At 55.4% G+C, this 233064-nt stretch overlaps 10 protein-coding genes and 1 non-coding gene across 20 annotated transcripts; 3 read left to right on the top strand and 8 right to left on the bottom strand.

Annotated features, from left to right (window-relative positions):
• The first annotated feature begins 2712 nt into the window (after window positions 1–2712).
• On the top strand, window positions 2713–20607 carry MPND (MPN domain containing). Its single transcript, XM_064382150.1, has 15 exons — window positions 2713–2741; window positions 2871–3058; window positions 3155–3289; window positions 3381–3667; window positions 5635–5871; window positions 12179–12311; window positions 14676–14760; window positions 14950–15046; window positions 15585–15657; window positions 15735–15811; window positions 17852–18020; window positions 18119–18189; window positions 18688–18777; window positions 19714–19806; window positions 20462–20607. The coding sequence occupies exons 1-15, from the start codon at window positions 2713–2715 to the stop codon at window positions 20546–20548; spliced, it is 1851 nt and encodes a 616-aa protein (XP_064238220.1). The 3' UTR covers window positions 20549–20607.
• Window positions 12198–61460, bottom strand: SH3GL1 (SH3 domain containing GRB2 like 1, endophilin A2). The gene is made up of 10 exons (XM_064382066.1): window positions 61378–61460; window positions 27297–27365; window positions 26898–26970; window positions 25911–26051; window positions 24797–24930; window positions 24423–24581; window positions 24109–24212; window positions 23382–23506; window positions 23099–23155; window positions 12198–22606 (listed from the first exon to the last, which is right to left on the bottom strand). The coding sequence occupies exons 1-10, from the start codon at window positions 61420–61422 to the stop codon at window positions 22410–22412; spliced, it is 1104 nt and encodes a 367-aa protein (XP_064238136.1). The 5' UTR covers window positions 61423–61460; the 3' UTR covers window positions 12198–22409.
• Window positions 61461–66365: 4905 nt separating this feature from the next.
• On the top strand, window positions 66366–107154 carry CHAF1A (chromatin assembly factor 1 subunit A). 3 transcript variants are annotated; one of them, XM_064382064.1, is made up of 15 exons: window positions 66366–66540; window positions 69431–69481; window positions 72182–73044; window positions 80812–80868; window positions 85220–85449; window positions 85983–86043; window positions 86452–86520; window positions 90958–91184; window positions 91696–91864; window positions 91966–92046; window positions 93365–93457; window positions 94436–94691; window positions 95880–96349; window positions 106052–106148; window positions 106683–107154. In XM_064382064.1, the coding sequence occupies exons 1-15, from the start codon at window positions 66489–66491 to the stop codon at window positions 106781–106783; spliced, it is 2877 nt and encodes a 958-aa protein (XP_064238134.1). In that variant the 5' UTR covers window positions 66366–66488; the 3' UTR covers window positions 106784–107154. The 3 variants fall into 3 exon arrangements, with proteins under 3 accessions (XP_064238134.1, XP_064238133.1, XP_064238135.1); XM_064382063.1 differs by having other exon boundaries at window positions 66483–66540; window positions 106052–106180; XM_064382065.1 differs by lacking the exon at window positions 80812–80868 and having other exon boundaries at window positions 66483–66540; window positions 106052–106180.
• LOC135276918 (U6 spliceosomal RNA) lies at window positions 88199–88305 on the bottom strand. The gene has a single exon (XR_010344467.1). It is a non-coding gene; the product is annotated as a U6 spliceosomal RNA (small nuclear RNA).
• A 1914-nt stretch (window positions 107155–109068) lies between the features above and the next one.
• Window positions 109069–118180, bottom strand: UBXN6 (UBX domain protein 6). 3 transcript variants are annotated; one of them, XM_064382062.1, is made up of 11 exons: window positions 118079–118180; window positions 114355–114518; window positions 113935–113999; window positions 112834–112962; window positions 112290–112387; window positions 111542–111617; window positions 110845–110929; window positions 110509–110728; window positions 110297–110427; window positions 110063–110211; window positions 109069–109629 (listed from the first exon to the last, which is right to left on the bottom strand). In XM_064382062.1, exons 1-11 carry the CDS (start codon window positions 118159–118161, stop codon window positions 109504–109506), a joined length of 1326 nt encoding a protein of 441 aa, XP_064238132.1. In that variant the 5' UTR covers window positions 118162–118180; the 3' UTR covers window positions 109069–109503. The 3 variants fall into 3 exon arrangements, with proteins under 3 accessions (XP_064238132.1, XP_012291833.2, XP_012291834.2); XM_012436410.3 differs by lacking the exon at window positions 118079–118180 and adding an exon at window positions 117348–117657; XM_012436411.3 differs by lacking the exon at window positions 118079–118180 and adding an exon at window positions 115374–116660.
• Window positions 118181–124904: 6724 nt separating this feature from the next.
• HDGFL2 (HDGF like 2) lies at window positions 124905–153940 on the top strand. 3 transcript variants are annotated; one of them, XM_064382061.1, is made up of 16 exons: window positions 124905–125030; window positions 128009–128085; window positions 128179–128317; window positions 136147–136347; window positions 141407–141523; window positions 141604–141675; window positions 144082–144241; window positions 144381–144456; window positions 144560–144872; window positions 148540–148643; window positions 149529–149602; window positions 149842–149912; window positions 150385–150486; window positions 151034–151247; window positions 152420–152546; window positions 153069–153938. In XM_064382061.1, the coding sequence occupies exons 1-16, from the start codon at window positions 124959–124961 to the stop codon at window positions 153163–153165; spliced, it is 2016 nt and encodes a 671-aa protein (XP_064238131.1). In that variant the 5' UTR covers window positions 124905–124958; the 3' UTR covers window positions 153166–153938. The 3 variants fall into 3 exon arrangements, with proteins under 3 accessions (XP_064238131.1, XP_064238130.1, XP_021532351.1); XM_064382060.1 differs by having other exon boundaries at window positions 153066–153937; XM_021676676.2 differs by lacking the exon at window positions 124905–125030 and adding an exon at window positions 127100–127243 and having other exon boundaries at window positions 153066–153940.
• On the bottom strand, window positions 153305–170751 carry PLIN4 (perilipin 4). Of its 4 annotated transcripts, none has more exons than XM_064382059.1 (8): window positions 170653–170751; window positions 170489–170556; window positions 169821–169965; window positions 168792–168850; window positions 162216–165924; window positions 160771–160958; window positions 155853–155939; window positions 153305–155777 (listed from the first exon to the last, which is right to left on the bottom strand). In XM_064382059.1, exons 2-8 carry the CDS (start codon window positions 170537–170539, stop codon window positions 155445–155447), a joined length of 4572 nt encoding a protein of 1523 aa, XP_064238129.1. In that variant the 5' UTR covers window positions 170540–170556; window positions 170653–170751; the 3' UTR covers window positions 153305–155444. The 4 variants fall into 4 exon arrangements, with proteins under 4 accessions (XP_064238129.1, XP_064238127.1, XP_064238126.1 ...); XM_064382056.1 differs by having other exon boundaries at window positions 153309–155777; window positions 161691–165924; XM_064382058.1 differs by having other exon boundaries at window positions 153309–155777; window positions 161691–165921.
• Window positions 170752–174923: 4172 nt separating this feature from the next.
• Window positions 174924–187239, bottom strand: PLIN5 (perilipin 5). The gene is made up of 8 exons (XM_021676678.2): window positions 187192–187239; window positions 185775–185855; window positions 183428–183623; window positions 181330–181412; window positions 180827–181007; window positions 178438–178637; window positions 177457–177570; window positions 174924–176484 (listed from the first exon to the last, which is right to left on the bottom strand). Exons 2-8 carry the CDS (start codon window positions 185832–185834, stop codon window positions 175939–175941), a joined length of 1380 nt encoding a protein of 459 aa, XP_021532353.2. The 5' UTR covers window positions 185835–185855; window positions 187192–187239; the 3' UTR covers window positions 174924–175938.
• A 2021-nt stretch (window positions 187240–189260) lies between these two features.
• On the bottom strand, window positions 189261–192246 carry LRG1 (leucine rich alpha-2-glycoprotein 1). The gene is made up of 2 exons (XM_012436438.2): window positions 192133–192246; window positions 189261–190691 (listed from the first exon to the last, which is right to left on the bottom strand). Exons 1-2 carry the CDS (start codon window positions 192177–192179, stop codon window positions 189677–189679), a joined length of 1062 nt encoding a protein of 353 aa, XP_012291861.2. The 5' UTR covers window positions 192180–192246; the 3' UTR covers window positions 189261–189676.
• Window positions 192247–196411: 4165 nt separating this feature from the next.
• SEMA6B (semaphorin 6B) lies at window positions 196412–215742 on the bottom strand. Its single transcript, XM_064382054.1, has 17 exons — window positions 215223–215742; window positions 214051–214200; window positions 213744–213867; window positions 212870–212930; window positions 212668–212730; window positions 211760–211861; window positions 211248–211338; window positions 210811–210930; window positions 210225–210313; window positions 206272–206489; window positions 204352–204483; window positions 203372–203521; window positions 202050–202232; window positions 201816–201962; window positions 200220–200297; window positions 200044–200102; window positions 196412–198354 (listed from the first exon to the last, which is right to left on the bottom strand). The coding sequence occupies exons 2-17, from the start codon at window positions 214169–214171 to the stop codon at window positions 197426–197428; spliced, it is 2667 nt and encodes an 888-aa protein (XP_064238124.1). The 5' UTR covers window positions 214172–214200; window positions 215223–215742; the 3' UTR covers window positions 196412–197425.
• LOC135276806 (uncharacterized) lies at window positions 207697–210217 on the bottom strand. Its single transcript, XM_064382055.1, has 2 exons — window positions 208331–210217; window positions 207697–208290 (listed from the first exon to the last, which is right to left on the bottom strand). The coding sequence occupies exons 1-2, from the start codon at window positions 209911–209913 to the stop codon at window positions 207897–207899; spliced, it is 1977 nt and encodes a 658-aa protein (XP_064238125.1). The 5' UTR covers window positions 209914–210217; the 3' UTR covers window positions 207697–207896.
• Window positions 215743–233064: the final 17322 nt, after the last annotated feature.

Raw genomic sequence — 233064 nt, 5'->3', positions numbered from 1 at the left:
GCTGTATTGCTGAGTTGTATTTTCTAATATTTTGTTAAGGATTTTTGCATGTATTCATGAGGGATGTGGGTGGAGCCTGCTTGCTTTCTACCGTTTTTATCTGGTTTTGGGTATCAGGGTCATAGTTCCATATAATGAACTGGGAAGTGACCTCTTCCATTTTCTGGAAGAGATTTTGTGAAATTGGTGTTAATTCTTCTTTGAACCTTTGGCAGAATTCCTTAGTGAAACCATCTGGGCTTGGAGATTGCATTTTTGGGAGTTTTAATATTACAAGGTCAATTTCCTTAATTTACCAGGGCTGGACTGCCTGGGTTTTGTACACACAGCAGAACAGGTGTTTTAGAAACCACAGAAGGGCCGTGGGACTCTGGACGACGTGTTCGTCCACGGAGCTGCCCGATGAAGCTGAGAGTATCAGCCGTACTAAGCAAGGTCAGAGCAGTTAGCTTTTGTTTTCAGGCAGGGTTTCGCTCCTTTTTAGCTGGGATTACAGGTGCCCGGCATCACTCCCAGCTAATTTTCGTGTTTTTTAGTAGAAATGGAGTTTCAGCTGGGCGCGGTGGCTCACGCCTATAATCCCAACACTTTGGGAGGCCAAGGTGGGCGGATCACGAGGTCAGGAGATTGAGACCATCATTGCCAACATAGTGAAATCCCGTCTCTACTAAAAAATACAAAAAAAAAAAAAAAAAAAAAAAAAAAATTAGCTGGGCATAGGGGCACACGCCTGTAGTCCCAGCTGCTAGGGAGGCTAAGGCAGGGGAATAGCCTGAACCTAGGAGGTGGAGGTTGCAGTGAGCCGAGATCCTCACCACTGCACTCCAGCCCGGCAACAGAGGGAGACTCCATCTCAAAAAAAAAAACAAAAAAACCAAAGTTTCACTGTGTTGGCCAGGCTGGTCTCAAACTCCTGACCTCAAGTAATCCACCCGCCTTGGCCTCCCAAAGTGCTGAGATTACAGGTGTGAGCCACCATGCCCAGCCAGGGTGGTCAGTTTTCATTTTATTTGTCAAAGGCAATGTGGAGCCACAGAAGGATTTAGAGCATGGGAGGAGGGCAGGTGCAGTGGCTAATGCCTTTAATCCAAACCCTTTGGGAGCCCAAATGGGAAGACTGCTTAAGGCCAGGACTTGGAGACCAGCCTGGGCCACATAGCGAGAGCCTATTGTCTTACAAAAACATTAAAAATGAGCTAGGCATGGTGGTGCATGCCTGTTGTCTCAGCTACTCTGGAGGCTGAGGCAAGAGAATCATTTGAGTCCTAGAGGCCAAGGCTGCAGTGAGCCATGTTTGCACCAATGCACTCCAGCCTGGGAGACAGAGCGAGGCCCTGTCTCGAAAATAAAAGAAAATAGGCCGGGCGCGGTGGCTCACGCCTGTAATCCCAGCACTTTGGGAGGCCAAGGCTGGTGGGTCACCTGACGTCGGGAGTTTGAGACCAGCCTGCTCTACACTGTGAAACCCCATCTCTATTAAAAATACAAAAATTGCTCAGGCCTATAATCCTAGCACTTTGGGAGGACGAGGCAGGCGGATCACGAGGTCAGGAGATCGAGACCATCCTAGCCAACATGGTGAAATCCCGACTCTACTAAAAATACAAAAAAATTAGCTGGGCGTGGTGGCGTGCGCCTCTAGTCCCAGCTACTCGGGAGGCTGAGGCAGAATTGCTTGAACCCCGGAGGTGGAGGATGCAGTGAGCCGAGGTCGTGCCACTGCACTCCAGCCTGGTGACAGAGAGAGACCCTAGTCCCTCCCGCAAAAAAAGAGAAATAATAATAATATGGGAGGGAGGTGGTAATAGGTGCATATTAGAAAGAGCCCTCTGGGGTAACGGTGTAAGATAAACAGGATGGGGCATCAGTTTCGAGGCCTGAGACCCATTGGGATGGCCAGGATTCAGCTGCAAGAGGCTGGAGGTGTGGCTCAGGGTTTTGGAAGGCAGGGAACAGAAAACAGCCAAGGAGGAAGCGTGTAAGGACTTGGGGAAATAAACCGAGGCCGGTTTGGGCTATGCGAGTTGGGAGCCTTGGGGATGCCCGTGCTGGACAGTCAGGTGGGGCCCTTACAGGGTGCCTGGACTGCACAATAATAATAATAACAATAGGTCACATGTACCCAGCCTTTGCTCTCTGTCAAGTCTTCTTCTTGAGGACATTCCCTAGAGCCCTGGAGAGCCTCCCCCGCATCCCTACTGCCCTGTCCCCACTTCCCGACTGGGGGTCTGGGCAAAACCACCCCCATTTGAACCCATCCCACGGTGCCCCGTAGCTTTAGGAAGTCCCCATCCCGGACTTTCAGCCGTGCCAGGGTGGGGGGGATATCCCAGCGCCCGGGCTCGGGGACGAAGGTCCCGGTACAGGGTCCGGGACAAAGGCCGGGACTGCACTGATGGGGCGCGCAACCTGCCCGGCCCTGACACCTGCTCCGCCCAAGATTATGGAAGGCCGGACTCGGCTGGCCTTATACCCGGAGCTGATTGGCCGGTTGAGTCCAGTCCCTGCCTCTGATTGTTTGAGCTCAGAACTAAAGCTTTCGTCTGATTGGTCTGTGTGGACGTCTGTCCATTGGTCAAATCCCCGTTGGTGTAATCAGATAGTTAATACGGATTGGCTGGCGCGGGAAATCCAGCAGCTTGCTACCGATTGGTTGAGGGTGAAATAAATGGGCTCTTATCATTGGCTGGCGGTCTCCGCTACGGTCCAATCATGGAATCAGTCGAGGGCCGCACGGGAGGGTGAGAGTTAATCCTTTAGAGACTGACGCCGGCTTGGGCGCTTTGGCTTCACCTGTGTCTGCGCGAGGCTGTTCCCTATTGGAGTCTGCATTGTCCGCCCTGACCACAGTTTCTCTCCTGATCCCAAAGGCCGAGGCCTGAGGTCCTTAACCGCGGTGGGCGCAAGCCTCAGCTTCTCCTCTCCCTGCAGCAGGCTGAGCCATTCGCGCACCCGCCCCAGGCTTCCACCTTGCAACCGCTATCCCTGGACAGCGAGGCCTGTTTCCCCACTGGCACCAATGAGCTCCCGGTCACCACCTCATCCCATGGAGCGGAGCGTCAGGCCTCAGTTTCCCGAATGTTCCGGGAAGGCTGAGTTCCCAGTCTCTCCCGCGTGGGCAGCCCCGAGGCCTCAGTTTCCCCGCCCACCCCAGCGCACCGAGCCACTCCCCCGACCCCGGCGGCGGCCAATGGCTGGGGCGCCTCCTCCCTCCCCGGGGCGGGGCCGCGTCACGTGCCGGGAAGCCGCAGGCGGCGGCTCCGGGCGCGGGGAGGCGCGGCCATGGCAGGTACGGCGGGCCCTGCGGGGCGGAGGCGCGGGGCGTTCGGCTTCCGCGGCGGGGGACGCGCGGCCTCTCTGCAGCTTCTCGTTGCCCGCAGCTCCGGAGCAGCTGTCCCCGGCGGGCGGCGCGGGCGAGGAGGCGCCGCAGGAGGACGAGGACGAGGCGGAGGCCGAGGACCCCGAGCAGCCGAATGCGGGAGCGGGCGGCGGCCGCAGTGGCGGTGGCGGCAGCAGCGGCAGCGGAGGAGGCGGCGGCGGTGGGGCCGGGGCGGGGGGCTGCGGCGGGCCGGGGGGCGCGCTCACCAGGCGCGCGGTCACGCTGCGGGTGCTCCTCAAAGACGCGCTGCTGGAGCCTGGCGCCGGGGTGCTGTCCATCTACTATCTGGTGAGCACCCCGCTTCCCTCGTCCCGTCGCGGCTCGGGCAGGAAGGGAAAACTGAGGCCCGGTGCTCCCTTGCTGCAGGATAAACCCCAGTGTGGGGAGGGGAAACTGAGGCTTGGAGCTCCCTTGCTGAGGGACGAGTCCCGGTGTGGGAAGGGGAAACTGAGGCCCAGAGCTCCCTTGCTGCAGGACAAGCCCATGTGGGGAGGGGAGACTGAGGCCCAGAGCTCCCTTGCTGAGGAACGACTCAGGTGTGGGGAGGAGAATCTGAGGCCTGGAGCTCCCTCGCTGAGGGAGGAACTAGGTGTGGGGAGAGTAAACTGAGGCTCGAAGGTCCCTTGATGGGGAAGCCAGGTGTAGGGAGGGGAAACTGAGGCTTGAAGCTCTTGTTGCTGGACAAGCCCCGTGTGGACAGAGAAATCTGAGGCACAGATGGGTCCTACTGATGGGGAGGACATAGGTCACCAAGCACTCCATCCTGCAAAGGAGAAACTGAGGCTCAGAGGAGCCGCCACCCACGCAGGGTCAGATGGGCAACACCGCGGCCTTCCTATAGTTTCGCCACTGGAAAATGGAATATTTCCCCTCCATGAGAAGATTAGGGGAGGGTTAAATGAATGAAGCCCTCACCAGGTGCCTGCCACATGGTAAGAACTCTATCTGTGGTTGGTATTACTTTTTTTTTTTTTTTGAGATGGAGGCTAGCTCTGCCGCCCAGGCTGGAGTGTAGTGGTGCGATCTCGGCTCAATGCAGTCTCTGCCTCCCAGGTTCAAGTGATTCTTCTGCCTCAGCCTCCCAAGTAGCTGGGACGACTACAGGTGTGCGCCACCATGCCCAGCTAATTTGTTTTCGTATTTTTAGTAGAGACGGCATTTCACCGTATTGGCCAGGCTGGTCTTGAATTCCTGACGTCGTTGTCCACCTGCCTGGGCCTCCCAAACTGCTGGGATTGCAGGCGTAGGCCACTGCACCTGGCCTTTTTTTTTTTTTTTTTTTTTTGAGAGACAGTCTTGCTCTTTTGCGCAGGCTGGAGTGCAATGGGGCAATCTCAGCTCATTGCAACCTCCACCTCCCAGGTTCAACAGATTCCCCTGCCTCAGCCTCCTGAGTACCTGGGATTACAGGCACCTGCCACCAAGTCCAGCTAATTTTTTTTTTTTTTTTGAGACGGAGTTTCGCTCTTGTTACCCAGGCTGGAGTGCAATGGCGCGATCTCGGCTCACCGCAACCTCCGCCTCCTGGGTTCAGGCAATTCTCCTGCCTCAGCCTCCTGAGTAGCTGTGATTACAGGCACGCGCCACCATGCCCAGCTAATTTTTTGTATTAGTAGAGACGGGGTTTCACAATGTTGACCAGGATGGTCTCGATCTCTTGACCTCGGGATCCACCCGCCTCGGCCTCCCAAAGTGCTGGGATTACAGGCTTGAGCCACCGCGCCCGGCCTAATTTTTTTATTCTTAGTAGAGATGGCGTTTCACCATGTTGGCCAGTCTCGAACTCCTTAGGTCAGGTCATCCACCCACCTCGGCCTCCCAAAGTTCTGGGATTACAGGCGTGAGCTACCACGCCTGGCCCTGTATTATTACTATTACTGTTGTCTTTATTGTCAGTTTGTGAATAGGAACACATTGTTCACGTTGTGAATGGGAGTTTCTGAATTGAGCAACTGCTGAGTGTCATGTCCCAGAGACACAGCAGTGATCAGAACTGCCAGACCCTGTCCCTGATCTTAGGGGGTTCTTGGTAATGGCGGCCGGGGTGCAGATTTCTACGGGGCAGCTTCGTGCAGGCTGATGAGGTGTGTAGGATGGACTCCCAGGCGCTGAGGGGACCCTGAAGCCAGCCTGGGAGGTGTTTCTGGAAGCCCTGCAAGTGGATGCCCCAGGGAGCGTGGGACTGGGGAGGACGCCCGGGAGAGAGGGCGTGCTGGGTGCTGGTCCCGGCCCCAGCCAGCCGACTGTGGCTGCAGGGGAAGAAGTTCCTGGGGGACCTGCAGCCAGACGGAAGGATCATGTGGCAGGAGACGGGGCAGGTCTTCAACTCACCCAGCGCCTGGGCAACCCACTGCAAGAAGCTGGTGAACCCTGCCAAGAAGTCGGGCTGCGGCTGGGCCTCTGTCAAGTACAAAGGCCAGAAACTGGACAAGTACAAAGCCACCTGGCTCCGGCTGCACCAGCTGCACACGCCTGCCGCTGCTGCTGATGAGGTACGTACGGCAGCCTCCTCCAGGAAGCCGCCCAGGTCACTGGAATGAGGGGTGCCCAGCCCGACACGGCTCTCCCGGGAGGAGGTATTATAGTAATACATACAAACACGGATGAGGCGCTTACTGTGTGACGCGCTGCCTCCATCCCTCCAGGGCTGGGGTGGAGAGAGGGGACATGGGAGCTAGGGCTTTGACAGATGAGTAGCAGTTTGTCAGAGCAAGCTGAAGGGAAGAGCTTTTTAGTAGGATGGAATGGCATGTGCAAAGTCACGTAGGCATGAAGAAAGGCATGCTGGGGTTGTGGGTGGCTGAGGGGACTGGAGATGTAGGCAGGGACTGGAGGGGCCGGGTGAACTTGGCCAAGGACCTTTTGTGTGCCTTAGTTTTTTTTTTCTTTCTTTCTTTCTTTCTTTTTTTTTTTTTTTGACACAGGGTCTCTCTCTGTGGCCCAGGCTGGAGTGCAGTGCCAACCTCTTGGCACATTGCAACCTTCACCTCCTGGGCTCAAGCAGTTCTCCCACCTCAGCCTCCCTATAGCTGGACTACAGACACAAGCCACCACACCTGGCTAACTTGTGGATTTTTAGTAGAGATGGGTTTCACCATCTTGCCTAGGCTGGTCTTGAACTCCCGGCCTCCAGCCATCCTCCCGCCTGGGCTTCCCAAAGTGTTGGGATTGCAGGTGTGAGCTACTGCACCGGCCAGTTTTTTTCCTTATGTAAAATGGAGCTGGTAACAGTGACTGTGTCTGAAGTCTGTAGGGCAGGCAGGAAACAGGAGCAGATGCTGTAGTTGTGAGGCAGAATCCTGTTTTTTTTTTTTTTCTTCTGTTTTTGCTTTTATGGCCTTCAACTGACTGGATGAAGCCCACCCATGTATCAAGAGTAATGTCAAGGCCGGGCTTGGTGGCTCATGCCTGCAATCCCAGCACTTTGGGAGGCCGAAGTGGGCGGATTACTTGAGGTCAGGAGTTCGAGACCAGCGTGGCCAACATGGTAGAACCCCGTCTCTACTAAAAATACAAAAATCAGCTGGGTGTGGTGGCAGGCACCTGTAATCCCAGCTACTCGGGAGGCTGAGGCAGAATTGCTTGAACCCAGGAGGCAGAGGTTGCAGTGAGCCAAGACTATGCTATTGTACTGCATCCAGGGCGACGGAGCAAGACTCTGTTTTTTTTTAAAAAAAAAAAAAAAGGCCGGGTGTGGTGGCTCACGCCTGTAATCGAAGCACTTTGGAGGCCAAGGTGGGCGGATCACCTGAGGTTGGGAGTTCAAGACCAGCCTGACCAACATGGTAAAACCCCGTCTTAAAAAAAAAAAGAAAGTAATGTTCTTTCTGTTTGTAGATATGTTTTTATAAACTTTTTTTTTTTTAGACAGTTTTGCTTTCATTGCCCAGGCTAGAATACAATGGTGTGATCTCAGCTCACTGCAATCTCCGCCTCCTGGGTTCAAGTAATTCTCCTATGTTCAAGCAGCCCTGCCTCAGCCTCCCGAGTAGCTGGGATTACAGGTGCCCGCCACCACTCCTGGCTAATTTTTTATATTTTTAGTAGATATAGGGTTTCACTATGTTGATCAGGCTGGTCTCAAACTCCTGACCTTGTGATCCACCTGCCTTGGCCTCCCAAAGTGCTGGGATTGCAGGCATGAGCCACTACGCTGGCCTATAAACTTTTTTTTTTAATGTATGAGGTTTATTACACAGAGTTAACACTAGTCCAAGTTACGTTATACAAGCTGTGAGGTTTTGAAACTTGTGACAAGGGACAGAAAGGAAATTCTGCTCATTGCAAGGAAATCCTCACTTAAGCTTCAGTAAGCCACAAGCACTTAAAACCCATGAACCTGCCTGGCATGGTGGCTGACGCCTTTAATCCCGGCACTTTGGGAGGCCGAGGCAGGCAGATCACGAGTTCAGGAGTTCAAGACCAGCCTGGCCAACATAGTGAAACCCCGTCTCTACTAAAAGTACAAAAAACCCCCAAAAACCTGGGCGTGGTGGTGGCCACCTGTAGTCCCAGCTTCTCAAGAGGCTGAGGTGGGAGAATCTCTTGAAACCAGGAGGCAGAGGTTTCAGTGACAAGATGGCGCCACTGCACTCAGCCTGGGTGACAGAAGTGAGATTCAATCTCAAAAAAAAACCCATAAATCTTAACCTGATCGTCCTTAGCCAGTCCAATCTCTATGAGGAACTGGCAAATATTCTTGCACTGGTTATCCTGTAGCTGAATTACTTTCCTATATTCTGGGATTTTTTTTTTTTTTTTGGCAATGGAGTCTCGCTGTGTCACCCAGGCTTGAATGCAGTGGCACAATCTCAGCTCACAGCAACCTCTGACTGCTGGGTTCAAATGATTCTCCTGCCTCAGTCTCCCGAGTATCTGGGATTACAGGCACCCGCCACCACACCTGGCTAATTTTTAAGTTTTTAGTAGAGATCGGGTTTCACCACGTTGGCTAGGATGGTCTCGATCTCTTGACCTTGTGATCCGCCCGAAATCCCAGCTTCCCAAAGTGCTGGGATTACAGGTGTGAGGCACTGTGCCCGACCTCTGTTGAATTCTTATGTGGATACAATCCTCAGTGCCAGCAGGAAGCAAGTTATCACTGATATGCATTAGCAAAGGGGTTGAAAGAGTGGTGATTCTGGATAGCGGCCATAGATACAATTCTTTTTTTTTTTTTTAGATGGAGTCTCGCTCTGTTGTCCAGGCTGGAGTGCAGTGGCACAGTCTTGGCTCACTGCAACATCCCGCTTCTGGGTTCAAGCGATTCTTGTGTGTCAGCTTCCCAAGTAGCTGGGACTACAGGCATGCACCATCAGTTTGGCTAATTTTGGTATTTTAATTTATTTTAATTTTATTTTAAACCCCAATAGGGTTTCACCATATTGACAAGGCTGGCCTTCAACTCCTGACCTCAGGTGATCCAGCCGCTTCGGTTTCAACAGAGTGCTGGGATTACAGGCAGGAGTCACTGCACCCGGCCAGGATTCCTTTTCCTTGGTGGAAATGGCCTGTGGAAGGCAGTGTTGGCGGAGAAGGCTGGTGGGAGGGAGGGAGCATTGGGAAATGAGAGTGCTTAATGGGGAGGCTGCTGAGTCCTTGGTGGCTCAGTGACTGGGTCTGTTTTTATAATTTTTTTTTTTTTTTTTTTTTTTTTTTTTTGAGATAGTCTCACTCTGTCGCCCAGGCTGGAGCCCAGTGGTGTGATCTCTGCTCACTGCAACCTCTGCCTCCTGGGTTCAAGTGATTCTCCTGCCTCAGCCTCCCTAGTAGCTGGGATTACAGGCACCTGCCACTAGACCCGGCTAATTTTTTTGTATTGTCAGTAGAGACGGGGTTTTGCCACGTTGTCCAGGCTGGTCTTGAACTCCTGGCCTCAAGTGATCCGCCCACTTCGGCCTCCCAGAGTGCTGGGATTACAAACCTGAGCCACTGTGCTCAGCCAATTTTTGTATTTTTAGTAGAGACAGGGTTTCACCATGTTGTCCAGGCTGATCTCGAACTTCTGATCTGCCTGCCTCTGCCTCCCAGAGTGCTGGGATTGCAGGTGTGAGCCGTGGAGTCTGGCCAAGAATAATGTCCTTTCTAAGAGTCACCTTACTGTAGATGTGAATCACATCTAAGAAATGCCGTTGCAGTAATGCCAAGATCAGTGTTTGATTAAATTACTGGGTGCTCTGGCCTCGCTAAGCTGACACATGAAATATTCTTTCTGCAGGTATTCAGTAATTGCCAACTGTATGCAAGCCCTGTCTTAGGCACTATATATAAAGCAAAGGGCTAAAAAGTCAAAAATCCCTGCCTTTGGGTGGGAGTTGTGGGGGAAGAAGGTAGTCAGGGGAGGCTTGACGAGGTGACATTTGAACAGAGAACTGAAGATGGGGCGGGACAGAGGGAGCTATGAGGATTTCTGGGAAACTGCCCCTGCCGAGGCCCTGGGGCAGGACTTTGCTTGGTGTGTTGCAGGAACAAAAGGAGGCCTGTGTGGCTGGAGCTGAGTGAGTGAGGTGGGGGAGAGGGAGGTGGGGAGGATGGGAAGGGGACAGGGGAGGTCATGCAGGATCCTGTGGGACTTGGACCTGGAGGAAGGTGAGAGCCATGGAGGATTATGGGCAGAGGAAGGACAGCACTTGACTCAGGTGCTTACAGGCGTTCTCTGGTGGCTGCTGCAGGGAGGACAGACTATCGGGGGTGAGGATGGGATCCAGGGACCAGGGTAGAGGTGACTGAGCTGGTCTAGGTAAGGGATGATGGGGTGGACCAGGCCAGCCATGGAGGTGGGAAGAGGTGGGCAGGTTCCAGGTATTTTTGGAAGTGGATCTGCCAGGATTTGCTGATAGATCAGATGTGGGGTCTTGAGCAAGTGGGTGGATGGAGCTGCCAAAATGGGGGTTTGTGGGAAGGGCAGATTTGGGGGTCCAGCGGACCCAGCATGGCCACGTTGAGTGTGACCCTGTGAGCCCCCACATGGAGACGTGGAGGGGCAGCTGGGCCCTGAGTCTGGAGCTGGGCAAGGCCTAGGCTGGAGACAGGACCTCTGGCAATGTCCGGTGTAGGCGGGATTTGGTGCCCTGAGAGGGAGGTGAGGCCGCCTGGGAGGGGTGTGGAGGGAGGAGGCCTGAAAACCCAGCCTGGGGCCAGCAACAGAGAGACGGGGAGCTGAGAGGGAGCTGGGCAAGCACGGGGCCCCTGGGGTCACATGAGGACCATGTTCCCAGTAGGTGGGAGGATGGGCTGGATCGGATGCTGCCCAGAAGGTGACGAGGACAGATGTGACCCAGAGAGGTCATCTCCGCAAGGGCGGTTTAGGATAGAACTGGAGGAGAGTTATTTTTCACTTTTATTTTTTATTTTTATTTATTTATTTTTTTGAGACAGTCTTGCTCTTTTGCCAGGTTGGAGTGCAGTGGCGTGATCTCGGCTCACTGCAACCTCTGCCTCCCGGGTTCAAGCGATTCTCCTGCTTCAGCCTCCCAAGTAGCTGGGACTACAGGCATGCACCACCATGCCCAGCTAATTTTTGTGTGTGTGTGTGTGTGTGTGTGTGTGTGTATATGTGTGTATATATATGTGTATATATATGTGTGTACATGTGTGTGTACATGTGTGTGTACATGTGTGTGTATATATATATATTTCACTAGAGACGGAGTTTCACCATGTTGGCCAGGATGGTCTCAATATCGTGACCTCGTGATCCACCCACCTTGGCCTCCCAAAGTGCTGGGATTACAAGCGTGAGCCACTGTGCCCGGCCTTTATTTATTTATTTTTTTGAGACACAGTCTCGCTCTGTTGTCCAGGCTGGAGTGCAATGGTACGACTCAGGTCACTGCAACCTTCACCTCTTGGGTTCAAGTGATTCTCCTACCTCAGCCTCCTGAGTAGCTGGGATTACCTGGCTAATTTTTGTATTTTTAGTAGAGAGAGGGTTTTACCATGTTGGCCAGGTTGGTCTCGAACTCCTGACCTCAAGTGATCCACCCGCCTCAGCCTCCCACAGTGGTGGGATTAAAGACGTGAACCACCGCTCCTGGCTGAGGGGAAAGGTTACTGAAAGGTTACCATACATTATCAATGTATGGTGCTAGCTCACTTGTAGGTCTGGGTGTATGAACGGAGCATCTGGGTATATGGTAAATGCTTTGCATACGTGGTTTCATTTCACCCTGATGCCACCCCATGGGGCTAGGGATCATTGTGCCCTTTTACAGATAAGAATATGGTGGCTCATTCCTGTAATTCCAGCACTTTGGGAGGCCGAGGCCGGCAGATCACTTGAGGTCAGGAGTTGGAGACCAGCCTGGCCAACGTGGCAAAACCTCATTTCTACTCAAAAGACAAAAATTAGCCAGGGGTGGTGGCAGGCACCTGTAGTCCCAGCTGCCTAGGAGGCTGAGACAGGAGAATGGCTTGCGACCGGGAGGCAGATGTTGCAGAGAGCCAAGATTGCGACACTGCACTCCAGCCTGGGGAACAAAGAGCGAAACTCAGTCTCAAAAAAAAAAAAAGGAGAATCACTTTAGCCTGAGAGGTGGAGGTTGCAGTGAGCCGAGGTTGCGCCACTGCACTCCAGCCTGGGCGACAGAGTGAGACCCTATCACCAAAAAAAAAAAAAAAAAAAATCGAGGTCTTAACCAAAGACCTCCTTTGTTACCTCCCGCCCTCTAGTGGTCACGTGGGGCAATGGCACCTGTGGCTTAGGCCAAAGGGCTGGGGTGGGATTTAGTAGGGAGAGTGGGGGGCACCCAGCTGAGGGTCCCACTGCTGTTCCCAACCCCTAACCCCCAACCCCTCCAGAGTCCGGCCAGTGAAGGGGAGGAGGAGGAGTTGCTGATGGAGGAAGAGGAGGAGGAGGTTCTGGCAGGGGTCTCAGCAGAGGACAAGAGTCGGAGAGCACCTGGGAAGAGCCCCTCAGAGCCTGCCCACCCGGGTGAGAGGTGTGGGGAGGGGAGGCAGGACAGAACGCGTGTACAGCTTGGGTCTGGGAGGAGGCTGGGGAGAGGTTGGGCCTTGAAATTCCTCTAGGTCCCCCAAGATGCCTAACTGACTTCCTAGTCCCACTGCCCAATTTCACTCTCTCTCTGACTTTTCAAGCTCAAATGCTGGATTTTATTTCGTTTTATTTTATGTATTTTTTTATTTTTTATTTTTTTCTGAGACGGAGTATCACTCTTGTTACCCAGGCTGGAGTGCAATGGCGCGATCTTGGCTCACCGCAACCTCCGCCTCCCGGGTTCAAGCAATTCTGCCTCAGCCTCCCGAGTAGCTGGGACTACAGGCACGCGCCACCATGCCCAGCTAATTTTTGTATTTTTAGTAGAGACGGGGTTTCACCATGTTGACCAGGATGGTCTCAATCTCCTGACCTCATGATCCACCCGCCTCGGCCTCCCAAAGTGCTGGGATTACAGACGTGAGCCACCCTGCCCAGCCTATGTATTTATTTTTTTTAGATTTATTTTTTCGCTCTGTCGCCAGGCTGGAGTGCAGTGGCGCGATCTCGGCTGACCACAACCTCCGTCTCCCAGGTTCTAACGATTCTCCTGCCTCAGCCTCCTGAGTAGCTGGCATGTATCACCATGCCTGGCTAACTTTTGTATTTTTAGGAGAGACAGGGTTTCATTGTTTTGTCCAAGCTGGTCTCGATCTCCTGACGTCAGGTGGATCCACCTCCCTTGGCCTCCCAAAGTACTGGGATTACACGAGTAAGCCACTCAGCCTGGTTTTGAGTGTTTTTTTTTTTTTTTTTTTTTTTTTGAGACAGAGTCTTATTCTGTCACCAGGCACCAGGCTGGAGTGCAGTGATGCGACCACGGCTCACTACAACCTCCGCCTCTCGGGTTCAAGCAGTTCTCCTGCCTCAGCCTCCCGAGTAGCTGGGACTGCAGGCGAGTGCCACCATGCCCAGCTAACTTTTGTATTTTTAGTAGAGACGGGGTTTCACCATGTTGACCAGGACGGTCTCGATCTCTTGACCTCGTGATCCACCTGCCTCAGCCTCCCAAAGTGCTGGGATTACAGGCGCGAGCCACCACACCCGGCCGTTTTTTTTTTTTTTAGACACAGTCTCATTCTGTCTCCCAGGCTTGGGTACAGTGGCCTAATCTCGGCTCACTGCGACCTCTGCCTCCCCCGCTGCTGTATTTCTTTATGCACTGCCTGATTTCTGCGCTCTCTGCCTGACTTCTTGCTTGCCTATGGGATTCCTTTGTCTCATTGCCTGATTTCACCTGGTTTCCTGAGCTCTCCGTTTTTTTTTTTTTTTTTTTTTTTTGAGATGGAGTCTCACTCTGTTGTACAGGCTAGAATGAATGCAGTGGTGAGATCTTGGCTCACTGCAGCCTCTGGCTCCCGAGGTCAGGTGATTCTCATGCCTCAGCCTCCCAAGTAGCTGGGATTACAGGCATGAGCCAACACGCCTGGCGCTATCTGATTTTTAACATCTCCTCTGTTTGACTTGTCCCCTGATTTTTTTTTCTTTTCCTATCTTGTATGTGAGTTTTTATTGTTGTTTTTGAGAAACAGTTTTGTTTTGTTCCCCAGGCAGAGTATCGTGGTGCAATCACGGCTCACTGCATTCTCGGCTTCCCAGGTTGAAGTGATCCTCCTGCCCCAGCCTCCTGAGTAACTGGGACCACAGGTGTGTGCCACTACGCCTGGCTAATTTTTGTATTTTTTGTACAGATGTGATCTCACCATCTTGCCCAAGCTGGTCTTGAACTCCTGGACTTGAGCAAGGCTCCCACCTCAGCTTCTCAGTGTAAAAAAAAAAAAAAATTTTTTTTTTTTTTTGAGATGGAGTCTCACTGTGTTGCCCAGACTGGAGCGCAGTGGCATGATTTTGGCTCACTGCAGCCTCTGCCTCCTGGGTTCGAAGAATCCTTTTGCCTCAGCCACCTAAGGAGCTGGGACTACAGGCCAATTACAGGTGTGTACTGCCATGCCTGACTAAGTTTTTTTTGTAGTTTTAGTAGAGATGGAGTTTCACCATGTTGGCCAGGATGGTCTTAATCTCTTGACCTTGTGATCCTCCCGCCTCGGCCTCCCAGAGTGCTGGGATTATAGGCGTGAGCCACTGCACCTGACCAATTTTTTTTTGTAGACAGTCTCACTCTTGAACCCAGGTGGTGTGATGACAGCTCATTGCAGCCTCAACCTCCTGGGCTCAATCGATCCTCCCACCTCAGCACCCCAGAGCACTGGGATTATAGGCATGCACCACCACGCCCAGTGGCCCCCTAGCTTTTTCTGCCTTGGGCTGGGGAGAGACTGATCCTGTCTTTTTCTCTCTCAGAGGCCACAACCCTGGGCAAGCGGGTGGACAGCAAGATCCGGGTCCCGGTCCGCTACTGCATGCTGGGCAGCCGCGACTCTGCCAGGTCAGACTCACCCTAATCCCTGCCCCTGCCCCTTCCCCAGCTCCCCTGGATCTCTTGCTGGTCTGGGGGTAGCAAGGGCAGGGGTGGGAGGTGGGACAGAGCTTCAGATCCTCAGAGCTGTGGGGTGGGGGCGAGGGAAGAGCCTGGGGGGTGGTTCCTGAGGCTGTGCAATCCTCCTGGCCCCTGCAGGAACCCCCATACCCTGGTGGAAGTCACATCCTTTGCAGCCATCAACAAGTTCCAGCCGTTCAACGTGGCTGTTTCCAGCAACGTGCTGTTCCTGCTGGTGTGTGGCCAACCTTGTCCAGGGCAGGGGGCTCCAGGGCCAGGGGAGTCCAGTCAGGGGGCAGCGGGAGGGGCTCCCCAGTGTGTCAGTTCCATGAGAGCTGGGACTTTGGCTGCTTTGTTTGCTACTGGTACACTGTGGGTGCTCAATGAATGTACGAAGGAGGGTGCATGGCTAGGCGTGGGGGCTCACAGCTGTAATCCCTGCACTGTTAGAGGCCGAGGCAGCGGGTCACCTGAACTCAGGAATTCAAGAGCAGCCTGGGCAACATGGTGAAACCCCTCCTCTACTGAAAATACAAAAGTTAGCCGGGTGTGGTGGTACACACCTGTAATTCCAGCTACTTGAGAGGCTGAGGCAGGAGAATCACTTGAATCTGGGAGGGAGGTTGCCGTGAGCCGCGATGGTGCCACTGCACTCCAGCCTGGGCGACAGAGCAAGATTCGGTTTGGAATAAAGAGAATGAGGGCACAGGCTGGCTCCAGTGTTGGGGCAGGGCCACTGCCTGATCCGTCTTCTGCTGTCTTTGCCTTCCCAGGACTTCCACAGCCACCTGACTCGAAGTGAAGTTGTGGGTTACCTGGGAGGCCGCTGGGACATCAACAGCCAGAGTGGGTATCCAGGGCTGAGTCGGAGGAGGGCGTTGAGGGACCAAGGACCACGAGGTAACAGCCACCCCTCCCCACAGTGCTGACGGTGCTCAGAGCCTTCCCCTGTAGGAGCCGGCTCGGGGACGCAGAGACTGCAGCTGCCATTGAAGAGGAGGTGAGGGGCTGCCTGGGAGGTGGCATTTTAGGAAGGGTTGGGGAGGGACATAGCTGTCCTGGTGACTGGCCAGTGGCTGGCAGTGTCACCATCTCTGTGCCTGAAGCCCCACAGTAAAGGGTTAAGAGCACTGCTTGCTTTGTTTTTTGCTTGAGACAGAGTCTTGTTCTGTATCCCAGGATGGAGTGCAGTGGTGTGATCTTGGCTCACTGCAACCTCCAACTTTCTGGATTGAAGCAATTCTCCTCCTTCAGCTTCCTGACTACCTGGGATGACAGGCGTGTGCCTCCATGCCTTGCTAATTTTTGTGTTTTTAGTAGCGAAGGGGTTTCACCACGTTGGCCAGGCTGGTTTTGAACTCTTGACCTCAGGTAATCCGTCCACTTTGGCCTCCCACAGTGCTAGGATTACAGGTGTGAGCCACCACGCCCGGCCTAAGAGCACTGCCTTTGGCTCACCTGACCCTGCCGTGGAAACCCCGCCAGTCCCCTCCCCTCTCACAGCCTGGGTTTCCTCATCTGTGAAACAAGCGGCTTAAATGAAAGGTGATCAGATCCAGGCATGGGGGCTCACACCAGGAATCTCAGCACTCAGGGAGGTCCGAGGCAGGAGGATTGCTGGAGCCAACGAGTTCCACACCAGCTTGGGGCCACAGCAATACCTCGTCTCTAATAAAAAAAATAAGCCAGGCATGGTGGCACACACCTGTAGTCCCATCTTCTTGAGAGGCTGACGCAGGAGGATGGATTGAGTCCACGATGTTAAGGTTTCATGAGGCTGTGATGGCGCCACTGCACCTCAGCCTGGGTGACAGAGCAAGATCCTATATCTAAAACAATAAAAAATGAACGGCTGCCAATAATGAATGCTTTTCTCCAGGCCTCATCTAGTAAAGGCTCAGGAAGTGCCAGCTGCCCTTTTTTTTTCTCTCTCTCTCTTTGAGACACAATCTTGCTGTGTTGCCCAGGCTGGAGTACAGTGGCATAATCAGGGCTCACTGCAGCATCAACTGCCTGGGTTCAAGAGATCCTCCTGCCTCAGCCTCCAGAGTAGCTGGGAGTACAGACAAATGCCACCACACTTGGCTTTTTTTTTTTTTGAGATGGAGTTTTACTTTGTCACCCAGGCTGGAGTGCAAGAGTGTGGTATTCACTCATTGCAACCTCTGCCTCCCGGGTTCAAGCGATCCTCCTGCCTCAGCCTCCAGAGTAGCTGGGACTACAGGCACTCACCACCACACCTGGCTAATTTTTGCATTTTTACTAGAAGCAGGGTTTCACTGTGTTGGCCAGGCTGGTCTCGAACTCCTTACCTCGTGATCCACCCGCCTCAGCCTCCCAAAGTGCTGGGATTACAGGCATAAGCCACCGTGCCTGGTGTAATTTTTGTATTTTTTGTAGAGACAATGTCTTGCTGTGTTACTCAGAATGGTCTCAAATTCCTGGGCTCAAGCAGTTCTCTAGCCTCAGCCTCCCAAAGTGCAGGGATTACCGGTGTGAGCCACCACGCCTAGCCAGTATCTTTAACTATTTCAGAGGCTTACTCTGTCACCCAGGCTGGAGTGCAGTGGCACAATCTCAGCCTGCTTCTGCCTCTGCCTCCCGGGTTCAAGCGATCCTCCTGCCTCAGCCTCCAGAGTAGCTGGGACTACAGTCGCCCACCACCACACCCAGCTAAAGTTTATATTTTTAGTAGCGAAGGGGTTTCTCCACGTTGGCCAGGCTGGTCTGGAACTCCTGGCCTCCCACAGTGGGGGAATTATGGGCGTGAACCACTGTGCCCGGCCTGTCTTTATTGAGTGCCCACTGTGTGGCGGCCATTATTCCTTAAGCTGGGGTGCAGTGGTGAACAGAACAACTTTCAGGTACTCGCTCTGTGGCCGGGTGTGTCCTACATTTATAGATATACTTGTGGGCTGTCTCTCTAGCTGCGACTGGACTCAGGATACACAGCAGGGGCTCATTCAGGGCTGGGCGGCTGCATGAGTTCACTGGAGCCATTCAGACCCCTGCGTCCCCTGAGCTGTGCCTCCGTCCCCAGATCTACCAGAGCCTATTCCTGCGGGGCCTGTCCCTGGTGGGCTGGTACCACAGCCACCCGCACAGCCCGGCGCTGCCGTCCCTGCAGGACATCGACGCACAGATGGACTACCAGCTGCGGCTTCAGGGCTCCAGCAACGGCTTCCAGCCCTGTCTCGCCCTGCTCTGCTGTATGCTACTGGCTGGGGCTGTGGGGGGTGCAAGAAGGGGGGTTGCTGGGCCACCCGAGCCCCCCAGGCCCAGCCCCTCTCTTCCTCTCCTCCGCCAGCTCCTTACTACTCTGGCAACCCAGGCCCCGAATCCAAGATCTCACCTTTCTGGGTGATGCCTCCTCCCGAGGTAGGTGGGGCTGCCCTGGGGGCCTGGGGTGCCCGGGGGGGGAGTACCTGGGCATTTGGGTCTCGACTAGGCCGGGGACCCTGATTCCAGGCTCCACTGGAGCATTGGGGCCCTGATTTCTCCATCTGTGAAATGGGGACGTGACTGCTGCCGGGCTGATGCTTTGGTGAGCCTGGGCATGGAGCCTCCGTGTGTAGTTCGCTGCTGAGTACCAAGAGGGCTCCCATCCTGAACCCTGCCTGGCTTCATTCCCTAAGCCCGCCCTGAAGTCAGAGGTCAGCCCTGGAAAGTAATTTCAGGGCCCTGGCTCTCTTCTGGGCCTCTCTCAGAGGGAGGATACTACCCTGCCTCCCTGGTCCCACTGCCAGGTGCCAATCCCAGTGCAGAGCTGGGCTGGGGTATGCACTCCCATTCCCAGCCCGGGCACTGCCCATTGTCCTCAGCTGCCATGGGCTGGGGACTGGAGAGGCTTCTCTGACCGACCTGCGTTCCTACCAGCAAAGGCCGAGTGACTACGGCATCCCCATGGATGTGGAGATGGCCTACGTCCAGGACAGCTTCCTAACCAATGACATCCTTCACGAGATGGTGAGCTCGCTACAGGCAGGGGCTGGCAGTGCACAGCAGGGTGCATAAGATGTGTTGGTCTGCTCCCCATTGGTGGGCTCAGGAAGCTATGGCTGGTGGCGCGTTGGGGGCCTGGGTCAGGGCTTTTTCCATCCCTCTCAGGACAGAGTCCCAGGTTCTTGCCAGGGCCCCTCCCTCATCCACTGCCTGCTATTCTCCCAAGGGGCTGGCCTCTTCTGCCAGGCTCTCCAATGGAGCAACCCCAGTGACTTTGGTGGTACCCGGATGAACACTTAACAGTTGTACGTTCAATATTCATAAACTAGGCTTGACACAGTGGCTCCTGCCTGTAATCCCAGCACTTTGGGATGCTGAGGCAGGTGGATCACCTGAGGTCAGGAGTTGGAGACTAGGCTGGCCAACATGGCGAAACCCGATCTCTACCAAAATGCAAAAACTAGCCAGGCATGGTGGTGGACTCCTATAGTCCCAGCTACTAAGGTGGCTGAGGCAGGAGAATCGGTTGAATCTGGGAGGTGGAGGTTGCAGTGAGTCGAGATTGTGCCACTGCACTCCAGCCTCAGCGACAGAGTGAGACCCCATCTCAAGAAAAAAAACAAAACCCAAACTAGTTCATCAAACCTGCGACTTCACAGGTGTCACTGCTGGGATGAGGCAGACCAGGGGCCATGTCAGGCCGGCGTGGTTCTGGAGAACTGGGCTCCGTGAGTGCAGGTCCACGTGGACCTGTCGTGGCAGCCACTTGGGTAGCGCGGCTGCCTCCCCCTCCAGAGAGCACTCCTGGCCTTAAGCTGGGTGAGCCTCCAACTAAGGTCGCTCCTGATCTCTGTGGTTATGTTAGTGTCTCGGGCCTGCCCAAGACTGGATCCCAGGAGAGGGGCCAGTGCACCTTGGGCAGGGAGGGAGCCTGGGAGTGCATGCTGCCCTGTCCTGCAGATGCTGCTGGTGGAGTTCTACAAGGGTGCCCCTGACCTCGTGAGGCTCCAGGAACCCTGGAGCCAGGAGCAAACCTACCTCGACAAGCTAAAGGTGAGCCCCACATCCCCCGAAGACCTCCTAATGCGGCCCCAGGAGAGGCCCCCGGGGCAGCCTAAAAGGTGGCAGTAATGAACTCCGTGGGCCCAGCTGGCGGAGTGCACCTGACCCTGGTCACCCCAAGGCCACCCCAGCAGGGTGCAAGCCAGGTTTTATTAGAATGTGGAACTTTAAGCCCTGGCAGCACTGGACGAGGTCCCAGCAGCGGGTTTTGGGAGTGGCTCCCTGCAGAGGGCCCAGGATCTTGGGATGTTTGCCTAAGGGCCTGGCATCCCTGAGTGTCTTAGGGTAGTTCCTGCTGTCACCCTACCCTGCAGAGAAAGGGGCTTGTTCTGCTTAGCTCTCGGCTGGCTCTCAAGGCTGATGTTGCCATGGGTGTCTGGGACCCAGGCAGGGTGGGGCCGAGTTGAGGGCAGGATTGGGAACCTGCATGTAAGCCCCACCCCTCCACGCAGCACCACTCACCCCAGGAGCCAGGTCCTCCTCTTACATATCAACCCTCTGGCTCTAGCAGCAGGCTGTGTTGTGGGACCCTAGCCCTGGGCCTTGGTCTCCGGGGACTCAGCCAGGCTGCTGGAATTGGGACGGTGAGGCGCAGGGCTGGCCAGGACCCCCGGGCACAGCCTGAGGCCCAGTCCTCTCGTTTCAGATCTCTTTGGCCAGCAGGACGCCTAAGGACCAGAGCCTGTGCCACGTGCTGGAGCAGGTGTGCAGTGTCCTCAAGCAGGGGAGCTGAGCCTCCCAGGGCAGGGTGGGCTCCAGATGGGCTCAGGTAATAAAGAAATGGAAGCAGCAGCCAGCCGCGCTGGTCTCCCCAAGGCTAGAGTGAGGGTGGTTGGGTGCCCAGGCTGACATCACCCCTGCTTCCAGGGCACCAGGGCTTCCTCAGCCCCTGCACCCGCGAACTGGTGCAGGAGCTTCCAGGCCAGTCCCACCCGACTCAGGCTCTGCAGCACGTGTGGGGCACAGGGGACCTGCTGGGGTGTGGGTGGCAGGACTGCCTCTGCACCAAGACGAGGCAAGGGGCTGTAGAAAGAGATATTTAATATTTCTGTTTACAAAATTCAGGTGTACATTTCAGTTTGCCGTGGACCATGCCCAAGGCTGTGTACTCATTTGTGCTGGGGTGTCTGCCCCTCATGTACTGCTGACAAAGGGGGTGCAGAGCAGAGCCTGGGGTCCAGAGGCTTCGCCGGGCCATGGAAGAAGGGGAATGTGAATGTGGCCTGGCCCAGAGGACCCCCCATTTTATCTATTTTTGGATTGGGCAACAGAGGAAGCAGATGGGGCTGTGGCCCTGCTGGTCTGGGCAGGGGTCTCAGGGACTCTGGAGCTGCCTGCCTTGGTCTAGAGGAAAGGGCTGGGCTACTTTCCACAGGGTGGGGTGGGGTGGGGTGGGGTGGGGTGGCAGTGGCTCGGCAAGGGGAGGCCTGGCCACCAGGGACTGGAAGATTTTGCTCACTGGAGCCTTTGTGTTTGGCCCTCAGCAGTGTGGCTGGGGCCGTGGTCCCGTGTAAGTATAAGGTGTGCTAGGGGGTCTGTCGGTGGCAGCTTGTGCCTGAGTGACACAGGCCTCTGTGGGCCTGGCTGGGGGCAGTTAAAAAGCTGAAAAGGTACTTGAGCGCAGGGCCTGGGAGCTTGGGGCCCTGCAGGAGGCCATTTTCTCTGTCCTCAGGTAGAGCTACCCAAAGGATCGCAGGTGGCCTCTGTCCCCAGGCTGAAAGCTGACATCAGGCCCAGGAAGTGATGAGGGCCTCTGCCCTGGCCTTGTGCTTGACCCTCATGACGAGGAGTGTGTGTGTGAGGCGGGGGTGCAGTGGCCCAGGAGTGGGACCAGGGCCCATTGCCAGCACCAGGCTGGGAGGGGATTTAAAACCAGGATTTAGGCCAGGCGCAGTGGCTCACTTCGGGAGGCCGAGGCAAGCAGATCATGAGGTCAGAAGTTCGAGACCAGCCTAACATAAAGAAACCCCGTCTCTACTAAAAATACAAAATTAGCTGGGCATGGTGGTGCATGCCTGTAATCCCAGCTACTGGGGAGACTGAGGCAGGAGAACCGCTTGAACCCGGGAGGTGGAAGGTGCAGTGAGCTGAAATCACACCACTGCACTCCAGCCAGGGCAACAAGAGCGAAACTCTGTCTCAAAAACCAGGGTCCTGTCTGAGCCACCCCACAGGGACACTCAATCCCATCCCGTTAAGGCCGCAGGACTCGAGGGCAGGCAGTGGGCCGGGCCCCCGTGGGATCAGGACGGAGGTGGGGGCCGCCCAGAGGAACTTTAGTGTTTCTGAGAGCACCGTAGTGTTGCCCCGCCTTGGCCAGCTGGGCGAGGAGTTGGGGAGTGGGGAGGAGGCTGGTGCCATGTAGTTGGGAAGGGAGCCATCACCATTGGGGGTCAGCACTAGTGTAAACAGGCGTCCCCACCCACCCAGATAAGCCCCCCCAACCCAAGTGTGGGGCCCTGCTCAGGGAGTACCTCAAGGGCGCCAGCAGGCTGGGACACCGCCCTGGCAGCAGGAGCCCCGTAGAATGCACGAGACCCGGCAGGGGATGGCGGCCAGTGTGGACGGAGGAGCAGGGTGTGGTCACCAGCCAGTCACTGTGGCAGAGGCACGAGCACCTCCACGTAGCTGAGCGGGAAGAAGCCCGACTGGCCGTCCAGCATGCCCTCGTACCAGTTCTCATCGATCTGGTTGGTCAGCGTGATGACGTCGCCCTCACGGAAGCCCAGCTCCCCGTCGTTCTCAGGCTCGAAGTCATACAGCGCCTTGCAGCTTGGCTGGTCCAGGGGTGCTGGGGGCGCGAGCGGGCTGTGGGTCTAGCGCCTAGGCTGGGGCTCCTAAAACCCACCCCAACCAGCCTAGGGTCTCAACTCAGACCTGCTATGGCCTGGAGGCTGTGGGTGGGTGGAGGCCACCCGCTGCCACTTCTGAGGTCCAGCCTCTACTCCGCCCACGAGGGAGGACGGGAGAGTCTTGGTAAGTGGTCACCACAGCTGCTCCTGGGAGGTACTAGGGACACCCAGTGCTGCTGGGGTGACAATGACCAGATACCCTCAGCCCTTGCAGCCACCACACAGCCTAGAGCTGGGCTGATGCCTTTGGCAGTCATAGCAGCGGGGACATGGCAGTCCCTCATTCACACAGTGAGGCTGAGACCCAGAGGGATAGCGTCTTGCAAGGTATGGGCCTGTGCCCGTGCCTGGCTCCTTGCTTGGGTTGGGCAGAGGACCAGGGTGGAAGGTAGAAGGCAGCACTGAGGCTGTGGCGGGCCTGGGACACTCACGCATGCTCCTGCTAGGGGTCCGGATGGGCTTGTCGGAAGATCGGAAAGACGACGAAGCTAAACGCAAGCAAAACGTAGGGGCTGTGGGCTCAGTATGGTTGGGCACAGTCTCTTCTGCAACAGGCCGGGGCCAGCCCTTGCCGTCCGCCTTGGTGGTCCAGATGGAGCAGGGCTGAGAGCTGCGCCCAGGGGCCTGGTGCACAGAGACCCGAGACAGGCCTAGCCCTCAGCCACCCCCACCCGCTGGCATCCACCTCCAGAAGATGGCTCCACGCCCCATTACCTGTGATCTTGGGGGCTGAGGCGCAGGGGAAGCCCCCGTTGGACTGCTCAGGCTCTCCGAGGTCAAAGGGCTCCCGCGGCTTGGGCTTATATTCCCGTTTGGGGCGAGAGGAAGCTTCCCGCATCCTGTGAAGGGAGAGGTAGCCCCACCCTTGTGTTTACACTGCTGTCTAATGACCTGGCCCGGGAGAGGGTGGCAGTGGGGTGGTGACACCCAGACTCTGGAACGTGACTCGACTGGGAAGTCTACCCAGAGGGCCTGCAGCCTGGACCCCACCTTGGGGGTGCCTCAGAGGCTGGCGAGCAGCTGCGTTCTGCTATAGCCTCTACCTGCAGTGACCCCAGTCACATCCTTCCTGCCTCCTCCCTATGTTCCCCACCACAGCTGGTGCCTGACACATGCCAAGGCCCTGAAGCAGGTTCGGAGACGGGAGCCTGGGTGTCCCTGAGGCAGCAGAAAGTACAGCCAGGGAGGGGACAGGCATGTGATCAGGAGTCTAAGGGCCTGCGTTGGGGTAGGGCTTGGTGTTTCAGAGTTCTCAGACCCCTGGCTCCTCTGATCTCAAAGCCCTCAGTCCTCTGAAGACCAGCCCCTCCCTGGACTTGATGCTGGCACACAGCGCCCAGGAAGAATCCAGGGCACTGTTCTGCCAGGCACTCACCGGAGCAAGGTGTGCTTCCCACACTCGCCGGCAGAGGGCGCGTGGCAGCACAGGGCCCTGGCTCACCTGCGCTTGAGCTTCTCGGCCAGCTCGTCCAGGATCTGCACGGCCTGCCGGTGGTAGTCCAGCTGCGCGTCCACCAGAGCCGAGAGCTGACTCACCTGCTCGATCTGTGGGGACAGCAGGGTTCAGGGGCTCCTGTCAGCACAACTGTCCTGTGCCCGCCCTGACTCTGAGGTAAAGCAGGGTGCAAGAGGGGCCTGGGGCCTGCACCCTCAATTGCCCCTGCTGCAGCAGCCAGGTTGCTGCCGCCTCCGTCCTTCAACTCCCTTGAGGCCGCCACCCCGGCCTCCCAAGGACATGGCGCCCCAGAAACTCACATCCGTCTCCAGGAGGTTGTGCATGCTGGTTTCTGCCACCTCCTTGGACTCCTCAAACTTCTCAAGTGCCTGGCGCAGCTCCTCATCGGGGATCTTGCCCTGCCGCTTCTTTTTGTAGTCAAAGTCTAGGCGGCGGCCCTCCAGCTTCTTCAGGTGGTGCTGGGGACAGTGGGGGACACAGGTCACACCAGCAGCAGCTGGAGGACTGCCCCATGCATGGCATGACCCGCCGTCCCTGCACCACGGGGACTCGCCTGCCTGAGCGAGACCCAGAGGGCAGTGCTGAAGCTGGAGTGAGGTGAGGGTGGCAGAACGGGGCCTGCCCCATCCAGCAGGGTGAAGGGACAGGCCTGGGGCTGGCACAGGGGCAGCACCTGGATCTCCTTCAGGTCTTTCTCGCACAGGTTCTGGAGGGGGTCGATGAAGTTCTGCTTGACTTCTATGTCCAGGGAGTCCTTCACCTCCGCCAGGCGCTTCATAGACTCGCCAGCGTCCAGCAATGCATCACCTGTGGAGAAGCAGTGGGGGAAGCCACCACAGTGGACCTGGGACTGTTGGACTGAGACTTTCCTTAGCTTTTGTTTTTGAGACAGGGTCTTGCTCAGTTGCCCTGGCTGGAACGCAGTGGTGCAGTACTACCTAACCGCAGCCTCCAACTGGGCTCAAGCCATGCTGGCACCTCAGCCTCCCGAGTAATTGGGACCACGGGTGTGCACCACCACATCCAGATCCTTCCCTACTACTAGTAATTTTTTTCTTCTTTTTTTTGAGACAGAGCTTCGCTCTTGTTGCCCGGGCTGGAGTGCAATGGTGCAATCTCAGCTCACCGCAACTTCCGCCTCCCGAGTTCAAGCGAGTCTCCTGCCTCAGCCTTCCAAGTAGCTGGGATTACAGGCATGTACCGCCACACCCAGCTAATTTTCGTATTTTTAGTAAAGACAGGGAGTCTCCATGTTAGTCAGGCTAGTCTTGGAACTCCCATCCTCAGGTGATCCATCTGCCTCTGCCTACGAAAGTGCTGGGATCACAGGTGTGAGCCACCACACCCAGCCCCATCCCAACTTCTAACGGCCCCCACACTCCAGGAACTCAGAGCAAAACAAAGGATCCTAAAATCTGAATCCACACAGGATGTTAAACCAGCCCCCCTCGTGCTCCTAAAAGGGCCCAGGTTTGCCCTCAACAGGCTGAAGGTGGTGGGAGGACAGACGCTGGGGGATCTAGGCCCTGGGGAATCAACTAGCTTGAGCTGGGAAAGATCTGGAGCCGGAGGAAGGAGCCCCGTTGGCTGCTGGCCAATGGCTGGCCAGTGCTGGATAGCTCTGTCTGTGCAGTCCCCTGCAACTGGAAAGCTGTGGGGGCCACCATGCATCCCCAGGGCTCAGCACAGGCAGGGACTGGGCCATGGATCGGACCTGGACCTGCCCTGCCTCGTGGGGGCGTGGCCTCCGGGGAGGGAGGGCGTGGCTTCCAGAGAGTAGTACTCACCAAAGTTGGACTCGCCAAGCTCCTTCCCATGGCGGATCATGCATTCGCCCAGGAGCCCCTCCGACTGCGGATAGCCGGGGTTCTTCACCTGGCCCCGGATTTTAGACACCGTGTTGAGCATGGTCAGCTTAGCCCGCGAGGCTGGAATAGTACAGCCCGGTGGGAGTGGGCTGTGAGGCCTGCATTCCTCTGCACCAGTGGGCTACAGCCCCCACATCCCCTGCCCCACCCTCAGTTCCTGTGCCTGTGGAGAGTCCAGGCCACACAAAGCACAGGGGAGGGTCCCTTCCCTGCTCCCACCAGCCTCGAAGGAGCTGGCAGCACATGGAGAGGTGACCAAGCTCCTTGGGCCAACACCTCCTCCTCCTAAGAGCTGCTCCTCCCAGAATGTGGCTATGACCAGCAATCCCTCATCTTGGGGGATGCCAGGAAGGAGTACGCACAGCGGTGATGGGTAGTGGGGAGTGGGGAGGCCAAGGCTCCCGGGGTGGGTGAGGAGCTATGTCCTTTACGCTGCCTGCTCAGGTCTGTTCCTGGCAGGGCTTGAGTGGACGGTGCTGGGTGTGGGTCCGCCCCATGTCCACTGCCTCCTATGGAGCCTGCATTTGGGGAAAGGCCTGCCTCACGGCCGGGGAGACCCAGCTCAACGTCCCAAGGGTGGAGCCCAGGCCAGGGCTCTGGGGAGGGGCAGTCAATACAAATAGGTCCCACAAGTGAGCTGGGGGAGAGGCTCCCTGCCGGGACTGCTGGCTGGAAGAGGTTTAAGGCTGGGACAGCCTTGAGGAACCGGCCGGCCTGAGTGAGGCAACAGAGGGGCTGAGCTGCTGGCTGAGGTGGAAAGGCAAGCACGGCCTCTGCACCTCTGGATCCAGCGGTGCCTGAAACCTGACATCCATGAGCCTGGTGGTTGTGTCAGCCCCTACGTTCCCTCTGAGGGCCTGGGCAGGCCCTGGCAGTGGCTGGAGAGGCAGCGGCTAGAGCACCCACCGGGGTTGGGCTGGAGGTACTCGATAGTCCTGGCCAGCACTTCGGTCACCGCCTTGCTGGTGACATCCACCTTCTGTGGAGAGACACGGCATATCAGACTCCACAGCCACTGGAGGCTCAAGGTACACAAGGCCCCTGCTGCCCCACCTCCTTCCCTAACAGCCCACACTAGGATCCCCCAATGCCCCTCCATGTCTTTAGCTCAGCCACGTCCCCACAGCTGCCTGCCCGTCAAGTCCAGCTGACGAGGCCCCCACACCACCCCAGCTCTCCATGCCTGCCGGGCCCCATCACTCCACAGACCCAGGCCCATCAGGGTTGGCCGTCTCCACTATGCCTGGCAGAGGTCAGGCCTGGTGAAGTGCCACCACCACACGGAGAACACGGTTTCTTCCTCACCTTCTCCATCTCTTTGAAGTCATCGTCCAGCTTTGTCCCCTCAGCCCCTCCGACCTTCTCACTGACTAGCTGGAGGACAGAAGAGGGGAAATGCTGTGAGCCCAGGGGAGGAGGAAGAGGACAGGAGGCCCTGGGCCACCTTCCAGTCACATCACATCCACAGGAGGTGGCAGAAAGCCAGGAAAACAGGACACATGCCTTGGGCACTGCCGCAGGCACCCTAGGGCCACTTGCTGACAAAGGGCAGGGTGGGCCTGCAGGGGAGTACAGGAGTAGCCCACCCTCGTCTGTGTCCCGACTGCCACTCACAGTGCTGCTCACACATCCACAGGGACACCACCACAGCAGGCCCCACCTCAGCCATAGTGGAGTCCAGAGCCTCAGCCTGGGAACACATGGCTCAGAAGACACTGCTTCCGAAAGCGCCTACACAAACATCCCCATAGATAGCAATGTGGGGATCTGCCCCCATCCTTGAATATTTTGGGTGTACTTAAAATCCTGGCCAGGTGCAGTGGCTCATGCCTGTAATCCCAGCACTTTGGGAGGTAGAGGTGGGAAGATTACGAGGTCAGGAGATTGAGACCATCCTGGCCAACATGGTGAAACCTCGTCTCTATTAAAAACACAAAAATTAGCTGGGTGTGGTGGCATGCACCTGTAGTCCCAGCTACTCGGGAGGCTGAGGCAGGAGAATCGCTTGAACCCGGGAGGTGGAAGCTGCACTCTAGCAGCCTGGTGACAGAGCGAGCCTCTGTCTCAAATAAGAAAAAATCCTGCCAGCTCAGCTGGGAGAGGCAGCAGGAAGTGACAGTTAAAAGCAGAGGTGCAGGCAGCCGGGCAGGGAAGCCGCCACTCTCCTGCACTCTGGTGCCCGCATCTCTGGGATGAGACAGCCCAGCCCTTGCCACGTGGACACTGAGGCTCACAAGGCAGTCGGCACAGGCCTGGCATGCCTCAGTCCTCATGGCTCTCAGCTACAGTAACAGCGATGACAATGACACGCACGTATGGCATCTCTTTCGTGTGGTGGGAGGCAGAAGCAAGCACTGAATTACCAAACCTCTGACAGCGCCTGGGATGTGAAAAACAGCCCTGAAATATCCCAAGGAACATGGTGGAACCCCTCAACCCCAGCACCACTGTCTGAGCACAGGCACTGCATTCTTCACCCCGGGCATCCTGTGTATGCGTGGAGCCAAGAGATGCCTCGCAGGGAGAGGAGGAACCTTGTGAGGCCCTTCCTAGCACACAGTGCTTCATGAAGAGCCGAGTGGCTGCCAGGCCCTGCCCCAAATGGAGGCTCCCAGAGGGAGGCCACCTGAGGTCACATGCTTGGCCCTGCCCTCTGGAGGCCAAGTGTCACAGGGTGTGCCATCTCTGAAGCCGTCGGCAAATTTAACGTCCCGGGTCTGGTCACTTGTGTGAAGACGCACACGTGGCCTAGGCAGCAGTGTGAGGTGTTGTGCACCGTGGGCTGGTGACTGTTGACATGGGGGCTGTGGGATGTGCCCTGTGCCCCTGGACCAGGCATCCATGGTGTTCCCCAGGTCTAGCTGGTGCTTGCCTGCCAACACTCCCCCATTCTTGTCCTGGTGGTGGCTCCAAGCTGTTGCAAGACGTGGCCAAGGGATGCCACCAGTGTCCCTGTGGTGCCACACTGCATTGGCTGTGTGGGGCTGGGGGGTGTCCAGCAGAGCAGTCAAGAGTTCAGGATGCAGCCCAGGAGGAAGTGACCCAAGAGCAGGAAGTTGCTTGAGCCTGAAGCTCTGCCCACATCAGGCACCTTTTACACCTTCTAGCCCATACCTGGAGGTCATAGCCCAGGGCACCATGAGTGCAACCGCCCCCAACCCCAAGCTTTGCAAACAGCAGCCTGCCCGGAGTACACTGCTGCTCTCATGTCCTGGTATCCTGCCCAGAAACACACCAGCCCCTTTCCCGTAGAATTCCCAGCCCTCCTCCAAGGCTCCGCTCTGGAAGCCCCCATGACACAGGACAGGCCTCACCCATGCATCAAGACCCTTTCTAATCCACCGGCCGGGAGGAAATGTCAGATCCCAGGGGCTTGACAGGGTCCTACCGCCGCCTGCCCTGCCCCATATGCCCTCTCACACTCAAGCTGCGCCCCCAGGCCTCAGCATTTGGTTTTGTAAGATGGAGATGGGGGCAGTGTGCGCTTTGTGGGGCTCTGCCTTCCTGTGCAGGATACACCGGGCATTCAGTGAGCACAGGACCCCACAGCTCTGACCCCTGTCCCTTTCCCGCCTGTGGGTTGGTGGCTCTCAACTCAGCTGCACCTTGGAAGCTTCTTAGAAATGCCCTCACCACAACCACAGCAGGAGGGCTGGGCTCTGGGCCCAGGAGGGGACCCTGGCACAGATGAGAGGCAGGAAGGAAGCAAGAAGTGGCTCTCGTGAGGCAGGAGAGTGGGGCTGCCCTCCATTTCGCTGAAGGCGTTAGGAGGAAGGAGCCTACCTCCCTAGGTGTTTTTGGGGCGTTGCACTCTATTTCTTGGGACAGTTTCAGTTCTTTTGATTGTGGCAAGAAAAGACATGCTCAGAGCCAGTGGCTGCCAGAGAGGGAAATGAGCGGCTGATGCGAGACGACCCTTCTGGGAAGCCAGCAGGAGAACTGAAGCCAGCGGGTCGAGAAACCGCACCTTCCGGGCCGATGCAACTCCGGCCCCAAGACCTGCCCAGGCGGGACCTGGTGTGTGGGCTGGCAGGAGCGGCTCCGTCGCAGCCCTTCCCCAACCCCCCACCTCACATAGGGCAGGAAGATGGGCCCTGCCAACGGGGACCATATCCTGCTTCTGATTCCAGCCCCAGCCCCACCTGCCCGTCTCACCTGGAAATCCAGGACCCTACCTTCCTAAGCCCCAGGAGCATTTCCTGAACCCCCAGAGCCCCCTGCCTCCTTGTACCCCTGACACCCAGGAGGCTGTGCCCCAACTACCCAGGTCTCTCTGCTTGGCTCCAGCCAAGTCCCTCGTGGTGATTGATGGTCTCCCATGGGGCAGGCACTGGGCAAGGGAAATGATCCTTTAAGGTCTCCTCTCTCCAAGGCTCACGAGCTAGAGGCTGGCACAGATGGACACAGGGATGAGAGGCCACGAGGGAAACACGGGAAAAACAAAGCACTGGGCCAGTGCAACGCCAGCCACAGGCACGGAAACCAAGCGTGGGCTCCTGCCCGCTGGGACCCTGCCCACTGCAGCCTCCTCACCAGCACTACCAAGGATGGGGGAACGGAGAGTCTGCAGCAGAGCCGGGCGCCACGGGGGGCTCACCAGAGAGCATCTCCTGGGTCAGGAGCGGGTGTTCCTAACCCTGGTGCCAGGCGAGAGCCACCCACTGTGGGACGGGCAGCCAGCCCCGATGCCTCCGCCTTAGAGACCCTGCCCTTGGGGAGGGAGGACTGAGGCTGTGGTCCCGGCATCCTGCCGAGGGAGACTCTGCAGGCTGATTCTGAGCCCCGACGAGTGCAGTGGACTCAGCAGTGGTAATGACAGCTCCGCACATCAGTCTCCCCATACCCGCAAGGCTTGCCTCGTGTTCCCACCCTGCCTGAGAGGAAACAGAGGAAAATAAGGGGACCACTCCGTAGCCAGGGTCCCAACAGGGCTCAAGTTTGAAACCATCCCCCACTGACCAAGTCTGCTTGGAGGTGGCAGGTGGGGGGGGTGCCCGCTGCCCACTCTCCCGCATGGCCCCACCTGGATGGGGTCAGAGCACCAGCTGCGGACCCCAAGTGACCAACCTCGGGCCCCACAAGGGCTGCCATCCTGAGAGCCAAAACAGCACCTCCTCTCCCCAGTCCTGGGACAAACATAGGCTGAGCCCAAGAGGGAACACTCTCCAAGACTGCCTTTGCCTCAGGTGCCGGCTGGCCTCCCACAGAGGCTGTGACATGTCCCCTCCTGGAGCAAAGGGACACGGGGCTTTGCTAACCCTGCCAGGTAAGGACCAGGGCTGAGAAGTCACTGTGGGAGAGGCGCCGGCTCTGTCAGGCCTGGCAGTGGCCTTGGGAAGGAACACACTGTTGCCTGCCGGACACTTCCCCAGGGTTTGGCAAGACTGGCTCGTGGTCTTTCGGGTTTTTGCCCAGAGGTGCCCAGCGGAGGCCTGCCCACTCCATGCTCACGCACCCTACCCGTACCCACCACGTGCATTTTCTGCCTGGGCCTGACTCCGTCACCTGTGAGCCAGGAACCTACAAAGTGAGCGAGCTGAACACGAAGATGGGGTTCCACCCCAGAGCACAGAACTCCTGTCTCCTGGGGAGAAGGGGGCTATTCCTTTGAAGCCTGGCATTCGTTAGAGTTTAGGCCTTTGGCTCTCTCTAGAGGGGAGCCAGGGATGTGACACACAGAAGAACAGAGAATGCCTGGTGGGAAACTGTGAAGAGCTGTGGACTGAGAGCCAGGGCAGGGCTGGGGCAGGCAGGAGAACCTCAGGTTTTACCCTGAGGGGTGTGGGCGGCTGCCCTGCACCCGGAAGGCACAGCTGTGGCGTCCACTTGGCAGGAGCAGAAGGAAAATTCCAAATCCAGCTGGCTGCTGCCGATGGACAGCCTTAGGATTTAAACATCTCAGCAGGGAAACCTGATCCGTACAGCACGGAACACACACGCCCGCCTCAGGCTCGGTGCCCCAGCAGACAATTTGTTCTGATGAATTAACAGGTTTTTTTTCTTCTTTTAAAGAAGAAAGCCAGTGTGGGGGAGGGCAGGGGAGGGCTGCTGCAGCCCAGCCTGCAGGGATGTACCACATTTGCCCGTGGAGGGGTCAGCCCCGGGGTCCTCAGTTCTCACCACAGTCATGCTGTGGCACTCCAGAACTTCCAGGTTCACAGCAGAGGTCACCTGTCCTCCCTCGGCTGGGGAGTGGATCTCTGGCTGGCATCCACCTGCCTATCGGAGTCGGTGGTGCTGTGGTGCTGCCCACCCTGTGCTACAGAGCCACCTCCTCGTCCCTCCCTGCATCCCTCCTCAGTGACATCTGTGAGAGCACAGACCACAGGGGCCTCCCCCAGTGCCAGGCACAGGGTGGAGAAATGGCAGGTGGGCACAGCTGGTCAACCACAGCAAATACCTGGGACAAGGCCTAGTCTTTTGTGTTTTTGTTTGTAAAGAGACAGGGTCTTAGTATGTTGCCCAGGCTGGTCTCAAACTCCTGGCCTCAAGCAATCCTCCTGCCCCAGCCTCCCGAAGTGCTAGGACTGCAGGTGTGACACAGTGTGCCTGGCCAAGGCCGAATCTTTACAGGACTCGGGGACAACAACCCCAGGACAGAGTATGCATTGGGGAGCTGGAGGCCACAGGAGGGGTCCAGGCCCAGTCACCCTACAGGACCAGGGACGGGGCAGGCAGGACACACGGAACAAGAGCCGCTGTTCACAGTCCCATGTGCCAGCCTTCATGCCAGGCACATGGAGGAGGAAGCTGAGGGGATGTGGAGGAGGCGCATGCTCAGCCCCTCCACAGTGGGCGCAGTTCCAACGCTGCAGCAGCGTTCCAGGTCCGGCTGGCTATGGAACAGGGTGAAGCAGGGTAGAGCTGCAGGAGCAGCACAGTCCTTAGCGGACCTGTGTGCAGAACAGCTGGAGTGTGGGGTCAGGGTGGAGACTCCGGGCAGGTGCACAAGGATCCCTGGGGCATGGGGAAAGCCCTGACACAGGACGAGGGCGGGGGCCAGGGCAAGGGATGTGAGGATATACTGTATCTGTGTCTGAGCCCCTTTCCAAATGCAGCGCCCCTGCCTGCTGGCCCAGCACCTGAGAGCCACTGCCCAAACACAGGGACACCTCCGCAGGGCCATCGCAGCCTCTTTCCCGTGGTCAGAAAGTTCAAGATACACACAGCCTGGAGGCAGCCTGCTGCCTGGCGGCACAGGAAACCACTGGCCTTCGTGGCTCCTTTTCCACCCGTGCTCCCAGTCTCCTGCCTCGGTGACACCTGCAGATGCTAGATGCTTTCTGGAAGGGCAGGGGATGTGCACTTCTGGGAAGGTGGCGTGCAGGTGACCAGTCACCGGGGGCTTCCTGTTCTGTCTGTCCTTGCTGGAAACCTTCAGTGGCCCCAGTGGCATGGGGACTCTCCAGACCTGAGGTCCTCATGCACTGACTATGAAAGCTCACCTAACAGGTTAGCTGGCTGCAGGCAGCTCTGAGCTTTCCCATGAGAGTAAACACCCGACATGGACGGGGTTGTAGTCTGGGGGCTCCAGGTCTGGGATGTGGATGGGGATGTGGCCTGGGGGCTCCAGGTCTGGGGCATGGACGGGGTTGTGGCCTGAAAACTGGGTCTGGGGTGTGGGCGGGTTTGTGGCCTGGGGACTCCGGGTCTGGGACTTGGACTGGGTGGTGGACAGGGGAGAGGGTGGCGCTCCAGGTCTGGGAGTCTGCAGGGCATCCCTAGATGAAAAGCAAGAGCCTTCATTCCTGAACATTCACAGGGAGGAGACCAGGAGGGGGAGGGAGAGGCGCAGTGGGAGGAGGCCACAGGAGCACCACAGGTGCCAGGCGACCCTCACAGCCCGGTGGTGAGGAATCAGATGCCAGAAACCCACTCCCCAACCCAAGGGAAGATGGAAGGAGGCTCTGCCCACCAGGGAGAGACCTCGCCCCCCAGGGTTCTTGTAAAACCTCGGGGCTGACTGGGCCACTGCCCGTTGTGTGTGATGCAGGGAAGGATCCCGACAGCCAGGCTCCCTTCAGTGTCCAAGAGTTCAGAAAGCCCTCATCTGTCACTGTCCTTCGAGCCTCCAACCTCTCAGCAGAGATATCCCCTCCTATCCATCGAGTCTGAATGGTTTTTAAAAAGCAGCCTTTGGGAACGGGGTTGCTGAAAACAATGAATCAGGACAAAGTTTCTGAAGTTGTTTTCCCATGGAAACCCCAAACCAGATGCCACCACCACGGCCAGACTGGGCACCGGGGACAGCCACAGACTCTCTGCGGCAGGCCAGGGGCTCCTTTGGGAACTAAGCTCTGGCAGCAAAAGGACAGTAGCTTTGGAAGCCCCAGGCGTCCTCTCAGCCAGAGGGGCAGTACCTTGGGCCTGGGTTGGCAGCCGAGATAATGGCTCTGGATTGGAACCAGAATGGGCTCTGCCTCAGGCCAGGCCGCAGAGGGCTCCCTGAGAGCCCGGGTTCCCCACAGCCCCAGGCTGTGGCGACAGGCCTGCCACAGACTTTCTGGCCAGAGGTGGGACTGGATGCCATGGTAGGGAAGGAGACCTGGGCCCTGGGGGCTGTGGTCAGGCCCGGCCATCGCAGTTTATAAATCGCCTTGGGGGGCGTTTCTGCCACCTGTGGTGCTGGCCATTCATGCCACCTCTCAGGCTGCCTGCACCCTGCTCTGCCTGGCTCCTGGCTCTCGGAGCTGAAGAAAGGACTCCCAAGTTGGCAGAGGGAGGTAAATGCTTTGCTGTGTGTGCAGCAGCGAGCCTATGCCATTTGAAGTCACAGCCACTGCTCTCCTGCCTGGTACATGACAATGAGGGGAGAAAAAACCTTAGGCAAGAGAAATCCTCCAGAAGTCACCTGGGGCCCCATCCAAGAGTCTGAGGCTGACACGTAGGGAACTGGAAGCAGAGGGAATCGGTCACCAGAAAGAAGTCACCCAGACGGAAGTGCCAATGGCCACGGGAGGGAATCGCTCAGCAGTGGCCACAACAGGGCTGTGGACGGGGTCGAGGACGCACCTCTGTCAGCATCCCCAAGACAGAAAGGGGCCAGCCAGCCCTGGTCTATGATGGTGAAGGCAGCCCCAGGGTCGGACAACCCTCTCCTGTGCTGACAGCGAAGTCACCAGCGAGGATCCAGCCCGCACTGCCGTTCTGATGAGGCCTCCGGCTCTGGCTGCTGACTTTAAACCCCAAGCAACCCTGAGCAGGGCCGAAGTCCCAGAAGGCCTCTACCCGCCTGAACCTGGCCCGTCTGCCCTAGCTGGGGCGATCAGCGTTTCTCCCCAGCCAGCCTCCTCCCTGGCCTCTCGGTCCTCATCTGCATTGAAAGGCCTTCCCGGGAATGCCATGGCCTGGCAGTCCAGCCTCTCCCCTGATCCCTGGGCCTCTCTACTTCTGCATTTCTTGAGGGGCTCTGGAGTGTGGGGGCTCAAGGTCTTTCCCCTCAGTCCAAGTCGCAGGCCAGTCCCTAGAGCATGTGGCCGCCTCTTGCTCTCTGCCATGGGCAGCCCCTGCCCCATACCAAGTTGCCCTCGGGACACCCCCACTGGCCTTCTCATTGCTTCTACACCCGGGCAGTGCCTGGCACTCAGGAGACACTCATGAATGTTACGCTCTTGGTCAGGGCCCCACACCTCAGCCCCTCCCTCGCCTCCCAGACGACAATGTTGAGCTGCGGTTCAGGACTCTGAGTTGAGGGCCGGGGAATCTGAGCACGAGGCTGTGAACGGGGAGTAAGGGGTTGGCGGACTTGGGTGGTCACCCAGGGCCTTTCCCTGCAGATCTAGCCCCGGCTTCGACAAGGCTGGGAAGGCGCCTGAGTCCTGGCTGAGGGAAGGGCCTCCTCCCTGAGATGACTCAGCAGTCCTTGGAAACTCATGCCTCAGATGCACACTGCCTGGCCCAGCTCCACATGGGTGTGGGGGAGGCTGCACTAGGGGGCCATATGGGGCCCAGGCTGGCCAGTGCTGCCCACTGGTGGGGGCTCCCTCACAGCCCATATGGCAGAAGTCACAGTCCACACGCCCTCCCGACACATGGTGGTGGAGCAGTGAGCTGGGTTCGGCCACCCAAGTTCTCCATCCCAGTTCCTCTCAGAGCAGCCCCGTCTCCTGTCTGGTAAAGGCAAGCGCTGGCCTGGGCTCAGCTTGAATGATCAGCAGCCCTAGGGCTGCCATCACCACTGCCAGTCTGCCCAGCACTGAACCCGACCCTCTCCCCTCAGGCACCCACAGGAACCACCTGCCCCTTAATGTGTGGGGGAAGAGGGGTGCCCTCTGCCATGGAAAGCTGACACCTACTGTCTGTGGAGCAAGGCTGACCCTGCAGAGCTCCAGGACAGGACAACCCCGAGAGGAGTGGACAGAGCCAGCAGGGCCCTCCAGCAACCCCCCAGCCCAGCTGCGGCCTCTGGGCAGATGTCTCCACTTGATAAACAGGACAGCTAAGGGCCTATGAGGGATGAGCCTGGACCAAGGCCAGACAGCAGGGGTGCCTACGGAGGTCAAGGGATCCCCACTGCTCAGCCCCACCGACCCTGGCTCTGCCTGGAATGCAGTTAGGGCAGGTGGAAGGGGAGAGGCAGAGCCCCAGGGCTGGGTGAGGAATCTGGGAGCAGGCGGGGTAGGAGCCGCCTTCCCAGGAGCTGGGAGGACAGGCCTGCCGACCAAGGGGCTCAGCCATGTGGGACACACGCTCCCACCCGTACCCTTGCACAGGGTTTCACCCAAGCACAGAAATGCCAGTGAGTGCTCAAGGCTCCTCTCCTAGGGACAAATCACACCCGGAGCTCCAGCCAGAGCGAACGCATCGACATGGAAGTCAGCCCCGCCGTGAGTCATGCATTGTAATTTCTCAGCTTGGGGACCAGGCAGGAGGGCTGTGTGACACACAACTGGTAAAATCAGTTTCCCATGAAAACTTATAAAAGGAAAAAAACCAATCCACAAACAAATGAGGTGATAAATCCCCTGAGGCTCTGCCTGGCAGGAAAACACCCGGCCAGCAGCCCCAAGCGCAGGCTGGTGTTCCTGAGGGGGGCAGCGTGGAGGATCCACGTCCGGCACGGGCACAGGAGCCATAAGGCAGTCTTAAAAATGAATCTTTCATCAACAGCGGGGCTGAGGCAATGCACAACCCTGCAGAAAGAGGCTGGAAACGGGGCCTGGAGAGAGCTACTCAGCCTCCAGGAAGCACGGTGACCACGGTGGGAGGCTGCAGGTGCACAGGTCTCGGTGAGGGGCCGTGAGTCCCCTCCACGCCCTGAAAGCTGAGGCGGCTGGCCCGAAAGCCCAGAGCCCTTCTCCAGGGTCTCTATGACCCTTCCGTTTCTAAAGGACTAATGAGAAGCCTCCTCCCACAGGGAGCCCTCCTAACTGGCCCTCCCTCTATGAGCGGCCTCTTCACCCTCTCCCATCACACCACTGTCGCCTCCTCTCTCAAGCCCCTGCCCCTTCACACAGCATCTTATATCCCCACCTGCCTGGGCCCACCCGCCCCCGCCTCAGAGCCTTTGCTCTCACTGTTCTTTCTCCCTCACTGCACCTCCCTGGTCTTCCCACACTGGGTCTTAGCCACCAGGCCTCTGTCCATCCAAATGTCCCCAGGGCTGCAAGGCCGCCCTGCCCCCACTTCCCTCTTCCTCACAGGGCCCCACATTCCTCCTGCTTGTTTGTGGCCCCCCCTGCTGTCCTGAGCTCAGGACATAGGAAGCACTTGCTGATACTTAGCGCCCTAGAATGAAGGACCCCCGGCAACTTCTTGACGGTCCTCACTACATCCCACCCCTTGATGGCCGCTGAGCTCTGGGGGCAACAACTTCCAGTAGTGACTCGGAAGGTGGCCAGATGACACTCCTCCCACCACCTTCCTTTTTGTGGCTCGTGGGCAGCTCACCTGGGCTGATGCTGATGGAGGAAGCCAGGCCCATTCCCAGCCTGGATCTGGCTCCCTCCCCAGAGAGCTGCAGGGTTGGGAAAACTTGCAAATTATAAAACGTGAGCTAGGCAGGCTGAGCCTGACTTGCATCCTGGGGACCCAGCTCCCACAGTTGGGCAGTTTCTTATCTAGGACGACGCCTGGGGACAGCGGCAGGTCTGAGGTCTGGGTTGACAGGACACAGGAGAGGCAGGCACGGGAGGCTAAACAGAAACCACCTAAATCCCTGCCTGGCTGCTGGCGGGGAGGAGGGCACTAAGGTTCTCTAGGAAGTGCGGCGGGCGGGCAAAGCTGTGAGTGGGCACTGAAGAATGTGCCTTCACCTGTCTCCACTGTCCACCTGGCACACCTGTGCAGGGATACCAGGCTCTGGGTGGCAGGTGATTCATGCTCATGGTGGCCCAGTCACCAAGACTGGTTTTCTGAGGTGTGGCTACCAAAAGCACCCGGGCAGGAAGTAATCCCGGGCGGCATGGGGAGCTGAGGTGGGGCGGTCAGTTCTGCACAGCCAGCCACATCTGTGCACTGGGGTCCTCTGCGAGTGTTAGATGCCAGCATCTGTCACCTAGCAATGGACACTCCTGCCCCAGTGCTGGGTCACATGCACTGGCTCTGGCGCAGGGGTCCCCCGACTGCTCAGAGGCACCACCTACTCCTTACACAGTGACACTGGTGGTGGAAACCCGGAGCTGGGAATCTCATAATTGCTGACCATGGCTTTGGCACAGAAGAAGTGGGCAAATGGCCCGAGTCCCCCTACCATCTTCCCTGCAGCAAGGCGACTGCAGCCTCTTTTCTCTGAAGACTCACATTTGGGTCCCAGGGACAGCGTGCACCTGGGTCCCAGGCCTGGGAGGTTCTGGTGAGTGCAGCCTGCTTCCCAGGGCCCCTTCTGCCCCGCTGTGGTTTATCATCCTTGGAGGAACACCACTTAGGACAGGCTCTCGTCGCAAACCCACCCCAAGTTCCCCATCCTCAAACACCAGCTTCCTGCCAGCATGGCTGGGCACGGGGACAGGGCTGGCAGAGGAAGCATAGGGCCTTGTGCCCAGGCAGCATCAGTCACTGAGTATCTGTTGAAATAATAAATACTAATGGTTGAAATAACAAATAAATAAGAAGCGGCCCTGCCCTCAGGTGTGGCAGTAACACATGAGAGCAAAGGTGCGCCCGAGAGGCCACAAGAAGCAGATGGGCTGACTCGGGGTGAGGGCGCCCGATGGGCGGCACCAGGACTGGATCTGGTTCCAGCTCTGCCGCTCGGGCTCTGACTCTGAGCAGGAACGCAAACCCCTCTGAGCCTTGGTTTCCTCAACTGTAAAGCAGGTGACACCAGGTGACGTACCATGAGCCTCAGGCATAGATGTGCTTTAGAAACCACATGCCACCCCACGATCCTAGGCTACTGTGTGCCAGGCAACTGAGTCCCGAGGAATGACGGGTGTGGGACTGGCCAGGGGTTTCGCCTCAGCCCTGCGACACAGCCTATGTGCCCAGTTTTTCTGGAGTAAGAGGCTTCATGCAGGCCCTTCTTTAAGAAGGAGAAAAGGAACACGCCTTCCCTGAGTCACACCCACCCCCAAGGGAACCTGGTGAGGCACTCACAGGACGGCACACACCAGGAAAAATTGTGTCAACAGCTGGCTGAACGTGCACAAACTTTCATGCTGTGCCCAGAGCGCCTCCACATCAGCTGCAGAGTCAAGTCCTGGTTCCGAAAGGCTCACGGCACTGGATGTACTTGTCGATGGCCATGACACACAATTCGGAGGTTCTACTGGAGGGCAGGGGTGGGAGAAAAGATGCAAAGGACCGCTGGGCTTGGTGGCTCATGCCTATAATCCCAGCACTTTAGGATGCTGAGGCAGGCAAATCACCTGAGATTGGGGGTTCAAGACCAGCCTGCCCAACATGGTGAAACCCCGTCTCTACTAATAAAAAATTGGCCGGGCTTGGTGGGGGGCATCTGTAATCCCAGCTCCTCAGGAGGCTGAGGCAGGAGAATTGCTTGAACCCAGGAAGTGGAGGTTGCAGTGAGCCAAGATCGTACCATTGTACTCCAGCCTGGGCGACAAGAGCAAAAACTCCGTCTCAAAAAAGAAAAAATAAAAAAGGAGAAAAAAAAGAAGCAAAAGGACCAAGAGAGAAGTGACTCGACTTAAGGTTGGTAGAAGATTCCCCATGTCCCTGACTCACAGCTTTTTTTGAGACAGAGTCTCACTCTGCTATGTCACAGCCCAGGCAGCTACCACAGCCTCTGCGCTCCCTCTTCTGTTTCCCGGTCAACCCGCATTCCTGTCTTCCTACCAGCTGGGAGCACGGCCTCGCTGCCCATCCTGACCTCCCACCCATCCTGACCCACCGAGCACCTGACTTCCTGCCTCGCCTGTGGTGAATGCAACTCCTTCCCTGAGGATGTCCTGCCCTCCCTCCACCTCTGCACACCCACGCTCTCCCCTGCCTTTGAGAACGTGCCCCTGTGCATGAGAGAGCCTGTGGCCGTGACTGTGACCCCTCACTGCCAGAATGGCTGCTGCTGTGACATCAACACAAAGCACGCCGCAGCCCTGCCTGTGCTTACTTGTATTTTGTGGGGGAAGCAGCCCTGCCTCCCAGGCCCGTAGCCCTTCTCCCAGGTCTTGCTTCTCTGCTGTCATCGCCCCAGAGGACAAGGGACTGGTGCTGCCACTTCCTGAGCTACAAGCAGTAAGAATATTCAACTCTCTCCCATCCTGCCATCATGGTCTGGTAGCCAGGCTCCTCCCAGCACCCATGGCGGCTTCCACTCCCCTGGAAGGACTGGCCTCATGGATGGTGCCTGGGCTCAGGATGGAGGGGAAGGATAGGGCAGGGCAGACCCACGATGCTGGGGCCCTCCCTCCAACACCCGCCTAGGGGCTGCCCAGGGCAGGGCAGGGCTCTCTCCCTGCACTGGAAATGCTCACTTCTTTCATTGCTTCTTCCTACATCCAAATTCTACCCACCCTTCAAAGCCCTGGTCTGGAGCCATCACTGAGGTCCCAGTCAAGTTCAATGAGTATGTACCTGTGCCAGGTACAGTGGAAAAAGAGAGATGCATAACGCAGGCTCACACACACACAGGAACACAGAGCCCTAAAACAGGAGGCCTGCAGGGAGCGAGCCACGGCAAGCAACAAAGGAGGCGGCCATGGACGGGGGCTTTGAAGGATGGGTGGGATCTGGGCATATGCAGGAGAGATGGGCACGGCATGAGGAAGGGCAGGAAGGGGAGACACAGGGCCTGCAGCAGGGACGCTGGCCTGGAAACAGAAGCCAAGGACAAGGTTCAGAAGTGCCCATTTTGAAGATGTGGGAGGGCGTCATGGGTGGGCATCTGGTGTGGGCTCCAGGCTCCTGGATCAGGAAAAACACGCTGCCAAACTCAGGAGCTGTCAATCGTCTGTAGGACAGTCGGCGGTTTTGGACATGATCTGCACTGGTGTTTCCGGGGTGCATGGCACCCTCAGGCTTAGAAGAGCAATGGTTATGTTCTGTGAAAACCTGAACGAGTGGCCAGTTTTCAAAATCCAAGTTAAATAATGGCAATCAAATTTTCTTTTCTTTTTTTTTTTGAGACGGAGCCTCACTCTGTTGCCAGGCTGGAGTCTAGTGGCACAATCTCAGCTCACTGCAACCTCCACCTCCCAGGTTCAAGCAATTCTCCTGCCTCAGCCTCCCAAGTAGCTGGGACTACAGACGAGCACCACCACGCCTGGTTAATTTTTGTATTTTTAGTAGAGACAGGGTTTCACCACGTTAGCCAGGATGGTCTCTATCTCTTGACTTTGTGATCTGCCCACCTCAGCCTCCCAAAGTGCTGGGATTACAGGCATGAGCTACTGCGCCCGGCCGGGGACCAAATTTTCTGTGAGTCCACTAGCTTTTAAGTCACCAAGGTGGGAATCCAAAAACCAGGGTACAACTTCTGTGGAGTTGAAGATGAGTTATGTGGAGCATCACAACGAAGGTAAGGCTGGATAGAACCCCAGCTCTTAGCAGGGCACCTGAAGCCAACCTGGTAGAGTGAATCGGTCCGATTTTCTTGTTGATTTCAGGGATAAGAGCTAACACAGGACAAAACAACTCTGTCTCCCCCCTGCCTGTCTTCTTCCTGCCCCTCTGTCTCCCCCGGCTCCTCTCTGTCTCCTCCCTGCCTGTCTCCTCCCTGACCCCTGACTCCCCCTGCCTCTCTCTGTCTCCCCCCTGCCTGTCTCCTCCCTGCCCCTGTCTCCTCCCTGCCTGTCTCCCCCACTGCTCCCTGACTCCCCCTGCCTCTCTCTGCCTCCCCTCTGCCTGTCTCCTCCCTGCCCCTCTCTGTCTCCCCCCCGCCTGTCTCCCCCCTGCCCCTGACTCCCCCTGCCCTTCTCTGTCTCCCCCCTGCCCTTCTCTGTCTGCCCCCTGCCCCTCTCTGTCTCCCCCTGCCCCTCTGTCTCCCCCCTGCCCCTGTCTCCCCCCTGCCCTTCTCTGTCTGCCCCCTGCCCCTCTGTCTCCCCCCTGCCCCTGTCTCCCCCCTGCCCTTCTCTGTCTGCCCCCTGCCCCTCTGTCTCCCCCCTGCCCCTGTCTCCCCCTGCCCTTCTCTGTCTGCCCCCTGCCCCTCTCTGTCTCCCCCCTGCCCCTCTCTGTCTCCCCCCTGCCCCTGTCTCCCCCCTGCCCCTCTCTGTCTGCCCCCTGCCCCTCTCTGTCTCCCCCCTGCCCTTCTCTGTCTGCCCCCTGCCCTTCTCTGTCTGCCCCCTGCCCCTCTGTCTCCCCCCTGCCCCTGTCTCCCCCCTGCCCTTCTCTGTCTGCCCCCTGCCCCTCTCTGTCTCCCCCCTGCCCCTCCCTGTCTCCCCCCTGCCCCTCTCTGTCTCCCCCCTGCCCTTCTCTGTCTCCCCCCTGCCCTTCTGTCTCCCCGCTGCCCTTCTCTGTCTGCCCCCTGCCCCTCTCTGTCTCCCCCCGCCCCCTCTGTCTCCCCCCTGCCCCTGTCTCCCCCCTGCCCTTCTCTGTCTCCCCCCTGCCCTTCTCTGTCTGCCCCCTGCCCTTCTCTGTCTGCCCCCTGCCCCTCTCTGTCTCCCCCCTGCCCTTCTGTCTGCCCCCTGCCCCTCTGTCTGCCCCCTGCCCTTCTCTGTCTCCCCCCTGCCCTTCTCTGTCTCCCCCCTGCCCCTCTCTGTCTCCCCCCTGCCCCCTCTGTCTCCCCCCTGCCCTTCTGTCTGCCCCCTGCCCCCTGTCTGCCCCCTGCCCTTCTCTGTCTCCCCCCTGCCCTTCTGTCTCCCCCCTGCCCTTCTCTGTCTCCCCCATGCCCTTCTCTGTCTCCCCCCTGCCCTTGTCTGCCCCCTGCCCCTCCCTGTCTCCCCCCTGCCCTTCTCTGTCTCCCCCCTGCCCTTCTCTGTCTCCCCCCTGCCCTTCTCTGTCTCCCCCCTGCCCCTCTCTGTCTCCCCCCTGCCCGTCTCCCCCTGCCCTTCTCTGTCTGCCCCCACCCCTCTGTCTCCCCCCTGCCCCTGTCTCCCCCTGCCCTTCTCTGTCTCCCCCCTGCCCTTCTCTGTCTGCCCCCTGCCCCTCTCTGTCTCCCCCCTGCCCTTCTGTCTGCCCCCTGCCCCTCTGTCTGCCCCCTGCCCTTCTCTGTCTCCCCCCTGCCCTTCTCTGTTTCCCCCCTGCCCTTCTCTGTCTGCCTCCTGCCCTTCTCTGTCTCCCCTCTGCCCCTCTCTGTCTCCCACCTGCCCCTGTCTCCCCCCTGCCCTTCTCTGTCTCCCCGCTGCCCCTCTCTGTCTCCCGCCTACCCCTCTGTCTCCCCCCTGCCCTTCTCTGTCTCCCCACTGCCCCTCTCTGTCTCCCGCCTGCCTCTGTCTGTCTCCCCGCTGCCTCTCTCTATCTGAAAACCATAATGACGACAAGGCTTTAGACAGTGTGGACCTCTGTGAGTTTCTTGTCGCCACCGTAACAAATTGCCACAAACCTAATGACTTATAGCCACATACCCATCTTCAACGATACATTAAAGCAACACAAAGTCTTCACTAGGTCAGACCCTGACAGAGATCTCAGTGGGCTAAGATCGAGATGCTGCAAGCTGCCCTCTTTTCTGGGGGTTCTAGGGCTTTCCTGCCTTTTCTAGCATCCAGAAGCCACATACATCCACTGGCTCATCCACTGGTCCCCTCCTCCACTGTCAGAGCTAGCAGGCGCCGGCCCCTCAGCAGCTACCTCTGTTCTCTCTTCAGTTGTCTCACCTCCTCTGACCACAGCAGGGGATGGCGCTCTGCCTTCTGATGAGACTGGGCCCTCCAGGATAAGCCAGGACAATCTCCCACCCCCAGGTCCATATCCTTCACTCCATCTGCAAAGTCTCCTTTGCCACGTAAGGGAACAGCCAGCCAGCCTGCCCGTCTTCCTTCCTTCCTTCCTTCCTCCCTTTCTTTCTTTCTTTGCCACGTAAGGGAACAGTCTTTCTTTCTTCTTTCTTTCTCTCTCTCTCTCTTTTCTTTTTTTTTTTTTTTTTGAGACAGTCTTACTCTGTCACCCAGGCTGGAGGACAGTAGAAAGTGGTGCAATCTTGTCTGACTGCAACCTCCGCCTCCCAGGTTCAAGTGATTCTCCAGCCTCAGCCTCCTGCGTAATTGGGATTACAAATGCACATCACCACACCTGGCTAATTTCATATTTTTAGTAGAGACGAGGTTTCACCATGTTGACCAGGATGGTCTTGATCTCTTGACCTCGTGATCCACCCGCCTCGGCCTCCCAAAGTGCTGGGATTACAGGCGTGAGCCACCGCGCCCGGTAGAGATGGGGTTTCACTTTGTTGCCCATGCTGGTCTCAAACTCCCAAGCTCAAGCGATCCTCCTGCCTTGGCCTCTCAAAGTGCAGGGTGACAGGCGTGAGCCGCTGGACCCGGCCTTTGTGCACTTCCTTAGTTCATCTCTGTTGTGATTCACCCACACTGAACTCATGGACACAGCGCGATCGCTCCTGCCTGAGCAAAGCTGCTCTCACACGTGGTTTCTCTGTGAGGCTCATCCCAGCCTCCCAGCACTGAGGAACACGAGACAGTGCTGTTGCATGATGCACGGGCCATTCTCAACAGCGAGATCACCAACAAAATCCACAAAAATGAGAGAAACATGGCGCCAATCAAAAGCCTGTAAATCAATGCCAGTTCGCAGCACAAGAGCCGGGAGAAGGCAGCGTCGCTTTGTTTGACCTCGGCTAGGAACATACGTGCCAGGTGACAAATGTTTTGCTGCTCTGCACTTGTCTGCAAATGACTGCAAAAGGAGTGATTTGGGCCGGGCGTAGTGGCTCATGCCTGTAATCCAAGCACTTTGGAGGCCAAGGCGGGTGGATCACCTGAGGTCAGGAGCTCAAGACCAGCCTGACCAACATGGTGAAACCCCGTCTTTATAAAAAATAAATAAATAAATAAAAGGAATAATTTGGAGCTACAAATAAATGTTAGCAAGTAGGTGCATCTGCACAGGGAGCGCGTGAGGAATGGGGACAGGTCGTGCATGCTGGCCTGAGCTGCCCTCAGCGACTAGGCTGGGTGCTAGGGCGCCTTCTGCCAGCACGGCCTCACTGTGCACAGCAAAACTGAAAACACGGCTCTGGAGGAATCTACAGGCTGGTGGGGAAGCTACGTCTGTGAGGACACCCAGCAGAAGCAAAGTCCTTGGAGCTCAGGGTGCAGGAGGGCCCCGGGTCATCCCGCTACAGACCACACAGAGCTAACCCTGAGCTGGGAGCCTCCTCTCCACCCGCTGGGCTTCCTGGTCGAAGCCCCCAGGCACATACAGCAACGGAGGAGAGCTGAAATAACACACTTTACAAGTACGCAACACGTGATACTGCTAGCCGCAGGTCCAAGACTTTAGGCCATGCAAATTGCACAGGCTGTTTCTTCCAGGCTAGGACCACTGGAAACCTATGTGGCTATTTTTTTTTTTTTTTTTTAAGGCAGGGTCTCACTGTGTTGCCCAGGCTGGAGTGCAGTGGCTATTCACGGGCAAAGTCAACAAGCACTACAGTCAATGGTCATATTAAGCAAAATACCGCACTGGAGAGGCTCTCAGACGCGTGCCACAGGGGATTGCTCACTGTCACGGTCTGCGAAAACACAGAAACTTGGAGACTCTGAATGTCCACGGGCTGGAACACAGATAGCCACGCTGTGGAATAATCATGGGGGAAAGCCACGCAGCTGTGGATGCGAGCAGAGCCTCGTGTCACTGTGAACCGGTACTCACAAGCCAAGCAGTGTTCCGCCTAAAAAGTAGGGTACAAGTGACCAGGCGTGGTGGCTCACGCCTGTAATCTCAGCACTTTGGAAGGCCGAGGCAGGCGGATGACCTGAGGTCAGGAGTTCCAGACCAGCCTGGCCAACATGGTGAAACCGCATCTCTACTAAAAATATGAAAATTAGCCAGGTGTGGTGGCGCACGCCTGTAATCCCAGCTACTCAGGAGGCTGAGACAGGAGAATCGCTTGAACCCAGGAGGCGGAGGCTGCAGTGAGCCGAGATCACACCATTGCAATCTGGCCTAGATGATGAGAAACTCCAATTCAAAAAAAAAAAAAAAAGTTCACATCTGTAATCCCAGCACTTTGCGGGGCTGAGGTAGGCAGATCACAAGGTCAGTAGTTTGAGACCAGCCTGACCAAAACAATGAAACTCCATCTCTACTAAAAATACAAAAATTAGCTGGGCATGATGGCATGTGCCTATAATCCCAGCTACTCGGGAGGCTGAGGCAGAAGAACTGCTTGAACATAGGAGACTTGAACTTGGATAGGAGGCGGAGGTTGCAGTGAGCTGAGATCGTGCCACTGTGACAGAGAGAGACTCCGTCTCAAAAAAAAAAAGTAGAGTACAAGAAACCATGTGATCCTGTTGACAGGAGGTGTAGACAGCGCAACACCGCACACGTCGGTGTGGTGAACCCACACTCAGTAAAGGTGTGTCTGTCCTGCTCTGGTTTCATCTGGGTGGGGTGGTGTGCACCTAGTCATCAGTTGGTCATTCTTAGGTGTCTTTCTGTATCTGAAACCCTTTATGATACGACCTTCCTGAGGTGCCTGAATAAGGGATGTGCCCTGTGCCACACATTGGTGCCATACATTGGTGCCAAACAGTATGTGGCCCGGGGAACATGTTCTGAACCCAGTAAGAGGCAACCCCTCCTGGAAGGAGGCTACTCCCCCCAGCTCCTCCGACAGCCGAGGGGACTCCTGGGCTCCAGAAACGTGACTTTGGCAGGTAGACCGAAGGTCCTTCTCCTGCCCTCCCTCTCAGTAGCACCCCTTCCTTCCAGGCCCCAGAGACCGTCCCTGGCTCTGCAGTTGCCCACTACGGATCCCCAGCCAGTCTAGAGGTGCCACAGGGACCCCACTCAACAGAGGGTCCCGCTGGTGCCTCCTGCTGGCGGGTGCAGGATGCTCTGGGGCTGGCCGGGGAGGCTGCTGTGGGAAGACTGGGCATGGGAGAACACTGGAAACACACGACTCTGCAAGTATAAAATAAAAATATAAAAGCTGGGGGAGCAGAACGACCCATAGCGCAGCATTCCAGGAGCCTCTGAGCCAGCCCCTGCGGTGGGCAGTACATACCTCCCAGACACCCACGCTGCACTCAGCCGGGGGTCTGGGAGCTCAAAGGCTCCTCGTGGGTGGAATGCTGACTTTACAAGAGTAAGCAAGAAGCAAGAGACTCACTCTGCAGTTCTGGGGCTATTCTATTCTTTCTTCCTAAAATAATAGCAATGATTCCCAACCTCAGAGAAAACCGTCAGAGACCTCAGGAGAGGAGATGAAGATGATCCTATGCAGGGTGGGCGAGGGTTAGGAGATGGAAAAATTCCATCCCAGGTCCCTGGGCTGCCCTCTTCTGAGTCACAAAGGCTGGCCTTGAAGGGCCGGGACTGCCCATCCATTTCAAACAATTGAGACTCTGATGAGTGAGGCTGTTAGGCTGATGGATGCCTGCCTGAGTCAGCCGTGGGGCCTCAACCTACGGAGGCGGGTGGCAGGGGATGGTGGCGGGTGGTTGGGGGCAGAAAGTTCCCAGAGCTTCCTTCCGCAGGGGCTTCCTGAGAATAAGAGCCTCTGCTTAGTGCTGAGGCAGAGTCCCGAAATGACAGCAGCAAAATCATCAGTCAGCAGTTCTGCTTCCAGCATGCTGGGCTGGATGGGGTGTGCTGGAGGAAGACATCTGCATTACTACTAAGGTGGTTTGGGAACTCATCCTTTTTTGTTTCTAATTTCTTTTTTTACTCTTTTTTTTTGGAGAACAGGGTCTTACTATACTGCCCAGGCAGGTCTCAAACTCCCAGACTCAAGCTCTCCTCCCACCTCTGCCTCCCTAAGAGCTGGGATTACAGGCGTGAGGCACTGTGCCCAGTGATGTTTGGGGAGTTCAACTCCCTAAGAATGCTGAGTGCAGGGTCTCCAGCCTCCATGCCTGCCCCCGGCAGGCACTCAGGACCTGGCTGTTACCAGCCCATCAGCCCTTGCTCCTGAGCCTGAATCCTAGCATGCAGGGTCCCCCAATCCTACGAGAGAGACGAGGATGCACAGGGCATGGCGGCAGGCCGCAGGGGAAAATACAACGTGCTTTCCATGGGGCCACGTGTCCCACAGAGTGGCAGCTAACACAGGCACAAGGCACACGAATCGTGGTGAGAAACCAACTCTGCTGCAATTCCCCTTCCGTGTTTCTGATTCTGACAAAGAGGAACTTCCAGGTGGGCACCGCTAAAGTATAGACTTTTTTTTTTTTTCTTTTTTAGGCAGGGTCTTGCTTTGTTGCCCAGGCTGAAAGGCAGTGGCATGATCACAGCTCACAGCAGCCTTGAATTCCTGGACTCAAGTGATTCTCCCACCTCAGCCTCCCAAGTAGCTGGGACTATAGATGTGCACCACTATGACTGGCTAATTTCATTTTTTGTACAGACAAGGTATCATGTTGCCCAACTGGGCTTGAACACCTGGGCTAAAGCAATCCTCCTGCCTCAGCCTCCCGAGTGTTGGGATTACAGGTGTGTGAACTACCGCATCCAGCCTCAACAGCTCTTTCATAAGAGCACACACCTCAGGCTCAAGGGTGGGGTAGCCAGGAAGATTTTATTCCTTGTTTTGCTGCTGTTGTATTTGTAATTCCAGTAAATACAGGTTCCTTGGGTTTTTTGTTTGTTTGGGTTTTTTTGTTTGAAACGGAGTGCAGTGGTGCTATGTCGGCTCACTGCAACCTCCGTCTCCTGGGTTCAAGCAATTCTCCTGCCTCAGCCTCCCAAGTAGCTGGGACTACGGATGCGCACACCACACCAGGCTAATTTTTGTATTTTTAGTAGAGATGGGGTTTTACCATGTTGGCCAGGCTGGTCTCAAATTCCTGACCTCGTGATCCACCTGCCTCAGCCTCCCAAAGTGCTGAGACTACAAGCATGAGCCGTCATGTCCGGCCTATTCCAATTACTGCTATTGATAGCAAGGAAAAATACCACAATCCCTTTTAAAATAAATTTTAAAAGTGAGTCAATTTAAGAGGAAAGAGGCCAAATCAGTTAGAGTTCAAGCTGAAGGACAGGCAGCAGGTGATGAACCTGGCTGTTGGTTCAGAGCATCACCGCTGCTGGCTGCGTGCTGTGGTCTGTGAGTCATGGGAGTTTCATGCCTGAATGGGGGGGAAAGGGGACACAGGCTTGGAAGGCAGATACAGAGAGGTGCGGCGGATGCACAGGATACGTCGCAGACTCCAAGACAGAAGGGGCTGTCCACAGGAAGAAGTGGGAGGAGCCGCAGGGCCGAATGTGGACTGTGGCAATCAGAGGGAAGTCACCACAGCACCTGGGCGTGGAGGCCAGAGAGGGAGCCACAGGACAGGTGGCCAGGCCCAGCCACAGCGAAAGCCCTAAGAATGGCCAACAGGGCTGGAGAGCTGGTTTCTGGAGGCCGGGAGTGGTTTCGTTTAGGAACGAATTCAAGCCAAGGAACCACCAACTCTGCGCAGACTGGCCCGGCCAGGCAGCAACAGGTGCATTTGGGCCTGGCCTCGATCAAGGCAGTAAGCAGGGGCCTGGGCTTGGCTTCCTCAGGACACTGCTTGTGTAGGCTCCAGGTCAGAGACCACCTGTGACACGCTGAGGCCCCTCTGACCCGGCCAAGTTCAGGTGACTCTCAGCTGCAGCCCTGGAGCTGGACACTCACCCTAAACCACACGGAACACTCTGAGCTGTTGGCTTTTCAGACCAGTCGGACCTGTTTCCAGCAGAGTTCTCCAAGGCCTTACCTGGTTCCCTGGTGCTGACACGGCCCAGTCAGATGCCTGGCCGGGGGACCAGGGGCTGCTGCTGAGGCACCACCAGGAACAATGCAGGGCCCCTGTAGCGGACAGCACCCCCACTCTGAGAACGAGTCCCCCAACTCAGCCTCTGCCGGGTGCATCTCTGATGACCTTGTCAGCAGGCCAGTGCCCAGCAGGCCATGGCCTGTCACAGATGCCCAAGCACAGCCCGGCCCTCAGGAGCTGCCGTCTGATGGGAGAAGAGTAGCTCACACAAGGAGCGGCGTGTCGGTGGGGGACCACGGGGCCAGATGCTCCAAGGGCTGAGAACTCACTTCCCACATGCGGCCCTGGAAGATGCCACGGATGAGGGGAGATAGAAACAGTGTTATAGCACAAACAAGTGGGGAGAGAATGGAGCGGGGCTGGGAAGTAGGAGAGGCCAGTGACATGGACAGGAGGCAGGAGAGTACAGGGACCCACGCAGGGCAGAGCTGACTGTGAGTCCCCCCCATGCAGGGAAAGAGTAGCATTTAAAGCTGGGACCAAGGCAGGGGCTCCAGAAGCTCCTGAAAGCCTGCTGAGAGCTTGAACTGTATCCCAAGCCAGGTGGGGACCTGCTTCTCCTCTTCCTCTAGGGCGTGCTCACATGGACCCGAAAGGCGGCCATCTGCTGGGGTGGCCGCCCCGGCTCCCTGGGGTAGGCCAGCCACTAAAGCAAACACCGGGGATGCAGCAATGAGCAGAAATGCCTGGCTCTGGCCACAATGGTTAATAATCCAGTAGCAAAGGCAACGAAATAATCAACCCCATCTGCCTGCAACCCTGTGGGAATCTGACCACTCCGACATCAGGGCACAGGAGATGCATGTTCCCGGCCTGCGGAGGGGAGTCAGCCCACTCCCCCCATGCCCTCGATGCCGTCTGGATGCTGAGTATCTACCATGACCACAGACCCCACAGACTGCGTCACATGAGACATGACCCCCCCTCAAAGGGTGCTTTGTCTCTCTGCGCCAGGCGGGAGCCCTATCCCAGGCGGCCAGTGGACCACTGCTGAGTCAGGTCCAGTGGAGGAAACGGTCCATCTATTTTCCTGCTGTGGTGAGGAAGTCTCCCCGTGACTCCACTCTCAGGGCCTGGTCAGCAGGTTTTTCTAGGAGCAGAGAGGAAAAGAAAGATAGGGCCGTCCTCCTGGAGCCTGAGTGCAGGGAGCCCTGGGTACCGTTCAACAGGAAATGAGCAGAAACGCACCCAAGCTGCAGTGCTCAGGAAAAGTGCCTGCCAAATCCATCCCTGCAAAAGATGAGAGAGAGAGAGAGAGAGAGAGAGAGAGAGAGAAAGACAGGCAGGCAGACACACAGGAAGGAGGCGGGGAGAGGAGAGAGAGGAAGAAGAGGGGAAAGGGAAAAAGAAAGGAGAGACAGAGAGAGAGAGAGAGAGGAAGGAGAAGAGGCAGACAGGACAGGGAGAGGGAAGCCCGCTCAGCCCTGGCTGCCACATTCTTCCATCCTGCTTTCCAGAGGCAGTTTTGAAAAAGAACCAGAAGAGACCGCCCCCAGACCCTTCAGCTCACACATTAAAAAGCCATTAGAGCTGGAGAGCTCCAGGCAGGCTGCAAGGCATCTAGGAAGTTGAGCTCCTGACACCCACCCCACCCCACCCGCCAAACAAAAAGGCCAGGCAGCCTGAAATGCTTCCCCATCCAACCCTGCCAGCGCTTAGAGACCTCAGGGGCTTGGAAAGCAGACACAGGGGCCGCTCTGCGTTCCTCTTTCAAGCTCTGTCCGAGGCTGCCTCCCAAATCCTACTGGCAGCACGCTCCAAATTAAACACGACGTTTCCCCAGATCACATCAGTTTCAAAACACTGGGGACAATAGCAGAGGAGAAAAAGGGCTGAGGCAGCCACGAAGGCTTGGCTGAACCCTAGGTGCCTGGATCAAAGTCCACTGGACACAGAGACACCGGCAGCTCTGAGCGGGACAGGCCTCAACCCCCAGGTTTCTCCTCTGAGGAAAAAATACAACAGACACAGGGACCCCTGAGAGGCCCAGCAGCCAGCTCAGGCCTCAGGGAGACTGTGCACTCGACCGCGGCCACCCCTGGGCAGCCAGGGGCAGGGGGAACAGTATCGTGTTCTCAGTGCGCTTGATAGGTCTAGGGTCTCAAAATGTGCCAGCCCCCGATTTCTACAACTGAGCGGGGTAAAGTGAGACACCTCACCTCACAGGCTGTTATTGGGGCACCCAGAATATAATAAAGTACTGCAGGGCTGGGCTGTAACACACACCCAGATAAGCAAGCAGCGCAATCGGCACCCACAGAGCCCCAGCTGGTCTTTGGTGAACATGGGAGGCTGAGTCAGAGTCGAACTTTTGGCCGAACTTTCAGCCCTTGGCTTGATTTCCGGGGCCTAATGTACAGCAGTCGCAGGAGGCAGAAACTGGAGTCTGACGACCCCTTGGGTCCTGGTTTGTTAAGAACGGGAAAACACAGGATGCTGCTTGGTTTCAAAGTGTCCCACAGCCACCAACAGCCAACCCTATGAAGGGGGCCAGGCAAGCCCGGTTTCACAGACAGGCCTGGGGAGCAGCGGGGTGTAAGGAGCCTCCAGCTTCCTTAGGGGAAGGGCAGTCTCTAACTTCTGTGTCTGCACAGCCCAGCCAGCACGCAGCTCAGGCTTCCACGCAGCTGCTAGTTCCTAGTTCCACCCGTCTACAAGCCAGAAACAGAGCAGAGTGGGGAGAGTGAACCCTGCCTTTCCAGGGGTGGCCCAGGGTCCCCAAGCGGCCCGCTCCAATGGCTTACAGTACACACCAGCACATGCCACACGTTACCGGACTTAGTCACCGGGGCTTCCTGAAAGACTGGACTTAACCCCGTTTCCATCATACGTGGACATCACAAAGCAAAGCCTCTTCCTACATCTGCTGCCAGCACTCCCTGAGGGAGAGGAGGCTTCCGGAGGTAAGCCTGCAGCTGCTGGACTCACCGGCCTTGTCCTGGACACAGCCTCTGAATGGCCAACGCTGGCCCTGGCCAGCCCACACAAAAAGGCCTCTGAATCACCTGTCACTCCCAGCACAAGGGTGTATATCTGTGCCAAGGCAAAGGGGTTATGAACCCCGTATTTCTGTATCTTAAGATCATTCCGCATCCATGCCTTAACAGGTCAAGCACTTTGGGTAGGAAAACCAAGAGTAGCCCCACAAAGTGAGGTTTTTATAAAAGAGGTCAGGGCCAGGCGGTGGCTCATACCTGTAATCCCAGCACTTTTGGAGGCTGATGCGGGTGGATCACCTGAGGTCAGGAGTCAAGACCAGCCTGGCCAACATGGCAAAGCTCTGTCTCCACTAAAAATAGCTGGGCATGGTGGCAGGCACCTGTAATCCCAGCTACTCAGGAGGCTGAGACAGGAGAATCACTTGACCTAGGCGGCAGAGGTTGCAGTGAGCCAAGATCACGCCACTGCACTCCAGCCAGGGAGAGGAGACAGAACAAGGTTGCATCTCGAAAACACAAAACCTAAAAAACCACAATGAGCCGGGTGCGGTGGCTCACACCTGTAATCCCAGCCCTTTGAGAGAACGAGGAGAGAGAATCACTTGAGGCCAAGAGTTCAAGACCTGGAATGGTGGGGTTTAAGGAGCCTCCAGCCTAAGCAACATAGTGAGACTCTATCTCCACAAAAAATCAAAAAATAATAAAGATAGGTCAGAACAAGCAGTATCATGGACATTCTGAAACACCAGCCATGTTCCTATACACTGTTTACTCTGACCTACAGCCCCCCAATAGGTGGGGCCCAGGAACCCCTGCAGACGGTCCTCTCCCAAGCCTCCGGCCTCTCCTTTCTCCTAGGCACGAACCCAGGGCCTAAGAAGCACCAGACAGATTTCAACGCCATGGGAGGTGATGCTCAGGAATTTTCCTCCTAGCTCAGTCTGAAGCAATCTTTCCATCCAAATGTTCAAACCTTCTCCCTCTTTCAGGCCAAAAAAAAAAAAGAGGCCAGCATTCCAGTGAGCTGCCAGCTCTATCCCTAGTTACACTCTCAATCTCACACAGCCCAGCCACAAGATTTATCAGGAAGCCAGTTAGCAGCTTAGGCCTGGAAACAACGTCGCTCAAAACCCCTGCACACCAAGGGAACTTCTGAGAGCGGCTCTCACTAGCGGCGTCCTTTCACCCTCCTTACTTCCCCAATTCTAGCTGCGCATGGATGCCAGGAGGCGTTTGAGGGAGTGGGCGTCACACAGGCAGAAAGGAGGGGACCACAGAGATGGGACCAAGACGGATGGCTATTTCTTTTACTGCTTTCTTCCAGATAGATTCAACTTTCCCCAGCTCCGGCTCTCAATCAGTCCATAACAAGAAGTAAAAACTCACAAACTTCCCACTCAAGCCCAAACCAATTTTGAACAAGTTCCCGAAAGGTTCTACCAAGAGATGAACTGGCCTGGGACCTACTGAGGTTGTTATGGTATCAACAATGAGAGATCAGAAACTCTGAACCAACAACACAGCCTCACCTGCTGGAAAGTAAGTTCATCCTTCCCAGCACTCTCTCCCTTATCCTTCTGGCCTCTGTTTCTCCATTTAAAAATGACACTGTGAGAAGGCGTGGAGTCCAGAACCTGGTTTAAAGCAGGGTTTCTTAAGCTCGACTCTACTGACACTAGGGCTGGATAATTCTTTCTCTGAGGCGGGGGGACGCTGCCCTATGCATTGTAGGATGTTTGACAATCATTCCTGGCCCCTAATCCCCTTGGTGCTATGAGCATCCTCTCCCGAAGTTGTGATAGAAACGGTTCTGGGGCTGGGTGTGGTGGCTCATGCCTGTAATCCCAGCACTTTGGGAGGCTGAGGCGGGCGGATCATGAGGTCTGGAAATCGAGATCATCCTGGCTAACATGGTGAAACCCCGTCTCTACCAAAAAATACAAAAAAAATTAGCTGGGAGTGGTGGCGGGAGCCTGTAATCCCCGCTACTCGGAAGGCTGAGGCAGGAGAATCACTTGAACCCAGGAGGCGGAGGTTGAAGTGAGCCGAGATCGTGCCACTGCACTCCAGGCTGGGCAACAGAGCAAGACTCCGTCTCAAAAAAAAAAAACAACTGTCTCTGACATTGCCAAGTGGAGGAGTGAGGAAGAAAGGGTCTGCGCTGCCCCTGGCTGATAGCGCTGATGGGAGCGTGTGCCTCCTTCAGGAGCCCAGATGCCTGTGTCTATCAACTATTAAATCAAGTGCCAGCAAAGAACTGGAAACCTTTAAGCAGTGTATAGAACCATTTTGTGTAGCTATGGAAACTGTTCATTTTCTAAATTACTGTAAATCGTTTTTTTTTTTTTTTTTTTTGAGACAGGGTCTGGCTCTGTCTCCAGGCTAGAGTACAGTGGTGGAATCAAGGCTCCCTATAGACTTAACCTCCCCAGGCTCAAGCGATAAAGATTCTTCATTATAAGCTTGAAGGTATTTTTGTATTAAAAGTTCACACTGGGCACAGCGTGGTGGCTCACACCTGTAATCCCAGCACTTTGGGAGGCCGAAGTGGGTGGATCAAGAGGTCAGGAGTTCAAGACCAGCCTGGCCAACATAGTGAAACCCTGTCTCTAGTTTCTAGTAAAATACAAAAAAAAAAAAAAAAAAAATTAGCCAGGTGTGGTGGTACACAACTGTGGTCCTAGCTACTGAGGAGGCTAAGGCAGAGGAATCACTTGGACCCAGAAGGCAGAGGTTGCAGTGAGCCGAGATTGCACTGCTGCACTCCAGCCTGGTGACAAAACGAGACTCTGTCTCAAAAAAAAAAAAAAGTTCACACTGAGGCACATAAATGGATGGTGGCATTTGGGCAGCAGTGAAGTGTGCTTCCTCTAAAATAGTTCCCTATACCGTGGTATACATGGTTATTTTGAGACTCATATATGTTCTGTGTTTCTCTGTGAACCGTTTTTCAGTCTTTGTTCTTGTCACCATATGTAAAGGAAATTCCAGAGACTGTATCACACAAAACTGACACTGTTAATTACAACATAGGTGCTTACCTTGTGAAGGCTTATTAATACATACGATTGTCACAATACGTATATATGATAAACAGTGCACAAACACACATAAGATGTTTATGGTGGATCTACCTCCCCTCTAAAAAGGAAGCCCAGATACTAAAAGACACTGGAGTTTTTCTAAAGACTTGGGGGAGGGGGTGGGCTAGACCTTGGGGTCTGGATGCCAAGTTGTATGTAAATATCTACCTATGGGGCCCAGTGTGGTGGCTCACACCTATAATCCCAGCACTTTGGGAGGCCGAGGCGGGTGGATCGCCTGAGGTCAGGAGTTCGAGACCAGCCTAGCCAACATGGAGAAAACCCGTCTCTACTAAAAATATAAAAAATTAGCTGGGCTTGGTGGTGGATGCCTGTAATCCCAGCTACTCAGGAGGCTGACACAGGGGAACTGCTTGAACCCGGGAGGCAGAGGTGGCAGTGAGCTGAGACTGCGTTATCACACTGTAGCCTGGGCAACAAGAGAGAAACTGTGTCTCAAAAAATAAATAAATAAATAACCTATGTACACATGTAGTTATCTGTGTTTAGGAAACTAGGAAAATCTTAAGAATGGCCCAGTGGGGTTTTTCTGTTGCTTTGGTTTGCTATAATTATCCTCATTTTTTCCCAAATCTCCAAGCAGGGTTTCTCAAATTTGGCACTATTGACATCTGGGGCATTGGGGAGATGTTGCCCTGGGCACCGAAGTATGCTGAGTGGCATATCTGACCTCTACCTACTAGTAGTCAGCAGCCCCCCACCAAGCTGTGACAACCAAAAATGTCCCAGACATTGTCAATGTCCCCTGGAGGACAAAACTGGCCCTGTTTTATACAAAGAAAAAAATCCCCAAATCCTTCTGTGTAAAAAGGGGAATGTTTTTACCCTCAGGCCAGATAAGCAAGACCAGCTGAGATCTACTGGTGTAAAGCATACTGCCTGTTCACGTGGTGAGAACTCTAATGCTGGTATCACTACATAAGGAGAGGTGCCACTTCTCACTAGATAGCCATCTTCTGAAGCCACAGGAGAGGGTCAAAGACTTGTTACCATACTAACAATGAGAAAAGAAACTCGAATAGTTGGATATGTCCAGATAAACAGCTGAGATGCAGGGGAAATCACAGCAATGATCACAGAAGAGCACAGAATGCAGCCAGGGTGACTCCTAAGAGCACCAAACAACACAGAATTGACCAGGAGGCCAAGATGACAGCCCCGAGGGTGGGCTGTGGCCATCGCGCTTGGGACTAGGCCTCAGAAAGTAGAAACCGGCAATCCTAAGCCCAGCTAACACCGCACTGTGCTTTCCAGTCCTCAAGGTACAATTCACAGATCTGAATGGAGGTCATCCTGCTTCCCTTGAGAGAGACAAAGTCCTGGTGGCTGGCCTGAGAGGCCTGGCTCGTTCCTCCAAAGAGAGTGTCAGCTTAGGACAAAATAGGCACAGGCCCTGATCGCTGGGGGTTGGGATGGTGGCTCCCAGAGACCTGTCTATGTTTATAGCAGGGAACCAAGTGGCCCAGGAATTCCTCCAAGACCTCTGGGGACATCTTTCCTGCTAGGGAGCAGCGCTCTATGGTGCTCAATCAAGCAGGTGAGGGTCTGATGCCTGCTGGGCAAAGTCTAACCCAGGGCCAGGCTAACTGATTTCAACCTGCTGGGGCGAGGGGGTGGGGCTGTTCTCAGTAACAATCCTAAACTTCATTTGGATTACATCTTTCTCCAGGGTTTAACCATCATCTGGGGTCTAGAGATAGACCCTAAGTATCTACACCCCTAGACAACCACTAGGGTTGTTACTTTTTATTATTTTTTGAGACAGGGTCTCACTTTGTTGTCCAGGCTGGAGTGCAGTGGTGAGATTATAATACACCGTAGCCTTGAATTGCTGGGCTCAAGTGGTCCTCCTGCCTCCACCTCCCAAGTAGCTGGGATCATAAGTACACACCACCACATCTGGCTAAGTTTTTGACATTTTGTAGATATGGGATCTCCCTACATCTCCCAGGTAGGTCTTGAACTCCTAAACTCAAGGGATACCTCTGCCTCAGCCTCCAAAGTGCTGGAATTACAGGCGTGAGCCACACGACCTGGCAGGGTCATTACTTTTTCCTTTCCAGGGGCAAAAGGTACCAGCTGGCTGTTACTGGGGACTCATTTCTCTTTGCTCCCACTGGGCCTCTCCAAACTGTGGGCAGAGAGCCCTGTTTGCCAGCTTGGCCCAAGTATTTGCTAAGATCATTGCTCATTCCTCGTGGAGTCCATCCACACAAATTCCACACCACCTCACCCTGCAGTGCACAGATCAATAGAAGTCAACAATCCGAGGCTTCCTGTCTTTTTTTTTTTTTCCCCAAGTTGGAGTCTCCCTCTGTCATCCAGGCTGCAGTGCAGTGGTGCAATCTCGGTTCACTGCAACCTCTGCCTCCTGGGTTCAAGAGATTCTCCTGCCTCAGCCTCCTGAGTAGCTGGGGTTACAGGCAAAATACAAAATTTTTGTATTGTTAATAGAGATAGAGTTTTGCCACGTTGCCCAGGCTGCTCTCAAACTCCTGGCTTCAGGTGATCCTCCCGCCGCAGTCTCTCAAAGTGCTGAGATTACAGGTATGAGCCCCTGCACCCAGCCAAATCTGAGGCTTCTTGGATTCAAAATTGCAAACTGAATCTTATGTGTGCCTAGTTTTCTAGAGTGTGGACCCACACTTTTCACCAGATTCATGAGCAAAGGGTCCTAGACTTTCCAAAAAACCCTTTATGTGTCCATATCAAATGCACTTAGGCTGGGATGCAGCATTCCACTTCTAGTAATTCATCCTGAAAAACTAATATCCCCCTGTGAGCAAAGATATTCACTGGCTATTCAATGTAGTAATGTTGGTAGCAGAAAATTCCGGGAAACAATGGAAATACCTATCAACTGACAACTGGTTAAATAAATTATGGTACACGTCATGGAATGAAATACAATGTACCCATTAAAAAGATCCAAGTAGGCCAGGCACGGTCGCCCACACCTGTAATCCCAGCACCGTGGGAGGCAGAGGCAGGCAGATCACTTCAGGCCAGGAGTTTAAGACCAGCCTGGAGGCCGGGTGCGGTGGCTCACGCCTGTAATCCCAGCACTATGGGAGGCCGAGTCGGGTGGATCACGAGGTCAAGAGATCGAGACCGTCCTGGTCAACAAGGTGAAACCCCGTTTCTACTAAAAATACAAAAATTAGCTGGGCATGGTGGCGCGCACCTGTAGTCCCAGCTACTTGGGAGGCTGAGGCAGGAGAATTGCTTGAACCCAGGAGGCGAAGTTTGCGGTGAGCCGAGATCGCGCCATTGCACTCCAGCCTGGGTAACGAGCAAAACTCCATCTTGGGAAAAAAAAAAAAAAAAAAAAAAAAAGACCAGCCTGGGCCACATGGAAAAACCCCGTTTCTATTAAAATTACAAAAATTAGCCGGCCAGGTAAATGCCTGTAGTCACAGCTACTGGGGAGGCTGAGGCAGGAGAATCTCTTGAACCCAGAAGGCGGAGGTTGCAGTGAGCTGAGATTGCGCCACTGCACTCCAGCCTGGTGACAGAGCAAGACTCCATCTCAAAAAAAAAAAAAAAAAAAAAAAAAACAAATAAACAAATAAAAATCCAAGAAGTATGGAGTATGGTCTAGTGCAGTAGTCCTGGGGGACAGGGAAGGAAAGAAGAGAAGGAAGGGAGAAGGGAGGAGGGAGGAGAGAGGGAGAGAGGGAGAGAGGCAGAGAGGGAGAGAGGCAGAGAGGCAGAGAGGCAGAGAGGCAGGGAGGGAGGGAGGAAGGAAAAAAAAACGGGGAGCGGGCATGCTGCTTCTATTTCTCTGGGGACACAGGGTGACATCTCAAGAAATTTTTGTTTGTCACGACTGGGGGTTTGCTCCTGGCCTGGAGTGGGTGGAAGGAAGAAAGGAAGAAGGAAGGGGGGCTGGGCGCAGTGGCTCACGCCTGGAATCCCAGCACTTTGGGAAGCCGAGGCGGGTGGATCACGAGGTCAAGAGATCGAGACCATCCTGGTCAACATGGTGAAACCCCGTCTCTACTAAAAATACAGAAAATTAGCTGGGCATGGTGGCGCGTGCCTGTAATCCCAGCTACTCAGGAGGCTGAGGCAGGAGAATTGCTTGAATCCAGGAGGCGGAGGTTGCGGTGAGCCTCGATCGTGCCATTACACTCCAGCCCAGGTAACAAGAGCGAAACTCCGTCTCCAAAAAAAAAAGGAAGGAAGGAAGGAAGGAAGGAAGGAAGGAGGGAGGGAGGGTGGGAGGAAAAAAGAAAAGGGAACGGGCGGGCTGATATTATTCCTCTGGGGACACAGGGTGATATCTCAAGAAATTTTTGTTTATCACGACTGGGTGGGTGCTCCTGGCCTGGAGTGGGTGGAGGCCCGGGGCGCTGCTCAGCACCCTGCAGTGCCCAGGATGGCCCCACTAAGGAGAACAATCCAGCCCTAGATGCCAACAGTGCCGACAGCGGGGGAGAAATCCCGCTCCAGTGTGATCTCCAAGACACGTTTAATGAAAAACACCGCACACAGGATTCTGCAGCGTGTGCTACCACAGTGTACGTGTTTTTAAAGGAGAGGCACATACGTATTTCAGGAAAGGGACACACGGAGTCGATGACAGTCCCTGTCTCTAGGGAGAGGGACTGGCGGTCCGAGGGGCAGAGAGGGGAAACTGACTTCTCCCTCCACCTTTTCAAGTCGGTACTTTGCCCATCGAGAGGATTCTGAACAGAACCGCTCTAAGCACAACTTTTCCCTGGCTCTGGGTTATGTGGCAAGAGTCCTGCGTGTACAGCCTCGGGACACCTTTCTTCCCCTTCTCTCCCCGCACCCCGCCTTTACAGGGGAGAGGAGCAGAGAGAGGTCCGCGTCCCTGGGCAGCCCCTGGGTGCCTCTGCCCTCCCCCAGGGGCTCCGTCCCCGCTTCTGCAGCCCGCATGGCGACCAGGGCCTGGGCCGCCTCGTCGTCCCCGTCCGTCCCCCCGCTCTGCCCACCCGGCGGGGTACAGGAGCCAACGTCCACACCTCCGTCCCCCCGGCCCCCTCCCGGGCCAGGTCGGGCCTGACCCCTCGTCCGGACAGCCCAGGGCCCCGCCTGGGCCTGCGCTCACCTGGCTCGCCTTGTAGAACTGCTTCTTCAGCCCCGCCACCGACATGCTGCCGCCCGCCGCCGAGCCAACCGCCCGGACCGCGCCAGCGACAGGCTCCCGGGCGCCGCAGACCCTACGCGCGCCTCAGCGGCCCCAGTCGGCGCCGCCTCTGCCACCAGCTCGCCAGCTCCGCGCCCGCCCAAGCGCCGCCTCAGCCGCTCGCGCGCCCGCGCCCGCGCGGCCAGGATATTACATGGCAACCGCACGCTTCCGGTGCCGGCCACCGCGCGCGCCCCTCCGGGTCCCGACTGCGCACGCGCGCCCCCTGCCGGCCGGAGAGCGAACGCCCACGTTCTTTACCGCCGGAGAGGCCGCCTCTGTCAGTGAGTTGAGCAGGGCGAGCCTAGAGGGGCCGTAGCAGGTGCAGCGCCCCCTGGAGTCCCGGAGGTAACCCTAACATGTTGGGAAAGGCGCTTAGTTTAAACTTGGCCAGGGAGGTTGGGAAGTAGAGTGGGCCCTGCTTACAATTCTCCAGATACCTGTTTGCTCATCTTAGGTAAATCCAATTTCTCTAAGTGTTCAGGCTCCGTCCCCTCTTTCTTTCCTTTTTTTTGAGACGGAGTCCTGCTTTGTCTCCCAGGCTGGAGTGCAGCGGCGTGATCTCGGCTCACTGCAACCTCCGCCTCCCGGGTTCAAGTGATTCTCTTGCCTTAATCTCCCGAGTGGCTGGGGCTACAGGCGTGTGCCACCACGCTTGGCTAATTTTTGCATTTTTAGTAGAGACGGGGTTCCGCCACGTTGGCCAAGTTGGTTTCAGACTCCTGACCTCCACCCTCCTCAGCCTCCCAAAGTGCTGGGATCACTGCAATAAACCACGGTGCCTGGCGACCCCTCCTCCTATCTTTCTGTCGCCTGTTCATCCATTCACTTGCCCATGTGACACATCTAGACATCTAGGTCCCTCTTCATGCCCTAACCATATTTTCTACCAGTTCTCCCCTCCAATTCGTCCCTGACACGGCAGCCAGAAAGATGCTTTTAGAATGCAATTCAGATCACAGCAGTGTCCTGCTTTAATTCCGCCTACCGCCCTTACGATACACTCCCAATTTCCTAACCTGCTCTACAAAGCCTGCGTAATTTGGCCCCATCAACTCTCTCTCTCGCTCGCTCTCTCTCTCTCTCTCTCTTTCTCTGTCTCTCTCTCTGTGTCTCTGTCTCTGTCTCTCTCTGTCTCTATCTCTCTCTCAAGTAGAGACAGGGTCTTGCTATGTTTGCCAAAGCTGGTCTGAAACTCCTGGACTCCAGCGATCCTCCCGTCTTAACCTCTCAAAGTGCTGGGATTACAGGCGTTAGCAGCCATGCCCAGCTCCCATCAACTTTTCTTTTTTCTTTTCTTTTTTTTTTTTCTTTTTGAGACGGAGTTTCCCTCCTGTTACCCAGGCTGGAGTGCAATGGCACGATCGAGGCTCACCGTAACCTCCGCCTCCTGGGTTCAAGCAATTCTCCTGCCTCAGCCTCCCGAGTAGCTGGGACTACAGGCGTGCGCCACCATGCCCAGCTAATTTTTGTATTTTTTAGTAGAGATGGGGTTTCACCTTGTTGACCAGGATGGTCTCGATGTCTTGACCTCGTGATCCACCTGCCTTGGCCTCCCAAAGTGCTGGGATTATAGGCGTGAGCCACCGCGCCCGGCCTAACCCCAGATTTTTACGGAGCTATTAGGGATAGTTTGAACGAGTTTATTGATGTGCTCTGATAAGACCTTGTTGGCCAGGTGCAGCGGCTCTTGCCTGTAATCCTAGCAGTTTGGGAGGTTGCAGCAGGTGAATCACCTGAGCTCAGGAGTCAGAGAACAGCCTGGGCAACGAGGCAAAACCCCGTTTCTACTAAAAATCCAAAAAAAAAAAATATATATATATCTATAGATAGATATCTATAGATAGATATCTATAGATAGATATCTATCTATATATATATATAGATAGCCGGGCATGGTGGCGCGCGCCTGTAATCCCAGCTACTCGGGAGGCTGAGGTAGGAGAATCACTTGAACCCAGGAGGCGGAGGTTGCAGTGACCCGAGATTGCGACATTGGACTCCAGCCTGGGCAATAGAGCAAGACTCTTGTCTCAAAAAAAAAAAAAAAAAAAAAAGGTGGGAGGGGCTTGTTGATGTGCCTTTAACTGTGATCCACCGGCTTAATATCATTGGAAAATGCCAGAATGTCAGAGAAGTGGGGGAAACATCCTCATAGCTCAGACAGGGAAACTGAAACATTCAGGTGTCATCAAGGTGACTTGCTCAAAGTGGTCTCCCCAGATTGTCTATTTCTCCACACTTTTCCCAGCCAACACTACTGGCTTAATTATTCAATCTACTTCAATAGAATTCTAAACTTGGGCTAAATTTCAATCTTCTCTACTCACCTCTGCTTCTGAGTGATTAAATTGGTGCCGAAGAAAACCTGTTTTGGCTGGGCGTGGTAGCTCACACCTGTAATCCCAGCACTTTGGGAGGCCTAGGTGCGCGGATAGCCCGAGGTCAGGAGTTCAAAACGAGCCTGGTCAACATGGTGAAACCCAGTCTCTACCAAAAATACAAAAGTTAGGGGCAGGGCGCGGTGGCTCACGCCTGTAATCCCAGCACTTTGGGAGGCCGAGGCGGGTGGATCACGAGGTCAAGAGATCGAGACCATCCTGGTCAATATGGTGAAACCCCGTCTCTACTAAAAATACAAAAAATTAGCTGGGCATGGTGGCGCGTGCCTGTAATCCCAGCTACTCAGGAGGCTTAGGCAGGAGAATTGCCTGAACCCAGGAGGCAGAGGTTGCGGTGAGCCAAGATCTCGCCATTGCACTCCAGCCTGGGTAACAAGAGTGAAACTCTGTCTCAAAAAAAAAAAAAAATACAAAAGTTAGCTAGGCGTGGTGGCACATGCTTGTAGTCGCAGGTACTCGGAGGCTGAGGCAGGAGAACTGCTTGAACTTGGGAGGCGGAGATTGCAGTGAGCCAAAATTGCACCACCCCACTCCAGCCTGGGCGACACAGCAAGACTCCGTCTCAAGAAAAAAAAAAAAAAAAAAAAATGGCCAGGTGCGGTGGCTCACGCCTGTAAATCTCAACACTTTGCGTGGCTGAGGTGGGTGGATCACGAGGTCAAGAGATTGAGACCATCCTGGCCAACATAGTGAAACCCCGTCTCTACTAAAAATACAAAAATTAGCCGGGTGTGGTGGTGCGTACCTATACTCCCAGCTACTTGGGAGGCTGAGGGGGAAGAATCGCTTGAACCCGGGAGGTGGAGGTTGCAGTGAGCTGGATTGCCCCACTGCGCTCCAGCCTGGCGACAGAGCAAGACTCCGTCTCAAAAAAAAAAAAAAAAAAAAAAAAAAAAAAGAAAAGAAAAAGAAAAAAGAAAAGAAAAGAAAGAAAGGCCGGGCGCAGTGGCTCACGCCTGTAATCCCTGCACTTTGGGAGGCCGAGGCGGGTGGATCACGAGGTCAAGAGATCGAGACCATCCTGTCAACATGGTGAAACCCCGTCTCTACTAAAAATACAAAAAATTAGCTGGGCATGGTGGCACGTGCCTGTAATCCCAGCTACTCAGGAGGCTGAGGCAGGAGAATTGCTTGAACCCAGGAGGCGGAGGTTGCGGTGAGCCGAGATCGCTCCATTGCACTCCAGGCCTGGGTAACAAGAGCGAAACTCCGTCTCAAAAAAAAAAAAAAAAAAAAAAGGAAGGAAGGAAGAAAACCTGTTTCAAGACTCACTGTCTGACCCTGAAGTTCTCTGTTGTGTGTGAAGCTTTTAATCTGCTTGATCTACACAGTTCAATCAAATATTTATACATTCACTCAAATATTTATTGACCTGGTAAATATGATCAGTTACTAACAGGTCCTGGAGTTCCAGTGAGAAACGAGTCCTATCCTCGTGAGAACTAATGACAAAAACAGAAATTAATTCATTAAACAACCAACTAATAAATAGACACAGCTGTAATTGCTTTAAGAAAAAGAGAAGTGTTGCAGGCCCTTGATCTTGCTGGAGTTGGGGAACGGCTTCTTGGGATGCCAATCTAAGATCTGAAAAGTATAAATTAGCCAGGAAAAGAGCTGAGAGATTTAGTTCTAGGCAGAGAAAACAGCATTTGCCAATTCCCTGAGAATCAAACCAGAAACGATCCATTTCGTTCACTCATTCTGTTATTTACTGAATGTCAAATACTTCTCAAGCGCTCCCCAGACTTCGTTTTATTGTTCTTGCAGAAAGCAACTTATGGCTGGGCGCGATGGCTCAAGCCTGTAATCCCAGCACTTTGGGAAGCAGAAGCGGGCGGATCACGAAGATAGGAGTTTGAGACCAGCCTGGCCAACACGGTGAAACCCCGTCTCTACTAAAAATACAAAAATTAGCCGGGAGTGGTGACGGGCGCCTGTAATCCCAGCTACTCGGGAGGCTGAAGCAGGAGGATCGCTTGAACCCGGGAGGCGGAGATTGCAGTGAGCCGAGATCACTGCACTCCAGCCTGTGCGACAGAGCAAGACTCCATCTGGAAAAAAAAAAAAAAGCAATTTATAATTTTAATTTCTGTTGCTATATTTAGCCGATGTCCCATTAGGATAAACTCAAAACTCCAGGTTCCTCACCTAAATCTCACTTTCAGGTTGTCATCTGCGCCCAGCGTAAAACGTCCTCCTGGTGACGTAAGTGCCTGGGCCTCCCTCCTCTTAGGGCTATCCCACGCGATCAGCCAGTCGCAGCGCACAGCAATCAGCTTGACACGTGCTTTCTCCAATCGCAGGGCAACTCCTCCCAGCCAATGACGGCCGTCGAGGGGAAGCCCCGGCCCCCGCGGAAATATCAATGGATGAGCCTTGGGAGGAATGGAAGTCACGGCTCTCGCGAGGATGCCCCGGGCGCTCCTCAATTCCCGAGGCGGGTCGTCACGTGGCCCGGGATCGCCCAATTGGCTCGCGGACTGCAGGGGTCGCCGCGGTTCCCGCCAAATACGAGCGCGGCGGCCGCGGCTGCAGCAGTGGCGCGGGCGGGAGGGCGAGGAGCAGCGGCCGCCTGAGGGGAGCCCGCGCCTCCGCCGCCTGAGAGGAGCTCGAACCGCCGCCGGGGCGATGCTGGAGGAGCCGGAGTGCGGGGCGCCCGGCGCCAGGGGAGCGGTCGCAGGTCAGTTCGGGCCCGCGCTGAGGGAAGGCGGGGCGCGGCGCGCGGCCTGGGCGGGCCGAGGCGGCGATGGGGGGCGGACGGGTCTCTCGACGACCTGCCTGGCCCTGCGGGCCGGGGGCGTTCACTCCCTGGGGCCTTCTCATCCCCAGCGAGGGCCTGGCGTCCCCAAGGGCGCCCTCCTTGACGTTATTGTTGTAGCCGCGACCATATTGTTTCCGGCGCTTTTGCGTCAGTTCGTCCCTCCAGGCTCCTCTGGGGTGATTGGTCGGAGGGGCCGAGAGGGGGAACAGGCCCAGGGAAGCGAGAGGGCCTGCCTGCCTTGCAGGTTACTGGGTTGCGTTTATGTCCCTTGACCATGTTGGACCTTGCGGCAAGCGGGTGGGGAAACTGAGGCCCGAGCTCGCACGGGCTCGAGGACTGGGGCAGATGCCATGGCGGGTCGGGGCAAGCCCGGGAAAGAAGAGGCCCGGATGGTGGAGATGGCCGGGAGGCTGGGACTCCCGAGGTCTTGCTCCTGCCTGATAGGCACCGTGACTTTCTTCTCCCTGTGCCTTGGGAGGGATCTTTGGAGCGCACAACAGGTCTCCCGAAACGGGGGAGGGTGCCCCTCTCCATTGCTGGCTTCTCCATCATAAAACGCTTTGGCAGCACTTGGCACATAGTAGGTGCTCATTAAATAACGTGAACGAATGAAGGGCAAGAATGGACACCATGCGGTTTCTCAGCCTCAGCAGTGTGCATATTTGGGGGCCGTCTGGGCACTACAGGGTGTTGAGCAGCATCCCTGGCCTCCGCTTCTTGCAAGCCAGTAGCAACCCCTCTCCCCAAGTCGTAACAACCAAAAATGCCATTGCCAACGTGTCCCGTAGGCGACAGAGTCCCGATTGCCTGAAGATCATGACTACAGTTCCCTCTAGTCTTTGGGATTTCACAGAGACATAAAATTAATATAAATAGCGTTCGGACTGTCTTGGAGCGGTGATGTTTTATTTGTCAAGATGTTTATTTTTTTCTTTTTGTGATGGAGTCTCGCTCTGTTGCCTGGCTCACTGTAACTTCTGACTCCCTAGTTCAAGCTATTCTCCTGCCTCAGCCTCCCAAGTAGCTGGGATTACAGGCAACTGTACCACCACGCCCAGCTAATTTTCGTGGTTTTTTTTTGTTTGTTTGTTTTTTAAGATGGGGTTTCACCATGATGGCCAGGCTGGTCTTGAACTCCTGACCTCAGGTGATCCACCCACCTCGGCCTCCCAAAGTGCTAGGATTACAGGCGTGAGCCACCACTCCCGGCATTTTCATGTTTTTTAGTAGAGATGGGGTTTCACCATGTTGGCCAGTCTGGTCTCGGACTCCTGACTTCAACTTATCCACCTGCCTTGGTCTTCCAGAAACACCCCACGACTCGCTAGGACCATATTATCATGAAAGGAAAGTATATTTTAGTGCCAAATAAAATTAGAAAGGATGTAATCGCAGAATAAAGAGCAGTTAGTAACTTCATACACACATATGTGTTAATCGTGTGTAATCTTTGGATCCCTGGATTGGGGTATCTCATTTTATATAGAGGTTTTTTTAATGGGGGGGTCCTGTTTTTAATGAGGTGGTTTCTGTTTCACTTGCATCAAATCTAGTGACTCAAGGCCACACAAATGGATCTTTGTGATTGTCTCAAAAATAAAGTTACGTGACTAAAGGTCATATATCCTTTAGTTGAGGGGTGGAGGAGAAATCTATGTCTTCTAGTAACTGAAAACTTGAGAATGATACTGTCTTTATTTTCTTCAAATGGCTAGAAAGGAAACGTGAATTTTCTCAGTACCTTTTCTTATTCACCAGGCTTAGGGTGGTAGGTGGGGGGTAGTTTCATGTATGGATGATGGAGTTTTTTAGGAAGCCCCAGTCTGCTTTTAAAAAACACTCACTTTTATGTAATGCTTACAAAACATACGTAGATTAACCAAAATAACTAAACCAGATTTTTCCAAGCCAGATCTCGTGGTAGGTTTAAGTGTGAGCTTCTGAACTTATTCTAACTACATAAGGTATTTATCCAAAGACTTAATTCTATTTATGGCCACTTCTGCATCTGCTTTGATATTATTGGATGCTTTTCTTTCGATTTTTTTTTTTTTTTTTTTAGAAAAAGTTTCTGTCTTATCTGTCGACAGGACTTGAGCTCCTGCTTGGCAAGCTCAAAGTGCTTTACATTGTGTTACCTTCATGAATTCTCTTTAAAAAGAAAAGGAACCCTTTTCTCATTTTACAGATTTGGTGGTGGTGTAGAGGCTAGGGTTGGGGAAGATGTTTGGGGATCATGTGAATGAAATAGGTAATCCTATGTTTTCTCTCATCCCTGCTTCTAGTCATTCCACTTTCATTTCATGAAACAGTTCCTGTTACTCTCTTAGTTGGCTTTCTGGTTGATCCCAGACCCTAAGCCAGGTACCGTAGGTGGACCGTGAAACAAGTCTTTCTGCTCTCAAAGACTTGGCATTTTGTTTAGGGGGACACATAATAAACAGGAAGGTTTCAGAGTAAATGCCACAACGAAAATAAAACAAGACATGACAGTGTCTAGGGCAGCATTTCTCAACCTATTAGCATTTTGTCCCATATAATTCTCTGTTGTGGTGTGCTGTGCTGTGCATTTCATTGTGGGACATTTAGCAGAATCCCTGGCCTCTACTCACTGGATGTAAGGAGCACCCCTCCCAACCCTCCCCCTATTGTGACAACCAAAAACATCTCTAGACTGTGCCATGTGGGCCCCGAGGTCAGAGGGCTCAGAATTGCCTCCACCTTGTACATAATTGGCTCTACATATGTATTTGCTAACTTGATTATTTGCAACATTTAACAACTTACCCTTTGACACTTTTATTTGCAGCCATGGATTGCAAAGATAGACCAGCTTTTCCAGTTAAGAAGTTAATACAAGGTAATTATCTGGAAATGGGCTAAAGAGCTGTTCCTAGTTGATAGTCTTTATTTTCTCTTATTGGAGACCTCAGTGGGAGCTTGGAGCTAGAAGGTACAGAAACTCCCTCTTCAGACTAGGAAGCTGGAAAATTGTTCTTCACACAGTAATGTGTGGTTGGGTTCCCACAAGTAAATCTGGAGGCCTCCACTTGTGCACAGTTGGCGTTTGGTAACTTGCACCTGGGTGGCTCTCCTATCTATTGCAGGGAGCTTAGCAGCATCCCTGGCCTCTTCCCACTAGATGCCAGGAAGTGCATCCTCCAGGTCAGAACAACGAAAAATATCTCCATACATTGCGGATGTCCCTAGAACTGCCCCAGCAGAGAACCACTGTTGTCCTGAAAGATAAATGTCCCCAAATCCTTCTGTGTAAAAAACAGGGAGTGCATTTACCTGTAGGCCAGGTGAGCGGTGGGATTGTGTGATTTTTGTTGTTCTTTTGTTTTGAGATGGTTTACGGAGGCTCACTCTTTCACCCAGGCTGGAGTGCAGTGGCGTGGTCTCAGCTGACTGCAATCTCTGCCTCGCAGGTTCAAGCATTTTTCTACCTCAGCCTCCCAAGTAGCTGGGATTACAGGCGCCTACCACCACGCTGGCTAATTTTTTTGTGTGTATTTTTAGTAGAGATGGACTTTCACCATCTTGGCCAGGCTGGTCTTGAACTCCTGACCTTGTAATCACCCCCTCTGCCTCCCAAAGTGCTGGGATTACAGGCGTGAGCCACTGTGCCTGGCTCGGGTTGTATTTTTAAAAACTACAGTTTTGGGTTTTTCAAACTTGAGCTGGGTGCAGTGGTACATAACTGTAAAACCAGCTATTTGGGAGGTTGGGTTAGGATTGCTTGAGCCCAGGAGTTCGAGGCTTCAGTGAACTATAATCACAGCACTGCACTCCAGCCTGGGTGATGGAGGAAAACTCTGTCTCATTTAAAAAAAAAAAAAAAAAAAAGTGGCAGGGGGAAGCCAGGCATGGTAGCTCATGCCTGTAATCCTAGCATTTTGGGAGCCTAAGGTGAGCAGATTGTCTGAGCTCAGGAGTTCGACAGCAGCCTGGCTAACATGGTGAAACCTGGTCTCTACTAAAATACAAAATAGCTGGGCGTGTTGGCCACACCTGTAGTCACAGCTACTCTGGAGGCTGAAGCATGAGAATTGCTTGAACCCAGGAGGCAGAGGTTGCATTGAGCCAAGGTTGCGCCATTGCACTACAGCCTGGGCAACAGAGTGAGATGCTGTCTCCAAGAAAACCCAAAACAACAGGTTTTTATTTGGTCGATTACATTATGAAATAGTGAACAGAAAATGCATTGGCATTTAAGTAAGTGAATGTAGGTTCCTTGAGAAGTTCACTCATCTGAATTCCTCATTCCCCAGAGTGTTTCCTCTTCTCTGTCCTAACCAGCCCAAAGTCTGGCAGGCCCTGGGAGAATAGTTGGATTAATGACAAAAGCCTAACAGCCTTGGCTGCTGAGGCCAGAAAAAAAAAAGACAAAACCCTGTCCACAAATGTGTCTGTGTATTTTCTACTTTAGAACCAGATGCAGTTATCATCGAGATTTTCACCCATTATAAATAAATTTGGAATATGAACTGGATCTCAAATCAAAAAATGTCTCTTGAAATTCTGGCAGTGGCTCTGCTAAAAGGCTTGTCAGGATTTTGGTTTTTTAAAATTAGGATGTTGAGGCCGGGCATGGTGGCTCATGCCTGTAATGCCAGCACTTTAGGAGGTGAAGGCAGGTAGATCACCTGAGGTCAGGAGTTCAAGACCAGCCTGGTCAACAGTAGAAACCTCGTTTCTACCAAAAATACAAAAGTTAGTCAGGCATAGTGGTGTGTGCCTGTAATCCCAGCTACTCAGGAGGCTGAGGCCAGGAAAATCACTTGAACCCAGCAGGTGGAGGTTGCAGTGAGCCGAGATCGCACCATTGTACTCTAACCTGGGCGGCAAGAGCAAAACTGTCTCAAAAAAAAAAAATTAAATAAGTAAAATTAGGTTGTTAGAAAAGTATAGAATGAAGACATAGTCCCTCTTACCCTACCTTTTTTTATTCTAGACGGAGTCTCACCCAAGTGTCGCGATATTGGCTCACTGCAACCTCTGCCTCTTGGGTTGGAGCAATTCTCCTGCCTCAGCCCCCCGCGCAGCTGGGGTTACAGGTGTGCAACACCAAACCTGGCAAATTTTTGCATTTTTAGTAGAGGCGGGGTTTCACCATGTTGGCCAGGCTGGTCTTGAACTTCTCAACTGAGATAATCCATCCATCTTGGCCTCCCAGAGTGCTGGGATTACAGGTGTGAGCCACCGTGCCTGGCCTGATTTTTATTTTTACAGCTTATCTCATTCTTTGTTTATCCTGCTTTTTTTTTTTTTTTTTTTTTTGAAACAGTCTCACTCTTTTGCCGAGGCTTCAGTGTGGTTGCACCATCATAGCTCACTGCAACCTCTACTCTACCATACTAGGCTCAAGCAATTCTCCTGACTTAGCCTCCCAAAGTGCTGAGATTATAGGTGTGAGTCACTGTGCCTGGCTCCAGATAGCCCCTTTTCAAACTTTGAAATTATCCCTACCATGTCCCAACAAGTAAATAATTTTGAAGCTCATGAGTGGTTATAACTCTCAACATTCTCTAAAGATGGCTTTCTGTCTTTGTTTCAGCCCGTCTGCCGTTTAAGCCGCTGAATCTTGTCCCAAAGGAGAAAGCCGATGACGTGTCCAACAATCGGGGTGCTTCTGTGCAAAGTAGAAGCCCCGATTTTGAGACCGAGACCTCTCTGGACACCTTGGAAAATGACTGTCATGTGGGTTCTGACATAGACTTGAGACCAAAACTTGTCAACGGGAAGGGTCCATTAGATAACTTTTTAAGAAATAGGATTGAAACTAGTATTGGCCAGAGCACAGTTATCATTGATTTGACAGAGGACTCGAATGAGCTGCCTGACAGTCTTGTGGAGCACAATAAACTAAATTCTGAAGCCTCTCCCTCCAGAGAGGCAGTAAATGGCGACAGAGAAGAAGCTGGGGATCAGCAGGGGTTGCCTAAGGCCATTCAGAATGACAAGTTGGCATTTCCTGGAGAGACCCTTTCAGACATTCCTTGCAAAACAGTGGAGGAGGGTGTTGGCTCTGGAGGCATGGGGAGGAGAGTTGACTCCCAGGAATGTTCGCCACAGAGCTGCCCGGAGCTGATGAGTGGCCCGAGAATGTGCTCCAGAAAGGAGCAGGACGATTGGAATGAAGCTGGGGGCATCCTGTTCAGAGGGAAGGTGCCCATGGTGGTGCTGCAGGACATCTTGGCTGTGAGACCCCCCCAAACTAAGTGTCCTCTGGCAGCACCCCAAGGCAAGAGCATGACCCCTGAGAGCGAGGTGCTGGAATCTTGCCTCGAAGAAGACTCTGTACTCAGCCATTCTTCCCTGAGCTCTCCATCTTCCACCAGCTCGCCCGAGGGGCCGCCTGCTCCCCCAAAGCAGCATAGCAGCACGAGTCCCTTCCCCACCTCCACACCCGTCCACAGAGTGAGTATCTCCCACGGAGTCCCCACACATCAGTGTTCACAGATCTCAGAGCGCTGTCAGTCCCCACTGGATCACCCAGATGGTTTGTGGCAGAGTGAACAGGGCTATGGGCTAGGTCTTGTGACCACTTGACACGAAGTTCTTCCCGGTATCAAAACTCAGAGTGTTCAGTTGTGCGTTCGTAGTGATGCACCTGGGACTTGATTCATCAACAGTACCTGCTGTCTTGTATGGATAACACCCTGCTGTTTAGCCTCCGTTGTTCACACCTAATCGGTGATAGCTTAGCTGTTTCAGGGAATTAGGATCTGAGCCCTCACTTCAGACTCCACGTCCAGCTTCCTCTGTGCCCCTCCTGTCCAAGCACAGAACTGTAGAGACCTCGGGGGTACGGAGGCACTGAGCACTGAAGTAGCAGTGAGATGGCAGGAAACATGACATGGGGACTTCTTTAGGGTCAGCCCCTGTCAGCACAGCCACCCATCTTACAAACAGCCTCACCTGGGGCTGGGCATGGTGGCTCACACCTGTCATCCCAGCACTTCCGGGAGGCTGAGGTGGGAAGATCGCTTGAAGATCACTTCAAAACCAACCTGGTTAACATAGACACTGTCTCTACAAAATAATTTTTATTTTTTTGAGACAGAGTCTCTCACCCAGGCTGGAGTGCAGTGGAGTGATCTCGGCTCACTGCAACCTCCACCTCCCAGGTTCAAGTGATTCTTCTGCCTCAGCCTCCCTAATAACTGGGATTGCAGGTGCATGCCACCATACCTGGCTAATTTTTGTATTGTTAGTAGAGACAGGGTTTCACCATCTTGACCAGGCTGGTCTTGAATTCCTGACCTCAAGTCATTTGCTTGTCTTGGCCTCCCAAAGTGCTGGAATTACAGGCATGAGCCACTGCGCCCAGCCCTGCAAAAACTTTTTTTAAAATTATTTGGGCGTGGTGGCACATGCCTGTAGTCCCAGCTACCTGGGGAAACTGAGGCAGGAGGATCACTTGAGGTCAGGAGTTGGAGGTTACATGAGCTGTGATCATACCACTGCACTCCAGCCTGGGTGACAGAGTGATACCCTGTCTGGAACAATTTTTAAGGAACCCATAAGGGTGACTTTTGCTTGGTCTGTCTCTGTCATTGGTTTTTGATTAGCATGATGGTGTCCTTAGGGTCTTATGGACCAAACTGATAAAATCAGTCATGAGTACCATGGTATGTTTAGCAATGTCTTTTTTTGTTTAAAATTTTTACTTTTTATCTTAAGTATGTAGAACCAGAAGAAACAGTGCTTTTTTGTGTTTTTGGTTTTGTAGCACTTCTGTTTGTTGTGTTGGGTATTTATATGAGAGTAGATCCTGAAATGGATCATTTAATCTCTACCTGTAAGCAGGTATGAGTAGACCACCTGGACCATAAACCACCAACCTAGTTTGCTTTTGGAATTTTGAACTCTAAGGAACCATTTGTCTTTCTTTATTTCTTTTAGATGACGTCTTGTTCTATCTCCCAGGCTGGAGCTGGAGTGCAGTGGAATAGTAATAGCCCACTGCAACCCCCACCTCCCGGGTTCAAGCAATTCTCCTGCCTCAGCCTCCCAAGTAGCTAGGATTAGAGGCGCCTGCTATTATACCCGGCTAATTTTCATATTTTCAGTAAAAATTAGGTTTCCCCATGATGGCCAAGCTGGTCTCAAACTCCTGACCTCAGGTGATCCACCTGCTTCGGCCTCCCAAAGTGCTGGAATTACAGGTATGAGCCACTGTGCTTCGCTGGGACCATTTATTTTTCTGAATGACTCTATTTCTTGTTTTTCACCTGAGAAGAGGCAAAAAAGAAAAAATGGCTCCCACTTTAGGTTCATGAAATGTTGATAAAAATGAAGCAAATCTTTTCTTCTTCTTTTTTTTATTTTTTTTTTTTGAGATGTGGTCTCACTGTTGGTCAGGCTGGAGTGCAGTGGCGTGATCTCGGCTCACTGCAACCTCTACCTCTTGGGCTCAAGCGATTCTCCTGCCTCACCCTCCCGAGTAGTTGGGATTCCAGGCTCCCACCACCACACCCAGCTAATTTTTGTATTTTTTCAGTAGAGATGGGTTTCACCATGTTGGCTAGGCTGGTCTGAAACTTCTAACCTCAAGTGATCTGCTTGCCTTGGCCTCCCAAAATGCTGGGATTACAGGTGTTAGCCACTGCACCTGGGCGTCTACTTTTTTTTTCTTTTTAAGACGGAGTTTCGTTCTTGCTGCCCAGGCTGGAGTGCAATGGCGCTGTCTTGGCTCACCACAACCTCCACCTCCTGGGTTCAAGTGATTCTCCTGTCTCAGTCTCCTGAGTAGCTGGGACTACAGGAATGCACCACCACGCCGGCTAATTTTGTATATTTTACTAGAGACGGGGTTTCTCCATGTTGGTTAGGCTGGTCTTGAACTCCTGACCTCAGGTGATCCGCCCACTTTGGCCTCTCAAAGTGCCGGGATTCCAGGTGTGAGCCACTGCACCCGGCCCCCTACCTTTTTTTATACGTGCAGGTTTGTTATATAGGTAAGCAGATTATTTTATCACTTAGGTGCTAAGCCTAGTACCCTCTTCTAAGTTGCTAAATGTGCCAGACTGGGATTTACACATTTCAACCTCTACCTAAGCCACCACTCAGTCTCCCAAAATCAGTGTTGAAGTATCTCCACTTTGGCCATCCTGTCATGTCCATTCAATCACTTGAATTTCTTCCAGGCTGCTGCCGCTTTGCAGAATGTTGTCCTGTGATGTGTTGGCAGCCATTTAGCAAGAGCAGGATATAAGCACATGTTTCTATTAATTTTGCTCTATCTTCCATAGCTCAGTCTGCAAGGTGGGAAGTCTCCTCGTTGGGCACCGTGGTGAAACAGTCCTGCCCACTTTCTAACACAACTGAGCACATGAACCCAGTGTGCGATATTTAGGAAACCCTGCATTTAGGATGCTAGATCTTGTTCTGAACACAGGCTGGAGGTTTTGGAATGCACTAGAAGGCAGTATTAGCCCAACTTTTCAAATAATTGACAAGTGGTGAAGGCTTTAGGCTGGCCCAGAGCCTATGGCAGAAATCGGCCACAACCATCCCCGGGGGCCTGTCATTCACTGAAGCTATGTGAAGTGAAGGGATGATGAGGAGGCCTCCCCTTGCTCTGCTCTGATGGCAGGGATCCCTGAGATCCCAGCTGGGAGAGGCTCCACCTCCAATCCCTACTTCCTCTCCGTGCCTTTGAGGAGTCCTGCATGTCTGGGTTGGTCTGCTTCCTAGTTGGTGCCTAACTCTTAACACCTTTCCGTGCCATGAGGTCTGCACCCCCTCAGTCCCCCACGCCCACAACCCCTGTTACTCTGGGGAATACGTTGTTTTCACACTTTCCCTCCCCACCAGCCCCTCTTTCCAGATTGCAGGGGGAGCTGGTGGGAAGCTTGCAGATTGTTTCACGTCGCCATGTGATCTGTGTGGTTGTCTCTGGGGTCTGTTCTTCCTTAAGTTGGTGCAGTGAAATCTGCATTGAGAGCTCCCGGGCATTTATTGCCACTGTACTTTGTTACCTGGCTTGCCTTCTATATTTTTTCTTTTTTAAAATAAAAATGGGAGTTTGTTCTGATACAGATCCAGCTGTCCCTTCACAGGGAGCTTCAGAGCAGGTTTTTGTTTGTTTCGGTTTTTGTTGTCATTTTAGTACTGTAGGATCTGGAGAATCTCTCACTTTGGAAAAACAGTGATTTAGAAAGACCTCTCTTTAGATACTACCAGAGTCCTTTGAATAGCTGAAGAGTTCCTTTATAGTATTAGCGTTTTCTACCATGTGGGAAAGAACCTTTTCTGAAGTTTGTTTGCAATCAGACTTGTAATTTAGCCTCTTCTGTTAGTGATGGAGATGATTAGTCTACAAATGATCATGTTGGTGCAGTTGTGTTTGTTACTGGAATCTTTGGCTTGCCTCTGTGCCCAGATTGCTGGAACTTCTTTTCATATACTTGAAATTACATTTGTAATAAATTGTCCATGTTTAAAAGAAATAATGGTCCAGGTGCACTGTCTCATGCCTGTAATCCCAGTGCTTTGGGAAGCCAAGGTGGGAGGATCACTTGAGCCTAGTAGTTGGAGACCAGCCTGACCAACAAGGTGAAACCCCATCTCTATTAAAAGTATAAAAATTAGCTGGGCATGGTGGTGCACACCTGTAGTCTCAGCTCCTCAGGAGGCTGAGGTGGGAGGATCACTTGAGCCAAGGAGGCAGACGTTGCAGTGAGTCATGATTGTACCCCTACACTCCAACCTAGGCAACAACCAGACACTCTGTCTCAAAAAAAAGGAAAGAAAGAATGGAAAGCTTGCAGCCCTTTGTTCTCCCAGGAGGTTGCAATGATCATATCATCATCTTGTATTTTTCTGTGTCCTGCTATCCAGACAGATCCCTAGGAAATACCCAGTATGGTTTTGTTTCTTTCTGTCCGACATACACTGTAAATATCTGGCTTTGTTACTCAGGGTGTCTTCAATGTTTTTTATACTGGGATGGGAAAATCGAGCCCTTTTTAACTGCTCTGTGATATCCCATGGTGTGGGTGTGCTGCAGGGTACAGATCTGTCTTAGTAGATACTCCTGTTTCTATGCTTGGCTTTCACAAAGTGATTGCTGCTTGCAGCTTCCTTCTACAAGTGGCTTTGGGCTGTTAGGAAAATGAGCTTTTGCTAGCTCAAGGCAATGTGTGCGTTCTTATTTTCCCAGCTTGTACTCTCTCATGTGCTTGGGCCAATTGGAGGTTTTATCTTTTACCCCCTGCCTTTGCTCCCCTGCTGTTAGGTTTTAGCCACTTATCTGCTCTGGACTTAGAAATTGGATACCCTTTAGTATAAAATCAGAGTCCATAGGCTCTGAGAGGATTATCGGGGAAAAGGTGTAGGAATTTTCATGCTCATACATTCTGAGCTCTGTCTCAACTCCTTGGGGTCGTCGCTTTCTGTGTTTCAGCTTCCTTCTGGGATCCTGGATCACGTTTTTGGCAATTAAGGGTGCTGTTTGGCTGGGCTCCAGCTGGGTAGAGTATGGTAGCCTTACATAGAATTTTAAGAGTGAGATCTAGAAACACTTGCGTCAAATTTTAAGAAGATAAAGTTCTGTCAGACCTCAAGGTTCATCTGAGGTTTTGGTAAAGCAAAACAGATACCAGTTGTAAATTAAGCAGTGATTTCTCTGTTGTGTTGTTGGGTATTACTGAGCAGCCTCCTGCCAGTCACATCAAGTCTATTATTCCTGGACTCACAGCAGAGGAGGCGGGCATTGTAAGAGGCAGGAGATTCTGCAGCTGAGCTTCAAGTGCGGGCAGGACCACAGAAATGAGTTCCCCACTGCCCCGAGACCACATTCCATATGCAGCCCCATGGAGCTGTGGCGGCTCCCACATTCTGCAGCTAAATCCCTCAGAGTCGGGGTGAGGCACACAGCCTTGGCAGCTAGAGTGAATGCTGGAGAGACACATGCTTTTTCTGCAGCATTTGGTGAGGCTGCCTCTGGCTAGCATTTCTGTTGCCACATTCTCAGTAAAGACTAAGCACCCTGGCCCCATCTCAGTGGTGAAGGAGCTTCCGCCAACACGGGCAGCCTTCTCACAACGGCTCGGCCCTTCCCTAAAGAAAGGTCTAGTCCAGAAAGGACTCAGTGGGACCCCAGTGGAAAGGCTGTCTTTTAGAGTTCACTCATCTAAAGCTTTTATTCTGTGAGAGGTCCTAGTCAGGCGTTCAGCTTTCCCAGATAAAGAAATCACTGTTAAATAATTTTGTTGACCTGTCAGACCATTGCCAGGAAAATGGGCTTTTGGTTTTTCTTTTTTTTTTTTACCCTTTGAGATGGAGTCTTGCTCTTGCTGTGTTGCCCAGGCACCCAGGCTGGAGTGCAGTGGCTCAATCTTGACTCACTGCAACCTCTACCTCCCGGGTTCAAGTGATTCTCCTGCCTCAGCTTCCCGAGCAGCTGGGATTACAGGCACATGCCACCACACCCAGCTAATTTTTTGTATTTTTAGTAAAGACGGGGCTTCACCCTATTAGCAAGGATGGTCTCCATCTCCTGACCTTGTGATCCACCCACCTCTGCCTCCCAAAGTGCTGGGATTACAGGCGTGAGCCACCACACCTGGCTGGGACTTTGCTTTCTCAATTCAACTTCAGCCTCACACTTTAAGTCTGCAGTGAACCCGGAGAACTATTTCTTCCCAGCCTTAAGCCTCTTTTCCATTGTTCTTCACTGTAATAGTTTGGTATTCCCTGCCACGGTGGGAGATGGCTTAGGCCAAAGTCCAGACTCCCTGTTCTTCTTCCGTCCCAGGACCATTTAGGTGGATGGTGAGGCACACCGTGGGTCCTGTTGGTAATTCCTAGTAGCCCAAGCTCAGTGTGAAGATAGATGATAGAGAATATTGTGCCCTAGAATATAGAGGTCCTAGACAACCCCAGCAAGTTTCCCTTTTGTCTTAAGCTTTCACTCCACGTTCTAAAAAGCAGAGTTGGCCGGGCGCGGTGGCTCACGCCTGTAATCCTAGCACTTTGGGAGGCCAAGGCAGGTGGATCACCTGAGGTCAGGAGTTCGAGACCAGCCTGGCCAACATGGCGAAACCCCATCTCTGCTAAAAATACAAAACGTAGCCAGGCATGTGGCTCGTGCCTGTAATCCCAGCTACTCTGGAGGGTGTGGAAGGAGAAGCACTTGAACTCGGGAGGTGGAGGTTGCAGTGAGCCGAGATTGTGCTACTGCACTCCAGCCTGTGCAACGGGAACGAGACTCCATCTCAAAAACAAGAATTAAAAATAAAAAAATATAAAAAGCAGAGTGGGGTTAGACAATGTAAATTAGTGGTTCACAGGAAACCAGCCTGGAGACATGTTTTACTTGATTAATTTAGTATCTATTTATTTATTTATTTTAAGACAGTCTGGCTACGTAGCCCAGGCTGGAGTGCAGTGGCGCCTCTCGGCTCACTGCAGCCTCCTCCTCCATGTTCAGGCAATTCTTCTGCCTCAGCCTCCTGAGTAGCCCGCCACCACGCCCAATTATTTGTATTTTTAGTAGAGACGGGGTTTTGCCATGTTGGCCAGTCTGGTCTCAAACTCCTGACCTCAGGTGATCTGCCTGACTCAGCCTCCTAAAGTGCTAAGATTGCATGCATGAGCCACCGCACCCAGCCTTGTCTGTTGCTTTTATTTCTGAGCTTGCCTTGTTTTTCTTGTGCATGGCCTGCTTCACTCATTTCTTTATCTGCCTCCACAGTCTCCCTCGTTATCTAATCCCAGATACACATGTGTGCACACTCATTGGAGTTTATGACTGTACCATGACATTTTGGTTCTGTTGGTGGAAAAACTGATCACCTGGAAAAGTTTCTCTTTTTTTTTTTTTTTTTTGAGATGGAGTTTCGCTCTTGTTACCCAGGCTGGAGTGCAATGGCGCGATCTCGGCTCACCGCAACCTCCGCCTCCTGGGTTCAGGCAATTCTCCTGCCTCAGCCTTCTGAGTAGCTGGGATTACAGGCACGCGCCACCATGCCCAGCTAATTTTTTTGTATTAGTAGAGACGGGGTTTCACCATGTTGACCAGGATGGTCTCAATCTCTTGACCTCGTGATCCACCCGCCTCGGCCTCCCAAAGTGCTGGGATTACAGGCTTGAGCCACCGTGCCCAGCCAAAAGTTTCTCTTTTTCTTGAAGCGATTGAAATAACTGGTGTTTAAAGATAAATGTCTTTCATTTCAGATAACTAAGAAATTCGTCAAAGGTTCTACAGAGAAGAACAAGCTCAGACTGCAAAGAGTAAGACATTTTCCCTGAAATAGAAAATTAACCTGCTGTGCTTTTTGCGTTAAATAGTAAGCAAAGCCCTTTGCAGTTCCTTTGGTCCCGTTTTTACTTTTCCCCAGCCTTCTCTGATCATCATTTTGATTCTTGCTTCATTTTATTTACCTAGGCTTGATGGTGCATGGATTGTGTCAGTTTTTGCTTTGCTGGGTCCTAAGATTTTGTGTGTGGCCTTTTCTAAGCTTTTATCAGTAGTACTACCACTCTCTTAATGGTTCCTCATCTCACTGTAGCTTAAAATTACCTTCCAGAAACCTCAGTCCCTTTCCCTGCAGTCCCAACTCTTTCATAGGGATTTAAGTTCACTTCTTCCTAAGTGCTGTAACATCTTAATAGCCCCTACACTTGATGGCTGATTATCCTTTAGGAACTCCCTGCTGAGTTTCTTATTCTGTGGGGAGCATCACCAGAGGCCTTTTTACTTACTGCTTAAAGATTAGAGAAGTTGAGCATCATGTTATACCAAAACAAACGAAAACTGCAGGGAAGGCCTCTGGGCATTGCCTATACTGCCAGCTCACAGGAGGGGCTTGGTGACCATCAGCTCTGTGTTCACTGGGCGTTTCTTGAGCTTCCTGACAGCCACACTCTATTTTTGTGGGTCAGATTTGGGGTTGATTTTTATATTATTACTGTTTTTGAGATAGAGTCTCCAGCCTGTTGCCCAGGCTGGAGTACAGTAGCGCAATCTTGGCTTATTGCAGCCTCCACCTCCAGGGTTCATGCAATTTTCCTGCCTTCGCCTCCCAAGTAGCTGGGATTACAGGTGTGCACCACCACACCTGGCTAATTTTTTTTTTTTTTTTTTTTTTTTGTGACAGGGTTTCACCATATTGGCCAGGCTGGTCTTGAACCCTTGACTTCAGGTGGTCCACCCACCTTGGCCTCCCAAAGTGCTGGGATTATAGGCGCGAGCCACCACACCCAGGCTGATTTTTATTTTTACAGTTATTCTCACTCTTTGGAAGGAGAACTCTTTTTTTTTTTTTTTGAACAGAGTTTCACTCTTGTTGCCCAGGCTGCAGTGCAGTGGCGCAATCTTGGCTCACCAGAACCTCCGCCTCCCGGTTTCAAGCAATTCTCCTGCCTCAGCCTCCAGTGTAACTGGGATCACAGGCATGCGCCACCATGCCTGGCTAATTTTATTTTTCAGTAGTGACGGGGTTTCTTCATTTTGGTCAGACTGGTCTTGAACTCCCAACCTGAAGTGATCTGCCCACCTCAGCCTCCCCAAAGTGCTGAGATTACAGGCGTGAGCCACCACCCCCGGCCAGAACGCGAACTCTTTTGAAGCTCATTGGCACCTCCGAGTCCCGCACACGTTGGAGGAGAAAATACCCAAGTGTGGCTGAAGAAATCTGATTGACCTGCAGTTTCTAGAAGCCTTCTATTTCCTGCTTAGGAACAGGGCGGGAGATTCTGCTCCACCCACAGCTATGTTGACAGTGTCCTTGTTCAGTCCAGACAGTCACCTTTGTCATCTGTGTTGTATGTCAGATGCAGTCACACAGGACGCTGGCAAGAAATTAAAATCGACATCTTTCAGACTGTGTCTCCCTGGCTTTTCTTAAGGCTACCAGAGATGTACTGGGACACATTTAGAGCATTTCCTTAGAGACAAAGGCAGATATTTTTAACCCAAACTGAAAGCTGAGCTGTCGGGCTCCAGACGTGGGAAGCCCGTATTGGATGAGAGATGGTCCTCATGCTGTGTTGGGATTGAGCACCTGTGGAGCCGGTCAGGTGATCATTTTGTTTTGTTTTTTTGAGATGGAGTCTTCCCTCCGTTGCCCAGGCTGGAGTGTAGTGGCAAGATCTCGACTCACTGCAACCTCCGCCGCCCAGGTTCAAGCGATTCTTCTGCCTCAGCCTCCCGAGTAGCTGGGATTACAGGCACACGCCACCATTCCTGACTAATTTTTGTATTTTCAGTAGAGACAGGGTTTCACCGTGTTGGCCAAGTTGGTCTCGAACTCCTGACCTCAAGTGATCCGCCTGCCTTGATCTCCCAAAGTGCCAGGATTACAGGCGTGAGCCACCACGCCCAGCTAGGCGTGTTTAACATTACACTTCAGATCACATAATGATTCAGTGTCCCAGGGCACTACCAAGTCTTTGGAATGAGGAACTTAGCAATGAAGTATTACTCCCTTAAAGAATTTGAGGCCAGGTGTGGTGGCTCACGCCTGTAATCCCAGCACTTTGGGAGGCCAAGGCGGGCAGATCAAGAAGAGGTCAGGAGTTCAAGACCAGCCTGACCAGTGTGGGAAAACCCTGTCTCTACTAAAAATACGAAAATTAGCTGGGCGTGCTGGCGTGCACCTGTAGTCTCAGCTACTCAGGAGGCTGAGGCAGGAGAATCACTTGAACTAGGGAGTTCTAGGTTGCAGTGAGCAAGGTGGCGCCATTGCACTCCTGCCAGGTGACAGAGCGAGACTCTGTCTCAAAACAGAAAAGACAGCAAAAAATCTGGGTTGGTTGTGATGGCTCATGCCTATATTCCTAGCACTTTGGGAGGCTGAGGTGGGCAGATTACTTGAGCGCAGGAGTTCAAGATCAGCCTCGGCAACATGGTGAGACTCTGTCTCTTCAAAAATTAGCCAGATGTGGTGATAGGTGCCTGTAGTCCCAGCTACTCAAGCGGCTAAGGCAGGAAGATTGATTTTTTGTTTGTTTGTTTGTTTGTTTGTTTTTTGAGATGGAGTCTTGCTCTGTTTCCCAGTTTGGGGTACGGTGGCACATCTGGGCTTACTGCAACCTCTGCTTCCCGAATTCAAGCAATTCTCCTGCCTCAGCCTCCCGAGCAGCTGAGACTACAGGCGCACAGCACCACGGCCAGCTAATTTTTTTGTATTTTTAGTAGAGATGGGGTTTTACCATATTTGCCAGTTGGTCTTGAGCTCCTGACCTTGTGATTTACCCGCCTCAGCCTCCCAGAGTGCTGGGATTACAGGCGTGAACCACTACACCCAGCCAGAAGATTGCTTTGAGCCCAGGACGGAGGTTTCAGTGAGCCAAGATAGTGCTGCTGCACTCCAGCCTTGGCACTAGAACGAGACCCCATCTCCAAATTAGTAAATGTTTTTGGAGTTTTTTTGTTTGTTTTTAGGCAGAGTCTCGCTCTGTTGCCCAGGCTGGAATGCCATGGCGTGATCTTGAACTGCCTTCCGCGTTCCAGTGATTCTTGTGCCTCAGCCTCCTGAGTAGCTGGAACTATAGGTGTACGTCACCACATCTGGCTAAATTTTTTGTATTTTTAGTAGAGATGGGGTTTTACCTGGTTGTCCAGGCTGTTTTCAAACTCCTGGCCTCAAGCAGTCTGTCTGCCTCAGCCCCCCAAAGTGTTGGGATTATAGGAGTGAGCTCCACTGCGCCGGCCAGATTGTGTTTTAAATGAATCTTACATTGAATTGCCCACAAGTACCGGGACACAGGGCTAATTATTAACATTTTTCTCATGATGGAGGGAAGCATAATGGATGATGAAAATCGCTTCTGTGGCCGGGTGCTATGGCTCATGCCTATAATCCCAACACTTTGGGAGGCTGAGGCAGAGGGATTGTTTGAGGCGAGATGTGCAAGACCAGTCTGAGCAACACAGCAAAACTCCATCTCTAGGAAAAATATAAAAATGCCTGTGTATAGTGGCATGTGCATTATTCCCTGCTACTCAGGAGGCTGAGGCAAGAGGATTGCTTGAGCCTGGGAGGTTGAAGCTGCAGCAAGCTGTGACTGCACCACTGTACTCCAGCCTGGGCAACAGAGTGGACTTCATCTCAAAAAAAATAAAATTACTTCTGTGTAAGGTTGTTGATTGGAGGCTCTTCCTGGAGCTGGTCTCTGAATTATTATTATTTTTTTTTAACTGAGTCTCACTTGGTTGCCCAGGCTGGAGTGCAATGGTGTGATCTCAGCTCACTGCACCCTAGGTCTCCTGGGTTCAAGTGATTCTCCTGCCTCAACCTCCTGAGTAGCTGGGAGTACAGGCACCCTCTACCATGCCTGGCTAATTTTTGTATTTTTAGTAGAGACGGGGTGTCACCATGTTGACCAGGCTGGTCTCGAACTCCTGACCTCGGGTGATCTACCCACCTTGACCTCCCAAAGTGCTGGAATTACAGGCATGTGCCACTGCACCTGGCCTTGGTCCCCAAATTCTGTCCCTCTCATGTAGGCCCAGCTGTCCTCCATGCTCTGATCAGAGCTTCCTCCTGGGAGCTGGAGAGAGGGGCACTTGACACTGTCTTGAGCTCCCTCCTGGGGGCTGGCAAGAAGACCACCTGTCACCTGCCACACTGTCTTTTAGGATCAGGAGCGCCTGGGCAAACAGCTCAAGTTACGTGCAGAAAGAGAAGAAAAGGAGAAGCTGAAAGAGGAGGCCAAGCGGGCCAAGGAAGAGGCCAAGAAGAAGAAGGAGGAAGAGAAGGAGCTGAAGGAAAAGGAGAGGCGGGAGAAACGGGAGAAGGATGAGAAGGAGAAGGCGGAGAAGCAGCGGCTCAAGGAGGAGCGGCGCAAGGAGAGGCAGGAAGCCCTGGAGTGAGTGCCCTCAGCCATGCTGGGCCTACCTCCCTGCTGTTGGATTCCAGTTCTGGCTGCTGTGATAGGCCTTTGGCGTTTCACAGGCAGATTGGGGCTCCCATCAATTCCTTCCTGTTTCTCCTGTGTGAGCTGCACGTGCAGCCCTGACGTGGGAGTGGTGGAAAGCAGCTCCCTGCTCTTTTGTGCTCCCCCATGTCCACTCACCCTGGGCCCCTTGTCTCTGCCTGTGACTGTCTTTCCAGTTCCCAACGAACTGAGGCATTTGCATCGCAGGAATGTGGGTTTTGCTTGTGGTAATTATGCATCGGCTAAGTCTTTTATATATATATATATTCTAGTCACAGGAAGAATTTTATTGTCTATTTTCCATTTTTATTGCGAAGGCCTACGTAATAGTTTTATAGTAACGTGAAAATAACATATCCGTTACTGTAAAATTAAATACTTGCCATATACTAATAGTTGCGTGCTGTGGTCCCTTCCAGAACCATAGCAAAGAGTCGGCTGAAATGTCATTTACTGTCTCACAGGGCTAAACTTGAGGAGAAAAGGAAAAAGGAAGAAGAGAAACGGTTAAGAGAAGAGGAGAAGGTAGCGTGTTTCCTTCAGAACTTCCCCATCCCAGCCCATTGAAGAAGCAGATGCACAAGGTGGAATTCTAGCCACAGCCGTCGCCTAATGTCCTCTTGGTTTGAGGAAACCAAACGGCGCCCACAGGAGGGACGAATCTGTCTAGATGCATCCTTTTGCTTCTTCCCAGTGCTGGCCTGTCGCATGCCTACTGGCCCCATACTCTGGCACTTCCGCAAGGGCAACTCAGACATTTTGAGATTGGCTGGCGTGGTTGTGGGTCCGTGGGTTTTGAGAGCTAAAAAAATCACAGTAGAGCCTTCGAGTTAACATGCTTGAGTATTGGTGCTGGAGGTACATTTGCATGTTTTGAAGCGCGCACCGTCTCTCTTCCTCCCTTCTTTCTGATCGCCTTCTCTTTCATCACAGCGTATTAAAGCGGAGAAAGCCGAAATCACCAGGTTCTTCCAGAAACCAAAGACTCCACAGGCCCCCAAGGTGAGCAGCCAGCTGCCTTTGCTTTCGAGTTTCAGCTCTTTTCCTCTCTGAAAGTGAAAGGGTCTGTCACCAGCCAGCTTCTCTGATTATGAGGCACGGAGCCTCCGGTGAGCCAGGGAAGTTCTGTTTCTGGTAAACTCTTAAGGCTCAATATTTTGTCTTCGCTTTGACCCAAAAAGGTAAAAAGTGGCATGTCTGATTAAAAAGTGCTGTTTTCAGAGGCTGCTTCATGAGTAATTTTGTGTTAGGCGTTAAGAGAAGTTAGCCATGTTTTTACCCTTGGGAAACTTAGGCTTGAGGGGCAAGCTTAGCTGCAAAACAACAGTAGAATTCACAAAGATTTACTTTCCCTGCCTGGTGTTGGTCACCTGACAGCTCAGACCTTCTGAGCCACCATCTGTGTATGGAAACTGCAGCCCTCTTTCCCTTTTACCCAGAGGGAGCCCATCTCCAATGTTAGCGGGCCTTCAGTGCCTTTCCCTGCTCCACTCACTGTCTGTTCATACACATGTATACTTAGCTGTCTTGGGTATGTGTCATGTTGCCATATTTAGATGTATTTCATTCTTTTTAATGTATCTATCTGCCCTTTTATTTATTTATTTATTTTTGAGACTGGGTCACACACTGTCACTTAGGCTGGAGTGCAGTGTCACAGTCACAGCTCACTACAGTCTTGACCTCTCAGGCTCAGGTGATCCTCCCACCTCAGCCTTCCGAGTAGCTGGGACTGCAGGCATATGCCACCACACCTGGCTAATTTTTTTTTTTTTTTTGAGACAGAGTCTCACTCTGTCGCCCAAGCTGGAATGCAGTGGTGCAGTCTTGGCTCCCTGCTACCTCTGTCTCCTGGGTTCAGGTCAATCTCCTGCCTCAGCCTCCTGAGTAGCTGGAATTAGAGGTGCACAGCACCACACCCAGCTAATTTTTGTATTTTTAGAAGGACAGGGTTTTACTATGTTGGCCAGTCTGGTCTCAAACTCCTGACCTCAAGTGATCCACCCACCTCAGCCTCCCAAAGTGCTGGGATTACGGGCGTGAGCCACTGCACCCGGCCTAATTTTTAAAATTTTTTGTACAGACGGGATTTTGCTATGTTGCCCAGACTGGTCTTGACCTTCTGGCCTCAAAAGCTTCTCCTAGCCTTGGCCTCTCAAAGTGCTTGGATTACAGGCGTGAGCCCCTGCTCCTGGCCTCTCCTTTTATTTGTATCTCAAAATATTTCACAACAATTGCATATCACGAAGGTGCACAACATGACATTGTTGTATCTACACATTCCGTAGTGACAAACACAGACCCACGTCATTTCTTTTTTATTTTATTTTATTATATTTTATTTATTTATTTTATTTTTATTTTTATTTTTATTTTTTTGAGACGGAGTTTCGCTCTTGTTACCCAGGCTGGAGTGCAATGGCGCGATCTCAGCTCACTGCAACCTCCGCCTCCTGGGTTCAAGCAATTATCCTGCCTCAGCCTCCCGAGTAGCTGGGACTACAGGCGCATGCCACCATGCCCAGCTAATTTTGTATTTTTTAGTAGATACGGGGTTTTACCTTGTTAACCAGGATGGTCTCAATGTCTTGACCTCGTGATCCACCTGCCTCGGCCTCCCAAAGTGCTGAGATTATAGGTGTGAGCCACCGTGCCCGGCCTTATTTTATTTTATTTTTTTAAAAATATGGACCGCTTCATGAATTTTTGTGTCATCCTTGTGCAGGGGCCATGGTAATCTTCTCTGTATTGTTCCAATTTTAGTATATGTGCTGCTGAAGCGAGCACTGTTTTTTGTTTTTTTGAGACGGAGTTTTGCTCTTACTGCCCAGGCTGGAGTGCAGTGGCATGATCTCAGCTTACCACAACCTCTACCTCCCAGTTTGAAGTGGTTCTCCTGCCTCGGCCTCCCGGGTAGCTGCAATTACAGGCATGTGCCACCACACCCAGCTAATTTTGTCTTTTTAGTAGAGACAGGGTTTCCCCATGTTGATCAGGCTGGTCTCGAACTCCCAACCACAGATGATTTGCCTGCCTCTGCCTCCCAAAGTGTTGGGATTACAGGCGTGAGCCACCGTGCCCGACCATGTCGTTTATTTTCACTGTTGCATAGTACTTAATAATGCAATGGTACCATGGTTTTTCTCTCTCTCTTTTTTTAAAAATTTTATTTATTCATTTGTTTATTTTTATTTTTATTTTTATTTTTTTTTGAGACGGAGTTTTGCTCTTGTTACCCAGGCTGGAGTGCAATGGCACGATCGAGGCTCACTGCAACCTCCGCCTCCTGGGTTCAGGCAATTGTTCTGCCTCAGCCTCCTGAGTAGCTGGGATTACAGGCACGTGCCACCATGCCCAGCTAATTTTTTGTATTTTTAGTAGAGACGGGGTTTCACCATGTTGACCAGGATGGTCTCGATCTCTTGACCTCGTGATCCACCTGCCTCGGCCTCCCAAAGTGCTGGGATTACAGGCGTGAGCCACTGCGCCCAGCCCATTTGTTTACTTTTTTAAGATGGAATCTTGCTCTGTCACCCAGGTTGGAATGCCGTGACTCGATCTTAGCTCACTGCAATCTCCATCTCCTGGGTTTGAGCAATTCTCCTGCCTTGGCCTTCTGAGTAGCTAGGATTACAGGCACCCGCCACCATGTCTCACTAATTTTTTTTATTTTTAGTAGACACAGGGTTTCACCATATTGACCAGGCTGATCTCGAACTCCTGGCGTGAGGTGATGTGCTCACCTCAGCCTCCCAATTTTATTAGTAGTAGAGATGGGGTCTAACTGTGTTGCCAGGGCTGGTCTCAACCTCCTGGCCTCAGCAGTTCTCTCACCTTGGCCACCCACTGTGCTAGGCTTACAGGCGTGAGCCACAGAGCCTGCCGCTATCTCAGCTTCTCTGACCCTCAGTGGCACAGTAGGGGTTCCTGTGTATGCTTCTCTGCACACATACCTTCCTCCGGGACAGCCTACTAAGCATGAGTTCGCCTCTAGGACAGAACAGCACATTGCTGAAACATCATTAGCCATGGCCAGAGTGCCCACCAGACGGGAAAAACTCAGATGTACATTCCTGGCAATGCCTGAAAATGTCTCTTCCTGATTCTGTGATATTAATGGATGGAATGAATTTTAACTTTGCCAGCCTGATGGATTAAAAAAAAACTGATATTCTTGTTTTACTTTCTATTTTTACTTGACTCTTGGTGTAGTTAAGTATTTTTTTGTGTTGGTTTCCCATTTTAGTTCTATGACTTGCCAATTTCTATTTTTTACCTTTTTTTTTTTTTTTTTTACAGAATTGACGTTTTCTTTTGGCATGATCTGTAATAAGAGTTTTTTTTACAGTCTGGTATTTAATCTTCTGATATTTCGTCTCAGTCTACTACCTCTTTGTTTACATAGTCTTTTGTTATACAGAAATTTCTCCTTTTGGCCTTGTGCAGTGGCTCACGACTGCAATCCCAGTACTTGGGGAGGCCAAGGCAAGTGGATCACCTGAAGTCAGGAGTTCAAGACCAGGCTGGCCCACATGGTGAAATCTTGTCTCTAGTAAAAATACAGAAATTAGCTGAGCGTGGTGGTGGGCACCTATAATCCCAGCTACTCATGAGACTGAGGCAGGAGAATCCCTTGAATCCAGGAGGAGCGGGTTGCAGTGAGCCAAGATCGCACCAGTGCACTCTAGGCTGTGTGATAAAGCGAGATTCCATCTCAAAAAAAGAGCAGTTGGAGACCAGCCTGGGTGACACGGTAAGACCCTGTCTCTAAATTATTTTTTTTTCTTTTGAGATGGAGTCTCACTCTGTCGCCCAGGCTGGGTTGCAGTGGCACAATGTCAGCTCAGTGCACCCTCCACCTCCTGGGTTCAAGTGATTCTTCTGCCTCAGCCTCCCTATTAGTGGGACTACAGGTTCCCGCCACCACCCCTTGCTAATTTTTTTATTTTTTGTAGAGACAGGGTTTCACCATGTTGTCCAGGCTGGTCGTGAACTCCTGACCTTAGGTGATCCACTGTCTTTGGCCTCCCAGAGTGCTGGGATTATAGACCTGAGCTACTGTGCTGGCCTTTTTTTTTTTTTTTTTAAGCAAGGTTTGTTGAGATATAATTTACATGCAATAAAACACATCCTTTTCAGGACTTTCATATTGACAAATTACAGGGCCAGCTAACCATAATGAAGATACACACTATTTCCATCACCCAAAACAGCTCCCTTGTAGTCTGTCTCCACATCCCGTCCCTTGAGACTCCCAATCTGACCTCCATCCTGTAGCTCTGGAAACTCGGCTCTGTGGACCTACGTAGCCCCTGGGCTTTTGAGTCTGTGCTTTGCCCTTAGCCTGGGTGAATCCCGCCAGCACCCTGCTGTGTGTGTCCATGGTGCCTCCTTTCTCACATTGCTTGAAGACCCCACTGGGTCTCTTCTTTATTTCAGACCCTTGCTGGCTCCTGTGGAAAGTTTGCCCCCTTTGAAATTAAAGAGCACATGGTCCTGGCCCCTCAGTGTCGAACTGCTTTCGACCCAGACCTCTGCAGTCAGCTCGACCAGCTCCTTCAGCAGCAGAATGGCGAATTATCCTTCTTGAAAGACCTCAAGGGCCGGCAGCCTCTGAGGTCCGGACCCACCCAGGTTTCCACCCAGAATGCAGACATTTTCAACAGGTCAGAGCCCAAGGAGGTTGGCCTTCGCCCACTAGTGATGCTGGAGGGCAGCTGCCCAAACCCCGGGGTCCCCAAGGCAGGAGCTCTGGGGCCTTCTGCTGCTCGCCTTCTGCTGGCTCAGGCGTCTCTCCACCTGGCCTTCCTGTGAGCCCCTGAAGTTTTCCTCTTGCTGTCTCCCCAGCCCCTCCTGGAGGAATCTTATTTCCCTGCTGGGCTCCAGTGAAGGACACCCCCTGCTCTTGCACATTTCCCGGCTCCATTGAACTCCCCTTGCTAAAAATGCTCTGGGGCTGAACCTGGGCAGCCTTCCTCCCTCCTCCTGCAGGCTGCACCCTCCTCCCTCTGTCCCTTGAGTCCACATTCCTGGGCTTTCTCTGGGGACAGGTAGTGCTGGTTTTTACGATCTCCCAACTTTCTAGAATTGTCAGGCCACCTTCACTGGGAGGTCCCTGGGAGGTGTGGGAGTGAATCTAGGGCAGCACGATCCTGAGCCCAGAGTTTTCCTTCTTAGTGATGTTGTGATCGTGGAGCCTGGGAAGGGCGACGGTGTTCCCGAGAGGAAGAAGTTCGGCAGGATGAAGCTCCTGCAGTTCTGCGAGAACCACCGGCCAGCCTACTGGGGGACCTGGAACAAGAAGACAGTGCTCATCCGTGCCCGAGACCCCTGGGCCCAGGACACGGTGAGCAGGCCCGAGCTGGCCTCCGTCCCTGAACCTCCTCTCTGTGCCCCTTCCCTCCAGCCCCTAAGGCAGTCGTGAGTCCCGTGTGTTTCTTTTCTCAGAAGCTCCTTGACTATGAAGTGGACAGCGATGAGGAGTGGGAAGAAGAGGAGCCCGGGGAGTCCCTGTCCCACAGTGAAGGGGTAAGGACACACCCCAGCTGTGTTTACTCACGGACAGCTTTTGTTTGGCCTGCTGTGTGGTCTGAAACCCAAATCTCCCTTAACATCCACACTTCCAGCTTCGCTCGAGAAATCTCACCTGGCGACACTCACCTGCATGGCTGCCCTGGGTAGGATCCCGATCGCATCTGTACCATGGCCCTGCAGCTCCATCTCACCTCCTGCCAGCCTGTTAACTCACCATTTCCACCTGATAGCCCAGCTGCTGTGACTTGGTGGCTTTCTGCTGATTGTTCACAGTGTCTGTCAGAAGGCCATGCCAAACAGATGTTCACAGCTTTACATTTTTTTGTTTAAGACAGAGTCTTGCTATATCACCCAGGCTGGAGTGCAGTGGCGCGATCTTAGTTCACTGCAACCTCTGCCTTCCGGGTTCAAGTGATTCTCCTGCCCCAGCCTCTCTAGGAGCTGGGATTACAGGTTCCCAACTAAAATTTGTATTTTTAGTAGAGATGGAGTTTCACCATGTTGGCGAAGCTGGTGTTGAACCCCTGAGCTCAAGTGATCCACCTACCTTGGCCTCCCAAAGTGCTGAGATTAGAAGCGTGAGCCACCGTGCCTGGCCTATTTTATGGTTTTTATTTTTATTTTTATTTATTTATTTCTTAATTTTTTTTTTAGACGGAGTTTTGCTCTTGTTACCCAGGCTGGAGTGCAATGGCGCGATCTCGGCTCACCGCAACCTCCGCCTCCTGGGTTCAGGCAATTCTCCTGCCTCAGCCTCCTGAGTAGCTGGGATTACAGCCATGTGCCACCATGCCCAGCTATTTTTTTGTATTTTTAGTAGAGACGGGGTTTCACCATGTTGACCAGGATGGTCTCGATCTCTTGACCTCGTGATCCACCCGCCTCTGCCTCCCAAAGTGCTGAGATTACAGGCATGAGCCACCGTGCCTGGCCCTATTTTATGTTTTGTTTTTTTTTTTTTTTGAGACGGAGTTTCGCTCTTGTTACCCAGGCTAGAGTGCAATGGCGCGATCTCGGCTCACCGCAACCTCCGCCTCCTGGGTTCAGGCAATTCTCCTGCCTCAGCCTCCTGAGTAGCTGGGATTACAGGCACACGCCACCATGCCCAGCTAATTTTTTGTATTAGTAGAGACGGGGTTTCACCATGTTGACCAGGATGGTCTCGATCTCTTGACCTCGTGATCCACCTGCCTCGGCCTCCCAAAGTGCTGGGATTACAGGCTTGAGCCACCGCACCCGGCCTATTTTATGTTTTTAATAAGACACACGATCTACTTTTCTATCTGATGAACTCTTCTGTTCTCCTTTTGAGGATGATGATGATGACGTGGGAGAGGATGAAGATGAGGACGATGGTTTCTTTGTGCCCCATGGGTACCTGTCTGAGGATGAAGGTGTGACAGAGGTGAGGGAGTGAAAGGGAGGTCACTGGCTCAGAAAAAGCTCATTCACAGACTGGTGGTCGGTGACGTGACCTGGGAGGGTGACGGGAGTCCCCACCAAGCCATGTGTTCCCGGCATGCAAGCTCACTTGTCGGAATGGCTGGGCCTGAACTTAGCATCACCTGGGAGGGTGGCAGACATAAGAGGAAATTGCAAGTGAGCAGACACTCTGGTGAGGGAGCATGGCCGTGGCATGTGGGTTAGAAGGCTGGAAACCACTCTATCGGACGTACAGTCAGCATGCACCAAGATGTGTGCATAATTAAATGTTGAGTTTGATGACTTACAACAGTCAAGTGATGTGTGTAACCACAGCCCAAAATAAAGCATAGAACTTCCTCATCTCTCCAGAAGGTTCCCCACGTCTCTGTAGGCTAACCTGCCTGCCACGCCTTTCTAGATTCCGTAAGGTTGTAGAACTTTCAAGCAAGTTGTTTTTGGGGCTCTGAAGGCCTGTCGTTTGGGAAGCGGGGATTTGATGTGACTGTCTCAGGGTTGGACTTGAGGAGTCTCCATTCCTTGTGCATATCTGACCACCGAGGCCTGAAATGTCTGTCAGAGAGTGGTCTCAGGCCCTGCGTGTGTCTGCCAGATGCCTGGGCCGTGCTGCAGACACTCAACCCTGTTAAACGGCTTCACGATCACACATTCACCAGAAAATTGAGAGTGGTGTTAAAAGAGGCCTCATGGGTGAGCTCAGAAATATCTGTGACTCTCCCAGAGAAGAACAGGTGTCAATTATTCCATCTAGAATAATTCTCTCTGGAAGAGGGAAAGCCAGCACGTGGTATGCTCTGCCCCGGCCTTGACACTGTGAGAAGCTTTATACTCATGTCCTTTTCTCTTGCTCCCCAGCTGTCTGGGGACTGGAATCTCAAAAGAGTGCCCGGGAATAGTGGAGCGAGAACTCCGAATAAATTTCTGCTTTCTAACCCATTAGGAGTGCGCCGACCCTGAGAACCACAAGGTCCGCCAGAAACTGAAAGCCAAGGAGTGGGATGAGTTTCTGGCCAAGGGGAAGCGGTTCCACGTCCTGCAGCCTGTGAAAATTGGCTGCGTGTGGGTGGCTGATGGGGACTGTGCGGACGAGGACCTGAAGGTGCTGCAGCAGTTTGCATCCTGCTTCCTGGAGACCGTGCCTGCCCAGGAGGAGCAGACACCCAAAGCCTCCAAGCGGGAGAAGAGGGACCAGCAAAGTGAGTGTGGGCGAGTCCTCCCCTCCTCAGGGACATGGTAAGGCCCCCACCTATATTCCTAGGCCCAGCCAATTCCAGGGCTGAGGGCAAGAGTCTTTTTTTTTTTTTTTTTTTAGATGGAGTTTCGCTCTCGTTACCCAGGCTGGAGTGCAATGGTGCGATCTTGGCTCACCCCAGCCTCCGCCTCCTGGGTTCAGGCAATTCTCCTGCCTCAGCCTTCTGAGTAGCTGGGATTACAGGCACACGCCACCATGTCCAGCTAATTTTTTTTTGTATTTTTTTAGTAGAGACAGGGTTTCATCATGTTTACCAGGATGGTCTTGATCTCTTGACCTCGTGATCCACCCGCCTCTGCCTCCCAGAGTGCCGGGATTACAGGCATGAGCCACCGTGCCCGGCCTGGAAGAGTCTTATAGGCTAGTGGGTCCATAATGCAAACATTCTTCCCACAAATAACAGCGGCCAGCCCTCTTCTCGTACACGTTCGTACGTTTGATGATGTCCCCAGTGGCGGGACAAGGCAGGTCCCTTAATTGGCTTGTTTTATCAACCAGGACATAGGTACCCACAGTGCTAGAGTGGGGGTTATGCTTTCTCAAAAGCCAGGGAGGGGCCCGGCACAGTGGGCTCACGCCTGTGATTCCAGCACTTTGGGAGGCCAAAGTGGGAGGATTGGTTGAGCCTTGTGCTTCAACACCAGCCTGGGCAACATGGCAAAACCCCATCTCTGCAGAAAATACAAAATTACCTGGGCTTATCTCACACCTGTGTTCCCAGCTACTCAGGAGGCTGAGGTGGGAGGACTGCTTGAGCCTAGAAGGCTACAGTGAGCCATGATCCTGCCGCTGCTCTCCAGCCTGGGTGACAGAGTGAGACCCTGTCTTAAAAAAAAACTCAAAAAACTGGGGAGGGACCATGGCATACAAGGAGAGCAGTGCAACCATTGGGGTAGGAACAGCAGGCATTCAAAGTCAGCTCTGGCAATGCACGTGCCTGGCTGCGGCTCACTTCTGAGCAGGTGTATGGGTGCTGCCCTTTCTCAAGACCGCCCTCCTGAAGCCTCCTGTCTCCGAAGCTGGCTGTGCCCCAAGCCTCAATGGCAATGAGCTGTGTGTGGTTCCTACCCCTTGGCCTGTGGTGGTGTGTGTCTCCCCAAGCCTCATGCCCGCCCGTGTTTCCTCTTGCCAGTCCTGGCCCAGCTGCTGCCACTGCTGCATGGCAACGTGAACGGGAGCAAGGTGATCATCCGGGAGTTCCAGGAGCACTGCCGCCGGGGACTGCTCAGCAAGCACAACGGCAGCTCCCCGAGCCCCTCCGCCACCTGCTTGCACACACCCGCCCCTGGCGAGGATGTCACCGTCCCCTCCAAGTCCCGGCTCAAGCGGCTCATTTCTGAGAACTCAGTGTACGAGAAGCGGCCTGACTTCAGGATGTGTTGGTACGTGCACCCGCAGGTGCTGCGAAGCTTCCAACAGGAGCACCTGCCCGTGCCTTGCCAGTGGAGCTACGTGACCACGGTGCCCTCAGCCCCTAGAGAGGACAGTGGTGGCATCCCCTCCACGGGGCCCGGCCAGGGTACTCCTGTCTCAGTGAAGAGGAAGTCAGCAGGCAGCATGTGCATCACCCAGTTCATGAAGAAGCGCAGGCACGACGGCCAGGTGAGGTGGGGCGGGGCGGGCAGGCTGGCAGCCCTACAGGGCTTTTGTGTTTGGTGGTTGGTTGTTTTTTTGTTTTTTGTTTTTTGTTTTTTTGTTTGAGACGGAGTCTTGCTCTGTTGCTTAGGCTGGAGTGCAGTGGCGTGATCTAAGCTTACTGCAACCTCTGCCTCCCAAGTTCGAGTCATTTTCTTGCCTCAGCCTCCTGGGTAGCTGGGACTGCAGGCATAGGCCACCACACCTGGCAAATTTTTTTTTTTTTTTTTTTTTTTTGAGACAGAGTTTCGCTCTTGTTACCCAGGCTGGAGTGCAATGGCGCGATCTCGGCTTACCGCAACCTCCGCCTCCTGGGTTCAGGCAATTCTCCTGCCTCAGCCTCCTGAGTAGCTGGGATTACAGGCACGTGCCACCATGCCCAGCTAATTTTTTGTATTTTTAGTAGAAATGGGGTTTCACCACGTTGGTCAGGCTGGTTTTGTACTCCTGACCTCGTGATCCACCTGCCTGGGCCTCCCAAAGTGCTGGGATTACAGGTGTGAGCCACTGTGCCCAGTGTTGTTGTTTGTTTGTTTGTTTGCTTGTTTGTTTGTTTGTTTGTTTGTTTTGGAGACAGAGTCTTGTTCTGTCACCAGGCTGGAGTATAGTGGTGCCATCTCGGCTTGCTGCATACTCTGCCTCTCAGGTTCAAGTGATTCTCCTGCCTCAGCCTCTCGAGTAGCTGGGACTACAGGCATGTGCCACCACGCCCAGCTTATTTTTGTATTTTTAGGTGAGACGAGGTTTCACTATGTTGGCCAGGAAGGTCTCTATCTTGACCTCATGATATTCTGCCTCAGCCTCTCAAAGTGCTGGGATTACAGGCATGAGCCACCGCGCTTGTTGCTTTTGTGTTTTTTAAATAACTTTACTCTTAGAGTAGTTTTCGGGTCACAGCAAAATCGAGTGGAAGGTACAGATAGTTCCCGTACACTTTCTTCGCCAAAGCCAAGCCAAGCCACCCCATTACCAACATCACCTTCTAGAGCAGTGCATTGGTTACAATCAGTGCACCTTAGGCCAGGCACTGTGGCTCATGCCTGTACTCCCAGCACTTTTGGAAGCCGAGGTGGGAGGATCACTTGAGCCCAGGAATTGGATACTAGCCTGGGCAACATGGCAAAACCCCACCTCTACAAAAAATAAAAATTTAAAATTATCCAAGTAGTGGCGTGCAACCATAGGCTCAGCTGCTTGGGAGGCTGAGGCGGGAGGATTGCTGGAGCCTCGGACATTGAGGCTGCAGTAAGCTACGATCATACCACTGGACTGCAGCCTGGGCAAGAGAGCGAGACCCTGTCTCTAAAAATAAATAGACAAAATGCATCTTCTTTAATTTATCACAACCACTCAGAGTCTGCAGTCTCCGTTAGGGTTTGTTCCTGGTGTTGAAGGTTCTGTGATTTGAACGAATGATTATTCTGAACAGAGCGGCCTCTCTGCCCCTGAAAGGCCCCTGTGCTCTACCTATCCAGTCTTCTGGAAATCACCGACCTCTCTGTATCTGTGGTTCGGCCTTTTCAGATTGCCCCGTGGCTGGAATGCCACCTCGTGTGGCTCCTTTCACTTGGCAGTACGTATTGATGGTTCCTCCATGTCTGTTTGTGGCTTGACAGCTTATTTTTTTTTCACACTGCATAATATCCCATGTGGCGGCATTTTTATTTTCATTCATGGGTTCTTTAATTTTGCATTCAATCACAGTTATTAAGGACTTAATGTGCGCCAGGCACTCTGATCAGTTGCACAGACACGGACACGAAGACCACCACCCTATGTGAGGCACAGACAAGAGCATGTAAGGAGAATGAGTGCTCTGTGATTACAGCCTCATGGGTGCCTCAGAGGCACAAGCGCACGGAGCTGTGGGGTGTGTGACGGGGCACTGCCTGGTCTTAGGAATAAACCGTGGTGCTCACAGAGCCAGTGGCCCCTGGCACCCACCCCAGCCATGGATCAGCCTTATTAGCATTCATGCAGACTTTCTGTCCTTACCATACGGTGTACGTAACTGAGTTTCTCTTTTTTTTTTTTTTTTTTTTTTGAGTCTCAGGTGTTACTGTGTTGCCAGGCTGTAGTGCAGTGGCATGATCACCACTCACTGCAGCGGCATGATCACCACTCACTGCAGCCTTGACCACCCCAGGCTCAGGCAGTCCTCCCACCTCAGCCCCCTGAGTAGCTGAGAGAGACTATAGACACATGCACTGCGCCCAGCTAATTTTTTGTAGAGACAGAGTTTCACCATGTTGCCCATGCTGGTCTCCAACTCCTGGCCTTAAGCAATCCCCCTGCCTTGGTTCCCAAAGCACTGGGATTATAGATGTGAGCCCCTGTGCCTGGCCCCCTGGGTTTCATTTCTAATATCTACTCTTAGTGCAAACCTGTTTGTCCTTGTGAACCTTGGGCCTTCCAGGCCACGATCTGATGGAGTTACAGGTTTTCAGAGACTTCGGACAAGGAGCAAGACAGTGGTCAACCCCCGACTCCAACTTGCATCCTCTTCTCTGATGTTAAAGGTGGTTGTTGGCTGGTCACGGCGGCTCACGCCTGTAATCCCAACACTTTGGGAGGCTGAGGAGGGTGGATTAGGGTTACCTGACGTCAGGCATTCAAGACCAGCCTGGCCAACATGGTGAAACCCCATCTCTACTAGAAATACAGGTATTAGCCGGGCATGGTCGCGAGTGCCTGTAATCTCAGCTACTTGGGAGGCTGAGGCAGGAGAATCGCTTGAACCCAGGAGGTGGAGGTTGCAGGGAGCCGAGACCATGCCATTGCACTCTGGCCTGGGCGACAGCACAAGATTCCTTTTCAAAAAAAAAAGTGGTCGTTAAGGTAGTGGCAGGGAGGGAGGTAAGAGAAATGGCTCCTGAGATGATGTCCAGCCATCTCCCTGCTGGCAGCACTCAGGCGTGGACCTTGACACGCTGTGAGACTCCCTTGACTGTCATAGTGGGAGAGGCCTTCAGAACATCCCAGAGGGTCTGGGGCTGTCACTGGAACTGTTGCTGGCACTCCCTAGAGCCTTTGTCCCTGCACAGCATGTTGTGTACACAGCTTTCCTGGCTCTGTGGAGGCGGCTTGGCATTGTGGGGAGCCCAGTGCCTGGGAGCTAGGCCCCAGGCAGCCCCGCACGAAGCTTCACTGGCTGCGTTCCTTGTTGAAGCCGTGTGTGAGCAGCGCCTTTCCCTTGTCACCTGTATAGCCTTAGAGGGAACTGGAGCTCCCCAGTCTGAAAATGTTCGGGGCGGGAAGGTCCCTCTGCCTGTGACACTATGCAAGCAGTGTTCCAGTGCTTTTGCTGATCAGCTCTCCCCTGGGAACCCGTGTCCCTCAGACATTCCTTTGGGTTCTCATCCTCCATGTAGCAGCCCAGGACTTGGACCAGCTCCCTCCTCCACCCTCATCTGCTGGTTTCATGCGGCAGCTGCAGTCTCCCAGCTGGGATGCAGGGCCCTGCCCTGGGTCCTCCCAAGCACTGTTCTTGCTCCCTATCAGCATGTGGAACCCGTGTTTCCCTACTGGGAACACGGGGTCCTGAGCCCCACGTGTCCAGCATCAGGTGTGAGTTTCTGTGCTTTGGGGGTGGCAAGTACCTGGCTATTGTCTCTAACTACCAGGAAAGAGGGGTGCACCCAGTTTAACTAGAGTGGGTCAGAGAGGTTGGGTGGGTCTTGGAGTTAGCAAAATGCGGTATCTCACCTGCAAATGCATGGCAGTGGTGGCCACGTGTGCGATTGGTGGCCTCTGCTGCCATGGCACACATGAGGGCCTCCTGGGGCGGTGGATGCACAAAGTCCACACCTGAAGGAATAGAGACACCACAGGCCTAGCTTGGTGCTTCACCCACATCCCTGAACCTCCTGCAGTTTGGGACATAAACTTCCCTGGGGAGCAGGGCCTGGCACTGTTCAGAGCCTGTGTGGGGAGGGGCTCAGAAAGCACAAGAGCCCAGATGGGACATGTCCCCTGGCATCGTCTGGTTATTTTGAGACAGTCTCACTGTTACCCAGGCTGGAGTTCAGTGGTACAGTCATAGCTCACTGCAGCCTCCACTCCTGGGCTCAAGTGATACTCCCACCTCTGCTTCTTTAGGAGCTGGGAGTATAGGTACGTGCCACCATACCCGGCTAATCTTTAAATATTTTGTAGAGACAGTTTGTTGCCCAGGCTGGTCTCCCGACTCCTGGGCTCAAGTGATCTTCTGTCCAGCCTCCTGGCATTTAATCAAGCTGCTGACTGGTGCTTCTGCACCCATGGGGAGGGGTGGCTATTCATCTGCAAATGGTGTACATCCATGTTTTTTATTGGGTTACATTTTTTTCCCAATTTGAGAGTTTTCATCTTTTTATTTTTTTTCTGAGTCTTACTCTGTCGCCCAGGCTGGAGTACAGTGGTGTGATCTCTTCTCACTGCAACCTCTGCCTCCCAGGTTCAAGCAATTCTCGTGCCTCAGCCTCCTGAGTAGCTGGGATTACAGGCGCCCACCACCACACCTGGCTAATTTTTGAATTTTTACTAGAGGTGACGTTTCATCATGTTGGTCAGGCTGATCTCGAACTCCTGACCTCATGATTCGGCCACCTTGGCCTCCCAAAGTACTGGGATTACAGGCGTGAGCCACCATGCCCACCCCTTGTTTTGTTTTTAAATTAGAAACAGACTTTTGCCCTGTTGCCCAGGCAGGAGTGCCGTGGTGCAATCATAGCTCACTGCAGTCTCAACCTCCTGGCCTTAAGCCATCCTCCCGCCTCAGCCTCCTAAAACTTTGAGATTACAGATTTCTGACACCCAGCCCCGTTCTGAGTTTTTCGTTTTTATTATTTTGGGTTCAGGGGTACATGTGCAGGTTTGCAAACTTATGTTACAGGGGTTGGTATATAAATTATTTACCAGTTATGATGATATTTTTTCTGAGCCTCTCCCTCCACCCTCAAGGAGGCCCTGGTGTCTGTTGTTCCCCTCTTTGTTTCCGTGTGTTCTTATAAGTGAGAACATGTGATACTTGCTTTTCTGTTCTTGCATTAGTTTGCTAAGGATAATGGTTTCCAGCTTCATCCATGTTCATGTGTGGAGAGTTTTTGGTTTTTTATTTTTTGTAGACATTGAGTCCTGCTTTGTTGCCCAGCTGGTCTTTGAACTCACAGGCTCAAGCAATCCACCTACCTTGGGCTCCCAAAGTACTGGGATTACAGACCTGAGCCAGGTGTGAGTAATCTTTTCATTTAGAGCTTAAAGGAGATATTCATAAGGCATTCTGACCTAGTGGGGAAAAGCGCCATTATCTGTGAGGCCCTAGGACACCTCAACTCTTTGGGGCTCAATTTTATTTAAATTTTTTAAAATACAAGGAAGGGTGTGTTTGCCCTTGCCAACAGAACAGATTATGTGATCAGGATAAAACTAAAGTAGCATAGATGGCTAGGTGCCTTCACTCACGCTTCTAATCCCAGCATTTTGGGAGAATGAGGCAGGCTTGAGGCCAGGAGTTCAAGACCAGCCTGGCCTACATGGTGAAACCCCGTCTCTACTAAAAATACAAAAATTAGCTGAGCATTGGTGGTGCACGCCTCTAATCCCAGCTACTTGGGAGGCTGAGGCAGGAGAATCACTTGAACCTGGGAGGTGGAGGTTGCAGTTGAGCCCAGGTCATGCCATTGCACTCCAGCCTGGGCAACAGAGTGAGGCTCTGTCTCAAAAAAAAAAAAAAAAAAAGGAGAGGGGAATAAATGTTAGTGACACCATCTTCATTCCATGTAGCTGCTAAACGTTTTCCCAACTCCCATTTTCCATAGTCCGCACTCCTCCGTTTCTGTGTTTAGCACTTGCATTGCTGCCTGTGAGATGACAGCTGTCCTGTGAAGCAAGCTGCCGGCAGCTCTCAGCACAGTGGGACTTGGTGTCATGTGTTAAAGCCTATCTTGAGCCTGGAGGGTGAGAGTGGTGATTGCGCTGAAAAATTGTGGATCCAAAAAAAGCCTCGTGTGTCAGTGCATCTCCCGTATGGAGGGAGGTCCCAGTGACTTGAGATGGCTCTGAAGAAATTGGCTTGTTCCTTTTGTTTAACACCCCCAGTGTCACTCCTCAGCAGAGTCTACAGGGGACTCTTAGACCCTTCTTTGCTTAACTATTCTTTCAAAAAGGAAGTTGAAAATGGCCCTAGGCTGGGCTGGGGGGCTCATACCTGTAATCCCAGCACTTTGGAAGGCTGAGGCAGGAGGATAACTTGAGGCCAGGAGTTCGAGGCTGCAGTTACCTGTGATCGCACCACTGCACCCCAGCCTAGGTGACAGAGCAAGACCCCGTTTCTTTTATAATATATATATTTTTTCTTTTTTTTTTTGAGATGGAGTTTCGCTCTTGTTACCCAGGCTAGAGTGCATCTTTTATATTTAAAAAAAAAGTTTCTCCTATGTCCTCACAGGATCAGCCCATGCTGCCTGGGGAGCCCCTATATGGGAATGCATGGGGACAATTGGAACCCAGTCAGCGTGGTCAGGCGCTGTGCTCTGACCATTGTGTTACTGTGCAGTCGATTTTCTAGGCGAATGGAGGTTTATGTAGAGGAAGAATTCCCGGAGTTGTCAGGCCTCGCCTCCCTGCTAAAATAAGTGTGGCTCTCCTTCCTGGGATGGGTTTTTGTTCATGCACAGAGAGAGTGAGCACTGACGTGGAGGCTCGTGGTAGAAATCAGACCTCCACTTCATACATTCTGTCTTTCTGTCTCCTTTGGTGAAAGCAAATGCCAACAGCTCAGGAATCTCACTGGGGCCAGGTGCAGTGGCTCACACCTGTAATCCCAGCACTTCAGGAGTCTGAGGCGGGAGGATGGCTTGAGCCCAGGGGATCGGCTTGAGCCCAGGAGGTTGAGAGCAGCCTGGGCAACATAGTGAGATCCCTTGTCTCTACTAAAAATATAAAAAAGTTAGCTGGGCGTGGCAGCGCACACCTGTGGTCCCAGCTACTCCACAGGCTAAGACGTGAGGATTGCTTGAGCCCAGAAGGTCAAGGCTACAGTGAGCTATGACTGCATCTCTGTGCTCCATCCTGGGTAACGGAATAAGACCAGTCTCCAAAAAAAAATATATATATATATATCTAACTGGAAATGCAGACCCACAGTCCAGTCCTTCCCTACCCTACCTGCATCCCTGACTTCTGTTCCCCTTTTCTCAGATGATGGTTTGTATCCTAGCTGGCAGAACTGGTCTGAGTGCAAATCAGATGAAGGGACAGCCCTCTGCCAAGGCAGCAGGCACTGCACTGGGGGAGATGGGCAAACGAGACATTGGCGTGTTGAGTTCTCAGCAAGTTATTTAAAATAGTAAATTGGCTGGGCACAGTGGCTCATGCCTGTAATTCCAGCACTTAAGGAGTCCAAGGCGGGTAGATCACAAGGTCAGGAGTTCGAAACCAGCCTGGCAAATATGGTGAAACCCCATCTACTAAAAATACAAAAAATTAGCCAGGTGTGGTGGCGCGCGCCTGTAGACCCAGCTACTTGGGAGTCTGAGACAGAAGAATAGCTTGAACCCGGGTGGTGGAGGTTGCAGTGAGCCAAGATCACACAACTGCACTCCAGCCTGGGGGACAGAGTGACACTCTATCTCAAAAATAGGTCTGGGCGCAGTGGCTCACGCCTATAATCCCAGCACTTTGGGAGGCTGAGGTGCGCAGATCACCTGAAGTCAGGAGTTTGAGACCAGCTTGACCAACATGGAGAAACCCTGTCTCTACTAAAAATACAAAATTAGCTGTGTGTGGTGGCGCATGCCTGTAATCCCAGCTATTTAGGAGGCTGAGGCAGGAGAATTGCTTGAACCCAGGAGGCAGAAGTGGCGGTAAGCTGAGGTCGTGTCATTGCACTCCAGCATGAGCAACAACAGCAAAACTCCATCTCAAAGAAAAAATAATAATAAATTGGCCAGGCACAGTGGCTCATGCCTGTAATCCCAGCACTTTGGGAAGGTGAAGCAGGAGGATTGCTTGAGGCCAGGAATTGGAGGCCAGCCTAGGAAAAAAATGAGACCCTGTCTCTCCTAAAAATGAAAATATTGCCAGGCACTGTGGCTCACGCCTGTAATCCCAGCTCTTAGGGAGGCAGAGGCGGGAGGATAGCTTGAGCCCAGGAGTTTTTTTTTTTTTTTTTTTTTTTTTTTTTTGAGACGGAGTTTCGCTCTTGATACCCAGGCTGGAGTGCAATGGCGCGATCTCGGCTCACCGCAACCTCCGCCTCCTGGGTTCAGGCAATTCTCCTGCCTCAGCCTCCCGAGTAGCTGGGATTACAGGCACGCGCCACCATGCCCAGCTAATTTTTTTTGTATTAGTAGAGACGGGGTTTCACCATGTTGACCAGGATGGTCTCGATCTCCTGACCTCGTGATCCACCCGCCTCGGCCTCCCAAAGTGCTGGGATTACAGGCTTGAGCCACCGCGCCCGGCCTCGAGCCCAGGAGTTTGAGACCTGCCTGGGCAATATAGCGAGATCCCATTCTTTAAAAAAAAAATTAAAAAGTTTAAAAAAAAAAGAAAATATTAGCTGGGCATGGTGGCTCATGCCTATAGTCCCAGCTACTCAAGAGGCTGAGGTGGGAGGATTGCTTGAGCCTGTGAGGTCCAGGCTGCAGTGAGCCCTGATCATGCTACTACATTCCAGCCTGGGCCACAGAGCAAGACCCTGTCTCTTTAAAAATGGATAAGTTAATTCAGAGGAAAATGTATATACTCTGTCAGTTTTTCAAACTGAGCCAGAAATCCAGAATTCCTTTGTTTTGATTTAGAAATAATTCACAAGTCACAGTCATAGCTTTACATCAGGGATGCATTCTGAGAGAGGTGTCCTCAGGCAGTTTTGTGGTTATGCTGATGCACTGGGTTGTTCTTACACACCCTGCATAGACAGCCTGCTGCACGCCTGGGCCGCATGGTTCAACCCGGTGTTCTTGTGCTGTGAACCTATGCTCAGTCCTGCAGGCACTTGTAACCCATTGGTATTTATCTCTAAACGTAAAAAAGGCACATCACAAATACAGTTGTGGCCAGGTGCGGTGGCTCACGCCTGTAATCCCAGCACTTTGGGAGGGTGAGGCTGACGCATCACCTGAAGTCAGGAGTTCAAGACCAGCCTGGCAACATCATGGAAACACCCCCCCCACACACAGTCTTTACTAAAAATACAAAAATTAGCCAGGTATGTTAGTAGGCTCCTGTAATCCTCACTGCTCAGGGGGCTAACACAGGAGAATCGCTTGAACCTGGGAGGCGGAGGTTGCAGTGAGCCAAGGTAGTACCACTCTACTCCAGCCTGGGTGATAACGGCAAGACTGTGCCTCAAAATATATACATACATATTAAATAAAAATACAGTTGTAATGTGATGGGACCACTGTCAGGTACGTGGCCTGCCACTGACTGGAGACAATTCTGTAGGGGACAGTAATGGCTGTTTTGGCGATCTGAGTCCATTTCATTTGAGGGAAGCCCCAAGGTTATCTGGCTGTGGCCTCTCTGATAAACCTCTCACATTTGGACAATTTGTTACCAAATTGGGTTCAGGATGTTGGGCTGTGTTGGGGGTGGGAAGGAGGGGTCACACTCCCAGACGCCCCCAGGCACCAGTGTGACTGCCGCCTGCAGTGCTGACAGCTACGTGCCCTGCCTGTCCAGGTTGGTGCTGAGGACATGGACGGCTTCCAGGCAGACACGGAGGAGGAGGAAGAGGAGGAGGGCGACTGTATGATTGTGGACGTCCCGGATGCTGCGGGTGAGAAAGGCTCTAGACAGCAGAATGCACTGGTGAGGTGGGCACAGGAGGTGAACATCAACAGGGAGGGGACGGGGCCGCCAGGAGGGCTTGTGGCTGGAAGTGGCTCCTGCTCTGCCGCATCCTCGGATGGGCTGGGACCTGGGTGCTGACCATGCCAGGCACCCTTGTGGCTGCAGAGCCCAGAGGGCCTGTGCTGGGAGTCTCAGGTGGTTGTGATGTTAGATGGGGTCAGAGAAGGCTGCACTGAGGCAGGAGGGAGGGCCAGGTGGATTTCTGGAGTGCTTCCTAAAGAAGTACACAGGCCGTGCGGCAGGCTGAGTGGAAGGAGTGTGCTCAGGTGGCAGGGAACAGGGTCAACCTGAGGGCAGGTGATCACCTCTACAAGGGGGTACAGTGCCGCAGCCTCTGTCCGTGGGTGAAGGGTCCCGCCCCCGGGCTGTCGCAGGCCCCAGGAGGCAGCAGGGTGGGGTCTTCCCCCAGGGAGCCCGGTGGGCATAGCCAACTCAAGACCCTGCCTCTCTCACCCTGCAGAGGTCCAGGCCCCGTGTGGCGCCACTTCTGGAGCTGGGGGTGCTGTGGGGGTGGACGCTGGCAAGGCTGCCCTGCCTTCGAGCCCACTGAGTGCCTCTTGAGAGCTGTGGTGACGTATGTAGAACGCTTAGGGTGTCCTCCCCCCGGAGCAGATACTTGAACCGACTTGATTCCTGTGTAAAGAGCACTTTGTCCTGCTTCACGGACCTTCCCGAGGTGTGCAGAGTTTATATAGGATGCTGGATTAGTTCCTTTGATATTTGTAAAAATTCCCCCAAGAGCTACATATGAATCTGCCCTTTAATAAAGCATTATTGAGATTGCTGGCCTATTGGGGAAGCCTGTGGGCATGGGAACAGGCGTGGAATCCAATGCTTGTAAATGAATTGAAGCGCCAGGATCACCCGCCTGGCCATGTGCACCGGCCCCTGGACCTAACAAGGCAGTGTATAAACTTATTCTCTAGCCCTGAGCCACTCTGTCTTGTCTTTCCTGAGAACATTGTGTTTATCTGAGGGTGCGCCTTGCCCATGGCCCGGCCCCATATGGTGCCTGGTGTCCGGGGGCAGCCTTGTGCCCTGCGACAGCGCTGTCCCATCTGTTTGTTGCTAAGTCCTCGTACAAGGCCGACCTGGTTCAAGGTATGGTTTTCTCCCCACATGATTCTGCCTGGCAGTCCCTCCTGCCCTGGGTTGGGGGGTTAGGAGGGGGTGTTCCTGACCTGCTGGGGTCACCTTTCTCAACCCAGAGCTGCCAGGAGTGGAGTTTGGCTTCTAGTCTGAGGCTTCGTGAGAGCCCATCCCTAGGTCAGGTGCATGTCTTGCGAGTGCTGGAGCTAGGAGGTGACCTACCCGCTCATGGGTGAGTGGGCTTTATCCCCACCATCCCCGAGGGAGGAGAGGTGACAGCTGCTGTGGCGTTGAGCAGCTCAGAGCACACATAGCCACAGGGAGGGTCACCCTTGCCAGCCCTGCTTCTCGCGGCCACACCCTGCCTTAAGTCTAAGCTTCTGTTAAGGGAACCCCGTGTGGGGAAGGTGTTGGCTACCTCCATCCACCTGGTCAGGGATGGCAGGGGGTGCCCAGGCCAAGCCTTCCTCCTAGGAAGCAGGGTTCGGCTGTGCATGAAGCAGAGACTCCCCCAGTGCATACCTTTGACTAGCTTTACAGGTGCTCCTGACAACCTGGAGTTGCATTCTGGGGCCAGCAGGGGACACAGGACTGGAGTGACAGCCTCTGTTCTCAACGAGCCGGGTGCCTATACCAGCTGGGGTGGTGCCGGTTCCTTAGCCAGGGCAACAAATAAGATACCAGATGCCTGCCCAGGCAGGCCACAGGTCGGAGCAACAGGAAAGCATGCAGCTGCTGGTGGCCCAAGTTGTGACAGAAAGGCATGCTGGGGGCTCCCCTCAAGCTCTCTGTGAGAGCAGAATACTGCAGTCACACTGGGGACTTGAGGCTGCATGTCTGTCCATCACTTGGCTGACAGCTGTCCGAGGACCAGAGACCTGAGCCCTGTCAGGGGACCCTCGGGGGGACCCACAGCACTGGGCCAGCTAGGGGTGAGGGAGGGACCAATGCAAAGTCAGGGGCATGAGCAGAGGCCCTGGCCACCTCCCCCTGGTGCAGACCTGCATCAAGTCAGCAGTGGAGCCGGGCACGCATGCCTTCCACACTGCAGGGCAGTCCCTGTGTCCCCTGGGGCTGCTGAACCACAAACCTGGTGACTTAAAGCAACTCACCATCTCACAGCTCTGGGGTCAGAACGCACGCACGCCTTGCCAGGCTAACGTCAAGCTGTGGGCGGGGCCGGGCCCTCCTGGAAGCTTTCCCAGCGCCCAGAAGCACCGCATCCCTCAGCTGGGGGGCCCTTCCTCCACCTTCACAGCCACGGCGCAGCCTCTTTCAAGTCTCTCTCTGACTCACCCTTCCACCACCTCTCGTGAGGACTGTGTGGGGACACTGGGCCCTAGACCACCCAGGACCATCTCCCAGCTCAAGATCATTCATCATACCCGCCAACCCTCTTGCCAGATGAAGTCACACATCTACAGATTCCAGGAATAGGAGATGACTGTCTTCAGGACACTTTGTCCCACTAGCCACAGTGAAGCCAGGCCTATGACAGCACTCACCTCCGAGGCTGGGGGAGGCCCGCAGGGACTGGGCCTTTGTGGGCACAGCACAGCCTCCGCTAACCCACAGAACTTCCTCCCCAGGCAGGGGAGGCTCAGCAGGCACTTGTGGCCAGGCACTGGCCGGAGAGCAGGTGTCTGCCTGGTGCTGCCTTGGGAGGGAGCCACGCCCAGCCCCCATGTGTTGTCCACTCCACAGCAGCTGAACCTGGCCTGTTTCCCATGGTTTGAACAGAGCACCAGGAAACCATATTCAAACATCCTGTTTATTTGGGTTCATAATTTAGTAACTGCAGATCTGTGCTGGAAGGCCAGTGTCCCCTCCTGCTGTTGTCACCCGCATCCACAGACCAGCCCCAGCGTCGGGTGCAGCTGCTGCCACCCACGGCACACGGGAACAGGACCATCTCCAGGGAGAGGCTTGTATGTCTGCCCAGGGGCTTCATGACAGTTACCGCAGCTAGGGAGGGCTTCAATTTGGTGGTGTCCCCAGGCCTCTCCCTTGGGGGCTGGGGACTCTGCCACGGGGCCCAGTTCCATGGCTCCACAGCCGGCCGACACCTTTCCTTTGCCCATGGGGAAGAGCAAGTCTTTCCAGAGGTGGCTTGGAGGCTCTGGGGCGGTAGGGACAGGGACAGGGAGAGCATGAGACAGACCCACAGGGCTGAGGCCAACCCTGCTTTTATTTCACGAGAGCTTCTCGATAGCTGACAGGAGCTCAGGTTTCAGGATGGAGTCCGGCTCGGCCCCGGCGGCCTTGATGTCCTCCAGCACGGCCACGTCCCATGAGAAGGTCAGGAGGGCAGAGGGCACCTGCAGTGGGGGCAGGCCGTCACTGTCTGTGTGGCAGCATGGTGGAAGGACAGAGCCAAGCACAGTCGGCCCTTCCCGCAGCAAGGACCTCAGCAGGCAACCTGGGCTCAGGGACGCCTCAGCCGGTGGGGGCTGTGGCTCGCACCCAGGCTTCCTGCCCTCTCCCTCAGGGGACTCCCAGGACCTAAACCTATTGCACCAGCTAACATGCATCACCGCTCCCATTTTACAGGTGGGAAACTGAGGCATGAAGTAGTTATGGACTTGCTCAAGGCCATGCTGCCAGTAAGTGGGAAAGTGTTCAAACCCAGGGACCTGCCCAGGTCCTCTGCTCTGAGGACAAGGAGCTTCCCTCCTAGGGGGGGTCTGTGCCGGTTCCAGGAGAACCCGCAGAGGCATCGGGTCAGCAGCGCTCCTGCGGGCCGACACTCACCAGCCCGCACTCGTTCAAGGCCGGGTTCTCGTCCTCTAACAGCTTCTGCCCTCCCGAGGCCAGCAGCTCAAAAGGCAGCCAGTCGTGCTGCAGGGCCTCCCGGACGAACCCGTACACTGCCTCCAGCCGCTCCCGGGCGTAGAAGGTCCCTGGGGATCAGGAGAGTGAGAGCGGCTCAGGCCCAGGGACCCCTGCCGACCCGAGCCGCCCTCCCCGGGCATCACCGGTGCCCACCCTGCAGGAGGCAGCCATCGGGGAGGCGCACGCGCAGCAGCGTGTAGGTGTACTTCCGCAGTCCCCGCTGCTCCTCCTTCTCCCGCATGGCCTTGGTCCGCAGCACGCTCAGCCGCTCCACCGCATCAGACCTGCACATACAGGCCAGGTCAGGCTGGCTGGCCCGGGTTCTCCCGCCCCGCCTCACCCCACCTGGCAGACACCAGGCCCACCTGAGCCTCTGCTCCCGCTTGATCTCCTCGGCCGTGAGGTTGAAGAAGTCCCCAGGCAAGTCGAACTGTGAGGCCAGGGGCGAGGGCTGGAAGACCCGGCGCTGCCGGTCCAGCCTGGCACGCACGGGCTCTGCGGCCAGCAGCTGCTCCTTGTGCCTCTCCAGGCTCTGGGGCTGGGCCAGGGTGGCCTCGCTCAGCACATAAAACTCCTCGGGGTCCTCTATGGTGTGGCAGGACACGGGTGTCACTCTGTGCAGCAGGAAGACCCCAAGCCGGGCCCTCCTGCCCCGAAGCCCCTTGCCCTCATTCCCACTCAGCCAGGCCCTGTCCACTTACCCTGATCTGGGATGGGAAGCATCACCTTCTGGAACCCAATGGCCTCAAAAAACTCGTGGGTCCCTTCTAGGCAGTTAATGCGCTCCTGGGGGTGGAGATGGGGGTCACTGGGGTCCCCTTGCTTCCTCCATGGCCCGGCCACTCCCCACCCCATCCAGGGGCCCGGCTCTCGCTATTGGGGGCAGCTGCTGACTCCTGGATGGCTGTTTCAGTGCTGCTGTGAACCTGCTTTTCTAAGGTGGAGGCTGTGGAGTTTCCATCAGCTCCACACAGAGGGAAAGTCACAACCATGCACAAAGAGCGAGGCTGAGGAGCCAGATACTGCGCGGGCCTGACGCGAGGCTAACACAGGCCATGGCTGCCAGACCCTGCCGCTTACCCAGAAGAGCCACACACCTGTGTTTGCGTGAAAAGCCTCCCCAGGGCTGCCATGTTCCCAAACAAGCCCAACTGAAGAAGAGGAAAAAGGACACGGGCGAGCAGAGGCAGAATTTGTTGATTTGGGGTGACTGGTGCTTCAAACCCTTGCTCCCTGCCCTGTCCTGCTACCCTCTACTGGCCAAACCCTTCACTACTGGTGGCTCGACTCTCGCTGGCTCCTCCAGGGAGATGACTGCTCAGTGTGGGCCACCACCGGCTCCTGCAGGCTGGTCCCCCCACCCCCAGCCTGGGCCTGGCGAGCAGGAAGCACACCCACCTGGAACACTTTGTTCTGCAGCTTGATCTTCCGGTACTTCTCCTCCTCGGGGTGCAGGTGGATGTTGTCCAGGTACCTGGGGTAGGTGGAGGGGTTAGCAGGGCACGGCCCAGCCTGCCTGCCAGGCCCCAGGGAACAGCTCAACCACACTCGGCCTCTAGTCAGAGGGAAGAAGTGGCCAAGTGACCCCAGAGAGGGAGGCCATCTCCGGGGTGGGAGGCATACCTTGGACACCCCATGGAGGCCACCCCTAGTGCCAGCAAGAGCCCCAAGGAACCCCTCACTGTCCCACCAACCCAGGAGGACACCAGTTAACCACAGTGGTGGGGGAGCCACAGAGCTGTTGGAGCGGAGAGCCAGAGCTGGGGAACCACAGCGTCAGCAGTGGGGCACCTGTGGGGTGCTCCCTCGGGGCCAGCGGGCAGCATGGATTTGCAGGCCTGACTGGATGCTGAGAGCAGAGTGGGACCCTGCATCCTCTACACACTCCCCATGTGATCCACGGAAGCCAGTGTGGGGAACCCCTGATTCCTTAAACACCTTCATTTTGCACATGGGTAAACTGAGGCCCAAAGACGACCAGCCCTTTCCCTGAAGGCTCTGGGTACAGCTGCCTCACTCTGGGCCTGTGTTCCTTCCCGGCCCACCTCAGCAGGTCACAAGGGGGCCAGAGTGGGTGACAGCCCCAGTGGGAGGGGGACTGTGGCGAGCTGGAGGGCCAGGAAGGGGAAAGGGGCCGTGTGCTCACTTGGCGATGGTGTCCACGCCCAGCTTCACCCGGTCCCGGTCTTTGTTGAACGTGTGGATCTTCATGATGGAGGCGGCCACTGGGTCGGTGGAGAAGCGCTGGGAGGAGGGAAGCAGGGAAAGCAGCTCAGAGAGCCCGGACCACATGGCCCTCGGCTGCCCGGGTGAAGGTATTTAAGGAAGGCAGAGCAGCGGCGTGGAGCAGCCCCAGCTGTGCACTCATCACAGAAAGGAAGAGACCTTTGAAGACCCTGGTCCTGCCCGAACCCTAGGGCAGAGGCGACACTGGCAGGATGGAGTAGAACTCAAGGCTGCCCTTCCGCCTTCTTGAGGCTAGATCCAGGGGACTCAGCAGCCAGTGGGACCTCCCAGAACTGTGCCTCACATTCTGGCTTGCTGTTTTTTTGAGACGGAGTCTCACTGTCACCAGGCTGGAGTGCAGTGACGTGATCTCAGCTCACTGCAACCTCTGCCTCATGGGTTCAAGTGAGTCTCCTGCCTCAGACTCCCGAGTAGCTGGGACTACAGGAGCGCGCACCACTCACTGAGAGAATGGCCTCCTTGATGCAGGCGTCCCGCTGGTCCTTCCTCAGGGTGGCCCCGGTGAGCGGACAGGTGAAGTAGACACCAGGCACGGCCAGGTGGGCAGAGCCTTCCTCTCTGGGCTGAGATACCTGGGGCGGTAAAAGTGTCCGCGTCTGGACTGTGGACAGAGGCCACCCCGACCCCCACAGAGCACCACAGTTCTGAGTGTGGGCCATAGAGCCAGACGTCTCTACTCCCCACGCTGTACCTTCCACTTGGAGGCCATGGGAGACACCCTGGCCAAGTGAGTGAATCCCTGAGTCTGTCCCCTGGTATGTCAAATGTCCCCGTGGGGTCTGTTCAGAACTAAACAAAGGAAGGAACACACAGCACAGAGCAGCTTCTTACATACAGAAGCACTTAACAGATGGCAGCTGGGCTCCTGCTGGTCCTGTCCCCAAGCTGGTGAGGAAGGGGCTCTGTGTGGGAGTCCATGGGCACAGCGCCCTAGACGAGGCCTGGCTTCTGAGCCTCCATTTCTAGGCCATCTTTAAGGTCCTTGCCGGGCTAAAATTCACTGAATCCTTGAAGGTCAAGCTGCTTAGAACTCCTTTCAGCGGAGCTCTCAAGGCCTACCTCCTACAGGCAGGCCTTCCTGATTACACCCATCTCCACACAGCCCCTTGACCTCCAAGGCAGGCAGGAGAGGGCAGCACTAGGGTATGGCCTCTGAAGTCACAGACTGGTTCTGGTCCTGCCTTTGCTGGTTCTGAGGTGTAGGAGAGAGGACAGCTGCTTTCACCTCTCTCAACCCCGTTCTCTTTCTGAAAAGTGGGAACTGTAACTGGATGCACCCTTAAGAGGTTAACGGGAGGGACCGCTGGGCTACTGCACACGAGGTCCACTTCTCCAGGCCTGAGCTGGGAAGCCTTGGAGGCCGGCTGCCAAGCCCTGAAGGTCCCGCACAGCACCGTGTTCCACCACAACCCACCTCCGCCTATGAAGGCGAGGTTTCCCAACTGTCCCAGAGCCCCAAGGGCAGAAGCCACATCTCCCGTGTGACAGAGTCAAGCTGTCCCCACCCCTGGGCATGGGACACTGACACCAGTGGCTGTTCTTACCATGTTGGTCCCTGGGGTCTCAGGACTCCCGCTGACGGTGGCTTCAGCTTGAAGTTCCTTTCTCACTGGAAGGCAAGCCGAGGCGGGAGAGGCAAGAATGGGATGGTGTGCAGGCCTCTCCCCTGGCCCAAGCCCCCTCACTCCTGGGGTGGCCTGTGAGCCAAGCATACCTGTCCCGGGCCCCTGCGGGGCTTGGTCTGCACCCACCCCTCGGCCTGAGCGAGCACCCACTGCCTGGGCAGCCCTTGTTTCTGCTGCAAGTCTCTGGTCCTTGCGCCCCGGAAGCCACCCTTCACCTGCCCTCGGGGGGCCACTCCCAAGGGTGACCCTCACAACCCCACAGTTGCTGATGTGTCTTCTGCACCAGGGCTGGGACCCACAAACAGCGTCCACCTGGGCCTGAGGAGGGCCGCAGCTCACCCTGGTTTCGGATAGTGTCCTGTGACGTGGGGCCTGAGGGCCGGGACTGCTTCTGCTCCAGCCGGGCCAGGGCGGCAGCGGCCGCCATCTGTGCCTCATTGGTGGGTCCCTGGCGGGGCTGCCTGGGGGCTGGCTGGGTGGGTTTCTCTTTGAGGGCCTTTTCCCTAGGGACAGACCAAGGGAGAGTGAGTGTATCCTGGCTAATTTTTCTTCTTTTGGGACGGAGTTTTGGTCTTGTTGCCCAGGCTGGAGTGCAATGGCGCGATCTCAGCTCACTGCAACCTCCGCCTCCCGGGTTCAAGCGATTCTCCTGCCTCAGCTTCCCAAGTAGCCGGGATTACAGGTATGGACCACCATGCCTGGCTAATTTTATATTTATTTTTATTTATTTATTTTTTGAGACACAGTCTCACTCTGTCGCCCAGGCTGGAGTGCAATGCTGTGATCTCGGCTCACTGCAACCTATGCCTCCCAGGTTCAAGCAATTCCCTGCCTCAGCCTCCCAAGTAGCTGGGACTACAGGCACCCGCCACCACACCTGGCTAATTTTTGGATTTCTAGTAAAGATGGGGTTTCACCATATTGGCCAGCCTGGTCTTGAACTCCTGACCTCATGATCCACCACCTCAGCTTCCCAAAGTGCTGAGATTACAGGCGTGAGCCACCATACCCGGCCTAATTTTGTATTTTTAACAGAGATGGAGTTTCTCCATCTTGGTCAGGCTGGTTTCAAACTCCCGACCTCAGGTGATCCACCCACCTCAGCCTTCCAAAGTGCTGGGATTACAGGCATGAGTCTGGCTAATCTATTGAGACTATGTAGCTCAGGCTAGTCTCGAACTGTTGGTCTCAAATGATCCTCCCACTGTGGCCTCCCAAACTGCTGGGATTACAGGCATGAGCCACTGCACGCAGCGCATATCCTCAGGAATTGAGGAGACTCAAGAGCTATCACATCCTCCCTCCCTGCCGTAAGAGTCCCCACCCTCAGTTCACAGCTTTGTTTGCTGAGCACCTACTGTGTGCAGTGCCCCTGCTGTGAGCTGGTCGGATGGGTTGGTTGATTCCTCCTCCTAACAAGCTGTCAGGGAGGCCTCATCATCCCCTGTTCCCAAACCCAAGAGGGTTGAGAAGTCCAGGTGATGTACCCCATGCCACGCCACCCTTGTGGCAAGACCCTGGGGTCAGCTGACAACAGAACCAGGCTCGCCCTGGCCACATGACTCCACGCCAGGCTCAGGGCTGCGCAAGTACAAAGAGCTCAGGTAATCATGGCCCTGCCCTGTGGAGCCCTACGCCAAAGAGGATTCCATAATCCACTTAGCACAGTGACCTGGCAGAGCAGCCCTTTCTCCCAGCCTGCTCAGATGTGTCTGTCTTGCCCTTCTCCTCTCAGGTCCCTCCTGTGAATTCAGGAGCTGTCGCTTTCCATGCTATAGATCTATAAAAACTTCTGGGAGACCAGGCTCTCAGTTCAAGCCCTATACTCCTCTGGCTCTGCTCAGATTCCCGGGAAGCCCTCCCTCCTCATCTGGAGGCTTCTGGAACCTGCTTCGTGCCCACCCCTGCCTATCCAGTCCTCCCACAGCTGAGCATATTGGGTGGAAGAGGAGATGACTCATGAAGACCTGCCCTGGCCCCATCCCATATCTAGGTCTTTCCAACAAAACAGCATTTCCCAGGGTACCTCACCCCAACCAGTTGTGGGCCCTGCTCCCCTGGGCAGTCACAGGGACCCTTCTGGAACCTCATTCAGGGAACGTCAGCGCCACTCCATTGCACTACATCCTCCCACTGCAAAATCCTAAAGCCTCCCTTGGCCCAAAGAGCCCTTCCTGGCCTGGCCCCATCTCCCCTGGGCTCCCTGCCGGTCTTCCCACACCCCAGCTGCTCCCCGTTGTGCGGACCTGCACTGTCTGCACCTCCTGCCCAGAATGTTCTCCTGGGGGGTGGGAGGAGGACAGGGGGTCTGGAAAGGGCTAGGGCTACCGCAGGGAGAGAAGGAGGGGGCTGATTTCCTCATGGCTGAAGTCTCGCTGTCCTGGCAGAGGCCTTCCTGGACCACCTGGCGGTCCCTGCTCACCCTATTTTGAGGCCCCGGGCACTACCTGAGCTCTCATCCCAGGCATGTTGGTTTATTTGTCCATCGGCTCCTACTAGGTGGTGAGCCCTGGGAAAGCAGCGGCCTTGTCCTGTCCGCTACTGCAGCCCAAAACAGGACTTGGTGCCCACCCGCCCCACACACCTTGGATATACAGTATCACTCCAAAAGGGACCTCTGCATGCCTTTCCTTCCCTTCCCTTCCCGCCCCTCCCCTCCAATCTTCCCCACTATGCCTAGGCTCTGGGCCGATCCAGCCATCGCCCCCACACCCTGGATCCTTCCTGTCACGTCCAGTCCCAGTGGCTCCAGTACCCCGTCCACCCACTGTTGGTTGAATCAATGAAGGGCTCCCCGCATTTGCCCACCTCTCTCCCTGACCCCTCTGTCCCTGACCCCTCTCCCTCCTTTGCTTTCCTGCTCAGCCTCTCCCCCAGGAATCCTGACGTCCTCACTATGGCCCTCCCTCCATCACCACCCCACTGCCCGTGATTCCCTGACCCGCACTTCCTGCCACCTCCCTGCATCTCCTCCTACCCCTTCCCAGCCCCCACCTCTTCACAATCCCTTCCATTATTGCTTATAGACCCCTGCCCTGGCAGCCTGGCTGACCTCCTTCCCCTTCACTATCCATCGGTCCCCACCACTCCCTGGCCAGCCAGCTCCCTGCAGCGGCCCCAGCTCTCCAGGTTCCCTATTCTCAACCCAGCAGCCCTCAGCCTCACACCGTCTCCGGCTCCACCTCTTCCCCGACCTTACATGCGCCCTCCCAGCTGGCTTAGCCCTGCCCAGGCCCTTCTCTCCAAGTCTTCCCTAGACAATCCAGAAGTAGGCCTGGCAGCAGCTACCTCCTTTCCCTCCCCTCCCACCACCATGTGTCGGAGTCCCTCACCTTCGCTCTCCCCGCACACCTCCTCAGCCCTGCCCTTCCAATTCGCAGGGACCTCCCAGGTCACTGACGACTCTGCCCACCACCATTTCCCTGGCCTTCCAGACTTCCTAGTCTCTCCTTAACTTCCCACGTGCTCCAGATCCCAAGCCCACATCCCCTCTTCCCATGGATGCCTCAAAATTACTCTCCACCACCCCATCCCACAGTTGTGTGTCCTCCTCCAAGCTCAGCTCCCATCCCTGGTCACCCAGATTCCCCCAAATCATCCGGGCCGCTTCAGAACCAGCCGGGTCCCCAGACCGCTCCCTCACCACCCGCCTCCGGACTCATCATCCCTTTTTCCCCCCAGGGTCGTTACACTGACTCCCAACTTGCTGCAGCCCCGTCGCCCTAGACCCCGCCACAGTCTCCGAGGCCCGGCCACCGAGACCTACCCTCCCGGCCCCTTGCACCGCCCCCTGCGCAAGTTCCCCTCCCCGCGCCTCTCCCGACCCGCCCCCGGGTCCCTCCCACACGCCCTCCTGCCCCGCCCCCAGATCTCTCTCCCCTCCCCCTGACGCCCACCCTAGGCCCCACTTGCCCCGCCCCCGGCACCTCTCCCCTTTCCCTCATTCGCCGCCGCCGCTCCCAGCCCCTCGCCCTCCGATCTCCCGCGCACCTCGAGGCCCCAGACCTTTCGCCCCGGCCGTCCCCGCCCCTCAGGGCCTCAAGCCCCAGCGATCCTCACGCACCCCACGGAGTCTGTGAGCTTCTGACCGGGTCCGGCGCTCTTGAATTTGATGTCGGCCTTGAACTCCTGAAAGAATTTCTTCATGGTGGCGGCTGGCCCGGCGGCGGGGGGCCGCAGGGGCGGGGGGCACGGGGCCCAGTCGGGGAGGGGCCGCCCAGGACAAACCACCGGAAAAAAAATACCGGGCCGCCGGAAGTCCCGCCTTTCCGACATCGGCCACGTGATAATCAGCCCGGAGTGCAGCTCTACCGCTCGGTGCCTCGCGGACCCGGGGCGGCCGTTCTGTACGCTGTAGCCGCGTCTCTGTGGTTCTTCCGGACTCCGTTGCCAGGGCGACGAGCTCGCTTCTAGATTGGCGACAGTGCCTTGCCTGGCGCCTTCCGTGGCACTCCCCAAACGGTGACAAACGTTGATGGGAGAAGGATAGGCCGACTGAACCTCGCAGAGAAAGTACTGGGCCCTGTTCTGTTCGCTGCTCAACCTAAGCTGGGCGTGGTGGCTCACGCCTGCAATCCCAGCACTTTCGGAGAATCAGGTGGGAGGATTGCTCGACTGAAGTTGGAGACAACCCTGGGCAACATAGCAAAACCATGTTTTCTATTTAAAAAAATTTAAGCCGGGCGCGGTGGCTCACGCCTGTAATCCCAGCACTTTGGGAGGCCGAGGCGGGTGGATCACGAGGTCAAGAGATCGAGACCATCCCGGTCAACATTGTGAAACCCCGTCTCTACTAAAAATACAAAAAATTAGCTGGGCATGGTGGCGCGTGCCTGTAATCCCAGCTACTCAGGAGGCTGAGGCAGGAGAATTGCCTGAACCGAGGAGGCGGAGGTTGCGGTGAGCCAAGATCGCGCCATTGCACTCCAGCCTGGGTAACAAGAGCGAAACTCGGTCTCAAAAAAAAAAAAAAAAAAAAAAAAAAATTTAAAATTGTTGCCGGGCGCGATGGCTCACGCCTGTAATTCCAGCATTTTGGGAGGCCGAGGCTGGCGGATCACCTGAGGTCGGGAGCTCCAGACCAGCCAGGCCATCATGGTGAAATCCCGTCTCCAGACCAGCCAGGCCATCATGGTGAAATCTCGTCTCTATGGGCACCAGTAATCCCAGCTGCTCAGGAGGCTGAGGCAGGAGAATCACTTGAACCCGGGAGGTGGAAGTTGTAGTGAGCTGAGATCTCAGCACTGCACTCCAGCCTGGTGACAAAGCAAGACTCCGTCACACACACACATACACACACACACACACACACACACACACACAAATATTTCAGTAAAAGGCAGATGTCATAATGATTTTCTCCTTTAATGTTTCTTCAGAGTCAGCTCTGTACCTGCAATGAGGAAACAGACAAACTTCCTTCACCTCATAGGGCTCATACTCATCAGTGTCTGCGGGGAGGTTGGGTGAAAACGCAATATAATCAATAAAGGAAATCTGTGTTAGGGCAGATGGCATTATAGAAGGAGCAGTTTGCAACACCAAAGGTGTCAGGAACAGTAAGAGGACATTTTTGAGACCACCAGGGAAATGTGAATATGTCTGGGCATTACATGATATAAAGGAGCTATTCTTAATTTTGTTAGTGGTGATAATGGTATGGTAGTTATTTTTTTTTTTTTTTCGAGATAGTGTCTCACTCTGTCAACAAGGCTGGAGCGGGGTGGCACAATCTTGGCTCACTGCAACCTCCGCCTCCCGGGTTCAAGCAAGTCTTCTGCCTCAGGCACCTGAGTAGCTGGGACTACAGGCACCATGCCATGATGCCTGGTTAAATGTTTGTATTTTTAGTAGAGATGGAGTTTCACCGTGTTAGCTAGGATGGTCTCAATCTCCTGACCTCATGATCCTCCTGCCTTGGCCTCTCAAAGTGCTGGGATTACAGATGTGAGCCACCATGCCTGGCAGGTAGTTATATTTAAAAATACACTTTTTGGCCTGGCGTGTTGGCTCACGCCCATAATCCCAGCACTTTGGGAGGCCGAGGTGGGCGGATCACGAGGTCAAGAGATCAAGACCATCCTGCCCAAGATGGTGAAACCCCGTCTCTACTAAAATTACAAAATTAGGCCGGGCACGGTGGCTCACGCCTATAATCCCAGCACTTTGGGAGGCCAAGGCAGGTGGATCACGAGGTCAAGAGATCAAGACCATCCTGCTCAAGATGGTGAAACCCCGTCTCTACTAAATTACAAAATTAGGCCGGGTGCAGTGGCTCACGCCTATAATCCCAGCACTTTGGGAGGCCAAGGCGGGTGGATCACGAGGTCAAGAGATCGAGACCATCCTGGTCAACAAGGTGAAACCCCGTCTATACTAAAAAAATACACAAATTAGCTGGGCATGGTGGCGCGTGCCTGTAGTTCCAGCTACTCGGGAGCTGAGGCAGGAGAATTGCTTGAACCCAGGAGGCGGAGGTTGCGGTGAGCCAGGATCACGCGATTGCACTCCAGCCTGGGTAACAAGAGTGAAACTCTGTCTCAAAAAATAATAATAATAAATAAATAAATAAAATTAGAAAATTAGCTGGGTGTGGTGGCATACATCTGTAATCCCAGCTACTCGGGAGGCTGAGGCAGGAGAATTGCTTGAGCCCAGAAGGCAGAGGTTGCAGTGAGCCGAGATAGAGCCACTGCACTCCAGCCTTGTAACAGAGCAAAATTCTGTCTCGAAAAATAATGATATATATATATTTTTTGGCTGGCTGTGGTGGCTCATGCTCTAATCCCAGCTCTTTGGGAGGCTGATGCAAGGGGATTGAGTCCAGGACTTCAGGACCAGCCCTGACAACATAGTGAGACTGCCATCTCTAAAAAAAAAAGAAAAGAAAAAAGGGCTGGGTGTGGTGGCTCATGCCTGTAATCCCAGCACTTTGGGATGCTAAAGTAGGTGGATCACCTGAGATCAGGAGTTCAAGATCAACTTGGCCAACATGATGAAACCCTGTCTCTATTAAAAATACAAAACTTAGTGGGGTGTGGTGGTGGGTGCCTGTAATCCCAGCTACTCAGAAGGCTGAGTCATGAGAATTGCTTGAAACGGGGAGTAGGTGGTTGCAGTGAGCCAAGATCCTGCTACTGTACTTCAGCCTGGCAGCAGAGCAAGACTCGCCTCAAAAAAAAAAAAACTGTAGTGATGGGGTCTCACTAGGTTGCCCAGGCTGGTATAGATCTCAAGTGATCTTACCACCTCAGCCTCCTAAAGCCAATATGGCGAAACCCAGGATGACAGGTGTAAGCCACCTCGCCCAGCCTTTGAGTGTAAAGGTGTTAGAACTGGATTCTTTTTTTTGATATGGCGTTTTTGCTCCTCTCACCCAGGCTGGAGTGCAATAGTGCTATCTCAGCTCACTGCAACCTCTGCTTCCTGGGTTCAAGCAATTCTGCCTCAGCCTCCTGAATAGCTGGGATCACAGGCCTGCTCCACCGTGCCCGGCTAATTTTTTGTATTTTTAGTAGAGATGGGGTCTCATCATGTTGGACAGGCTAGTCTTGAACTCCTGACCTCAGGTGATTCGCCTCCCTTGGCCTTCTAAAGTGCTGGAATGACAGGCGTGAGCCACTGTGCTCTGGCAAAAAAAAAAAAAATATATATATATATATATATATATATATATATTTTTTTTTTTTTTTTATGGAGTCTTCCTCTGTTGCCCAGGCTGGAGTACGGTGGCATGATCTTGGCTCACTGCAACCTCTGCCTCTTGGGTTCAAGAGATTCTCCTGCCTCAGCGTCCCCAAGTAGCTGGGACTACAGGCACGTGCTACCATGCCCACCTATTTTTTTTTTTTTTTTTGTATTTTTATTAGAGACGAGGTTTCACCATGTTGGCCAGGCTGGTCTCGAACTCTTAACCTCAATAATCTGTCCACCTCAACCTCCCAAAGTGCTGGGATTACAGGCATGAGCCACGGAGCCCGGCCAAAAGAAAATTTGCTTTCTTTTGAGACGGAGTCTCACTCTGTTGCCCAGGCTGCAGTGCATTGGCGTGATCTCAGCTCACTGTAACCTCTGCCTCTCGGGTTCAATAGATTCTCCTACCTCAGCCTCCTGAGTAGCTGTAATTACAGGCACGCACCACCACGCCCAGTGAATTTTTGTATTTTTAGTAAGCATGGGGTTTTGCCATGTTGGTCAGGCTGGTCTCAAACTCCTGACCCCCTGATCTGCCCGCCTCGGTCTCCCAAAGTGCCGGGATTACAGGCGTGAGCAACTGCGCCCAGCCAAAAAATTTTTTATAAAGATGCAGTCTTGGCCGGGCGCGTTGGCTCACACCTATAATCCCAGCACTTTGGGAGGCCGAGGTGGGTGGATCACGAGGTCAAGAGATCGAGACCATCCTGGTCAACATGGTGAAACCCTGTCTCCACTAAAAATACAAAAAATTAGCTGGCCATGGTGGCACACGCCTGTAGTCCCAGCTACTCAGGAAGCTGAGGCGAGAATTGCTTGAACCCGGGAGGCGGAGGTTGCGGTGAGCCTCGATCGTGCCATTGCACTCCAGCCTGGGTAACAAGAGCGAACCTCTGTCTCAAAAAAAAAAAAAAAAAAAAAAAAAAGATGCAGTCTTGGCCAGGCACGGTGGCTCACGCCTGTAATCCTAGCACTTTGGAAGGCCGAGGTGGGTGGATCACCTGAGGTCAAGACTTCAAGACCAGCCTGGCCATCATGGTGAAACCCCATCTTTAAAATAAATAAATAAATAAAAATAAAAATAAAAGATGCAGTCTTCCTATGTTGCCCACAATGGAGCACAACTCCAGTGGCCATTCACAGGCACAATCACGGGTCACTGCAGCCTGGAACTCCCAGGCTCAACTCATCCTCCCGCCTCAGCCTTCCAAGTAGCTGGGACTACAGGCATGAATCACTGCACCTGACTTAACCTTTTTTTTTTTTTTTGAAAGGGAGTCTCACTCTGTCGACGGGTTGGAGTGCAGTGGCATGATCTCGGCTCACTGCAACCTCCACCTCCTGGGTTCAAGTAATTCTCCTGCCTCAGCCTCCGGAGTAGCTGGGATTACAGGCACGAGCCACCACGCCCGGCTAATTTTTTTTTTTTTTGTATTTTTAGTAGAGATGGGGTTTTCCCATATTGGCCAGGCTAGTCTCGAACTTCTGACCTTGTGATCCACCCGCCCCGGCCTCCCAATGTGCTCGGATTACAGGTGTGAGCCACCGTGCCCAGCCACTTAACCATTTTTAAGTGTACAGTTCAGTGACATCAAGTATATTCACATTGTTTTGCCACCATCACAGCAATCATTCGGTTTCATCTTGTGAAACGTAAATTCTGCCTCATTAAGTAACCAACTCCTGGTAACCTCTCCTACTTTCCATGTCTATGAATTTGACCACTCTAGGAACCTCCTATGAGTAGAGTCATAGAAGACAGTATTTATCTTTTAGTGTGTGAGTGATTTGATTGAGGATAACAATATAAGGTTAATCTTCATTGCAGCCTGTGTAACAAATAGCTTTTTTTTTTTTGGAGACGGAGTTTCGCTCTTGTTACCCAGGCTGGAGTGCAATGGCGCGATCTCGGCTCACTGCAACCTCCGCCTCCTGGGTTAAGGCAATTCTCCTGCCTCAGCCTCCTGAGTAGCTGGGATTACAGGCACGCGCCACCATGCCCAGCTAATTTTTTGTATTTTTAGTAGAGACGGGGTTTCGCCGTGTTGACCAAGATGGTCTCGATCTCTTGACCTCGTGATCCACCCGCCTCGGCCTCCCAAAGTGCTGGGATTACAGGCGTGAGCCACCGCGCCTGGCCCGAGTTAGAGCTTCTAACACTTCCGGTATTTCCTATTGCCCGGCTTAGTTTGGTGCAGACTCCTTACAGTCCTATCAGATCTTAAAGGATCAGTACCATTATGAGCCCCATTTTCCAGGTGCAGAGACTGAAATCAGTACCATTATGGGCCCCATTTTCCAGGTGCAGAGACTGAAGCCCAGGGCAATCAAGTAACAAGTAACTTGGTCACACGGTATTCAGTACATTTTTCTTCAATGACTGAATATGTCTGTGAGGTGTTTTGTGGCCCTGGCATATAGTAGGTACTCAGTAAATTTTTACTAAGTGAAGAAGTAACTATTCTGTGCGTTTTGTGGCTGTTTATCCTAAGAGTTCCCCCGGGGCCAGCCCCTTCCTCTAAGCCCCGCCCCCCGAGCTGGCAATGGCCCATCTCTGTTTCATGTTGTATCGCTCCTCTGTCGATAGCCAATGGCCGATGCCCTGCTGAAGTCCCGCCTCTTGTAATGGCCAATGCCTGCTCCCTACCTTGAGGCGCTTCTCTTGTGGTATCCAACGGCTTGCAGATCTCCTTTAAGCCCCTTCTCCTGAGGGAGTTAGGCTGTCAATGACCCGCCCCCTGCGTTGACTCATTGGCCTTCTTTATCTAAGGTATCCAATGTTCCGCCCCACTGATATCCCCTTCTCTTGTGGCAGTTTATGTCCCGCCTCTCTCCCTTAAGCTCCACCCCTTTACTCCTTTAGCGCCCCTGTTTGTCTCCTCCCACATTTTCCCTTTCACCTCCCATAACCTCCCATTAGGTCTCTAGGTTACGCCCCTTGGGTCTGCCCGTTATCCAATCCCGTTAACTATTCTGCTCCAACCCTTGTTCTAATTGGTCGCCGCGCTTCTCTGTCCCCCGCACATGGTCCTGAACGACGGCTTTGTCGGCGCGTGACGGACGGAGGGCTGAACTTCCGGTGGCGCAAAGCCCAATAAGCGCGTGCCGGCCGGCTGCCCAGGCGGCCGCCCCCGCCCCCTCGGCGTCCGGCTCCCGCCCCCGGCTTCGCCTCCCGCTGCCGCCGCCGCCGCCGCCGCAGCCGCTACTGCCGCTGCCGCCGCTTCTCGCGGTCTGGGCCTCCCGCCGTCAGCATGCCACACGCCTTCAAGCCCGGGGACTTGGTGTTCGCTAAGATGAAGGGCTACCCGCACTGGCCAGCCCGGGTGAGGTCGCGCGGGAGATGGGGCCGGTGGGGGGGGTGGGGCAGCGGGGGCCCCGGGCCGGGGGCAGGCGCGCACCGGGGGACGGCGGACGTCTGGCGCCTGAAGGAGTCGTGCGTCGGGGATCTGGGGGGCCTGGGAGTGTCCGGGGCCTGCAGGAACCGCGTCCCAGGGGTGTGGGGGGGGTCCTGGGCCGCAGGGAGCCGGGCCCTGAGAGTCTGAGGGTGTCAGGGGCCTGCAGGAGCCGCGCCCTGGGGGTCTGGGGGTGTCCAGGGCCTGCAGAATCCGCCCTCTGGGGGGCTGGGGGTGTCCGGGGCCTGCCGGAGCCGCACCCCGGGCGTCTGGGGGGTTCAAAGTTGCACGGAACCGCGTCCTTGGGGTCTGCGGGTGTCCGGAGCCTGCAGGAGACCCGCTCTGGGGGTTTGGGGTGCCCGGGGCCTGCAGGAGCCACACCCCGGGGTCTGGGTGTCCTGGACCTCAGAGAGCCGCGTCCTGGGGGTGTCCGAGGCCTGCAAGAGCCGCACCCCGGGGTCTGGGGCCCTTGGGCCTCAGGGGTCCGTGCCTAGGGGTTCTGAGGACGTCTGGGGCCTGAGAGACTCTCGCCCTTGGAGAATGGGAGTTCTGGGACTCAGGGGGCCGCACCCTGGGAGTCTGGGGGTGTCCTAGGCCTGAAGGAACTGCGCTCTGGGGATATGGGGGTTTGGGGGTATCTGGGGCCTGAAGGAACCGTCCACCAAAGGTATTGGGGTCCTGGGCTCAAGGAAGCTGTGCTCTGGTGGTCTGGGAGTGTCTGAGGCCTGAGAAATTCTTTCCCTGGGGGAATGGGGTTCTTGGACCTGAGGGAGGCGTGCCTTGGAATCTGGGGGGTGTCCAGGGCCTGAGGTTGCCATGTCTTGGAGGTTTGGGAGTGTCCGAGGCCTGAAGGAGCTGCACGCCAACGGTCTGGGGATCCTGGGCCAGAAGAAGCTGTGCCCTGGGGATCTAGGGGTGTCTCGGGCTTGAGAAACTTTCCCCCTGGGGGTCCTGGACCTGAGGGAGCTGCCCTCTGGGGGTCTGGGGGTGTCCTGGGCCAGAGGGTGCCATGCCTTGCGTATCTGGGGGTGTCCGGGGTGCCAGGGCCTCAAAGAGTCACGCACAGGGTGTCTGGGAGGGTCTGGGACCTGAGGGACTCTCACCTGAGGGTCTAGGGGTCCTAGGCCTAAGGGCTCAAGGTTCAAGTTTGAGCAGAACGGGGGAACTTGAGAGTTGAGGCCAGGGGTGAAATGTGATGGTGGGGGAGCCCAGGCTGAAGCACTCCCTTGTGGAGAAGCCCAGTTTTGAGAGGCTGGGGGGCTGATGGCCATGCGCTAGGGGTCCAGAGTTGGTGGATGCAGCCATGCGGGAAGGTTAAGGGTCAAGGCCAAGGGAAGCTGGGACCCTTGAGTGAGGGACTGCATGTAGGGGAATGGGGCTGGGGTCTGTTTACAGATTCACTGTGGCTCGGGGAACCGGACCTTAGAATGAAGTTGGCGTTGGGCCTGTTGGGGGACCCTGGGGACTGGCCCCCTGTGGGGAGGAGGATGTAGAAGCTGGTTTTGGGGAGACTTGAGGGTGGGGTGGTCCAACCCCAATGCTTGAAATGGAGACAGGCCTGGGCCCAGGGAGGGGGAGCACATCTGAGGGAAGGGGCTGGCTGAGGGGACCTTGGGTGCCCCTTTAGAGGAAGCTGGGGTCCTGGGGACCTGGATGGTTCCAGGTGACCTGGCCTGAAGGATGTCCCATGCCTGGGAGTCCCAGATATGCGGGTGGGTGAGTTCCAGGCCCTGAGGCAGGGGCAGGGACCCCAGGCTACTGTCATCTCCAGGTCTCAGGGATAAGTCTCCCAGGACTGAGGTTGGTGGAATCTGCCCGGTAGGAGTGAGGAATTTGGCACGGGGTGGAAAGCTGGGGCAGCAGGGAGGAGCGGTGGAGGGGGAGGCCACACGGTGCCCAGGACAAGAACCATCCCAGGTCCGAAGCTGGCACTGCCGCTAGGAGGGGTGGACTGTGGGTGGGTCCTGGGTGAGGCAGGAAAAGCAGCAGCCCTGGGAGGCATGCCGGGCTGGTCCTCCGGCGGACTGAGTTTGGGATGCTTCTGGCGGGAGAGGGATGCTGGGGCTGGCTGCCCATGGCCGAGCCCAGGGGCCAGGGACTCTGAGAAAGTAGCTCAGAGGAGACCTGAGCAAGAAGAAAGCTGGGCGAGTGGGGCAGGGAAGATCAGGGGCCCCCAGAAGCTGGAGACATGGATGGGGAAGGAATGCATTGGGACTGGAGAAGCCCCTCCAGCCTGATGTGCTGGCGCCGACTTTCTTGGGAGAGACCAGAGCAATGCAACTTCACAGGGACTTACTCCCTTTCCCAGCTCTCCTCTTCCCAGACCACTCGCTTTTCTCTCCCGTATCCCCCCTTCTCCAGCCGGCTCTCCAAGCACCTGATTGGAAGTGAAGGGGCTGCTAGCCTCCTGTGGGGAGGTGACTGACAGCTCCCGTAGCCCATGGGCCTGCAGGGAGAGGGTGGGACTTCCTGGATGCTCAGGGCCGGCTCTTGCAGCCCACCCCCCACCCTCTGCATCCTTGGAGCTGCCAGCTGCATCCTCTGGGGGACCGCCCGCAAGCCCCTCTTTGCGGGAGGGGTCCCCAGGAAAGGTCCTGGGAGTCCATAGATGCTGAGCCTGGCCCCTCCCCCTGGTTGCTTCAGAGGGCCGGATCTGACTTTGCTCAGGTGGACCACCTGCCCTGGGGCCAGCTCTCTCCCTGGGGTGGGGGGAGATCTCTCTGGGTAGGGTACAGCTTTGCAGGGAGGGTACACAGTAGAATGCAGCTTCCTATTGGGAAGGGGCTGCTGCTTCCTGTGTTGAAGGCTCCCCTCCTCCCATGTGCTTTGCCCCAAGCCCTGTGGCTTGTTTCTTGGTGATTTCCTGGGTCATTGGGTAAAGCCACCCCCTGACTGGCCTCTCACTGCAGATTGATGACATCGCCGACGGCGCCGTGAAGCCCCCACCCAACAAGTACCCCATCTTTTTCTTTGGCACACACGAAACGTAAGTGTCCCCTGCTGGGGCTTGGTTTTCTCCTCTGGTGCCTCCCGGGGGGACCTCACTCACCTGGGACTGGCCCCTGACTTGCTTTTCCAGAGCCTTCCTGGGACCCAAGGACCTATTCCCCTATGACAAATGTAAAGACAAGTACGGGAAACCCAACAAGAGGAAAGGCTTCAATGAAGGGCTGTGGGAGATCCAGAACAACCCCCATGCCAGCTACAGCGCCCCTCCGGTGAGTACCCAGGGTGGAGCGCCAGCCTGAAGGGGGCTTCTGAGGGAAGAAGAGGCCGCCAGGTCAGGGTCTTTCCTTTGGGCGCTGTGGACATGTGGCGCTTGATCGTTCCCTGTGGTGGGGCGTTCTGGGCCCTGGAGGTGCTGAGCAGTGTCCCCACCCCATTCATGATGACAGGTGTCCCCAGACATTGCCCAATGTCCCCTGGGTGGAGGGGGCGCAGTCAGCCCTGGTGAGAACTCCTGCTCTAGAATCAGCCTAGATTTCTTTTTTTTTTTTTTTTTTTGAGACAGGGTCTCACTGTCACCCAGGCTGGAGTGCAGTGGCGCGATCTCAGCTCACTGCAGCCTCCACCTCCCAGGTCCAAGCGATTCTCCTGCCTCAGCCTCCCGAGTAGCTGGGATTACAGGTGCCTATCACCACACCTGGCTACTTTTTGTATTTTTAGTAGAGACGCGGTTTCACCATGTTGGCCAGGCTGGTCTTGAACTCCTGACCTCAAGTGATCTGCCTGCCTCAGCCTCCCATGGTGTTGGGATTATAGGGATGAGCCACTGCGCCCAGCCAGTCCAAGTTTCTAACAGAGTGTTGTCATAGCTCTCATAAAACCTTTTATTTTCTTAGGAAAAGACATTTTTTCTTTGAGAACACCCCCCTCTTTCACTGTTACTGCAGATTTTAGAGGAGTGAAAAAGGCTGTAGTTTATAGATATGAGAGTTCTCAATCAGGTGGAAAAAAACACTGAGAATCAGATGACATCTCGCTGGCAAATGGGTGTCTGGCAGTATTCAGGGAAAGGAAGGAATTGAGAAAAATAGAAGCCAAATTGCTAAAAGGCCGTGGAAAGATGGGAGAAAGGTGCCTTCTCTGATATTTTGGGGTGAGATGGGGAGTGGGGAAACTGAGCTGGGGTTCTTTCTTCTGCTTATCCACACTGCTTTTGAGGTTTCTGTGAGAGGCTGGGGGCTGGGGGTAGCCCAGGCGTAGCAGGGGCGCACATGCAGTTGGTGACGAGGCCCAGGGAACTGACCACAAGCTAGGGAAAGCTTGGCCGCTAGGGAGGAAAAGGACACCCGAGGTGGTCTGAGCCGAAGAAGGCAGGAGGGGCCGTTGGTTTTTGCGAGTGGAGGATGGAGTCTCTTTGTGGTGCCTGGTCCTGCTTGAGAACCTGGGGTCTTGAGGCGGCCTGTCTCTGCCTCTCCTTCGTCTCAGCCTGGGCTGGGTGGCACTTGCAAGCATTTGCTCCTGGATCCGCAGACGCTTCGGTGTTGACACCTGCCATGCGCACATGCTACGCTGGGGACCAAGAACACTGGATGAGTCAGGCACAGTCCTTGCCTTCTGGGAGCTCACAGTCCAGAACTGAGGATTCACTCAGATGTCTTTTGAGCGCTGAGGATCTGGCAGCCCCTTCTCAGGGGGCAGGGGCCCGCTAATGTTGCCTGTTGCTGGTATTTTACGCTAATACCCACGGTGTGTCTAGGAGACCGAGATTTCCCTGGTTTTGACACTTGCCATCTTTCCCCAGGCCGTGCCTGTCCCCAGCTTGGATGGGTAGGTCGGAAATCCTTCAAGGTAGTTGAGTTTCATGGGATCTTTTCCTGGCCCCAGGTCAGCTTCTCTTTGGTTCTGTCCTGAGCTCACTACCTCCTGGTGAATCATCACACCGTCACACCGTTTAATATTTATTGGACACCTGCAGCTTGCTAAGCTCTGTAGAGAGGCCTGTCCTCGAGGAAACGAAATTAAGCCCTTCACAGATCCCCCAAGATGAGAAGTAGCTTTAACTGAGACCAGTGCCGCTCTTGGCTTCTCTAGCCCATCTATGCTTCCAAATGCAATGTGTGTTTACGGCGCAGATTTCTGGTCGGGCACAGTGGCTCAGGCATGTAATCCCAGCACTTTGGGAGGCCGAGGTGGGTGGATAATGAAGTCAGGAATCAAAGACCAGCCTGGACAAGATGGTGAAACCCTGTTTGTCCTAAAAATACAAAAATTAGCCAGACGTGGTGGCACACGCCTGTAATCCTAGCTACGTGGGAGGCTGAGGCAGGAGAATTGCTTGAACCAGGGAGAGCAAGACTGTGTCTCACAAAAAAAAAAAAAAGAAAGAAAGATGCAGATTCCTGGGCCATTCCCCTAGAGGTGTAGATTTTAATAGTGTAGGACAGGAGCCTTGAAGTTTTACTTGCCAAGTTTTGTCCTGGATGCTTCTTATTTTTTTTTTCTTTTTGAGATGGAGCCTGATCCTGGCTCACTGCAACCTCCACTTCTCGGGTTCAAGCAATTCGCCTTCCTCAGCCTCCCGAGGTGCTGGGATTATAGGTGCCCACCACCACGCCCAGCTAATTTTTTGTATTTTTAGTAGAGTCAGGGTTTTACCATATTGGCCAGGCTGGTCTCGAACTCCTGACCTCGTGATTCGTCCACCTCAGCCTACCTAAGTGCTGAGATTACAAATGTGAGCCACCACGCCCTGCCCTTTTTTTTTTTTTTTGAGACACAGTCTTGCTCTGTCACCCACGATGGAGTGCGGTGGTGTGATCTTGGTGCACTGTAACCTCTGCCTCCCTGGTTCAAGCAGTTCTTCTGGCTCAGCCCCCTAAGTAGCTAGGATTACAGGTGCCCACCGCCACGCCCGGCTAATTTTTGTATTTTTGTAGAGATGGGGTTTTCACCATGTCGACCAGGCTGGTCTCGACCTCCTGACCTCAGATGATCCACCCACCTTGGCCAGTGTGCTGGGACTACAGGCCTGAGCCACTGCACCCGACCTGTTCTGGATGCTTCTGATGTAGCCAGTACACATGCTGGCTTTTAGAAGCACAGCTTTATGGGAATCTGAGTAGTTTCTCTTTTGATTTGAGACAGGGTATGATTCTATCGCCCAGGCAATCGTGGCTCACTGCAGCCTCAACCTTCCAGGCTCAAGTGATCCTCCCTCCTTAACTTCCTGAGTAGCTGGGGCTACAGGTGTGTGCCACCACACCCAGCTAATTTTTGTTGTTTTTTTTTTTTTTGAGATGGAATCTTGCTCTGTTACCCAGGCTGGAGTACGGTGGTGCAATCTTGGCTCACTGTAACCTCCGCCTCCCAGCTCCGAGCGAGTCTCCTGCCTCAGCCTCCTGAGTAGCTGGGACTACAGGCACATAACCCCATGCCTGCTAATTTTTTGTATTTTTAGTAGAGACGGGGTTTCACTGTGTTAGCCAGGAAGGTCTCGATCTCCTGACCTCGTGATCCACTTGCCTTGGCCTCCCAAAGTGCTAGGATTACTTCGTGAGGCACCATGCCTGGCTAATTTTTGTATTTTTAGGAAAGATAGTAGAGACGGGGTTTCACCGTCTTGGCCAGGCTGAGTCTTGAACTCCTGACCTTGTGATCCACCCACCTCGGCTTTACAAAGTGCTGGGATTACAGGCATGAGCCACCGTGCCTCGCCTTTTTTTTTTTAAGCTGGAGTTTCGCTCTTGTTGCACAGTCTGGAGTGCAATGGCATGATCTCGGCTCACTGCAACCTCTGCCTCTTGAGTTCAAGCAGTTGTCCTGCCTCAGCCTCCTGAGTAGCTGGGATTACAAGCATGTGCCACCACCCCTGGCTAGTTTTTGTATTTTCAGTAGAGATGGGATTTCTCCATGGGTCAGGCTGGTCTCGAATTCCCTACCTCAGGTGATCTGCCCGCCTCGACTTCCCAAAGTGCTGGGATTATAGGCGTGAGGAACCGCACCTGGCCAAGACTCATTCTTTTATCTTTCTTTTTCCTTTTTTTCTTCAAATTCCTTTTTACCATTTCTTTGTACAGGCTCATTCTTTTAGCAGCCTTAGCGCAACTAGTAATGCCACTGAGAGTGGACTGAAAGGCCTGGGTCCCATCCCTTCGAGAAGCCAGTAGCTGAAAAATGGTAGTCTGCCCTGGTTCCAGTGGCATTGCCTTTTGGTCCTCACAGTAATCCTGAGAGTGGCCCAGGTGGGAGGTATTTGTTCCATTGACTGAGCAGAATGAGACTCAAGGGTTTTCTCAGATGGGCCGATCATGGTAGCTCATGCCTATAACCTCAGCACTGCGGGAGGCCAAGCGGGGGCGGATCACTTCAGGTCAGGAGTTCGAGATCAGCCTGGTCAACGTGGCGAAACCCTGTCTCTACCAAAACTACAAAAGCTAACTGGTCTCACGCCTATAATCCTAGCACTTTGGGAAGCCAAGGAGGGTGGATCACCTGCAGTTAGGAGTTCGAGACCAGCCTGGCCAACATAGTAAAACCTAGTCTCTACAAAACAAAAATTAGCCAGGTGTGGTAGTGGGCACCTGTAATCCCAGCTACTCGGGAGACTGAGACAGGAGAATCGCTTGAACCTGGGAGACAGACGTTGCAGTGAGCTGAGATTGCGCCATTGTACTCCAGCCTGGGCAACAAGAGCGAAATTCCATCTTAAAAAAAAAAAAAAAAGTGGGAGCCGAGGCCAAGAGCCAGCTGTATGGGGAGGTGGGCCTGGGAGCCAGTCCTGGCTCTGCCCCGTGCTCACTGGGAATCTTGACCATTGAGCTGTCCCCCCTCAGATGTCCCCCCTTTCTGAGCCTCAGTTTCCTTTTCTTCTTCTTCTTCTTTTTTTATTTGAGACTGAGTCTCACTGTGTTGCCCAGGTTGGAGTGCAATGGTGTGATCTCGGCTCACTGCAGCCTCCACCTCCCGGGTTCAAGTGATTCTCCTGCCTTGGCCTTCCTAGTAGCTGGGATTACAGATGTCTGCCACCACACCCGGCTAATTTTTGTATTTTTAGTAGAGATTTCACTATGTTGGCCAGGCTGGTCTCGAACTCCTGACCTCAGGTGATCCTCCTGCCTCGGCCTCTCAAAGTGCTGGGATTACAGGCATGAGCCACTATGCCTGGCCCTCAGTTTCCTCATCTTGAGGATTTGGTAGTGCTGGCCTCTCAGTGGGCTCCTGGGAGAATCCAGTGAGAAGATGCATGTTGACACTTAGGAATCGCTCTGGGGAATGGTGGAGGGGATACTTGGGAACAGGGAGGCAGAGCTGGCTTTGATCTTCTCTTTTCCAATTTAGTCACCCCCCTGCCCTGATCCCCGAAGAGACAGCGAGAGAAATGAGCTGTTCCCCTCACTCTTTCAGCTGGGGGAACTGGAGGTTGGCTGGCTTTGGCCTTTTATTGCTGGGATCTTCTCTGTACCTCCAGTGTTCGCGTCCTCCGGACCTCTTGGTGTGGGTTAGATTTCCTAAAACCTTTGCTGTAAGGCAGTTCAACCCCAGGACACCCAGAGGTCCCGGCTTTATCCACATGCACAATGTAGAGGAAGTCACTTCCCTCCCACAGACTCAGTTTCCCCACCTGTGGGACATGCGCAGTTTTCCCAACTGCCGGATGGAGCTGCAGAGGCACAGAGTGGGTCACAGTTGGTCAAAAGCAAGGAGGGATTTGTTTTTTTGTTTTTGGTTTTTTTGGAGGCGGACTCTTGCTCTGTTGCCCAGGCTGGAGTGCAATGGCGCGATCTTGGCTCACTGCAACCTCTGCCTCCCGAGTAGCTGGGACTACAGGCGTGTGCCACCATGCTCAGCTAAGTGTTGTATTTTTTAGTAGAAATGGGGTTTCGCTATGCTGGCCAGGCTGGTCTCGAACTCCTAACCTCGTGATCCACCTGCGTCGACCTTCCAAAGTTCTGGGATTACGGGTGTGAGCCACCTCGCCCAGCCAGAAAAGCCTTTTTTTTTTTTTTTTTTAAAATACGGAGTTTCGCTCTTGTTACCCAGGCTGGAGTGCAATGGCGCAATCTCGGCTCACCGCAACCTCTGCCTCCTGGGCTCAGTTAATTCTCCTGCCTCAGCCTCCGGAGTAGCTGGGATTACAGGCACGCGCCACTATGCCCACCAAATTTTTTGTATTTTTAGTAGAGACGGGGTTTCACCATGTTGACCAGGATGGTCTCGATCTCTTGACCTCATGATCCACCCGCTTCGGCCTCCCTAAGTGCTAGGATTACAGGCTTGAGCCACCGCTCCCGGCCCAGAAAAGCCTTTTTAATGAGGAGTGGCTGTGGTCCAGGCTTCGGTGTCAAGGCTGACCATGCTTGTATCTCAGGTCTGCAGCTATTCACTGTGTGATCCTGAGCTGTTAGTGAACCTCTTTCTGCCTTTTTCCTCATCTGCAAAATTGGACTGGTCATTCCCAGCGGTTACATGGGGCATTGATACGTCCCACAACTGGCCATGGCTCCTAGGTTACTGGAACTCACCAGCTCCTCCTGTGTAAGATTCTAGGGCATTAGGGGTGGGCTGCGTGGAGGGGGCCACCAGGAGGGAGCCTGGGTCTCCTCCTCCCTGAGCTGCTACTCCCTACCCCCAGCCCTTCCCTCCTTATCGGGGATGCTCCAAAGAGAAACCCCAGGTGTGCGAACCCTCCCCCGAAGACTCTGTGGGAGAGACGTGGTGGAGACCCACCTCGAGAGCGTTATTACTCTCAGCGTTCTCCGTTTGGGGCCTGACCTACTTAGTCTTACCCTTTTTAATCTTGTCAAAAATTATACAGACAGGGCCCTGTCGCTGTGCCACAGGCCACGATGACATGAGGGAGACAAAACGTGCTCACGGCCGAGCAGCGAGGGCGCTGCCACACCCGGTTCTCATTTTCCTGGTGTGCAGAGTGGGGACCGTTAGCCTGCATCTGTGTGCGGAGGATAGTGTGCGCCTACTATGGGCTCCTGGCCAGGGAGGAACACGCTGAGCTGGGAGGGAGCTGGGAAACTGAGGAAGGGCCGTGGTTCCCTCCTGTGGTTCCCTCCTCCTGGCCCTCTCTCCTGACCAGCGCTGACGCCCACATTCCTCAGCCCCCACTTCCTTTCTGTCCCGGCATCGCTGCTTGCGCTGGCGTGGCCTTTACCGTGTCTTCCCTGCTCCCTCTGGCCCGGCCGCAACACCTGGGCACAAATGTGGGCCTCGCTTTGCCTGTCCTTCTTGGCCTCACTGCCTGTGAGCCCCGTGACATGCCTCTCACCCGTTCTCACACCCGCATCTCCTCTGCCTCGCTCTCTCCCGGCCACTGTGTGTGCCCACTGCAGCCTGTCACGTGCCATCTTGGTCATCACACCAGGAGAATGTGGCTTTTTGGTTTCATAATTTTTTTTTCTTTTTTGAGACGGAGTCTTGCTTGTCGCCCAGGCTGGAGTGCAGTGGCACCATCTCAGCCCACTGCAACCTCCACCTTCTGGGTTCAAGTGATTCTTGTGGCTCAGCCTCCTGAGTAGCTGGGACTACAGGCACGCAACACCACACCTGGCTAATTTTTGTATTTTTAGTAGAGACGAGGTTTCGCCATGTTGGCCAGGCTGGTCTCGAACTCCTGTCCTCAGGTGATCCGCCTGCTGCGGCCTCCTAAAGAACTGGGATGATAGGCATGAGCCATCGCGCCTGGCGGCAAGCATTTCTTGACCTCTTACTGTGTTCTGGGTGCTGCCCTAGGTGCTCCACCTCCACTTCCACGTCTTCCTGGTCACAGGCCTCTGAGGTCAAAACAGCCATCCCCATTGCCGGGATGTGGTCACTGAGGCACAGAGAGGTTGAAGTTACTTGCCCCAGGTTTAACCCTGAAGGCTCCGGCCCGAACCCAGTGCCCACCATACTTGAATCCATCTCACTCTCCTGCCTTCGTTTTTTGGCCTTTCTGGGCCTCAGTTTCCCCATCTGTAAAGCCAGGAGACTGCACCCCTGAACATCACACACATCTTGCGTGTGGTTTGTGTCTTCTGGGTCACGGTCCTGATGGGGGAATCCACTCAAGACGGGTGGTGATGCACGGTCTCTGCCCCGACTCCCACAGCCAGTGAGCTCCTCTGACAGCGAGGCCCCCGAGGCCAACCCCGCCGGCGGCAGTGACGCTGATGAGGACGACGAGGACCGGGGGGTCATGGCTGTCACAACCGTGACCGCCACAGCTGCCAGTGACAGGATGGAGAGCGACTCGGACTCAGACAAGAGCAGCGACAACAGCGGCCTGAAGAGGAAGACGCTGGCGCTAAAGGTAGGGGAGGACCGTGGCGGGCTGGCCCTTCCTCCCCTCGCTCTGACACCCGCCTGGCAGCCTGCTCTCCCTCCCCTGCCCTTTTTTTTTTTTGAGACAAGGTCTAACTCTCACCCAGACTGGAGTGCAGTGGTGCGATCTCAGCTTACTGCAACCTCTGTTTCGCGGGTTCAAGCAATTCTCCTGTCTCAACCTCCCTAGTAGTTGGGATTATAGGCACCCGTCACCACGCCTGAGTAAGTTCTGTATTTTTAGTAGAGATGGAGTTTCACCATGTTGGCCAAGTTGGTCTTGAACTCCTGACCTCAGATGATCCACCTGCCTTGGCCTCCCAAAGTGCTGGGATTATAGGCATGAGCCACCGCACCCCCGTCCGCCTTTCACTCTGTCACCCAGGCTGGTGTGTAGTGGCACCATCTCGGCTCACTTGCAACCTCCGACACCCAGGTTCAAGCATTTATCTTGCCTGAGCCTCCCCAGTAGCTGGGATTACGGGCAACCACCACCACACCTGGCTGTTTTGTTTTTGAGATGGAGTCTCACTGTGTCACCAGGCTGGAGTGCAGTAGCATGATCTCAGCTTACTTCAACCTTTACCTCCTGGGTTTAAGTCATTCTTCTGCGTCATAGCTGGGATTACAGGTGTGTGCCATCGTGCCTGGCCAATTTTGTATTTTTAGTAGAAATGGGAGTTTCATCATGTTGACCAGGCTGGTCTCGAACCCTTGACCTCAGGTGATCCACCTGCTTTACCCTCCCAAAGTGCTGGGATTACAGGTGTGAGCCATGGCGCCCAGCCCCTTTCTTTAATATAATTGTTTTTCAGTATGCATTTTAAAAAAATTGAGTTCTAATCCACACACCATGAGATTTTTTTCCTTCCTAAGAATGCAATCCAGTGGTTTTTAGTGTGTTCACGGAATTGTGCAATTTTTACTATTATTTCAGGAGATTACCTTCACCCCAAAAAGCAACCTGGTCGCCATCAGCTGTCGCCCTGCAGCCCCTCCTCTGGCCCCTGGCACCCACGCACCCCTTCCTGCCTCTGTGGAGGGGCCTGTCCTGGACATTTCGTAGAAATGGGATCACACACTGCCTGGCCTTTGCGCCTGCCTTCCCTCACTGAGCGTGAGGTCCTCAGGTGCATCTGCGCTGCGGCCCGGGTCGGCTCCGTTCCTTTTCCTGGCTGGGTCAGATTGCAGTGTGTGGAGGGGACACGGTATGGTGATCCCTGTGTCCGTGGCCAAGTTGGGTTGTTTCCACTTTTGGGCTATTACAGATCAGGCTGTCTTGAATATTTCTGTACAGGTTTTTGTGTGGATGTGTGTTTTCCATTCTGCTGGTATATAGTCTCTTCTGCCTTTTGACCACTTCTAACTATTTGGGTACAGAAAGAAAGGACAAGATTCCAGCAGCAACTTCTTTTTTCTTTTTTTTTCCTTTTGAGGTGGAGTCTCGCTCTGTTGCCAGGGTGGAGTGTAGTGGCACTATCTCAGCTCACTGCAAACTCTGCCGCCCTGGTTCAAGCGATTCTCCTCCCTCTGCCTCCCTAGTTGCTGGGTTTACAGGCACCCCGCCACTACACCCGCCTAATTTTTCGGTACTTTTAGTAGAGACAGGGTTTCTCCTTGTTGGTCAGGCTGGTATCAAACTCCCAACTCAGGTGATCTGCCCACCTGGTCTCCCAAAGTGCTGGGATTACAGGCTTGCGCCACCCTGCCCAGCCCACTTCTAACTATTTGGGTGCAGAAAGAAAGGAAGAGATTGCAGCAGCAGATTCTTTGGATAGAGTAAGGTGTAGTTTGTATTATTTTTTGAAATAATGTTTGCTTTTGATTCTAACATGATAAACCACGTTTACAGTAGATAACTTGGAAAATAGAAAAGACATAGGGAAGCTAGAAAAATACCTGTAGTATATGAGGAGTTTTGGAGCCAAGCAAAGATTATTTCCTTGTTTGTGTTGCACATGGCAGGGGGTGTGTGTGTGTAGAGTACAGAATTGGCAGTATACCACATAATATGTGTTTGGTTTCTTTTTTACTTAATACTGTATTTCCTTGTCATTACGTATTGTTCCGTTTTATTTTATTTCTGGGACGGGATCTCACTGTGTTGCCCAGGCTGATGTGCAGTGGTGCAGTCATAGCTCACTGTAGCCTCCAATTCCTGGGCTCAAGTGATCCTCCTCCTTCAGCCTCCCCCGTAGCTGGGACTACAGGTGGTCACCACTACATCTAGGTAATTATTTATTTTTGATAGAGAAAAATACAGAAAAATATTTCTAAAAAATTGTTTTGTCGCTGGGTGCGGTGGCTCACGCCTGTAATTCCAGCACTTTGGAAGGCTGAGCGGGCGGATCACAAGGTCAAGAGATCTAGACCATCCTGGCCAACATGGTGAAACTCTGTCTCTCCTAAAAACACAAAAATTAGCTGGGTGGTGGCGTGTGCCTGTAGTCCCGGCTGTTCTGGAGGCTGAGACAGGAGAATCACTTGAACCCGGGAGGCGGAGGTTGCAGTGAGCCGAGATCATGCCACTGTACTCCAGCCTGGCGCCTGGTGACAAGAGTAAGACTCTGTCTCCAAAAAGAAAAAAAAAGTTTTGTCTAGAGATGGGGTCTTGCTATATTGCCCGGGCTGGTTTCAAATTCCTGGGCTCAAGTGATCCTCCCACCTTGGCTTCCCAAAGTGCTGGGATTACAGGTGTGAGCCACTGTGTCTGGTCTGTGTTTGTTTGTTTGTTGTTTATTGAGACAGGGTTTCACTGTGTCACCCAGGCTGGAGTGCAGTGGCGTGATCTTGGCTCACTGCAACCTCTGTCTCCCAGGTTCAAGCAATTCTGCCTCCCAAATAGCTGGGACTACAGACATGCGCCACCACACGCAACTAATTTTTGTATCTTTAGGAGAGATGGGGTTTCACCATGTTGTCAAGGCTGGTCTCGAACTCCTGACCTCAAGTGATCTGCTTGCCTCAACCTCACAAACTGTTAGGATTACAGGCATGAACCACTGCACTTGGACTTACTTCTTTATTTTTAAACTAGTCCCCTTTGAAGGAACCATATTGTTTTTTTGTTTTTTTTTTTCTTTTTTGGAGATGGAGTTTTGCTCTTGTTTCCCAGGCTGGAGTGCAATGGTGTGATATGGGCTCACCGCTACCTCCGCTTCCCGGGTTTAAGCAATTCTCCCCTCTCAGCCTCCCGAGTAGCTGGGATTACAGGCATGTGCCACCGCACCCAGCTAATTTTTGTATTTTTAGTAGAGATGGGGTTTTTCCATGTCAGTCAGGTTGATCTTAAACTCCCGACCTCAGGTGATCCGCCCACTTTGGCCTCCCAAAGTGCTGGGATTACAGGTGTGAGCCACCGAGCCCGGCCCATATTGTTTTAAAATGCAGATTTCAGTGACTGAGAAGTAGTCTATGATGTGAATGCATTTTTTTTTTTTTTGAGATAGAGTCTTGTTCTGTTGTCCAGGCTGGAGTGCAGTGGCTTGATCTCTGTTCACTGAAACCACCTCCGCCTCCCTGGTTCAAGTGATTCTCCTGTCTCAGCCTCCAGAACAGCTGGGACTACAGGCACCTGCCACCACACTGTATTTTTGGTAGAGATGAGGTTTCATCTTATTGCCCAGGCTGGTCTCGAACTCCTGACCTCAAATGATCAGCCTGCCTTGGCCTCCCAAAGTGCTGGGATCACAGGCATGAACCACCGTGCCCGGCCTAAATTAGCCATTTTTAAGTGCACCGCTCAGTGGCATTAAGCACATTCATGAGGTGGTACAACCATCATCACCATCATCTCCAGAACTTTTTTCTTTTTTTTTTTTTTTTTTTTTGAGATGGAGTTTCGCTCTTGTTACCCAGGCTGGAGTGCAATGGCACGATCTCGGCTCACCGCAACCTCCGCCTCCTGGGTTCAGGCAATTCTCCTGCCTCAGCCTCCTGAGTAGCTGGGATTACAGGCACACACCACCATGCCCAGCTAATTTTTTGTATTTTTAGTAGAGACGGGGTTTCACCATGTTGACCGGGATGGTCTCGATCTCTTGACCTCGTGATCCACCCGCCTCGGCCTCCCAAAGTGCTGGGATTACAGGCTTGAGCCACCGCGCCCGGCCCAGAACTTTTTTCTTTGAGACGGAGTCTCACTTTGTCACCCAGGCTGGTGTGCAGTGGCGCGATATGGGCTCACTGCATCCTCCGCCTTCTGGGTTCAAGCGGTTCTCTGCCTCAGCTTCCTGAGTAGCTGGGATTACAGGCGCCTGCCACTATGCCTGGCTAATTTCTGCATTTTTTTTTTTTGACGGAGTTTCACTCTTGTTGCCCAGGCTGGAGTGCAATGGTGCATTCTCGGCTCACCGCAACCTCCGCCTCCAGGGTTCAAGCGATTCTCCTGTCTCAGCCTCCCAAGTAGCTGGGATTACAGGCATATGCCACCACGTCCGGCTAATTTTTGTATTTTTAGTAGAGATGGGGTTTCACCGTGTTGGCCAGGATGGTCTTGATCTCTTGACCTCGTGATCCACCCACCTCGGCCTCCCAAAGTGCTGGGATTACAGGCATGAGCCACCGCGCCCGGCCACTAATTTTTGCATTTTTAGTAGAGACGGGCTTCACCAACTTGGCCAGGCTGGTCTTGAACTCCTGACCTCAGGTGATCCACCCGCTTCAGCCTCCCAAAGTGCTAGGATTACAGATGTGAGCCACCACGCCTGGCCTATCTCCAGAACTTTCTTGTCTTCCCAAGCTGAAATGTTGTCCAGTTAAACACTCCCTCTCCACCCTCCTCCGCAGCCCCTAGTGCCCCCATCCTACTTTCTGTCTCTGTGAACCTGGTGGCTCTAGAGACCTCCTGTAAGAGTGTGTCTTTCTGTGAGTGGCTGCTTTCCCCAAGGTTCAGGATCCCTGGCTTTGAATGAGGTTCTCACAGGCTTCTTGGCCCCCCAGGGGGGTTCTAGAGCTCAGCAATTGTGGGTGGTGGGCAGTCAGGTGGGGGCTTCCTGCCAGTAGCCTGGCCTTCCTGTCACTGAGCATTCAGGCGGTTCCCCTTGCAGATGTCGGTGTCAAAACGGGCCCGAAAGGCCTCCAGCGACCTGGATCAGGCCAGCGTGTCCCCCTCCGAAGAGGAGAATTCGGAAAGCTCATCTGAGTCAGAGAAGACCAGCGACCAGGTGGGCCCGCGGTCAGCTCTTGGGAGGGCAGGAAAGGGCGGTGGCCATTGCGGGGCTGGTTCAGCTCACTTCTCCCCTAGGACTTCACACCTGAGAAGAAAGCTGTGGTCCGGGTGCCGCGGAGGGGCCCCCTCGGGGGACGGAAAAAAAAGGTAATGCCGCTTGACTGTTTCCCGTGCTCACTCAGGGGCACCTCTGTGGTCTCCAGCACTGTCCTCCGGGCCGGGGCGTGCCCTTTCGAAGGGGATGGGACCCGGGCCGCAGGGGATCCCAGAGGACTGTGTCTGCCCTGAGCACCAGTGAAAAGTGCAGATTCCCAGTCCCACTGGGGCCCCCCTTGCTATGGCCGCACTGCACCCGGGAGCCTCCCGTCCGGTTTGCAGAGGGGGATTCTGGGATGTCAGCATTGGAAGTACTGGAGTAAGGCAGTTCTGAGGCATCTGTATGAGAGCGAGGGAGTGAGAGCAAGGGGGAGATGGGGGTGAGAGGAGAGAGGGAGAGAGGAGAGACAGGTGTGTACTGGTGTGTGTATGAGCGTGGTGTGTGTGTGTGTTCTGTTTATGTGCACGGTATCCATGTGCTATGTGTGGAGATTGTGTGCCTGTGTTATGTGTGCACATGTTCCTGTGTGTTTTGGTGCCTGTGTATGTGTGTTTGTATGCTGTGCCTCCCTTCTGTGTGTCTGTGTGTTGTGCCTGTGTGTGCTGTGTTCCCGTGTTTATATGTAGTGCCTGTGTGTGTGCATGTGTGTCCCTGTGTGCATAGTGTGTTTGTGTGTCTTTGTGTCCATCTGTGTGTGTGTGTGCATTGCATTGTGTTTTGCTGTATGCGTATGGTGTGTGTTTGTATCTTGTGTGTGGTGTGTGTGTATGGTATGTGTGTTTTTTGTGTTGTGTTTGTTTCTGTGGTGTCTGTGCATGGTGTGTGTGGTATATGTGTTGATTGTGTGTGTGGTCTGTGTGTCTGGTGTGTCTCTGGTGTGTGTTATCTGTGAGTGTCTGCTGTGTGTTGTTTCGGTATGTTTGCTGTGTTGTCTGTGTGGTGTGTGTTGTCTGTGTGTGGTGTGAGTTGTCTGTGTGGTGTGTATGTGTTTTTTGTGTTGTGTGTGTGTGTGTCTGTGGTGTGTTGTCTGTGTGTTGTGTGCGTATGGTGTGCCTGTGTGTGTGTGCGTATGGTGTGTTGTCTGTGTGGGTAGTGTGTGTGTTGTGTGTTTTTTTGTGTTATACGTAATGTGTGGTGTGTGTTGTCTGTGTGGTGTGTGTGCGTATGGTGTGTGTTATCTGTGTGTGTAGTGTGTGTGTGTTGTATGTGGTGTATGTGTTTTGTTGTGTTTTTTGTGTTATACATAATGTGTGGGGTGTGTGTGTGTTTGCATATGGTGTATGTTGTCTGTAGTGTGTGTTATGTGTATTTTGTGTGTGTTATATGTAATGTGTGGTGTTTGTGTATGCTATGTTGTCTGTGTGTTGTGTATGTTGTGTTGTGTGTGTGCTGCCTGTGGTGTGTGTTTCGTCTGTGTGTTGTGTGTGTTGTGTGTGTGTGTTGCCTGTGTTGTGTGGTATATGTGTTTCGTCTGTGTGGTGTGTGTGTCTGGTATGTTGTGTGTGGTGTGTATGGTGTGTGTTTCATCTGTGTGTTGTGTGTGTTGTCTGGTATGTGTTGTTTGTGTGTTGTGTGTTGTCTGGTATGTTGTGTGTTGTGCGTGTTGTGTTTGTATTGCCTGTGGTGTGTATGGTGTGTGTTTCGTCTGTGTGTTGTGTGTGTTGTCTGGTATGTTGTGTGTTGTGTGTATTGTCTGGTATGTTGTGTGGTATGTGTGGTGTGTGTTGTGTGTGTGTTGCCTGTGGTGTATGGTATGTGTGTTCCGTCTGTGTGTTGTGTGTGTTGTCTGGTATGTTGTGTGTGTTGTCTGGTATGTTGTGTGGTATGTGTGGTTTGTGGTGTGTGTGTGTTGCCTGTGGTGTGTGGTATGTGTGTTTCGTCTGTGTGTTGTGTGTGTTGTCTGGTATGTTATGTGTGATGTGTGGTGTGTGTGTGTTGCCTGTGGTTTGTGGTGTGTTTCGTCTGTGTGTTGTGTGTGTTGTGTCTGTGTGCTGCCTGTGGTGTGTGGTGTGTGTGTTGTCTGTAGTGTGTGTTGTTTGTGTGTTGTATGTGTTGTCTGGTATGTTGTGTGGTGTGTGTGGTGTGTGTGTTTGGCAGGGTACTCCAGGGTGAAGGTGGCAGAGCAGAGCAGCTTGTCTGGTGTGGCCTCCACACAAGATTCTGCACAAAGAAAAGATGTTTCCGCTGGAACCGGGGGTCTAAAGTACCCCCACTCTATGACGAGGAAGAGGAGGTGAAAGGCCCAGCAGCTGCCGGTGTACCCAGGGCCGCCTGGGATCCGGGTTTTCACGTGGTTGGAGGTGGGTTTTGTGGATGGACGGGGCTGGGAGCTGGGTCGTGAGCCGAGGCCTGCAGAGCCTGGCGATGGCCGGGGTGCAGGAGCTCTTCTGGCCAGGTGCACCTCACTTCTCACAGAGGGGCTCCTCGTGCTCAGACCTGTCCCTGCTTCTCCCCAGAAGGCGCCGTCAGCCTCTGACTCCGACTCCAAGGCAGATTCGGACGGGGCCAAGCCTGAGCCGGTGGTGGTAGCGCGGTCGGCGTCCTCCTCCTCCTCTTCCTCCTCCTCCTCCGACTCGGATGTGTCTGTGAAGAAGCCTCTGAGGGGCAGGAAGCCAGGTAGGGCCCTGGCACTCATGTTCTGCCTCCCTGTGGCCCGCACATCTCTTGGCCTGGCCCATGCCCAGGTACACCCAGGCAGTCCCCTAGTCACTTGGAGCTCTGGGAGGGAAGGTCACTCCTTCTCCTTTTCCTGCAGCTGAGAAGCCTCCCCCAAAACCCCGAGGGCGGAAACCGAAGCCTGAACGGCCTCCATCCAGCTCCAGCAGCAACAGGTGGGTGCCGGGACCAGGTCCCCTCTGGTGGCTCCTCCATCAGCCGAGGGGCAAGGCGGGCTCCCGAGAAACGGAGGTCCTCAGCGGCCCCTTCCGTCCCCAGTGACAGCGACGAGGTTGACCGCATCAGTGAGTGGAAGCGGCGGGACGAGGCGCGGCGGCGTGAGCTGGAGGCCCGGCGGCGGCGCGAGCAGGAAGAGGAGCTGCGGCGGCTGCGGGAGCAGGAGAAGGAGGAGAAGGAGCGGAGGCGCGAGCGGGCCGAGCGCGGGGAGGCTGAGCGGGGCAGCGGTGGCAGCAGCGGTGGCGACGAGCTCAGGGATGACGACGAGCCCGTCAAGAAGCGGGGACGCAAGGGCCGGGGCCGGGGACCCCAGTCCTCGTCCGACTCCGAGCCTGAGGCCGAGCTGGAGAGAGAGGTGAGCCCTGGAGGGTGGCCGGGACTCCCTGCCTTCACTCCACACGTTTATTGAGCGCATGCCTACTGGGTATGAGACTGTGTTCCAGGTTCCGGGACACAAATCAGGAGAGCAGTTCATGGGCCCAGAGACCCCTGTCTTGCAGGAGGGAACGTTCACAGGAGGGAGGGGCTGGGCATGGTGGCTCATGCGTGTTATCCCAGTACTTTGGGTAACTGAGGTGAGAGGATTACTTGAGCCCAGTTCGAGACCAGCCTGGGCAAGATAGAGAGACCCCGTCTCTATACAAACCTTAAAACAATGAGCCAGGCGTGGTGGTGGTATGTGCCTGTGGTCCCAGCTATTCAGGAGACTGAGGCAGGAGGATTGCTTGAGCCCAGGAGTTGGAGGCTGCAGTGATCAGTCCACTGCACTCCAGCCTGTGCCACAGAGCCCTGTCTCAAAACAAGGACAGGAGCTATACAGATGACAACATGAGGGCAGTGTGTGCTGTTCTGGTGTGTGTGCTGCTGAGGAGGAGGGTAAAGTGTGGTATGGGGTTTCTGTTTTTTTTTTTTTTTTTAAAGACGGGGTTTCACCATGTTGGTCAGGCCGGTCTTGAACTCCCGACCTCAGGTGATCCGCCCACCTTGGTCTCCAAAGTGCGTGGATTACAGGCGCAAGCCACCACGCCCGGCCTTCTGTCCAAAGTGCGTGGATTACAGGTGCGAGCCACCACGCCCGGCCTTCTGTTGTTTTTTTGAGTTCTGCTCTGTTGCCAGGCTGGAGTGCTGTGGTGCAATCTCGGCTCACCTCAACCTCTGCCTCCCTGGTTCAAGCAATTCTCCTGCCTCAGCCTCCCGAGTAGCTGGGATTGCAGGCATGCGCCACCACGCCCAGCTAATTTTTATATTTTTAGTAGAGACGGGCTTTCCCCATGTTGGCCAGGCTGGTCTTGAACTCTCAACCTCGTGATCCGCCTGCCTCGGCCTCCCAAAGTGCTGGGATGACAGGTGTGAGCCTCTGCACCTGGCCATGGTTTCTGTTTTAAATAGGGTAGACCTTGCAGGTGTGAGTAGACTCTCAAGGCTTGCGTTTGGGTTTAAGTGAGGCTCCGAATGCAGGGAGGGGATCTGTGACGACTTCTGGGAGGGAAAGCATTCTAGGCAGGAGAAGCAGCTCACATAAAGGCCCAGAGAACAGTGCCTGGCGTGCCAGAGCATCAGTGAGGTGGCCCCTGCGGCTGCAGCAGAGGGAGGAGGGGAGAGAGAGAAAAGGGGAGGGCAGGGAGAGGACGGGGCAGGCTGTGCAGGCCATGTGGGCTGCAGGGAGGATTTGGGCTTTGACCCTGAGGGAAGTGGGAGCCATGGAGGGCAGTGGGCTGGGGAAGGACGGCCTGCACTCAGGTGCTCTCGGTTGCCCTGTGGCTGCCATTGTGTGCAGCTGGCAGGTGAGCATGGGAGCAGGTAGGAGGCCTCCTAGGATGGCGACTGTCAGGGCTGTCCTGTACCACGTGTGGGGCTGTGGGCCCTCTTGCCCCTCTACCCTCCTGGAGATTCAGGCAGTATGGTCTGAATCCAGAGTCTGTCCTAGACTGGGCTCCTGGACCCCACAAGATGGTGCCCATTGCACCATGCCTGCCTTCTTTGAGGAATGCAGAAAGAATGCCATCTTCTCTCTGTCACTCCCTTTGTCACAGAAGTGGGACCAAACTCCTGGTGCAGGAGGCATTCCTGCCACAGGCAGGGATGCTGGGCAGGAGGAGAGCAGAGGCTGCTCCTCCGCTGGGCTCCTCCGCTCCATGGGGCTGCTCCTCCTCTGGGTGCTCCTCCGCTCCGTGGGGCTGCTCCTCCTCTGGGTGCTCCTCCGCTCCGTGGGGCTGCTCCTCCTCTGGGTGCTCCTCCGCTCTGTGGGGCTGCTCCTCTGCTCCGTGGGGCTGCTCCTCCTCTGGGTGCTTCTCCGCTCCATGGGGCTGCTCCTCCTCTGGGTGCTCCTCCACTCCATGGGGCTGCGTCTCTGGGTGCTCCTCCGCTCTGTGGGGCTGCTCCTCTGCTCCATGGGGCTGCTCCTCCTCTGGGTGCTCCTCTGCTCCGTGGGGCTGCTCCTCCTCTGGGTGCTCCTCCGCTCCATGGGGCTGCTCCTCTGGGTGCTCCTCCGCTCTGTGGGGCTGCTCCTCTGCTCCATGGGGCTGCTCCTCCTCTGGGTGCTCCTCCGCTCCGTGGGGCCGCTCCTCCGCTGGGTGCTCCTCCGCTCCGTGGGGCCGCTCCTCCGCTGGGTGCTCCTCCGCTCCGTGGGGCCGCTCCTCCGCTGGGTGCTCCTCCGCTCCGTGGGGCCGCTCCTCCGCTGGGTGCTCCTCCGCTCCATGGGGCTGCTCCTCTGGGTGCTCCTCCGCTCTGTGGGGCTGCTCCTCTGCTCCATGGGGCTGCTCCTCCTCTGGGTGCTCCTCTGCTCCGTGGGGCTGCTCCTCCTCTGGGTGCTCCTCCGCTCCATGGGGCTGCTCCTCTGGGTGCTCCTCCGCTCTGTGGGGCTGCTCCTCTGCTCCATGGGGCTGCTCCTCCTCTGGGTGCTCCTCCGCTCCGTGGGGCCGCTCCTCCGCTGGGTGCTCCTCCGCTCCGTGGGGCCGCTCCTCCGCTGGGTGCTCCTCCGCTCCGTGGGGCCGCTCCTCCTCTGGGTGCTCCTCCGCTCCGTGGGGCCGCTCCTCCGCTGGGTGCTCCTCCGCTCCGTGGGGCCGCTCCTCCGCTGGGTGCTCCTCCGCTCCGTGGGGCCGCTCCTCCGCTGGGTGCTCCTCCGCTCCGTGGGGCCGCTCCTCCGCTGGGTGCTCCTCCGCTCCGTGGGGCCGCTCCTCCTCTGGGTGCTCCTCCGCTCCGTGGGGCCGCTCCTCCGCTGGGTGCTCCTCCGCTCCGTGGGGCCGCTCCTCCGCTGGGTGCTCCTCCGCTCCGTGGGGCCGCTCCTCCGCTGGGTGCTCCTCCGCTCCGTGGGGCCGCTCCTCCGCTGGGTGCTTCTCCGCTCCGTGGGGCCGCTCCTCCTCTGGGTGCTCCTCCGCTCCGTGGGGCCGCTCCTCCTCTGGGTGCTCCTCCGCTCCGTGGGGCCGCTCCTCCTCTGGGTGCTCCTCCGCTCCGTGGGGCCGCTCCTCCTCTGGGTGCTCCTCCGCTCCGTGGGGCCGCTCCTCCTCTGGGTGCTCCTCCGCTCCGTGGGGCCGCTCCTCCGCTGGGTGCTCCTCCGCTCCGTGGGGCCGCTCCTCCGCTGGGTGCTCCTCCGCTCCGTGGGGCCGCTCCTCCGCTGGGTGCTCCTCCGCTCCGTGGGGCTGCTCCTCCTCTGGGTGCTCCTCCGCTCTGTGGAGCTGCTCCTCCGCTCCGTGGGGCCGCTCCTCCGCTGGGTGCTCCTCCGCTCCGTGGGGCTGCTCCTCCTCTGGGTGCTCCTCCGCTCTGTGGAGCTGCTCCTCTGCTCCGTGGGGCTGCTCCTCTGCTGGCTCCAGGAACCCCATGATCCACTCGGGACCTGAGAAGCCACTGCCAGGCACAGACCGGACACTGGGTCTCCCCCTCACCCCCTGCCATCCTGCCCCAGCACCTTCTAGCAGTGTGGAGGGTGGCAGGAAGGGTCGAGCTGTGTCTGCTAGTGGGACGGGTTGGGGTCTGAGCAGTGCCCTCTTCCCACTGCTCCAGCACCCTCTCCCTGATTGCCGTAGGCCAAGAAATCAGCCAAGAAGCTGCAGTCCCCAAGCACAGAGCCCGCCAGGAAACCAGGCCAGAAGGAGAAGAGAGCACGGCTAGAGGAGAAGCCGCGAGCCAAGTGAGCCCTGTCCTGCCGCCTCCGCACCCAGGGGGCCCTGCACCCCGCAGCCCTCCCCCATCACAGGGCAGCCCACCTCCCAGCTCAGCCTTGGAGCAGGATCTCATTGAAGTTCCTGGTTCTCGGGTTGTGTTGTTTCTGTAGGATCCACTGCTGTGGGACTGGAGCCTTTCCTACCCCAGGGGTCTCCCCCAGTGATTCTGCCCCCAGGGACACTGGGCCCTGTCTGGGGACATCTGTGGTTATCATGATTGGGGGTGCTCCTGGCATGGGGTGAGTGGAGGCCAGGGATGCTGCTCAGTGCCCTGCAGTGCCCAGGATGGCCCCACCCCAGTCCAGCCCCAGTGTCCACAGAGCAGAGGAGGAGGGAGGAACCGCCCTCCGGCCTAGGGGCTTGCGTCTTGCTCCCCACGTGGTGCGGAGACAGAGCCCATCTCCATGCTTACTTTCTAAATGGCATCTGGCCTTGGGGGGACAAACCTGCTTGAGAGAATGTGGCAGGCGGGTACGGTGGTGGCGGGGTGCAGTGCGGAGCGTGGCACTGAGCCTCAGCGATGGTCCCCCCCCACACATGCGTGTCATCCTTGAGGGCTTTTTCCTAGCTCGCTGACTCGGGTGGACGTAGCAGCCCTTGGCCACATGAATGAGGGAAAGAATCCTGGGATTTCATAAGAACCAGGGGAAAAGCTCAAGGCCTGTGGCCGCCCTGGTCTGTCCTAGGCCTAGGTCGTGGTGAGGCCTCCACCCTCCCATTTCCCCGGTTAGCTCCCAGGGCCTCCCAAAGGTTTCCTTCCGCAGTGGGTTTGGGTCTCCCTTTGAGCGCCAGCCCCTTGGTGGTAGAACAGCAGTGGCTGGGCCCGATTGAGCGGGACTGCCTCTCCGCAGGCCCGTGAAGGTGGAGCGGACCCGGAAGCGGTCCGAGGGCTTCTCACTGGACAGGAAGGTGGAGAAGAAGAAAGGTGAGGCCCGCCGCCCAGCTGTGCTCAGACCGAGTTAGCCGAGGGGAGCTGGGCAAGTCGGGGCGGGGTCTACCTGTCCTGCCCGTCCATAGAGAGGGTGCTCAACACTTCCTCGGCCGGCCTGGACAGGGGTCCCTGCAGGGGTGGGGGCAGAGCATGCAGACCTGGGGACCCCACAACAGCTCTTCCAGCGGCTCTCCCCTGCCTGGGCCCACGTGGCGCTCTTTCTCCTGGCCCAGAGCCCTCTGTGGAGGAGAAGCTGCAGAAGCTGCACAGTGAGATCAAGTTTGCCCTGAAGGTCGACAGCCCGGTAAGAGACCCTCAGGGCCCTGCTCACAGAGCAGCCTCGGCCTTGAGCCAATCAGTCCTCGCTGCCACCTCCTGGCGGGGCTCCCTTAGAAGTCTTGGGAAACTGAGGCAAAGTCAGGGTCCTGCAGGTGGGTGGGCCAGGGGTCTGTGTTCCCATTGCTAGTGAGCATGCGGGATCTCCTGGCCAAGAGCCCTGGGGGAGCTGGTCCTGACATGCAGCACCCGGCTTCCCCGGCAGGTGGCGCCGTGGAGGCCCCCAGTGCTAACCCCCACATTCCCAAGTATCTGCCTGTCCCTGGAGGTCCCCGTCAACTGGAGGTCCCCGTCAACTGGGCACGGGTGGAGGACTGTTCTGCAGATTCAGCTTCTCTCAGGGAGAGCCCAGGATGTCCTCCTCTGCCTGCTGGGACCCCTGGGGACCCCTTGGCACCTCTTGGCCAGGCCATCCCCTTCACTCTCGTCCCACCCTGCAGGACGTGAAGAGGTGCCTGAATGCCCTGGAGGAGCTAGGGACCCTGCAGGTGACCTCACAGATCCTCCAGAAGAACACAGATGTGGTGGCCACCTTGAAGAAGGTATGGCGGGAACCAGAGGCGCAGGGTGCAGGCTGCGGAGCTGGGAGCAGGTGTCTGCCCTGGAGCGCAGGCCCCCAGGGGGTTCCTATTGGGGCAGCCAGAAGGCCGCGGGCTGTTGGGTAGAAATGCCTGGTGCTGGCCCCACATTGTGGCTCATGCCTATAATCCCAGCACTTTGGGAGGCTGAGGCAGGCGAACCATGAGGTCAGGAGTTCGAGACTAGCCTAACCAACATGGTGAAACCCCGTCTCTACTAAAAGTAAAAATTACCCGGGTGTGGTGGCGGGCGCGCGTAGTCCCAGCTACTCAGGAGGCTGAGGCAAGAGAATCGCTTAAACCCAGAAGGTGTAGGTTGCAGTGAGCCCAGATCGTGCCACTGCACTCCAGCCTGGTGATGGAGCGAGATTCCATCTAAAAAAAAAAAAAAAGCTCAGAGCTGTGCTCCCGGGAGGTGCCTCCAGAGGGCGGCATTGCCGGGTGGGGGACTCAGGCCAGGGCTAGGGCTGGCCGCACTTGGGTGAGCCAGGCCTCTTCTCTTGGTGGCCAGATTCGCCGTTACAAAGCAAACAAGGACGTGATGGAGAAGGCGGCAGAAGTCTACACCCGGCTCAAGTCGAGGGTCCTGGGCCCAAAGATTGAGGCGGTGCAGAAGGCAAACAAGGCTGGGACAGAGAAGGAGAAAGCGGAGGAGAAGCTGACTGGGGAGGAGCTGGCTGGGGAGGAGGCCCCCCAGGAGAAGGCGGAGGACAAGCCCAGCACTGGTAAGGGGCAGGCAGGGCGGGCCCTGAACCTCGGTCTTCTCCACTGAAGAAACAGGTGCTTTGCAGAACATTCTAGAAAGGGAGCACAGCTCCGCTCTCTGCCCCGAACCCGCCAGTGTTGTGTCCCTTTAGGGGTCTCCGTGCAGACCCAGCTTTCATCCTTGGGGCAGCTAGTAAGCGTTGTTCAGGCCCCACTGTGTGCTGGGCACCTGGGGCTCATGCCGGAAGGGTGACAGGGACAGTGCATCACACACGCCTCCACCGCTTCCAGGTTCGGGACGCCTGTAGATGGGGGGCGCTCCGTGCAGCGGGGGCAAAGAGTCGGGGATTCTTCAGAGAGGCAGTCAGTGGAGGTTTGTGGGTGAGGGCCTTAGGGTGGGTGCCTTTGCTTGCCTGGTGGGCTGACAGGAGATGGGGCATGTCCCTCAGGGCTGCTGGGCTGGCATGGCTCCATTTTGGGTGCTCAGAGCAGCCCTTTGGAGGTGAGATGGGCGTGCTTGGGATGGGGCTTCATGGCCCAGGGGCAGCTGAAGGCTGGTGTGGTTTTTTTTTTCCCCCCATGTTGGGGTCTGGCTCTGTACCCCAGGCTGGAGTGCAGTGGTACGATCACAGCTCTCTGCAACCTTGCCAGGCTGGGCTCAAGCCATCCTCCCACCTCAGTCTCCTGAGGAGCTGGGATTATAGGCCCACATCACTATGCCCTGCCGATTTTTGTAATTTTTGAGGAGACAAGGCTTTTGCCATGTTGCTCAGGCTGGTCTTGAACTCCTGGGCTCAAGCCATCCTCGAGTCTCGGCTTCCCATGTGCTGGGATTGTGAGCCCCTGCGCCTGGCCTCATCTTGCTTTGACTCTCCCAGGCTGCGGTGGACTTCTCCCAGAGCTGCCCACGTTCCCTCATTTCTTGGACCCACGGTTGTCCAGGCCACTGTGGCTGGGGCTGGGGCGGGCTGCAGGATGGGACTACGAAGAGCCTGGCCCTCCTTGCGGGAGCTTACAGACCAGATGGAGAGCCGAGCTCACTGCACTTGGGCAGGTGCTGGGGTCCAGGTGGATGGGGACGCATGGATCCATGGCTCCCAGCTTGGCCCCTGGTCCAGTACTTGAGGAGAAAGTGTTCTGGGGTTCCCAAGCAGAGCCCAGCAGTGTCCTGTGACCCCTCTATTCCACCCAGATCTCTCCGCCCCGGTGAACGGCGAAGCCTCATCGCAGAAGGGGGAGAGCGTGGAGGACAAGGAGAATGAGGAGGGTCAGGACTCGGAGGAGGGGCCGAGATGTGGCTCCTCTGAAGACCTGCACGAGTGAGTGTCCTGGGGGTGGGGTGCAGCCTCCTGAGAGGCTGCGGCTTGACGTGCACCCTGCGTCCCAGCCACTGCTCCTGGCCGGTCCCTCTGGGAGGGGTTCCAGGCATGTTACCCCGACTCAGGGACCTCCCACCGAGGCAACTCCAGGGCTGTGAGGTGCCTGCACCCAGCCTCCTGGGAAGGTGGCTTCTGGCTGAGCCTGCAGGGTAGCCCAGGTGGGCGCCAAGCACAGACACCCGGCCATCTGACAGTGCCCATCACTGTGGCCCACTGTCTGGCACAAGGCGTGGAGTTCCTCGCTTACCCAGCAGCTGCCCTGTGCTGGGCCTAGATGGTCCAGCCTGGGGACCCCGGAGATGTTTGTGGTCTCTAGTGGCAGAAGACAGGCAGATAGGGTGGTACTTGAGCCCCAGGTGCCACAAACGGGGCACACTCCTCTGGGCCTGTCCCCATCCAGCTGCCCCACAGGCGGGGCAGGGCAGGGCGTTCTCACACTGCCTTCGCTGTTCCTACCAGCAGCCTTCGGGAAGGCCCTGACCTGGACAGGCCTGGGAGTGACCGGCCGGAGCACGAGAGGGCGCGGGGGGACTCGGAGGCCCTGGACGAGGAGAGCTGAGCCGAGGGCCCCAGGGCCCAGCCCCTGCCCCAGCTCAGCCCGCCGCAGGCTGCCCGTCTCCTTCCCCGGCTGGCGGGAGAGCGGAGCGAGGACTGTGGGGACGCGCCGTGCTGTTTGTATTTGGTCCCTTGGGTTTTTTTTCTGCCTAATTTCTGTGATTTCCAAGCACCATGAAATGATGATAAAGGGTTTTTTAATGAAATAGAAATCACTTTTATTGGCTTTGGTTTTCTAGCAGTGCTGGTGCAGCGGGGGCCCAAGTGTGGGAGCAGTTGGCAACATCACTGTGCCTGTTTGGGGACTGGGTTGAGCCATCAGGCCACCATGTGAATCAACTAAAAGGTGCTCCGGGCCTGGCCCAGCCCAATCCCAAAAGGCCAGTGGCGGGAGAGTGGGGCGGGAGCAAGCCCTTCCCAGCAGCCAAGAGGGAGAAACCAGGGCCTCTCAGCCTTGCGACACCCCCACCCCCCCCACCCCTGTGAACAGGGCAGAGGTGGGGAAGGCAGAAACCATGCCTTCCTTAAGAACCACTGCTAGGGGTCCGTAATCTCCAGTGTTCAGGGGGTGTGGGCCTTGGGGGCCAGCTTTAACTCACCACAGCTGTGTCACTCATGCTGTGTGACTTTGGGCAAATCTTCCTCCTGCATAAGGGACTGGCACGTGGGCACGGCCTTTAGCAAGTCACACCATGCACCGAAGTTGCTCATTCCGCAGTGGCTTCTCATGTTTGTGCTCCTGCTCACGGTGGCCGAGTCGCCTCCGTCCCAGCAAGAATCAGGCTGGGGTGTGGCGGGAAGGGACTGCCCCTGCCCTGGCTCTGGGCTTGGTGGGCTGGACGTTAGCTCCAGTCACTGTGCCTGATGGCTGCAAATGGCTGTGCCCAGCGTCCTAGCCTCCCATGGCTGTGGGTATCAGAGGCTGAGGAGGGAAGGCTCAGAAAGGCTCCTGATCCTCCCCTCTCATGGCCCCGTCACTTGGGGCTGTTCCTGCCGTGCCAGCTTCCCCAGTTCAGAGCTGAGCCGAATGCCATCATTCGGCTGTGCATCGTGACCCCTGGGGGCCAGCAGCCCCTCTACCCTGCCTCCCCCCAGGTCTGGGGTTCCTGGACTCGTGTCTTAGCAGAGGGCAGAAGGGAGAGTGCTCTTACAACTTTCTCTTACAGAGTTGGTGAGTAGGGCTGCGGCTTCTTGGGGAGGCTGGGCTGAATGGCTCCTCCCCACTGGACTGAGCGCGGCGCAGGGCGCTTCTCACACCCGACCCGCACCTGCCAGCCTCCATGGCCTGGGCCAGCCGGCGAGCACGGGGTTGGGCAGCCTTGCCAGGCAGGTGGGTCTGCCACCGCCAGTGTCTGATACCCTCAGCTTCCCTGGCCCCGCTTCCTCTGCAGCCACGTGCTTAGGCTGCCCTGAGGCCCTTTGGGGAGCGTGCAGGGGAGAAGGGGCTGTGTCACCAGCACATGGCCTCCACAGCTGGTCCTGGCTCCCTCCATAGGGTGCAGTTCCTGGCTGGGAAACGCTTTGTCTGTGTTCTCCAGTGGCAGCTGCTGGGCCCAGCCTCCCCAGGAGCCTCAGAACTGCAGGAGCATGGGCAGAAGCAGCCTGTTTGCTGGTTTTTGCATCCCCCGTGCCTGCAAATCACGCAGTCCCAAGTCAGGCTGGTGCAAAGCCCCCATTCTGGCTGCTGTGGTTCTTGGCAGCTTTGTCCCTGTCATGGCCGGGGGTCAACAAAGGAGACAGCAGTAGCCTGCCTTGGGATTACGGTGGCATTTTGGCATTCTTAAGACCCTCAAGGTGTGCTAAGGCCTGAGGACCCGCTTTGAGTTCAGGGACAGAGTGCGGCCACAGCAGTGCATGCGCCGCTGGTAGCTAGGGGGCGGGGTGTGCTGCAGGGCCGCAGGAGCCCCCCTAGATATGAAAGTTACTAGGGGGCAAAGGGATGCCATTCTAGGCTCTGCGCACTTTTTCTTTTCTAATTGCCGTACTCGCTCCGGGCCTTCGAGGGAAGGCTCTTGGCTGGAGCTGTGAGTGATGCCAGGCTCCTAGGCTGGGAAAGGGGCTGGCATTGCTGGAGAGGAGGTGGAAGGTGTGGGCAGCCTGGAGCAGGGTGTGGTTGGCTCAGCTCAGGTCACTGTCTCCACAGCCCTTCAGTGCCCAGCCAGCTGCAGCCCCGAGGGTCTAGGGCTTTAGGGAACCGATTGGGGTTTGGGGCTGGGGAGAAGGTTCTGAGGTGGCTCCTCCCTAGGCAGAGCTGGGTGGCCCCGAGCTGGGGCCTGCAGGCTCCTACAACTGCTGCCCGCCAGGGGGCAAGGCGAAGGGTCCCACCAGCCAGCTGAGCGGGGGGTTGTGCTGCACGCCCTCCAGTAGCTGCTCCAGCCCCTGCCACGCCTTCTGCACGTCCTCGAGGCTCTGTCCCAGGCGCTCTGCGTGCAGCTCCCTTAGGGAGCCCGCCGAGGCCACCACGCTGTAGAGCTCGCAGAGGCTGTGCCGTGCCCGCCCCACTGGCCCCTGGAGCTCAGTGGGCAAGCCCTGGAGGCTGGAGGCCAGGCTACTGTAAGCCCGATGCAGCTGCTGGAGGAGGCCACAGACCCTTGACAGAGCCCCAGGCTCCTGCTCCTGTGGGAGGACAGCGCGAGGTGAGTGGAGACCCACGGGCAGGGTGGGGGGACCCCAGCCCTATGCCAGACCTACCTCCTGGACAGCAGCATCCTCCACACTGGCACCGGAGCCCTGGTCCAGACATGGCTGCCCTTCCAGAGGCGGCTGGGACTTTTGAATCTGGAGAGAGAGAGTCCAGTAGGGAGATGATGGCTTCTTGGCAACGACCTTTCACAACATCCCCTCACCCCTCAGGGACTTAGGCGCATACAGAGTCCTGGCTTGGGCGTGGCCTGTGGCCAAGGCCACGAGTTGCAAGTCAGTTGTACCATGGTGGGCATGCTGTCTCAGAGGAGGCAGTAGTTCAAACTTCCCCATGAGGTCACTCCTCCGTCCTAAACCCTCCCGTGACTCCCCAGTGCCATTAAGATAACACCCAGCTCCTCACCATGGCCTTGCTGGGGTGGCCCCTGGGACGCCTTTCGTCATCTCCCACCCGCACCCCAATGCTGTCTTCAATGCCCTCTGACCACTCCGCCAGGCTCCTACCCCAGGGCCTCTGCCCACACTGCCCGCTCAGCCCAGAGCCTTGCACAAGGCCTGCATTCCGCCTCAGCTTCCGGGGACCCTTGGCGAAGCCTCCCCTGCCCGCTCAGCCCCAGTCCCTCCCCGTCACAGCTGTTCCTGTCGTCAGGGGCACAGCGCTGTCTCAGGGCGTGGTGGGTGTTCATTTACTTCCTGTTTATCTGCCCCTGGGGTGGGAACTCTAAGGACTCTGTCCTCGTGTGCGGCGTCCCCAGCACATGGCACCCGCCACCACCCTGTCCCCAGGGCCCAGTTGTCCTTGTCATCGCAATGGCTGGTGGGCGCGCCGCACACAGCCAAAATGTCCACTCCAGACTGCCGTCGCCCTCCCAGCCCTCGCTGGAGACCTGAAGCCAGCCACGTATTTGGACGCATGCCCTGGGTGGCCACCGGGCATCTCCCTTTGCCCTGTCCAAGCCCAGGCTCCTAATGTCCACTCTGCAACCCACCCAGCATCCCCTAAGCACCCCTGCTTTCCATGTCTGCTCAGGTTACAAACCTAACGGGTCTCTTGGGGTCATCTCTCTGTCACCTCCCACATCAGATCTGAGCAGCCCTGACTTGGAAACACCCAGAGCCCAGCTACTTCTCACCACCACAGCATGACTCCTCAGGCCTGGCAGCACTTATCTGGCTTCTGGCCCTTGCCCCCGCCCAGTGGCCTGATGTCCCCATCAGAGCGATCCTCTTAAATGAAACCCACCCTGGATCAGGCCACTCCTCTGCCCAGAGCACTCCAGGGCTCCCACCTCCATCCTGGTCAAAGCCAGGTCCTACCCAACCGGGCCATCCCCCTCCTCACTCTGCTCCAGCCACCCAGGCCTCCTGGCTGTTCCTCCAACATGCTGGGCACAGTCCTGCCGCCCCAGGGCCTTTGCATGGGCTGTGCCCTCTGCTCAGATAACACTCTGCCCATTCTGACGCACTCTCGCTATCATTTAGACCTGACCTCGAGTGTCCCCTCTTCCGGGTGATCAGCCCCAGCACTGCCACTTCCTTATCCTGACACATTTTCCATGTTTCCAAGCATTGTCCAACGCCCCATACATGCATTCACGAATCATCTCCCCCAACTACACCATCCCCCCTTGAGGGCAGGACTGGGTTCTTGGGATCTCCAGGGCCTTCACTAGCACTTACGGGAATAAGTGGGAAGTCATCGCACATCCCTTTTCCCAGCCCAGCATCCTTCGCATGTGGCCCTGAGCAAAACTCTTCTCTTCCTCGTGGCCTCTGTCTCCCCTTCTGAAAAGCCCCTGGGCTGAGTTCTGACCCAGCCTACTTTGCTGTGAGGATTGAAAGGTGGAAAAATGGGCCGGGGGCAGGGGCTCACACCTGTTATCCCAGCACTGTGGGAGGCCGAGGTGGGCGAGTCACCTGAGGTCAGGAGTTCATGACCAGCCTGACCAACGTGGTGAAACCCTGTCTCTATTAAAAATATAAAAATTAGCTAGGCATGGTGGCGCACACCTGTAATCCCAGCTAATCGGGAGGCTGAGGCAGGAGAATCACTTGAACCCGGGAGGCGGAGGTTGCACCGAGCCGAGATCATGCCACTGCACTCCAGCCTGGTGGACAGAGAGACTTCCAAAATACAAGAAAGGTGGAAAAAGCTTTGTGATGAGCTGCTCGCAGTGCGCCACGAGGGTGTGCCCTCCCTTCATTCCCCCATGGCGTTTGGGAAACGCCTTCTAAGTGCACCATTGTTCCATGTGCTGGAGACGCAGCAGTGACTGTGCACCTGGGGGTGGCCGCAGTGACGTGGAGTGTCTGGAGAGTCCCCAGGACAAGCTTGCCCTCAGCACTGTGGACACTGGGGCCACACTGATCTCTGGGGTGGGGCCACTCTGGACAATGCAGGGCGCTGAGCAGCATCCCTGGCCTCCACCCCCTCTCCACCTAGGGGCTTCCCCCAGTTTTGACAACCACAGATGTCCCCAGATATGGACTAATTTTCCCTGGGGGCAGGTCATCCTCACTGAGAACCCTGGGTTAAGCACTCAAACTGCGGTTTGTCACAGCCACCCTGGAAGTCGACACCTTGGCCTGGGCTGCATCCAGGAATCCTGCCTCAGGGCAGCATCTCGAGGTTTCTCACAGCCGATGGGATGGGACTGCCGTCCACCAACATGTAAAACCTGTGGCTGCGGGATGCGGTGGCTCACGCCTGTCTTCCTGGCATTCTGGGAGGCCAGGATGGGCGGATTGCCTGAGGTCCGGAGTTCGAGACCAGCGTGGGTAACATGATGAAACCCCATCTCTACTAAAATACACACAAAAAATCAGCCAGGCGTGGTGACGCATGCCTGTAATCTCAGCTACTTGGGAGGCTGAGACACGAGAATCGCTTGAACCCGGGAGGCGGAGGTTGCAGTGAGCTGAGATCATGCCACTGCACTCCAGCCTAGGCAACAAACTGAAACTGTCTCAAAAAAAAAAAAAAAAACACACAAAAAAAACTGACTGCTGGGCACAGTGGCTCATGGTGTCATCCCAGGACTTTGGGAGGCCAAGGCAAGAGGATTGCTGGAGCCCAGGAGCTCAAGACCACCCTGGGCCATATAGGGAGACCCAATCCTACAAAAAGTTAAAATTAACCAAGTTTGGTAGTGTGTACCTTTGGTCCCAGCTACTGGGGCGGCTGAGGCAGGAGGATCACTTGAACCCAGGAGTTTAAGACCAGCCTGGGCAACATAGCAAAATCTAATATCTAGTAAAAAATAAAACAGGCGGGGCGCGGTGGCTCAATGTGTGTAATCCCAGCACTTTGGGATCACAGGGTCAGGAGTTCAAGACCATCCTGGCCAAGATGGTGAAACCCCGTCTCTACTAAAAATGCAAAAATTAGCCAGGCATGGTGGCACATGCCTGTAATCCCAGGTACTTGGGACGCTGAGGCAGAGAACTGCTTGAACCCGGGAGGCCAAGGTTGCAGTGAGTGGAGATAGTGCTTCTGTATACCAGCCTGGGCAACAGAGCAAGACTCCATCTCAAAAAAAAAAAAAAAAAAATCCAGGCACGGTGGCTCACGCCTGTAATCCCAGCACTCTGGGAGGCCGAGGTGGGTGGATCACCTGAGGTTGGGAGTTTCAGACCAGCCTGACCAACATGGAAAAACCCCATCTCTATTAAAAATAAACATTTAAAAAATTAGCTGGGCGTGGTGGTGCATGCTGGTTTTCCCAGCTACCGGGGAGGCTGAGGTGTGAGGATCTCTTGAGCCCAGTAGGATGAAGCTACAGTGAGCCATTATCAAGCCACTGTACTCCAGCCTAAGTGGCCAAACAAGACCCTGTCTCCAAAAAAAAAAAAAAAAAACCCTATAGCAGTCCTGTGAGATTCTGCCCTCAAGGGACACACCACAGCTTCTAGAGAAAACTCAGGCCCTCAGGACTGGGAAGGGGAAAACTGGAGGCCAGGGACGAAGCTCAGCTCCCTGCAATGACCAGGATGACCCCACCCCAGAGAATCATCCGGCCCCAATATCCACACTACCAAGCGGGGGACCCTAGGCCAGAGGAGGAAAGTGGAGCCGGGGGGAGGGGAGGGCCACTCTGGTCAGGGTACCCAACCCCTGGATGCCATCTCATTCAATGTCACAACCACAAATGTCCCCAGACATAGGCTAATGTTCCCTGGGGGTTCATCAGGTCTTGTGCTGGGTCCTTCCCCGCATACACTGCAGCCCCATGCCCTGTGGGCCCCTTGGATCCCATTCCAGCGTCATCTGACCTAGCCACAGCACCGCCTTTCTGCTCCCGGAACATACCCAGCTGCCTCCCTGGGAGCTTGCTGTCCTGCTGTCCCTGCCTTTGTGGGGGCTTTGCACAACTGTCTCCCCATTGGTCAGGACAGGGCCCAGGGGGACGGCCTTCCTGCCCAGCCCACATCCCCCTCTGCACACAGACTGTTTTGCCATGTTTGTGTCCCTGCTGCCTTAGATTTTTTTGAGACAGACTTGCTCTGTTGCCCAGGCTGGAGTGCAGTGGCGTGATCTTGGCTCACTGCAAACTCTACCTCCTGGGTTCAAGTGATTCTCCTGCCTCAGCCTCCCAAGTAGCTGGGACTACAGGTGTGCACCACCACGCCCAGCTAATATTGGTATTTTCAGTAGAGACGGGGTTTCACCCTGTTGGCCAGGATGGTCTTGATCTCTTGACCTCGTGATCCACCCTCCTTGGCCTCCCAATGTGCTGGGATTACAGGCGTGAGCCACCATGCCCGACTTACCCACTGTCTTTAAGGATCTGATCTAGCTCTGCCCACCTCACCGGGACACAGGCCCTAAGAGTACAGAGCCATGGCCGTCGATGACCCTGACAGACATCTCCTAGGCGCTCAGGAGGTACATGCAGCCGGGTGAGTCCCAGGCAGGGGTTCTAAGCAGTGCCTTGGGGCAGGGGCAGCAGCAGGGGAAAGCTCTTACCAGCTTGAAGCAGTCGTGGAGCTGGGCCAGAGTGTCCCTGGCTTGGAACTGGCCATGCTGCAGGTGGCTCACTGCGTGTTCAAATGCCCGCTGGCGGAAGCTGGGAGCCAGGTCACCCAAACGAACGAAGTAGCTCCCCTGTTTGGCTGACAGCACCTTTGGCCCAGACTGGGAGGCAGCCAGCTGAGCTGGAAAGAAAGGCATACTACTCAGTCCCAGGAGCCCCTCAGGGTGTCGGGGCTTGGGCTTTTTTATTTTTATTATTTATTTTTTTAAAAAAAGACGAGGATTCACCGTGTTGGTCAGGCTGGTCTTGAACTTCCCACCTCAGGTGATCCGCCCACCTTGGCCTCCAAAGGGCTTGGATTACAAGCTTGAGCCACCACACGGAGCCGGGGCTTGGGCTTTATAAAAGTCAAGTGAAGCCAGGCGTGATGGCTCATGCCTGTAATCCCAGCACCTTGGGAGGCTGAGGTGGGTGGGCAGGCGGATGGATCATGAGGTCAGGAGTCAGACCAGCCTAGCCAACATGGCAAAACCCTGTCTCTACTAAAAATACAAAAAAGACCAGGCAGTGGCGCATGCCTGTAATCTCAGCACTTTGGGAGGCCAAGGCAGGCGGATCACGAGGTCAGGAGTTCGAGACCAGCCTGTCCAGTATGGTGAAACCCCATTTCTACTAAAAAATACAAAAATTATCTGGATGTGGTGGTGTATGCCTGTAGTCCTAGCTACTAGGGAGGCTGAGGCAGGAGAATCGCTGAATCCTGGAGGCAGAGGTTGTGGTGAGCCAAGATGGCTCCACTGCACTCCAGCCTGAGCGACAAGAGTGAAATTCCATCTCAAAAGAAAAAAAAAGTCAAGGGCCCCCTAGTAGCTGTGCCTGCCTCAGGGACCCGGGAACCCGGGTGTCTCCTTACCTTGCTCCTCCGCATTCATGGGGTAAAAGATGTCCCCTATCCCCTCCAACTCATCTTGCAGCATTGCCAAGCACGGGGCTTCTTCGGGGCCGTGTGTGGTGGCCAAGGGTCCCGTGTCCTCCCTGCCTGGGGCAGCCCCTTGGGTGAACGTGGCCACATCAGGTGCAAGGCCCTCGGCAGTGGCTGTGGCTTCCCAGGCAGGCTCCGGGCCTACTGTGAGCACATCTGGGGGCCTGGAAACGCTAGAGACCTGGGCCTCTCCGGGACTCAGGCCACTGTCCGTGGTCCTGGAACTGGTGAGTCCACCCCAGGAGGTGGGCTGGGTACTAGGTAGCCAATTCTGGAAGGTGTTGAGGCCAGTGTGGACTGCCCCTGTCACCACATTCCCCGACCCCATGAGCCCAGCGGACACTGCGTCTTTGGTTCCGGTCAGCACCGTCTTGGTGGTGTCCAGGCCCCCCTGGATGGCCCCTTTGGCCATGCTTATGGCACCAGTGACCCCAGTGCAGATAGTGTCCTTGGTACCTGTGAGCACAGTCTTGGAGGTGTCCACACCAGTCTGGACAGTCCCTTTGGCCAAGTTCACTGCCCCTGTGAGCCCGGTGGACAGAGCATCTTTAGTGCCAGTCAGGACAGACTTTGTTGTGTCCAGGCCCCCCTGGATGGCCCCTTTGGCCACACCGGTGGCACCGGTCACGCCACTGCAGACGGTGTCCTTGGTACCAGTCAGCACTGTCTTGGTGGTGTCCATGCCGGTCCGGATGGTTCCTTTGGCCACATTCACAGCCCCTGTGAGTCCAGTGGACACAGCATCTTTGGTGCCGGTCAGCATGGTCTTGGAGGTGTCCACGCCGGTCTGGACAGTCCCTTTGGCGACATTCACTGCCCCCATGAGGCCAGCAGTCACTGTGTCTTTGGTGCCGGTCAGCACGGTCTGGGCCGTGTCTACACCCGTCTGGACAGCCCCCTTGGCCACATTCATGGCACCGGTCACTCCACTGCCAACGGTGTCCTTTGTACCCGTCGCGATATTTTGGGTCGTTTTCAGCCCGGTTTGCACAGCTCCCTTGGCCACATTCACGGCACCGGTCACCCCACTGCAGACGGTGTCCTTGGTACCGGTTAGGACGGTCTTGGTGGTGTCCACACCTGTCTGGACGGCCCCTTTGGCCAAGTTCACGGCACCACTTGCCCCGCTACAGATGGTGTCCTTGGTACCTGCTGCGATATTTTGGGTTGTGTTGAGACCAGTTTGCACGGCCCCCTTGGCCACGTTTGCTGCCCCCTTGAGCCCGGTGGACACTGTGTCTTTCGTACCCATGACCACAGACTTGGTGGTGTCCAGGCCACCCTGGATGGTCCCCTTGGCCACGTTCACGGCACTGGTCACCCCACTGCAGACGGTGTCCTTGGTACCTGTTAGGATGGTCTTGGTGGTGTCCACGCCAGTATGAATGGTTCCTTTGGCCAAGTTCATGGCACCAGTCACCCCACTGCAGACGGTGTTTTTGGTACCGGTTAGGATGGTCTTGGAGGTGTCCATGCCGGTCTGGACAGTCCCTTTCGCGACATTCACCGCCCCAATGAGGCCAGTAGACACTGTGTCCTTGGTGCCACTCAGCACGGTCTTGGCTGTGTCTACACCTGTCTGGACGGCCCCCTTGGCCACGTTTGCTGCCCCCGTGAGCCCGGTGGACACTGTGTCTTTCGTACCCATGACCACAGACTTGGTGGTGTCCAGGCCTCCCTGGACGGCCCCTTTGGCCACATTCACGCCACTGGTCACCCCACTGCAGACGGTGTCCTTGGTACCGGTTAGGATGGTCTTGGTGGTGTCCATGCCGGTCTGGATGGTTCCTTTGGCCACATTCACGGCCCCTGTGAGTCCAGTGGACACAGCATCTTTGGTGCCGGTCAGCACGGTTTTGGAGGTGTCCACACCAGTCTGGACAGTCCCTTTGGTGACATTCACCGCCCCCATGAGGCCAGCAGTCACTGTGTCCTTGGTGCCGGTCAGCACAGTCTTGGCCGTGTCTACACCCGTCTGGACGGCCCCCTTGGCCATGTTGACGGCACCAGTCACTCCACTGCCAACGGTATTCTTTGTACCTGTTGTAATATTTTGGGTCGTTTTCAGTCCCGTTTGCACAGCCCCTTTGGCCACATTCATGGCACCAGTCATCCCACTGCAAACAGTGTCCTTGGTACCCGTCAGCACAGCCTTACTCGTGTCCACGCCAGTCTGGATAGTCCCTTTGGCCAAGTTCACTGCCCCGGTGACTCCCGTGGACACAGCGTCTTTAGTGCCAGTCAGGACAGACTTTGTAGTGTCCAGGCCCCCATGGATGGCCCCCTTGGCCACATTCACGGCACCAGTCACTCCACTGCCAATGGTGTCCTTTGTACCTGTCACAATATTTTGGGTCGTTTTCAGCCCGGTTTGCACAGCTCCCTTGGCCACATTCACGGCACTGGTCACCCCACTGCAGACGGTGTCCTTGGTACCGGTTAGGACGGTCTTGGTGGTGTCCACACCTGTCTGGACGGCCCCTTTGGCCAAGTTCATGGCACCACTTGCCCCGCTACAGATGGTGTCCTTGGTACCTGCTGCGATATTTTGGGTTGTGTTGAGTCCAGTTTGCACGGCCTCCTTGGCCACATTTGCTGCCCCCTTGAGCCCAGTGGACACTGTGTCTTTCGTACCCATGACCACAGACTTGGTGGTGTCCAGGCCACCCTGGATGGTCCCCTTGGCCACGTTCACAGCACCGGTCACCCCACTGCAGACGGTGTCCTTGGTACCAGTTAGGACGGTCTTGGTGGTGTCCACGCCAGTATGAATGGTTCCTTTGGCCAAGTTCATGGCACCAGTCACCCCACTGCAGACGGTGTTTTTGGTACCGGTTAGGACGGTCTTGGAGGTGTCCATGCCGGTCTGGACAGTCCCTTTCGCGACATTCACCGCCCCAATGAGGCCAGTAGACACTGTGTCCTTGGTGCCGGTCAGCACGGTCTTGGCTGTGTCTACACCCGTCTGGACGGCCCCCTTGGCCACGTTTGCTGCCCCCGTGAGCCCGGTGGACACTGTGTCTTTCGTACCCATGACCACAGACTTGGTGGTGTCCAGGCCTCCCTCAACAGCCCCCTTGGCCACGTTCATGGCACCAGTCATCCCACTGCAGACGGTGTCTTTGGTACCAGTTAGTACAGTCTTGGTGGTGTCCATGCCGGTCTGGACGGCCCCTTTGGCCATGTTCATAGCACTGGTCACCCCACTGCAGACAGTGTCCTTGGTGCCGGTCAGCACGGTCTTGGAGGTGTCTACGCCGGTCTGGACAGTCCCTTTGGCGACATTCACCGCCCCCATGAGGCCAGCAGTCACTGTGTCCTTGGTGCCGGTCAGCACGGTCTTGGCCGTGTCTACACCTGTCTGGGCAGCCCCCTTGGCCACATTCATGGCACCGGTCACTCCACTGCCAACAGTGTCCTTTGTACCCGTCGCGATATTTTGGGTCGTTTTCAGCCCGGTTTGCACAGCTCCCTTGGCCACATTCACGGCACTGGTCACCCCACTGCAGACGGTGTCCTTGGTACCAGTTAGGACGGTCTTGGTGGTGTCCACGCCGGTCTGGACGGCCCCTTTGGCCATGTTCATGGCACCAGTCACCCCACTACAGACGGTGTCCTTGGTGCCAGTCAGCACAGTCTTACTGGTATCCACGCCGGTCTGGATGGTTCCTTTGGCCAAGTTCACTGCCCCAGTGACTCCCGTGGACACAGCGTCTTTAGTGCCAGTCAGGACAGACTTTGTAGTGTCCAGGCCCCCTTGGACAGTCCCTTTGGCCGCATTCACAGCACCGGTCACCCCACTGCAGACAGTGTCCTTGGTGCCCGTTAGCACAGTCTTAGAGGTGTCCACCCCGGTCTGGACAGTCCCTTTGGCCATGTTCACTGCCCCCATGAGCCCAGCGGACACTGTGTCCTTGGTGCCAGTGAGGACAGCCTTCGAGGTGTCCAGGCCCCCTTGGACGGCACCCTTAGCCAGGTCCACAGCCCCCGTGACCCCGCTGGACACCGCCTCCTTGGTGCCCATGAGTGCAGACTGGGTGGTGTCCAGCCCTCCCTGGGCCACTCCCTTAGCCACGTCCACCACACTGGCCACCCCAGAGGAGACAGCGTCCTTGGCCCTGGACATCTTGGAACACACCAGGTCTTTGGCCCCGGACACCATCTGCTGAGAAAGGACACAGGTGATCAAGAGGAGGACTGAGAGGAGATCTCCACCCCGACGTGCGCCAGCCCAGCCCCTTAGTGTGCCCTGGGGCAAGGAACTGTGGGCACCCAGAGGCTCCACGTCCTCGAAGAGCGAGCTGCTTCCTTCTCACCCCCAGCCCGGTCAGCCAGACAGTCATCAGGCTGTGGGGTGGCACCCTGACTCTCAGGGACAAAGTCCTCATGAGCTCACAGCGCCTGCCTCTTCCGTTCTCACCCATTCCATTCCCCTGCCATAGGCAGGCTTCGTCTGTAACAGCACATCTCGGACGCCAAGGTTCCCAGGCCTGGGCTCAGCTCAGGTCCCACTGCTACTTTTCTGTTCCTCTTGCTTTTTCTCCATTCGTGGCAAATGTTGAGCCTGGTGTCCTAGTGACACCAGGGACACCAAATTGCTTATTAAAATTGTTACATCAGGTTGGGTAGGGTGGCTCATGCCTGTAATCCCAGCACTTTGGGAGGCTGAGACAGGCAGATCACCTGAGGTCAGGAGTTCAAGACCAGCGTGGGCAACATGGAGAAACCCTGTCTCTACTAAAAATACGAAATTAGCCAGGTGTGATGGTGGGCGCCTGTAATCACAGCTACTCAGAAGGCTGAGGCAGGAGAATCACTTGAACCCAGGAGGCGGAGGTTGCGGTGAGCTATCGCACCACTGCACTCCAGCCTGGGCAATAAGAGCAAAACTCCATCGCAAAAAAAAAATTATATCCAGACCAGGTGTGATGCCTGATGCCTGCAATCCTGGCATGTTGGGAGGCCAAGGTGAGAGGATTGCTTGAGCCCAGGACTTCAAGGTCAGCCTGGGCAACCAAACCAGACCCAGACCCCGTCTCTACCAAATTTGAACAGCTGGCCGGGTGGTGGCGCACACCTGTAGTCCCAGCTACTTGGGAGGCTGAGGCGGGAGGATTGCTTGGGTCCAGGAGGTTGAGGCTGTAGTGAGATGTGATCGTACCACTGCACTCCAGCCTGGGTAACAGAATGAGACTCTGTCTCAAAAATAATAGTATATTCAAGCTGGGCACAGTGGCTCATGCCTGTAATCCCAGCACTACGGGAGGCTAAGGTGGGAGGATTGCTTGAGCCCTGGAGTTTGAAAGCAGCCTGGGCAACAGAGTGAGACCTTTAAAAATAAAAACAGGCCAGGCACGGTGGCTCACACCTGTAATCCCAGCACTTTGGGAGGCCGAGGGGGGCAGATCACGAGGTCGAGACTTCAAGACCATCCTGACCAACATGGTGAAACCCTGTCTCTACTAAAAATACAAAAATTAGCTGGGCGTGGTGACACACTCCTGTAATCCCAGCTACTCAGGAGGCTGAGGCAGGAGAATCCTTTGAACCTGGGAGGCAGAGGTTGCAGTGAGCCGAGATTGTGCTGTTGCACTCCAGCCTGGGCGACAGAGCAAAATTCTGTCTCAAAAAAATAGTAATAATTTAAAAAATAAAAACAAACGAATGAAGGTGATGATGGCCTAGGAGTTCTAACACTCAGGTGTACCTATAAGGTGCTTTTTTTTTTTTTTTTTTTTAAATTGAGACAGTGTCTCACTCTGTCACTCAGGCTGGAATGCAGTGGCACGATCTTGGCTCACTGCAACGTCCGCCTCCTGAGTTCAAGCAATTTTCCTGCCTCAGCCTCCCGAGTAGCTGGGACTACAGGCACCCGCCACCACACCCAGCTAATTTTTGTATTTTTAGTAGAGACGGGATTTCACCATGTTGGCCAGGCTGGTCTTGAACTCCAGAGCTCAACTGATCCGCTCACCGTGGGCTCCCAAAGTGCAGGGATTACAGTCATAACTCACGGCGCCTCGCCAACATGCTACTTTAATTCAGTAGCTCTCAAACGGGTGATCCTCTCCTTAGGGGGCACTCTCAGTGATGTCTGGACACATCTGTGGGTGTCACAGCTGGGGATGCTACTGGCAGGGAGTGGGTGGGGGCCAGGGACGCTGCTCAGCACCCTGCAGTGTCCAGGATGGCCCCACCCCAGAGAGTGATCCGACCCCAAGTATCCACAATACCGAGGTTGAAAAGCCCAGAAATTATTTTCTCAGAACCCATCTCCCCACTAGCTTTGGCTCTGGTGGGCATCTTGAGCTCTAGCTGGAGACACCCAGGTTCAAGTCCCAGGTTTTTACCCTCTCCCGCCCGACACTCGCTGTGCTTTGTGGCCTTAGGCCAGCCACATGCCCTCTCTGAGCTAATATCCTCGTCTGGAAAATGCTGATTAAAACAGCTCCTCTTTCCGGGTACGGTAGCTCAAGCCTGTAATCCCAGCACTTTGGGAGGCCGAGGCAGGTACATCACTGGAAGTCAGGAGTTCAAGACCAGCCTGGCCAACATGCTGAAACCCTGTCTCTACTAAAAATACAAAAATTAGCCAGGCATGGTAGCGGGCACCCGTAATCCCAGCCACTCGGGAGGCTGAGGCAGGAAAATCGCTTGAACCTGGGATGCGGAGGTTACAGTGAGCCGACATTGCACCACTGCACTCCAGCGTGGGAGAAACAGTGAAACTATGTCTCAAAAAATAAAAATGAAAGAAAGAAAGTGCTTATGCTGCTGTCGCTTCAGTCACACCGTGCCAGGCACAGCCCTGCATAGCCTGGAACCTTGCGTGATTACAGTGAGGCAGCCACCGCACCCATTTCACAGATGCAGAAATAGAGGCTTAGAGGGGAAGCTCCACCTGGAATCACCAGGCTGTCTGCCTTCCTTCAGGCAGACAGCAGCCCCACAGACGGCAGGAACGGAAATGTCCCAGGAGGGGTACCCCGAGGGTTCCTGCGACAGCAGTCCTGCCCTGCCCATGCCTCTCACCTTTCCCGAAGGCTGCAGCTCCTCCGTCCATTGAACCGTCGGCTCTGGGTGGGCGGCCACTGTGGGGACACGGGCCAGTCAGGGAGGGCGAGGGATACAGGTTAGAATCATCTACTCGGCCACCCATTGCGCAATAGCCAGGCCCGGCCTGAAAGGTCAGGAATGTTTCAGCCACCCTGCCAGGGACAGCAGGAGGTGACATCCACGGCTACCAGCCAGACCTGTCACCCCCTCAACCCCGCTGGGGGCTCCCCCAAGCCCAGAGCCACCATTCCCTGGAGAAGGCTCCATGGAGCTTCTTTTGCTGAGTGCTGGACACCCACCCTGAGTCCTGGGGTTCACATAGCCTGGGATGGGGGAGCAGCCCCTTGCCAGGGCCGGCCAGCCCCTCCCCTGCCGCAGCTGCCTACTGCCTGTCGCCAGGCTGAGGTATGTGGAGCAGAAGTCAGCTGCCTGGGGCTCTGGGCCCAGAGGGAGGCCCAGCTTGGGTGACCGCCCCAACCCTGCGTTCCCTGTCACTGTCCCTGATTGCCCAAGGTGAGCCACAGGAGGCTGGGGAGCCCCCAGGCTGTGTGACCCCAGGAGAGCTGCTGCCTCTCCTGGGGAGGCTGGATCTCACTCTGATGAGCTCAGATAGGCAGAGCACCCAGCCTAGTCCATGGTACATCAGAAACGGGGTGCAGAGTGGAGAAATGGCAGAGGGACTGAGTGGGGGGGACTGAGTAGGGGGGACTGAGTAGGGGGGACTGAGTGGGGGGGACTGAGTGGGGGGGACTGAGTGGGGGACACTGCAGGGAAACAGGGTGGGTTGAAAGCCCATTTTGGCTGGTTACACCACCTTTGGCCACTCATCCTCCCATTTATGGCTCAGTTTCCCCATCTGTTACGAGATGTTATAGTATTTGATGAGAAAACACAGACAAATATGTAAGGCTCCCCAGATGGCCGGAAGTCCCTGCCTGGGGAGCGCCTTCTCCTGGGTCCACGTGCAGAGTCCCCTGCGCAGCCCCCGCCAGGCCAGCCACTCACCCTGAGCCTGTGGTCTGGCAGCCTCGGCGGTAGGAGCTCCCACGGGGTCGGCGGCTGACCGGGCTCTCGCTGAGCTGTGTGCGTTGGCCATCAGGTTCCGGGCAGAGCTGAAGCCAGGCAGGGACCCAAAGAAGCTGCCCAGGGTCTGCACGGGGGTGGGGGGTGTGCAGGATGAGCCGGCCAAGCCTCGGCAGGGACGGAGATCAGAGGAACCATCCATCCATCAGCCCAGCACCGCCCCAGCCTCCTGCTCCCGGGTGACCTCGGGAAAGTGTTTCACTCAGCCTCAGTTTCTGCACCTGGGCAATGGGCAGACGCAGCCTGCCTCCCACACACAGAGGAAAAGATCTACCCCATCTCCAAAGACCTTTTCCTTCCAGGATTCCCACTGCACAGATGGGAAAACTGAGGCTCAGAGAGGGGCAGGGTGGGGCCGAGGCCGGCCCAAGGTCACCCACTGGGGAAGGGGCAGAGGTCTGCATGGGTCCCCCACCTCCAGCTTAAGTCAGGAAGGGAGAGGTTGGCATCGTGGCTCCCAGAGCCCTCCCAGGCCCACCAGGAAAGCCCCTCTCCAGAATGGAGCCCCCAGGACTGTGGAGGTTGCCGTCCTGGGCTCTGGGGCATCTCTGAGCCGCAGCAGGAATCTGCCCCCACTTTCTTCTCTTTACCTTGCCCTTGCGTTTGGGGGGATCCCGGCTCCCTTCATCCGGAGCAGACATAGTGAGAGCGTGAGAAGCTGAAAGGGGGCAGAGAAGGTGCGTGAATTGCGGTTCCCATGCCTTCCGTCCCACACCCACTCCCCGCCAAGAGCCTGAGCAGCCCCGACACCTACCTGCAGGCCTGGCCTCAACCTGGTGTCACTGAGGCAGCTGCAGCCCCGCTCACCTGGACTGCTCAGGGTCCCACAGAGGACGGACCGGCCCGGCTGGCAGCTGGCTCTACCCTCAGCTCCCTGGCCTTATAGGGTCCGGGGCAGGCGCAGGCCCAGCCGGCAGGGGCAGGCAGCCAATGGGCCCGGGGGAGGTGGCCTGGGTGGTCACGTGGCCACCTGCCCAGCCCAGCATGGGCCCTGGGCCCAGCACCTTTCCCCTGTTCCCTGCCCATGACTTGTACCAGGCTGAGTGACTCACGGGCCAGCTGGGCTCCCTTCCTGGGCCCCCGAGGGACTGCCTGTGTGTCGTCTGGCCTCCACTTCCATCCACGAGGTGGGTGTAGTTCAGATTCCTGCTATGCCAGGATGACCCGGCTGATTACCATCTTTGTGCCTCAGTTTCCTCTTGTACTCTGCACCGTGTCCCGTAACATCCAGCTTCCTCCCCATTCTCGTCTCCCCCAGGTTCCTCCTCCTGTCACTTCATCCCAGCCACACCGGCCTCCTCGCCATGCCTCCAGCACACCTGGCATGGATCTGCCTCAGGGCCTCCACGTGGGCCGTGCCCTTTGCCTGGAACACTTCCCCCCAGGTTCCCATACGGTGTCCTCTGCCCCACATCTTGAATAGTGCCCAGCATACATTCAGTGCTTAATACATGTTTGGTTCAACGGAGCAACAGAGAGGGGTTATGAGCCCGAGATGAGGTCGTGGACTGAACAAACGCTACCTTCGCACTACCCAGGCAGAAGCGGGGTCACGGGGTCTTGGCAAGAAACGGGGTGTCCTCAGTGTGGAGGGGAACCCGTCACTCTCCGAAAGGGACTTGGACCAAAATGCAGACCAAGATGGAGCAACAGCTGAGCTGGGGGGCACCCTGGGAGTGGAAACCCATCCTGGGGGGCTTGGGACAACCCAGGGAGGCTTCCTGGAGAAGGTGCCCTGTGCTAGTAAATGGTGAAGACTGGATTCAGACCCAGACTCGGAACCTGCATGCCAAAGTCAACCTATGTGCTGGCCTGACTGTGGGTGGGCGGGCAGAGGAATGGCCGTGACGCCCACCCTGGGCTGTATCCCCCTCCTGCCTGCCCCTGAGACAGGGTTCCTAGCCCTGTGCTATTGGGGGTGAGAGGGCACATCCCATTGGTGACTCTGGGCACCAGGCTGGGAGGGAGGGAGGGTCCAGCCACAGATCTGATGATTCCCAGGCCATCCGTCTCCTTGGAGCCGATACCGTGTTTGCCAAACAGTGGGGGAACAGAAGAGGGGTTGTCCCCCAGCCTCTCCTCCCAACCGGTGCTCTCCGAGGGTGGCTGGGAAAGCTCTGGGTGCCCCTCCCCCTCCCAAAGGGTGGCCACAGCCCAGTGTGTGGGGAGGAAAAAAAGAAAAGTGATCATTAACATCCCAGCCAGGACCTGCCGCTCCTCTGCCTACCACCCTCTGTGGCTCCCACCTTCCCAGGGTGGAAGCCCAAGTCCCCTCCCTGCAGCCTGCTAGGCCCTGTATCCCCTGCCTCGCCCCCTCTCCACCCTGCCCTCTTTCCCCTCCTTACTCTGCTCCAGCCACACAGGGCTCTTCACAGTTCCTGCAACATGCCAGGACGGAGGAGTCCCTCGAAAACACACGTGACTGTGCCTGCTGAGCCCCTCACGCCGCCCCAGGGCTTCCTGTGGGTGGTTGCCTTTGCCTCCAGCACCCTTCCCGACTTCCCTCACCTCCTTCCAGATCATTCCTCAGATAGCATCTCCTCAGAGAGGCCTTCCTGGATCCCCTCTCCCATTAAAAACTACATACCTCAGGCCAGGTGCTGTGGCTCATCCTGTAATCCCAGCATTTAGGAGGTGGAGGCAGGACTGGCTTGAGCCTAGGAGTTTGAGACCAGCCTGGGCAACATAGTGAAACCCCATATCTACAAAATTTATGTGTTTTTTCTGAGACAGAGTTTTGCTCTCGTTGCCCAGGCTGAGTGCAATGGTGCGATCTCAGCTCACTGCAACCTCTGCCTCCTGGGTTTAAGTGATTCTCCTGCCTCAGCCTCCCAAGTATATGGAACTACAGGCATGCACCCCTACACCCAGCTAATTTTGTATTTTTATTAGAGACAGGGAGGCCGGGTGTGGTGGCTCATGCCTGTAATCCAAGCACTTTGGAAACCGAGGCGGGCGGATCACCTGAGGTCGGGAGTTCAAGACCAGCCTGACCAACATGGTGAAACCCGGTCTTTAAAAATAAAAATAAAAAAAAAAAAAGAAGAGAGACAGTTTCTCCATGTTGGTCAGGCTGGTCTGAACCCCCAACCTCAGGTGATCCGCCTGCCTCAGCCTCCCACAGTGCTGGGATTACAGGCATGAGCCACTGCGCCCAGTCCCCAAAAATATTTTTAAATAAAAATTGAATTATTGGCCTGGGCAAAATGGCTTACATCTGTAATCCCAGCACTTTTGGGAGGCCGAGGCAGGTGGATCACCTGAGGTTAGGAGTTTGAGACCAGCCTGGCCAACATGGCAAAACCCGTCTCTACTAAAAATACCAAAAGTATCTGGGTGTGGTGGCAGACACCTGTAACCCCAGCTACTTGGGAGGCTGAGGCAGGAGAATCGCTTGAACCCGGGAGGTGGAGGTTGCAGTGAGCCGAGATTGCACCATTGCACTCCAGCCTGGGTGACAGAGCAAAACTCCATGTCCCAAGAAAAAAAAAAAAAAAAAAAAAAAAAAAAAAAAAAAAAATCCCAGCGCTTTGGGTTGAGCTCTTTTCCTCACCTCTGCTCCAGTGAAGCTCATTTCCCTACTGCTGTGCCTTTCCTTAAGCTGTTCCGTCTGCCAAAATGCCTGTCCCTGTGCTGTTGTGATCATCTTCAACTGGCCTAGCCCTCCAGGAGCCCCCAGCCTCGTGTGGGAAGAGAGGGCAAGGCTGCCTGTGGCTGCAAGTCAAGGTGGAAAGGGCAAGAAACCTTGAGAAGTTGTCCAGTGCAGGACTGGAGGAGGGAGGTATCCGGCTGGGATGGAGTCCGGGAAGGCCTCCTGGAGGCAGCGGCATTGGGGCTGGGCCTTGAGGATGCATGAGACCTGTCCAGGGAACGGATGGGAGGGTGGCAAGGGCATTCCAGGTGGCTGCATAGCCTCAGCAAAGGCCCGGAGGTGGGAAAGTGCTCACTTCTATGGGATCAGAGCCAACTATACAGTCCAAGTTGGAGGAAGAAGCTGGAGGGTGAAGAGCTTGGTCTGTGGGCAGCGGGGGAGCTATGGGAGGTTCCGGAACAGGAGCAGGGAAGTGGCTTTGGCTGGTGGAAGTGGTCGGGGATCCCAGAGCCACCCTCTGGACCAGGTCCCAGGGAAGCAAGGGGCCACCCTGACCTCACACCACACTACACTGTGGTTTCCCATCACCTCACCCAGCCCTGGGGGAATCTCAGCAGCAGCCAGAAATGCGGTCAGAGGACAGGAGGGGCCCCCTGAGACTAGCCCGTGGCCCTTGCCCTGCCCGTCTTCCCATCCCAGCCAGCACAGCTGGAGAGACCACAGCAAGACCAGCTCCTGCTGGACTGGGGAGGTAGGTAGAGAGCTGCCCCATCTGACTCCTTCCCCTCCTGTCCTGCTCCCTGCAATTTCCATGAAATTCACCTGTACCAAGATGAGAACGACTTCCGTGAGACTGAAGGGGCAATGCTCTTGTTTATTTTTACAGACAGGATCTCACTCTGTTGCCCAGGCTGGAGTGCAGTGGTACCAACTTGGCTAACATGGTGAAACCCTGTCTCTACTAAAAATACAAAGATCAGCTGGGCATGGCGGCGCACGCCTGTAGTCCCATCTACTGGGGAGGCTGAGGTAGAAGACTCGCTTGAACCCGGGAGGCAGAGGTTGCAGTGAGCCGAGATCACGCCACAGCACTCCAGCCTGGTGACAGAGCAAGGCTCCATCTCAAAACAAAACAGAACAAAAGCAATCCTTCCGCCTCCGCCTCCACCTCCGCCTCCCAAAGTGCTGGGATTACAGGTGTGAGCCGTGGTGCCCGGCTAATTTTAAGCAGCAGCGCTTACCCCACGTGGGCTGAGCAGTAACAGCGGATCCCAGACAGGACGACAGGCAGGTCAGAGAGGCAGCACTCCACATCTTGCACCCTGGCTCCGCACACCCCCTTCTCCATGTCTCTGCAGTGACACACCTCCGTGGCCCCCAGCCCCGTGGGACTGAGACCCACCCTGGCCGGAACACACGCATGGGCCTTTGAACATCAGAAAGCACCTTTATTCAGGGGCAAATCCCAAATAGCAAAGCAAGTGGGTGTGGCGGGCTGAGCAACACAGCCCACCGGCATCTCTGGGGGACCCATCTGTCCAGGATATAAAAACTAGGGGAGGAGGGGGGCTCACTTTTCAACGTTCCAAATAGGGCAAAATGTGCGTTTCCTTGGAGAGTATTTTTAAAAAAATTTTTTTCTTGAGACAGGGTCTTGCGCTGTCATCCAGGCTGGAGTGAAGAGGCAGGATCATGACTCACCACAGCCTGCAACTCCTGAGCTCAAGCGATCCTTCCGTCTCGGCCTCCCAGAGCGCTGTGATTACAGGCGTGAGCCACCACACCCAGTCAGGGCCCACTTCTCAAGGCCCTGAACAGAAGGCGTTGGGCAAAATGCACGTTTCTTGGGGAGTTTTTTTTTTTTTTAGACGGGGTCTCGCTCTGTTACCCAGGCTGGAGTGCAGTGGCGTAATCTCTGCTCACTGCAACCTCTGTCTCCCGGGTTCAAGTGATTCTCCTACCTCAGCCTCACAATTAACTGGGACTACAGGTGCGCACCACCACACCCGGCTAATTTTTTTTTTTTTTTTGTATTTTTAGTAGAGACGGGGTTTTACCATGTTGGCCAGGCTGGTCTCAAACTCCTGACCTCAGATGATCTGCGTGCCTCAGCCTCCCAAAGTGCTGGGGTGACAGGCGTGACCCACTGCGCCCGGCCTCTTGGAGAGGTTTTGATGAGCTTCATGGAGCCAGGGAGGAGGACCCAGGTGAATAGCCCAGCTCGTGCCTCAAGTTGGCCTGAACTGGGTTCAAGGCCCTGCTTTTCCTGGGACTCTGTCCATGTGCCCAAGGAAATAATGGGAGAGTCCAATACGAAGAAGGTGGTGGGGATCCTGAATCCAGCCCTATTCTGCAGACGGGTCAAGGCCAAGGCCTCGTGCTTACACGTGGCCATCAGGGGACAGCAGCGATCTTGGCGTGCAGGTGGCCTTCCCACTGGCCCATGGGTCAGAAGTCCAGTTCCGGCATCAGGGTGTGCTTGACCGGGCAGCTGGGGGTCTCAGGCTCCTGCTCGCAAATGTCCCTGGCGATGCCCACCCTGTCCCTGTCCCCATCCCCATGCTGGGCCTCCCAGGCTCTCTGCTGGGCCGGCCAGTCCAGGTGCGCCCAGCGGGGGTCAGGGCCCCCGATGACCTCATCCACCTGGGCCTCCAGGTCCAGCAGGGGCTCGGATCGCTCCACAAGGATGGGCGCGAAGGGTCCCACCAGCCAGGGCAACGGCACAGCCTGCACCACCAGCTCCAGCAGCTCGTCCACACAGGCGTGCGCCCGAGCCACACGACCCCGGCCCTCGGCCAGCGCGGCCGCTGGCACATCCCCGAAGCAGCGGGCATCGGCGAAGGCGGTCTGCAGGGCGTCCACACTGCGCCGCACCTCGGCCACCTTCTCCTGGGCACTGGGGGGCAGGCCCCGCACGCTGAATTCCAGTGCCTCTACCGTGCCCTGAAGCTCCTGGGTCAGGCTGCGGGACAGCACCAGCGTCTCCAGCTCTGCCTGCAGGGGGTGGGGACCTCAGTTTCCCTGACGGACGCCCAACAGGACTACTGTCCTGCCTCGGTTTCCCCGATAGACCCACAGTGGGACTGTCAACCTGTCTTATAGACCTCATGGTCCTGTCCCCCATAGACACAGAATGTGACCCAGCTCTACCTTGGTCTCCCTCATAAACATAGAATGGGGCCGGGCACAGTGGCTCACACCTGTGATCCCAGCACTTTGGAAGGCGAGGTGGATCACCTGAGGGCAGGAGTTCGAGACCCGCCTGGCCAACATGGTGAACCCCCACCACTACCAAAAAAACAAAAATTAGCTGGATGTGGTGGTATATGCCTGTGATCTCAGGTACTTGGGAGGCTGAGGCAGGAGAATCACTCAAACACAGTAGGCGGAGGGTTCAGTGAGCCAAGATCGTGCCACTACACTCCAGCCTGGACGACAAGAGCAAAACTCCATCTCAAAAATAAATAAAATAGGCCGGGCGAGGTGGCTCACTCCTGTAATCCCAGCACTTTGGGAGGCCGAGGCAGGTGGATCATGAGGTCAGGAGTTCAAGACCAGCCTGGCCAACATAGTGAAACCCCACCTCTAACTAAAAATACCAAAAAAAAAAAAAAAAAAATTAACTGGGTGTGGTGGCACATTCCTGTAATCCCAGCTATTTGGGAGGTTGATGCAGGAGAATCGCTTGAACCCAGGCGGTGGAGGTTGCAGTGACGCACGATCACGCCATTGCACTCCAGCCTGGGCAACAAGAGCAAGACTCTGTCTCAAAAAAACAAACACACACAATGGGACTTAACCCTGCCTCAGTTTCCCCCCATGGACACCCCAAGTATCTGAGCTCAGCACTTGGTTTGAGATAGCTGGGTTCCTGGCAGCACTGGGCTGACCCATAACTCCTCACTCCCCCCTCCCTCCGCAGCCTGGTGGCAGACACCACCTCACCTGGCACCCTGAAAGTCTCACCTGGCTTCGGCGGCCGTTCTCCGGAGGGCACTGGCTCCAGTCCCCCCACAGCTCATGCACCTTTCCGGGGCGGGCCGGGGTGGTGGGGGTCACCCCGCACTGCATGTGGTCTATCTGCAAGGACAGAGAGGGTGGACAGTCTTCAGGGCTGCGGGATCTGAGTGGGGATGGGCCCAGGACCAACCCTAGTCTGGATCTGGCCTGAGTAAGCATTGAGGAGACAGAAGCAGGTCGTGCAGAGATATGAGAAGGGCTTGGACTTGGACCCCAAGGGAGGTGGGAGCCATAGAGGGTTGTGGGCAGAGGAGGGATAGACCTGACTCAGAGGTTCACAGGTGCCCTCTGGTGGCTGCTGCGGTGATGGGAGGATTCTGACAATGAGGAGGGCACTGGAAGAGGATGGGTTTTTTTTTTGTTGTTGTTTTTAAAGCAGAGTTTTGCTCTTGTTGCCCAGGCTGGAGTACAATGGCACGATCTTGGCTCACCACAACCTCTGCCTCCCGGGTTCAAGCAATTCTCCTGCCTCAGCCTCTCGAGGAGCTGGGATTACAGGCGTATGCCACCACGCCTGGCTAATTTTGTGTTTTCAGTAGAGATGGGGTTTTGCCATGTTGGTCAGGCTGGTCTCAAACTCCTGACCTCGTGATCCATCCACTTCAGCCTCCCTAAGTGCTGAGATTACAGGCGTGAGCCACCACGCCCAGCTGGAAGGCTTTCTTCTGACCTACCCTAACTTGCTATAAATTTCAGCTCCTCCTTCCCCTCTTCCATAAAACCCCTCCCTGACTCCCCAGGCAGAGCCATGACACCTATGGGCTCCTTCAGGCCCGGGTCCCCCAGCCCTGAACACATGCAGCCAGAGATAGCTGCGCCCAGCTCCGCCTCCCCCATCAGGCTAGCACGGGATCAGGTATTCAGCTGGCGCTCAGTCTATACTGATTGGCTTACATCCGGTAGCAGGGGCAGGTAGTGGGCTCTCACCAGCTCCAGAGTCTCCTGCAGCTGGGCCAGTGTGTCCTGGGCACGGTGTTTGCTCTGCCTCAGTTTCCCCAGTGAGTGCTCGTAGGCCAGGTGGCGGATCCGCGCTGACAGCGAGCCAAGCCGCACAAAATAGCCCTGCTGTCTCCTCTGATTCTCCACCGATCCCACTTCTGGGCCCTCAGCCTCAGCCGCCAGTGCCGCTGGAGGACAGGATGCGGAGGACAGGATGCGGGGGACAGAGCAGGGTCAGCATGGCCCACCCCCTCCATATCTGCTCGCCCACCTCCAGGTCCAGAAGCCAGTTTCCCAAATTCACCGCTCCTCTCGACTGACATCAACCCATTTGGTCTTCCCCAAACACTAAGGTATAGGTGCCTTCTACACAGGAGGGAAACTGAGGCAAGGAGAAGCAGGGTACCACAGGGTACAAGCAGCAAACCCGGATTGGAACCCAGGCACATGGCACATTGGCCCCAAACTGCTTAACCATTTTCTTTTCTTTTCTTTTTTTTTTTTTTGAGACGGAGTTTCGCTCTTGTTACCCAGGCTGGAGTGCAATGGTGCGATCTTGGCTCACCGCAACCTCTGCCTCCTGGGTTCAGGCAATTCTCCTGCCTCAGCCTCCTGAGTAGCTGGGATTACAGGCACGCGCCACCATGCCCAGCTAATTTTTTGTATTTTTAGTAGAGACAGGGTTTCACCATGTTGACCAGGATGGTCTCGATCTCTTGACCTCGTGGTCCACCCGCCTCGGCCTCCCAAAGTGCTGGGATTACAGGCGTGAGCCACCGTGCCCGGCCTCTTTTTTTTTTTTTTTTTGAGATGGCATCTCACTCTGTCCCCCAGGCTGGAGTGCAGCGGCATGATCCCAGTTCACTGCAACCTCAGCCTCCTGATTAGCTGGGACCACAGGTGCACACCACCACGCCCAGCTAAGTTTTGCATTTTTAGTAGAAACCAGGTTTCACCATGTTGGCCAGGCTGGTCTTGAACCCGCCTCGGCCTCCGAAAGTGCTGGGATTACAGGCGTGAGCCACCATGCCCGGCCTCTTAAACACTCTTTTCAGCGGCCTTTTAAGAATATAGGTTGGGTGCAGTGGCATGAACCTGTAATCCCACCACTTCGGGAGGCTGAGATGGGAGGGCTGCTTGAGCCCAGGGAGGGTTGCTTTGAGACCAGCTTGGGCAATACAGCAAGTCCCCGTCTCTAAAAGATAAATATGGAAATTAGCCAGGGCTGGACATGGTGGCGCATGCCTACAGTCCCAGCTGTTTGAGAGGCCGAGACAGGAGGATCACTTGAGCATAGGAATTGAAGGCTGCAGTGAGCTAGGATCACACAACTGCCCTGTAGCCTGGGCAACAGAGCAAGACCCTGTCTCAAAAAAAATTAAAATTAAAAAAAGGATTGAAAAATAAAAAATAGCTGGCTGGGCAAGGTGGCTCATGCCTGTAATACCAGCACTTTGGGAGGCCAAGGCAGGTGGATCACCTGAGGTCAGGAGTTCAAGACCAGCCTGGCCAACATGCAAAACCCTGTCTCTACTAAATACACAAGAATTGGCCAGGTGTGGTGACTCACATCTGTAATCCCAGATCTTTGGAATGGTGAGGTGGGTGGATCGCCTGAGGTCGGGAGTTCAAGACCAGCCTGACCAACATGGAGAAACCCTGTTTCTCCTAAAAATACAAAACTAGCCAGGCACGGGGGCGCATACCTGTAATCTCAGCTGCTCACCTCAACTTCCACCTCCCGGGTTCAAGCAATTCTCCTGCCTCAGCCTCCCGAGTAGCTGGGACAATAGGCGCGCACCGCCACACCTGGCTCATACTTTTTGTATTTAGTAAAGACAGGGTTTCCCCGTGTTGCCCAGGCTGGTCTTGAACTCCTGAGCTCAGGCAATCCCACGGCTTGTGCCTTTCAAAGTATTAAGATAACAGGCAAGTGCCACCACACCCGGCTAATTTCGTATTTTTTAGTAGAGACAGGGTTTCTCTATGTTGGTCAGGCTGGTCCCAAGCTCCCAACCTCAGGTGATCCGCCCGCCGCAGCCTCCCAAAGTGCTGGGATTATAGGCGTGAGCCGCCGTGCCCAGCTAAAATCTGACTGTTACATACATGGGAAGAATGATAATATTTAAAACACATTGCACGAGCGTTTGTGGGGGCCACAAGTTTGAGACCTCAAATCTAAAAACTCTGTTTCCTTAGGGTCTGGGTATTCTGACTCCCAGTGGGATGCAGGTTGGGGGCCTGGTTTCCAGTCCTGTTTCCTGCTTATCTGCTGTGTGTCCTTGGGTGAGTCTCACACCTCTCTGATCTGTACCACGGGGGCATGGGGGCTGGGGCAGGAGGACTCGGGGGTTAGGGTCGAGGGTGTCGTCCTCACCCAGCTCCTCCTCCGTCATGGGCAGGAAGTGATCCACCAGCTCCTCGGATTTTTCCAGCATGACATCCATGGCGTGGCTCACGGAGCGCTTCAGCTCCACGCTCCAGCGCCGGCCGCGCCGGGCCAGGTCCACCACGCCCGTGACACCGCTGGTCACCGCGTCCTTGGCTGAGGTCACCACCTGGAAGGAAGGGCCCCCACTCCAAGCACCAAGGACTCCAGCTCCATTTCTGCCACTCCAGTTCCCTGAGGCCGGGACTCGAAGATCCTAGCTCTGTGCCTCAGTTTCCCCTATAAAATGGGTGATAAAACCCTTCCCTCACAGAGGGTGTTGAGGGCGTTACCTGCCCTTACTGACACTGTATATGCAGGTTGCAATTATCTTAACCTGGCTGTTTTTTCTCGAGTTCACCGAAAGCCTGGCCGGCACCATCCCGCCCTCCCTCCCGCCTCTCCTCTGGCCTGCCGCCCCGGAGGTCCCCACGTCCAGTCAGCCAGGGTACCGTCTCCGAAGGTTGCTGGAGAAAGGGAAGCTTCTCCTCCAGTTTGTCCAGGCCCCTGCAGGCGAGACTGTTCACAGTGGCCACTGAAGGGAGACAGGCAGAGAGTGAGACTCGGGGAGACGCAGACGGAGATAGGGACACAGTGAGAGTTGTAGGGGAGTGCTAGAGACAGAAGCAGAGACAGAGAAGGAAGGAGACAGGGAGACACACCACAGAAGGATGGGGAGGACACCGACACGCTTGAGGCCTTACACCAAGAAGCCACTAAGATGTTGGGACAGTTACCTGTAGCTCCCAGAGAGAGACTGTAGGAGAGGGAGATGAGGAGGAGGCTGAGACCACAGGGGACCTGGCTGCCTCCCTAGGTGAGACTGGGGCCCTGCGGGTGTGAGTGTGCCGCTGGCTTGGGCGCTGCCTCCTTTGCCCTCCTGCCTGGGCCCTGACACCCACCCCGTTCTCCCAGCACCAAGGTGACTTTTCAGCCCTGCCCAGCTCAGATGGCCCAGTGGACAGACTCAAGGTCACAGAAGCTGGCTGAGAGGGAGGTGAGGAGGTGCTAGGCTGGGACCATCAGGTGACCTTCTTCCTGGACCAGACTAGAAACCAAGGGTCCTTTTGTCCCCCGCTTGTCATCAGCTCAGGGGTCCAGAGATGTGAGAACTGCAAGGCTGAGGCTGCGGGGTCAGGACAGGCAGAGGCAGGCACAGAGGGGAGGGAGGCTGGAGGCACAAATGGACCCAAGGCACGTCGGGCCAACAGTTGAGGGAAGACAGGCAGAGAGACGGAATGGGGACGAGAGGAGGAGCACCACCAGTAAACAGGTAAGGAAGGGAAGAGGGCCTGGGGGTCACATTTATTTACTTTTTGAGATGGAGTTTCACTCTTGTTGCCCAGGCTGGAGTGCAGTGGCTCGATCTTGGCTCACTGCAACCTCCGCCTCCCAGGTTCAAGCCATTCTCCTGCCTCAGCCTCCTGTGTAGCTGGGATTACAGGCACACGCCACCATACCCAGCTAATTTTTTGTATTTTTAGTAGAGAAGGGGTTTCACCATGTTGGCCAGGCTGGTCTTGAACTCCTGACCTCAAGTGATCTGCCTGCCTCTGCCTCTCAAAGTGTTGGGATTACAGGCATGAACCACTGCGCCTGGCAGGGGATCAAATTTTTTTTTTTTTTGAGATGGCGTCTCACTGTCGTACAGGCTGGAGTGCAGTGGCATAATCTTGGCTCACTGCACCTCCGCCTCCCGGGTTCAAGTGATTCTCCTGCCTCAGCCTCCCCAGTAGCTGGGACTACAGGCGCATGCCACCACGCCCTGGTAATTTTTGTATTTTTAATAGAGATGGGGTTTCACCATATTGGCCACAGGCTGGTCTTGAACTCCTGACCTCGTGATTCGCCCGCCTCGGCCTCCCAAAGTGCTGGGATTACAGGCATGAGCCACCACACCTGGCCAGATTTTTTTTTTTTTTTTTAAGTTTTTTTTTTTTTGCCGGGCGCGGTGGCTCACGCCTATAATCCCAGCACTTTGGGAGGCCGAGGCGGGTGGATCACAAGGTCAAGAGATCGAGACCATCCTGGTCAACATGGTGAATCCCCGTTTCTACTAAAAATACAAAAAATTAGCTGGGCATGGTGGCGCGTGCCTGTAATCCCAGCTACTCAGGAGGCTGAGGCAGGAGAAATGCCTGAACCCAGGAGGCGGAGGTTGCGGTGAGCCGAGATTGTGCCATTGTACTCCAGCCTGGGTAACAAGAGCGAAACTCCATCTCAAAAAAAAAAAAAAAAAGTTTTTTTTTTTTTTTTTTTTTTTTTTTGAGATAATGGGTCTTGCTATGTTGCCCAGGCTGGTCTTGAACTCCTGGCCTCAAGCAATCCTCCTACCTTGACCTCCCAAAGTGCTGGGATCATAGGCATAGGCCACCACGCCCAGCTGGTGCTAAGATTAAAGAGGACATAAGAGATTGAGGAGAGGTGAACGGCCATGGGACAGGTGGCTAGGCCGAGGATGACACCAGGAACGTCATGCAGATAGACCAAGGTGGACGGGACACGGGGACAAGCCACGGCTCCCAGGGACACACGGGCAGGGGCACTCACGCTGGGGCTGCAGGTGCTCGAGCAGCGGCTGGGCGTGGTCCAGGGCACGGGTGGTCAGGCCACAGACACACTGCTCAGCCAGGCGGCAGGCGGACCCCAGCAGCGGATGCCTGTCCTTGGCCGAGCTGTAAGCGTCGCAGACCGCAGTGCACGTGGCCCTGACCAGGGGTAGAGCCGCCACGCGCTGCACCACGTTCTGTGGGAAGGGTCAGCATCAGGGGGGCCCTGGGGGAAGTGGGGCCCCAGACGCACCTCAGCCCACTTCCCCTCTCTGGGCCAGGACGAGGGATGGGAGAGGGAGGATAGAGGGCTGAGCACCTCCCCACGTAGAGGAAGTGGAGGCATGTGGGTGTGAGAATGTCATGGGTCCTGCGCTCACAGGGGCCTCTTCCCATGGAGTACAAGGAGCATTGCAATTTTTCTTTTTTCTTTGAGATGGGGTTTCGCTCTTGTTGCCCAGGCTGGAGGGCAGTGGCGTGCTCTCGGCTCACTGCAACCTCCACCTCCTGGTTTCAAGCAATTCTCCTGCCTCAGCCTCCTGAGTAGCTGGGATTATACAGGTGCCTGCCACCATACCTAGCCTTTTTTTTTTTTTTTTTTTTTGTATTTTAGTAGAGATGGGGTTTCACCATGTTGCTCAGGCTGGTCTCTAACTCCTGACCTCTGGTGATCCACCCACCTCGGCCTCCCAAAGTGCTGGGATAATAGGTGTGAGACCGCACCTGGCCACAGTTTTTCTTCAATAGAGACCAGCTGCTGCTCAGTTGCCCAGGCTGGAGCGCAATGACTCAAGCACAGCTGACTGCAATCTCAACCTCCCAGGCTCGAGCAGTCGTCCCGCCTCAGCCTCTGAGTAGCTGGAACTCCAGATGCACACCACCATGCCCAGCTAATTTTATTTTATAGAGATGTGGTCTTGCTAGGTTGCCCAAGCTGGTCTTGAACTCCTGGCTCAAGTGATCCTCTCCCCTCAGCCTCCTAATATGCTGGGATTATAGGCATGAGCCACTGCACCTGGCCAAATACTGTATATTTTTTGATCTGCATTTGGTCAGAGAAACAGTCTGCATACCTCTGCCTCCTGGGATCAAGAGATTCTCCTGCCTCAGCGTCCTGTGTAGCTGAGATGACAGGTGCCCACCACCATGTCTGGCTAATTTTTTTTTTTTTTTTTTTTCAGATGGAGTCTTGTTCTTGTTACCCAGGCTGGAGTGCAATGGCACGATCTTGGCTCACCGCAACCCCTGCCTTCCAGGTTCAAGCGATTCTCCTGCCTCAGTCTCCGGAGTAGCTGGGATTACACGCCCCCGCCACCATAGCCAGCTAATTTTTGTATTTTAGGTACAGACTGTTTCACCACGTTGGCCAGGCTGGTCTTGAACTCCTGACCTCAGGTGATCTGCCCACCTTGGCCTCCCAGAGTGCTGGGATTACAGGCATGAGCCACCACGCCCGGCCAGACCTGAACGCTTCAAACCCGAGTTAAAGGGTCGACTATTATCTGTCTGGCTCGAGGAAGGTCATTAGAGTCTGGGGTTTCAGAGCATCTCCCCTGGAGCACAGTGACCTCCATTCACTTCTGCTTCAGTCACCTCCAAACATATCAACCTGGGCAAGCAACCGAACCCTTCTATGCCTTGGTTTCCCCTACTATGAAACGCGTTTTATTTTTTAAACAGAGTCTTGCACTGTCGCCTGGGCTGGAGAGCCAGAGTGTGAGCTCGGCTCACCGCAACCTCCCGGGTTTACACGGTTCTCCTGCCTCAGCCTCCAGAGAAGCTGGGATTACAGGCGCACACCACCATGCCTGGCTAATTAAAAAATTTTTAGTAGAGACAGGGTTTCACTCTGTTGGCCAGACTGGTCTCGAACTCCTGACCTCAGGTGATCCACCCACCTCGGCCTCCCAAGATGCTGGGATTACAGGCATGAGCCACTGTGCCCAGCCCTGAAATGCATTTTTAGGGTTGTGATGGGGTGTTCAAGGAGCCAATATACGTGAAACTCTTGGAACTGTGGCTGATACAGTGATTGCTGATCTATTATTACTGTGTTATCGACGGCGCCATGATGGTGGACGTGCAGACAGGAGGATGCAGGTGGAGACCCATGGATGGGTGGGGGCCGCAGAAGCTGGCTGGGTGTCTTTCAGACACACTCCCGTCCCGGGGTCTCATGAAGCCCCCTCCAGGAAGTGCCCCATCCCCCCTCCATGGTCCAAATTTTATGAGTCAGGTTTTCCCAGCAAGGAGAGGAGTGGAGTGGGATACCTGACCTGCAACGCTCCTAGAAGGGACTGTCCCCCAGGATTCCTTGTGTCCCCGCTCCTCAGAGGGGCAGCCCTCACCTGCTGGTCCTGCTCCCACACGCTGGGTCTGGGGATCTGAGCCGCCTCATCTTCGGACATCGTGCTGCAAACAGGGTCACCCTGCGGGGCAGGATGGAGTAAGGGGCACCTGCCCAGGCCTCGGACCCTGTCAAATTGGGCTCTGTGACTCGAGCAAGTCTCAAACCTCTTGGGGACTCAGTTTCTTCATTTGCATAATGGGGTGTTCTGCGTGTCCAGGGCTCTGTACACAAAAGGTGTACAGTAATGAGCCTCGGGCAAGGTGGGGTTGCTGGAGTGACTCAAAGCATGGTTTTGGGGTGAGAACGACCTGGGTTTGAATCCTACCATTAACTGCTGTGTGATTTTTATTATCTTCTTTTTTTAGATGGAGTTTCGATCTTGTTGCCCAGGCTGGCGTGCAATGGCGCAATCTCGGCTCACTGCAACCTTTGCCTCCTGGGTTCAAGTGATTCTCCTGCCTCGGGCTCCTGAGTGGCTGGGGTTAACAGGTGTGCACCACCTCATCCAGCTAATTTTGTATTTTTTGTTTTAGTAGAGACAGGGTTTCTCCATGTTGGTCAGCCTGGTCTCGAACTCCCGACCTCAGGTGATCTGCCTGCCTTGGCCTCCCAAAGTGCTGGGATTACAGGCGTGAGCCACCGCGCCCGGCTATTTATTATCTTTTTAAAGACAGAATCTCTCTCTGTTGCCTAGGCTGGAGTGCAGTGGCACAATCTAAGCTCACTGCAACCTCCGCCTCCCAGGTTCAAGTGATTTTCCTTCATCAGCCTCCCGAGTACCTGGGATTACGCAGGTGCCACCACACCGGCTAATTTTTCTATTGTTAGTAAAACTGGGGTTTCGCCATGTTGCCCAGGCTGGTCTCAAACTCCTGGGCTCAAGTGATCCGCCCGACTCGGCCTCCCAAAGTGCTGGGATTACAGGCTCCACTGCACCTGGCCTGCTGTGTGATTTTTGGCAAGCACCTCCACCTCTCTGGGCTGTTTTCTCTTCTGTAAGATGGGGGAGACCCCTGCTACTCCTGCGGCCCCCGCCTGGGCCCAGAACTGCACAAGCACCCCAGACAAGGGTCGAGTTTCCTAGACCACTCACAGCTTATTTGACAGGCAGGGAAACTGAGGCACGCAGCAGGTCCATGCTGGGCCCAAGGTCACTCAGCCAGCTAGAGTGGAGGGGGGGGAACTCGACCACAGGCCTTAGACTTGCCGCCTGCGGGTTGCCACCCCGCGCCCTCTGAGGCCTGGTCCCCGCCCAACTGGGTCCTGGGCTTCGGCCAATTGTGCCAAGGGTCCCAGCCACCTGCTCTGGCCCGTCGTACCCGTCCCACGCCGCCGGACCTTCGCCGAACCACCCTATCCGGAGCTCCCCTCCTGAGTCCGGGGGCGCTCCTGGACGCTGCCTTCAGGGCACTCACCTGGGCGCGTGCGGCTTCAGACCCCAGGTGTCTCCGGCGACCCCAAGCCCAAGTCTCCGCCCCCCGCCGGCCCCGCCCATCTTATAGCTGCTCGGGTGGGTGGGGCCTCCGGGAACTGACCAATGGGGAGATGCCCTGCGGGGGCGTGCCCGGGCGCGTGCCCGGGGGGGCGTGGCGCCAGGTTTCCCTCGCCCTCGCCCTCGCCCTCGCCCTCGCCCTCGCCCTCCCCCTCGCCCTCCCCGTGGGCTCGCCCAGTGCTCTGCGTTTGCCAAAGATTGAGGTAGTATACTTTCCCCGGCTAACTTTGGCCACCTGTCACTCACTGCTGTTGCCGTGGAGACAGTCCATGCGATCACAGCCCCCATGGCCTTGCTAAGTGACCTTGGCCAAGTCCTCAGTGACTTTCTTTCTTCTTATTATTATTTACCGATTTTTGAGACTGGATCTTGCTCGGTTGCCCAGGGCTGGAGTGGAGTGGTGTGATCATAGCTCACTGCAGCCTTGCCCTCCCAAGCTCAGGTGATCCTACTGCCTCAGCCTCCTGAGTAGCTGCGACCACAGGCACGCGCTACCACGCCCAGCTGTTTTTTTTTAACTGTTTGTAGAGATGGGATATTCCTGTGTTGACCAGGTCTTGAACTCCTGAGCCCTAAGTGATCCTTCCACCTCGGCCTCCCAAATTGCTGGGATTACAGGTTAAAATAATATGTAACCTGTACAGCCTTTTTTTATTTCTTAATCTGCCCCTTCACTAAGCCAGAAGCAGACCCGCCCTTTCCCTAGGATCCCCATTTTACAGATGAGCAAGCTGAGTCTTAGAGATCACAAACCATTTTCCCCGGCCACCCCAGCAAGTGAGGGACCCTATTCAAACCCACCCCTGCTGGACCCCAGAACCCTGCCTTTCATTCTTGTGCCTGGAATGACCACAGACGTCGGCATGATCTTTTTTTTTTATTATTTTTTTTGAGACACAGTTTCACTGTCGCCCCAATCTGGAGTGCAGTGGCACGATCTGGGCTCATTGCAACCTCCACCTCCCAGGTTCAAACAATTCTCCTGCCTGAGCCTCCCAAGTAGCTGGGATTACAGGCATGTGCCACTATGCCTGGCTAATTTTTATATTTTTAGTAGAGACGAGGTTTTGCCTTGTTGGCCAGGCTGCTCTCAAACTTCTGACTTCAAATGATACACCTGCCTCGGCCTCCCAAAGTGCTGGGATTACAGGTGTGAGCCATCGCCCAGCCAGCAATTTTTTTTTTTTTTTTTTTTTTGAGACGGAGTCTCACTTTGTTGCTCAGGCTGGAGTGCAGTGGTGCGATCTCGGCTCACTGCAACCTCCGCCTCCCAGCTTCAAGCGATTCTCTTGCCTCAGTCTCCCAAGTAGCTAGGACTACAGGCATGCATACCACACACCAGGCTAATTTTTGTATTTTTAGTACAGATGGGGTTTCACCATGTTGGCCAGGCTGGTCTCGAACTCCCGACCTCGAGTGATCCACCAGCCTTGGCCTCCCAGAGTGCTGGGATTACAGGCGTGAGCCACCACACCTGGATGTCATTACAGGCATGAGCCACTGCGCATGTCATTTTTTCAGGGAGCTGGGAAAATGGGTCATGCCCCCAAGTCCCAGGGTCCCCCAGATCTGATTGCAGCCCCCACATGGCCAATGCTGTATCAGCAGGTGGCCCCAGGACCCTGCCCATCCTTTCGGCCCCATCCCACCCCTGCAACCTTGCCTGGGGCAGGTGCCCTCTTAGATGATCTGAGGCCAGCATGGCAAATTGTTTGGAGACCGGGCAATCTGGTTCAACTTAAACCTTCTCCTGGGACAGCAGCCCTGGCAGGAATTCACTGGTAAAATGACACCCGGGCAATGGTCAGGGTTTTATCTGCAGTGAGGTCCCAGGATGGGGGCAGGGAGAGGAGAAGCCACAGGCCATTGTTCCCAATTGCCACCCACTAGGGAAACTGTGTTCCACAGCCCAGGCCCTGGGCTGTCACCCTGGAGTCCTAGGAAGTCGATTTGGGAAGGTTCTAGGAACACAATGAAAGCCGATTCATCCGGTCCAGGGTTCAAGAGTTATTTATTAAACCCTTTAGGTCTGAGCCCAAGCTAAGTGGGACTCAGCACTGGACGCTGCACTCCGAGAGCCCCCTGACTTAGGGAAGACAAAGTCAGAGAAAGGCAGCCCCAGTGTGGCCGGGGCTTAGCCACAGGGAAGGACAAGGGGGCTGGGAGAACCTGGAGGCTGGGAGATGCGAGAAATGGGGAGCGGCATTCCAGAGAGAGGGCACGCCCTGGGCACAGGTCAGGAGGCTGGGAAGCCCACTGTGTGTTCTCGGAAGCACGGGTGGGTGAAACGGGGCCCCAGCCACAAGGGACGGTCCCCACATCTCACCTTTAAAAGGCGGGATTATTTGCTAAGTGGGTTGCAGCGTTCTCCCAGACCCCCCCGCCCCGCTCAACCCCAGCCCCAGGCCTCACTGGGCCCACTCAGCCACTGCCAGGAGCGGCTGGCCCTTCACGGCTTCAGGCCCAGCACAGCGCGTGTCACCCGGGGAAAACATCTTGTCTTTTTGGGCCTTCAGCCAACGCAAGAGGTCGCTCAGATTCCGGTCACAGATCCAGGGGTTGCTGGAGATGTCGAAGCCGTCCCGCAGGTCCCGATTTGACTGTCCTAGGGATGCCCAGAGCCCCTCGGGCACGCTGGCCAGCGAGTTATTGGAGAGGTCCAGCATGTCCAGCTGCCGCAGGCCCTGGAAGGCACCGGCTGCCACCCTGGCCAGCTTGTTGCAGTTCAGGAAAAGATAGCGCAGGTCCGGCTGGGCCACGAGGAGGTCCTTTTCCAGGACTTGCAATCTGTTGCCTTCTAGATGGAGCCGTTCTAATTGCAGAGGACCCCTCAGAAGGTCAGGCGGCAAGGTCTCCAGCTGGTTCTCCCCAAGGTCAAGGGTGCGCAGGAGGGTGAAGTTTGCCAGCAGCCCAGGGGGCAGTTTCCGGAGGCGGTTCCCAGACAGATCCAGATGCCCCAGGGCCTTCAGGCCGTGCAGCCACGAGGCCTCCAGGACCTCCAGCTGGTTTTCTTTCAACACCAGGGTGTCCAGGGCGGCTGAGGCCTGGAAGAGGCCCGGGAGCAGCCTGGTCAGGGCGTTTCGGGTGAGATCCAGCACCCTGAGCTGCGGGACTGGCTGCAAAAGCTCGGGTGAGAGGCCCTCCAGCCCGTTAGTGGAGAGGTGCAACTCTCGGAGCTTGGAGGCGCCCTGGAGGATGCCAGCTGGCAGGTGTGTCAGGTTGAAGAACTCCACTGCCAGGTACACGGTGTCGGCTGGCAGGTGGCTGGGGATTTCGGCAGGTGGTTGGCAGGAGATGGAGGTGCCATTGTCTGAGTGGAACACCTGGCAGTCTTTGGGGCTCAGGGTGACCCCCCAGGCTGAGGCCGCCAACAGCAGCAGTAGGAACAGGGTTCTAGAAAGATGGGGCTGAACGCCCCCTGGGCTGCAGGCAGTAACAGAAGATGCTTACTAAACCATAGTGAAAACACACCCAGCAAGACGAAAATACACCCCAAACCTCCCCACTTCTTCCCATCTCTGCGGCTACCAGCCTGGACTATGCCGCCTCATCTCTCTCTTTTTTTTTTTTTTGAGATGGAGTCTCCCTCTGTCGCCAGGCTGGAGTGCAGTGGCATGACCTCAGCTTGCTGCAACCTCTGCCTCCCAGGTTCAAGCGATTCTCCTGCCTCAGTCTCCTGAGTAGCTGGGACTACAGGTGCGTGCCACCACGCCCAGCTAATTTTGTATTTTTAGTAGAGAAGGAGTTTCCCCACATTGGCCAGCCTGGTCTCGATCTCATGATCCCGTGATTCACCTGCCTCGACCTCCCAAAGTGCTGGAATTACAGATGTGAGCCACCACGCCTGCCCGCTGATGCCTCATCTCTTACCTGGACTAGGGCAGTTGCTCCCTCCTCCTCTCCCAGCTTCTACCTTGACTCCCAACAGCTGCCAGGAGTGGCCCCTGTTGCAGGGAGAATTATAATTCTAGGACAATTGAGTTTCTGAGTGTAACTCCCACATAATATGAATACACTCCCCATTGGCAGTCTAGCCCCCATGGGCTATTAATTATTCACAGTCCAACTTGCTATTTTTTTCTGATCTGGCTTGTTTTCTGGGTCAGTCCTGGTCTCCCTGACTCTATGTTTTGATGTGAACTCCTACTCAACCTGCGAAGCCCCAGCAAAAATGCCCTCTTTTCCATGAAGACTTCTCTGCTCTGGGTCTTTCTGTCCAGCCTTGACCAATTGAGTGCCTAGAGGAAGATGGAGCTGGACACAGATAACCGAACCATGTTCAGATTCATGTTTTTGAGACAGGGTCTTACTCAGTTGCCCAGGCTGGAGGGCAGTGGTGAGATCACATTCACTGCAGCCTCTAAACATGAAAAGTGTGTCCTGGTCTGAGGGTGGGCATTTGGCCTTGGGAAGGGGTGGTTTACTCTTAGCACCATAACCCTTGGAAGCCTGGGGCTTCCCCTCCTCCTCCAGGGCTTTCCTGGCCCAGCAGCCATCATACATGACCTGGACAGCATTGGTCACTGTGGCCCCAGGCCTCTAACAAGAGGCCTCTCCCGACTTCCTCCTGCCTATGCCCACCTGAGCTTCTGCAGGTGTGTGTGTGTGTGTGTGTGTGTGTGTGTGTGTGTGTGTGTGTGTGAGAGAGAGAGAGAGAAGGAGAGAGAGAGAGAGCGAGGAGAGAGAGAGAGAAGAGAGAAGAGAGAGAGAGCATGCACCAGTCTGTCTATAGTTCAGGTTGATCTGGCCCAGCCTCCCGGACTGTATCTGTCCCCTGTGACTTCAGTGGGTCAGCCGGAATGTCCTGTATTTCCACATGACCTGGCATTCAGACCTGCCTAGGACAGGTAGCATGGGGACCTACCTTTGGGGTCGCTGTCTGCTCCAGGAGGACATGCTAGCTCTTCTCATTTCCTTCTGGGTTCTCCTGGCCTGGGGAGGTGGCCTTATACCCGCCTGGACTGGAGGCAGGGGAGCCAACCCTGGGGAAGTCCCCACCCCTGTCCAGTTCCTGATAGGGGTTGAACCTAAGCCAGGCAGGGGAAGGGGAGGGGTCAGGATTACAAAATTGCTTCCTGGAAATTGTTTCCTGCTCAGCCCCATTTTGACCCTGCTTCTAAAACCCAGCTTTTTCTTTCCTTGTTTCCTGACTTCTGGGGGGCATCCAGGAGTCTCTCTAGTTGCATCCTCACTTCCCAACCCAGAGTTCAAGGATCAAGGTTTGCTAGGCATCATCCCTGGAGAAGGGACAGCTCTTTGAGCAGGAGGAGCTGTTTACCATAAACTTGACCAACCAGGAAACTCACTGAAAAGAACAAAAAAACTCTTGTCTTGACTTCATGGTATGCTGATCTTGTTTTGTTATAAATGAAGTCATTTAAAAAATACAGTTCAATAGTGACTAATGCCAAACGTCTCTATGGTCTTCGGACAGTGGCTTGGGAGGAACCAAATCTGCTTCTGACTTTCAGCTCTGTCATGAACAGCTTTGCTTTGTGACCTTCAGCAAGTGACTTAACTTCTCCTGGCCTCAGTTTCCCCATCTGTGAAGCTGAATTCATATGTCTGAGGGCTCCTTCTGCTCTTTTTTTTTCTTCATTTGAGTCTGACATCCATGCTATTGTTTCCATTCTTCCTCATTTCCTATTCAATGCATTTTTTGGGGGCTACGAATTTCCCTTTGAGACTAGCTTTGGCTGCATCCCATGGATGTGGCTACAGAGTGCTTGCATTCTTGTTGAGTTCTAAATATTTAAGTATGATATGTCACCTTTATCTGCACCTATGACTACTTTTTTCTTTTTTCCTGAGACAACGTTTCATTCTGTTACCCAGGCTGCAGTGCAGTGGTGAGATCTCAGCTCACTGCAACCTCGGCATCCCAGGCTCAGGCGATACTCCCCGTCAGCCTCTTGAGTAGCTGGGACTACAGGCACGCACCACCATGCCTAGCTAATTTTTATATTTTTAATAGAGACAGGATTTCGCCATGTGGCCCAGGCTGGTCTCGAACTCCTGAGCTCATGTGATCCACTGGCCTTGGCCCCCCAAAATGCTGAAATTACAGGTGTGAGCCACTGTGCACTTTTTTTTTTTGAGACAGTATTTCACTCTGTCACCCAGCCTGGAGCACACAGTGGTACAATCAGCTCACTGTAGCTTTGAACCCTGGGCTGCAGGCCTCCCAATAGCTGGGACTATGGGCATATGCCACCATACCTAATTTTTTTTTTTTTTTTTGAGACAGAGTCTGTCACCCAGGCTGCAGTGCAGTGACACGATCTCAGCTCACTGCAACCTCCACTTCCTGGGTTTAAGTGATTCTCCTGCCTCAGCCTCCCAAGTAGCTGTGACTACAGGCACATGCTACCATGCCCAGCTAATTTTTTAAATTTTTTCTATGTTGCCTAGGCTGGTCTCGAACTCCTGGGCTCAAGGGATCCTCTCAGTATCAGTCTCCCCAAGTGCTGGGATTATAGACGTGAGCCACGGCACCCGGTCTGTCTTGTGCCCTGCCCTGTCCCCAGAGCCCAGCCATTAGTAGGTCTTAATCAACATGGGCTGAGAGGGAGGAAGGCTTGTGAAATGTAGTGACACAGTGACAAAATGATCCCTGAAAATGAAGTCAGCTCACATCCCCTGCTTAAAACTCTCTGATGGCTTCTTGTCCCACTTAAAACTCATAAGGCTGGGAAAGGGGCCTGGGGAGTGAGTGTTTATGGGGACAGAGTTTGAGTTTGGGAAGAGGAGAAAATTCTAGAGATGAGGATGGTGATAGCTGCATAACACTGTGAGTATACATAACGCTCCTGGGCTGTGCACTTAAATATGGTTAAAATAGGTCTGGCGCGGTGGCTCACGCCTGTAATCCCAGCTACTCAGAAGGCTGAGGCAGGAGAATTGCTTGAACCCAGGAGGCGGAGGTTGCAGCGAGCCGAGATCGCGCCACTGCACTCCAGCCTGGGCAACAGTGAGAGACTCCATCTCAAAACAAAAACAAAGCAAAAAAACAAACAAGCAAAAAAAGTTACGATGATAAATAGAATGGCATGTGGCATGTATATTTTCCCAACATTAAGAAAAATTCAGCCGGACACAGTGGCTCACACCTGTAATGCCAGCACTTTGGAGGCCAAGGTGGGCGAGTCTCTTAAGCCCAGGAGTTTGAGACCAGCCTGGGGAATATGGCAAAACCCTGTCTCTACTAAAAATAGAAAAATAAGCCGAGGGTGGTGGCACATACCTGGAGTCCCAGCTACTCGGGAGGCTGAGGTGAGGGGATGGCTTGAGTCCAGGAGGTTGAGGCTACAGTGAGCTGTGATTGGACCATCGCAATCCAGCCTGGGCAACAGAACGAGACCCTGTCTCAGGAAAAAAAAATAAATTCTTTTTTTTTTTTTGAGACGGAGTTTCACTCTTGCTGCCCAGGCTGGAGTGCAATGGCGCGATCTCGGCTCACTGCAACCTCCGCCTCCTGGGTTCAGGCAATTCTCCTGCCTCAGTCTCCCGAGTAGCTGGGACTACAGGCGCGCGCCACCATGCCCAGCTAATTTTTGTATGTTTAGTAGAGACGGGGTTTCACCATGTTAGCCAGGATGGTCTCAATCCACCCGCCTGGGCCTCCCAAAGCCCTAGGACTATGGGCATAAGCCACCACGCCCAGCTAATTTTTAGTAGAGACATGGTTTCACTATATTTGCCAGGCTGGTCTTGAATTCCTGGCCTCAAGTGATCTGCTTGCCTCGGCCTCCCCAAGTGCTGGAGTTGCAGGCAAATTGAATGATTTTTCTTTATTATATATTTTTCAAACTAGATCATGAGCTCCGTAAGAGGGGTTCTTCACCCCCAAACAGTACTTGGCACATAGTAGGAGCACACTAAATAGTTGCTGCAGGAACAATCAGAAACTGGTCCCTGAGCTGCGTGTACTGGCTCACACCTGTAATCCCAGCACTTTGGGAGGCTGAGGCAGGAGGATCACTTGAGCTCAGGAGTTTGAGACCAGCCTGGGCAACATAGCAAGACCCTGTCTCTAAAAAATAAATAAGTAGAAACCGGTGGCTGGGCGCGGTGGCTCATGCCTCTAATCCCAGCACTTTGGGAGGTCAAGGTGGCCAGATCATGAGGTCAGGAGCTCGAGACCAGCCTGACCAACATGGTGAAACCCTGTCTATATTAAAAAATACAAAAATTGGGCCGGGCGCGGTGGCTCAAGCCTGTAATCCCAGCACTTTGGGAGGCCGAGGCGGGTGGATCATGAGGTCAAGAGATCAAGACCATCCTGATCAACATGGTGAAACCCCGTCTCTACTAATACAAAAAATTAGCTGGGTACGGTGGCACATGCCTGTCATCCCAGCTACTCAGGAGGCTGAGGCAGGAGAATTGCCTGAACCCAGGAGGCGGAGGTTGCAATGAGCCGAGATCGCGCCATTGCTCTCCAGCCTGGGTAACAAGAGCGAAACTCCGTCTCAATAAATAAATAAATAAATAAAAAATAAAAATAAAAACATACAAAATACAAAAATTAGCTCAGCATGGTGGTGCGCACCTGTAATCCCAGCTACTTGGGAGGCTGAGGCAGGAAAATTGCTTGAACCCAGGAGGCGGAGGTTGCAGTGACCTGAGATTGCACCAATGCACTCCAGTCTGGGCCACAGAGTGAGACTCCACCTCAAAAAAAAAAGGAACTGGCTCCTACGCAGATGAAGACGGGACCCCCGAGTCCCCATTTTTCCGCACTCAGCTCCCCAGATTTGTTTTGACCCAGCCTTTTTTTTTTGAGACAGAGTCTTGCTCTGTCACCCAGGCTGGAGTACAGTGGCTTGATCTGGGATCACTGCAGCCTCCACCTCCCAGGTTCAAGCTATTCTCCTGCGTCAGTCTGCTGAGTAGCTGGGATTACAGGTGCCCGCCACCATGCCTGGCTAATTTTCTTGTATTTTTAGTAGAGACAGGGTTTTGCCATGTTGGCCAGGCTGGTTTTGAACTCCTGACATCAAGCGATCCACCTGCCTCGGCCTCCCAAAGCGTGCTGGGATTACAGGCGTGAGCCACCGCACCCTGCCTGGCCTTGAGTTTTGAAAGTGCCCCCTACCTGTGCCTCCCCCAACCAGAAGGCAGAGCAGAGCCAGAGTCGTGGGGGCCGGTGGTTGTAAACAGAGTTTTATTGATGGGGAGGGGACTAGGGGAGGCAAACTCCAGAGAGGGTGGAGGACCCAGCCGGCCACGTGGCATGCATGGTCAGCTGGCGGTCAGAGAGGGGAGGTCACAAGAGGACGGGTGGCGTGGGACTCTCTCACCACCCTGGGGCCGTATTTACAGGGGGGCCCCACCCACCTTCGCCACCCCCCAGGCCCCCAAGCCCTTTAGACAGCTGCTGCCAATGTGACTTCTGGGCAGGCCCTCCCCGTGTCCCCTGCCTGAAACCCCGGCATTGCCCCCGCTTCCCTCTACAGAGTGGTTGGGGGGGGGGTTCGAACTCCTAACCGGCACCTCGGAGGCCCCCGGCCTTCTGGAAGCCCCAGCATCGGCTCAGCCAGTGCCCAGACCGCTGGGGCCACCACACTCGCTCGTGGACACATACCCTGCACACGTGGCCCACCCGACACACACGCCCACAGCAGCCCTGGCTGGCACACACACGCACGCCCACCTCCCTGGCCCCTTGCACACGAACACGGCACGCACACGCACGCACACCCACACACGCCAGGGGCCTGGGTCGGGGACGGACCTTTCCAGGGGTTGGGGAGGGCTTGGGTCTGCAGCTGTGGGCCCTCCGCTCCTCACCCGGCCTCCAAGCCTCCCCGGCCCGCCGTCACCCCGAGAACGGAGTTGTGCAATTGGTTAGAAAACTGCAAAAGAAACCCAAAACTGCAAAAGAAACCAAAAACCTACGCGCATAAGGTCAACCTCAAATCCATAGCGAAGTCCTCCCGCCCACCCGCCCCCAAACCGTCTCAGCGTCCTGCGGCCCCGGGTGGGGGGAGGGCGAGCAGGTTGTGCTTCCTTGTGGCGGAGGGGGCCCCCCACTCCGCGGGTGGGTCGGAGGGCTTGAGCACCCACTCGGAGCTGCCCCGGGCCCGGCGTTCTGGCACCGTCTCTCGCTCCTGGTTCCCGTGGCTGGCACTGCCAAGGCATCGGGGGTCCCCGGCCTAGGGCACGGGGGGCGCAGTCCTGTCCGTCCCCCCATAGGGGAGGAAATGGGCCAAGTCCGTGCCGGGCCGCGCGTGGCAGCCCCGGTGGCGGTCCCCAGGCCGGGCCTCGCCGCTGTTGAAGGTGTGGGTGCGGCGCAGGGCGGCGGCCGGAGGGGCGTGGGGGCCCGGTGGTCTCCGCAGGCTGCCCGTCGGGGGTGGGCTCCAGGGCCGAGGGAGGCCATCGGCGGCTGAGGCTGGGTCCAAGGGGCCCGTGGGCGCCGACACCACCCTCCGGCGGTCCGGGCTGGCGTGGGGAGTGAGTGGGAAGTCGCCGTGGGAGGCGCGGCCGGGCCGGGCAGCATAGAGGCGCGCGTCGGGGGTCGGATCCCCTGGCGCGGGGGGCTGCTCGGGGGCCCGGGCGGGGGCCAGCAGCAGGAGGGAGGACGAGGCGGAGGCTGGGAGCAGGGGGTGGCCGTGGTCCCAGGCGCGGGGGCCCAGGGCGTGGGGGTGCGGGTGCGGGGTGGGCAGGCGCTTCTGCGGCAGCGGCGTCTGCTCGGGCGTGGGCAGGAGCCCCGAGTCCAGGTCGTGGGGCCCGCCCTGCAGCAGCGTGGCCTTGGCCCAGCCGTTCTGCATCAGGGGCGCCAGCAGGGCCTCGGGGGGGACCCCGGCGCCGCCGCCGCCGCCCCCGCCCCGGCCCCCGGGGCCCTGCGCCCTGCGCTCGCCCAGGCGGCTGACGCTCAGCACCGCCTCGCCCGCCCCGTGCGCCAGGATGGCCTCCTTGTCCTTGCGCCGGGCCAGCTCCCGCCGCTCGCGGAGACCTACGAACCAGCCCACGCTGAAGCCGGACACCACGGCTCCCACCACGAAGGCCGCCACCGACGATGTCACCAGCAGGTTCACGGACACCAGCCCCGCGCGGTCCTCGGAGAGGCTGGCCCGCAGGAGTCCTGGCGGGGAGAGCCGGGGTGAGGGGGGCCTGGCGGGGCTGCCCTGGGCACCCCTCCTGCCTCCTCGGGCCCTCTGTCCTCTACTTAAGTTATTTATTTCTCTGACAGAGTCCGGCTCTGTCCCCCAGGCTGGAGTGCAGTGGTGCAGCTCACTGCAACCCTGCCAGCGGCGACCTGTTTGCTTTATTATTTTACTTTTAATTTTTGAAACGGAGTTTTGCTCTTGTCGCCCAGGCTGAAGTGCAATGGCACCATCTCAGCTCACTGCAACCTCCACCTCCTGGGTAAAAGGGATTCTCCTGCCTCAGCCTCCCCAGTAGCTGGGATTGCAAGCGTGCATCACCATGCCCGGCTAATTTTTTGTTACTTTTTTTAGTAAAGATGGGGTTTCTCCATGTCGGTCAGGCTGGTCTCAAACTCTCAACCTCAGGTGATCCACCCACCTTGGCTTCCCAAAGAGCTGGGATTACAGGTGTGAGCCACCGCGCCCGGCCACGTCTTTGTTCTATGAAAGACAAGATATTGGCCAGGCACGGTGGCTCACATCTGTAATTCCAGCACTTTGCGAGGCCAAAGTGGGCAAATAACCTGAGGTCAAAAGTTCGAGACCAGCCTGGCCAACATGGAGAAACCCTATCTCTACAAAGAATACAAAAATTAGCCAGGCGTGGTGGCGCGCACCTGTAATCTCAGCTACTTGGGAGGCTGAGGCAGGAGAATCGATTGAACCTGGGAGGCAGAGGTTGCAGTGAGCCGAGATTGCACCACTGCACTCCAGCCTGGGTGACAGCAAGACTGTCTCAAAAAAAAAAAGACAGGGTCTTGCTCTGTCGCCCAGGCTGGAGTGCAGTGGCCTGATCACAGCTCAGTGCAGCCTCCACCTCCCTGGGGCCAAGTGGTCCTCCTACTGAGGTAGCTGGGACTACAGGCGAGCACCACCACGTCTGGATGATCTTTGGGTTTTTGTTTTAGAAACAGGGTTTTACCATGTTGCCCAGGCTGGTCTGGAACCCCTGACCTCAAGCAATCCTCCTGTCTCAGACTCTCAAAATGCTGGGATCGCAGGCATGAGCCCACATCTGGCCCCTTCCGTCCTGTAGAAGTTTGTGTCTTCGCCTTCTGTTCTCTCTTCATCCCTGTCAAAGCCTGTCCATTTTTTGGTGTCTGTCTGTCTTCTGGGGTCTCTGTTCTTCCCCTATCACCCTCCCCAAGAAATGAGACCTCCCCACACCTTTCTTTCTTTCTTTCTTTCTTTTTGAGGTGGAATTTTGCTCTTGTTGCCCAGGCTGGAGTGAAATGGTGAGATCTCGGCTCACAATAACCTCTGCCTCCCAAGTTCAAGCGATTCTCCTGCCTCAGCCTCCCGAGTAGCTGGGATTACAGGCACCTGCCACCACGCCTGGCTAATTTTGTATTTTTAGTAGAGACAGGGTTTCTCCATGTTGGCCAGGCCAGTCTCGAACTCCTGACCTCAGGTGATCCACCCACCTCAGCCTCCCAAAGTGCTGGGATTACAGGTGTGAACCATCCCAGCTGGCCGACTCCTCACACCTTTCTAAAGTCGGATGGAATCCACTTTCCCCACCCACCCCCCAGAGGATTTGAGGGTCCCCCAGCTTCCCCTCTCCCCGCCCTTGTGGTTGGGGATGGGGTCTTAGCTTAGCCTGCTATCCGCCCCCCCCCACTCACCTGTGCAGTCTCCTAAGCCTGAGGTGCTGGCCCCGGACACGTCCTGCTCAAAGGCGGCTCTAATGGGGAGAGGAGGCACCGTCAGGAGAGCCCTGTCTCACAGTCAGAGGCCAGGGGGATCCCGGATCATGCGTGGGTCCAACACACCCTCCACCCCCCTCCCTCTCCCGCAGTACCTGGTGCCCGGGCTCAGGAAGATGCAGGAGCCATCGGGGGCCCACCCGCAGTAGGGGTCCTGACTGCCGATACAGTTCCTAGAGCAGACCAGGGACCGAATGGGACAAGTGACCAACTCACTCACACAGCCCCGGTGGGGACGGTGACCTGTGGGCCCTGTTCTAAGCACCTGCCTTTTAAATTTTTATTTTATTTTATTTTGTTTATTTATTTATTTATGAGACAGAATCTCATTCTTGCTGTCCAGACTGGAGCGCAATGGTGTGATCTCAGCTCACTGCAACCTCCGCCTCCGAGGTTCAAGTGATTCTCCTGCCTCAGCCTCCCAAGTAGCTGGGATTATAGGCACAAGCCACCTAGCCTGGCTAATTTTTGTATTTTTAGTAGAGACGAGGTTTCACCAGGTTGGTCAGGCTGGTCTCGAACTCCTGACCTCAGGTGATCCACCCGCCTCGGCCTCCCAAAGTGCTAGGATTATAGGCGTGAGCCACCGCACCTGGCCTTTTTAAAAAAAATTTTTAAAAGTTTTTAAACTAAAATTGAAATTTTTTTCTTTAAGAGACAGGGTCTTGTTCTGTCACCTAGGCTGGAGTACAGTGGCACGGTCGTAGTTTACTGCAGCCTCAACCACCCAGGCTCAATCGGTCCTCCTGCCTCAGCCTTCTCAGTAGCTGCAACCAGAGGCGTTTGCCACCAGGCCCAGCTAATTTTTGCATTTTTTTTTTTTTTTTTTTAGAGACAGTCTCACTATGCTGTGTTGCCCAGGCTGGTCTTAAACTCCTGGGTTTGAGCAGTCTTCCCATCTTGGCCTCCCAGGGTGCTGGGATGACAGGCGTGAGCCACCGTGCCCGGCCCCTGCCTCTTAGCAGCAACTCCTGGAGTCTTTAGAACAAATCGGAGTGCAGGGCACTGTTCACTGCCCATTTTACAGATAAGCAAACTGAGGTTCGAGAAAGTAAATGTTTGCCCAAGTGGCAGAGCTGGGATGGCGGCCCAGGCATTGCGCCAGAGACTGTGCCCTTGGACTCGGAGCTACCGGGTCATTGTTACAATAGCGGCGGGCAGGACGCAGGGTCCTCCATGTTGACAGCAAACATGGAGCCCAGGCGTGCACCAGCACTGGCATGCATCCCAGCTTTGCTCCTGTTTTAGAGACAGGGAAACAGCCTCCGCCTGGTCCCTGGTTCTCCTTCCCCTGCTGTCTCCTCCTGGCAGCAGCCACCAGAGGGCACCCGTGAGCACCCGAGTCAGGGCCTGTCCCTCCTCTGCCTGCAACCCTACATGGCTCCCACCTTTCTCGAGGTCAAAGTCCACGTCCTCTCAAGGCCCACAAAGTCTGCGCTAACTGCTCCGTCCCCCCATCCTCCTCTCTTCCCACTCTCTTCCTTGCTCACTCTGCTCCAGCCACGCCGGCCTCCTCGCTGTTCTTCCAGCACACCAGGTGTGGTCCCGCCCCCGGGCCTTTGCACGGGCTGTGCCTCTGCCCAGCTCAATGACTAGGACACTGCTGGGCTTTTGACGGGAACCCTTCTCTCCCTCCCTGCGCTCAGCCTCCCTTGCTTCCCGCCCACGGCTGGCCGGGGGTGGACACTCACTTCATACACCCCGAGTACTGCTGGCAGCGAGCCACAGGCACTCGGACCACGCAGCGGGGGAAGGCAGCCAGCAGGCCCCCGGAAGCTGCGTCCAGCTCCAAGCTCAGCAGCCGCTGCCCTGTCTCGCCACCGCCGGGCCGTCCACACCTGGGGAGAAGCAGAGAGGTGAGGCTGAGGGCACCCGCCCATCTCCCCTCCTGCTGGCGAGCCCTCCCCACCTTTGCCCGGACTCACCTGTCGGGCCGGTAGGTCTCAAACTCCTCCAGGAAGACACTGAGCCCGGATGTCCCTGAGGTGCTGGCATTGGGCTGGACAAGGAACTTGAGGATGGTCCCTGCCTCGGAACCCAGGAAGACAACGGTCTGGTTGCCCCAGGGGCCAGCTCCCACGTCCACGGCCACTCGAGTCAGCTGGTGCCTGGGGGACAGTGCGGGGAAGGGTCAGAATGGCCACGTATCCCCCAGGAACCCCCCAGCCACCACGTGCCACCAACACGGGCATGCGCCTGGTTATACAGGTGCACACAGACGCTGACACACCAACACAGGCAACAGCAATAAATCTGTGTGTACACGGATGCCACGCACACGGTGAACACACAGGCACGAGGGCATACTCGCCAGAAACACAACCCCAAACCAGGCTCTCCCCGGCCCTGTCTCTTTGGTTGAGACAGAGTCTCACTCCGTCACCCAGGCTGTAGTGCAGTGGCGCGATCTCAGCTCACTGCAACCTCCGCCTCCTGGGTTCAAGCGATTTTCCTACCTCAGCCTCCTGAGTAGCTGGGACTAAAGGCACGTGCCACCACGCCCAGCTAATTTTTAAAATATTTTTAGTAGAGGCGGGGTTTCACCACTTGGCCAGGCTGGTCTCGAACTCCTGACCTCAGGTGATCCGCCCCCACTCAGCCTCCCAAAGTGTTGGGATTACAGGTGTGAGTCACCATGCCAGGGGCCCCTTTGTCTCTCTCCTGTCTGTCTGTCTCTGATTGTCTCTCTCCTGTCTCTGTCTTTCTCCCACTTTGTTCTCCTGATATATATCTATCTACCTTTTTTCTTTCTTTGAGATGGAGCCTCACTTTGTCGCCCAGGCTGGAGTGCAACAGTTCGATTTCAGCTCACTGCAACCTCCACCTCCCGGGTTCAAGTGTTTCTCCTGCCTCAGCCTCCCGAGTAGCTGGGATTACAGGCACCCGCTACCACACCGGGCTAATTTTTGTATTTTAAGTAGAGACGAGGTTTCTCCATGTTGGCCAGGCTGGTCTCAAACTCCTGGCCTTAGGTCATCCGGCTGCCTTGGCCTCCCAAAGTGCTGGGATTACGGGCATGAGCCACCGCCCCCGGCGACCTGCCTGTCACCTCTTGATCTTTCTCTGTCTCTTTGTTCTCTATCTCTCTCCTAGCGTCTCTCCATCTTTCCGTCTCTGTCTCTCTGTGTCTGTCTCCAGCTGTCCGGGCAGCGCCAGAAGCTGTGGGCTCACCTGTGCTGAGCATCTGGCTCCTCTCACCCTCCATCTACCCTGTACTCTCTCTTAGCCGTGCCCTGCCCCTCCTGACCTCATCAGGGTCCGCACGATCCAGGGCGCATGGCCCAGCGAGGGCACCGCCTCGTCCATCAGAGGGTGGGTCTTGACGAAGTTGAGGATGTCATCCGGCAGGGCGCTGGAGGCATTGTACTGCGTTCCGGGGGCTGCACAGCACCCAGGCCTGGGGTGACATGGGTGCGGTCAGAATGAACGTAAAGGTCTTCATAAAGGGACCTGATACACCAGGGGACCCACTGCCTTACCCAACGGGCCTCAATTTTCTTTTTCTTTTTTTTTGAGACAGAGTCTCACTCTGTCACCAGGCTGGAGTGCAGTGGTGCGATCTCAGCTCACTGCAACCTCCGCCTCCCAGGTCAAGTGATTCTCCTGCCTCTGCCTCCCAAGCAGCTGGGACCACAGGTGCCTGCCACCATGCCCAGATACATTTTATATTTTTAGTAGAGATGGGGTCTCACCAGGTTGACCAGGATGGTCTCAATCTCTTCACCTCGTGATCTGCCCACCTCAGCCTCCCAAAGTACTGGGATTACAGGCGTGAGCCACCACGCCCGGCTTCTGTTTTTTCTTTTTTTTGAGACAGAGTCTCAATCTGTCACCCAGGCTGGAGTGCAATGGCAAAATCTTGGCTCACTGCAACCTCCGCCTCCTGGGTTCAAGTGATTCTCCTGACTCAGCCTCCCAAGTAGGTGGGATTACAGGCATGCACTACTACACCTGGCTAATTTTTGCATTTTTAGTAGAGACAGGGTTTCACCATGTTGGCCAGGCTGGTCTCGAACCCTTGACCTCAGGTGATCTGCCCACCTTAGCCTCCCAAAGTGCTAGGATTACAGGTGTGAGCCACCGCACCCGGCCTCAGTTTTTCCCATCTGCATAACGGGTACAGCTGAACTCAGCATCAGCTAAATAACCACCCGGAAGCCCCAGCCCTTGGCCCTGGGGACTAGGACTTCATCTGGGCACGTGACTCAGGATGGAGGGGATTCTCACCGGGGTCGAGGCACCTGATCCTCCGGCACCGGCGTCCAGATGGACTCGGGGGACTTCTGCTCTCGGAAGCGGCCTTCAAACACAGCTGCCACCTGTGTCATGTCAAAGGCGCAGACAGCCGAGCCAGGGATGCTGAGGGGTCGGGATGAGAGAGTGTGGTCAGCCCAGTGGGAGACCCCATCTCGGAGAGGCGTGTGCAGGAGCCTCTGTCCCCAGAAGCCAGCAAATCTCCAGTCTTCCAGGGCCAGAGATGTCCTCTGCCCCTCCTCCATCTGTCCAGCGCAGCCGCTGCTCCCGAGTAACCGCTCAGATTGGACCACAGTGCAGTGTCTCCGAGGCCACCCCCTGTCCAGGCCCCCATCCCTGTTTCACTGGATGTCCTGCCTCCCCACTGCCACTGCTAGAACCCATGAACCCATTCCCCAGCAGGCGTTTTTCTTTTCTTCAGATGGAGTTTTGCTCTTGTTGCCCAGGCTGGAGTGCAATGGCGTGATCTGGGCTCACCGCAACCTCCACCTCCTGGGTTCAAGCAATTCTCCTGCCTCAGCCTCCGGAGTAGCTGGCTGGGATTACAGGCATGCGTCACCACACCCAGCTAACTTTGTATTTTTTAGTAGACACGGGGTTTCTCCATGTTGGTTAGGCTGGTCTCGAACTCCTGACCTCAGGTGATCTGCCTGCCTCGGCTTCCCAAAGTGCTGGGATTACAGGCGTGAGCCACTGTGCCCTGCCGCTTTTTTGTTTTTTGAGACAGAGTCTCGCTTTGTCAACCAGGCTGGAGTGCAGTGGTGTGATCTCAGCTCACTGCATCCTCCACCTCCCGGGTTCAAGTGATTCTCCTGCCTTAGCCTCCCAAGTAGCTGGAAATTACATGCACCCGCCACCACGGCTGGCTAATTTTTTTATTTTTAGTAGAGACGGGGTTTCACCATGTTGGCCAGGCTGGTTTCAAACTCTTGACCTTAAATGATCCTCCCACCTCGGCCTCCCAAAGTGCTGGAATTACAGGCATGAGCCTCCGAGCCTGGCCTCCCATCAGCCTTTTTAAAAACGCAAATCTGATCTCATCCCTTTTGCTCTTCACTCTTCCATGGCTCCCTAGTGCTCTCGGGGAAAAGTCCAGGTTCCTGCCTGCAGCCCACAAGGCCTTGCCTGATCCGTCCCATCACTTCCCTGCCCTCATGTCCTCCATTCTTCCCTGGTTCCCTTCCTACACAGGGCCTCTGGCAATTACTTAAATATACCAAACTTGGCTGGGCGCGGTGGCTCACTCCTGTAATCCCAGCACTTTGGGAGGAGGCTGAGGCAGTCAGAACACCTGAGGTCAGGAGTTCGAGACCAGCCTGGCCAACATGGTGAAACCCTGTCTCTACTAAAAATACAAAAATTAGCTGAGTGTTGTGGTGGGCACCTGTAATCCCAGCTACTCAGGAGGCTGAGGCAGGAGAATCGCTTGAACCCGGGAGGTAGAGGTTGCAGTGAGCTGATATCATGCCACTGCACTCCAGCCTGGTGACAGAGGGAGACTGTCTCAAAAAAAAAAAAAAAAAAAAAAACCCAAAAAAACAAAAAAACTCACTGCAGCCTCAGGGCCTTTGCACGTGCTGTTTCTCCAACCTTGAACACCCTTCCCGCTTCCTCCATCTCACACCCAAAGCCTAGCTCCGATGTCCACTCCTCCAGGAAGCCCTCCCTGCTCCTCTCTTCAAAGGCAGAGGAAAAGGATATCTTTGGCCCAGTTCTGACCAAAGGGACTTAGAGGGTCAGTGTCAGCTTGTCCCACCCCAGCCTGGGGCCGAGGCCTCTAAGGGGTCTAATCCAATCGTGCCCAACACAGGGCATATCTGGGGCGTGAAGTCAGGCCCTTTCTACCCATGCCCATCAAACGCTCCCAGTTTGCTCCCATTGGTGGGTGCTGACCTGTTGCTGGGCGTGGAGAACACCGCCAGGACCACGGGCCGGCCCCCCAGGCTGACCACGCCTGTGACAGCCTGCAGCACGTTGAAGTAGAAGTGGGAGTCGCCGGGCACCGAGCAGTTGAGCCGCGCCTTCAGGAAGGACGTCCACTGCTTCTCCAGCACGCGGGGGGAGCCTCCCACGTCGTTCTTGCACACTCGGGCCACGCGGGACACCACCACCTGGGCGTGACAGTGGACAGATGGGGGCCTGAGCCCTGTGGCCCGGGAAGGCCTGCCCACAGGCTGTGCCACCCACCACTCAAGCCGGGATCCAGGAGTCTGGCCCTGACTCTGGTGAGACCCCAGCCAGCCACCCTTCCTCTCTGGCCACCAGCTTCCCTGGCAGAAATCCCTGGTAGGAATGACGATGATGATGATAGCAGCAGTGACGATCATCACTGCTTCCACTAAGAGCCACATTTTATTCTCATATCTTTTTTTTATTTTTTATTTTTTAGAGATGGGGTTTCACCATGTTAGCCAGGCTGGTCTCGAACTCCTGACCTCAGGTGATCCGCCCGCCTTGGCCTCCCAAAGTGCTGGGATTACAGGCGTGAGCCACCGCGCCTGGCCTTATTCTCATATCTCTTACGCTCTTTCCGAGAGGGCTACTGATACCCCCATTGTATGTATGGGGAAACTGATAAGAGGCATGGATTAAAGGAAGTGACCGGTCCATGGTCACAGTAGGAGTTAGTGGCAGTCTGTGCACTTCAGCACTGCCTGGTTGCCTGGACAGAGGGATGAGTGCACAAGCAGATGGATGGATGATACAATGGAGGTATGAGTGTGCGGTGGATGGATAAATGAATATATCTGAAGGATGGTAGATAATGGAGGAGATGAAGGATGAGGTAATCAAGTAACTGGTAGGTAAGTAGATGGATGGGTGGGTGGATAGATGGATAGATAGATGGAGAGAAAGCTAGGTGAATGGATGGATGGATGGGTGGATGGATAGATGGATGGATGCATGGATGGGTGGATGGATGGATGGATGGAGAGAAAGCTAGGTGAATGGATGGATGGATGGGTGGATGGATGGATAGACAGATGGATCAATGGGTAGATGAGTGGGTGAATGGATGGATGGATGGGTGGATAGATGGATGGATGGATGGATGGGTGGATGGATGGATGGATGGTCGATGGATGGATGGGTGGGTGGGTGGGTAGATGAATGGATGGGTGGATAGATGGATGGATGGATGGATGGGTGGATGGATGGATGGATGGTGGATGGATGGATGGGTGGGTAGGTGGGTAGATGGATGGATGGGTGGATAGATGGATGGATGGGTGGATGGATGGATGGATGGATGGATGGATGGGTGGGTGGGTGGATGGATGGGTGGGTAGATGGGTGGGTGGATGGATGGATGGATGGATGGGTGGATGGATGGATGGATGGATGGATGGGTGGATGGATGGGTGGATGGGTGGGTGGATGGATGGATGGATGGATGGGTAGATGGATGGATGGGTGGATGGATGGATGGATGGACAGATGAGTGGATGGATGGGTGGATAGACAGATGGATGGGTGGGTGGATGGATGGATGGATGGATAGATGGATGGAGAGAAAGCTAGGTGAATGGATGGATGGATGGGTGGATGGATGGATGGATGCATGATGGGTGGATGGATGGATGGGTGGATGGGTGAATGGATAGATGGATGGGTGGGTGGGTGGATGGGTAGATGGATGGATGGGTGGATGGATGGATGGGTGGATAGATGGATGGAGAGAAAGCTAGGTGAATGGATGGATGGATGGATGGATGGGTGGATGGATGGATGGATGGGTGGATGGATGGATGGACAGATGGGTGGATGGATGGGTGGATGGATGGATGGATGGGTGGGTGGATGGATGGATGGATGGATAGATGGATGGAGAGAAAGCTAGGTGAATGGATGGATGGATGGGTGGATGGATGGATGGATGCGTGATGGGTGGATGGATGGATGGGTGGATGGGTAGATGGATGGATGGGTGGATGGATGGATGGGTGGATAGGTGAATGGATAGATGGATGGGTGGATGGGTGGATGGGTAGATGGATGGATGGGTGGGTGGATGGGTAGATGGATGGGTGGGTGGATGGATGGATGGGTGGATGGGTAGATGGATGGATGGGTGGATAGGTGAATGGATAGATGGATGGGTGGATGGGTGGATGGGTAGATGGATGGATGGGTGGATGAATGGATGGGTGGGTAGATAGATGGATGGATCAATGGGTAGATGAGTAGATGTATGGATGGATGGATTGATGGGTGGACGGATGGATGGGTGGGTGGATAGATGGATGGATGGATGGATGGGTGGATGGGTGGATGGATGGATGGGTGGATGGGTGGATGGGTGGGTGGATAGATGGATGGATCAATGGGTGGATAAGTGGGTGGATGGATAGATGGATGGATGGATGGACAGATGGGTGGATGGATAGGTGGGTAGATAGATGAATGGGTGGGTGGGTTGATGAATGGATGGACAGATGGATAGATGGATGGGTGAAGGATAGATGAATAAGTGGATAAATGAATGGATAGATGGATGGATGGGTGGATGGATAGATGGATGGATGAATGGGTGGATGAGTGGATGGATGGATAGATGGATGGATGGATAGGTAGATAGATGGATGGATCAATGAGTGGAAAAGTGAGTGGATGGGTGGATGGATGGAAGGATGGGTGGGTAGATGGATGAATGGGTGTGTGGGTTAATGAATGGATGGACAGATGGATAGGTAGGTGGATGGATGGGTGGATGGATGGATGAATGGGTGGGTGGATGGATGGGTAGACAGATGGATGCATGGGTGGATGGATGGATAGATGGAGGGGTGGGTAGATGGATGAATGGGTGGGTGGGTTGAAGGATGGATGAATGGATGGATAGATGGATGAGTGGGTAGATGCATGGGTGAGTTGGGTGGGTGGATGGTTAGATGGGTGAGTGGATAGACTGATGGATGGATGGATGGATGGATGGATGGATGGATGTGTGGGTGGGTAGATAGATGGATGGGTGGGTGGGTGAGTAGATGGACATATAAATGGATGGAAGGATGTGTGAGTGCTTAGATGATGGGTGGGTGGATGAGATGGATAGATGGAAAGGTAGATGGACAAATGGATGGGTGGATGGATTGGTGGATAGATGGACAGATGGATGATGGATAGATGGATGGATGGATGGGTGAGTGAATGGGTAGATGGATGAATAGACGGGTAGGTAGATGGACTCGCAGATGGATGGATGGGATGGATGTATAGGTGGGTGGGTGGGTAAATGGATGGATGATGGATGGGTGGGTGGGTGGATGTGTGGGTAGATAGATAGATAAATGAATGATGGATGGGTGGTGCATGGATGGGTGGATGGGATAGATGGATGAATGGATGGGAAGATGGATTGGTGGATGGATGATGGATAGGTGGATGGATAGTTGGACTGATGGATGGATAGGATTGAAGGGTGGCTGGATGAACTGACAGGTAGATGGATGCATGGATAGATGGATGGGTGAATGGGTAGTAGCTGGATGAGAGGGTGGGTAGGCAGATGAGTAGATGGATGAATGGGCTCATGAAAGTGTGGGTGGGCTAAAGAGTCAGATGGGTAAGTGGGAGGGTGAGCAGGTGGATGGACAGGCGATCAAGAGCAGCACCAGGTGTATCTGACTTCCAACTCAAGCCCCTCATCCGAGCTGAGTGCTCCATCGCTGCTCCATAGATTCCTTCGGCCTCAGGGCCTGATCACGGCTGGAAGGGAGGCCCTGGGGACCGGAAATGGAGGGCAGGACCCTCTCGCCCCATGTAGGGATTCACGAATCCACCTCTGCCCTCCACTTCACATGATCAGAGCCTCTCAACTCCATGCCCCACTGCACCAGCCTCACCTTCTCCAGGTAGTTAAACTCCATTGCAATCTCCCGGAAGAAGAAGTAGACATGGCTGCCCCACTCCACTGCATGGACAAAGTAAGGCTCTGCAGAAGAGGAGGGGTCAGAACTCAGCCCCTGACACGACAAAGGGGGTTTCTGGGGCTGAGAACTCACTGGCTTTTATGGTGAAGGGGGGACCTAGGCTGGTTACCCAGGCAAAATGAAACAGACTCAAAGTTTGCTTTTTGCAGGGGAAGGGAGGTCAGAAGCCGAAAATCGCTGTGTCTGTTGCCGCGAATGGCAACATCAACTATTTTTTGTTATCTTCCTCCCTCATGTGTTGAAGAGCTCAGTCCTGCTGTATCTTTTCTGGGGTTCCATTTTGGGCTTCTAAGCCACCCACTTCTAGCGGGTTCTACTTTAGATCCAACTAAACTTGTTCCTCTAGCTTTCTAGTCTTCAAAAAGGCCAACGGATTCCAAAGATGTGGTGGAAATGCCCCCCACAGAGCCTCGGGGACTCTTACTCTGGTGGGGGGATTTGATGAATGTCAGGTTCTGCGCCCTGCCAGGTCTGGGCCCACTGCCCTTCCTGGTCTCACCTTTGAACCACTTGGAGTCGTGTTTCACGGTGCGCAGGGTGGGCCGGTCCCCGAGGCTGCGGTAGATGACGGCATCGATGGCTAGGAAGTCGGTAACGGTAGCTGTGAACAGCATCCCCTCTGGATGGGTGGGGAAGGCAGGCAAGAGGTGAGACCGCAGAGGCCAGGGGCTGCGTGGGTCGAAACTCGATTTTCTGAGACTGAGCCTGCATCCCATCCAAGCCCCACCTCCACCCAAGCCCTGACCTTAACTGAACCCCGAACCCCACTGAGCCTCAATCCCAGCTGAGCCCCACACCTGGGCTGAGAGACTGTCCATGTCACAGCCGGGACAAATGGTCATCCAGCTGCTTCTAAATGACCCAGACTCTGGAGTAGAAACTGCCAGGTCGTGCCTGTGGCTGGGGCTGATCAGATGGAGGTTGGAGGGTACTTACCAGAGAAGAGGGCGACATTGGCGTGCTTGGGGTCGTACGGGCAGCGGGCCATACCGCTGACGTTGTCTCCCACAGGCTGCAGGGTGTCTATCTGCAGGGACCGTGGGGCGTGATTGACAGATCTCCTGACCCCGCCTAGCAGCCCCTGGCTCCCCCAGCTCCCCCCTCCAAGAGGAATCCCGGTGCAACATGGATTACTGTGTGGCCTTGGCCACTCACTTAACCTCTCAGGGCCTCAGTTTACTGACCTGTAAACGGGTTTAAGAGCTGATCCCTAATTAGTCTTGCAACTGGCTCACTGACTAAGTAGCTACGGCTTCCCTGACCCCTGTACAGGCCTCGTTTGGACAGCACTGACCTTCTTGAACTTCAGGGGAGGAGGCAGGGAGAGTATATCCAGGAAGGCTTCCTGGAGGAGGTGACATGGCCTGGGGAAAGGCCATGGCCAAGGGTGGTCGGGAGAGCAGAGGCCTGGAGGTCAGACCTGGGGCGCAGGGAGTCTGGAGACTCACGCTGTAGTTGGCGCACACCGGGTTGAAGGCGTTGGAACCGCACACAAAGAGTGTGGACTCGTCCCGAAGGAGCAGCACCTTTACGAAGTTTCGACACTCGCCCTGGGGTGGGGGACAGGAGGGAGAGGGGAGAGCGATGTGGGCGTGGCAGTGACCGGAGCCGTGTAGGGCGGGGCTAGGGCAGAGGGCCGGCCTGTTGTGGGCGTGGCCAAGGCCGGCTCCTCCTTGGGGGCGTCGCCAAGGCAGGGGCTGAACCTAGGAATGGCTGGGGACACGGTGCGGCCCAGACAGGGAAACACTTCGTATCAGCAGCAGGCAAGGCCAGGGCGGTGGGCGTGGTCAGACTATGGGCATAACCATGGCAACAGCAGAGTCCTAAGGGGGATGGAGAAGCATCCACCCTGGGCGTGGCCAGGGCCGATTAGGGTGGGGCATGGGCTGACCAGAACTAACTGGGGGCGTGGTGGGCATAGTTATGGCTAATTGGGGCCAGGTTGGGAGCGTGGCCAGAGCCGGGAGGTGGGCGTGGCCTGGGCTTATTGGGCGGGCCAGGGCTGATATAGGAGGGACCGGGAGGGGGACCTGATGGATTGGGTGGGGTGTGAGCACGGCCGGGGCTGTTTCGAGCGGGGCTGGGGGTTGTGTTAGGACTGACTGGGGCAGGGGTGTGGGCGTAGCCAGAACTATTTGGGGCGTGGCTATGGCTAATTATGGCCAGGTTGGGGGCCTGGCTGGGATCAATTGGGTGGGGAAGTGGGCGTGGTCATGGCTATTTGGAGCTGTTTGGGGGCGTGGCCAGGGTTGATTGGGGCTGGGTTGGGCGTGACCGGGGCTGGTGGAGTGGGGCGGGGCATGGGCAATGCCAGAGCTGATTAGCGGTGGCCGGAACTGAGCGAGGGCCTGCTCACCTCCTGTTTGCCCTTCATCCGACACACTCTTATGTCGCTGGGGTTAGATCTCCAGGTCAGCTTCTGCAGACAGAGAGAGCTGGTGAGGGGGCACCGGGTCCCAGCAGCCCTAAGTGCCCCCGCTGTGCAGGGCCGAGTCACCCAGCTCCCCGGCGCAGTGTCGCGTCCTGCCCCTCCACTCCCACCTGGACCCTTTCCTCACCCTCTGGTATCGCAACTCCGTGGACGTGGGGGGCTCCAGTTCTACCCGGTAGAGGTTGTCCCTGGGGGAGGCGCATAGTTAGTGAGACACCGGAGCTCCGCTACCCTCCCCCATCCCATCCTTCCCACTACCAATGTGGCGTGCACGGTGGGGCGGCACGCAGGGACATGCCGACGTCTCTGACACGAGCAACTCCGACGCCGACCACAGCCCTCCTAAGGGCCCCAGCACCCTTCATACCCTGCACTCCACCTCCTGCCCCACACGCCCCACAGACTGCCCCCAACACCATGTCCCGTGGCTTTAGGTCAGGTGCTCCACTTGGCGCTTCCCAGGCGCCCGTCAGCCTCTCCCCCTCACCCCCATGCCGAGGAAGCTGCCCTGGTCAATGCCATTGGTGACCTCGTGTGGTTAAACCCAGTGGTCATTTCTTCATCCTCCTCATCTTCTCCAAAGCATCTGATCTGTCCGAGAAGCTCATCCCTAGAAGCCCGGTGACCTCACACTCATTTCTCCCCTCCACAGCTTCCACCTGGTCCAGCCTCATCATTCTCCCCTCCACAGCTTCCACCTGGACAGCCCAGTCCCCTCCACCCTGGTCCGCTGGCTTCCACTCTTGCTCCCCCCACAGTCTAGCCTCCCAGAAGCAGCCACCAGAGGACGCGTGTGAGCACCTGAGTCCGGTCCAGGCCTTCGTCTACCTATAACCTTCCGTGGCTCCCACCTTCCTCCAATTCAAAGCCTAAGTCCTCCCAGTGGCCCACCAGGCCCTGCACGACCTGCCCCGTCCCCTCCTGACCCTCCCCTCCTCTCTCTATCCCCCTCGCTCATTCTGCTCCAGTCACACAGGCCTCCTCGCTGTCCCGAGCAATACCTGTCCCCAATGAATAGCGTTCTGTTGACCCGCAGGACTCGTTGGATGTTGAGATCTTCAGCACCTTCTGCGGGGGTCAGGCGCCCGGGCCCGCTGCCCACAAACACGGGATAGTGGTTCAGGTCTGAGGGAGGGAGTGGAGAGGGGTGTGAGCCCGGGCTGGGGGTGAGGAGGGGGTGCCTGAGGTCATGCCCCTTCTAGGGGTGGTTCTTGGCGTGGTTGATTCCCCAAATGGGGGCAGCGGACCCAACTGGGAACCCAGACCTTCCCACGGGACTCCCCCCGCCCAGGACACCCCCGTACTCACAGTCCCTGGGGGCCACGCTGAGCGGCGGCGGCTCCTCGGGAAAGAGGCCGTGGGCGCCCCCCAGTAGCAGCAGCAGAAGCAGCAGGGCCGGGCGGGGAGCGGACGCTCGCGGGGTCTGCATGGCGAGGGTCAGGCGACAGGAGGTGATGCCTGTGGGCGAGGGGCGGCGAGGTGAGCTACCTGCAGTCCCGCTCGCGGCCAGAAGAAGGCGCGCGAGAGCCGCAGCAGCTCCTTCGAATCCCAGAAAAATTCCCCACGGGGATAATAATTAACAACAATAATAATGGCAATAATAATAATACACAGCACTGATTTAATTATCAGAACAACTTTATGGCCAGGGTGCGTGAAAGCCCAGGAAACGACTTCAAACAAAAATGCATTCGGTAATTAAAAACTAATAATAATTATTATAATAGGTACCTAAAACACACATTTAAAAATGCAATCTCAAAATACATGCATAAGAACTCTTAAAATTAAAGCACAAAAATATCAAACTCAAAGGCTAAAAAAGAAAAGTCAAAGGCTCTTGGAATTTTATAAGCCACAAGCTGGCTGGGTGCAGTGGCTCATGCCTGTAATCCCAACACTTTGGGAGACTGAGGTGGGAGGATCACCCAAGGTCAGGAGTTCAAGACCAGCCTGCCTAACACAGCGAAACCCTGTCTCTACAAAAAATGCAAAAATTAGCCAGGCATCGTGGCGTGCGCCTATAATTCCAGCTACTGGGGTGGCTGAGACAGGAGAATCCCTTGAACCGAGGAGGCAGAGGTTGCAGTGAGCTGAGATCACTCCACTGCACTCCAGCCTGGGCAACAGAGTGAGACTCCGTCCAAAAAGAAAAAAAGTCACAAGCCGGGAATGACAGTACTACAGAACTACAGAATCACAGAATATTCCCCATGCCACGGGCCTCTGCGACCCTGGTAGCTCTGACCTCCTTCCCAAGTCCAGCCTTGTCATCCTCCCGTTGCATACCTCCAAGACAGGCACCTCACTACCTCTCAAGGGGACCTGCTTCCCACTCCCATTCAAGGTAACTTTGCAGAAACTTCCAGGTATGTGGAGTGGAGACCCTCTCCCACCCAGGTAATGAAATGTAAGCAGAATTCACCCTCTGAACCCCTTGCCCTCCATGCCTGAAGGTCCCAGTTCAGGGGACCCCCTACCAGAAAGGGGTACGGTCCAGGTCCCGGAGCCCTGAATGAGAAGCTCAGCAGCCTTGTCCTTCTGGGAACTCTTGGGCAAGTTCCGTGCCCATTTTCCTCTCTCAGCAGCTGGGGTACCCCCCAGCCTTGCCCTGGCCTTGTGGCTCAGGGACTCTGAGCCCCAGGAGGTGAAGGTGATTCGGGAAGATCGGCCCTGGAGCGCCTGCCTCCTCCAAAAACAGGAAGACCTTGCGTACAGCAGCAGAACTTCCTCTCCGCGACCCTGAGCTTCCAGGATTTGTGACTCAGCGAACGCCCGGATTCCACGTGTGTTCAGGGCATGACCCTGTTTCCTTAAGAGTTTCCTTCCCTGGCTCCTCCCCTGCTCTACAACCTCCTGTGGCTCCCAAGGACCTCTGAGTTCAAGCCCCAGCCTTTCCCTGCGATTCAAGGCCCCTGACCTCAGACCCCACTGCAGCTTACCCTCCCCTGATGCCACTGGCCCGTCTAGTCCCGTAACCCAGAACCTCCTTAAGAGTCCTCTCTGCCCTGTGCCTTAAAAAAAAAAAAAAAGGCCAGGCACGGTGGCTTACACCTGTAATCCCAGCACTTTGGGAAGCCAAGGCGGGTGGATCACGAGGTCAGGAGTTCAAGACCAGACTGGCCAAGGTGGTAAAACCCCATCTCTACTAAAAATACACAGATTAACTGGGCGTGGTGGCGGGCACCTGTAATCCCAGCTACTTGGGAGGCTGAGGCAGGAGAATCGCTTGAACTCAGGAGGCGGAGGATGCAGTGAGCTGAGATGGTGCTACTGCACTCTATCTAACCTGGGCGACGGATCGAGACTCCGTCTCAAAAAAAAAAATACATGGTTAGGCCGGGCGCGATGGCTCATGCCTGTAATCCAAGCACTTTGGGAGGCCGAGGTGGGCAGATTGAGGTCATGAGTTCAGGACTAGTCTGGCCAACATAGTGTGCTGGGGACCCCAAGAATGTGGGCATGACCAACTCAATATACCTCTGACGGCTATATGAGCAAACAGTGAACTGTCCTCTTGAAAGCAGGCTGTCTGGCAAACTGACAAACTGTGTCTGCCACCAGAGGGAATGTTGAGGACAGTCACGCTCCAGGCCCTGGGCTCCTGAAGGTTATTTACCTGAACATCTGGAACCTGTCGAACAAGGGAAACAGTACCTATGATAAATCAAGTAGCTGACCCACAGCCGCCGCCTCCTCCCTCGCGCCTGTAATCCCAGCACTTTGGGAGGCCGAGGCGGGTGCATTGCCTGAGCTCAGGAGTTCAAGACCAGCCTGGGCAACGTGGTGAAACCCTGTCTCTACTAAAATACAAAAAAATTAGCCGGGCGTGGTGGCATGCACCTGTAGTCCCAGCTACTCGGGAGGCTGAGGTAGGAGAATTGCAAGAACCCCGGTGGAGACTCCGTCTCAAAAAAAATAAATAAAATAAAATTTAAAAAATAAATGTGAAGGGCTGTAAAAGCTCAGGGCCTTTTACAAGCCCAAGTTCAGGCGATTCTCCTGCCTCAGTCTCCCGAGTAGCCGGGATTACAGGCACCTGCCACCACGTCCAGCTAATTTTTGTATTTTTAGTAGAGACGAGGTTTCGCCATGTTGGCCAGGCTGGTCTCGAACTCCTGACCTTGCGAGCCGCCCACCTCAGCCTCCCAAAGTCTTGGGGTTACAGGTGTGAGCCACGAACCCAGCCGAACCTCGTCTTTGTCCTCCTTTGTTCATGAGATTAACTACAGCAATGGTGAAACCCCGCCTCTACTAAAAATACAAAAAAAAAATTAGCTGGGCCTGGTGGTGCGCGTATGTAATTCTGGCTACTCAAGAGGCTGAGGCAGGGGAATTGCTTGAACCAGGGAGGTGGAGGTTACAGTGAGCTGAGATTTGCGCCACTGCACTCCAGTCTGGGCAACAGAGTGAGACGCCGTCTCAAAAAACAAAAGAAAGAAAGAAAAATGGTTAAAATATATGTAACATAAAATTTGCCATCTTAACCATTTTCATTTTATTTTTATTATTATTGTTATTATTTTTTGAGACAGAGTCTTGCTCTGTTGCCCAGGCTGGAGTACAGAGGTGCCATCTTGACTCACTGTAGCTTCTGCCTCCAGGGTTCAAGCAATTCTCAGCTTCCCAAGTAGCTGGGATTACAAGCGCCTGCAACCACCCCCAGCTAATTTTTGTATTTTCAGTAGAGACAGGTTTCGCCATGTTGGCCAGGCTGGTCTCAAACTCCTGACCTCAGGTGATCTGCCTGCCTCGACCTCCCAAAGGGCTGGGATCACAGTCGTGAGCCACCAAGCCTGGCTCTTAAACTTCTTTTTAGGGGGGGATGGAGTCTTGCTCTGTTGCCCAGGCTGGAGTGCAGTGGCGTGATCTTGGCTGACTGCAACCTCCACCTCCCAGATTCAAGTGATTCTCCCTTCTCAGCCGCCTGAGTAGTTGGGTCTACAGGTGCGCGCCACCGTGCCCAGCTGATTTTTTGTATTTTTAGTAGAGATGGCGTTTTCACCATGTTGACCAGGATGGTCTCCATCCCCTGATCTCATGATCCACCTGCCTCGGACTCCCAAAGTGCTGGGATAACAGGCATGAGCCACCGAGGCTGGCCTCTCTTTTTTTTTTTTTGAGATGGAGTTTCACTCTTGTTGCCCAGGCTGGAGCGCAATGGCACAATCTCCGCTCACCACAACCTCCACTTCCCAGGTTCAAGCAGATTCTCCTGCCTCAGCCTCCCGAGTAGTTGGGATTACAGACATGTGCTACCATGCTCAGCTAACTTTTGTATTTTTAGTAGAGACGGGGTTTCTCCATGTTGGTCAGGCTGGTCTCGAACTCATGACCTCAGGTGATCCACCCATCTTAGCCTCCCAAAGTGCTGGGATTACAGGTGTGAGCCACCATGCCTGGCCATTTTTTTTTTTTTTTTTTTTTGGTATTTTTAGTAGAGATGGGGTTTCTCCATGTTGGTCAGGCTGGTCTCGAACTCATGACCTCAGGTGATGCACCCATCTCAGCCTCCCAAAGTGCTGGGATTACAGGCGTGAGCCACTTCGCCCGGCTTTATTTTTATTTTTTGAGACAGAGTCTCGCTCTGTCACCCAGGCTGGAGCGCAGTGGCATGATCTCGGCTCACTGCAACCTCGGCTTCCCGGGTTCAAGCGATTCTCCTGCCTCAGCCTCTCGAGTAGCTGGGACTACAGGCACCCGCCAGCATGCCTGGCTAATTTTTGTATTTTTAGTAGAAATGGCATTTCACCATGTTGCCTAGGCTGGTCTTGAACTCCCGGCCTCAAGTGATCCACTCTTGTTAGCCTCCCAGAGTGCTGGGATTACAGGCATGAGCCCCCGTGCCTGGCCTGGTGAGTTCTCTTAATAGGCCTCTTAACCGGACAGACAATCTGAGGAACAGAAAAGTGAAGTCATTTGCTTAAAGTCAGGGATCAGCGGAGCCCACACTAGCTTCTGCTCCATTAATTTTACTTATTTTGATAATAACACTGAACTGAACCCCAAACGTTTATTCTGGGGAGTCCAGGCCACTTCACAACCCACCCCGTCTACCTGGCCTCAGTTTACCCCCTCGATCCGGGGTTATCGGAGGCCTGTGCACCTCCCCCCACCCCCAAGTCCATCTGCTTCTCTCCATGAAACTCGAGGAGCCTCTGCCAGCAGCCGCTCGGCGCCTGCCTGCCCGGGGGACCTGGCCCCACCACCTGCTGGGCTGCGGCTGCTGGACACCTGGCCGCAGGGAGCCACAAGGCTGCCGGGTGCGCCCTGTGGTGTGCGGGCTTCTCCGGGACACCCGTGCATCCACATGTCTGCGCGCCCCTGGGGCTTGAGGGAGCTCCCGCCTGCCACCCCGGGGACTTGCATGCACACTGTGGGGGCGCGTCGTCGGGGGAGAGGGGCCAGAAAGCAGCAGCTCCCTCCAGGAGGCCCCCGGCTGTCACTCCAGCTCTGCAAACACGAGCCCACTGTGCAGATGTGGAAACTGAGACTCGGGGATGGAAACGTCCTCGGGGACCCCCGAGTTCAGCTCCTCTTCCTGGGAGCTCTGTCCTCTGGTGGCCCCCCATGCCGCATACCCGCTGGCCTCCCTTCCACCTTTCTGCCCTGCCCTGAGCCCCCCTCAACCGCCAGGTCTCCCTCTTTCTTTTCCCTTCACCCACGCCCCTCTTGGGCAGCCTGGTCCACTCCTGGGGCTCTCCACCCCATTTGTCCCTGATGACGCCCACAGACCTGACTCAAGCCGGGCCTCCCCCAGCTCCGGATTCAGGACACAGCTGCCCCTCAGCCTCTCCAGGCACGGGGCTCGTGAAGTCTCACCCTCAGCCACGCGGGGTGCCCTTCTTCCCCAGACCCACCCACCGCTCTAGCTGCTGTCTCCCCGTCGTGGGTATGAATTTCCTAGGGGAACTCTCCCCACACCTGCTGTCCTCCAGGCCTGCGTGTCTGGGCTGTTCTTGGCCCCTGAGGCTTCAGTGGAAGTTTTAGGATCTGCTTGTGAGTTTCAAGACAAACCACGAATAAAACAGAAACTCTAACGGGGTTCTCGCTGGGGTGGCGCTGAGGTTACTGATGTGACCAGGGTGAACGGATGGCAGATGTCCCCCCAAACACTGCTCCTGCATCCTCTGTCTCAGCTGATGGCTTAGGCCACGCCTGGAGCTCATCCCCCGGCTCCCCCTCCACACCCCATCCCACCAGCCTCACAGCCAGCGTTAGCCACTCCTGTGGCCTCTGCCTTCGAGTATATGCAGAACTCTCACCGCTTCCGGTCCAGACCCTGGCCACTGGCATCCCACCTGCCTAGCACAGCCCAGCCCAGTCCCCTCCGCCCTGGTCCCCAGGCTGTCCTCCCCAAACCAGCCACCAGAGGGCGCCTCTGAGCACGACAGTCAGGTCTCCCTCCTCTGCCCTTAGTTCTCTATGGCTCCCACCGGCCTCCGGGTGAAAGCTGGAGGCTTCCCTGCAGCCCGGAAGGCCCTGCACGGTCTGCCTCTTCCCCTGTCTACCCTCCCCTCCTCCCTCTCTCCCCCTCCTCACTCGGCTGCAGCCACACCAGCCTCCTTGCTGTTCCTCCAACAGGCCAGGCATGGTTCTGCCCCAGGACCTTTGCACAGGCTGTGCCCTCTGCCAGGAACACTCTTCCCCCAGATACACACACAGCTCACTTCCTCACTTCAGGTCACCTAAGAGAGGCTCCCCACCCCGGCCTTCCTGGAACCCAGACGCCTCTGCCTCCCTGTGTTATGCCATCTTCTCCTCCCCCATCACACTCAGGCCCCCTGCGCTGCTGCAAGCGTGGGTCTCAGAACACTGCCGTGGGTCTCGGAACACTGCCGTGGGCACTGCTGTCAGAAATGCAGAATCCCAGGCCCAGGCCCGCTCACCCAGGCCTGCACCTGAGCAAGATCTTGGAGGGACCCACGTGCACTGCAAAGTCTGAGAGGCGCAGCTTTGCTCATGGATTCCCCAAACGAAACAATCCCCGGAGCTGGGTGCGGTGGCTCAGCCTGTAATCCCAGCACCCCGGGAGGCCGAGGTGGGTGGATCACAAGGTAAGGAGTTCGAGACCAGCCTGGGCAACACGGTGAAACCTCGTCTCTACTGAAAACACAGAAATTAGCCAGGCGTGGTGGTGTGCACCTGTAATCCCAGCTACCTGGGAGGCTGAGGCAGGAGAACTGCTTGAACCCAGGAGGCGGAGGTTGCAGTGAACCGAGATCTCGACACTACACTCCAGCCAGGGTGACAGAGTGAGACATCGTCTCAAAAAACATTATAATAATAAATAAAATTAAAAAATTAATTGCTTGTTGTACGTGAATGAATGAAGCATCAGCATCGGGAGTTGAACTCTGGTCTGTCCTCTCAGGCCCGCTCATGTTCCCCACGCCCTCTGCAACATGCACACGGGCTCACATGCATGTGTGTTCCGTCCCTGTATGTCTGTGGGTCTCCGTGTCCACGGCACGTAAAGGCGTCTCTGTGTCCACACACGCACAGCTGTCCACACGTGTGGCTGTCCACAGGCCTGTGTGTCCAAGCGTGCCCGCGCAAAGCCCAGAAAGTGAAAGTGGCTTCCTAGACGGCATCCGCCATTGATGACTTTCTGGCCGTCAAACCCTTCCTGAAGACTCCCAGTGAGCTGGGTGGCTCACGCCTGTAATCCCAGCACTTTGGGAGGCCGAGGTGGGTGGATCGCCTGAGGTCAGGAGTTCGAGACCAGCCTGGCCAACATGGTGAAATCCCGTCTCTACTTAAAATACAAAAATTAGCTGGGCATGGTGGTGGGTTCCTGTAATCCCACCTATTTGGGAGGCAGAGGCAGGGGAATCACTTGAGCCAAGATTGCGCCATTGCACTCCACCCTGGCCGACAGAGTGAGACTGTTTCAGAAAAAAAAGACCCCAGTGAACCAGGGTCACCATCTATAAGCCATCCTGCCCCGCCCTCCTCAGCCCAATCTCAACAGCTGATTGGGGAAACTGAGGCTCAGAGAGACATTGGCAGCTGAAGAAGCCCCAGAAGCAGCGCTTTGGCTCCAGAAGCGCACAGCCCAGCTTCAAACCCCAGCTCTGCCTCGGCTGTTTGACCGCAGACAGTCACTTCCCTTCTCTAGGCCTCAGTTTCCCCATTTGTACACTGTGGGTGATTTAAAATCACTCTGGACCTCAATGTTCAAGGACATCTCCCGCCCTGGGAATGACTGTAACCTTCTCCTTGCCCTCAGCCACAGCTGTGCATTTCCAGTCCCTCCCTCCAGACCTTGGCTCAGACTGTCCCCTCTGTGGGGGGACCTTTGTGGCCTTCTCAAGGCCCAGCTGCCCTCCCAACCCCCCAGACATAGTAACCTCACTCTGTCCTCAAAGCCCTACAGCTGACTCCTGCTCACCAGTCAAGGACATGCATGTGTGTCCCCTCCTCCAGGAAGCCTTCTCTGACTGCCCTGGCTGGGCCTCAGTTTCCCTGGGCTCCCCCAGCCACAACCACCCCCAATACATCTTCACTCAACTGCCAACCTGGCAGCAGCTGCACCCAGCTCTGCCTCCCTGTACCCCAAATTGGAAGTCATCCACTTACTCATCGGATTAGTAAATATTGGGCACCACCTGTATACCAGACAGCTGTGTTCCAGGCATGGGGACACAGCCGTGGCTGAGACAGCTACAAAGCCCTGCCCTTATGGGGCTCCCAGTCCCGTGGGGAGACAGGGTACGCCACACACATCACCCAATATTGACACTCGATAGCCTTCTGCCAATAACAAGCGTGACCATGAAAACATGAGGAATGACTACAGGAGGGGAGATTTGAGCTGAGGCCTGAGGGTCGAGGGGGAGACCCCGGGACAAGGTGAGGAAGGTGCTCCAGTGAGAGGGAACCCCCAAGGACAAAGCACGGAGACTGGAACCACTAGAAGAAGAGACAGAAGGTCAAGGTGGATGGACGGGCTGGCATGTCACAGAAGGGACTCCTGAGGCTCCCCGCTTCAGTGAGACAAGACACTCAGCCTCATTTCTTGTTTGTTTTTAAGCGCAGGGTCTTGCTCTGCCGCCCAGGCTGAGGACGGTGGTGCTGTCACAGCCCACTGCAGCCTCAACCTCCCTGGCTCAAGCAATCCTCCTGTCTCAGCCTCCTGAGTAAGCTGGGACCACAGGCGTGCGTCACCACGCCCAGCTCACTTCCGTACTTTTTGTAGAGACGGGGTTTCGCTATGTTGGCCAGGCTGGTCTTGAACTCTTGGCCTCAAGTGATTCTGCCACCTTGGCCTCCCGAACTGCTGAGATTACAGGCATGAGCCACTGCGCCCTGCCAGCCTCATATTTTTTCTTGTCCATAAAATAAAGACACTAGCTCAGGGCCCGGCACACAGCCATTCACTTTAAGTTAAATGACGTTGCTGGCCTTGCTGTGTGACCTTAGGCCAGCTACATGCCCTCTCTGGGCCTCTCTGTTCCAAAATAAAAGATAGCGATCCCAGGCAGGCTTGGAGCCTCTGTTTCTCCATCTGCCACAGCACAAGGGACGGAGGAGGGGTGTCTATCTGCAGTCCCATACTAGGAGCTCCCTATCTGCCCAGCCGCCCCAGGATGCCGGCTACGGGGCCAGCGTCCCCAGGGGGATCTAGTAACCCAGCCCCGGCAGCCGGGCCCCAGTGCCGTCCAGGTCTGGTTACGGGCTCTGCTTACAGCTGCCCCTCCAGCTGCCTCGGTCGCCCCCATCGCAGCCCAGCCGGGCTCTGGGGCTGTCTAGGAACTTGGCAGGAAGGTCGGAGGAAGTCCCTGGGGTCCAGGCATGAGGGGTGGGGGCAGAAGAGAGAGGCCCCGTGCCCTGCTCCTACTGGATGTCGGTTAACTGATCCCTGCCCAGCCTGGGAGTCGGCTTGTGAACCTCACCTCCCCTCTTTTTTTTTTTTTTTTTCCCTGAGGCAGAGTCTCGAAATGCTGGGATTACAGGCGTGAACCACCGCGCCCAGCCTAAGCCACTGCGCCCAGCCTCCCCTCCACTATGGACTTTCCTTCCTGAGTCCTCAGCTTTCAGAGCCTCAGTTTCCCCATCAGCGAAATAAGCATGACAACCATCCACGTCGGCTTCTCAGGAGGGGTAAATGAGTAGCGCATGATAGGTGCTTAATTAACGTGTCGTGGCTGCTGTGCCGCTGTGGGTTAGAATCTCCAGTCTCTGAGCTTGTTTCCTCCTCTGAAAAATGAGGATGAGAATACTGGCTCTACAGGGGTGGGGGTCTCAGTTACTGCTGTGATCCCAGTGCCCAGCATGGGGCCTGGCACACAGTAGGTGCTCAACAAATGCCAGCTGGACGAACGTCCTAGGAAGAGCCCCCCCGTCGTAAAATAGTTGCGAGGAGGTGGAGGCCAGGCGCGGTGGCTCACGCCTGTGATCCCAGCACTTTGGGAGGCTGAGGCGGGCGGATCACCTGAGGTCAGGAGTTCGAGACCAGCCTGGCCAACATGGTGAAACCCCGTCTCTACTAAAAATACAAAAGTTAGCCCGGCGTGGCGGCAGGCACCTGTAGTCCCAGCTACTCAGGAGGCTGAGGCAGGAAAATCGCTTGAACCTGGGAGGCGGAGGTTGCAGTGAGCCAAGACAGCGCCACTGCACTCCAGCCTGGGCGACAGAGCAGGACTCTGACACAAATAAATAAATAAATAAAATAGTTGCAAGGATATGTTCATTCCAGACTTCTTTAAACAGTCTCAGCCATGCTCACTAGGGGTCATGCATGTTCAGGGCTTGGCACAGAGCTGGGCATGCAGGAACCACTCAATTAATGTCGAGTATCTCTTTTGCAGAGGATGGGGCTCAGAACATTCAAGCCGCCTTCCACATTCAACTCACAGCAGGCCAGGAGAGCAGGGATTCAAGATCGGATTTAGGAAGACTGCACCTACTATGCGCCATGCTTTTCCCACATGTGAACTCACTTCCTGCCCTCGTCAACCCTCGGAGACCAGCACCCTCATCCCCATTTGCAGATGGAAAAACTGACGCTCAGAGAGGTTAAGCCACTTTGCTGAGGTCACATAGCCCATTACGGTGCCACGGATGCAAATGTGATCTTGCCTCTGGCTTTTTTTTTTTTTGAGACAGGGTCTCACTCCGTCACCTGGCGTGAAGTGGTGCGATCTTGGCTCACTGCAACCTTGACCTCCCAGTCTCAACTGATCCTCCTGACTCAGCCTCCTGAGTAGCTGGGATTACAGGCACAGGCCACCACACCTGGCTAATTTTCGTATTTTTAGTAGAGACGGGTTCACCATGTTGGCCAGGCTGGTCTCGAACTCCTGACCTCAAGTGATCCACCCGCCTCAGCCTCCAAAAGTGCTGGGATTACAGGCGTGAGCCACCACGTCCAGCCAGCCGAAATATTTCACAGATAATCAAGCACAGACCCAGAGAGAGGCTGTCCCTGTCCTCAGGCCACTCGGGAAGCCGGGGTGCGGGAGTCCAGGCAGAACCTCCACTGGGGACATGGATGTGTCTCGGGGGCTCCTGGCCCAGGCGGAGAGGGGGCTCCTGGGTAATTAATTTTAATCACTGTTTTGAAATTGGGCCACCAGGAGGCAAGTCGGAAACAGCAACTCGTAATTAGGAATGGGTGGGGGGGTTTGGAAGGAACATTCAGAGGAAATTAAAGTGTCATTTATACCCAGCGGGTAATTAAGGGGCCGGGAGGGGCGGCGGCTTGAGGGAGCTGGGGCGTCGGGCACCCAGAGATTTCAAAGCAGTCTGGGGACGGACAGGTCCTGCTTTTCAAACCCAATTTGGAGGAAGTCCAGGGGGGTGGGTCCTGTGCCTGGGACCCAGTTGTGGAGTTCAGAGGGGAATAAGGCTATGTTGTAGGAACTCCACTTAGGGAGGATGAAGAAAGATGGCCCCTGCCTTTGGAGGCCTGATCTAGGGACAGAAAATGAGGAGCCTTCCCCTCCAACTTGGGGTTCTGGGCGCCCTTCCCCCCATTGCTGAACTCCTCCCCTAGAATTCCTCCTGTCACTGCCCCTCCCCAGAAGCTGGGGGTCCCCAAGTGGCCAGGACCAGTATGAGAGGCTGGAGGGGGCCCCTGCTGAGAGATGTGGTGTAGAATTGGGGCGGGGGCGGGGGGTCCCAGGGAGTGCCAAGTGCTGCTGGGAACGGAAGACCTGGAGAATGAACTTGAAGAAGACAAAGGCGGGAAATAGGTCCCAGGGGAAAGGCCCCTGGGGTCAGAGCGGACCACAAGTCCTGGTGAGTCAGGGCTCAGGAATGGTGGAGGGGCTGGCAGAGTGACGTGGGCGCTGGGGGATGGGGCTTGAGAACTGTCAAGACTGTGAAGAACAGTATTGGAGGGGAAGGGGCCCCGGGTTTGCTGGGTCACCTCATCTGTCCCTCATTTCTCCCCAGAGCCTGAGGCTCCAACCTTCAAAGAGAGACAGCAGCCAACACTTACGGGGCGCCTACCCGTGTTCCCAGCCCTGTCCCTCACTTAGCCCGGCAGGGTAGGTGAGAGGGGCTCTTCTGACCATTCCATAGGTGGGAAAACTCGGGGCCAGGGTGGGCAAGGGATGGGCCCAAGGTGGCACAGCCCGGAAATGGTCAAGCCGGGATGCGAACCCAGGCCCAGGGGTCCAGACGCTGTGCTCTTCATCACAGCATTGCCCTGCCCCCAGAGAAAGGGGCTTTCAGCCTCTTCACATCCATCTCAGCAAGTTCTGCGGGAGACTCCAAAAATCTGTCCCCATCCACCCACTTTGTCCCCTTCTATTACCCTCGCCTGGCCGGCACCCAGCAATCATCACCAGCACCTGGTCCTCAGTTCCAGCCTCATCCCTTGTCTGTCTTCCCCAAAGCTGCCACCAGAGGGAACCGAGAGTCAGGTCCGGTCCCTCCTCTGCCCGCAGTCCTCTATGGCTCCCACCTCCCTGGGGGTCAAAGCCCAAGGCCTCACTGCAGCCCACAAGGCCCTGCATGGCCTGCCCGTCCCCTCCTTGCCCTCCCCTCCTCCCTCTCTCCCCCTCCTCACTCTGCTCCAGCCACTCCGGCCTCCTTGCTGTCCCTGCGACACACCAGGCGCGGTCCTGCCCCAGGGCCTTTGCATGGGCCGTGCCCTCTCCCTGGAGTGCTGCTTCCCAAGGTCTCTGCATGACCATCTCCTTCTCATCTTCCAGGTCTCAGCTCAAATGTCGCCTCCTCAGAGACACCCTCTGTGACAACCTCAGTGAACACAGCCCCGCTGGATAACTGTCTTCAGGGAGTGACTATACCTGAGTGACCTTGTTCCTTTCTCTAGTGTCTGTGTCCGCATCCCCCATTCCAGCTGGGAAATCAAGGGCAGGACGCAGTCTGCCTTGGTCATTGCTGGATCTGCGGCACTGGCACATAATAGGTGCTCACTAAACATCAGTCCACTCGTCAAATGCGAACACTCTCACAGCTCCAACTGAGATCGTGGCCAGAACCCCCACGTTTCTGCTTTGCCACGTTGCTCCTTTTTCTGGAGTCAGAAACCCAACGGAACTATAGTTGGCACTCTGCCCGCATCCTCTTGTTTAAATGGCCAACCCTAAGGGAGGCAGAATAGCAACCCGTTTTACAGATGGGGAAACTGAGGCTCAGACATGGGGAATGAGTAAATGAGAGAAGAGACTGATTCAATCTCAAGTCAGTCTGATCCAAACGCTACGGTGGCCTCTGAGGCCAGGAATTCAGAATGGCTACTTCAGCTTCCCTGGGGTGGGGGAACGTCCAACGTCCATGGCCTTCGGGGAAGGGAGGTTCTTCTGCAACCATCAGAAAACACGTGGCTGCCCTGGTGAGCTCCTACGTATCCATCCTGTCCCTAGCTACGATGCCCCTTCCTGGTACATCTTCCCTGATCCATGAGGCAGAGTACAGCTTTCCCTAGCCCCAGCTGCTCCCTCTGCCCTGGCCCTGAACCCACAGAGCACAGAGGGCGATGCCTGCCCGTTTCTCTTCCTCTAGCCTGGAAGCCCCTCCAACTAGATACCAGAGTTAAGTTTACCTCTCTGGGGGATCCCAGCATCCCCCAGCACAGGGCATAGCACATGGGGGCCACTGGCTGCATTTGTTGACTGATTGACCTGATTGCCTGGAGCCAGGGCCACCTGAGAACCCACACTCCTCCGCTGGGCTCCTGTATTCGGGAATTTCTCACCTAGGTCAGCCCTTGGAAGGCTGGCTTAGCCAGGCCAAGGTGCATTCTGGGAAATGTAGTCTAGCGTGGGCCTTACCGCCCAGTGGGGCCCTGGGGTGGCCACCTTTGGACACTGGGGCCAGATGGAGAAGTGGTATTGGGGGTGGCAAATAGTGGAGCCCCATGTCCCTGCCAAAGAGCCTTAAGGGTGGTCCCCAGCCTCCCAAGTCACTTACTTTCTTTTTCTTTTCTTTTCTTTTTTTTGAGAAGGAGTCTCACTCTGTACCCCAGGCTGGAGTGCAGTGGCATGATCTCGGCTCACTGCAACCTCTGCCTCCCAGGTTCAAGCGATTTTCCTGCCTCAGCCCCTGAGTAGCTGGGATTACAGGTGTGCACCATCATGCCGGGTTCATTTTTGTATTTTTAGTAGAAACGGGGTTTCGCCATGTTGGCTGGGCTGGTCTTGAACTCCTGGCCTCAAGCGATCCTCCTGCCTCGGCCTCCCAAAGTGCTGGGATTACAGGCGTGAGCCACCGTGCCTGGCCCCAAGTCACTTTCTTACTTGTCCTAATGTGTGCCACTTCATCTGGCTGTCCCCGGAGGAGAGGTGACGCAGGACTGTGATAATGAAAGACAACTGTGTGGTTTCAGGTCTGGGTTCCTCTGGCCGCCCACTCGACCCCAGCACCACCATTCATGATGGTCAGGGCATCCAAGACGAACGGTCTGTTCTGGGATAATTCAGCCAGAGGACGTGGGGCTGGTGGCTGGGGCCTGAGTCTTGGGCTGCTTTGAGCCTCAGTTTCCCCATTGCTGCTACATCAAGACAGGGAGGGGAAGAAACGCACCACCATGGCCGAGAGAAGGCCACAGCCCAACCAAACCCCAGCTGAGAAACTACAGCCCCATAAACACCTGAGAATCTCAGGACCCTGGCATCTCAAACACAATAGCGGTTCAGAAAACCCACAGTACCTGGAAATTGAAAAAAAAAAAATCCAGAAGGTCACTTGGGCCTGACCAGTATCAGGATTATTTCTCCAGGATTCTGGAAAGACGGCCGTCCAACCCTGCTGGCCTGCCTCCCAGCAGGGGCGGCTCACCACTCCTTCCAGCAGCGCACCTGGTTTCCAGGAGCCTGTCCACTCTTAGTTATCATTCCTCGAGATCAGAAACATGACCTATGCACCCCCCCCACACACTCTATAACCTTCCATGGCTCCCTATTGCCCTTGGGATAAAGTTCGTTCCTCGGCTTGGCATTCAAGGCTACTACCTACCTCTCAGTCCTCTTAAATAGTCCCGCCACTCAGGCCTCCTCTGACATACCCTGCCACGATGATCCCTGCTGTTCCCTCTGCCTGCAATGCCTGTCCCCTTCTCCTGGCAGAACCCCTCTCATCCTTCAAGCCCAGTGCCAGGCTCCCTCCTCGGGGCAGCCTTCCCTGCTCCAACCTGTCCTGACCACTTCCCTGGAAGTTTCTCCCTCCAGTATCTCCCTTTCTGGGCCCACATGACAGGGCCACGCCCAGGGTCAGCTCGGGACACCTTCCTTCCCAGGAGACGGGCGGTGACAGGTGACATCCTTCAGCCCCCGGGGACCCAGCTCACCTGTCCCGCAGGCTGACGTCATGGTCACCTTTCCAAGGGCAGTTTGATTTCTATCTTCTAGGCCCAGCCCTGATAACCCCAGCAAAGTCCAGCCGCCAGCCCGGCGTGGCCACTGCAGAGGTGACACCACATTTCCAGCCCCTTCTATGCCCATCGGACAGAGGCGAGGAGTGAGGTCTCAGGGGGAAAGGACCCTCCTGGGGGGACTCAATACCTAGGCTTAGAGAAAACTCACCGCCAGGCAGAGGAGGGGACAGGGACCCTAAGATCCTGTGGGGGGCTCAGCCCCAGCGGAGTCTGGTGGGGGAACCAGAGGCAAAATGGGGCCGGTACATATCAAGACCGTCTCAGGTGACCCCTCCCTGCCTCACCTCCCTCCACTCCAGTCCAAAATCAAAGAGCATCTCTTCGGAAGCCGGAAGCTCAGAGAACGCTAGGCCACACAGCCAGGTCTCCTCTCAAAGCTCCAGGTCTGAATCCCGTACAGCCCAGAGTCAAGGGGAGGAAGGGAGGAGCGGGGCTTCAGGGCAACCCTTGGCGAGGAGCTGGGATGCAGGACAGCTCTTGAGTTTCAGCGGCCTCCTTGGGCCTCAGTTTCCCCACCTGCTCTTGGGAATGGGCTGGTTCAGAGCAGACCAGAGGCTGATGCCAGGCTGCCAACCTACCCAATATCCGAGGCGTCTCTGTGTGGATGGCAGTGACTCCCAGACAACTTCCCGGAGAGTTTAAGACCCCCTCCCAGGTGAGTCCCGACTCAGTCTTGGCCCCAGCCACCCCGCGCCACAGCCTGGACTCTCCCTAAGTGGAGTTTAAAGCGATGGTGCAGGTAGATCCTGAAGACCCGCCCCTGAGAAAACCGGTCTCCTGGGATGTGGGAGAGGGCTCGGGAGCAAGGGTCCTGAGTTTTGATTTTGGAGAGGGAATTCGGACCTTCTGACAAGCTGAAGGAATGCAGAAACACAGAAATGCAGTTTTGCAAATGGGGCAGGGACCCCTTCAGTCACCACAGCCGGGAGTCCCTCCTCCCTCCTTAAACCCAAACCCAGACCCCCAAGGCCTCAGCGCACCCCAGTCACTCCAAGCCCCAGTTCCGCTGCAGTCTGGGGGTCAAAGATGACAACCTCAGGTAGAGGATGTCAAAGACCTCCGCGAGAGAGGGCCACACGGGGGTGGGGGGCGAGGATCTGAGAATCCCTCCCCCAACCCCAGGACTCCTGGCAAACGCTCCTGGCTCCAGCATTAACCCGGCCGGGGCAGAGGTGGAGGATCATGACGGTAGCGCCCCCTCTGGGAGGTGCCCCAAACTCGGGGGGCGCCCAGAGGCGGAGAGCAGGACGGGGGGCCACGTGACCCCCGCCCCGGGGACCAATCAGCTCCCGCGGGAGGGGGCCACACTCGGCGCCCCCCACCCATCCCGGCGAGCTTCGAGAGAGACGTTTTCTTTGTCCTTTTGTCAGCTCTTGGGGGGCCCCGAACCCCCAGGCCCCCGCTGCAGCGGGGGGGATCCGGGCCGGCCGGCCCTCCCCCGCAACACCACTGCGACCCCTGCCCCGCGGCCTGGACCCCGGACTCGTCCTGCTCTGGGCTGGACAGGAGGCCGGAGAGGACTCGGGCGCCCAAGGTGCGGCGGCCGGACGCGAAGTGGGGCGGAGGGGCCTCTCGGTGCCGGGACCCCCACAGCAGCCCCGGGTCGCCTCGACTTGGCTCTCAGTAACCCGCCCCCCAACACCACCCCTCACCCCGGACCAACAGGCCCCCTGCCTGCCCCGAACCCCCCACCTGGGCCCCAATCTAGCTCCCCAGCGGGCGCAGCCGCGAGCCTCAGTATTGTGTCTCCTCCGGGCCCCCCCCAGGACAAAATCTCCACCCGCTGCGGAGCCGACAGAACCCCCAACCTAGCTGCACAGCCCCCAGTCAACAATCCCAGTCCCCCCGTTGCGGTGCCATTAGACACCCCCATAATGGAGCCTCCGGGAGCGCCCCAGGCCAAAATCCAGCCCCTCCAAAGCGATGCCACCGGACCCCCACCGGACCCCTCCCTAAGGCCAGAGACCCCCTCTCCAATCCGGTCCCCTCCCCAGTTGTGTGGCTCAGAGATTCAGCCCCCCACCCGCGTTCTAGCGCCCCCCAAACCCCCTCCCCGGCCCCAAATCCGTCTCCTCCCAGTGGCAGGGCCCGCAGGCCCCCCAATCCTAGCGCCTGACCCGGCCACCCCAGACAGCCGTTCGGCCCCCCAGCTGCGTGCTGACGGACGCCCCCATCCCCGCGCCTCCCCCAGCCCCCCTCCGCAGACGCCCCGGGGCGCTTACCTCGGAGCCGCGGCCGCCGCGAGTGCGCGGGCGGGAGGCGCGAGGGCGGGAGGGCGCGGGCTGGGGGGGTCCGTGCGCGCACCTGTCCCGGCTGGGCCGTTCAGCCCGGCATCCCCGGCTGGGGAGGGGGCTGGGGGCGCGCGCTCTCCCCGCCCCCGGGCCCGCGGCGCTGCGCTGGGGGAGGGGGCTCAGCCCCGGCCCCCCGCGCACTGGCGTCGGCTCCGGGGGGGGCGCTGCGCGGCGGCCGGACCGGGGGCGCGCCGCGGCCGCATCTCCTCCGCCCGCCGCGGCCGCCGCTGCGACTCGCGGCTCTGCCACCTCCGCCCCCCCTTTCCAGCAACCCCCCCACCTCCCCAAAGCCGGGCTGGAGCCGCGCAAAACCCGGCCCGGAGCAACCGCGGCGCGGAGCGGAGGGCGGAGCCGGTGGGAGGCGTTTGGGTGGGTTGCGCGGGGGAGACCCAAGGCGGTCACCTGCTTTGGTCCCGGTGGCGGGCTTATTAATTGAGCCGCCCCAACTTCCTGTCCCGGTCCTCTCAGTTCAAACTCGCATCCCCAGGATCCAGCCCCAATCACACCCGGCCCATGGGTGGATGAGGCTGTTAGGAACCCTGCGGTCTGGGTGGCCGCCTTCATAGAGGAAATCGTGCCTTCAATCCACAAGCATTCCACTTAGCAACACTCATTTGACACTTCAGGAAACTGAGGCACAGGGAGGTCTTGTCCAAGGTCACCCAGTTAGAGAGCCACGGGGGGGATTCGAACCTGAGCAAACTGGCTGCAGAGATCTCCGTGGCTCACGGCTCCTGGACCTGTCCCTCTCTCGCCAGCGCCCAGAAAGGAGTTCTTCGATGACTGCAGATGCCCCCATGAATTTGAGACCCCAGGACAGAGCCTGGAGTTTTCAGAGACCTTCCTGTAACCTCCGCAACCCTCCGAATGCATTCAGGACCACAGGGCCCCTCTCCATGCCTCTGTGCCCGTCTCTGCCCGAAGTACCTCCCCAGGTGGATGGGACCCTGTACGGCTCCCCCACTGGACTCAGTCCCGTCCTCGTCGCTCTGGCCTCTCTCTATACAGATGCTCTGTAAACGCTTACTTTTCTTGTCTTTTCTGTTTTTCTTATCTTTTTCTTTCCTTCTTTTTTTGAGAGAGAGTCTTGCTCTGTCCCCCAGGCTGGAGTGCAGTGGCATGATCTTGGCCCACTGCAGCCTCTGCCTCCTGAGTTCAAGTGATTCTCCTGCCTTAGCCTCC

Source organism: Aotus nancymaae, unplaced genomic scaffold (assembly GCF_030222135.1).
Source record: "Aotus nancymaae isolate 86718 unplaced genomic scaffold, 86718_ANA_hifiasm-v0.15.2.pri h1tg000028l, whole genome shotgun sequence".
Lineage (NCBI taxonomy): Eukaryota > Metazoa > Chordata > Mammalia > Primates > Aotidae > Aotus > Aotus nancymaae.
The sequence above is the reverse complement of the archived record's forward strand: the minus strand, read 5'-3'. Positions and strand labels throughout refer to the sequence as shown.

Coding starts and splice junctions, on each gene's coding strand:
- MPND (XM_064382150.1), top strand. CDS start 2,713: ATGGAATCAGTCGAGGGCCGCACGGGAGG. Junction 3,290..3,380: donor GGGAGGCGCGGCCATGGCAG/GTACGGCGGGCC, acceptor CGTTGCCCGCAG/CTCCGGAGCAGCTGTCCCCG. Junction 15,047..15,584: donor GCAACGTGCTGTTCCTGCTG/GTGTGTGGCCAA, acceptor TTGCCTTCCCAG/GACTTCCACAGCCACCTGAC.
- SH3GL1 (XM_064382066.1), bottom strand. CDS start 61,422: ATGTCGGTGGCGGGGCTGAAGAAGCAGTTCTACAAGGCGAGCCAG. Junction 26,971..27,296: donor ACTTCAAAGAGATGGAGAAG/GTGAGGAAGAAA, acceptor GTCTCTCCACAG/AAGGTGGATGTCACCAGCAA. Junction 26,052..26,897: donor GTACCTCCAGCCCAACCCCG/GTGGGTGCTCTA, acceptor GTACTATTCCAG/CCTCGCGGGCTAAGCTGACC.
- CHAF1A (XM_064382063.1), top strand. CDS start 66,489: ATGCTGGAGGAGCCGGAGTGCGGGGCGCCCGGCGCCAGGGGAGCGGTC. Junction 85,450..85,982: donor GAGAGGCAGGAAGCCCTGGA/GTGAGTGCCCTC, acceptor ACTGTCTCACAG/GGCTAAACTTGAGGAGAAAA. Junction 86,044..86,451: donor GGTTAAGAGAAGAGGAGAAG/GTAGCGTGTTTC, acceptor CTTTCATCACAG/CGTATTAAAGCGGAGAAAGC.
- UBXN6 (XM_064382062.1), bottom strand. CDS start 118,161: ATGAAGAAATTCTTTCAGGAGTTCAAGGCCGACATCAAATTCAAGAGC. Junction 114,519..118,078: donor AAGCTCACAGACTCCGTGGG/GTGCGTGAGGAT, acceptor GTCTGTCCCTAG/GGAAAAGGCCCTCAAAGAGA. Junction 111,618..112,289: donor GGCGTGGACACCATCGCCAA/GTGAGCACACGG, acceptor CACCTACCCCAG/GTACCTGGACAACATCCACC.
- HDGFL2 (XM_021676676.2), top strand. CDS start 127,100: ATGCCGGGCTGGTCCTCCGGCGGACTGAGTTTGGGATGCTTCTGGCGG. Junction 144,457..144,559: donor TCCAGCTCCAGCAGCAACAG/GTGGGTGCCGGG, acceptor TTCCGTCCCCAG/TGACAGCGACGAGGTTGACC. Junction 152,547..153,065: donor TCCTCTGAAGACCTGCACGA/GTGAGTGTCCTG, acceptor TGTTCCTACCAG/CAGCCTTCGGGAAGGCCCTG.
- PLIN4 (XM_064382056.1), bottom strand. CDS start 170,539: ATGTCTGCTCCGGATGAAGGGAGCCGGGATCCCCCCAAACGCAAGGGC. Junction 168,851..169,820: donor TGCCAGACCACAGGCTCAGG/GTGAGTGGCTGG, acceptor GTGTCCCCACAG/TGGCCGCCCACCCAGAGCCG. Junction 155,940..160,770: donor TCCACGACTGCTTCAAGCTG/GTAAGAGCTTTC, acceptor CTCTCTCTCCAG/ATTCAAAAGTCCCAGCCGCC.
- PLIN5 (XM_021676678.2), bottom strand. CDS start 185,834: ATGTCCGAAGATGAGGCGGCTCAGATCCCCAGACCCAGCGTGTGGGAG. Junction 183,624..185,774: donor TGTGGGAGCAGGACCAGCAG/GTGAGGGCTGCC, acceptor CCCTTCCCACAG/AACGTGGTGCAGCGCGTGGC. Junction 181,413..183,427: donor CGAGCACCTGCAGCCCCAGC/GTGAGTGCCCCT, acceptor GTCTCCCTTCAG/TGGCCACTGTGAACAGTCTC.
- LRG1 (XM_012436438.2), bottom strand. CDS start 192,179: ATGAGAAGAGCTAGCATGTCCTCCTGGAGCAGACAGCGACCCCAAAG. Junction 190,692..192,132: donor AGCAGACAGCGACCCCAAAG/GTAGGTCCCCAT, acceptor TACTGCCTGCAG/CCCAGGGGGCGTTCAGCCCC.
- LOC135276806 (XM_064382055.1), bottom strand. CDS start 209,913: ATGAGCCCATTCATCCATCTACTCATCTGCCTACCCACCCTCTCATCC. Junction 208,291..208,330: donor CCATCCATCTATCCATTCAC/CTATCCACCCAT, acceptor CCATCCATCTAC/CCATCCACCCATCCATCCAT.
- SEMA6B (XM_064382054.1), bottom strand. CDS start 214,171: ATGCAGACCCCGCGAGCGTCCGCTCCCCGCCCGGCCCTGCTGCTTCTG. Junction 210,314..210,810: donor CGACTCCAAGTGGTTCAAAG/GTGAGACCAGGA, acceptor CCTCTTCTGCAG/AGCCTTACTTTGTCCATGCA. Junction 201,963..202,049: donor GAGACCTACCGGCCCGACAG/GTGAGTCCGGGC, acceptor GCTTCTCCCCAG/GTGTGGACGGCCCGGCGGTG.